General features: G+C 33.5%; 16 protein-coding genes and 1 long non-coding RNA gene across 31 annotated transcripts; 10 read left to right on the top strand and 7 right to left on the bottom strand.

Moving 5' to 3' along the window:
- The first annotated feature begins 10,094 nt into the window (after nucleotides 1–10,094).
- On the top strand, nucleotides 10,095–19,282 carry LOC130641796 (E3 ubiquitin/ISG15 ligase TRIM25-like). 3 transcript variants are annotated; one of them, XM_057448760.1, is made up of 8 exons: nucleotides 10,095–10,333; nucleotides 10,451–12,429; nucleotides 13,133–13,429; nucleotides 14,293–15,191; nucleotides 17,456–17,620; nucleotides 17,703–17,858; nucleotides 18,325–18,351; nucleotides 18,446–19,282. In XM_057448760.1, the coding sequence occupies exons 3-8, from the start codon at nucleotides 13,152–13,154 to the stop codon at nucleotides 18,487–18,489; spliced, it is 1,569 nt and encodes a 522-aa protein (XP_057304743.1). In that variant the 5' UTR covers nucleotides 10,095–10,333; nucleotides 10,451–12,429; nucleotides 13,133–13,151; the 3' UTR covers nucleotides 18,490–19,282. The 3 variants fall into 3 exon arrangements, with proteins under 3 accessions (XP_057304743.1, XP_057304741.1, XP_057304742.1); XM_057448758.1 differs by having other exon boundaries at nucleotides 18,325–18,370; XM_057448759.1 differs by lacking the exon at nucleotides 10,451–12,429 and having other exon boundaries at nucleotides 18,325–18,370.
- Nucleotides 19,239–24,046, top strand: LOC130641798 (tripartite motif-containing protein 59-like). The gene is made up of 3 exons (XM_057448761.1): nucleotides 19,239–19,585; nucleotides 19,871–20,778; nucleotides 21,452–24,046. Exons 1-3 carry the CDS (start codon nucleotides 19,239–19,241, stop codon nucleotides 21,553–21,555), a joined length of 1,359 nt encoding a protein of 452 aa, XP_057304744.1. The 3' UTR covers nucleotides 21,556–24,046.
- A 603-nt stretch (nucleotides 24,047–24,649) lies between these two features.
- Nucleotides 24,650–39,857, top strand: LOC130641795 (uncharacterized). 2 transcript variants are annotated; one of them, XM_057448757.1, is made up of 8 exons: nucleotides 24,650–25,039; nucleotides 26,091–26,205; nucleotides 34,972–35,275; nucleotides 35,454–36,430; nucleotides 36,812–36,892; nucleotides 37,630–37,749; nucleotides 38,414–38,530; nucleotides 38,685–39,857. In XM_057448757.1, exons 1-8 carry the CDS (start codon nucleotides 24,713–24,715, stop codon nucleotides 39,116–39,118), a joined length of 2,475 nt encoding a protein of 824 aa, XP_057304740.1. In that variant the 5' UTR covers nucleotides 24,650–24,712; the 3' UTR covers nucleotides 39,119–39,857. The 2 variants fall into 2 exon arrangements, with proteins under 2 accessions (XP_057304740.1, XP_057304739.1); XM_057448756.1 differs by having other exon boundaries at nucleotides 38,414–38,554.
- A 2,200-nt stretch (nucleotides 39,858–42,057) lies between these two features.
- LOC130641793 (catenin beta-1-like) lies at nucleotides 42,058–49,805 on the top strand. Of its 2 annotated transcripts, none has more exons than XM_057448748.1 (14): nucleotides 42,058–42,210; nucleotides 43,967–44,001; nucleotides 45,367–45,416; nucleotides 45,583–45,650; nucleotides 45,741–45,838; nucleotides 46,000–46,207; nucleotides 46,394–46,795; nucleotides 46,872–47,092; nucleotides 47,294–47,475; nucleotides 47,607–47,834; nucleotides 48,026–48,356; nucleotides 48,458–48,615; nucleotides 48,707–48,973; nucleotides 49,077–49,805. In XM_057448748.1, exons 2-14 carry the CDS (start codon nucleotides 43,977–43,979, stop codon nucleotides 49,281–49,283), a joined length of 2,445 nt encoding a protein of 814 aa, XP_057304731.1. In that variant the 5' UTR covers nucleotides 42,058–42,210; nucleotides 43,967–43,976; the 3' UTR covers nucleotides 49,284–49,805. The 2 variants fall into 2 exon arrangements, with proteins under 2 accessions (XP_057304731.1, XP_057304732.1); XM_057448749.1 differs by lacking the exon at nucleotides 42,058–42,210 and adding an exon at nucleotides 42,719–42,786.
- A 6,030-nt stretch (nucleotides 49,806–55,835) lies between these two features.
- On the top strand, nucleotides 55,836–57,051 carry LOC130642315 (uncharacterized). Its single transcript, XM_057449403.1, has one exon. The coding sequence runs from the start codon at nucleotides 56,683–56,685 to the stop codon at nucleotides 57,049–57,051; it is 369 nt and encodes a 122-aa protein (XP_057305386.1). The 5' UTR covers nucleotides 55,836–56,682.
- Nucleotides 57,052–63,380: 6,329 nt separating this feature from the next.
- LOC130641791 (chromodomain-helicase-DNA-binding protein 5-like) lies at nucleotides 63,381–79,652 on the top strand. 3 transcript variants are annotated; one of them, XM_057448746.1, is made up of 33 exons: nucleotides 63,381–63,542; nucleotides 64,210–64,355; nucleotides 64,636–64,938; nucleotides 67,033–67,161; nucleotides 69,675–69,921; nucleotides 70,263–70,435; nucleotides 70,550–70,805; nucleotides 71,089–71,198; nucleotides 71,284–71,489; nucleotides 71,567–71,674; nucleotides 71,771–71,809; nucleotides 71,885–71,951; nucleotides 72,032–72,378; nucleotides 72,525–72,726; nucleotides 72,804–72,925; nucleotides 73,338–73,389; nucleotides 73,483–73,604; nucleotides 73,687–73,828; nucleotides 74,166–74,630; nucleotides 74,726–74,864; nucleotides 75,103–75,221; nucleotides 75,300–75,353; nucleotides 75,435–75,551; nucleotides 75,873–75,927; nucleotides 76,484–76,552; nucleotides 76,663–76,831; nucleotides 76,973–77,014; nucleotides 77,117–77,264; nucleotides 77,340–78,241; nucleotides 78,588–78,661; nucleotides 78,748–78,791; nucleotides 78,873–78,973; nucleotides 79,166–79,652. In XM_057448746.1, the coding sequence occupies exons 1-33, from the start codon at nucleotides 63,497–63,499 to the stop codon at nucleotides 79,590–79,592; spliced, it is 5,742 nt and encodes a 1,913-aa protein (XP_057304729.1). In that variant the 5' UTR covers nucleotides 63,381–63,496; the 3' UTR covers nucleotides 79,593–79,652. The 3 variants fall into 3 exon arrangements, with proteins under 3 accessions (XP_057304729.1, XP_057304728.1, XP_057304730.1); XM_057448745.1 differs by having other exon boundaries at nucleotides 76,466–76,552; XM_057448747.1 differs by lacking the exon at nucleotides 67,033–67,161 and having other exon boundaries at nucleotides 76,466–76,552.
- A 1,632-nt stretch (nucleotides 79,653–81,284) lies between these two features.
- Nucleotides 81,285–144,325, bottom strand: LOC130641779 (titin-like). The gene is made up of 80 exons (XM_057448727.1): nucleotides 144,132–144,325; nucleotides 142,425–142,751; nucleotides 141,366–141,491; nucleotides 139,214–139,405; nucleotides 138,171–138,752; nucleotides 137,869–138,042; nucleotides 137,245–137,424; nucleotides 137,017–137,139; nucleotides 135,105–135,296; nucleotides 134,456–134,782; nucleotides 133,531–133,653; nucleotides 132,180–132,371; nucleotides 131,407–131,712; nucleotides 129,798–130,585; nucleotides 129,237–129,378; nucleotides 128,588–129,031; nucleotides 128,414–128,511; nucleotides 127,469–127,535; nucleotides 127,137–127,223; nucleotides 126,890–127,024; nucleotides 126,171–126,693; nucleotides 125,574–125,855; nucleotides 125,396–125,468; nucleotides 114,758–125,083; nucleotides 114,499–114,533; nucleotides 113,931–114,275; nucleotides 113,760–113,814; nucleotides 113,530–113,591; nucleotides 111,146–112,132; nucleotides 108,503–109,375; nucleotides 106,706–107,299; nucleotides 106,339–106,620; nucleotides 104,743–106,125; nucleotides 103,341–104,261; nucleotides 102,745–103,080; nucleotides 102,049–102,252; nucleotides 101,519–101,576; nucleotides 100,897–101,243; nucleotides 100,369–100,429; nucleotides 100,040–100,191; nucleotides 99,280–99,822; nucleotides 98,797–98,887; nucleotides 98,209–98,342; nucleotides 96,718–97,050; nucleotides 95,439–96,110; nucleotides 94,831–95,259; nucleotides 94,348–94,433; nucleotides 94,077–94,273; nucleotides 93,910–93,994; nucleotides 93,482–93,750; nucleotides 93,134–93,200; nucleotides 92,827–92,933; nucleotides 92,054–92,123; nucleotides 91,880–91,975; nucleotides 91,234–91,326; nucleotides 90,964–91,014; nucleotides 90,796–90,873; nucleotides 90,588–90,629; nucleotides 90,337–90,486; nucleotides 90,118–90,222; nucleotides 89,954–90,032; nucleotides 89,566–89,852; nucleotides 89,254–89,479; nucleotides 88,590–88,862; nucleotides 88,184–88,468; nucleotides 87,787–88,071; nucleotides 87,338–87,670; nucleotides 86,741–87,170; nucleotides 86,265–86,604; nucleotides 85,615–85,967; nucleotides 85,486–85,531; nucleotides 85,329–85,397; nucleotides 85,062–85,248; nucleotides 84,560–84,841; nucleotides 83,898–84,191; nucleotides 83,617–83,788; nucleotides 82,964–83,303; nucleotides 82,764–82,881; nucleotides 82,395–82,470; nucleotides 81,285–82,234 (listed from the first exon to the last, which is right to left on the bottom strand). The coding sequence occupies exons 2-80, from the start codon at nucleotides 142,650–142,652 to the stop codon at nucleotides 81,844–81,846; spliced, it is 30,969 nt and encodes a 10,322-aa protein (XP_057304710.1). The 5' UTR covers nucleotides 142,653–142,751; nucleotides 144,132–144,325; the 3' UTR covers nucleotides 81,285–81,843.
- Nucleotides 133,677–147,377, top strand: LOC130641790 (uncharacterized). The gene is made up of 3 exons (XR_008982504.1): nucleotides 133,677–133,908; nucleotides 145,597–145,821; nucleotides 146,147–147,377. It is a non-coding gene; the product is annotated as an uncharacterized LOC130641790 (long non-coding RNA).
- A 612-nt stretch (nucleotides 147,378–147,989) lies between these two features.
- On the bottom strand, nucleotides 147,990–159,524 carry LOC130641787 (alpha-catulin-like). 4 transcript variants are annotated; one of them, XR_008982503.1, is made up of 13 exons: nucleotides 158,999–159,522; nucleotides 158,128–158,275; nucleotides 157,540–157,736; nucleotides 154,145–154,264; nucleotides 153,930–154,019; nucleotides 153,684–153,848; nucleotides 152,940–153,125; nucleotides 152,236–152,310; nucleotides 151,487–151,645; nucleotides 150,994–151,086; nucleotides 150,314–150,464; nucleotides 149,911–150,016; nucleotides 147,990–148,979 (listed from the first exon to the last, which is right to left on the bottom strand). XR_008982503.1 is itself a non-coding variant. In XM_057448741.1 (12 exons), exons 1-12 carry the CDS (start codon nucleotides 159,342–159,344, stop codon nucleotides 149,964–149,966), a joined length of 1,503 nt encoding a protein of 500 aa, XP_057304724.1. In that variant the 5' UTR covers nucleotides 159,345–159,524; the 3' UTR covers nucleotides 147,990–149,963. The 4 variants fall into 4 exon arrangements, 3 of the variants coding, with proteins under 3 accessions (XP_057304724.1, XP_057304723.1, XP_057304725.1); XM_057448741.1 differs by having other exon boundaries at nucleotides 147,990–150,016; nucleotides 159,279–159,524; XM_057448740.1 differs by having other exon boundaries at nucleotides 147,990–150,016.
- A 2,257-nt stretch (nucleotides 159,525–161,781) lies between these two features.
- LOC130641788 (E3 ISG15--protein ligase HERC5-like) lies at nucleotides 161,782–165,314 on the bottom strand. The gene is made up of 3 exons (XM_057448743.1): nucleotides 164,428–165,314; nucleotides 163,735–163,985; nucleotides 161,782–162,574 (listed from the first exon to the last, which is right to left on the bottom strand). Exons 1-3 carry the CDS (start codon nucleotides 165,021–165,023, stop codon nucleotides 162,195–162,197), a joined length of 1,227 nt encoding a protein of 408 aa, XP_057304726.1. The 5' UTR covers nucleotides 165,024–165,314; the 3' UTR covers nucleotides 161,782–162,194.
- Nucleotides 165,315–165,455: 141 nt separating this feature from the next.
- Nucleotides 165,456–170,454, bottom strand: LOC130641785 (uncharacterized). The gene is made up of 6 exons (XM_057448737.1): nucleotides 168,260–170,454; nucleotides 168,113–168,166; nucleotides 167,480–167,627; nucleotides 166,787–166,878; nucleotides 166,492–166,583; nucleotides 165,456–166,404 (listed from the first exon to the last, which is right to left on the bottom strand). The coding sequence occupies exons 1-6, from the start codon at nucleotides 169,514–169,516 to the stop codon at nucleotides 166,227–166,229; spliced, it is 1,821 nt and encodes a 606-aa protein (XP_057304720.1). The 5' UTR covers nucleotides 169,517–170,454; the 3' UTR covers nucleotides 165,456–166,226.
- A 3,772-nt stretch (nucleotides 170,455–174,226) lies between these two features.
- Nucleotides 174,227–176,456, top strand: LOC130641789 (alpha-crystallin A chain-like). Its single transcript, XM_057448744.1, has 2 exons — nucleotides 174,227–175,175; nucleotides 175,847–176,456. Exons 1-2 carry the CDS (start codon nucleotides 174,863–174,865, stop codon nucleotides 176,329–176,331), a joined length of 798 nt encoding a protein of 265 aa, XP_057304727.1. The 5' UTR covers nucleotides 174,227–174,862; the 3' UTR covers nucleotides 176,332–176,456.
- An 841-nt stretch (nucleotides 176,457–177,297) lies between these two features.
- On the bottom strand, nucleotides 177,298–195,721 carry LOC130641784 (puromycin-sensitive aminopeptidase-like). Its single transcript, XM_057448736.1, has 15 exons — nucleotides 195,575–195,721; nucleotides 195,304–195,490; nucleotides 188,311–188,392; nucleotides 184,911–185,110; nucleotides 184,417–184,524; nucleotides 183,963–184,163; nucleotides 182,498–183,074; nucleotides 182,007–182,177; nucleotides 180,801–181,289; nucleotides 180,338–180,488; nucleotides 179,592–179,748; nucleotides 179,463–179,515; nucleotides 178,569–178,668; nucleotides 177,789–177,836; nucleotides 177,298–177,604 (listed from the first exon to the last, which is right to left on the bottom strand). The coding sequence occupies exons 2-15, from the start codon at nucleotides 195,421–195,423 to the stop codon at nucleotides 177,473–177,475; spliced, it is 2,589 nt and encodes an 862-aa protein (XP_057304719.1). The 5' UTR covers nucleotides 195,424–195,490; nucleotides 195,575–195,721; the 3' UTR covers nucleotides 177,298–177,472.
- Nucleotides 195,722–196,494: 773 nt separating this feature from the next.
- LOC130641782 (WD repeat and HMG-box DNA-binding protein 1-like) lies at nucleotides 196,495–214,854 on the top strand. Of its 2 annotated transcripts, XM_057448734.1 has the most exons (31): nucleotides 196,536–196,598; nucleotides 198,401–198,465; nucleotides 198,697–198,792; nucleotides 199,372–199,483; nucleotides 199,968–200,027; nucleotides 200,332–200,423; nucleotides 200,684–200,789; nucleotides 200,880–200,930; nucleotides 201,067–201,107; nucleotides 201,789–201,837; nucleotides 202,651–202,683; nucleotides 202,761–202,817; nucleotides 204,669–204,775; nucleotides 204,962–205,046; nucleotides 205,246–205,299; nucleotides 205,381–205,654; nucleotides 205,971–206,059; nucleotides 206,286–206,372; nucleotides 206,817–207,001; nucleotides 207,206–207,287; nucleotides 208,090–208,255; nucleotides 209,082–209,199; nucleotides 209,730–209,835; nucleotides 209,945–210,006; nucleotides 210,390–210,504; nucleotides 211,270–211,401; nucleotides 211,676–211,998; nucleotides 212,496–212,602; nucleotides 212,877–213,014; nucleotides 213,210–213,342; nucleotides 213,649–214,854. In XM_057448734.1, exons 1-31 carry the CDS (start codon nucleotides 196,551–196,553, stop codon nucleotides 213,905–213,907), a joined length of 3,432 nt encoding a protein of 1,143 aa, XP_057304717.1. In that variant the 5' UTR covers nucleotides 196,536–196,550; the 3' UTR covers nucleotides 213,908–214,854. The 2 variants fall into 2 exon arrangements, with proteins under 2 accessions (XP_057304718.1, XP_057304717.1); XM_057448735.1 differs by lacking the exon at nucleotides 206,286–206,372 and having other exon boundaries at nucleotides 196,495–196,598.
- Nucleotides 214,855–215,003: 149 nt separating this feature from the next.
- LOC130641781 (colorectal mutant cancer protein-like) lies at nucleotides 215,004–228,675 on the top strand. 4 transcript variants are annotated; one of them, XM_057448730.1, is made up of 14 exons: nucleotides 215,004–215,247; nucleotides 218,414–218,676; nucleotides 218,851–219,185; nucleotides 221,970–222,134; nucleotides 222,471–222,630; nucleotides 223,679–223,983; nucleotides 224,065–224,161; nucleotides 224,512–224,585; nucleotides 225,518–225,646; nucleotides 225,730–226,227; nucleotides 226,315–226,444; nucleotides 226,526–227,514; nucleotides 227,812–228,159; nucleotides 228,485–228,675. In XM_057448730.1, the coding sequence occupies exons 1-14, from the start codon at nucleotides 215,123–215,125 to the stop codon at nucleotides 228,566–228,568; spliced, it is 3,702 nt and encodes a 1,233-aa protein (XP_057304713.1). In that variant the 5' UTR covers nucleotides 215,004–215,122; the 3' UTR covers nucleotides 228,569–228,675. The 4 variants fall into 4 exon arrangements, with proteins under 4 accessions (XP_057304713.1, XP_057304714.1, XP_057304715.1 ...); XM_057448731.1 differs by lacking the exon at nucleotides 215,004–215,247 and adding an exon at nucleotides 218,221–218,258; XM_057448732.1 differs by lacking the exons at nucleotides 215,004–215,247; nucleotides 218,414–218,676; nucleotides 218,851–219,185 and adding an exon at nucleotides 220,434–220,655.
- Nucleotides 228,676–231,974: 3,299 nt separating this feature from the next.
- On the bottom strand, nucleotides 231,975–234,477 carry LOC130641786 (leucine-rich repeat-containing protein 47-like). Its single transcript, XM_057448738.1, has 4 exons — nucleotides 233,483–234,477; nucleotides 233,028–233,263; nucleotides 232,569–232,671; nucleotides 231,975–232,297 (listed from the first exon to the last, which is right to left on the bottom strand). Exons 1-4 carry the CDS (start codon nucleotides 234,437–234,439, stop codon nucleotides 232,037–232,039), a joined length of 1,557 nt encoding a protein of 518 aa, XP_057304721.1. The 5' UTR covers nucleotides 234,440–234,477; the 3' UTR covers nucleotides 231,975–232,036.
- Nucleotides 234,478–234,684: 207 nt separating this feature from the next.
- LOC130641780 (proteasome activator complex subunit 4-like) lies at nucleotides 234,685–253,549 on the bottom strand. Of its 2 annotated transcripts, XM_057448728.1 has the most exons (33): nucleotides 253,165–253,549; nucleotides 252,926–253,066; nucleotides 252,729–252,845; nucleotides 252,396–252,440; nucleotides 252,091–252,240; nucleotides 250,984–251,050; nucleotides 250,828–250,902; nucleotides 247,788–248,003; nucleotides 247,219–247,484; nucleotides 246,559–246,900; nucleotides 245,940–246,096; nucleotides 245,698–245,866; nucleotides 245,168–245,346; nucleotides 244,838–245,100; nucleotides 244,336–244,553; nucleotides 244,074–244,228; nucleotides 243,829–243,987; nucleotides 243,164–243,481; nucleotides 242,783–242,943; nucleotides 242,151–242,204; nucleotides 241,656–241,785; nucleotides 240,591–241,289; nucleotides 239,844–240,067; nucleotides 239,237–239,508; nucleotides 239,091–239,164; nucleotides 238,903–238,959; nucleotides 238,718–238,789; nucleotides 238,584–238,637; nucleotides 238,158–238,256; nucleotides 237,551–237,625; nucleotides 237,300–237,381; nucleotides 237,026–237,168; nucleotides 234,685–236,500 (listed from the first exon to the last, which is right to left on the bottom strand). In XM_057448728.1, the coding sequence occupies exons 1-33, from the start codon at nucleotides 253,344–253,346 to the stop codon at nucleotides 236,366–236,368; spliced, it is 5,550 nt and encodes a 1,849-aa protein (XP_057304711.1). In that variant the 5' UTR covers nucleotides 253,347–253,549; the 3' UTR covers nucleotides 234,685–236,365. The 2 variants fall into 2 exon arrangements, with proteins under 2 accessions (XP_057304711.1, XP_057304712.1); XM_057448729.1 differs by lacking the exons at nucleotides 252,926–253,066; nucleotides 253,165–253,549 and having other exon boundaries at nucleotides 252,725–252,743.
- Nucleotides 253,550–254,475: the final 926 nt, after the last annotated feature.

The raw sequence follows: 254,475 nt of genomic DNA, 5'->3' as shown, positions 1-254,475 counted from the left end.
GGAGCCCTTTTTTTATCAAGACGTTTATGTGTGTGTTTTCATTTTAAATGCTAATGGACATTACCTATTTTATATATTTAAACTCACACATAAAAACTCATCATTGTAGAGTACAGTTCTATTGCTGTAGATAGGACAAAAGTTACAAAACATTTATATATAGTAATAGCTGAAAATATATACAAGCATGAAATGAAAGTAGAACACATATATAATATAAGCAACAACAAAGCCAAGGTATTAACACATCTCTATATAATATTAATAAGAAGCGTGAACAAAATATATATATACATAGCATAGCTCACAACGTAAAATATGTGAAAACATAGAGTCCAAATCCAAAGTACTAGTAGAAAATAAAATAAAATATGTCATGCAAGGTGTGATGCCATAAGTCGTTGGGCAGAAAACCGCTGAGCAAGGGGCATGTGAAGGTAAAGAAACATACTATCAGATTTCCAGTCCCCCAATAAGGATATGACATCCAGGGGAACACCTGCCTCTAAAGCAAAGGTGGCCCCCCACGGCGAAACGAGTGGGTACCATATTGGGAGGTAGAACACCCTAACTCTGTCAACACTTTTTTCATAACAGACATGAAAGTCCGATATGTCAATGGGTAGCATCAAGGATTTGCGCCAACAAAAGGCTTGAGCATCAGGCAGAACACCTGGAGTGAGAGAAAAAGCATGCAAAATAGCCCGAACTGGACAAAGAGGAGAAGAAGGAATAGCCACCAGTGGAACAGTAATTGTGCGCTGTCCCAGTTGGATGGTCTTACTCCATCTAACTAGAACGAGAATATGGTCATCATGAAAAGTAAAATCAGACTGAACTAGTTGTTTGAGCGGATTAAATATCATAGAAGATGCTGGCAATAAATGTTACTTACGGAACAGACCAAAAAATGAAACTAAACAAACAGCCCAAAATGAAGCATGAAACCTACAATTTAGGTTAAGGCGAGAACGAATACCAAAAAGAAGAGCAGTGGTAATAGGAAGACGTGGCTTGGCTGGAACACCAAGCATACGCTTCATACCTTTTAAAACTGTGAATAGTGTCCAATTGTTGGTTAGAGGATTAGCATATCCCATCTCTAAATGTAGAATGCCAACAAAATTTAGATACATACAAACTGATTGTGGTAGTAAAAACCTAGCCAAATGGGCAATATATAGGCATAAAAAATCTGTGGAGGCAGGCACAAGTGGCGAAGACATCTGGCTACAAAAACATTCATAAGCCTTGCAATGCGTGCGATAGCTTTTTTTTGTATTCTCAGCATAGGTGGTCTGCCGAAAAAGGACAACGTCGTGCACCAACTCCGAAACGAAGGGGGGCAACTCTAGAGGAAGGAGAATACAAAAATTAGCTACCACAGATGGTATACTTACCAATGAGAAAATAATAAGAATAGGCAGACATATGATTGATGGCAACCAAATCACAGACTGAAGTCAGTGAGTTGAGCTACAAAAAGTGCAAAAATGATAATAAGTGTTGTCCTGAATGAAGACGTGATATGTCGTCAGCAAGGACATTCTGAGCACCAGCTACATGGAAAGCCTTCAAACGAAAATTGAAGGTAGCCGATAACCAAAACAACTGACGTAAATAGTCCATCATAACAGGGTGATGGGTAGTTCCTTTATTAAGCATAGCAACAGCAGCAGTATTCTCGCAGAAGGAGCCCAGCGAATAGCAGAAAGAACTACACACAGGGCTTCCTTAAAATTAATATGCAAAGAGGCAAGAGGGGAATGGTCTACCCATAGATGAGAATGGAATCAATCACCCTCAAAAAAGGCACCAACAGCATCAGAGCAAGCATCAGTTTGCAGACTGGTAATAGGTCTTTGGTCATAGAAATCGCATTGTCCATTAAACACACCCAAGAACTGATCCCACCAAGTTATATCCCTGTGAAATTCGAGCGTCAAGCGACACTTCGAGGCAGGGGAAGACAAGGTGTTCATCAGATCCAGGACACGTCTCAAGAACGTTCTACCACCATACACGACTTTACAAGCCCAATTTAGGCGACCAGCAAGACGTTGCAACTCTTTCTTAGAGGCTCTCTGCTTGGTTAAAAAATGTGACACTACTTCCCTCAATGCATCCAGTTTAGCAGGTGGAAGAGAAAGGGTAAGTGACACAGTGTCAAGCAGAATTCCAAGAAAAGTAAGTTGCTGGCATGGAAGAACCAACTTAGCAGGGCTAAGCTGAAACCCTAGTGCAACAAGTAATTTACAGAGTGTGTTATAGGCCTCATAACATTCAGTCTGTGTTCGGCCAAAGAACAAGAAAATCATCTAGGTAGACAATAACGAGAGGAAAACCTTGTCTTAGCATCATACGAAATAGCATCATGAAATATTCCAGGAGCACTTCGACCTCCAAAAGGAAGTCGAGTATCGACAAGATATGAGTGCTTCCAGAAAACCGCCATTTTAGACCAAGCGCAGCATAGTTTGATGGATGAACAGGTACTGACCGATATGCATGGCGTAAATCAACCTTGGCCATAAAATATCCCTGTTTGATCATAGCATAGGCATCTTCGATAGTTTGAAATTTTTGTTTTTCAATATCAATGTACGTATTGACACCCTTTCCAACTGGCATGGAACAGTCATGTATAATGCGTAACTCGTCAGAGTCAGGTTTGGGGACAGCCCCAAGAGCACTGACAATGGTAGGTTTACATTGAGTAAGAACATAGTTACCAGTTTTAAGTTCATCCAGCAGAGTAGCTTCTACTTTCATATGAGCTGTAGGACTGGTAACAGAAAAGTAGTTATTCATTTTGGCAGGCAATAAATCAGATTCCTTAGGAAGAAGCTGAAAACCACAGTGAATTCCATTAAGGAGGAAGTCACGATCTGGGTCTTCAGCCAGTTCATTGGTCCATAAGTCAACATTAAGAGGAGTGCAAAATTCTGAGGGTAGTCAATTGTCAGAATTGTGGTTTTGTCCAGAATGAGGTTTGCCACAAGCCTGATTACCAATTTTGCGGTTGCAGACGTGGGTGAATTTACATTCGGTTTTCTGGCAACCTTTTTGGCGGTTAAAGTTACGACATATTTCCACACCGGAAGAAGTATGTGTAGGAAACCCTGAAGACGATCCTGAGGCAGGTGAACCTGAATTTCCCTTACTTAAGGTACTGGAAGGGTTACAGTCAGGAGGGGAGGCCCAACGAGGTATAAGCATCACTTCATGCAAATGGCTATTGTCAAAGCTCCATGGATAGCCATAAGTGTGCTGAAGAAATCAATATTCATCGTCATACTTTAGCACAGACTCCCAGGTGTACTTTCTAGCCAACTCTAAGATCTTAATGGAATAAGACAAATAGTCACGTAAATCGGACGAGGTTGGCCATCTGGCAGAAGACAATAATTCATAAAAAATTCTCAAATTAGCTATGTTATATTGTTCCATGGAAAAAGATTCCAGTCTTGGCTTCTTATTTCCAATGGCCAACATTAGCGTAGTTTGCGAACCAGGATCAGTAGAACTTTCTCCTGCTCCACAGGACGAAGCCGAGACACAAAATCGACAATACGAAGTGGCTTACCATTTCCAGTGTTGGAAGAAAGTGCAGGGCGCAGAAACAATTCTGAACTACGATCTTCTTGCTGGCAAAAAACATCCGATAGGGAGCATGTTTGTGTTAAACTCGCAATATGTGTATGACTAACCTGTAGGTTATCTTCACAGTTCTCCTGTAGGTTATCTTCACAGTTCTCCTAATAACACAACACTAAATATACCCAATTGATTTACACACAACACAATATATACCACTATTATAAACACAATGATTTCACCAGCAAGATTGGTTCAACACAAGTAAACCCCACCACCAATTGATTCTTATTAGTAATCGCCTAGAATGGAAGATTAACAGTTTGTTGTTGTGACAAGACAGTGCGATTGGTCAACAAATTGGCGGACTGTTGCGGAGCAAGCAAGGAAGCAAAACAAGATGGCTGTTGTACTTCAAGAGGTGAAGGGCGGAGATTGTCTTGGACACGAATGGTTAGATTTACAGTTTGCTGCAACGGGGAAGTGCTTAGAATTTGTGCTGGGCGGGCATTTCTGGAAGAAGCTGAGCGAAGCCTAGCTAATTCTGATTGTCGAGCAGCAATCTGATTGAGAAGGTGTTGCTCTTCTGTTTGTAAACTTTCCCTTAGGGATAACTCTTCCTGTTCTAAGACAGCCAGCTGATTTTGAAGAGCAGCTAGCTGAGACGGCGAAGAAGATTTGTTTGGGTTGTTTAGGTGAGACTGCAGAGGCGAAGATCTTTGGATTGAAGGCATTGGGTTATTAGCGATAATTGAGGAAAGTGTTGAAGCAGCTGATGTGACAGTGTTGGTAGCGCTAGAACGACGACCTGGACAGTGACGACTGGGAATACCAAAGTCGTGTAGAGCCAGAAGTGCCTTACAGCCAGGACATTTTGGGATACGTTTCTTTTTGAGTGTGGACGATTCCTCAGGAGCGAAACACATTGCAGCAGATTGGAAGGTTTGAGAAGTTGAATCTTCATCTTCTGAGCCATCTGGCGTTTGAGTAGGTAAGATAAAATATAACAGCATCCATATAGGTGATAAATTCATGTTTAATTAGCCAAATATTGGTTTGATTGCAAAATGATTGATTAGATATAAGTGGATTAATAAGCAGCAGACATAAGCATATGAAAAACTGCTAGAACTGAAAAGGAAAACCATGAGGCAACTGCAGCTTAAATACTAGCAAGACTGCTGACCAAAATATATGCTGCTGACCAGAAAAGGCACATAGGTAAATGGTGAACTAACTATGGGCAATACAAACCAGAGTACTGTAGGAAGAAGATCTATATATGTGTGCATTTAAACACTCATAAATATATATTTATGAGTCACATATATATTTATAACTTTTCCCATAAGTTTATATACCAATTAGGAAGAAGTTCATACACCAGACCACCACCCCAGTGTCAAATCGTAGTGTTATCGTCCTAACTACGTTATTATATCAACAAAAAGCTCTAGCGACGATCTGGCAACTTCGCTTGCCGCTTAACTGTATGAATTTTAAGCCATCCCTAGAAAGAAGTTAGCGAAAATAATGATGAACAAAGTGGGTGTTTGCGCAGGCTCAAGTGATAAAGAAATAGACTAAAACGTCCTATTTTCCTGATTTACATCTTAATTCTAGGATGTGTCTTTTTTCAATGTGAGATCCAATTGAATAATTTCTAAATTCTAATTAATGAATGAAATTGTTAAGGTCACATACCAACAAACTCAATCAATGCATAGATATTATAAAGGTGAATTGATTAACATAAATTTTTTAACAAACTGACACTTGTTAGTTCGTCACAGACACACACACAAACACAGACCCACACATATTTATTACATAAGCCGCTGGGTTAGCGTTTCCACACCAAACTTAATTGTTAACACGAGAGACACCCAAGATCTGTTAGCCTTTCCACAAGATAGGTCTCAACAATAAGGATAACGGGTTTCCAAATATGTGTCAGCATCAGTTAAGGTCTATTTGTTTTACCCCACACTCTTCTTGACACATGTACAAAGCTTCTATTGGCAATTTTTTTCTTTAATTTTAAAAAAGCGAGACTTTGTTTCACAGCTCCTTGCAAGACACATTTTTGATAAGTGCTTATAACTATTCACGAAAATAAATCCTTATTAGTTGATGTTTTATAAGTTGACTGAAATAGTACTATTTTTTGGTTGCGCATTATCGGATTATATGAGTTAATGATATCATGAATTGGAAATTTCTTTCTTTTAAAAATTAAGTTTGAGATAAATTGAGATGTCGGGCTTCCTTTGTCAGCCAAATTTGTTACCCTAACAAATGAGCTTCACATTAACGGGTAGTAGGTGTTTCTAGAAGAGTCACTGAGATGTAGGCAATTCAACAAGAATCGGTAGGGATGTAGGTGAGTCGCTAAGATTGGGGTGTTTCGATGAGATTAGCTGAAAGGGGTGTTTCACAAGAGACAAGTTTTTCCACGAGAGGCATGTGTTTCCACGAGAGACACAGGTTTATCCATGAGAGGTACCTCAGGTCAGTTAGCTTTTTCACGAGAGATGCAGACGTTTCCACAAGATAACAAGGGTAAAGTTGGAAACACACACATCTGGTTTGAAACTCCCTGATATTAAACCTGACATCCTCCCCCTTCCCCCAAACTTAGGTGTAGTTAACATGAGATAGGAGAAATATACTTCTTTACACAACATGTTATTTTTGTTGTTGCTTCACAACCATAGCAATTAAGGTATGAATAAAATAATTTTTTGTGTTTATTAATTTTTAGTGTAAATCAGCACGTTCCACAGATGCACAATATAGTGAAAAATTTAGTCAAAGTGAAACGAGCCTTAACAGATTAAAGTAAACGGCACCTAAAAATATAAATATATGAGTGATGAGATTAACATTTTCTTTATAACTTTTTGGTCACAATAGGTAAAAACTTATTTTTATACAAGCATAAATTTTGTGATTTTTGAGAATAATGCCATATATCAAGGTCATTATCAAGTCATGTTTACAAAAAACTAATTTGTAATAGATGATATGTCAATAAGTATAATTGTACAAAACAATTATGATTTAATTATTATACATTATATCAATGGTCAAATAGGAAACAGATGCGATACTTCTATTCAAAGATGGTTTTCCCCTATAATAAACTCTCCCTCAATTCTAAACCCTAGCTAGTCTTAGTGGTGAAAAGTATAGAAAAAAATTATTTCAACAAGACCTACACTGATAGTATAATGCATGATCGGATATGGCTGAAAAATGAGGGTTTTTTGGTTAAATTGGAGATACTCATGTGTTTACTGGCTCTTACGTTAACTTCAATTATTGCAATGTCTTGCCAGCATAGATAGCATTGCAGCTACAGCACTTAAATTTATATACAACTTTAGTGCTTTAAAACTGGAAAAAATCCTAATTCTTTAACCTGAAGTAGTGATGACAATCAGCAGAAATTTAATTGGAAAGGTTGACCAATTCTTATCTAAACATGCCAGCAATCAATTGTAGTTTTTACAAACATTAAAAAATATAATAAGCGTGATTGAGGAGGGTGTTATAATTTCAGTTTTGAAAATATAAGGAAAACAAGCCTGTCAATGTAGTCTTTTTAATATTGAAAAATTTAAAAGTATCATAACAGAGGAGGGTGTTATGACAAGCATAGAGGGAAGTTTCTTTCTGTCTTTTTGCTGCGATTTTTTTAGTGTGCCTAAATCCTTCTTTTTATGTTTATAAAAGGTTAATATTTTATACAGGAGCTAAAACATCTGACAGCATTAACACTAACAAGGTTGTGATAACCGTGTGATGGTGTAGGGAATAAAGGGGTTTCATTTTTAATTTTCGAATTTTTTATGTGTAACAAAGCATGATAACACAAGTGGACAGGTGTGTGTTATCATTATTCATCAGAGAATGCCTTGTGAATGGGGTGAAACCAAATCGAAAATGTTCTTAATACAAGCACTTGTATCCCTAACCCCTATTCAAAAGGATATTATAAAACAATTTTGTTCGCATTTAAACATGTGAATTAAGTCATTAAATTTTAATTCGTTGTGGCAAAAGCTAAACTGGATTGCTTGTGGTTATATTAAATATTTCATATGCATTTAAACTATTGATTTTTTTTATTTGAGATTATTTTATATATATAATTTTTGACATAACAAAAGAGTTATGACAATTAATTCTATTATTGAAAATACCCTTCGTTATTTTTATGTGTAATTTTATGTAATATGTAAAATAAAAACACTCCATGAGAAAATTTAAAAGTTAAGATATTCTGAACAAAGATCAAATCAAGTTTATCTTGAATTTAAGGGGAATGAAACTACCGATATCAAAATGTACTTCTTTGGTGAATAATATTAAAGGCTTTCAATTAAAATTACAAATTCGAAAAAAGGTGATTGTTTTCATAAAATTAACGGCCAGGTTTGACAACATTGTCCAGCTTTTCACTCAATTTAAAATGGTTGTTTCTATTTGACTAACAAAAGCTTGTTAAAGTAATTGACAGTAGTCAGACGAATACAGTAACCTGTCTGGCCTATTTCTTATATTCGTTTGATAATACTAATTATTGCATTTCAAGATGTATTATGCTATACCATGCAAATGGTAATTGTTATTTTAAATGGGGTTTATTTTTAAGATATATATTATATTATTTTTTAATATTTTCTTGTATTACATATCAATTTTAATTTAGACTTTGTAAACTGATTTCAAATAGAAGATACATACAGAAATGTGGAAGAGAAACTTAAAGCTTGTGAATGACTTCCTGAGTGTTTTATCAAGGGAAGAACAGTCTAAAGTTTAAAGATTTGAATCACTTTCTAATGACTATCGATTGAAACTTTCAAGAGTGAAGGAGATGTACGATGTTTCTAAGATACAAAATCAAGTTAATGTATTTTTAGAGAATCTGAATCAGCCATATTTTCAGTCTTTAATAGCGGGAAAGAAATTAGAAGTAGTGTTGACTGATTTTGATGAAGCAGAATTCGGTGATGGCTTCCCCACTATTGTGTTCAAACTCTCTGGTACTAATATAAAAGAGATTGAAAGCAACAATAACATTGCTTACACAGAATCACTGCTTGACAGTAATGGAAATGAAGATCTACCTGATATAATAGAAGAACTATCGGAACATAAAAATTTTTTCTTTCATTTTGCACAACTGTTTACCTCTCATCATACAACAGTAAAAGTATCCAAAAGGAAATCAGCAAAGAAAAAAGAAAAATACAGAAGTAAAAAACAACAAAAAAGAGAAAGGCAATCTTCTGTTAGAAAGTATCTCAAAAAAGATGAAAAGAAATTGAATGTTACAAAACTTGCAGATATCAAACAAAGAAGAAAGCAATTTGTTAAAACTTCACAAGCATTGCATCATAAAACAGAAGGAAAAAGTAAAGAACTTCATCGTTCTGATTCTAGTTTTAATGATACCAGAGTAATTTCTCTTACGAATGGAAAATGTCCAAAATGTAAGGACGACTATCACAATGCTAAAACTATCAAGTGTGGCCACTCGTTTTGTAAAGAATGTCTAGATGGATTGCTGGAATTTCACAAGGATGGAAGTGCCACTGTCAAATGTCCTTTGTTTTGTAAAAAGAAAACAGTAATCAAGTGGAATGAAACAACAAGCATGTTATGTTATAAAGAAAACAAGACACACAGATCAACGACTTTTATCAGGTAAGCGTACTTAAACTTTTATTTTAAATCTTTTTTTTCCTTTTAAAATGATTTTGTGAATTTTTTTATAATATGCAGCACAGACACTTTTATGCGTTCTTGGGCTGTCAATAACCATGTCAGAAGGGAATTAAAAATGTAGAGCTATATGAAAAAACATTTTCTAGCTGAAACCATTGGAGGGGAGGAATGTGTGGATATTTCTTTAAAATACCCTGTCGTCCTTGGTTTTCTTGCTCGATGCTGACTAAACTAGAGCTTAAACAAGGGAAAATCATTATCTTTTTCTAAGAAAGTATTTTTATCCAAGCAAAATGCAGTGATATTATTGGCGAAATCCTTAATGCAGTGCTTGGCGACAAGTAATTTTCACATAGAGTTGACCTAATGTTGTGCTTATTTTCCTGGACTAAGTTGCTTGTCGGTTCCAACACTGTGCTGTAAAAAAGACTTTTTTTATTATAGTGATAAAGAACTCCTATGTCAAAATAAGCAAAGCTGCGATGTTGTTTCCATGTGGTGTATTGATTGTTGTGTTGGATTCTGCAAAAATTGTTGTCATGATGATCAGAATGGTTGTCATGTTATACCGGTAAAAAACAGCAAACTGAAAAAATTGAAGCCATTGTGCACCGAGCATGATACTCTGGCTAACTTCTTATGTTTTAAATGTGATGAATATGTTTGTTTGTACTGCCGTAACAGATCACACAAAGGTCATTCTTATGGAAAGATATTCGAACAGCTTAAGGAGATAAAGCGCTCTGTAGAATTCCTTTAAACTCCTTTCTCCATCACTTATCTCAAATAGAAAGAAAAAATTGTATTCTTGAAAAGTCGGTTGAAACATCATTACTGGGTGATTTGCTATGTTCCATTGTAAAGGCAAAAGTGAGTAAAGATGATGATGTGGTGAAATCTAATGTGTTCGGTGATTTGGATAATACAAATGCAAAAGATAATTGTGAAACTTTATTCAACTTTATTAAAACCTTTCCAGACCTAATGAAAAAATTAGGTAAGATCTTTTTAATTTTTATGTTTTTTTATGTTTGTTAGCTAAAAAAAAACTATTATTTTACCAAATATCTTCTTGTGATGAAACTGTGACTGTTGGTAATCTTTTTTAATTTAGACCAAGCCCTGACATCAAAAAGGATTATTAAACCTGTTTGTAGGAAGAAAAAAAATTAGAACAGTTTATATAAAACAAAAAAAGTAAAAAGACTGGAAAAACAACATTAAAGAAAGCAACCAAAAGTGTCATTGTAAAAACAGAGCCGTTATATGACATGCATGACATTACTCTTGATTTTGATTTTGACTTTTTCACCAATTGACAGTGGTGCTGAATATGATTTTGACTATTTCACCGATTGACAGTGGTGATTTCGATTGTGACAGATATGACAACAAGTTTGATTATGACTTTTACTGATTTTAATTTTTGATCACGGAGTTACATGGATTAACTTTATTAGTAGCATTATTAATTAATTTGACAGTAATAAGATGGATTGACCCCAACTTGTTGATTTGATTGGTTGATATATTTTCATTATGAGGAAACTTGGATTGAAAAGTATTACTAGTTTCATTTTGATTATAAAGAAACTTTAATTGAAAACATTATTGGCAATTTTATTTTAATTGTTATAAATTATAAAAGTAATGTTATTATGTTTGTTTTAAATGGTACATTAGGTTGTATGAAAAAAGGGAAGAAAGGGGATGGTGAACTGTCAAGAAGCAGGAATAGTACCTAGCTTGTTAAATTATTTAACACACAGAGTTAATGTGAAGAGGATATACATTGCTCGTCAAATTCACAGTGTCCACTCTGTCAAAGAATGTCAACAAATAGAAAATTTAGGAGTGGTTAATCAGAACTAATCTAATTTTTCAAAATATTGGCAAGTTGGACATAAGAGAGGTGATTCTGGTTTAAATGAACTTTGGTTAGCTGTCATAAAATTGCTTTATTCTATTTTTAAGCAGTTTTCTTAATTTTTCCCTAAAAGATATAAAAAATTATAATTGTTAACCAAATTTATTGTTACAAAGCTTTCAAAAAAGTAGATTGAACTTATGTCAAGGACAATATCAGACTTTTCAAAATTTTAATAGATAACTGCATTTAGGATGAAAAAGCCCAAAAATGCATCTTAAAGAGCACCTGAGATATAAACTGATGTTGGACCTATATTATAGAGCTTAAAAAGTTGGCTAACAATGTATAGGGCACCCAGAAAATTTTATTGCAAATCAAGCAGGTCCTGAGTTTTGGGTTGTTGGAAAAAAAATTAAGAGGCTTGAAATCTATATTATAATACCCATATGCGTCTGTCTGTCGCGCAAAATGGTACCGCAAGTAGCGAGACACGCGCATTGAAGTATAAAAAGGTTGGGCGAACCCGTGGATTTTTCCACGGGCCATCAAATAGTATTTTATATAAATCAATTCACCTTTATACTATCTATGCATTGATAAAGTTTGAATGTGCATCCCTTGACAGATTTAAAATACTGATCACGAAAAATGTAAAAAATTGCTAATACTTAAATATAATTAAAAAATTTAAAAAGACTTGTTAACCACGTCTTTAAGCTCTATAATATAAGTCCAACATCATTTTATACCTCGAGTTCCCTTTAAGTTAAAAAGGCTATAAGGCACAAACCGTTTTTTATTACAAAAACTTTCATTTTTGATAGTTTTGAGTATTTCTTAAAAAAAACACTAAATACCCTAAAAATTTCATGTAACTTTTGAATTAAATACTTTTGGCCAAGTCGGCAAATAAAATCTCACTCTTTATATATAAAATGTAGTAACATGGTTACATTTTGCTCCTTAAAATTAAACGAACACTTTTAGGGCCTATTTTTCTGAGTAAAAAGACATCTTATACTGTAAATTTTTCAAGGGAATATTTTCTGTCCAGTTGCTAGAGAAATAAAATCTTGACATCATAGTATTTTTTAATACTTGTAAAAGTTTATGAATTTTGTTTGTTTTTTTAGTTTATTTGAAACTTGAAACAGTGAAAAGTATTACAGGATGTCAATGAATTTTCGGTTTTCACGTAATATTAAACTCAATAATGTGTAAAGGTATAAAGCCATGAATTTTGTATATTTTAATTTTAATTCCAATTTCCTATATTTGTGAGTCAATATATTCTTATTTATTCTGAAATGTAATATGTATAATATTCTTTTTTTTGCCATTTTTTATTTGCTTTAACTTTCATAACGTATTGTTTATATTATTTGAAATTGTTTATCCGGAATAACCAGTGGTAAGCAGTGAGACCACAGCTTAACTTTACAACTGCTATTCTACTCTCATATCAAGTGAAAGTGATGTTTGTCTGAATGTATTTACTACTAAGAGTTAACATTTTTGGATTTGTGTAAATGAAATAGTTCTTTTTTTCAAATGCTGAAATTTGTTTCAATGCCTTGAAGTCAAAGTTTTATTTATTTATTTTTTCTGGTGTTCATCTCTGTTTTTTTAGCATTTCCACACTTAAACTGACAAGTTATGGACATCTAAGTGTTAGGGGTTAATAAAACAATAAAATGACTGCTTCATATATTTCTAAATTATGTCGTTTTTTTCAAGTCCAATAAAATTGTAAAAAAAGCAATATTTATGTGTCGTAAATAAAAAACAACAACCCGTTGTTGATAATTTCCGTACTTAAAATAAAGGCTACTTGCTACATACGATACCTCCATACTTATTCGGTTTTCTTTTTCCAATTGTATAAATTTTAAGGCAAATACACATTAATTACATTTTTATTAACAGTATTATAGGGTGGAATAGGATGGAAAGCTCTGGCGATATATCTCAACTCAAGAAACAATATGAATGTGCAATTTGTCTCGAACAACTTTATAAACCAAAAACACTTAATTGTCACCATTCTTTTTGTAAAGATTGTTTGGACGAAATAGTTACCTTTCGTCATGATGGAAGCGCTTCTATTTCTTGCCCAATGAAATGCAACGTGACAACTAAAATTGCATGGAATGAAACAACATATGCATTAGCAGCCAACTACCATGTTCAGGGAACATTGGACATCATGTGTAACACAGTAAAGTATGTTTAGTTTTTGCAATGGCAAAATTTGTTTTACCAATTGGTTTGGTGTACCTTCTTCATTTTTCAGTACTTTTTTATTTTTCACGAATTACTACTAATGGAACAAAAAAAAAATTAAAAGTTCTCTTGTTACCTTAATTTACCATTGTTCTAAGTAATTAAACGATGCTAAAATAATTGCATTATTTAGGAGTGAAGAATCCAGGAAATATAATTGGTGATAAGTTTGTCCATGAAGCTAGGTGCACATCAATGTGAATAACGCTATTCTTAAACGTAATTCTTATGCATGTGAGTAAGGTATTTCAGAAATAAAAATATGCAAAAAGACTAAATTTATGTGTTCACATCAACTATAAAAGACATTGCTTTTTTGTTCAAAATGCTTGTTTTAATATGCTCATATTTCTTCCAATATGTATTTCTTTGATGAGGATATATGATGTACGGGATTTTTAATGATAAGCATTCTGAAAAGAAAAAGAATGAAGCTAAGAATAAAAGAATGGATGAGAATGTGACTAAAAAAAATAATTCTGGTCGAAAAAATATTAGTTTGTGTGAATAACATGGCCAACATACCACGCAAATATGGAGACTGTTCACACCAAGAATATTTAATTCTTATTTTATACGAATAACATTAACTAACATAAGAATAGCGTTGTTTGCATTGATGTAAACGTAGCTTTAGGAATTAAGAAGTAAATGAAGGTAGAAGTGTAATTGTCCCTTTTAACAGTGAAATTGAAGACAAGTTCGTGGCTGAATGGTTTACAATAATGGTTTACACTATGTTTATTTTACTGAAATGAGAACTTAAAAGGTGCTAAATTTAGTTCAAATAAAATTTCATTTAGGAATAAAAGTCTTGCACCAGTTTGTCAAGCACTTCCACAATGTGTTAATAGTGTTTCGAAATGGTGTTTAACCTGTCATGAATATTTTTGCAAATTTTGCCTTACACAGCATTTCAAAGAACATGATGAAGTACAGGGTGCGGTAGATGTTGAGTATAATTCCAAACAAGGAAGGTTGGAACCACTTTGTGATGAACATCAAACCGTGGCCAAATTTGTATGTCGAGAATGTAAAATGAAGTTTGTCTGTTTGTATTGTAAACAAAGAAATCATAAAACTCATTTCCTTGAAAAAATCGAAGAATGTTCTAAAAAAATTAGAAAATGGATAGATGAGCAAAAAGAAATGTTTACACAGAAATGTATTGAGCTGGGCAGTAAAGAATATGCTTCTGCGTGTAAACAGATGGAGTTTTTTAAATCTGATTTTGTAAAAGAAATAAAAAACAGAAAAGTAAAACGAGTTAATACATTTATGTCATTGTTGTGCAACGAAGAAAAAAAGCTACTTGGAACGTTCCACAATATGGTAGAGACGTTTAAAAGAGAAGTGGGAAATGATGATGAATGGAAACTGGAAAAATACATTGGTGGTGTCAATGAAAAAGCAGACTTTGAACTAATTGCTGAAAAAAGTGCCGTCCAGCAAGAAATTTTTAAGATCTGCAAGAATATCCAAGAAAAATCATTATCAAGATTTTTTGTTAATTTTAAGGAACTAACTGACGAAGGTAATACAGATGCACCATTAGGAGAATTGTCAGTGGACCATAACAAAGACCAGGTTTGTGTAGATGTTAAAAATCCACTGTTTTGGGGTTTATTAAAAGCCACTAACATGTCTGGTGTCGCAGAAAGTTTCATTGCTGATATTGAGGAGCAATTGGCTCATTCAAAAGGTTGGAATATTATTTACTATTTTTAGAATATTTGATACTATGAAGTTTTATTTATAACCATTTAGATTAGAATATCTAGAGGATGATAGTCTGTGATCTTTTTGCTAAGTGGAAATAGTATTTTGAATATATGTAAGATGATTAATGTATGTACTTCTCACACATATTTTTTGAATGTTTGTCGATGGCAAGATATGCTGGAACTCTGTGTACATTTTATAATACTGTCTTTTGAAACCATGTAACATTTGTGTGATGTTTTTGGTCAATAATTATGGTCAAGACTTGGATTAGAAGAATTAAACAATGAGTTATAATGTAAAAGAGGAAAGAAAATGAGACGAAAAAATATGTGATTGTATAGTAGAATAAGCTATTGTAGTGTGTGTATTAAACAAGGATGTACAATTTTAAGAAAACCCGATGTACGACAACTTACTTGAGATAATTTTTTGTGTACAGTGGTATAGATTTAAAAAATTTTTGTATGTAATAACTATTTGTCAAACACTTAAAAATACACGACAATTATAAAGCTTGGGGAATATATACCATAAAAGATTATTTGTGTTGAATTAAAAAAACTCCTATGGTGTAACATTTTATAGTTTAATCTTCTGCAAGAAGAATAAATGCAGGTCTGCAGTACTTCTTAAATGTTGCTTGACATGCTACAACAATCTTTCTAAAACTGTCAGAAATTTATCTTACTGTACTTAAAATGTTGATTGATAAGAATCTGTTAAAAAGGTTTTTCTAGAAATTCTGAAAATTGCCAGTTTGTTATGAAACTTTAACAAAGTTTTTAAGCTTGAAAATTTGTACAGTTTCTTATAAAATTGTGAAAAAGCTTTGAATTTAGTTGTATTTTGTTACAACACTAAAAATTATCTTATGGAGCCTAAATATTGCCTTAGATTTTATTAGATTTTAATCGTAAAAAAGAAAAAAATACTTATTAATGTCAATTTTCATTACTATTGGCATCAGTATTTGCGAGGTAGCACAAAACACCATAAGATAATGAAAGAAGCATATTATAGTGTATTTAAAAAAACAGAAGTAGCCTAAATTGAAAAACATGTGACATATTTTGTGTATACTAACAGATGAATCGTTTTGTTCCTTCACAAAAGTGTTGTGTGAAGCACATTCACACCTTTCTCTCTTTTTTTAAAGCTCTAAAACCTGCCATTTAAAACACTGGGAAGGGGGTTTGTGTTGTTACTTTTTTTTGTAGAAGCGGTTGTTTTTTAAAAAAAAGTTTTATAATTGGCTATAGGTTCATAATCACACTACAATGCTTCACCAAACTTTATGTCACTTATGTTTTTAATATATTGAAATAAGGCTTTAAACAATTGAAAATGAATTTTAAAACGAAATATGCCAACCAATTGCTCAAAGATATCAGAATTGTAAAAAACATACAACTGAAACTTTTCCAGGGCTTTGCGTGTTCTGTATTCCAAATAAAATCGACAAAAATTCAATATTAGACTATATTTCCATTAGACGATGGGCATTGTGTTGCAATGTAAAAGAATATTGAATAGGTGTTTTGTTTCCAAAAGGAAGATGATATTTGTGCATAATCTTTATATTGGATAGCTTCCACTATGCGGCAGTTTCAAAAGTGATATTATATGTATTGGATAGGTATTGGGGCAAAGGAAAATGTCATACAATGGAATGAAATTTATACCAAAATTGTTTCTCTCTTAATAATTTTTTCTAAATTACAAACATAAAAGCAAGCAAATTTGCAGAAAAAAGATATTCCCACTGTTTTTTCTGGTTTCTCAAAAATTGTTGTCTCAACTCCCATTATGCATTTTGTTTGCAAAGTTTCCTGTCCACGAAAACTTTTAAACAGTGTGCAAATGTACTGTTTGCGTTATACCAAATAAAATCGTTGTGATTTTAAAGCGCAATGCAACACTTATTAATATAATTTTTATACCTTAATAGACTAATAATGGTGCACATTCTTGTAATGGAGGCTGACCTAATTAAAATTTCTTGTTTCTAATTATTGTTTTGTTATAAGACAGTAAATTATCTTAGTTATGTTTCTTGTACACATACTCTTACACAAATGTCTTAATAATTCGGACTGGTGAGTTTTATGCCACGCAGGTTGGTATACAGTAATTATTAGAATGGTCCAACGGCTGCATTCCTTGAGATTAATGGCAGATTGACGCAACACAAGGTTTCATAAGGAATACTATTAACATTGATTATGCTAAAAATATGTTTAGAATTGCTTGGAACTACAAAGCCAACCACTTCTCACTGTGAGAATTCTACCCAGCAGGATGTGAAGGAAACTGTCAAAATTTGTATGGAGGATTTTTCTTCTCAATTTCCTGAAAACTCAGTCACACAGGAGGAAAAAGAAGTTGATGAAATTGCTGAAAAAAGAGGTGGAGATTGTTTTCCAATAATAAATAAAATTCCTAAAGTTAGGTTTCCTTGTGATGTGTCAACTTGTTATTAATTATTCAGGTACAATGTTTCACCCAAAAAAGATTGACGATCTTAAAGTTGGAATGCAGGCCAGCATTAAGAGAGAAGGAAAACATCCTTTGGGTGTCATAAAGTGGATTGGTAAATTTCCACATAGCTCTACTGTTCAGATTGGCATTGAGTTGGATGACAAATGTAAGTTTTTTATTGAAATCATTTTGGTCTTGCATGGTTCATGTTGCCTATGCTGAACTAATACTCCTATTGCATCGCATGGTGTGTCCCCCCTTCCCAATTTTTAAATACGGCTTTCAGGTTTATCACTAAGGGGAGAGCAATTGCTCTTGCTCACGCAAAGGCTTGCCCAATTCTGAGGAAAAGGAAATAGCTGAGCCAATAATTGCTCTCCCAATTCCAAAAACGTTTTTCTGGTTGAGCAATATTATTTTATATTACATGGAAATCAATGTTCTTTCTTTAAAGAACCAAAATTTATATATAAAAAAAGATAAGATAAAATAGATAAAGACTTTGTTTATAAACTTGTTCTATTTATTCAAATTGCTTGCCCAGTTTAAATTATTGTAACCTTGGAGGAGCGATTTATTGCTCGGGAGTTATTTTCTTGTTGATAGGCCTGCACTTTATGCATATTTTTTAGTGGGAAAACATGATGGATCATATCAAGGTAAACAGTACTTCAAGTGGTATGTCCATTTATACATGAGAATCTAAAATTTGTCTTTTTCTTTATTTTGTTCACTTTGATTTATTTATTTTAGTAAACCTGGCCATGGCGTGTTTGTGTCATTTCACCAAATACTGATAGTTTTAGGTTGAAAGCGTTCAAAGAAATATGAAAAAGACTTGTGTTTTAATTATACTGAAGGCTATCTAGAATTTAAAGAATATTTTCGCATATTTTAACGAAAAAGTGATGGAAACATTTTAGTTGTTAATTTATATTGGCTTTCTGTTTATTCTTCTTTTTTAAATATGTTTATAAATACGGTTTACGAGAATATGGGGTTACAACACAAAGCTATGTTTTTATATGATGCTTCCTAATGCAGGATTTCAAATTACACATTAATGTTTCGGAAAATTTTCTTATTTTTAAAAATGAAATGTATTTTTTGTTATGTTTCTTAAAACATGTAAATTTATGATTTCTAATCTGTATTTGAAAAATAAATCTTTTTTTTACCAATGATATTAAACATGAACTGATTTATCAAATATTTTTGCTGTAAGAGTTGGGAATTATTATAATTTATATTTATTATTATAATTTTACGTCTTTGATTTTTAGTAACTCATACAAATGTGTGTTAACTTGAACTCTTTAGCCTCCTGTTCGTCCTTTTTCTCATTATATTTTTTACTTGCGAAAACTTAAAAAATTGGCCTTTCTCCCTAACTAGTATTTCTCTTTTTTATTCTTAAATTAACAAATTGTTTAAAAAAAAAACAAATTATGTTTCTTGGTTATTCTAAAATTTGAGTTTCAGAAGTGTGTTTAATGTGAAGAGTTTTCCATTTAAATCATTTGAAGGTGTTTTTAAGAAGAATTGTATGGCATTATTCTCTTTTTTTTTTAAATTTAAATTATATGTAGATTTTAAAAAACACATTCAAATCATGGCAAGTGGGGCTAACCTAACTGATTTGACGAAGGACTATGATTGCAGTATCTGTTTGGACCAGCTTGAAAATCCCAAAACATTGCAATGTCAACATTCTTTTTGTAAAGACTGTCTCGATGGAGTGTTGAAGTTTAACGAAAATGGCAGTGCCACGCTGCAGTGTCCCATGAAATGCGACAATGTTAAAGTGTTGGCAGAAAGTGAGACAACAAATAACTTAATTGCAAATTATCATATGAAGAAAACATTAGACATAATTAAGCAGAAATCTGATAGGTATGTGTGCACACAATTGCTTTCAAAGATTTTCACATCTTTAACATTAAACATGATAATGCTGAAATTGAGCAAGAAAAAAACAACCAATGTTGGCTTTGGTGCATTACGCTTAGGAAGGAAACATATTGGAACAAAAAACTGTGATTTTTGATTTGATAAGTTTCAAGCCACTGAAATTTGAGATTGTCTCGGCTTTTGTGACAGACGAGAACAAAAAAAACGAATTGCTAATCAGCAAAAGAACCAGGTGAAAAAGTTTTTTATCCCTTAATCTCTTTTTAGGCAAAATGAGACCAAATGTTCTCAAAAAGACTCGTGTAACCGTAGTATATGCAAATGGTGTGTAATCTGTGTTATGGCGTTATGTGAGAAGTGTTGGCATGAGCATTTGTTGAAGCATACTCAATCCACTTACATTGATATTAGATACAACGAGAAAGAAGAAAACATTGTGCCATATTGTGTTCAGCATAGCACTGCGTCAAAGTTTGTATGTTTTGATTGCAGTGACCGTTTTATTTGTTTGTATTGCAAATTTCGTGATCATAAAAGTCATCATATTGAATCTGTTGATCGAGCTGCTAAGTTAGTAAAGCACTGGGCAAAAACTGAAAAAGACAAAATCCATAAAGATTATGATGAAATGGAAGTGTTAAAGATGAAATATACCACAGCATTCAATGACATTAAAAGTTTTCGTAAGGATTTAGTTGACGAACTCAACAACAGGATAAAAAAGTGCGTCACTGACTATTTAGAAATTCTACAAGATGAAAAAAAATTTATCTTGAAAAAATTTGACAACATGGCACAGGAATTTCAAACTGAATCTTTAAATGCAGATTTTGCAAACTGTAGCATTAATGATAAATATCTGTCATCAACTTATCTGGATGACCTTCAAATGAAGCCGCCATTTCAAATCATGCTAGAACGAACAAAAATACAGCAGAAAATGAGTGCATTAAATATAACAAAGAGTAACAACCTACCTGCTATCAGTGCAGTATTGCAAGATCGTAAGTTTACTATATTATCTGATGCCAACCATCTTGGAAATTTAATCACACAAAAAGAAAATAATTTAAGAAGTGACTTTCCTGCTTTCAACAGTGATTATGTCATTGAGGATTCTGTAGATTACAAACCACTGGTTAACGAGCTGTGCACAGATTCCCAATTTGTAAATGGTAAGTTGCGTAGTACTCTTGGTAACTTAATTGTGAGTGTGTGGGTTGGGAAGATGGGGTTGTTTGAAAAATGGGGTTTTCCTAAATTTATAGTTGCAGAGAGTGTAATTAATTTAAAGTGTGTATATTTTTATTTGGAGGTTAAAATAGGGGGTCGGCAGCAGCTCTTGGGGGTGGAGGGGAGTTTTTTATGTTTAAATTGTGTTGCCAGACATCCTTAAATACAACGCCTAGAATTAATTCTGGCTTTGTTGTCAAAATGTTAGATTATTTCTTGTATAACATGTAAACATGAGTTCCTTATGATGCTGGATGTTTTTCATTTACAGACTTGCTTATTAAGTAACATTTATTTTTTCCTGATGACATTGTAAAGGGGATTGACTTTCACTTTTTGAAATAATATTTATTTCACTTTTTAAATTTTGTTTTTACTTTCGCCTTTGATTAAAAACAATATTTTAGACACCAAGAATTTTAGAATCAAGTAAAAAGTAACAACTCTCTTATACATTATTTACAAACAATCTGTCCAAGAAGAATTACTCAAACAAGTTTACTTTTTACTGTTTGTGTTTGAAAACTGCATATAAAGATTTTAAAACGTAAAGGAATTGTGGGTTGTACCTGATTAGTTCATGGGAGGAAAATGTAAGCATGTTGTCTTTTTTAGAGTTTGAAGCAGCTGTCAAAAGTAAAACAGCAACACAAGTTCCTTCAAGAGAATGTGTTGGGTCCGGATTAAACCCAAAAGCAAAGGAATGGATTCCAAGTTAAGTGTATTAGAAGGATACATTATACTTTAAGAGGAGTGTTTGTGAAAGCAAATTTTGGCACTGCAAAATGTTTGGTGAAAGACTATCATTTTTTGTTGCATACAAAGTCTTTTAAAATTTCCTCACAAAATGAAGGTCTAACTGTGCACATTTATTTCTTTACTTTGTTTTTATTTATATTTTACTTAGCAATTACTGTTACGCTTATAAATATATTGTTACGCAAGGGTTGCTTTTTTGTTTTACTGCTTTAGCTGGTAAAACTTCAAAATGGGCTCCTTTTTTGTCGCCGTTTTTACTACCGAGACTAGTGAAGCACGGGAGGATACCAGTCTAGTGTAGCGGTGGAATTATTAGTTTTTGAGTGTTATAACAGACTACTCTGTTGCACAAGGTACAAATACCTATTATGTTTACAAATTAATCATTTTGCATTATTATCATATGTTCAGTCGGTTTCGCTAAACGGTCGTTTGTTATGTCGTAAGTGATCTGGAATTTACCGAAGCTAGATTTGTATTTCGTACAACGAGTTTCAATGCTAAAATTCATTTTAAAAAACCAAATAAATCATAAATAGTTGTTTTTATGATTTTTAAGTTTCATTTAGGTTTCATAAAAGCCATGTTTACAAACTTGAAGTCATTTTTCTACTAATTTCAAATTTTTTATTCTCTTTTGCTGTGCTAGTTGAAATAATTAATTATTGCTAACGTGAGCATTTTTTCTGCACAATTACTGAAGCAAATACTCACCTGTAGAGGACAATTAAATCAGTAATACGCCGTAGAACTTCCTGCCGAAACGACTGGCTTATTATTATTAAATTATTATTCAAATGCAGAATTTTCTTTTTAGAAATCAAATACTAAATATATTGTTTATTATCATTTTACTTTAAAATTTATTACAAAATATTTGGTTTATGTATTTTACACAGTTTTTTTAAAGCATGATGAGACCGAGACCCTTTTAGTGTTAAACTTCGCATACACTTCGCTTAAAATAGAGAAGGGAAATAAGAAGTTACTTTAAAACATTTTTTTACAAAACTTTTGCAAGCAGCGTTGTGAATATTCTGTTCTTTGTTTATCTGTAAGCAAAAAAGGAGTTACTGGAATATATTTTTAATGATATGAACAAAGAAATTTGCCATTTTTTTTAAACTAGTGATTCTGATTATTGATAGAGCATTCGACTTCTGATAATGACTGCAGGTTTATTCCTCACTGGCATTAAGCCAACAGAAAATTCTCCCACTACTTTTTTTTTCTCTTTTCAGTATCTTTTAAGTGACACCCTCGTATTAATGCAGGCAGTTATTAAAGTATGGGTATTCATTAATTTTGAGAATAAGTGAAAATAAATTTTCTTCATGTTATTAAATAACATATTTCATTTGACGTTTCTGTCTTTACAGTCTCTAGTGTTTATAAATTCTTGTAGGGTTTGAGATGAAACGAAAATGCTTTTGGTGTTGATTTTGTTACAGTTAAAGGACACCCTTAAAATATCCATTTCAACACGATTTACCCGAAATAAAGCTATTGCGCACGTGCAGTTCACACAACTCTGATATAAAAAAAATTCCATATAAATACAACGAATGGCATTTTTGTTTAACCCTTTGGGGTCAATAGAAATAGAAAAAATAGAATTCCCAGTCCAAGTGCATGTAATCTAACTAAGACACAAAATGAGAGTTTTAAATAACTTTTTTACCATAACGATTATACAGTATTTAGATGTTATCAATTTCACAATTATATATTGTATATATTTTTTTGAGAATCCGTGTTTTACTGGATTTAACCGGATTAAACCGGAACTGGAAGTTATGCAATGTATTATAAGTTCAATTTGAATCCAATTTTTATTTTCTGGCATTGATTGTAGTATTATGTATTGGTTATATATGAAGTTTACATCAGTAAGTAACGCACCATTGCACTGATTTTTAACTGAAGAAATAATCAAAACGTATGGATATTTTTCTCATTAGAATTCTTATCCTTCCTCACCAGTCAATATTAGTTATTTTCTGTAGTGGCAAATTTTGTTGAAGTTAGTTTTTTGTTTGGAACCAATTTAAACCAAATTTGATAATACGTGTAAAAACATCAGCGCTTTGATATTGCTGTCATTTGTGTCGTTTTTTAATTTTGATATTTGACTTGCAGTGACCCAAAGTATTAAATACAATATCCATGCTTGAAAGAAAGTGCTCTGACTCTTATCTCACTGGTTGCAACAGTGTTTTGTTTATGTTTTGTTTATGTTTATATTTTTAACACCTGTCTCTAATTTATTAGTGTGATAGTTTTATTACTGTGATAGTTTTATTACTAATTACCAATCGATGTCAGGGTTGTCACCAAATCATAGAATTTTGAATTTCGATCAGGGAGAATCAGGTGGCAACCCTTGATGTGAGCTGAATGACATTTTGTGATTGTTTTCAACTATTTTTTTGATCAAGGCGAACAATCTGCTATTGTGATGCATAATTTTTCTACTCAGATATCCATACCGTTTTTTTCAATAAATGCCCCTTTCTTTTAAACCCCCCTCTCTATTAAACGTGTCCCCTAGTGCGATGAAAGGTTGGGGGGAGCGTCTATTAGTCCCCTTTCAGTCAACTGAGTCAGATTTTGAAGATGCCAATATTAAAGAGAACTTATATGACTTTAATGATGAAGAGGATAACCCAGCAAATATTGAGGATATATAAAAATATCTCACATAAACTTCCTTCTCTTATTACCACCCTTTTCTAATAAACGCCTCCTTAAAAATCATCAAAAATTATAAATACTCAGGGCATTTATTGAAGAAAAAAATGGTATGTGAATTCATGAGAAATATTATGTTAGCCTTACAACAAATCTTAGTAAGCATATTTTAAGACATAAGTATAAACACTTTTTTAACCAGCAACTACTTTGAGACTCAAATTTAAAGAAAACTTTATTACCTTTTCTATAAAAAAAAAGTGTATACTCCTGGTAAGCTGACTGTAGGCGAGACCAACAACAGGAAACCGTTTGAGCTTGCTGAAAAATTAGACAGCATAAGAGTTAGTATTTGTTAACAACCTTACCATTTATAATTTATAGGACAGGGAATATATATAAAATTTTCATCGATACAACATCAACATGGATAACCTCCCGACGTTAAAAACATACGTTGTCAAAGTTGATGGTCTTGACAAATCTCTTAATAAAGACAGCGTTAAACTGCTTTTCGAAAGATATGGAGAAATATTTAGTGTTGAAGTTCGAAAACCTATGAACAGTCCTAACGCAGTCGGTTATGTGAATTTTAGTAACAAACTAGACGCAGAGAAGGCAGCTGCTCATATGAATGGGACCAAAATAAGGAATAGTGTCATAAAGACTTCTTCTTATAGTCAGTCTCGCAGTGACCATAGACTTCTGACAGATTGTCGCCACATGCAAAACTGTTCTCCCAAAGATGACAAGGTATATTATTTTAATAGCTGGCTTTCTCAGTGACCATTTCTCTTGGAACTAGAATGTACTCCTTCAAAAGTTACAAAAATGAAATAAAAAATTTTCTGCATCAGATTTTTTTTTTTTTTTTTGAATCATCAGGTTATAGTAATTTAACTTTTTTTTCCTGTTAAAATTCCTGTTTGTGTCAAAACTGTTCACCACTTGTTCAGAAAACTCCTGGTTTAATCTTCAAGGCTAACTTTTCAGCAATGAGTGAGCACACCAATTTCTATAGGATTTGTGACATTTCTGACGATATCTTTTTTCGATAGCTGTTAAGCAATACATTGCTGTTATACAGCCTGGGTGACACTATCTGGTCATATGGTGAGGTTTCTAATTCTAGATTTAAGTTGAAGTATTGTGATTTATCGAATGTGTGCCTGACTTAACCAGTGTTACCACTAAATCGTAAATTTAAAACTTCGTCCCCACAAGAAATTATGTAGGCTGTTTCTATATATATGTAGATTCACAGTTTTTGAACTATTTAAAACTGACTTGTCCGTTTTACTAGGTTACATCTACATTAAGGGTGCTTATTATTGCTTTTTATTGCAAATTTCAGAATAATGCATGTTTAAATATAAGAGTTATTTATGCTTAGTTACTGATGGACAAATATTACTATAAAGTGACAGTTGTTTCGGTTATAAATGGACGTTCTTTGGAAGATAACTACAAGAAGTTCTTTTTTTCATAAACTTTAAGGTGTATTCTCACTTTGGTTTAAAAAGGTGAGATATGTGAGTGGAGTGACCAATTTAAAGTTGATTGACTTTTCATGGGCTAAGGAACGAAATACTGCATGTGCTTTTTAATAGGTGACATATTGAAATACTCCATTTGTTCCAAGCATGTCTCTCACATTTTTTCTTTACTTTAAAAATTTTTAAACTGTATTTCTTCTGGCTAAAAGCACCGCTATTGCATTTTGGTAAGAGCTTTGCTATCAACTTTTTATCTCCGATTAGGAAGCCATAATGTAAAATTGGGAAAGTTTTGTATTTGTTTACAGCCTTGTCCTTATCGCCACTTGGCGAACCCACCTGAAGATATCTGTGAAGCTTGGTTGGAGAAAAAATGCTTCAATATTAATTGTGAGAGTTTACATCCAGATGATTTAACCAGAGGTATGTATCTTAAATCCTTTGGGAATTATGTTGTAGAGTTTTTTTTTAATTTTTGAAAAGGCCCTGATGCAATTAATGGAGTCTACTAAATTCGTGCTTTTCAAAATCAATAAAACTGAGGATGACTGTTAAACAACGCTTTCATATCATCATCAGGTATGTATTATGAGCTAAGCATGTTGTCATTTTTTCCTACTCTTAAACAGCATCTCAACACAAACAAGAAGCCGTGGTCGGTTTAAAATCACACAGAACACTAAAGCTCACGTAGCAGCCAATATGGCACCAAAGAAATGGCAATTTTGTGATCCAAATTATATTTAGTTTTTTCATATTGGCTCGCTTAACGTAATTCAAATATTTAACAAATAAGCAATGAAAAGGGTACAGTAAGGAGATATTTTAATATTTTAATACTACTAAACAAAGAAAAAACAATACAATACAATGAAACTATATAATTGCCGAATTACAAAAATAACACAAATTAGAACTGGAGACATTAAACGTGGAAAGATAACATTACATGGAAAAGTTGACGTGACAATACTTATAACAGTTTACAATGTAATTTGCACAAAACTCCATAGTTCTTTTAAATGATGAGATTTACAGTTACTTTCTGTTGGCTTGAGCACTGCACGCTATTTTAATTGAGTTTGATATATTTGTCCAGGATTTAGTATCATGTTATATCAGTTTATGACTCGCTGCAATTCTGCGTCCACTAGTTGTGTTTTAACAAGTTTAATATTGAAAATGACTCTTGCGGCTTCATCATGCCTTCAATACGTGTTTTAAACTATTATAACAGGTAGTTTAAGTTGAATTCGTAAATGAGTAAAAATGTGTCGATATAGTATAAATATCGATGGAGAAAATAATTTGATACGTCTCTAGTCTTCAGATTGCAATTTCTTATGAGGAATAATGGTATATTGTGAATACATATATCGATTCATCTGTGTTTTTCAACGATGAAAACAAAAGAAAAAATGAATACTAAAAATACTATCATATAATTTTTATCCAAGACATAAATTGTCCTCTTATTTCCCTATTCTACAGCATTGTCAAAGTTTATCATGGCAACAGATACAAGTTATTAAATTCCCTTAAAATGAATTCAATGAATTTTAATCTCTATAAATCACATATTTTACATTTACCTTTTAAATTACAATCATCATCACCACCAAATTGACCATGACATTTTTATTTCGTAGTCATCCACTTTTTAATTCGTAAAATGTCTTTCAGCTTGCTTTAGTTCATAACTCTGTTTTGTTTCGTAAATCCCTTTAAACGTATTTAACTTTATAACGTCTGTAAACTTGTTTTAATTTCCAAGTGTCTTTCGTGTATTTTATAAGTGTCTTTTAAAGTTAAAATTATATAAATACAAATATATAATAATAAACACAATGTAAAACAAAATACTGAATGTACTATACATTGGAGCAGAAGCAAAGGTACGCAGAGACAAGCCTAATTTGTTCTATATATATAGCCTCTGTTTCAGTTCCCTTTTTAAACAAAAATCTTAAAATATAACAAAAGCCTACTTGTGCAGGCAAACTAACAAATATACAAGTGCTGCGACACAGTTTTTTGTCTGGTTGCACTTGATACACACCAAGGTCTTGCCATATTAGGTGTTAGGACAACCACAATTTAAAAGATATTAGAAAGCTTATCACTCCCCAACCCCCCCCCCCCCCCCCCCCCCTCCCACAACGTGTCACAATACTTTTTAAAAATAGCATAAACACAATAAAAAACAATGCAACAGAATTAGTTTGTCCTTCAAGGAAGCAACTCTACTAAAGCTACATACATTTGACCATTGTTGAAAGTTTTTTGTTTTAATAACGAAAAACTAATAACTGCCTGATCAAGACTTAAACCTTGCACTTTTTGAACGGTCCATGCCCAAGCTAACATCAAGGGGAATTGTGTTTGCTTTATAATTGGAGAACTATCTTTATCAGGCCTTATTACAATATTCGACTCTGCTTTTTCAATAGGTACCCATCTGTGTTGTCTTGCTAAAGAATTGATTTGCATCTTTTTTAGACCAGCTTGAACATCATCAAAGTTTATACAAATATTGTTAAAACAACCATTAGCATTAAATGATATATGTTTAATTGTCCCAAGTTGTCCATTAATTAAACGATCTGCAATGTCAATAATAACGGTTAACATTACTCTTGCATCAACCTTGACTTTTGTCTGCTAGTTTGCCTGCCAAACCACCCTTTTGACTTTGATTGCAACTATAACATTTCTAGCAACATTTTTAGGCAAATCATCAATTGCTAGTATTGAGTACAAAAGGATTTTCATTCAATCTCAACATTTGACAATTATGTTCTTCACATGGTTTATTCTCTGCAAAGATATGAAGAGCGTGACTAGGATAAGTTATATTGCTTTGTGTAATAAAGCGAGATCTTAATAGTTTCTCATCTTCTTCTTCAATTGAGGCAGTTCGAACTTTGTTCAAGAGATCAATTAGTTTGAAATCACTTGTTTGGCGCATAACTTCATGTAGTTCAACCATTTCAAAAAGATTTCACAAATGTGTTAAATTTTGCCACAAATCATTATACTCAGAATATATTGTTCGTTGTTGTACTGGAGACAGTTGATAAAAGTCACCTACTGTTATAACAGTTATACCAGCAAACGGAACATCATCAGAACACCCAAATATTTCATTTAACCGTAAGTGAATATACAAAAGTAGTAAATTGAAGACCATTGATATTTCGTCAGTCATAATGGCTCGCAATTCGCAAAGATTATTTCTCAATGCAGACCTCTTTTTATCATTAAGTCTAGATAAATTCTTTTCCAAATCTACCAAAATATTACTGTTGGCAAAAATCACACCTGGAAATGTTTTTCTAAGCCACAATTCAGGCATTAAAAAACAAACAGTTTCCTGAACAGAACATTCTCTTTTATTAGCATGGACTCTGGCAATTGCTCTTATTCGCTTTATATCTGCATTGGAACTGAAAGCTTCTTTTGCTGCCTGCTTCATAGTCTCAGAAGTGTCATCTTCAGATTTTGAGACATAAGTACACATGTATGTATGTAACAAAATAAGAGTTTGATGGACGCTTTAGGTAAATTTGGAAGTCGCCATCATCAGAGGTGGAAGGTGACTCATAATAGTCATGCTCACAAATCCCTAATTTTTGAAGAATCTCTTTTATTGTTGGGACTTGTTCAAAAAATTATTTGATGGATTTAAGATCTCTCTTTTGCGAGGTTCCAAATTTTTATCAATGTATTCCTTAACCACGGCAAGTAGCAATTTGCGCTTCTCTAGAATTTTTGTTTTCTTATCTGATGTTGTGTCTTTGGGTAGTGGAATAGCTATAACCGTATGATCCGTGAAAAACCAAAATGGTATCTACAACTTTGATTTTTATACTTTCGGCAGGATTTAGAATGAGAATGAATTTGATACGTAGTTACTAATTCATGGAGCTCTGGATCTGTATCAATATCTGGAACATATGCCCTAATGACAGAATCAACAAACGCAACATATTCGCCAACATTTGTTTCACTTAAAGTAGGAGTATTTAAAACCCATAAAAAAAGAATGAATATGAGGACTTTCACGAACTTGGAATTCAACACGAATCTTTGCCGAGAGACTTTGCCGAAAGAATGTTTCAACTCTGTATTGAAAATGTCTAGCCAAGCAAAACTGGATTAAAATTTGAATAATTTTAAATATTAAAATTTTTTCAAGTCTGTTCAAATTTGCTAAATCATTAGGGAAATTGAATATACCAAGTTTATTCAAAACAGCTTGTGCAGAAATTTCTGACTTTTTTAACTTATTATGACAAGTGCGATAAATATAAAACTTTTCATCAGGACTTGCAACTTTTTTATAAAAGTCAAATATGTCAATATTATATTTGCCAACATCTAAAGTATTACTGATCTGAAGTAAAGACAGCGATTGAAGACCACACAAATATAGAATGGCCCTTCTTTTATCATTTTAGTGAATTTTTTTAACACTTCTTTTGAAATTAACATAACTTTCCTGCTTCCTCCTCAGTATAGTTTCATGCATTTCAGTCCCGACAATACTGGCGTAACTTAATCGCTTTTTCATTTTTATATCTACATGCTGAGATGTTCCTGCAATGCTTGCACGGTTTTCACATTTTGCTTTTTTAATTCGCTCATGCCCGGGTGTTCCAAAAATTTTTGTACGTTTTTCACATTTTGTTTTTTTCATTCGCTCATGTTCAGGTGTTCCAAAAATTCCTGCACGTTTTTCACATTTCGCTTTTTTCATTCGCTCATGTTCAGGTGTTCCAAAAATTTTTGCACGTTTTTCACATTTTGTTTTTTTCATTCGCTCATGTTCAGGTGTTCCAAAAATCCCTGCACGTTTTTCACATTTTGATTTTTTCATTCGCTCATGCCCAGGTGTTCCAAAAATTCCTGCACGTTTTTCACATTTCGCTTTTTTCATTCGCTCATTTTCAGGTGTTCCAAAAATTCCTGCACGTTTTTCACATTTCGCTTTTTTCATTCGCTCATGTTCAGGTGTTCCAAAAATCCCTGCACGTTTTTCACATTTTGATTTTTTCATTCGCTCATGCCCAGGTGTTCTAAAAATTCCTGCACGTTTTTCACATTTCGCTTTTTTCATTCGCTCATGTTCAGGTGTTCCAAAAATTCCTGCACGTTGTAAACGCATTTCACACTTTTTGTTACTGTAACGGGTGCTGTAATGTTTATCAAATGAAATTTTGTTCTGAATCCTTTTTCGGTTTTTCATAAGAGAAGATAAAATTTCAGAACAATTTCTGGATTCTATAACTTTGATATACTGTATCTCAAACTGCATATTCGCACAATAATTAGAGGCAAAATGTTTATAATATTGATACTTATTGTGCCTCTGCACATTAATAAGCGACTTAAAAGATAAAAGAATTGAACTTCCATCTGCAACTAATAAGTCATTTTTATCCCGACTGTGAAAATCAAACAAAAAAATTGATTTTTTTGCCCAAATCAATGAGAAGCTAATTTCATTTGCCATAAATATTAGACCATTTCCGATATCAGTGATTCTGTCGTGATTAACAAAAATATCTGTTTGTCCCATCAATCCGTAAAGACGAGATAACTTTTCAATCTCAATATTACTTTCAATTAGTACACTAGAAGTCATTTCATCCATAAATAATGGACGGAATTTACCTAATCTTTTAAACGATCTCCTTTTTCTAATACATAATCTAAATCAAACGATTTCCAAACTTAAACCTTTTTAATTGAAGAAAAACATATTGGATAGAGTGCTTTGCAGGCACATTGTATATTACTACTTTCACCAAATCTAGGCTCACCTTGGTGAAAAGAGTCTAGAGCAACTTTTTGATGAAATTGAGGGCCTGGTCCGGGATTTATTTCAATATCGCCAGCCAAAATTAGCAAAAGTAACAGAAAGCCCGAGGTCTTGCGAGGTCTGTGCCCTGACCGAGGGCTTTGAAAAAAAACATTCTTTTGTGAACAAATAACAACAAAGCTCTTTTTTTAAGTTTCTATTCCCAAGCCACTAAGAATAAAAACGCATGTTCGATTTTAAACTTTTGTACGTTCACGAAACAAATTCGAATCATTGTTTATATGAATTGTAACGAAAAAATGGTTTTAGGTGAGCTACTTCTATATTTTTGTGTGCTGTAGAAATGTTTTTTATTTGTTTACTTTTTTATGCTACCATTTTAATAATGGCTTCCCAAACCCCTTAGTAAACCAATGAAATCATCGGATTTTTTCATACTAACCGGTTTTTTGTCTCAGTCAGGTAATAAAAAGTAACACAGCATGATACACATAACATATTGCTATGGCTAACCAGGGATCTTATAAATATTAAAAAATGCTGTTGCCAAGCTAGCTAGCTAGCTTAGTATACCAACTTGCTAAACTAGAAAATATTACACAATATTTTAACAATAGTTTTAACCAATTTTCATAGTTTGGTTCAGTGTTAGTTTCAGTTCTAACACCGGATAGAGAGAGATGGACTTAACACCACAGAAAATAAAAAATAAATAAATAAATATGGAGCTGCTATACCAAGATATAGCTAGCTACAGTTGTAATTATAGCTAACTATAATTTTTACAGAAAGAGAACACAAAACAAACACGCCAAACTTCAATCTTTCTGCAAACTAGCGAGGGAGATCTAAACGACGGCTGTTGCCAAAACGAACCGGGGGTGATAAAAATTGTAACCATTTTATGCATTGTCTTGAGTCGTAGCACTATACATTTCCCAGAGGTCTTTCGTTTAGGGTCAATCATAGTTAAATCAACAGGCATAACCTTCTGGCTATGATAATCGCCATTTTTTTTCTTTTTAACAACTGTGACGGGGTTTGAGTTGTATCAATCCTTTCCTCGACTATTACTGCATCTGTGAAGTGGCGTTTGCGATTAATGTGGTTTGGCTTCCTCCCAACGTTTTTAGATGTTATATACAGGTCACTGAAGGATGGTGAAAATGTCGAAGACTGTTTACATGCTCCATTCTATGTGCTTTGTCCCAACGGTGCCAAGTGATTGGATCAAACAACCTGTAGTATTGCATTTATTTATAATATAATTTTATTCGACTTGAAAGTTACTATGTTAGCATCTATAAAAAGTATTTTTTTAAAACGATTATGTTACTACCAATTATACAATTACACTTTTTTTATATAAGAACAATTTTATAAGAACAATGAGGATCAGAATTGCTGAAAAATAAGAACAATCACAAGTGCATTTCAGGCTGAAGCAAAATTTCCTGTTTCTTATAAAAAAAAGTGTATACAACAATTATATTATTACCTGAAACTGATTGCAATCATTTGCTAATCTGTACTTTCCAGACTGGTAAACAGCTCTAACTTCTTCAGTTCTTTGTCTCTGAATAATGACTTTCACTTTTGAAATAAGCTCGATAATTCCAAGTTTTTTATTTCTAGTTTCCATTTTAAAATAGAATGAAGTGATTCGATTGCATTGTTGTAGAATAGCTCATCCAGACCAGATCCCTCTTTCGCCGATTCGATCGCGCTTTCAATAAACTTATTTTCTCGATTCCTCGAAAACCAGTCGTGAAATTTTGGAGCAAGGTCCTCCCAATTTTCCTTTAAAGAGTCAAGCTTGGCTTTAAAATCGTCCTCATCTTTAGCCGACGATAATCCTAATTCAATAACAACGCCGTCATTGATGCCAGAGATATCCGCTAAAAAATTTTCTACCCTTTGCACCAAGCTGTGTCAACTTTTTTTTGTCTCGATCAGACATGTGTTTAACACAAAGCAAACTTCTCAGATCAGGTAAGACATGTTTAAAGCTTTGGAATAATGCTCGTTCAAGATCAGTACCCAAATAAGTCAGGTTACGAAATTTGGTGTTGGCTAAAAGAAATTCTGTTACAAAACGTGAAAATGATTCTGGGTGGTTCTGGCTGATTCTGGGTAGTTCCATAATTTAGTAATACTGATTATATTATAGATTGCTGAACTGTAAAATTTCTTTTCCTCGAACACGTCTATACGCTACGTCTAATCTAACTTTCCACTAAAATTTTGCGTAGCGCCCTTTTTATTGAGAGATTGTCTAGACGAACATACAATAAAAATCAACCTATAAAATCCATTTTGTAGTGTGCGATGGCAGCCCTCAAAATAATTTTTGGAGACTCAGAATTATTGAATAGTGCTGGTCCTTTTAATCCACGAGCAAGCTTATTTATAGCCAACCTGACCGTCCTAGCTAATTCACTGACTCCTGACTTAGTTAAAAGAACTACGTAGACATAAATCTCTTTTGCTTGGCCCATTCGTTGTTGGTAACCAAGTCTTACACAAGAAATCCATTAACTAATGCGGAGGTGAACGCCGACGGAGCACGGATAAAGCAAGTCTGCAAAACTGCACTTACAGGCGGAACAGACATTTTATCATGGTTTTAATTGTAGATAATTTCTTCATTTGATAAAACAATTGAAAACCATAGGTCCGGATTTAATTGAGTTTTTTCTTTATGCAGCAAGTGTTTTTTTATTCAAACAATTTTAAAAACGAAACCCAAGCGAAGCATATTTTTGCCTATTTGCTTGTGATGACCTGAAAAATAAACAATAAATTTATGAAAATGACAGCATAGTCATGCATACTATATCGGGCATGTAGAAAAGGAAGTTAAGATTGAGAGAGTCGCTATTGAGAGAGACGCTCGATCATCGTGTTCGGGGTTTACAATTAAAAACGTCCCCCACTTTTTTACTGCAAAATCAATGCGCAACAAAGATTGGCCTTGGAGCACGTATCGGATGCGTAACATTAATTTACACGTACGAATCATGTTTCCATTACAATGCCGTACATGAAATGAAGATGTAGATTCTTTTTCAAATTCTGTTTTACACTTGTCCTCATCGCTTTTCAGGTTTTTTCATTTCACAGTAAGACCCAGCCCTGGAGTTCAGGTGGTGGAGTGCTTCAAACACGTAGGCACGTAAAGCACGTAATTTAGCAGATTCCATTTAATGCATGAATTATGGTGTCATTTTAGCTGCAAAAGAATTGCCAATGGTTTCTTTTATTATTTGTTTTGACCTTACAACGATACGAATTCAAATTTTACGAAAGGTCTGTAAAATAGACTTTTTATTATTTCATAGATGTTTTCAAAACTTTGTTTTTAGCAACGCCTCCCCTATCTGCCCCACCTGCTCCTCCTACCGTACCACGTCAGGATAGTGTATCCTCAAAACTTGAGGAATTATTGACATGTGCCATTTGCATTGAGCGAGTAAACGATCCGAAAACATTGGTTTGCGAGCACAACTTTTGCAAAGAATGTTTAGACGAATTGGTGAAGTTTGAAGACGGCGTGCCAATACTGGTATGTCCCTCCTGCAAGAAAAAGCAGAAACTAAACCGAGGGGAAACTGTCAGCTCGTTGAAAGCAAGCCTCATTATCCGACAGCTGTTGGATAATGTTCCAAGGTATGATGTCATTGTAGGCTTACACTAAAACTAAAAAAAAAAAATGTCGTGGTAGGTCAGTAATTTGCTGGGAAAGATTTGGAATTCTGCTGTACATAATTTATTACCAAAAATAGTATTTACAGTCTTTCAACTGAGCATTTTTTAGAGATAATTCCATTGTGTTTCTTTATTTTAGTGAAGAGGAGTCTTGTGTGAAGAAATGTTCTTCTGAAGCTTGTGAGAAACCAGTGTCCAAGTACTGTGTATGTTGCCATGCTTTTTTCTGTCAAACGTGTTCGGACGTTCACAATCAGGGCTCTTGCTCGTTTTATCCAGTTGCATACTCAAGCAAACAAGAATCCTTAGTTCCGATATGTAAAAACCATAACTGTATTGAAAGCCGGGGTTGCTTGAATTGCTGTGAGACTGTTTGTCTATACTGCTGCGAGTATGAACATAAAGGTCACGGTGTTGTCACCATGAGAGAATTCACCGATCGGTTCCGCAATCCCTTTATGGATGATGCTCATGGGAAAGATGTTTTGCAACGCTATGTGGAACTCAACAAGAAACTTACAGACGAAACAAAAGCTGCAGTGACTGCTGCGAAGAAAGAAAGGAATAAATTGAAAACAAGGATTTCGCAATGGAGGTCCGAAATTTTTGCGAAATTCTGCTTCATGCTTGGTGAAGCTGAAACGCAGGTACTGACTAAGTTCGACGATGCATATACTCAGTTTCACAAAAGTAATAACGCGAATATTGTGCAGTGGATTAACGATCGCGCGAAGTATCAAAATATGATCAGTGAAGTGGAGTCGTTACTTCACAAAAGCAATATCGAAGTTATTTATGAAGCCAACAAAACGTTTAAAGAAATGACGAAAATTATTAAAGAGAAAAAGCCGCCGACAGAGTATGAAACTCCGGAGTTCAGTCTTCAGTTAGAAGCTGTTGTTGATACTGCTTCTTACAGTAAACTTTTCTCTAGTTTGCTATTGTGTTTTGATGACATGAAGTTTCAAAATGGCGAGAGCGTAGAAGGTTTTTCTGTCGACATTGATGATTTAAAGCCGTTTGGAGAAAATTTTTCCACGCTGCATGATCATGACGTCGCTATGGATTATCTTCAGCAATATTTGAAAAAAATGGGCTTCAATGCTGCTGAAAAAGGTAACTTGTTGTTATTGTGGGTTTTTTGGGGTTTTTTTTGTTGTTCTTGTTTTAGTTGTTGTTTTTGTTGTTGTTTTTGCAGTTGTTTTTGTTTGTTGTTGTTGTTGTTTGTTGTTGTTTTTGTTGTTGTTTTTGCAGTTGTTTTTGTTTGTTGTTGTTGTTGTTAGTTGTTTTTTTTGTTTGTTGTTTTTGTGGTTGTTTTTGTTTGTTGTTGTTGTTGTTGTTTGTTGTTGTTTTTGTTTGATGTTGTTGTTGTTTGTTGTTGTTTTTGTTTGTTGTTTTTGTTTGTTGTTTTTGTTTGTTGTTGTTGTTGTGGTTTTTTTTTTTTGGTTCTTTGCATTATTGCCACTGTTGTTTTTCTACGGGTTTTTTATAACTCAGGGAAAAAAAATGAAAAAAAGAAAAAAAATCTCGCCACTAAAACGGATAATGCCAATGAGGGCACAAACGTTCCTGACGAAGGTAGCTATTTTTTATGTTGTTTCTAGTATTTGCAATTTGATATTTTCGAATTTTAACTAAGTCTGTTTCACATTACAGCGATATATTGATAATTACAGAGAGTAGGTTAATCCAAAACAAAATAATCAAGCGAAATAACAACAAGAAATCTGGAAATGTATTGTGACCAGCATTCATTATAATTCCACAATATACTAAAAAAATCTACCTTTAAAGGAGATTACATGTGTGCTTAATTTATTGTGCCAACAAAAAATACCTTGTAAATAATTTTCTTTTACCATTTATTTATCAAAACCGTTTGGGATATATATAAAAGAAAGGACAAAAACATTAAATTTTAAAAATGCGTTAAATAACCTATAAAACTCGCCGTTAAATTCAGAGTAGATTTGTAGAAAATAAGTTAGACATGACTATTATTTGTATATATTCGGGGCGTTGACTTTCTGTGAGAAGGTGCCTTACTTTGATATTAGGGCGCCGCGTTTTTAGAAAAAGGAAAAAAATAATAACTCTTGTCGACACGAGAGAGAGAGAAATTTTAGAACAATATTATTTTGTGTAAAATATGATGTGGTATTTGCTAATAAGCGATAAATACCGATAAATCTTTCAGCATGTTTGTTTATTTGCGACCAGACTGTTTTCCATTAAGTATTAGTTAATTTCCATTTAATTAAGTACGGTCAAACTCCATATAGCTGTCAATTTTAAATATATTTGCATGTTTTCAGAGCCTCCTGACGTCAAGACTAACAAAACGGCGAAAAACCGTTCTCGTCGAGCGAAAAAAACCAAAGTCAAAGAAGATGATGTTGCTGGTGATGCATCTACAGACAACCTCATCGATTTTAGTACTTGCATTTTTGTTTTGATTTTTTTGTTGTGTGACGAGCTTCTGTATTTTTGAAAGATTTGTGTCAGTTTTCAAACCAAAACTGTTCTCTGTAACTATGTACGCTTTTTTAAAAGCAACATGGCAACTTATAAGCCTAAAGCATGTAAATTAAAAAAAAAATTTTTATACAACGAAAAACGTGATTAAAAGTTTGATTTCTCCACAGACAAGCAAACAAGTGATTAGCACGCATGTGACAAGGAAACACGTGATAGCAGACACGTGATAAGTAAACATGTCAATTTAGCCTTTCCATGGGATATATAATAACATTCTTTGTGGTTTTTCCAGGTAAATACTCAACGAGCAAAAAATAAGAAACAGTCGAGCCTATAAATCAGATAACTTAAGTAGCATTGAGCCCCAGCCAATGTTTTTTTTTGTTATAAAAAAACATGCATGGTAATTGTCTTGTCATTAACATAAATGTTTAGGTTCGACGATATTTCGAAAGATACGTGTTAACTGGATTAGTAATTTTTTGAAACGTAATTTTTACAATTCACATAAAAGAAAATTCTCGTTGATTAAATCGACGTATCTTGATTTTGTATGTAATTTCGTAGTGAATTGGTACCACCAGAGAATAAGAGTGGTTTCTGTTTGGATAATTTTTTTAGGTGATAATGAAGAAAGAGATGAGAGTTGGCAAAGAGAAGAAGCAGATGATGGTTCTGATAAATGCGAGGATAGGGAAGAGATTTCTCAGTGTAACGATGGTAACGATGATGACGGAGGTAATGACGAGTGTAGTGGTGATGGTAAGTCAAACCCGCTAACTATCTTGTAAACTTTGTGCAAAATATTCTACACAATGTCCTCTTAGTAACTAGTACCATTCCAGTATCACTTCTTCAGTTTCAGTAGCAGTAAGTAAGTAATTGTTTTTAGATGGAGATGATGACGCCAGCTCTGTCACATCCAATGATTCTTCGACCAATCAACGTGGAAGAAGAAATCGAAGCAGACGAGGAAGGCGTGGGAAAGGATCAAACTTAAGAACAGGAAGTGATCCAAGCATGAGAGGCAGGGAAGGAGGAATACCCCAGAGAGGTGTCAATAATAGGGGTAGACCTCCATATCGTGGTGGACATAATCGTGGTGGAGGGCCAAACCGGGGTGGTGGACCAAATCGGGGTGGTGGACAAACCCGCGGTCAGCCAAGAGGCGGTTTATTAGGCAGTTACCAAAGGCCATATTCAGCAAGCTCCGTACCGAATTTATTAAGTGTACCGATATTCACGTGTTATCGTTGTGGACGTATTGGTCACACTGTTCATCAATGCCAAGAAATGACAACAAAAGATGGACGTGCTTTGCGTTAAAACATTCGTTCTTGCATTTTAGTGTCAAAACAACTTGTAAAGAACATAATGTTTGATATTCTCTCTACATTATCAACTGCTCTTTTTAGGTTTTCTGTCCTCTATTTAGTATGGGACATGGGATTTTTATTATTATCGCAATTAAAATTAAAATAATCCATTCCATTACAACTTTTTATGCCTGATAGATTTTTGCAAAACCCATTTCCAGTAAACCAGTCCCCAAATATTGTGTAAAGGCTCTAACTTTTATAGAGAAACAACCGAATACAAAGACTCTCGATTTAATTTTGCGATTTTTTGCAACAACACAATGCTTGCGTCTACTGCAATAGAACTCTACAATCGCGTTAGACGAGGAGGCAAGAAAACCCTGGGAACAAGACTACACACGCCTTATCGTGTTTTTTTTCACCGTGACGTCGTCCTCATAAATAACCAGAATTTTATAATTATTTTTATTTTGTTTAGATACAAGGGAAATGGATATTAGAACAATTATAATTTATATTTAACGAATATTAGATGTGTTTAACCCAGCAGTCAAAACATAGCATTCAAAATTCTAATAATGTTTTTATTGTATGGTTTCCAAATTACCAGTCTAAATTTTTTTTACCAACTTTATTTAAAGCCTGCGTTTTTTTACCAATAACGTAAGTACCACGACGTATCAGGTAGCGTAATGTCTTGACAATGGGTTAAACAATTGTAGCTTTAAAAACATATACTATCACAATTTTCCGTGTTTTTGATGTGTTGATAGGATACCTTCTCCATTGGATTCTCCTTTCTCTGAGAATCAAGAACACATCCACCATCACTCGGTTTTGCATCGAAAATATGATTTTTTTATACAAAATCGTTTTAGTTTTGGATACATTAAAAACGTGTTATTAAAAAGAGAACTTCCAATGGATTTAAACTTGCGTTTTTCATCTTCGATCTGGTGGGAGGTTTGGCTAACTTAATACCTCGCTCGTGGTCTTGTAAGGTAATTAATGGTTCAATTCTAAGATTTTTGATAGTTCTCAGTGCAAAAAACTTCCAGACCCTGGGTACTTCACCCGCACAAAAAGAGAATGATTATTTTCGCAGCAAGAAATTACTTATCGTGTATTTCAAACACGAAGTTTTTTTCTGGTGGATATAAAGATGAATTTTGTTCGTCAATAACACTAATTTTCGGGCTTATTTATACATATTTGCACCGCCCTTGTCTCCAACATTTGCCAAAGAAAAGGGTGTGCTAGTGCAAAAAGGCCTTTTGGAAGCACCCGAATCTGGTCGCTTCAGGCAGGCAATGTACGATACATCTTGTCGAATTCAAACTTTTTGCTTAAAAAGGAATGCTAATGGGGAGATACATGATATACATAATATAATCGGTTTTTATTGGTACATTTTAAAAAATACGCGCAAAAATTAGTAGAAATATTGTAAATGTTTGAAAAAAGCGACCTCGTTCCCACTTTTTTAAGCAAAGAAAGGTAAAAATAACGCACCCTCGTCCCCAGGGGTTTTGCCTCTTTGATATTAGAGACGTCATCTCTCCTCTCCTCACATCGAAAAGGCAAAAATTCCTGGGGACGGGGGTGAAAAAAACCCTCTTAAACGTTCCACTATCTTGAACAAGCCGTACATAGGGAAGTATAAATTTAACGAGCCAGAACATGGTTGGTGAATGTGAGCATTAAATAGACAAACATAAGTTTCTGAACTCTTATTATTTTGAACATAAAACCCTTGTACTAGTAGCTACAACCCCTCGCTGTCCAGCTGGTATAAAAAAGAGAAAAAGAGCCCGGGAATCGATGTTGTACCTTACCGTACAATTAGTTTAGGCTAGAAGGTTTAAAAAATCTATTCTCCTTAGCTTAGGTCCGAGATTGTCAGGAAAAGAAAAAGAACCCTGGGAACGAGGTTAAGGTGTAGGTGACAGACAATTAAGCTAGGATGTGTAAGTTTTTTTGACATCGGCGGAAACCAAGGTTGTTTGAAACGGCGATTTCTACATGACACGTTTAATGTAAATCCTGCAGCAGGAATTCAACAGACTTATTTGGAGAAACGCCAAATAAAAGTTCTGAGAGTAATACTGCCAAAATTAATCAAGACAAGAGGATAACGGGCTACTTATTCGCATCAGCGCATAATGCTGCTCTATGGAAATTCACCTTTAAATGTCTCGTCTGTATTTGTGCCTTTTTAACAACCTTGTCCCCAATACCAGGTTTTGTTATATTAGGATACCGGTTTCAATCCAATTCTTACAGCTTTGGGGACGGGTTTGCCCTGCCAAACTACTGCAGAATTTGAAAAAGTGATTCGATTGAACAGTGGATACACCTAATCTTGTGTTTTTAGGGGGTGTCTATAATAATCTTTTTGGCACTTTTGCGTAACGAGTCATCCGAATTTTGTGTGTGTGTCAATGTATATTTTTGTGTGATATCATGGTGGGTTGAGGCGTGATGTTGCTTTCCAGTTTATCTATTTAATTAAGGTAAAAATTTTAATTATTTTTTTATTAATTTTAGTTTTTCTTGACGTTATTGTTTTGTTCCGCATTATTTAATGACGCATCTCTTTGTTTGCTTTTTAACCCCTCTGTCTCCATTCCCAAGGTGGGAAAGTTATTACGTCGTTTTTGTGTATTTGTTTTTACTCAAGCAAATGCGTTGCGGTGACGTGTTTTGCGTCACAATAGAATATTGAATTTTTTTAGGGGGAGCTTTATATGAATATTTCTGTTTTCATTATTTCAGCAAAATGTTGTTTTTTAAAATAAATCATGCTGCTATACGAAAATTAATAACCTTTTTTGATACAATCCATTTTAATTTAAAATGTTTTTTATCCAAAATGATTTTGTTACTTTCGCGTTAAGCTACACCCCGACCGTAAGTGTGATTCATCCTTCTCTTCACAATTAATTACATTGCTGGGGGTGAATCGGAATAGAAAACAATATTTTGAGTTATTTTCAATAAGTCTTAAAAATTTTATGTTCTCCATGTTGGGGTAATGAGTTAATCTGAACATTGGAATCGGTTAAAAAATACATCCCCTAATTGGCTGGGGCGAGCCAGGTAATTTTTTCAGTTAAAGTATCTAGCTACTGTAAATGATATCAGCCGATGCGCCTAGCTTTTTGACGGTAGCTAGCTAGCTAGCTACCGTCAAAAAGTTGATTGTTGATGTTTGTTGTGTCTGTAAAATATATAGATAACTATACTTATTAGCATTTTAGTGCTCTGTTGCAGTAGAGATTTTACAAATTGTTTAAAGTAAAAGTAATTTTAAGGCTTAGCCAGACAGGTTCAGTGCTTCAGCTAGCTAGTTTTAAAAAAAACTGACAATTGGTTTGGTTGGCTGGCTTGGTTGGCTAGCATGTTTGATCTATCAGGGCATGATAAAACTAGCTAGCTAGCTAATTTTAATATATATATATATATTAAATTGTATTCAAGGTTTAAAATGTATATAAGGAGGAGAAAACAGTATAACTCCTATTCACTTTTCATCTTTAATTCATTTACATTGAATAAATCAAATAACAAACTGAAAGGATGCATATAGCTACCAGATTTGAATACTGTATAAGCTGTATATCATATTTTTATAAGTCATGATCTGTAAAAAGAATTGAGCTGGACTTCACACAGGTGAAAATTTTCATCATACTTTTACTTTCTGTTGCAAGTTCATCACTTGCTGAATGTTGTTAATACATAAAATGATGCAGGTATACAGAAACCTCTATATTAGGTAAAATACACCAGGACACCAGTTCAAGGTATCTTACTTTTTCTGACTGAAGAATCTAACAAGTTCTTTGGACTATATATTATGATAATAATATTGCAATTATGCCTAAAATTTCAAACTTACAGTTATTGTGTATAAGAAACTAATGTGTCTGTTGTTGTAGGCCATTACTTATTGTGCTGTTGTACCTCATCATTTCCATAATCTTTGGAAACAAAGACTGGTGTTTGTGTTGTCCAACAAAAATGAAAATTCTGAAAATATATATATATAAAAAAGAAAAATAAGAAATGGCAGATAATATATTTTAAATATGATCTGTACAGGATGCTTCTCAATAATTGTCAACAATTTATCAAAAATGCAGATTTGTTTTATTAAAACTGCTTCTATATTCAAATCCGTGTACTGAAAATTAGAAAAAAAATTTCTTGAGAGCTTTTTAAATGAAACTGTCCAGCATGCTTGTGAATGCAAGTCATATTACGTAGTAAAAACAAAAACATATTTTAACATGTATATATATCCAGTTGTAAATGTCTTTAATAGTAGCTGTCGTCTGTCTGTCTGTTACAGAAACACGAAACCGGATATATAAAGGACAGGCGACCTCGTGGATTTTTTCATGGGTTGACGACTAGTAAATACACAGTTCCAATGCTTTTAATGTTGAGCAGTGACTGGGTAGTGACAACATGCCTCTGATTATGTTAATAAGAACACCTCAAATTCCTTAATGCCAAATTCCTTAATTTTAGCTAATTATCATTAGTTGTTTCTTGTTCCAATTTGATATAGGGGGTATAACCCTAAAAATAGAAAAAAATAGATTCAATTCACATGTATAACCTTCTACAAAAGTCACAGGTCTCGTAGGAAAACAGTATTTATTTACTGATTCAATGTACCTTGTAAAATATTATTTAATGATAATAATAATTTGTCACATGTGACCATGAGAACTTTGGTGTTTACATAGCCAATTAGAAATACTTGGGTGCCAGAGTTTCAAACACTACACAATTTCATATCAACCCAAGAAAATAAATAAATACAATAAATGACCTGTTTTTTTAGGTAAATTAAGATGGCACTTATTGATGATCCTAATGGTATGTATTTGTTTGTTTTTCTGTTGTTGTTTTTTCTTTTGAGTTTGAATTAAAAGGAGAATCAACAAAATAAGATTCAGATAATTCAATCTAGGAAGCTGGTGTTTCACAAGTTCGGGAAATGTTGTTAACAACTGTTATTTTAAGTTAGCTTACGATTTTCGTTTGTTGTGTGCTGAACTGGTAATGTTGGACTATAAAAGGATTTCCAAATTAAATCCACATTAATTTAGAAAAAAATTAAGAACTAAAAACAACTTTAATCAGGCAAATAATAAGCAAACTTTCGAAAAACAAAATTTCATACTGTGAAGCATTGATTTTTTTGAAGAAATAAATAAAAGTATTCTAAACTAATTGTTGTATGCACACTATATAGGAATAGTCTTTTTTTTCTTTTGACGTTTAGGGCAGCCAGGGAAAGGGTTAAGTCTAATGTTGATTGACATATAACATACTAAAAATGATCCTGCTTCTGATATGACTAATGTGTTACACTCAATAAATTAAAGCCATGTCATTTTTGCAAAATTTTATATTTCCATGAGAGGATGTTTGGAGTGATAGTGATGTTCAGCTTATGTTGTCAAGTTTATGTTAAAAAGTTGTTTATCAAGGTGCTTAGTTTGCTACACAGCTAAATTGACATTAAAATTTCGATTATGTTAAAAAAAATAAGGGGCCAGGTACATGTGAACTTATCAACACTGTGTTTCATTTGCTGAACTTGTACCTTGAGAATTTTTAGTAATCCAGAATTTTTCTTAATAGAGTCTCTTTTTGTTTAATCACTTCTCTTAACTTATTTTTGTGTTCAAAACATTTTTCTGAACAGATAAGTGGATGCTGTAAATGCAATATGTCAAGTGTAGCATACAATAGTTACAAATAAATTGCAGCCGGATTGTTTTTAAGACCCTCTTTGTAGATTACCCACTAACATAGACACGTCCAATTTTGGCAATTATTGGAAACTTGGTTTTGGCTACTGTTCTGTTATGTGAGCATAGGAGTTGTTAAAGGATGGCCAGACTAATTTTTATTTTCTATTCTTGTGGTTTTCTGATAAATAACTTTTAAATATGGTATTTTCGAAAATCTCATGTACTTAAAATATTGTAAACATCGGTGCTTTTTTATATCCATTGTTCTACTTATATCATTAGAAGAAAATAATTTTTTAAATGGAAATATGATCTGCAATTTATTTTTATCAACAATCACCACTTCCTGTTAATAGAGTACCGCTTTTGATGAGAGCAAAAAAGATATTATTTTCATTAATTGGTCAATCTTTGCATTGTCAACAAGCTATTAATGAAATATGTTCTGCAATCCAATATCAATTACATATTATATTTATAGCTCGTATGAAATATCAGCAGTACCAGTCATACGAGCAAGCGTCTGACAGAGTAAGTTTGCTTTTTTTTTTTTGCTTTTTTTTTCTAAATACAGGGATATAGTAAAAGTTGAATATTTCCTTCAGATACTTGCTAACTTAATTAAAAGAAAAAGCTTCACAAAAACGGAAATTCTAGCTGTTTAATTCACATTACAATATTTCTTTTCATTTTTTAGGATGCTCGTATGCTAGAGGATCGTCGTCAAAAGTTGGTTATGATGTATGAAAGTAACCAACCTAACAGGTAGGGTCTAAAGAGAGGAGTTTTTTGGAATATAAATACAATGTATTGTATTTTTTACATAAATTTTATGGATATGTCAATTTTATTTAGACAACAACTTCAAAATGAAATACGTGCAATTGATAATCAGTTGAATCAAATGCATATGCAACGGCAAGGGATGGGAGATTATGGTATGCATCAGCAAGGTATAGTTTTCTTAACTCTAAGGCCAGTTTTTTTGGAATATAAATACAATGTATTGTATTTTTTACATAAATTTTATGGACGACGAATTGATTCATTATGGTCTCAGTTTCCTAGACTGGGGTAGTTTTACATGTGTTTTCATCATTTGCATTGTATTTAGCTATGAATAAAATGAATCAAACAGCCATGTGGAATCAAGGCTATAACATTGACTCTGGTATTCAAACTGCTGCACCATCAATCAAAGGTGGTGATTTTGATGATGATGTGTCATCGCACCATTCTTTCCAACAATTCGAATGGGAACAAAATTTCACTGGTGAACCTATGGATGCTCAGATGAATGAACAGTATAATAACACACGAAGGTTTGTTAGGCAATTTTTTTTTAACTTTTTAATGTTATTGTAAAAAGACATTTACTTGTAAAATGACATGTTTTAAAAAATTTAAAGAACTCCCGTAAAATATGTTTTGTTGCACCCCAAAATTGAATATTATATTGTCCCTAATTATGAACATATAATAATTTAACATGAATTATTCTTGTGTAGCCATAGAGTGAGAGCTGCAATGTTTCCTGAAACAATGAATGATGGAATGGATATACCACAAACTCAAATGGACCCTGGAAATCCAACTGCTGTACAACGCTTGGCTGAGCCTTCCCAAATGTTAAAAACTGCTGTTGTTGACTTGATCAACTATCAAGATGACGCTGATCTGGCAAATAGGGCTATACCTGAACTTATTCGTCTACTACATGAAGGTGATTTGCAGACCGTTCAACAGGCTTCCACCATGGTGAATCAGCTGACTAAGAAAGAGGCCAGCTGCCATGCTGTTATGAATAACATGCAAATGGTAGCCACATTAGTAAAGGTAGCTACAAATTCCAATGATGCTGAAACTGTACGATGTGCTGTTGGTGCTTTGCATAACATGTCTCATCACAGGTAAAAACACTAAAAGCCTCTGTTTTTGCAATTTTTTCTAAATTCATTGGATATTATTACCGCTAATCTTCTTTAGACAAGGACTGTTGGCTATTTTTAAAAGTGGTGGTATACCAGCATTAGTAAGACTCCTTGGTTATCGTGTGGAGGCTGTCGTATTTTATGCCATCACCACCTTGCACAATCTCCTACTGCATCAAGAAGGTGCGAAGATGGCAGTCCGGTTGGCTGGTGGCTTACAGAAAATGATTGCACTGTTACATAAAACGAACGTTAAATTTTTGGCTATCGTTACAGGTAATGAGAACCTTTCTGTTATGTGGTACATCCTTTATAGATAAGTTTGCCTAAGCTTGTCAAGTGAGCCTGAAGATTTAATGGTACATGGTTTTTGATCATTATTTCAACTCTAGGAATTATAACTAAGAAAATTCATAATTGATACTTACTCTAGTATTTTAGTTGTTGTGATTCATAAAGTACGTTTTAAATTCATAGATTGCTTACAGATTTTGGCATATGGCAATCAGGAATCAAAATTGATAATATTAGCATCAGGTGGACCCGTTGAGCTTGTGAAAATAATGAGAAGTTACACATATGAGAAGCTTTTATACACAACATGTCGTGTCTTGAAAGTTTTATCTGTGTGTTCCAGTAACAAACCAGCCATCGTTGAGGTAAATCAACACTTTGTGTTAAAAGATGAAAAAGTATTTTACTTGTCTTAAAAGATTCTACATCACGAAAATTATTGCTTTAAGACATCCTAATTAGCTTCTTTGCTAATACCTTCTGATATTCTTAACAGGCTGGTGGTATGCAGGCATTGGCAAACCATCTATCCCATCAGAGCACACGATTGGTTCAAAATTGTTTGTGGACTCTTCGTAACCTGTCTGATGTGGCGACCAAACAAGAAGGTTTGGAAGGCTTGTTGCAAATGCTAGTACAACTTCTTGCATCCAACGATATCAATGTTGTCACATGTGCTGCTGGTATCTTGTCGAACCTTACCTGCAACAATCCAAGAAATAAGGTTTGTTAGAGGATTTTATGTTATCTGTTATTGGCTGTTATTTAAATATGTGGTCACAACGGTCTTAAACACGCCTTTTTACTAAAGCCACATGCCTTTATTTACATTACACGTCTGTTTGGAACTGTTTTGCTTTTAAATCTCTGGATAGAACTTTGTCAGACATTTACATCTTTTTATTTGCATTACAGCAAGTCGTATGTCAAGTCGGAGGTATTGAAGCTCTCGTACGTACTATCACTCAAGCTGGTGACCGTGAAGAGATCACTGAACCTGCTGTATGCGCTTTACGTCATTTAACAAGTCGACATCCTGATGCTGAACATGCTGAGAATGGTGTTCGTCTCCACTTTGGAATACCTGTTTTGATTAAGCTGTTAAATCCTCCATCAAGATGGCCATTGATTAAGGCTGTTATAGGTTTAATTCGAAATCTTGGTCTATGTCCTGGCAATCATACACCTATTCGCGACCAAGGGGGAGTACCAAGACTTGTCCAGCTTTTGATGAAGTCATACCAGGGTATGTATATTTTCTATTTTTTTTTTATTTTATTTTTTTTTTTGGCTAGCAAACTCGCTGTGACTTCATGCATGGTAAATAACTTGTATTTTATTCCGTAGACGTGCAACGACGTGGTCCAGGTGCTTCCAGTATGGTTGATGGTGTAAGAATGGAAGAAATAGTCGAAGGCACTGTTGGAGCTTTGCACATCTTGGCTCGTGAGTCATTAAATCGATCCATCATTCGTGAATTAAACTGTATACCGACATTCGTACAGGTAAGAGTTTGACGGATTGTCGGTTGAGTGTCAATTTTATTTTATTTTTTGTTAGTTATAGAAAAACATATTTTTTTTTTGTTATTTGTAGCTTCTCTTCTCTGATATCGAAAACATTGTCCGAGTAGCAGCCGGCGTGTTGTGTGAGTTGGCTCAAGATAAAGAAGGAGCAGATTCCATCGAACGGGAAGGTGCTACGACCATTCTCACTGAACTTCTACATTCGCGAAATGAAGGCATAGCTGCGTATGCCGCAGCTGTTCTCTTTCGCATGTCGGAAGATAAAAGTCAAGACTACAAAAAACGCTTATCGGTTGAATTAACCAGCTCACTATTTAGAGACGATATGCCGTGGGAGGTCAGTGTTTTAATTACTTTACTAAATATTTTAAATATTTGATCACATTGTACATTTTTGTAAAGCCCTTGAGCATTTTTTTAACTTTCAATTTTCTTTTTAGCCTGGAAATACGGAAATGGCTGATATTTTAACAACTCAGTCGTATCAGGACGAGCTCTACTCTCCCCATATCACTCAACAAAGCCAGACAAGCTCCATGCAGTACACAAACTCGTTTCAACAACACCCATTCTTTCCTCAACAGCAACAGCAACAACAACAACCACCATTAACCGGTGGAAACCCGTGGTTTGATTCGGATATGTAACTTTTGTTGGAGGTGGGATTTAGTTGTAGTCTTTCGTGGTATTTGTGTGGAAAAAGGTGTACCTGGCGTGAAGTGATTATAGTGGATTTTGTTATTTTGTTGGTGTTCTAACTAGCACGGACTATTTCTAGCATCTTGTATATAGACTCTCCTTCGCAGATAATTGTATTAGAATAATATAAGCGAGAACTTTTTATTTTATTGACCTGCGGTAGAGAGATTTTGTGTAGTTCTTTTATCTTTTTTTAATTTTGGCAATTTTTCATATAATAATTATCCTATCCTGATGACTTTTATGACTACAGGTTAAATTCCTATATTTCCCGCTTGAGAAAATATGATGAAAAACTAAAAAAAAGTCTCTACAACGCCCTTGTTTTTTTTTCAATTTTTGTTTATTTTTTTCTTCATTGTATGCATTATTTTCAATCCTACTCGTGTATAACTGATCCATATATATATATATATATGTATACATACACAGAAACATGTTGTTGATATGGCATTGTTTTGTTATTTTAACTAATGTATGTTCCTTACCCTTGTCCCGAATGCGCATTTCCTATTCTGCAATCATATGCTACGTTATTGTTATTTTATTTTTTAAACTGAATAAGCTCAATTTTTACCAAACGAGTTAAAAGATTTATTGCGTAGCCGTGCCTCGTTTACCCCGCGTGAAAAACTAAAACTGCGAGAAAAATTACTTATATCCATGTGCTTATAGACTATTCAACTTTGGTAAATTTTTAGTAATTGAACAAAAATACTTTTGGTCAGTCATCGTATAATCTTGCTTTTTTACCTTCTCTAGAATTTGTGTGCATGTGAAAATTCCGCCAACTTTTGTAAGCATTTGCAAGTCATGTACATACAAATGAGTAAAATTATCATAATTAATAAGTGACGACACTGAGTCCAATTTTGTAGACTGAGACAATGACAAGGACGAATTGTTGATGTAAACAATTCTTGCTGTATTTATAATTATTGTGAGTCGCCCTTTTTGTCCCAAGGGCTTGTGTCAGAGCCGGCCTCAATTGTATGTCAAAAATTAATATTCGTCTTTTTTAGTGTTTAATAAACGCTCGTCTTCAATAAAAATCTCAAATATCTGGTATTCTCGTACCCAGAACTCTTTGAGATAAACCTTGAAATTAGCTCTGTACCCGTCTGATGACTTCTGGTTGGTCTTTTTTTCAGACATTTTTTCCGCGAATGATTGCATTTAGCATTCTAACAAATAGTATACTCTCCAATTAGCGAACACCATCGGTGTATGACCAATAAGTCCGCTAATTGGAAGTGCCCGCCTTTTGGAAAGTTTTACATTTTAAGCCCCAAATTAGAAAATAAAGCCGATTTTTGTATCACAAAGTGAAAAAATGATAGTATTCTACATGATATTTCAGTGATATGCTTAATTTTTTTAAACAAGCATTTTACTGGTTCCAAACACTGTCATAACGGCTAAAGTCATTGGGAAGCAAGTGGAGGTGGCTATGGTGTAGTGGTTCCTGTTATTTATCGCTTTTCTGACCATTGACGAGATTAAAAGCAAGCTGGACACAAAAGTTGTAAAGTCTTTGAAATAAATGTTAGAAAAACTTCAATTTGTCTATTTTTCTTTGCTCGCTTTTAATTTTTTTGGACTGCCCGCTAATTGGAGGGAGAAAAAAAAACCATATTTGCTCTTTGGTGGAAAAAATATTGTCCGCCAATTACAGTGTCCGCTAATTACATGTTCGCATTTTAGCAAGTTTTTTATGAGACTTTGACTAGAAAACGGCTGGTGTATGACCAAAGTGTCCGCTAATTAGAGGTGTCCGCGTTTTAGAGTGTCCGTTAATTCGAGAGAAAACTGTAATCAAACTCAGCGGCGGAAACACAAAATATAGAAGTACGGTCTTCTCAAAAGCCTTTGGTTTATGCTGTGATTGGTTTTAAATTATTAAGGTAACATATAAATTTGCAAAAGCTTGCAAAGGCTTGCTAGCTTTTGCAAGTTTCCCGTTTTTTGAGTTACGAATGTTTATTTTTTTTTAAATTCGCCAGTTTTTTCATGCGAAATATTTCATATTTGTTTTATCTATGAGGATTTTATTTGCACAAATTTATGCCCTAAATTTTTTAAGTTTGGCATCAAAAAAGCTTCAATAGAAAAATTTTGGTACAGTGAAATCTCTTTAAAGCGGACATGGTCTAAAGCGCACGCCTCTATATAACGGACGCTATTCCTTGGAACAGACTGATTTCAGGTCAAAATCTCACAAGAAAATTTTTATAAGACGAATAGTTATATGGCACTTTAACAACGGACACTTTTTTTCGCATCAAGTGATATTTCCCCTTGAAAAAGCTCTGTGTAAAGCGGACACATGGAAAAAAAACACCTGCTAAATTTCGATTTTCATCCTTATTTCGTACATTTTTTATTTACAATCTCTAAAATCTTTGTAACTTATTTTTTTCGCCCAACGCCTTTATCGACACCAACAAACTCGTATAGAACTGGAATTTCCAGACCATAACCTGTTTATACGCTTCCCTGCCACTCGACATGTTATTTGCAATTGGGAATTTTTGTAAATCGGTGGAAGATTTTGCTGAGAATTTTAGGGACATGTTGATATTTGTTTTTGTTTGTATAACAGTAGAGCGTATGAATAATATAAATGTCTCATTTCCTTGATTTGAAAGGAATAGAACAAAGAAAAAACGTATATAAACAAGAAAAGTCATGTTTTCAGCAATTTTGTTATGAAAGTGATTTTTGGATACAATCTCTATAAAGTGGACATCTCTATAAGACGGACACTTTTTTGTACCAATGGTGTCCGCTTTAGAGAGATTTCACTGTACAGATATATTATATTTCGAGGTTTTATCTCAAAGAGTTCTGGGGACGAAAATGAACGTCCGGGGTACTCATTAGAGCATTCAAGTTACGAATTATATTATGACACACGATAATAAAAAAATGGCCAACATTGTTACACTTTCCGAGCGCAAAAAATAGTAATTCAGGGGTAAAACTTGACTCTTTCAAACTCTTAAAATTTTGCTATCATCTTTGTTTTCATGTCACAGGTCGAAAGGATATATGACGTCAAATTAACTTTTTTTATTTGTTGGAAATTTTCTAACTTCATTAACAGGCAGAAAAGTGAAAAGAGAAAGAAAATATTTTTTGGGGCGAAGTAAGTTCATCAAAACATACTCGTTCGATTGTTCTTCCGTTTTAAATTTGACTTTTTCTCTTTCTTCTTGACAACTCCAAGCGACCTGGAGAATACAACGCTATAAAATATGTGCTTTTTGTGTTTTTTCCTTTGTCTCACATGCGCCTTTTTTATAAGAACCATCACAATATCAATCATTTGGCGAACTTTTCAAAAAGGGTTTAAATCTGGTAAATTCACGATTTGTTAGTATTGCTTAGTTTAATAATTATAAAGAGTTACATGAACAGTTAAATAAAGAATCAAAGTCTATGAAAGAAATTTCAGTGTTTGTTGCTTTTTTGACTCTTGACATTTATCGTATACTAGATTTAACTGCTCCAAATCCCTTTTCATATTGAATGCTACCTCTTCCTCCTAAAAAAAACTGCATCTCTGAAGTAATTCCATAGCTACGTATATTTCAAATCAGAACGGTTTGTTTGAAGGTTCGATTTCCACTACGTTCTCTTCAGCATCGTTAGTACCGTCATCTACGTTTGGGGTTTCCCTGTACTGACCTAAAATTTCTTCGGCGTCAATTAGTACAGACTCTGGTACAAACTAGATTTTCATCAGTGTCAGTATAATATTTGGCAGTTGTTTCATTAGCAACCAATGATTGGTCAAGTAATCGCAGCTCATCCAAATCGGATTGGAGTGATTTAAATGGATCGTCTATTTCTTCTATATAATATATTATCATGTCAAGCGAGTTTATTCTAGGCTACGTTTTGACAGCTACAGCTGTCATCAAAGGTTTTACGTTTATTTTAATCTATTGCTTCCATCTGCGTCCGTAAACTTTTTATTGCTGTGAACTGATTGATTGATTCGGTCCTCTAATTATCTTCTCAACTAATAAATAACCATAGATGAATACAATTATTGCTTGTCAATGACAGCTGTAGCTATCGAAACGTAGCCTAGAATAAACTCGCTTGTTTAATATGTGATAATATCGTGAATTTAAGTACGTGATCTCTCTTTCTCCCAAACTTTCTCTCGTCGATCTTTATATCTCGAACAAATTATTTGGACGCTTGTTTCCATTCGACTGCCGTAGCGCAAAAAGGTTGTGAGTGTTTCTGTTAGCGCGCGCCTGAGCTTTATGAGCCGCCTTTAGGTGATCTTTACATGGGATTTTTATTTCGGTGGCAAAATAAAAATTACATTTCGTTCTTTAGTCGAGTCATTATAAATGTTTAGATGATTTCTTTGAAGTTAAACTCATTTCGGTGTTGACTTAATGTCGTGCTCAAAATATTCATGTAAACACAATTTTTCCGAAAAGAAACAATTGCGCGCGTGTACAAAACTATAGGCTCATGCTTCGAGTAAATCTCATTTCGGGACTATGTAAAGGCTCCCAAAGAGGAGCAGGTATAGGACTAAGGCAGCCTTCACGTGGAAACAAAATGGGATTTTAAGCTGTTATAAAATTTCGTCGTGTCGTGTTTACATGGAGGTTCTCTTATGGGGTTGCGCCATGACTTCTTATACTTGCGCTAAATTTTTACTTCGCTTAAGTCGTATTTACATGAATATTTTACACTATACTAGAGACCAAAATGAAATTTTCATTTTTTCCCCGAGATTCACGCCACTTGTAACTTGCGTAAAAAAACGCATTTGGTCTAAAGCTCTGAGTTTTGATATTTTTCTTATTTATGAAGATATTTAAACTTGCGTAAAATATATTCTTGTTCCAATTGCTTGAAAAGAAACACCTCGCGAAATAGACCTCTTTTCTTGGCTGCACAAAAAAAAAAATGATACGAATAAGATAATTATGAAATAAATACTTTGGAAAAACATTTTGGTCTACTTATCTACGTAATTGCCCCTAAGTAATTTAATAATGTTTGGACCGAGGTGCAAATATTGATTGCTGATAAAGAACATATCATCCGAGTTATGAGGTTAAAATTAAGAATGGTAATTTCTTTTAAAGACAAGTGTCTGCACAAACAAAACTTACGAAACGTTCTTTTGTCCCATTAAGCAAAAAAACATACCCGTACCGACCGGGAGTATTCATAGAGGGCACAATTGTTCCGCAATAATTCCTAAAAAAATTTGAAAAAATCACCCTTTACTTATCTTCATTTGCGTATGCAAAGTTACTCCCGGGTAGACATAATTATGGTTCTAAATGATTATTAAAATCAATTTCTGTGACGTCGATCGAATCGATCACATTCGTTTGAGCCTTAAGCGTCCTAAAATGCAGAGTTTTCATTACGCAAGGACGAATATTTTGGAGCATATTTTCAGTCAGGGCAAAACGGGGCGATGATTTCAATACAAGTGCATTCGACTCGAGTTAGCAACTCGGCTGCTTATCAAAAATCAGGGTGAGAAACCAACAAAAAATTATGAAACAGAGAAAAGGAGCATGTTGTCAAAGAGAAAGTCACATGCAAAAGTTAGCCTAATTTCCTTTAATTTTTGTGTCTATGAAACAAAGAATTACCTTACCCGAGCTGGTCACCAAATTAAAGGAAATTTTTTTCTGCGCATGCGCTTTTTAATTCATGATGACATCAAACTAATGTGACGTCAAATTAAAAATGTCTTTCTTTCATAAAAAACTTTTGCAAAAATAAATCTTTCTACGCATGCCCTTTTTACTTCAAGATGACATCAAACAAATGTGACGTCAAATTTAAAAAGTCCTCTTTTACAAAAAGAAACTTTTTGCGAAAAGTCACGTTTTTTGACGTATCTTAAAAGAGGTAAACATTAAATACCTATCAGCTGGAAAATATTTAAAACATGTTGTCCGTCTTGCCATGAAAACTTTGTGATTATTCTTTTCACATCTATTTTTAGTTTAAAGATGTATTCTTTGTGGAATTCACCACAGTTAGTAAATATCAAACATGCATTTTCAATGCATCGGAATTCTTGTTCTTGGATCGAAAGAATGGTATGTTTTTTTTATATTCTTTTGTGCCTCAAAATTCTCAGTGAGCTACAAATTAAAGCATTCTATTTTTCCTGTTGGGCATCAGGGTAACCTAGTAAAAGAGTGTAAGACAAGTCGCAAAAAGTATAAATGTTGATGTGGTATGTACTATTCAAGCAGTTACAGGTATATATCTTTCCTCTTTTTTGAAGCATGATTCAGGAACATATTCATATTTCAACGACAGCATTCAATTAAGCAACGATGGACCAAGCTCTTCTCTTACTGGCAGCTTTTCATCACTTCAAGTTGAGTTTAACAGCAGTATTTTGAGCCTAAGAAGTGCATTGTATGCTGGAAGTTGCATTTTAACTCAAATCGCAGTTCTGTCAAATTCACCAGAAGAACTGGCTCTCCCTGAGTTAACATCTGACATGACTGATGATCGTTTTAATGCAGCATTCAAAGTTACGCAGTATTTAGGAGGAGGGGCGTTTGGTCGTGTTTTTAAAGCTAAAGTTAAAGAGACTAAAGAGGAAGTGGTGATCAAATTTTTAAAGCGCGAGACTGCAGAACTGCCTGATGAAGTCAAATTCATGCGGCAACTTTCTCATCAAAATATTGTCGAGGTAGGTAACATATTAACTTTGTTACGTGGGCTTCCCAAATGCTGCAGAGACATTTCATCTTAAGCAAACAAACTGACCAACTTGTTTAAAGTTGACGATGGCTTTATGCTAGATGCTTAATCTAATATTAGAAAAACTGCTTCTTCTTGAAATGAAAAAAGGAGCTAAAGGAAAACAGTGATGACATAGACATAGAATAAGACAGATACATAAATGTCTCTTCTTTATTCTCTAAACGTGAAGCGAAAAAATTTTCAGATGCAATCAGGAATATTTCTGCAATTCATCGAGTCTTTTTACCTTTTTTATCCTATAACGTATTTAGAATAAGTTATTTGTTTAGTATCGATGCGTCTCTGCTAACATGAAATATGTTCAGATTGTCATGAGCTGTCATGGACAAAAGTCAACATCGTTTGAAACTTACAGATCATGTTTGTCCTCGTTCAGTGAAACAATGTTGACATTCTTTGCTCGACAGGTTTGTTTGTTTGCTTTTTGACTTTTTTGTTTCTTTTATTGTTTTTTTTTTGTTTTGTTTGTTGTTTTTAGCGAGCATTGCCACTTATTTTATCACTTATAGAACTTATCAAACAATCTTAATTTAATATATATAAAATTGGAATTCTTGTTTACAGATGTTAGCTGGGATCAACTACATGCACCATGAAGGGGTCGCGCATATGGATTTGAAGGAAGCTAACATTATTATCAATGAACAACTTCAAGTCAAGATAATCGATTTCGGCTTATCCATCCAAGCTTTAAGGCCTGGCTTCCATCGTCCCAGATATGACGCTTTCGGCACGTCATTGTACATGTCTCCCGAGTTGCATTTTCGACGTGGATATTACGGAAGAGAAGCGGATATGTGGGCGTTTGGTGTTTTGTTATACCGTTCGTTTACAGGCTCGTTTCCATTCAAGCTAAACGGAAAAGGTCGGTTGATTCCACCAAATCGATTTCGATGCCGTCCAATTGGAAGACCATGCAGCTACAGTAAGTGAAAATCTTGTGCTATGTCTTTCTCAATTTTTTTTCCTCTTCACTTCTATTTATTTTTTTACTTGTTTCACTTTTATTCCTTACCTCCTATATTATGCATTCTATAACTCCTTTTGCTGCTACGGTCTGACACATTCATGCATTTTCATAGGTTTAAAGAACTTTTTCTGGCAGCTATTTAATCCAGATGGTGGAAGAAGAATATCAGCTGCTCAAGCCATACGTCATCCTTGGCTAGAGCGAAGTGAAATTACCAACATCAAAGAGGAATACTACCATCCATTCCTCTTGATGTAAGGTAGAAACACCGGTTGTGGTGGTGGGGTGGCGGAGGTCGTAGTGGTTGGGTGAAGGATGAAGAATTTCCTGATTACTTCTAGTTGCCTGTAAATTTTTATGGAAATTTACAAAGTAGATCCACGGTAAGTCATTTTGTTTTCTAGTTTTTCCGCAAAAGTGGTGAAACATTCTCCGTTGAGAATAAACAAATGGATGTGTCACGATAAATAATCACCTATGTATAACAATTTTTGTTGCAGGACCGACAACGCAGGGATAAGGAGCAATTTTTTTGGCTCCCAACCATAGTTACTTTGTAGCCCCCCCACCCTCACTTCAAAAACGGTGTCGCTGGTCCTGTGTTGTGTTGTTGCTGTTGTTGTTCCCCTGATATTGATAATTTAATCGTTTTTTTTATTTATAGGCAAGCATGAGAGGTAAAATAAGATCAGAAATGGTTAGAACAGGGCTACAAGTAAGGAGAGGGAGAGAGGATCCAGTGAGAAAGGGCGCAATCTTTACAGTACGTGGTGTCCCAATACTAATTTTTTTTAAGTATTATAACTTTTTAATTAGTTCTAAAAGTAGTTATTTTTATTATAGAAAAAGAATAAAATATCAAACTTTTTTGTGATACAATTGGATAAAGACTAACTGAACTGAACTCAATCAGCATAACGGATAAACCCGGTTGTCAACTTTCAGAATCAAATTTCGTTTCACTTAGGAGGATTCCTTCTAGATTCTATGTTCTTTACGAGTAATTTCATCATTTTGAAGACATCGACTGTAACTTAACCAGTACGACAGACAAGCAAGGAGGATACAGTATCAAAATGTTAATGTAAAGAGCGAGATATTAGTTGACCTGATTATCTTATTGACTTAATAAAAAATAAAGTATTATCAGGCAGTGCCTGCCGTGGAAACTTTTGTTTTTGAAAGATTATTAAGCTGGTGGAAAGCATTTCTACAAGTGTTAATGGAAATTTAATTTTTGTAGAGCATTTTTGCAAAGATTATGAAAAATTAAGTGCTACATTGGATAACCAAAAGAAAAATAGTTTGTGTTATTGTCGTGAAGACTCATTTTTGTCCCAAGAGCTCTTTGAGATAAACCTCGAAAGGACACGAAAATGGTAAATTGTTACCTAGCAGTCGGGACAAAAGCAGCAAAGGTCTGTATGTTTTTGCAGCGTCACGTATAAAGATGTCGCTTTGTTCAAAAAAAATGTCGGTCATACTCAAGCATTTATCTGTCTATAAAAGCTCTCAACAACTGCTTTTTGAACACGATTCGGGCTCTTCCAACCTCCTCCCAATCGCTCTGTTTCTTTCGTAGAGGACGCGTAGGGAAAGTTGGTTTGCTGCCTGGGTATTTATTCTTTTTATTTTATGTAAAATTTGAAGTTTGTTCCAACAATTTTGTTTACGGGTGAAGGTCTTGTAGATCCAATTCATCTGTCCAATTTAAAGATTCCTTCTGCTTGACGTGTCATCAATCCATGGACGTATCAATAATCCGTGCGTCAATATTACGTATAAACAATGCCGTTGTGTTATGAGATATGTAGAGCACATCAACCAGTTCTCCTTAACTTTTCTTCCACCTAAAAGATAATTTTCTGTTAATATCCAAACGGTCACGTATAAGATCCAGCAATACATCAAATTTAAGTAACATAAAACAAAACTACTAACTTGGTAACTCGTGAAAAATTATTGTCCCATAGCATTCTGCAGAGTTTCACAGCAATTTAAATAACTCTCCTTTTGCAGTTTCTTGCTTTTGTCATTTCATGGCTTTTGTATTAATAACATTTCATAATTTCTCAAGGCACGCCAGCTGTTTGTAACCAAAGTTTTTTTGAGCAATCATGCATATTTACAAGAACTTTCTCTTATGCTGTAATTCCTCCGAAAAAATGATTAAGCTCTCACAATGGATAACTAATAGATAGATAAGTCAGAAAAGTTTTGACATCGCAATTAAAATTGTATTACTACAACAATTTACTGATCTTGTAGTTCCAGTAACGTCATCGATGTGACTTGATCGATTGTTTTATTAAATTCATTTTATTTCACACTGCCTCATGTAATCTATTTCATAAAAGACTTTGTTTATTTTTGCACAGAATTTTTTAAAACCTTAAAAGATTCTAAAAAATTTAGTTGATTTAACATTTACAAGGTGAACGGTCATATCATACCCCTTCATTAAACCATATGATGTTTGTCCATCGTGATCCCAGCATTGCTTCTTTTCCTTTCTGCCTCTATGATACTACAATCCATATTCTGTGTATCGCGTATTTCCAATCAAGTTTTAAAAATGCACACGCAGTTATATCATCATATTTCACCAAACACCTACTTTGACAAATGTCATGTTTTTTGAAACGGTATAGGATCGTCCATTTGCATTCATAACACCACAAACAATTTCTCTTATAAAGATAGATGGTCTGAGAGTAAATATCTGTATGTTTTACTATTTTAGTACGAAAACTTACTACAGTGCTAAATCCTAGCATTTGCATTTTATATCAAGGCGCTATGATGACAGGACAGAGTTTGGGCTAATCCTACTGCAGTATATCCCCTTGTGAATAGGATCTGCACCCACCCAATTGCAGATACCAGTCCAACTGCAATTGAATTAATGTTAGTTTAGCGATATCTCAAAAATGTATAATATGCGTTTATTTTATGAATGGGAATGTAGTTATTTTGTTTGAAAAAATGTAAAAATGGCTTATATCCAGTGTTTTGCAAAAGATGATAACCAGTATTCTTGCAAATTTTACTGCAGTTGCTAATAAACTGGTGGCTTATAAAATGGTTGCTTGTAAACTGGTTGCTTTTAAACTGGTTGCTTACCTTTAAACTAGTTGCTTATAAAATGGTTGCTTGTAAAGTGGTTACTTATATACTGGTTACTTATATACTGGTTACTTGTAAACTGGTTACTTATAAACTGGTGGGTTATGTACTGGTTGCTTGTAAACTGGTTACTTATATGCTAGATAGTTGTAAACTGATTACTTATAAACTGGTTACTTATAAACTGGTTACTTATAAACTGGTTAGTTATAACCTGGTTACTTGTAAACTGGTTACATGTAAACTGGTTACTTATAAAGTGGTTACTTATAAACTGGTTACTTATAAACTGGTGGCTTATATACTGGTTACTTGTAAACTGGTTACTTATAAACTGGTGGGTTATAAACTGGTTACTTATATACTGGTTACTTATAAACTGGTTAGTTATAACCTGGTTAGTTGTAAACTGGTTACTTATAAACTGGTGGCTTATATACTGGTTGCTTATATACTGGTGGTTTATATACTGGCTACTTGTAAACTGGTTACTTATATACTGGTGGCTTATATACTGGTTGCTTATATACTGGTGGTTTATATACTGGTTACTTATAAACTGGTTACTTGTAAACTGGTTACTTATATACTGGTTACTTATAAACTGGTTACTTATAAACTGGATTTGATAAACTTGCTCATGATTATGTGTAAGTGATGGGTAGATGATGTGTTTATTATTCAATCACAAATGAAACTTTTTGTTGTGAAAGTCGTATAAAAAAATTGTTTATCAACAATTCTACGTTGGTAAAAATCTAAGTATTGCTTTCTTATTTTCTCAGAAGGCGTGAGAGAGCTGCTGTAATGTAGTGCTACTTCATTCAACCATGGCTCAACGATGATTGTCTCGATCACCTTTTCACTACGTGTCTAACTGCACGTTTTTAAAAAAAAAGGTTGGAATACCGCTCTAACTTCGTCACCAGTGCTACGGTGTCATAATCAGGCTTTTTAAACAGAATAGAAATAAAATAATTAACACTACATTGAATTTCATGAATTTACACAGGTTCTTCCACTTTATTATAAAAGGTATGCAAAAACTGTTCTAAATTGTGTACACGACTACAAACGAATCACAGATAACTACAGACAAGCGACTAGAGTCGAGTACAGACGAGTATAAACGACTGCAGAGGAATCATAGCTAAAAATCTTGAAAACGGTTAACGTCATTTATGAACAATTCCAACAAATTTAAAGTAGCTATTTTTCAACAACTATATTTGTTTCTAACAAACGTCCCTCTCTCTGTTGAATGCTCTCACTATTAAAACAAAATGTGAGGCACTGCATTCTGTTAGAAACAATATACGAATTCGTACCCAGACCTTTTGTCTTCCAGGATTTAAGTTTACTTAATAGAAAAAATAAGGATACAAAAGTAAATAGCTTAAAATAACAGAAGTGAATAAACTTGAACACGATAAAATATACAATACACATAAAAAAAGAAGAATTTTTTTACCATTTGACCATTTTAATCGTTGACCAAATTATCATTATCAGCGAGCTGAGGTTTGAGACACACTACCAGGTTTAACCTATTTTTTAGAGCTATATGTTGCACATCTAAATGGTGTTATACGTAGCACTGAAGTCATTAGCAAATATAACTGATCCAGAAGGATACACCACTTGTATTCGTCTATCTATGTGTTTGATTATCACGTTGTTTGGAAATGTGCCGCATATTCGGCTTGAACTTGTTTATGGTCCCCATAGCATATCGAGACATTTCCAGGCAGCAAAAAAACTTCGTAGAAAAAAGTTAACATTTCATTTTGACATTGATGTGTGAGAAAAAAATGAATGGTTTAAACAAAGCAGTGTTGCTGCTACTGTGAGGATGCAAAAATAGCAAGGCGTTCTTGGATCGGCTAAAGTTACTTAAGAGCAATACATTGAATGGGCTCTGGAAAGAGTTGGTAACATTGCATACTGCAAACTAGAGCGTATATGTCCCATTTTTTGTTCTTTGGTTTATCGCTCCATTAATCAAATGCTAGGACAGACTTCCGGTAAAGTGGTGCCAAATGAACGGTCCTTCAATGTGACCAAATTAACTAGAGCTTTATAATTTCGTAATACTTTTTTTTTCACATATATCATTCCTTATGATATTAACTTGACCTACCCTTCGTCTGTAGTTTTAGAGTAGAATGTAAGAAAAGGCCAATGCCTACTTCGAAAAATTAGAATTTTTGGTTTTTATAACGAGACGAAATAATGGTTTAAGATGAATAGTTTTTTTAAAAAAAATACTTTTGTCCGACAGTATAAATGCAGTAAAATATCACATGTCGCTGGAACTTTCTATCCTTTTTGCACTTCAGTTCGTGCTACAAATCGATGCACAATTGAAAAAAATATATCGACAAAAGTAACATTTCCTCAACAATCATAGGTATTTTTACTCAGTAGAATAACTCTCATTTGTGAATGGTGATTTGAAGTGTTTTACCATAGGTTTCTCTCATTATTTTGCTGACGAACTTCGAACTTTTCGCCTCAAAGAATTAGTTCGTATCAATATAAATACGCCTAACGAGAAACATTCCTCGACTTTTAATGAAATGATTTTTATCAAGAAGGGTCGTTTATAAATTTGATTGTATTTGTCGGTCTGATATTTTTATAATGTTTCTTAGTAGGAAAAAAAGTCCATAGTCTCTCCATTCGAATTATTTTTTCATAAATAAATTTTGAAGCACATATCCATTATTCAGATTCACGAAAAATACCCCTCCAAAAATTAAAACGTCATTTTATCACGTGATGACCAAGCCCATTCAACGTTGGAAAGTTGAAAAATCTTTTGTTTGAACTAAATTTCTTGAGGATATTCTTTCAGATTTTAGGAGGTATAAAGATTTTAACAACCGATCATAATTGTCTTTTGAATGACGGGGGTTTTATATAAATAATGAAATACTAATTACATAAGTTCCGCGTCAGCTAAAAGCTAATTAAAGCTGGAAATTTATTTAAAACAAATACATATGTTTAAAAAACACCTGTTTAAAAAAATTGCCACTGAAATGTCAGCATTATTCTGTTTTTAATTTTTTTTGCCATTAGAAAATGCAAATTGTGTACCCGTCCTGAACAGGAACGGTGTGTTTTCTCCTAACCACCGTTAATCAGGGGTGAATGCCAGATGTTCTATTTACATCGAAACATGGTACCCCCTTACCCGTCTGGTTCTGGCAAACGGTGATAATGGTTATCAGAAATCCGCAGATAAAGGCATAAAATTTATAAAAAAATAGTCAGAAAATGCCCCCAAAAAAAGAATATAAAAGACTGGACTTGCTGGAAAGTGGTAAATCTTATCTTACTTTTATTTGAAAATACCCGCGGACCTTGTGTTATGCTAAAATTATTTGTCCTGATTATGATAATGTAAAAGCATGCAGGTTTCTTTAAAAACACAAGTGATTTATATTTCATCAAAAATATGACTATGTTGTATCCAGCTAAACAATGCTAAGGGCCTAGCTAGAACTTCCTTCTTTATTATATCTTGGGTAAACACACTTTAGGGATGACTCATAAGTTAAAAAGTATGATACACTTATGTCAACCTGACTTAAGGTTTTACCCCCTCCCTCCCTGCCCTAAATGCCAAAAATGAAAATTGTATATAATATTTGACTATCGTGAATCCCTAAAATCCCACCACTAGGACTATTTAAACCTCAAAAGAATTAACCCCTACGTTTGGTCTCCCCAACATCGCATTGATTTGTGTACACTGTTCGATTTGTGAGTCATCCTTTAAAATAAATTTAAAATGTAGAACTACCACGTAAATAAAATAGTAAATTACAGTTCACCACATACTTTTTACATGCCCAAATTTCATTCTTGCATACACAAATTTTGCACAGCTAGTGCGCCAATTTTTACTATAGCTTTATATTTGTTTTTACTATCAAAGAGGTGAAGCCTTAGCTGTGTAGCTAGCTACATAACTATACTTATTCTAGATACCGATAGTGACTACAGTCCAAAAACTATAACCACAGCAAAACGTAAAAAACAGTCTCGAGGAATGGAAAGTCCAAGTGCTAGTGATACAGATAGTGGACGTAAAAAAAGAAAAAGAAATAATCAAGATGCTGATTTTGATGAGGTAATAATCGTTTGAATAAATGGTTGCATTCGTTAACAGAAGCTTCACCTAACCTGCACTTAAATTTGTGTGGACATTTTTAGCTTGTAAGAGAATAATCAATGTACATATGAAAATCTGGAAATTTACCAGGGGAAATAACTTTTGCGTGCGAATAAAATTCAATATACTGCATACCATAGTAGTTAAAACCCTTGTATGAATTTTATTTACAGTATATATATTATATTAGTCAATTATTTTTTGATTTTATTCTTATTTTTTGCACTGTTTTTTTAAGGAAGAACCATTGACGTATTCCGATCACATTTGTCAAACACATGGACTGAATAACGTTGATATTGAAATTCCTGATGAATGTTTAAGTGACATAAATTATAAACAGTTTAATAAACTGGTTCGACCAATAGTGGCCGAAGCGAACCCAAAAGTATCCGGCTTACATGTAACATCACTGGTTGGAGCAAAATGGAGAGAATTCAAGGAACTGTATGGAATTAATGCTAGAAGTGAAACACCAGATGTCGATAGGGGGAAGAATATTGGAAGAAGTCCTTCTTTTGAATTTGAGAAAGAAAGCATGGTAATTTTATTACACATTTTTTATAAGAAACAAGTACCTGACCTAAGGTTTCCCAGAATAAATTTAAATCCTGGATTGTTCTAATTTTATGGCCAAATTTAGATTGGGTTGTTCATAGTGTTGAAAAAAATGATTTGAGAACAGCTGTTCTTATCTGAAACTGTGCTCTCATGAAATCATTGTTATAAACAAGTGTTTTTATATAAGTTTTGCTGACGTTTTTAATTGATCCATTTTTGCCAAAAAATAGGGTGTTAAAACGTTTCTTTCACATTGTAAGATAAGCCAGTTTGTTTTCCTAATAAAGAAGAAAGCCTAAAGAAAACATGTTTACGGGTCTGAAACAGGAGTGGCATGTATTTGCATAAGTGTACTTACACACATGTCACTGATTCTTTAGATGTGCCCCAATGTTGTATGCATAGAGCGTACAATACCTTATCAGTAAAAAAAAAGATGGAAAAAAGTGACCAAATTTTTGTTAAGTGACTTATATATATTTTTTGCTGACTTTTTTTTCTGACCTAATATTTTTGCCGATTTTTTTGTTACCATTTTTTGCCAATTTTTTTCTACTATTTTCATTTTTTTGCCAATTTTTTCAATTCAGTGTAATCTGGAAATTGGTCGGCACAAAGTGACTAAATTAAAAAATTTAATTTTAATTAATTTTTGCTTAATTTTAAGCAAAAAGAGACTAAATGTTTTAAGACTTTTTTTACTGATAAGTATAAGGAATAAAAATAACCAGTTTATAAAAAAAATTATTACGTGTCATGGAAGGAATAATAACTTGCTTTGGTCATTCTGCACAACATCAAACTTTTTTACAAATATTGAAAAAATAAATTTTAATCGACCGCTTATAAACTAGCACACATTTTTAACAGGAATTATATCCTAAAATTTAGAACCTTTCAGTTTTGATAATTTAATGTGATGAGAAGATGAGAATTGGACAAACAATTGTGATGACATGCAATTTATGTGGTGCCTTATTATAATAGTAGTGGTAAAATTCTGCTCTTATTTAAATCTAGGAGACTCTAACTTAATTAGTTGTTCTATGGGTGAAGTCGATAGTAGCTTATCCTTAGGCTGTCGGCAAAATAAAAATAATTAAAAAACATTACAAACAGCAGTCTTAAAGTACCACCTTGGGTAGTATATTTGCAGATTGACATTTAACCAACAAAAAATTACATCATTCTATGCTACACAGAAAATAATTAATGATGTTAGTTATTTTCACAAGATGGGATGACAAAATGTGGAGTATTTCAATTTTTTCTTTTTAAAAACTTTTTGGTTGATAATATTATTTTCTTTTTTGTGTATGAAAATTAGGGTCAATCAGGCCGTAGAACAACTAATTCAGTTAGATTCGCCTCAGTTAAATTAAATTTTTCAGATTTTGGATTACATCTGGATCTTGTTTTAGTTTAAAGTAGTGCATAAATTAAATTAACTGCCATTCAATGGACATTGACATTAACTTGTTCTTTCGGTTCTTTGAATAGTTCCAATGGGAAAAAATCAGACTCCTTTCAAGCAATAGCTTCCCAGTCTCTGGTTTTATTTAATTATTCACAATTTGCAGCTACCTTATTTACTTGTTTATTTTGTTGTGAGAATTTTATAGAACAGACAGTTCATGTTCAGATGACCTGTGGTGCACATTTTGTGTTTGTATAGGTTTTTGTTCTCTGAAATGTGTTTTTGTATTTGATTGACACTTAATATGACCTCGTTTTACAGTTCTTCTTTTTATAATGTGCCAAAAATGCAATGAACAGCCCGTTTATAAATATTATGGTTTCTGTTTATCATTTTTTTAAGAAATATATATGCAATAAATATATAAGAAAGCTTGTTCGTAGTATTTATGAAATTTGATTGTTTTGAATACATTTTGCAGGAAATGGTTTAAAAACAAGTATTTTGTATTTTTTTAAATGATTTAAGAACAAGAGAAAAGTAGTATTAAATTTCCATTTTTATTGTTGAAAAGGACTAAATATCCTATAAAAAAAATTAAAAACTAAATTTGATTACTGCTAGTGGCAATGACATTTGTTTTGCCAACTTTTCTAGCCCGCGTCACCAGATAGTTTGAATATTCAGGAAAGTGGAGAAGGAAGTGAGGATGACGATTTTCTTGATGACGAGTCTTCAAATGATTTAAAACTAAAAATGATCCGGAGAGGAAATAAAATATTTCGGGTAAGTGCCTAAATATATTGTATTGTCATTAAAATTCACATTTTTATGAAACAAAATTTTAGAAAGAATAGAGTAGGTAAAAATCAACGCTATATTGTTTATCTCCTCAGTTACTTTATATTTTATCATCAATTCAAAGTGCACAATGTTATGTTTATTATTTTTATAAAAGCTTTACAATAACTTCTTAATGTTGTGTGTAAGAGTCGTTGAGTAATGAGAGTGTACTTATTTTTAGCTTACAGCTCCTTGTGGTTTCTGAAAATTCTAAAATTTTCACTCGTGTGTAATTTTCTTACATTTCTGTTGTCAGCTTTTTGCTAATTATTCACCATCAAAAGGTGCTATGGATCTTACATAATGTACAAAAAAATCTGAAAATGAAGTCATAATTCGTGATATTTAGTTATTGTCAGTTTAACACAAAGTCAGGTCAATCAACAGTTATCTGGTGAAGCGTAATTCATACAAACCTTAAAATCCTTTCCATATACTTAATCATATGTTTAGTATCTTTTATAGCAAAAATGAGTGCAAAACAAGTAATTTATATAAATTTGGTATAAAATATTTGAGTGTTCTAACCTAAAAACCCTGCTACTGGAGCTATTCTAATCTCAAAAAAAAAAATGAGAAGAAAGGTAATACTATTGCAAAAGGTGTGAAAGTTTATGGGTACACAATGTAGATGTGTACAAAATTTGATTTTAGAAAATAGTCAGCTGGTAACAGAAATTTGCAAGATTTGGATAGCAGGTTTTAACCGTATTATAATTTATCAGAGAACTGTAGATTAAGCATGCAGAAACAACAAAGGAATTTTAAAAAGATTTGCATCAGTATAATGTGATTCTAAGAATAAATTTACATAGGCTGTCATTTGTCACTTGTAGCTTTAGGTTGATATTTTTGAGAATACAAAATCCTAAAGACACATGCTCATTATTTAAACATTTTCTCATTTAAAGATCAGTTTAGGCAAGAATGATAATTTGAACAAGCTAGCTCTAATGACAATTTTCACTTTGTTTTGTCGTTAAAAAATATGATCATTACACCCTACTCTGTAGAAATTAATTCAAAGCAAATGTTAGGATGTCTCATTTGCTTTTGCTAAATTTGCATTAAAATCTTTTTCATTGTGATAAAATCAGTTTTTTATTTGGTTGTTTCATTTTTTTATCAAGTCCCTTTGCTTTATTTTTATTACCTACGCAGTACTATACATTATGCGATTCTGAAAGTAATTTCCAGGTCTCTATAAACAATTTCTTGAGATGTTTTTTTTTTTATTGTACAGTTAGTAAGAAAAATGTTGGCACAACTGCAAATTTAAAATCTGTCACCACAAGTAGTAATTCAGGCTGCTTCTTTAATCGATTTTAACAATTTGAACTTCTAAATGTACAGTGGACTTATGATCTCGGTATTTGGTTAAACTTTAATTCTGTGCTAATTGTTGCTGAGACCGCCATGACTATTTCTCAATATTTTGGCTCTTCATAGGACCTGACAGTAAATTGTTTCGTAATTTAGGCATGTTAAAAAAACTGCTACTAGCGCATTTTAAACACTTTTTAGTCTACTTATGCAGATGTCGCACTTTTGCAGCCTTCTAACTGCAAAGTATTGGCAAGTTTTGCCAGCTATAAAACTGCTTAAAAAACTGCCATTGTGCTAATTTAATTTGTTATTGTATGTTGTTGTTTATTTTTGTGGCAAAAAAGCCATACATTTTGTTTGTTAAAATAAGTAACACACAATTTAATTTAATTATGGCATACCTTATTCCATGAAATTAACGAGTCATGAAATCAACGCTGTTTTTCAAAATTTGCGTTAATTTAATGACCGTTAATTTTATGTAGTGTTAATTTAAGACTGGTAATTTCATGACTCGTTAATTAAAATATTGTTAATTTGTTGCCTTTTTTATAATATATAAATATAAAAACATAAAAATACAATTTTTTTACAAATTTTCTACTATTTTCTCCTCATCGGGTAATAGCTCAACGATGTTCTCTTTCTCAGCGATCTTTTTAAAAATAGCTTTCGTATCATATAAATTTTAAATTTTTAACATTGTCTTTCCAAACAACAAATATTTTATTTCGCCTTGTAATAGAGAGGACCGCTTATCCCTGTATTTATCCAAGGCCCACCAACCTGTCTATAGTAATAATCATCCTCCAAAAGTAATAAAATAATAATAAACAACAAAATATTGATAGAGAAAATGAGGTTATTGGAGATTGCTTACTGCCAATTGCTGGCACAACTCTGCTGCCACAGTATTAGTTATAGTGAAATTAGGAGCAAAATATTTATATCACTTTTTTGTTGTTGGAATGATCTATCACATCATTTGCATTTGTCTAGAATTATATTTAAAAAATGTTAAGCATTACTATTGTTGATATTGTGTTTGCTTAGAACACTGCCATGACATGTATATGAAGCTGTATATATTAAATTAAATTTTACACCATACCATCAACTTTTATATGTAGGCTGGTGATAGAAAAACTTCCCGCCAATCAAAGAAAACACCTCGTCAAGGCATTGTGAATTTTGATGATATAAATCTTGATGATGTCACACGGGAAGAAGCAGATGAGAGCAGCCAGGAAACTCTACGGAAAAAGCCTGGTCCAAAGAAAAGGACTGGTCCAAGGATTAAAAATACCAAAGATAAAAAGGAGAAAAAGAAGGCTAAGACAATTCCTACCATAGGAAAGCGTGGACCTTACAAAAAAGGTGATAACTGTTTTCTTATTACACAGGCTATTCAAAATATTTTACAAGCTTGTTGCTATTTGCAATTTGCAATTTGGAATTTTTGAGATGAAATGTAATCCTTGAATAAAGAAATGTTAAATTTCCTTTTTTTGTTATTTCTAAAAATTATGACTTTATTATTCTAAATTGTGATGCTTTCATCAATTCCAACCCTGTTACAATTTAACAAGTAAACTTGCCAACATAAAGAATAAAAAGCATGCCAGTCTTTCCACTTCTGTAGATTAGAATGAAATATGACTTAAATGGGATTGTTAACAAACCCAAATATACAACCTACAAATTTCTTGTGCTTCTAGGAAAAAAAGGTGAACCAGTACCTGAACCAATTCATAACTCAGTGTGTGATGTGTGCGGTGAAGGCGGTGATATTTTATTATGTGATACATGTACCTGTTCATGGCATCTTACGTGTCTTGATCCACCATTGGACGAAGTGCCTGAGGGACTGTGGAGTTGTCCAAAGTGTGAGGTAAACTAATGATTTAGCTATAAAGAACAGATTGGAGATATCTACATTGAATATTTAGAAAGTAAACAATTGTTGAAAGATTCTGAATGCTATTAGAAGTGTTGTTTATCGTAGGCAGAGATGACTGGTCAGGTGGAGGAGGAGGAAGAGGATGACACTTTTCATGGTGAATACTGTAAAATCTGTAAAGATGGTGGTGAACTTTTGTGTTGTGATTACTGTCCTGGTACATACCACATGAGGTGTGTAAAGCCGCAGTTAATTTCTGTTCCTGACGGTGAATGGAGATGTCCGATGTGTAAAGTAGAACCTCTGCCTGAGAAAGTTGAAAGGATATTGTTTTGGAAGTTTTTGACACATCATCCCACAGGTTCATTTTTGTTTTTTACAATATATGTAAAGGAATCAGTGCAAATTCATTTATTTACATATGAAATATACTTTTCAAGTTCAGTCAGGATGTTTCATAACTTTTGAAGAGATTTTTTGTAAATGTGTAGTTGGAGCCTCGTCTAAATGACGTGTGTACTAAGCCATGTAAATTTTATCTAAACAACAACAACATGATGTTATCGAGGCATGTAGACCAAAAATAGACCTTTGGATTATAAATGTCAATTTTGCAGTTATAAGACTATTTACTTTTATTTTAGAGGAAGAAATAGCTGCAGGGGCTAAAAATGAATCATACAAAGTAAGAAAGTTCTTTGTGAAATATGCCAACCTATCTTACTGGAAATGTCATTGGATTGATGAGCTTCAGGTCAGTTTACAATTCTTGGAGTATAAATACACATTTTTTTTTGTGATAAAATATTTCACTACATAGCATTTCACTTCTTTGTTAGCTCGAAAAATACCATGTGTCCCTCTACAGATTTTTTTGTCGTAAAAATGACATGAATGATGCACCAATGACTGAGGAGGGCTTAGTTGAAGGTGGCGAGGACACAAATGTCGACGAAGTTGAACACCAGCGCAACTTGGATCAAAGGTTTTATCAATATGGCATTAAGCCAGATTGGCTTCAAATACATCGGATTTTGTGGCACAGGTAATACTCTGCTGAATTGGAATAAACCATTTTGCTGGTAAATTTTATCACTTTATATTCATAAATAAAATTTCTAGGGAATTGAAGAAATCAAAGGGAACACAATACCTTGTGAAATGGAAAGAAATTGGTTACGACTATGCAACGTGGGAATACAAAGATGATGAAGATAACAAAGATGTTGTGTAAGGAGTGCTTTCTTAAATTGCATGTAATGTGTAAATAACTTCTCAACTAATCAAAACCGTTTAGCTAAATGTGTAAGTTATTTTCTGTTGTAGTGATTTTGACAAAGCTATTGAGAGTTACAACAAATTACGGTAAGTTTTGTAAGCATTGTTTTTTGTGCATGATGGTCAGACTTCATTATGATAAGTTTTTTATATTTTGTTTAGTTCTAAGTACAAGAAAAAAACAAAACTTAAAGGAAAGGATAAGACAAGCAAACGAAAAGATGGATGGGTATGCATTTTATCAGTTGACTGTGTCGAAAAAATAAAGGTTACAGATAAGTACTGAAATATTATTTGTACAACTTTCAGGAATATGATGTTCGTCCTAATGGATATAACGCAGATGATCAGCCAAAGTTTATCACAGACACCGGTGGTAAACTACACGAGTATCAAATAGAAGGGATTAATTGGATTCGTTACTCATGGGGACAACACGATAACACTATTCTGGCTGACGAAATGGGTTTGGGTAAAACCATCCAAACCATAACATTTTTAAATTCCTTGTGGAAGGAAGGCCGATCAGAAGGACCCTTCTTGATTTGCGCTCCATTGTCTACGTTGGTGAACTGGGAAAGAGAATTTGAGTTTTGGGCACCGGAAATGTATGTTGTATCATACTCTGGGCACAGAGAGAATCGACAGGTTATCAGGTAATGATTTGATGTGACTTTTCTTTCTTCTTGTGAATTCTTCAAATTGTATATTAAGTGTTTAAACAATTAGAGTGCTTCCACTTTTTATTGAAATTACAATACAATTTTTGTTATTGAGCCTTTCGTTTTCAACTTCTTCTTAGAAATTATGAGATGACATTTGACGAAGATGCTTTGAAGAAAGGTACAAAAGCTTACAAAGTAAAAAAAGACTCGGCTGTCAAATTTCATGTGCTTCTAACATCATATGAACTTGTATCAATTGATGCGAACACGCTACAATCGATTGACTGGAAGGTTTTAGTAATTGATGAAGCTCATAGGTTAAAAAATAACCAATCAAAGGTAAGCTTTAGTCACATGATCATTTTATTGCCGAAACAATTACTAGTTCTAATATTCATCGTTTTATTTTGCTTCAGTTTTTTCGAACAATGAGCAACTACAATATTGGATATACATTGTTGTTAACTGGCACACCATTGCAGAATAACTTAGAAGAGTTATTTCATTTGCTGAATTTTCTTTGTCCAAATAAATTCATGTATGTTGGTTTTTTATAATTCTTTACAGAATAGTATAAATAAATCCTAGCTCTTTTAAAATGCTTTAACCTTATTCCTGATTTAACTACCAGTTCTTCCTATTTTTCTTTTTTCCGCCACTGAAGTTCTGCCGGACGTTAAAGCCTTAAAACCTTGAGACGAAACTAAGTGTCCTTGAAAATCTTGAATATTCATAATTTTCTGAAGAAAACCGTTATAGTATTTATGTTTCTAGAAAAATGTTTGCTAGTGACATTTGAGGTCTTTTCTTATTTGTTTTTATTTTTTATTGTGAAATAGGCAAAAAAAACCTTATAAAATGTTAACAAATTTTATTTTGAGAATTTTTTAAACACTGCATCCATGTGAGAATCGTTCATGAAGTCTATATCTGCCTTATTGCTCATATAGAAATCGTGAAAACTTTCTTGCGGAATTTGAAGATATTGGTAAAGAGGATCAGGTAAAATGATATTTTTAGAGCTACATTATCTTTTTCTTCATATATATTCTGGATATAGTCTTTGTATAGCATGCCTTTCGTTCTTCTTATTAGATTAAAAAGCTACACGAGATGTTGGGACCACACATGTTGCGTCGGTTAAAAAGCGATGTCCTGAAGGGAATTCCCACGAAAAGTGAATTTATTGTTCGTATCGAACTAAGTCCTATGCAACAGTGAGTTCCTGCTATTCACGTAAATTCGATTTTAATAATCAAAATCTTACAAATATTCATACTATATTTTCTAACATTTTAGGAAATATTACAAATATATTCTCACAAAGAATTTCGAGGCATTAAATGCGCGAGGATCTGTTCAAGTCTCCTTACTCAACATTGTGATGGAGTTGAAGAAGTGCTGCAATCATCCATACCTTTTTGCAACTGCTGCTTCTGAGGTTGGTGTGTGTGTGTGATCAGTAACATGTAAAACGTGATGAAGACAAAGGCGATCATTTGTGTGTAGACAAATTTAAGACGAAATCTTATAAAATTGCTACGCTTCTTATACTTGTTTCGTAGTTATTACAATTGAATCCATAATAATTTTTTTTTGATTTTTAGTACTTTATTAGCTGTCATAGTATCAGTTTTTTTTTCTATGTTTTTCCTCCAAAAATATTTTTCGATCTCAGAATAAATCCACAAAAGTTTATCTCCATTTTCAACTTTCGTGCAAAGCATTTTTTTGAATCAAAGGAAAATTTCTTTACTCTTCAGTTGTTGTTTTTTTAGGCACCTAGACTTCCAAACAACGCTTTCGAAGTGAAAGCTTTGACTGAAGCTAGTGGGAAACTTGTCCTCTTGTACAAAATGTTAAAGAAATTGGAAACGCAGGGCCACCGTGTGCTTATCTTTTCTCAAATGACTCGAGTGCTTGACCTGCTTGAGGATTTCATGGAAGGTCATGCTTGGAGATATGAACGGTTGGATGGTACAATCACTGGACAAATACGTCAAGCTGCTATTGATCGTTTCAATCAGCCAAACTCTGGAATTTTTGCTTTTCTTTTGTCAACACGTGCTGGTGGACTGGGTATTAACTTGGCTACTGCAGACACTGTATTTATCTTCGATTCGGATTGGAATCCTCACAACGATATTCAAGCTTTCAGTCGCGCTCATCGTATTGGACAACAGAACAAAGTTATGATATATCGATTTGTTACAAAAGGCTCTGTGGAGGAGAGAATCACACAGGTAAGGTTGCTATAAATACTCGTCCATGAGAAGGAGAAGTATGTAGAAATTCTTGGGTTGAATATCACTGAATCTGTTTGTCAAATGTTAAATAGGTAGCAAAGAAGAAAATGATGTTGACACATTTGGTTGTAAGACCTGGTCTTGGATCAAAAGCTGCTCAAGCGATGTCGAAACGAGAGCTCGACGATATTTTGAAATTTGGAACAGAACAGATGTTCAAAGATGCAGCAGGTATGAAAGTTTTAACCATATTTACCATCTCTATCTTGTATTTTCACATTTTAATCCATAAGAACTTTACCAAAAAAACAAAACGGTGTGAACTGTCTAATCAAAATGGCGCAGAAGGCTTTGTACTACTTAATAAATAGTACTTACTATGGACCAGTGCGGGGCTTTTTTAATCCTAGCAATGTGATAACCAAGCTGTCTTTAACCTAGTGTTTTATATCTTGTACACTTTTTTCAGACGATACTGGACGTATCGTTTATGATGACAAAGCAGTCGAAGCTTTGTTGGATAGATCTAATGAAGGTATACAAGAAAAAGAATCTGGTGGAATGGATGAATACTTGTCTTCTTTTAAGGTTCGAACAACTTACGTTATACTTTTCTCTCCTATCTTTTATGACTTGATATGCAATTTAGTTGTTTTTGTTTTCCAGGTTGCTAACTATACTGTAAAAGACAAAGACGAGCCAGATGTGGAAGTTTTAAAGGTAATTGCTTGCTTTTCAAAGATGGTGTAGAATTTCAAAACAATTTTGAGATATATAACTTGTCATGTTTGTCTCTCGTAGCAAGATGCTGACGTCATTGACACAGATTATTGGGAAAAGCTATTACGTCACCATTACGAACAGGAGCAGGAATACATAGCAAGTACGCTTGGAAAAGGAAAACGTGTCAGGAAACAGGTGGGTTGGATAATACACTATTTCTTTCGGAATGTTAACTTTTCCAGTTAATAATGTTTCATCTTCGTTATGTTTAACAGGCGAGCATGATTGATAAAAATGTCAATACATGCACATACAAGTATATATGTATATATCTTGCTTTTAGTCATGTCTTTAACACCACGTGTCTCTTTAATAACAGCCGTATTTTGTCCGTGTCCGCGAAAGCTGCGTCCCGGAACGGAAACGGAAACACGAAATGCGATATATAAAGGACGGGCGACCCCGTGGATTTTTCCACGGGCTAACGACTAGTTATAATTATTACGTCATATTTAGGTTAACTACAATGATGGTGCACTGACTGCTGAAACGAACAAGATTCTTCGTGGAGGTGAGTCTGTCAACTTTATGTTGGTAAGATAACATCAGCATGTTTTAATTGTTATCTGATGATGTTCTTGAAATCGTTATCAGCTTCGGCATAACATGCAAAATAAAAACAGTTTGATTCTTCAGGGCTTGCTGTCTTCTAGTGATGGACATGACAAGTAGTATAAGACTCACACAGTTTGCTTTTATAACTAAAATTCTTTTATTGGATGGAAATCTAAAGGCTTGTTTTCATTTGACTGCATTTTTCGATCTGGTGAAAAATACATGGTCTCTTCGTAGCCTTAATGATACCTGGTCATACTGTCTTATCTTTAACTTTTAAATAAAAAAGAATGTTTGACTATATGAAACAAAAATCTGTAGGGGAAATTTAATTCAATGTTTTTTAAAGGAAAGTAAAATTGACTAGACGCACTCTTATGTCGTGTGATAGAATAGAGATAACCTCGCAGATTACCATAGAATTCCTTATCTCTTTTATTTTTAATTGAGATTGTTGACCCCTGTATTAGAATAAGTTTAGCTATATTTTTTAGCTTACGACGACGGTTCAGACTTCGATGCTTCCGAGTTAGTTGATGATTCTGATGACCTCTCTGATGAAGAAGGTTCAAATTTGACAGGTACACCACTAATTGCGTGTTAATTTTATCCTAAACCGAAACAATATATAGTTTCGTGTGAGTGTGTCCAGGTTTTGTCTTGAAACTACGAGGAAAAATATTTCTTATAGTGCGTCAAAAGAAATATAGAGATCGAGATGTACTTCCGCCATTATTGGCAAAAGTTGGTTCCCAAATTGAAGTCTATGGTTTTAATCCACGTCAAAGAAGAGCCTTTCTAACTGCTGTCATGCGATATGGGTTACCACCCAAATCTTTTAAAACTGCCAAAGATAAATGGTACTGCGTTTTTTATGCTCGTAAGAGATTTGTGTAATAAAGTGATTTTACGATGTTATTTATGTTGCTCTCCAATACGTGTGCTAGCGAGAAATGAGATGGAAAGTTGCAGTGTGCTAACAAATCCTCTCATTTTTATAGGTGTATTCATAATCTTCGAGGGAAAACTGAAAAAGCCTTTCAGTAAGTTTATTATTTAGTTTAATACAAAATTTAAACTAATTTTCAGTTCATGCTTTTCACGTTTCATGCAACAATGAATGTTTTTAAATTTTTATATTACAGAGCGTATACCTCGATGTTCTTGCGTCATTTATGTGAACCAGGTATGGACAGCAAACAAGAAACGTATAGTGACGGTGTTCCGCGTGAAGGTGTAAACCGGTTACAAGTGCTCTCCCGAATCGGAATCATGAGTCTAGTCAGACGAAAGGTAAGCATTATTGTCAACTTGCAAACTATAACATGTGATGACAATATATAAGAGATACATGTTTTTCTTTCACAGGTCGAGGAGTATTCTAGCGTCAACACGTTTTTACACCAAGTTTTAATCGGACACATAACATTGCAAAGCCGATCAATGAGCAAGCTTATCGAAGAAATTAAACACGCTAATGAACTAAACCCAGTAAAAACGGATACTGTAAATGTCGCCTCTCCGAAAGAGGTTAAAAAAGAAGAACAAAAGAATGAAAAGGATTGTGATGACGGTAAAAAGAAAGAAGATAAACCAACTGAAGTTGTCCAAAGTGATAATACGACTGCAGAAAAAGTTGTTGATAATAAAACCCCTGAAAAAGTTACCGAAGAAGGAGTTACAGAAGACAAAGCGAAGGAGAGCAGTCAATCTTCTGCGACAGAAGAAGAAAAGATGGACGTGGATGAAACAGCGAAAGAAAAAGTAAACGATGATGTCGCAATGGAAAATGAAACACCATCCACAAAGAACGGAGATGACATTAAAGAATTAACTGATTCGAATTTGACTAATGGCGACGCAAAAGACACTGCGATGGAGATTGCTGGTGATTCTAATGACGTCAGCAAAACTGAGAATGATGCGCATAAAGGTACGAATGGTGTTATCGCACAATCTGATGCCAGTGCTGATGCATTGAGCAAGGACGCCAAAACAAGCGACATTGGTGTCGACGCAACACCAACTTGTGATGTCACAAAAGAAGCAGGAAAGAATGAGGTTGAAAAATCTCTTTCGGTTGAGAAACCCAAAGAAGTAAAACTGGAGCCTAGAGTTATAGACGGTGTTACACTACCGAAGTTTATGTTCAACATAGCTGATGGAGGTTTCACAGAGTTGCATGTGTTATGGGAGGCTGAAGAAAAGAGAAAACTGGATAACATATGGTGGCGTTACCATGACTACTGGTTACTTGCTGGTGTTGTAGTGTATCTTTTCGTTCACAAAAAATTGCATTATTTTTGGTGTGGACTTGGCCTTTTTTCCAAGTAGAGCATGGTGACCACTACTCCTGGAACTCCTTGGAAATACAATATACCCCTTAACTCATTAAAAGTCGCGAAAATGTGAAAAGCTTCTGGAAGACTTCTAAAAATAATTTTTCTAAATCTATTTTTTTTTAGTTTGAGTTCTTTTTATTTAATCGGCAGGTTGTCCTTCTACGACCCTGTTTTCTACTAAATTTTAACTCTTAATATTTTAAAAATGTGACCAACCTGTAAGAGTGGCATCTTCTTTGCTGAACTACTGTTTATTTCTTAACAAACATGTTAGTCATGGTTACGGAAGATGGCAAGATATTCAGAACGATGTTCGATTTGAAACGATAAACAAACCATTCGCAAGAAGTATGTCTCTTCTAACAAGTATTTAACGAGAGTTGTTTATATTTCTTGTTGTTGGGAAGTTATATAAAACATGTCTTCTTTTATAGTGTCGCTTGATTACAAAAATAAATTCATTGCACGAAGATTCAAAGTATGTTGTTTAGTTGCTTATTTTACAGTGTGGGATATTTTGTTTTTTCATAAGACTTTATCTTCACTGCTTTCGTTGTAGTTGCTAGAGCAAGCTTTGATCGTGGAAGAACAGTTAAAACGTGCAACGCTTATGCGCGTTCAACAAGAAAATCCACACCCGGCTATGTCGTTGCAATCCAGGTAAGGTTACTTCAACAATGGAAAAATTTATCTCCCTAATATCTTTACTGATGTCCGATCTCGAGATTCACTGTAGTTTACTTATCCGTTTATTTTTTTTAGTCGAAACATCGTTTAAGACTTTAATTTACATCTGATGTAATTTTCTAGCTGTTAAAATCACTGTTATCTTTTTACGAATGATAATTTTAGGTTCGCTGAGTTGGAATGCCTGGCAGAGAGTCATCAGCATTTATCCAAAGAATCGTTAGCTGGCAACAAACCTGCAAATGCCGTTCTTCATAAAGTTTTAAACCAACTCGAAACACTTCTTTCTGACATGAAGAACGATGTAAACAGGCTACCGACAGCCCTGGCTAAGATGCCACCAGTAACACATCGACTCAATATGTCAGAGCGAGCTGTGTTAACACGACTAGCGACAGGTGGACAAATGCCAAACGCAGTAAATGCTCCAACTGCTGCAGCGTCGTTACATAGCGCAGCATTAAGTAATCCACCGCCACAGGGCGTAACTTTGTTACCAGTAAAAGGACCTGTGATTTCACCGCCCTCTGCAAGGCCGGCGGTAGATTCAACTCGTTCGCTTGTTCTTGCTACAAGACCAAATGATGTTTAAAAGAAATTATTTCTACTTCTATTATTTTATAAAAAAATACATCTACTTTTACTACTATAATATTTGTTCTTTTACTATTTATTTTATGTTAGATGTCGCTTTTAGCATAACACTGAGGACATGTGTTAAGCCCAAACTTGAATTTATTCAATTTTAACTTCAAAATATGTAACGCGTTTTCTATGTAGCGCGCATTAAAAGTGGTTAAATTTATTAGTGCTTATATTTTAGCATTTTTTATTTTTTTTAAGTGTCCACTTGGTCGACATACAAAACCAAACAAGTCTGTCTGAGTTAAGCAAAGTAAATGTTAGCAAGCTGTGACCAAGCTCTCTTTTTAAAGTCCTAAAATGTCGGAATGGTGACCACGATCCTAGAAACTCCTGGAAAATCTACTTGTCCTGGAAAGTGTCCTGGAAAGTAATCATCAAAGTTACAAAAAGAATTTTAAAAGTAAAACTTCTTATCTAGAGGTTTCTTAAACTTCTTTATTTTACATTATCAAGGATTAAAAGCATTTTTAATTAATATTTTATGACCTTTCCATAATCAACGAACAAAATGTCATCTCCTGTTGAGCAAGAAAATTTGGTTTTAATTTCGTTTTTCTATTGAATTCAAGTTTTAATTTAAAGAGATTAATCAAAGCTCTCAGAAATCAATGTTACTCATGCGCATGTGGCGAGTTTGCATTGTGTAGCCATCTACTGCAACATTTTGTTTGCGTAATATTTGTTCTGAACCAATCGGATTGGTCGAAAATACTTTTTCACATATGCTCTGGACCTAATTTACTGGATGACCATATGGTATATTAAATATGTCCACAAAGTTTAGTCCATATAAAAATTATTCCTCCAGATGAAGAGAAAAATATTTTTTTAGATTTTGGAGGAAAAGCGCATTAGTCAGAAACTCGAGGCCCACCACATGAAGGAATGATGATGAAATCAAGTTAGTCCAGATGTACACTTCTCTCACTCACGTTGTAGCTCCAAGGTAACATAACAAGAACACAATCTATATGTCATCCTCAAAGAGTCGCATGATCTTTTATGTTCCCCAGCAACCGTTTAGGGGCTTCAGTACACTCTGAGGGCACTTCTCTTTTTTTGTATTCTCTGGGAAAATGAATTACCTGCTTCGGAGATATTTAATCAAACTTCCAAGGTCTGCACATCAAAGACCCACAGAACTCGCGGGTCACAAGGGTAAAAGGTTAATTAAAAACTAGGCTAAACATATATATATATTTAAATGCATTGCTTGTAACCCATAAGGTTTTATTGGGTTTCTGATTTTAAGGTTAGCAATTTCTCCTGGAATTTTCCTGGGTTGTCGACTAATTTTGTCCTAAAATGTCCTGTAATTTACATTTTAATTTTCTGTAGACGCTTTTCCAAAACATTAAGGACTTTTCGGGCGGTGTTTTGGGTTGTTCTGACAAGCGCTAGTTGTGCTTTTAAAAAGACGGTATCTGACTTGCAGCCCACTGAAAATTAAAATTAGCCCAATGCACTATTTGCATTGGGCTAATTTTAATTCCACGATATGCTGAAATAAAATAAGCAATGTTAAATTGTAAATGTATCCTGAAATTTTTTTTTATCTGAAATTATACATTCCATATGTTTTAGAGGCAAATTTTCATGCGCATCAAAACATTTTAATAAACAACTTAAAACGAACTGGTCCATTTTTATTCTGGTCTGCAAAATAACAACGATCAAAAATTACATGTTTGAAACTTAAAGTATACTAGAAGATGTAAAAATATAGGCGTATATGTAAGAATTTGTGCACCTGATATGCAAGGTTGACCCCCACTGGCAGACTAGTCCTAGTACAATTAAATTACATATAAAATTTTTTTTTATGTATATTTTAGCAAATAAAAAAAGTTACAATAATTATTTACTTACAAAAATATATATATATTACAAAATAAAAGGGTACAAAAAATCATTAGTGACACAATCATACAATCAAGAAAACAATCCTTTAAAAGGAACGTTTCTTGTACCAACTAATATTATTTCAAACAATTACAAAACTATATAAAATTCTACAAAAATATATTTACAAAATATGTCTGTTTTTATCTTACACATTCGTGTAAAACACTTTTGAAAAACGTCTTTCGATGTCTCTTGTACAGCAAAATATACAATACTAACGTACGGGTCTACACGTACGGCATTGCCGGACATCTTGCATCTTAACATGGTATTGTACAGGGTATAAAATGAACCTATGCCTCATCTTCTTCCTCTTCTTCTTCACTCTCCGATTCTGGAGAGTCGTACGGCGACTGAAGGAAAGTTCGAAGTACTAAGGATGCGTGTACACTTTCTAGTTCGTCTTGCTCGTCAAGAGCTTCCGCTAACTCATTTAAAGCGTCCGGGTTTATATGGGAAGCTAATCTAGCGTCCTCACAGGCATCTGACAGCCATGGGTCTTCTAAGCATATATCGGCTGTCGGTCGTTTTTCTGGTACACGTATGATGAGACTTTTAATAAAAGTTTTTGCTTCTTCTGTTACAGACGCAAATGCCGCGGCTTCAAATCTGTAATCAAGTGCAGTGATACAAGCCATGGTTTCATCTTCATCATCCGTAGCGAATGGTGATATTCCACTCAGTCTTAAGTAAGAAATAAATAATCAAGGTTGAAAAAAAATGATTTTATTTTTATAAAACAACTTCAAAATGAACCGTGTCTTATTTTTAAGAGAACCAAAACTAGTGTATCCCAGCACTAGCCTGTGTGCACATTCAAACAAAAGACGCAATTGCTACTTACAATGCATACGTCACGACACCAACACTCCAAATATCTGTTTTACCAGTTACTGGCTCAAAATTTATTGTTTCAGGAGCTAAAGTAAAAACAAAAAGATATTTGTGACACGGAACACAGCAGCCACTTAAAAATATTTCCCCTTTCTTTCGCGTTTTCAAGAACTTTGCCAAAACTGAATGTTAAATCAAGGAAAACTACTTTGAGTGCAAGAAATTTATCCAGCAAAAACTTTAGCGAACGTCACGAAATTTTGGCTGTCGCGAAATTTTCCAAGAGCATTGACTCGTTTATAAACACGAAAGTTTATAAACACGAAAGTTTCTGCACTCAAGGTAAGAATTGCATAAGTATGTAAGAAAACAAAAATACCCATAAACTCTGCAGTTCCGACCATTTCTCCGACGTCGCCTCCTTTTGTTACAACCCGACGAGATGAACCATAATCGATTAATTTTAGTGATGGTCCTCGCATTATAATGTTTCCGGGCTACAAAAAAAATATAAGATTTGAAATGCGATTTTTCAGAGAAATTTAGGATTCATCATGGACCTATTTTGTCAATACATACCTTGACATCGAGATGACAGATGTCCGCTTGATGCAAGTAATCCAAAGCGGTTAGCAACTGCTTCAAACAGTTTGTGACATCGTTTTCTGTTGGTTCGGATAAATTGGCGAGATGGTTTAATATGGGCTGACCGTTCACTAGATCGCACACCAAAAACAGATATTTCCGAACGAGGAATGCATCATGTAGCGTGATCAGGTTTTCGTGAGAAAGTTCTTTCCATATTTCGTACTCCTTTTTCGTCACGTCGATCGTGTCTTCATCGTATTTAACCATTTTCGCTGCAAACGTGTCACCTGTTGCCTTGCTTGCACATTTCTTGACCACCGCAAATTTCCCTCTACAAAAGTATTCGTAAAGTTTATAACGTATGCTCTGTGTTTACTACTGTGGTCAAATTTGTCGAGACGAATCTGATCAAAGTTATAAAATGAGCAATACTACTCCGCAGCAAGTAGGCTGTAAAAGAACTTCTTTCACTGATTCGCTGGCAAAATGTAGTAGTTTGCTCCTAGAATTTTCTAACACGCCTGCGCTATGTAACGAACGAAAAAAGTAAAGACGAATAAACAAACAAACAAACAAACAAACAAACAAACAAGCAAACAAGCAAAAATAAATAAACAAAAAAACAAACAAACAAATAAACAAACCTTCCTATTTCTTCTTTTAGGTTATAATAATTTTCAGGGTTTTCTTCTTTCAAGCGCACATCAAGCACTTTCTGTTTCGGTTTTACTTCTGTATGAACAACTCTGATAGATGATGATCGAGACACACGCCTTGCACCCGGTGCATTGATGCTGTCTCGCTTATCTTTTTCATCTAAAAAAGAAAAAAGCATGGCTCAATACCACAAGATCGGATCGCGGTTTTATAGATACTAATAATCTCACATCACTAGTAGCAACAAAAATCATCATAAAATACTAACTTTTCTCTGGAGTTTCAATAAGTGACGTAGGCTCGCTCATTTCTCCGCTCCCTACGTCATTATTAGCACATAAACGGAACCTGTATGAACTTGATGGTTCTAAATCTTCAACTACGGTCACCACTTCTTTAATTTCAGCCGCAAAAACAGACCATTCTTTATCACCGAGTTTACGATACTGTAACGTGTATGATGTAATCGGCGAGTTGCCGTCAAAACCTGGTCGCCATTGGACGAGGGCGGAGGTTGAGAGGACTTGTGGAACGTTGGGAGCTGCGGGAGGACCTGGAACGTCTATAAAAAAGATAGTGTAATGTTTAAAATTAGAGAAATAGAAATAATACAATGTTTATCTGTGTTAAAGGGGCCGAGTCGCAGTTTTTCGACAATTTTTATCTCGGATAACTTTTCGGATTCTGTCAAGAATTTTGAAAAATACCATCTGTTAATTTAGTTTTCTACGTCAAATGCTCCGTAAAATACTTTAATCAATCAAGTTCAAGTATGCTTCTTAATACAGCGCTAACAAATTATTTCACAGCGTTGATCAAATACCGTGTACATCACTTTAACCGAAATTCACATTTCTCAAGCTCTTTAAAAGCAAATACCTATTAACTACTTCCAATAAAAGTAATCTTTGCAAAAGCCAAACCCCTTACCTCTTACAATAAGCTGAGCCGAGCATTCCGTAGAACCATGTTGATTTTCCAACCTGACAGTATATCTACCAGTATCTGCGACTGAACCATTCAAGATTTTAAAATGAATAACATTGTCCATAACAGAACTATGTACTCGTTTGTTTTCCACGATCTCTTTTCCCTCTTTCTTCCAGCTTACAATAGGTACTGCATCTTCTTGCTTCACAAATTTTGCTTGGAAGTGTGCGACATCCCCTTTCTTTACTTTCAAATCAACAAGTTTCTCTTTAAATTCAGGAGCTGAATTATCAAAAGATAAAACTTTTCAAAAACAAGTGACTACAAATATTCTTTTATTTCCAGATCAAATGACAACTAATAAAGAATGGGAATGATGTGGTAGATGGTTAGTATCTAGCTAAACAGATTCTTACTATGATCCCTATTTTCCACCACAATGTGTAACGATAGGAAGGGTGAATATATTGATCAGGAATAACACTCAGAGAAAAACACTTACCCAAGCTTTCTTCATCTTCTACATCTTCGGCTTTCTTCCAAGCAGGCCCAGTATTACTAGAAGCCAACGCCGGCTTTTTTTCGTCTGATTTACCTTCTTTAGCCAAATTTTCAGCAGCATGCGCAGCTTTTATACCGGTAAGTAATCGAGTCAAGAAATTCGTACTTCTAACAGCCGTAATGGTTTTCTAATAAAGAAAAGGATTTTTATAAAGCAGTTCACACACACACAGATTATGTTTTGTTTTTGAGATGTGACAATATTCACCTTCCACTTTCTGCGAGCTGTAAATGCTTTCAGACGATCTGTTCGAATCTTCTTCTTAAACTTTTTAAACTAAAGTAAAAAATATATCAAAACGATGAAAAACAGGAATGGATACATTATAATTAGTTGAAATAAAAAAATCCATGGCTGCACTTACCATAAACCATGGATGTTCTAAGCAATCTTTCACAGAGGCGCGTTCTCTAAACAGAGTCATTGAAAAAATGTTGTTAAAAAAACCCTGACGTAACCTTTCAAAAAGGTTTTGGATTAGGTTTTTACTTACCTTTGATTTTTCACTAGTAAATCTTGGATGAAATCTTTCGCCTCATCACTAATGTCTTCAAACACTGGATCGTCAAAATCCCATTCGCCTGCCGTCACATTAGCCAGCGTTTCTGAGTCGTTATCGCCAGCGAATGGCGATAGACCGCTGAGTAACACATAAGTAATGACCCCAATTGACCACATATCAGTCTGCGGCGTCACTTGCTCGTAGTTGATGACTTCAGGAGCCATGAATTCTGGCGTACCGAACAAAACTTTCAAGGAATCCCCTTTTTTGTACCTGCGAGCTAATCCAAAATCGATGAGTTTGATCTGCGTGCTACGTTGGTTCACCAACATAATGTTCTCAGGCTGCAAGAAGAATCATATAAGCAAAATTTAGTAACTCATTTAGACACACATACAAAAATGAATGACCATAATCCTTAAATCGCCATACATCACGTGTTACACTCAGACTATGTTGAGGAAGAATTCAAAGGTCAAGCATCAAAGCCGTTTTTTGTCTGTTTGGCAATTTTATTGTCGTGCTAGGGATGAACGAAATATTTGTAGACAAAATAGCGCATACCACAATGTAAGACGAACCAAATAGCATATACATGAAAACAAATTTATTTGGAAAAAGAGAGAACATATAACTTTTACCTTTAAATCCAAATGCAGAACCTCCCGTTCGTGCATATGCTGAACTCCCTGCAGTACTTGCTTCATGTAAAACGTCACATCTTTCTCGGATATATACTCTTCCTCGGTGAGCTTTTCAAATAACTCTCCCCCGGTGACTAACTCAAGAACCAACACAATTTGTCTCGATGATTCAAACGCTGCGACTAAATTAATTAAACGCTTATGATTCAAAGTGTTCATTATCTCGATTTCATTGATGACATTTTTGCGTTCGCTTGGACGACATTTGATAAACTTGGCCGCATATTCTACGTTAGTAAGTTTGTCCACGCATTTCGTGACCACACCAAACTTTCCCCTAGAAACAACAATGAAAGAATTTCATGCCAAGAAACACAAATAGAATAATTTGGGTAATCAATCTAAAGGCGATATGTTGAGATGAAAAAGATTTTGTAATTTTTCGGCTCACGTATGCTTTAACCAAAACATACCGTCCCAGTTCTTCTTTCAACACGTAATAACTTTCCGCATCTTCTTTTTTGATATCAACTTGTCCTCTTTCTTCTTGCGGTTCCGGATCGGACACTTCTTCTTCAGTTTCGGAATCGTATTCTGTTTGCAGGCCTTCCACAAACAAAATGGAGGAACTCTTCACCGTACCCTCGCTGTTGGTTGCAACACACGTGTACGAGCCAGCTGTATCGTGGTTACTCTGTGTGATAATCAACACGCAGTTCTCATCTGCATCAAACAACATGGTGAACTGTTTACTTTCTGACAGCTTCTCATTGTCTTTGTACCAGTTGACTTCAGGTTCGGGGTTCCCACTCACGCGACATGTGAAGCGAGCTGCACCTCCCTCGACCACGAAACAGTTTTCTAATTCGCGTGTAAAGTATGGCGGACCAAACGGTACTTCTCCTGGAAAAAAAAGTACTTGAGTAGAAAAAAGACGCTGGATTATTAACAATATACAAAAGGCACGCAAACAGATATAAAGTTTAAAGATACCGCAGAACCTCTAACGTATACCAAAACAAGGTATTGTAGCTTCTACGTCGAAAATCTATTTAACCAAGTAAACATACCGCTCTCACTCTCTGGAGTGGCTGGAGACTTTAATTGGCGCATAGGGCTTTTGGATCTCGATCGTCCTTTGCGTACACTTGTAAACAACGGACCTGGACTCTTCGACCGTGCCCTGGGTGTAGATCGACCCCTTTCTGCTACCGCATCATCATCTGAGCTAGAATGTCCTCCTTTTCGTCTGTTTCTAACCTGAGAGAAGGGTGACAAACGTCCACGTGGTTTTGTATCTGGACTTAGCAAACCTTTAGACTCTCCTTCATTACCCTCTCCCTCACTTAAACTTTCTTCACCACTTTTAGCGGACCTCTTCTTCGTTTTCTTTCGTCTTGGCGCTTAAATTAAGTGGCAGATGTATTATTTCTTCACATAAACTTTTTTACTTGGTTATTTGAACGTAATTAAAATTTACTTTTTTTAAGTGTTTTAAATTCCATAATGGTCCCCTTACCTTCAATGAGAATTTTATCAGTCGAACAGGAAGGCTCGCTGAATATATCTTGATTGACAGCTGTCACTCGGAATTGAATTCGGTCACCGTAATTTAAGTTGTCAATAACGCAGGTAGTATCGTCCAGCTTTTCATGGGTTATTTCCCATGCATCAGAGCGATCATCAGCATTTCTTTTTTCAACCATGTAATGGGTGATTTCTGAAGGACTAGCCGACCAGGTTAACGTCACTGCTTTGTCGGTTACCTTGCTTACGGTGGGAGCAGATGGAGTTTCCGGTTTTTCTAGTAAACAAACAAACATTAAATTTTTATGAGCATAAAAATAACAATTTACAAAAGCATTTTAAATGAGATGTTGGACATATAGTTAATAATAAAGAAAGAAACAACATACCAATTGTTTTTATGGAAAGTGTGGCCACAGATTCATCATTTCCAGACGAATTAGTCACCACACATTTGTAGTTTCCATCATCTTCCGTGCTTACTTCAGCTATATCAAGGATAGATATCTTTGCACTGGTCTCAATAATAAACTTTCCCTCATCTTGTATCACGTTATCTTCAAAATACCATTCTACCGTAGGCTGTGGATGACCTTTAAAACAACATTTGAAGGCGACGTTGTCTGCTTGTGATGCTGTCACCGACTCAATCCCCTTCGTAATCGTAGCAGGATCTGAAGAATGTATAAGCATAGTATTAACAATTCTAAACATGCATATTTAAATATTCCCCAAATTCCGAATATTTGTTTTTTAATTTAGTATGTGTAACACTAGAAAAAGACAAGGATATACCTGTGATGCGCAATCGAGCAGTCGAGGTGACTTCACCAACACTATTGATTGCTTTCACGGTGTATTCTCCTTCTTCAGCAGCACACAAGTTTTCCAACTTCAGTTCAGCTATACTGTCTTTAAACACAATTTCGACTCCTTCAGCTTCAGTGATCTGCATATCCTCATAGTACCACTCTACTGACTCGACGTTAACGCATTGACATTTAAACGAAGCATCTTCGCCATCTCGCGCGGTGATGGAAGAAAGTTCTTGGATGAAAATTGGTGGATCTGCAGAAAAAATATTACAATGCAGATTTTGACGAATAATTAAAGGATGTTTCTTACAGGTCTCAATGTAATCAGTCTTTTGAAACCACAGAAGGACAGCACAGGAGTTCAAGTGTTGACTCAAGAGATAAGAAGTTGGTTTTAATGGTATTTGTAATTGATTAAGTTTGCAAGCTAGAGTCACCACCTTTAATGCAGCTAACTTAGAGCTATCTTCTGGCTGTTGACTGGCTTGTGTGTAAGACAAGCAAGTTAGATATACATATTTTGGGAGGATAATATAACATACCTGCATTCAAAAGGCAGAAAGAGTCAACTGTTATGAAGCACTTATCAAAAATCTTTTAACTTCGTATTCCTTACTTACTGTTTACATAGTAAGATTACATACCTTGTTTGCTTTCCTCTTCTACTTCTTCCGCTAACGAAGCCAAGTAGGAGCATGGTACCCAAGTTCTTTTCGATGAATCAGTCGCACCAGCTGGTTCAACGAGGTACAGAGATGTGCCTTGTTTAACCAACGTTACCAAATCATTTTGTTTTAAGACAAATTTTTGCGATCCAGTGCTTTTCGTGTCTTTACTAATCCTATATAATTCGCCAACCACTAATTTGACCTATGACGAAAACCGTAGCAATATTAGTATATGTTCTTCACGAATATGTTAAGTAAAGAAAAGTAAGGAACTGATCAAAAATATACATTGGAAGGTGTAGCTTTTATTTCTTCCATATACTCCGTTGCTAAGTACTGCTCCTCAGTGTCGTTCACGTCCTCGCTAATTTGTTTCTCACGACTTGAATCTACAACGTCAATTTTTTCCGTCAACGCCGACATTTCGTCGTCGCGTTGTTTAGGGCCGTGCATGTCGGCTTCTGATTTGGAATGTTTTAGTTTTGGTTTAGGTTTTGGGGACGGAGCTTCTGCTGTTCGTCGATCTACAGCTACGGAAATAGGTCTTGGAGGCATACTTTGACGCTTCACTGAATCTAAAGTAAAAGCACCAAAACACCATGGTAACAGCGTAAAAAACCATCATGGGGCGGTCTAGAGCGCAGACATCAAATTGAATAAAAACATTCTCTCTCACCTTTTAAGGCTGCTAGTTGCTTGCCAAGCAAGTCTCTGATGTCTCGTACCCAACCACTCTTCTCCCATTCAGATTTCGCCTGAACAACAAGACGTCACGCGAAATATACTCCGACCTAACTAAGAAGCTAAAAATTTCTAAGAAGGAGATCAATCCGTACTCACCTCGAATGTGTATTGCTCCAAAGCAGAAGAAGCTGATTTGCCACACCATACACTCCACCGCGAAGGATAACCATCAATGTATTCAGTTTGACCAAGATCAGATGTCTAAAAAAAAATTTAATAAAAAAGTTTTAATTGGACCGCTTGACTGTTAACAAGTGTAATAGCGCACGCGATCACGTGACACCACGTGATGACTTTGATGACGTCATTTGTTACCTTCATCGAAAATTTATGTGTATAGGAGATCTCATCTTTCTTATGGCTATCATTTCTCTTCGTGCCGATCAAAACGTTCTCACAGAGAAAGATATGTCGCTCCTTTCCCTTTCCTTTTGCTTTTGCACCGTCCCAACATAATAGCGTGTCCTACAAGAAATCACGTTATTGATACAAAACAAGCTTCAAGGAGGAGTGTATTTTTATGCATATATATATAATGCATATATATAAGAAAGATTTTAGCGTACCATTTTTAATACTTTTCCGCAATTTCCGAATTTCGTTTCGCTCTAATACACAATAAATAAATAAAATATGAATATTAGGCTAGTGGGATATTAAGTATTTTATTTGAGAATGGCGAAGGGAACACTCAAACAACACTACAGGAAGCTTGTGATAATTGACTTTTGATGGATATGAATCAAAAGATTGTTTTAGGATAAAGAATTGTACCTCATATCCGACGACTTTCTTTAAATGCATAGAATCATTAGCTAGCCTCGTGATCGCGCTCACTTGAGATAGAGCTTCCTGGAGAAAATTAAAAGTACAAATATTAAAACAGCGTTATAATACAGGTACAAACGAAAAAATAAAATTATAAAGTCAACATGTGCATACCTCCACACAGCTGGATTCTTCATTCGCCCGGGTCGTATACTTTAGAATTTCCTGTACAAAGGTTTTATCAATCAAATTCAACAGATTTTTTAACATACAATTAATTACACTAAAATGTATACGGAGAGCTACAGCGCTTTATCTCCTTCGTTCTAGTTTTTAATTACACTCGTTCAATTGTGTTGTTTAAAACAAGTTCAATTTTTAACCACATAGTAGGAGTGTGGCATATACGTATGATAAACAGCCGAGCGCCGAAAAAAGACAAACCTTAAGCAAGAGTTGATATCGTGTAATTCTTTGCACAGGTGTGATTAAGTACGCTCGTAGAGGGTGTGGATCTTCCGTTTCTTGCTGAAATATCTAAAGTAAATATTATTTCTGTGATGTTACTGTCGCTAAATAATTAATGTTTGCCGTCATACAAGATGTTATCAATGACGTCACCGGTCGGAATTTTATTTTAATTTGGTTATTTTGTTTCACGGTCATTTTAATTTTACGTTTTTTTGGCAAAATTGCACTTCACGGCATTTTAATTTCGCGGTTCAAAGAAAACTTGATATTCCAAAAATCGTCTACGTATTATGTACGGATACGGAAGAATCAGAAAAACAAAATTTAAGAAGTTTTTGTTACGTTTGTTCAACCACTCACTGTTCTAGTCTGTCTTACATAACACTTGTTGTTTAGTAAACATTTTTACATTGAACTTTTGATGCATTTTACTTTCGCGGTTGGCGGGAAAAATTTTTCGCAGTATTTTAATTTCGCGGTCATGCAAAAAAATGCATTTCTTGCGGTATTTTAACTTCGCGGTTTGGAGGACCAGACCGCGATACAGCGAAATTTTTATGCAATAAAGTAAATTCTAACTTTATTTCAAATAAATAAAGATAAAGATCCGCAAACTTACTTCCCAAAATTCAATAACTTCCGGTCGATCTAAGATTTCATCAGCTGCAGGTCGGCTATTGCAATACTCAACATACAAACTCTCCATTTCACTTGCCTATAGTAAAAGAAAACAGTGTAAAGAAAACACAGTAAAGTAAGAACTCCACAATAAGTATAAATAGTGGAGACGTACATGTTTTGTGAAGCATTTTGCCATCGCAATATGATCCTTCTCTGCAGCTTTCATTTCCTTCAAAAACGTTCTGAAAAACAAATATGAGACATGATAGTTATATTTAAAATTTTGCGCACTTCGCGAATAATAAAATTTTTGCGGAAGCTGATTTTCGCGAAAAGCGTTTTTTAATTTTTTCGGTAATACTTAATCCCTTTAAAAATATCAAAAAATCGCCAAAAATTAATCTCGCGAAAAATTAATCTCGTTAAGATAGTTTATCAAACGTAAAATCAGTTAACCAAATATACATACCGTAATGATCCGAATAAGCGCCCTGGGCGCTTATTAATTTTTTGGATTTTTTGCATGGGCGCTTAAAAAATGCTGGGCGCTTATAAATTTTTCCTAATTTTGTACAAATTAAAGACAACGTTAATTTTCATTTTTTTTTTCCTAAAAAATAAAACTAAACAACAGATGTAGCAAAATAAAATAAGCGTCCAGTTTCTCAAGGTAGTTTTTGATTAAGGCCCCTTTTTATCAGGTGGGCGCTTATTCGAGGAGGGCGCTTATTCGAGGAGGGCGCTTAATAAGTACTGAGCGCTTATTGAACTTTGAGGAAGTTACTCGACGCTTATTCGAGGGGGCGCTTAAAAATGCTGTGAGCTTAATCGGATCATTACGGTATACGAATTAATACAACCTGCGTAAGGTTAGCAAGAATCACATTTGGTACGTACAAATCTACTATGATGATAACAGACTAAAAAACATGGTTTGGCACTTACTTGGCGTGAAAGTTATGAATATCTCTAATGTTGCTGAAAATAGCTTGCGATTTGCCTTGCATTGCGGGTGGGAGCTCCTCTCCTTCTTCCATTTCAACGAGATGGGACTAAAAATATCAGATGGGTAATTTTAAAAACATTACAATACAATATTTTAATTTACGGTAAATCTTAATTATTTTTGCTAATTTTTTCGAAAGAAAAAGCCAGTTAAGTGAGAAGTGAAGAAATGGAATATAGAGTTGGGAAATGTATTCGGATATCGGTATGATTCAGGGGTCAGTTGACACAGAGCTAACAAATCTACCTGGTTGACTTCAGCAAGCTGTTGAACGTACTTCTCTTCTGTTTGCACTATTTCTTTTAACACTTTACTAAAAATAATCAAACAGTGATGTGAAACAACAATCGATAGTGAATCACGTGACTTATAAGTACACCAATCAAAACAGTCGACACGGTTTTTATTTCAATGTATAGAAGACAACTGCTACAAACTAAATCTTGTTTTGGTTTTACTTGTTACCAGGCTGTACCCAGCTTGCAGTGCTTCGAGCAGGTTATATTTGGCCAGTTGTAAAAATGTAAAAAAAATACGGAGGAGAGTCAAAAAGGCAAAAAGGAGGGTTTATATTAAAGTGAGCACAACACTTACTCTCGATGACTCAAACTTTCATGTTTTTTACTTTCCTCGTCTTTACCAACCAGTCCTCCCTTACTATCGTCTCTATCTTCTTTCAATTCCAAATGAGTACTGGGAACTAGCCCTTCATCTCCATATGTGCCATCTTTATTTACGACCCTCACTACCCAATATTCTGCTTGTGGTTGGCCGTCCACGAGTTCCACTATCATCCCTTCATTTAATGCGATTTCTTGGTCAATTTTTGGATCGTAGTTGCCAATAGCAACATAACAGCTAGTCTAAAAAAGGAACACAAAGAATTCATGTAAGAGCAATTCACAGTCACCACTTGAAGCTTTGAACTTTATCTCAGAACAGCTATTCACTTAGTTTTGTTAAACGAACACACACTGGGAATAGGAAAAGCGATTACGAAGTAGACATTTTAAAAAGGTTACCTTCATCTTTTCTTTTTCTTCTTCGATCATTCCCAAAACTTTCTCATCTAAGACGGTCTCCATCACAGGTGATGTTGGTTCATCCCTGAAAGTAAGTATAATATTGATTGAAGAATGAAAGTTACGTAAAAGGAAAATCACAAGTAAAAACTCTGATAAGTTCTTACATTTCTGCTTCGTTTTTCTCTAGGATGGAGGGTGAAACAAATCCAATGCTAGCCACGTTAGAGGCTTGCCTTACAAGCCACATATCTTGCCGACTGCAATCCAAAATCTCCACCACATCGCCTTTTTTGATGGGAAGGAAATCAGGACTGGATAAGACTTGATCTTCAACAGCAACATAGGAGGACAAGGAAAGCACCTAGAAAATATTTATTTATTTAGGTTTATGTAAAATCAATTTTTTTTATCATGCATCGAAAAAACAAATTTTACCTCCTCCAAAGTTCGCATTCCAGTACTTCTTCTCTTGCTCTCTTCCCTGTTCTCCTTCACTTCGAGACTTGTATTGGGGATGTTGGCTAAAAATAAAGTGTTAAAATGGTATCCATTTACGACACAACATAGCAGAGTTCTTCTATTCATTTTACAACACGACACGTCCTTAATTTTTACAGGGCTAAATGTACTAACATTCCTTTACCACCTTCGACTTCGTAAAAAATGGTTTTCTCATAAAAATACGATAAAATAAGAAAGTTTTAGCCAGGAATTGCAACAGAATAAATGAGTTTTTAAAAACTGTCACAACAATAAAGTAGGGAAAACGTAGAAATTTCCACAGCTTTTTCCTTACAATAAAAACAACGTCTGAGTATGAAGGTTGTTAAACACGCTGCAAAAAATACAAATCAAGAAAAAAAATTCGAGTAAAAAAAATTCGAGTAAAAAACAGCACAATTCGAGTAATAAACTTACGCATAACAAGTAGATCAGCCGAGCAACTCGCTTTACCAAACTCATTGTACGCTTTACAAGTGTAAAGAGCTGTGTCAATCAACTTGACTTCCGCAATGATCAACGAGTGTAAGTCTTGATCTGCCACGATGGTGATGTTATCAAACTTGCTTAGGGTGATCCGCTCGTCATTACAATACCACTCCACAGTTGCGTCTGTTTCGTTTTTCAATCTCACATCCATACGCGCTATGTTTCCTTCCACAAGCTGTCTGGGAGCAAGAGGCGATGTAAATGAAGGAGCGTCGCCCTTCACAACTACTGGTGATTTTTTAGGCTTTGGTTTGGGCGCTGGTGGTGGAACGTGTTTTTCCTGTACGGGCGGTTTCACTTCATTTGCTTCTTCATTCTGTTCCGCTATTTCGTCCTCTTCTTCTTCACCTTCGGAAGCTAAAAACCATCGTTAAAAACCACTGTTAGATAATTCACTACCTTGCTTACTTTTTAAAATGTTTGTAGATAACTCAGACGGAAAGGATGAATCACTAATACGTCACGTTAGAAATACCTAACCCTAACCCCTTATATAGACTTGATCATTCAAACTAAACTCGAAAAAATATTCTCACCTTCCACTAACAAATCACACGAACTTTCAATGACTCCATATTTATTTTTTGCAACAACTTTGATCTCCCCATCGTCTCCCATAGTAACAGGGTTGATAACAAGAGAAAATGCATCATCTTTAGAAAACAATACCACCCGCTTGTCGTCTTCTGTAATTTCTACGTCGTTTGAAAACCATTTTACTTCTTCACATCCTGAGATCTCAACATCAAACTGCATTTTATCACCGACCAAACATTCATCATCTTTCAACGGAAATATAACCACCGGAGGTTCCTCCACTTCAACTTTAGTCTCGCTTTCCTCGTCTTTTGACTTGCTCGTCTCCTTCTCGTCAACAAACACTTCAGTGGAAAGACTCACTTCGCCAAACTCATTAACAGCCACGCACTTATAAGGACCTTCGTCATCGAGTAAAGCTTCTGCAATTTTCAAACTGTGGGTATGACCTTTAGACGTGATTTGTATTTCTTCGCTACTGACAAACTTTTGACCGTCGAAGTACCAAGAGACTTTAGGAGTGGGCTCGCCTTCTGTTTCGACCTCTAATAATAGTTGATCACCTTCAACGAGTACGTACTCTTCTTTCAATTTCTTCACAAACACAGGAGGTGCACCTTTTTCTTTTTCTTTTTCTTCTTCTTCTTCTTCTTCATCTTCTTCATCGGGATCTATATAATGGTTGCACACAAATAAAATCCATGCAAAAACACAAACAACAAAAAACATTCACAAAGGTTGGATATAGTGCGAAACAGTTCGCTTTCAGTGAAAAATGGTAAAGTTGAAGTCCTGCACCCCTTTATTCCAGAGATTATATCCAGGGTTTCTTCAGCTTAAAGCTCAATATAAAAGTAGGCTAAAAGGGGGTAACTTTTGGTATTCATATCTTTTCCACAACTTAAATGGGAGCATTCCATGTGCTACCACCCCTTTTTAAAGGTGTCTGAAAACCCTAAATTTTTCGAATATTATTCTATTTGTACTTTCAAGATGTACAAGACACAATTTATTCTCATAGGTTTAGAAGCCAATGTAGCTACTGTATGAGTATATTTATAAAACTCAGTTCTAGTTGACCTTCATCATGTTAAGAAATCTTCATTTAAGACCCTGAAGAATCAAACAAAAACATTGAAAAGCCACAACACTACTCAGTAAATGACCCTGGAGTTCATCCAATAAATTCGCCAGACACCATGCTGTCTTCAGACCCAGAAGATCGTATATAACATGACTAATAAAAGTGTTTTTAAATGCCATCTAAATCGAACCTACCGTTCACTAACAACTCGACGTCGCACATTTCCTCGCCATACTCGTTACGCACGTGACACTCGTACAACGATTCATCACTCGCCTCCAGCTTACTAATCTTCATAAAGAAACTGTTCTCTTTGTCCCAAATCTTTATTCGTCCAGATCCAAATAACAATTTACCGTCTTTAGACCATGAAACAGACACGCCTGTGCGGTCTTCTACTTCCAACTCGAACTCAGCTGTCTCGCCCAATTCTAACTCCAGGTCTTTCGGTTTCTCTTTGATCTTCGGTTTAGCACCACTTACTGGTGAGTCACGTGGTGTGGCTGGCATGACAACGACATCGATACCTAACAGACAATGAATATTTATATTTCACAGGGTTTTGAACCAATTTTTTTTTAATCCAATTGTTAAAGGAACTACACGTTTTTTCGTAATCTTCGTTCCGAATTCAGTTTATTTTTTCCAATGAATAATCATCAATTTTTCTCCAATCCCATCTACTGAAAAAAATGGAACTGAAATAGTTTTTTCAATAATAAGTTACTTGATGCAACCAAATTGAACTTTTTAGAGATTATAGAATAGAGAAACATAATTTAAAGCAACCCAGATACATTTTCTAATAACTAGCTAGAAAATTTTTTCCTGCTAAAATTCCTCCCACGTTTCCTAAGAGGTTTTTAAATATGGCCCAAGCTTCCAAATTTTTCAACCACACTACACAAACACCGTTTTAGATCATAAATGATTTTAAACGAACATCAAGAAGCGAAATATACAACAAAAACACATTTTTAATAGAGAAAATTGAATTAAACCCTTTTAATAAGCACCCAACTGCAATCGTGTCCAATTATTTTTGAAATAAATGCTTACTTTCAAAGATCAAACCCACAAACAATGATTTATTAGACCCAGGCGCCTTGAACTTGTCACAACGAACATAGAACTTAGAATCTTAAAACATAAAACTGTGACAATTCGTGCTGACGTCAGCATGTCCAATTTTACTGAATTGCTGGACCTTTTTCTGGCCGTAGCGTTAATTGTTCCATAATGCGGACATCGCGGGAACTGTGACTAGTCCATTCTAACGTTCCTCGCCTACCCTACATATCTACCCAAGCAATGTTTTCGCAGCCTTTTCGGTGCGGAGCATCTTTTAGGTAATGTTGTTTTGTTATCTTACGGACTGTACAATTGTAGTGCTGGTATCATAAATTTTTAAAAAACTTTTAGAGCCCAGCTTTGCACTTTTGCAAATATGATTAAAGGGACTTCGTTTTAAAAAAGAGTAAAATGTTATTACGTGACGTTATTAACGACAGCTGTAAACTTTTGGTCTAACAAAAATTTTCTTCTCATAAGCAAATTTTAGTGCTGAAGTTTTCGAAGAAAAAATATTGAGTGTTGGGCTAAACCTTAGTTGCTTATTTAAAAAGTATAATCTCTGTTCAAATACAAAGATGCAGATAGAGTGTACAAGATAAACGTCAAAATACCTGAGCCTCCAGGAAATTTATGTCTGGTGACTTCTCTCTGCAAGACAGGGTGTAGTTCCTTTATTTGGAGCAGCTTCATTCCCAACTCGTTGATACCTGCTACCTCATCGTCGTCTCTATCCATCATATCATCACTACAAGATGTAAACAGAATATCAGAGGAAATTATCAAACTGCTTTCTGCATATCCCTGTCCTCTGAAAGTTTTGTCTAGTCTAGTTTTGCTTCCAAAGAAAATAAGGCGCTTAATGCAACAAAATTATGCTGAGCTGAGGCGACATGGTACAATCAGCACGTCCGTATGCAGAACGCAAAAAAAAACAGCTACAGGGCACAACCTCAAAAAAAGGGGGCGAAGAACAAAATTGTTAGACCAAGATAGATCACTTTCGTGAACATTTTTCAACCTGATATTAAAATGGTGAAAGTTTATTTATGATCTGAAAAACAACAAAAAAAACATCGAACGAGCGACAAACCAAACACAACGTTGTTTTGTTTTGGTATCACACACATGCAGAAATAATCTGCAAATCCGTGTGTGACAGATTTATCGTTACAGTGATAAGCTCAGACATAAACACTTACGAAGGCGGCGGAGCGTCGTTCGGATCTTTTTTATCAACTTCTTCGATTACTTGTATGTCTGGAGGAGTGTCCTCTCCACCAGTGGGTGTTTCTAAATAGAAATTCGGCTATGTTAATAGGCACATTCACAAAAATAGATTTTCTAACACGTATCCGCATTTAAAGTTGTTAAAACAGTGAGAAAATCTTCACTTAAAGAGAATACAAAAAGTATTTTAAGGTCACCTTTGTAACGATAACTAATGACAGAAACAAACTTCAAATTTTCAAACAAGTTTTTTTTATATATTTATATAACAGTGAAAGTGTAACACGGAATAAACAGTTATATACAATTACGCCTAAAACTCTTTAAATTATTTCGTGTAAACCATGTATTGTTATATTTGTATTGTCTAAAACAGCCAACATTGTTTAGCAACAAATAAGGGCCTATTTAGTTAAAATATGTAACAAAAGATAAACATATCGCACACAACTTACTTTTTACGTCCAACTGCACAGTGCAAGCATCCATACCATGTACGTTAGTAGCAGACACAGTATAGGTTCCAGCATCGTCACTACGGCAGCCTGTAATTTTCAATTCACTACAACCTTTTCCATCAATAACTTTTACTCGTTTTATCGAAACAATTTTATGTCCATTTTTCTCCCATTCTATGTCTGCGTTAGGTTGGCCTTCATACTCTATTTTAAATGAAACATCTTCTCCTTCTTCGATGGATTGATCGGAGATTTTCGTTGTGATTGTTGGTTTAGAACCTTGAGTAGCTTTTGGTGTAGATTTTTTGTCTTCAACATTGAGAACAGCCTCAGCACTAATCTCTCCTCCTTCGTTGCTTGCAACCACCTTATATGTCCCAGCATGCTCCGCTGCGATGGACTTGATGATTAGCGTGGAGAGACAAGGATTGCATGTTATTTCAACATTCTTTGATGGTTTAATGATTTCGTCAGCCTTGTACCAATTAATGTCAGGTGCGGGTTTGCCAGAAACACTTGCAGTGAATCGAACTTGCATACCTTGAAATCAAACATATACAATGATAAATTATAAAACTTTTTACTTGGGATTTTATGTGCGACTCATAAGAACGTTAACCTGATAAGTAGATACTTAAAATATATTCTCTCAAGCATGCCTGATAGTAAGAAAAATAACCAGGTTACAAAACGTCCCTGTTCTTATCACACATATAAAGCTACCGTTACATCGTAATGATTACAGTATCTGCCTTACCTGCTAATAGATCTCGACTTCTTGGTTTTAAGGAAAATTCAGGAGCTTGTACGTCCCTTTTTTTGATTGGTTTCGAAGCAGGTTTCGGTGGTGGAGCTTTTGTTAACTTCGCTGCTACTTTTGGCGGTGTTACGACCTCTGACTTTTTCTCGCTAAACGATACAAATTAGTTTTCTAAATTAACAACACATACATACGAAGAAATTACTCTTTTAGAAAAACTGGTGTATTAAAATATTCAGACTAATCTATAAATCCTGAACTGTTCGCCTGTCTGATGAAGACTGTTTTACGGGAGTTACAACCTGTACATCAATTTCCTTCCGTACCTATCATTTATTTTTTCATCTTTCATTGTCACAGAAATTGTTTTCTTGACATCACCCACGTCTAAAAAAACAGGATTACAATAATGTCAGTTAACACTTTTATTTTGCAGTAAATAATATACTTATCACTTTTGGGAAATGTCTCGCTTTATAACACAAGACTTATTTAGGGTGTATTCGCCTGCTATCTTAATGAAAACTATTTTCACGCAAATTAACTCTCATAGGTACGGGACATATGACATACAAAAAAAGTGTCTAACAACCAAACTGGATAAAAGGTCTAATTTCAAGATTTGCTAGGATATAAATATTTGTTTCAAACTTCTTATGCAATTAAAAGAAAAATTTGCATCTGTTTTTTTGTTTTTTGTCAACTTCTCAAAGTGATTATGACGACTTAAAACTGTGAAAGTAAGGCACATCACCCAAATGGTGTATCTACGTCACCTTAAATTTTCACAATGTATATTTTTTTTTTCAAAAGTTGAAGATTCCAAAAGGTAGAAGAAATCATAGATAGTATACCTTCCACATCTAGCTGTGCTGCGGATTCCAGTTTATCATGAGGAGAAGAAAAGATAACTTTGTAAGTTCCACTGTCGCTCACTTGAACATCTTTGATATCAAACACAAAAAGCTCCCCGTCGTCTTGAACCGAAATCTTCATACGCGGGCCAGTTGTTATTTTGATGTTATTGACATACCAATCGACTGCGTATTCTCCAGTAATCGACTGAGCACGACAGGAAAATTTGGTATTTTCGCCGACTTTTGCTTTCTTATCGCGAAGTGGCAAAATGATCTGCGCCTTTTCAAGTTCATCCACAGGATCTAACAAATCATCCGATAATTCCTCATCCATGGTCGATGTCCTACAAAAACACACACAAGATAACACAACCAAACAAATTTAGTCATTCCATTCATCTGCATAATGTTTAACTTAGATGGGATACAACTAAGGACTACACTACACCTACACGCACTAAAAATGGTTAGCAGCCAGTCAAAATGAAAAGATACAATAAAAAACTGAAGGAAATAAACATAATTGATAAATAAATAAATAAATAAATAAATAAATAAATAAATAAATAAATAAATAAATAAATAAATAAATAAATAAATAAATAAATAAATGATATACCTTGTCAACGATTTTCCAAGCTCAGATTCAGATTCATCTTCTGAAGCAAACCCGTGAACTGAAACAAAATAATTGGGTCTGTATTGTCGTAAAATATGACGAAAGTAAGCAATTGTCAACCAAACATAATTATCAAATGTTTTTTAGTAAGAATAACTTTAATTCTTAGTTTGAGGTGGATGAACGGACATAAAACTGAATTCCAGTGCATTTTTCGTTTTCGTTTGAAAATTTTTGTTTAATTTAAAAATCAATTACATATTTAAAAAAAAACACTGAATCTATAATTGAATTTATTTATTTATTCGGGAGGTGGGGAAGAGAGGGTACGACATAAAAATTTAGCACAAGACTTAAGTCATTCTGAAACTCCAGTTACTATAGTTACAGGTCAAACAACCAATTAGTATAATTACAGTAAAACAATCATTTTGATATTAGCCTTGTTTGACATCTGACAATGTGGACTTAATTGATCAATTATTAACAACAGGAAGTGATTAAAGATATTAATGAGTAAGCGAGCAAACCTTCTACAAATAGCTCTGCTGTTGTTGTTGCCTTGCCAACATCATTGACGGCTACGCATTTGTATTTTCCTTTATCAGCTGCTTCAACTTCGACAATGATCAACGAACTTTCACCATTTTCTTCTTCTTCAATTCGAAAGTGTCGATTCTTTTCATTGATTTCGACATTGTCTTTATACCATATAAACTCAACTTCGGGATTACCTACGAAGGTTTCAAAAATTAAGAATACATGTGATCGGAGACCAAATACACTGTTAAGAGTGAAGGAGATGAATGGTAGGCAGGGAGGCAGGTTTTTCTAATTCTTAACCTCAAATTTCTCTAATGTTCTCATCATTATTGCGCTCACAGGGTGGTTTCAAAAAATAAAATAAACAAAGGAGTGATTTGGTTCGATACAATTAAAAATTTTACCAAGAAAAAAGACGGTTTTTATAATCTGACGACTAAAAAAACAGACGAACACAAAAAAAAAATTTAAAAACCAATTTTTCAGGAGTTCCCCTTTTTCTGACTGCACAGGAGCTTTGTCCAGAGGCATGAGTTTCAAGGAAAGTCCCCCTCGTATTCAACAAGCATTTGTTGATTTTACTTTTTAAAAAGACAATACTCTGTCTTTTGTCAACATGCTAGCTTTAATGTTAACTGTCAAATGAATTGTGGAACATGTTGATATAATACTAAAACATCTACCTTCTGCAACTACACCAAACCGTGCTGCACTCATCTCAACGACTTCGACATCGTGAAGCTTGGTGGTAAAGACTGGTTTAAATGTTTTGCTTCTTCCTTTGAGAACAACTTCTTCTTCTTTCGCTGGGATACTTTCACTTTCTTTAACTGGCTTACTTGTAGGTTGTGGAGTTGGTTTTTCCTTCTTGGCTGCTTGTTGAACTGTTTTTTCCTTTGTAGCAGGTTGTGGAGTTGGTTTCTCTTTTTTCGCTGGTGGTTTCGGTGCAACTTTTTCAGGTTCTTTTTTAACTGGTTTAGGTTTAGCCGCTGGTGGAGGAACTTTCACTTTTGGTTTAGCTAAAAGAAAGGAACGTCATAAAACGTAATCCTCAGCTCAATGGGAATCAATGGAAATTTTCCTGTCGCTACTTGCAGCTACCATTTTGATTCACACAGACAGGCGCGTAGTATTATGATATGGATATATAGTTTGCAAAAATATACTAAAAAGATGGTGGTAGATGTTTAGATTAGTGTTTTGCACAGATTTAATCACAAAAAAACATTTGGAGTAAAATATAAACAAGATTACTAGGAATAAATTTTAACTTCCCTACCTGCTACAACGAGTTCAAACTCCTTCTCAACAAAACCACCATCACTTTCTGCTTCAAACAAATAGAACCCAGAATCCTCCTCTGTTAAATCTCGGATCTTAAATGTGTACTCTCCACCCCTGTTGATGATCTCAATATGTTCATTTGCATCCAGTACATCATCATCTTTATAAAAATTCACCTCTGGAGAAGGTTTTCCTCTAACAGTAAATTTTGTTGTGAATGTTTCCCCTTCAGTTGCTTCAACACAATCATCCTTAAGTTCCATGTCAATGACAGGTTCTTCTGCTGGTGTTTCTACGTCACCGCCATCTTCCACATCGATTTCTTGCCCTTCTAATTCATTTACTGTCAATGTGCATGCTGATGTCGATATGCCATATTTATTAGTTGCTTTTACTGCGTAGGTTCCCTCGTCTTCAGGATTTATAGATGCAATTCTAAAGGAGAAGACATCGCCATCTTCTTTAAATTCAAAGTCCTCGTCGTCGGATATTTCTTCTTCGTCAACGTACCATTTCACACTATCACAATTTTTTACTTCGACTTCAAACTTTACAGGTTCCATGTCCATTACTTCGATATTTTCCAGTTCTTTTACAAATACAGGTTTACCGCCAGCTTTTTTAATGCTGATGTCAGCTGAAAAAGACGTGGATGCTGTTTTGTTTTTCGCCACAATCTTGTACTCTCCACCGTCATCCTCGCCGGCTTTATTTATCGTTAATCTGTGAAGTGTATTATCATGTGAGAGAACTAAATTGCGGCTGCTGCGTACCTTTTTATTGTTTCTAAGCCATTCCACTGTGGGTGTAGGTTGACCTACAACGGTGGCTTCAAGTACAATTTTATCCCCAACTTTAAAGGATGTATCTTGGAATTTCGATTGTATCACCGGACGCGAGCCTTCCTGCTTTCTCGCTGAATAGAAGAAAGAAATAGTATTTATAAAATTAGCAAAAAATTTTAATTATTACGAAAACATATTGACTACTGTGACGTCATGTTTTGATTTTACGTTGAAAACAATGCACATGCGCACTCATTTCTGTAGGCAGAAAATATAAACAACAGAAAACAGAAGACAAATCCATATAAAAATTGGTGATTTTTTTCAAGGGAATATAGTTAAAATAATAACTTTAATGCCTTTTATATCTTGCTCTCCCAAAAACTCAGTATGAATTTCAATAATAGCCAGTTAACCTTACATGGTCCTGCTTTTTTTACCTACAAGAATGTGTGCGCATGTGCAAAAAATCACAAAATACTTTGTAATCTTTTGTAAACGTTGAAAAGTCATCTGTTAGAAAAAAAATAAAACACATAAACATGAAGTCAGCAAAAAATGTTAGCCTGCACACATAAACATTAAGTCAGCAAAAAATGTTAGCCTGCACACCTTTCACTTTGATGTTAAACTTTAATTCTGAACTTCCGGACTTGCTCTTGACAAGACATTTGTAAATCCCTGAGTCAGCAATTATAACATTTTTCAAGGTAAGAACTACAACACTTCCGTCGACAGATATCTCTGTTCGGTTAGCTACATTATTTAACTTCTTAAATCCTTTAAACCATTCCACTTGAGGTTTTTCATGTCCCTTGATTTGTGCTCTTAACTCGATATCTTCTCCTGCAGTGTATTCTGGTAACAGATCACATTTGTCGATAAGACTGGGAACTAGTGGTTGTACAGTTAATCTGGCTGAGCATGTCACTTCTTTTTCTTTGCAGCTAGCAACAAATTTTACTGACTTTTTGTCATCTTTCTTGTTGCAATTTAAGAAAACTAAGTTGTAAGAAGAATCCTCTTCAAAAATGTCAATGCGTTCTGATGTATCAATGTCTTCACCATTAACTGTCCAATGATATTCATCAGCTGGTTTGTTTAAAAGAACACAAAATTTCGCATCATCTTCACACATAACAACAACTGGTTTTAATTTTTCTTCAATGACAAAAACTTCATCAATTTTTTCAGCTCCTTCTGACTCACTATCAATAATTTCATCATGAGGTTTTGCAGTAAATGTTTCTGGTACTTGCTCAACACCAACAGTTTCAGTCACGATCACCTTCTCAGATTCTTGATCTTCTTTTTGCTTCTGTGCCGCTAACTCTTGTTTGATCATTTCTTGGATTGCTGGAGGTATAGACGGATCATTCTCCGCTTTCACGACTGAACTTTTTTTCTTTGGTTTAGGAGGAGGTGGCGTTTTACCTTTCTTGGTGACATCACCTTTTTTGGTGATATCATCAATTTTGGTGATGTTATCCCTTTTGGTGATATCATCTTTTTTATTTTCCAAAACATCACCATCCTCTTGTGCGTCTATTTTACCTGACACTGGTTCTGGTGCAGGACTTTTCTTTTTCGGCTTAACTTCAGGTAGTTTCTGCTTGCTGTGTTCAACTGGCTTACTTGCAGCTGGTGGAGGAATGCTTTTCTTTCCTGTTTTATTTTCAACAATTGGCTTTACATCATCAACAAAAACTTTACACAAACAAGACTCCTCTTCGCCTGCATCAGTTCCAACAAATGCTTCATACTCTCCTTCGTCGTCACTTTGCATACCAGTTATTTCAAGGAAATGAACCTTTCCTGTTCGACCAAACACAACTGATTCCTCCTCATCTATCATTTCCCCATCACGTTCCCAGATTACATCTACATCAGTTGAATCGAATAAATGAATCTCCAAACGCATTATTTGTCCCTTACCAATGTGTATAGATTCTGGAAGAGCTTTTTGGAATAATGTTTTCTTTAAAGGCTTGTATGCTAAAAGATTAGGTGTTAGTGATTAGTTAGAAATACAAAAAGATGAAAGAATAGAAATAAATAAATATGGAAAACATAAAATATAAAGTTTCTTTCAAATATTATATATTTCAATTATGTCGTTTTGTCAAAATAAAAATTGCTCAATGAATAAACAAAAAAAGAAATAAAACAACTCAGTATCCAGAAAAACACACAAAATAATAAAAATACCTTGAACAGTAACAGTGAATATCTTGCTAGCAATGTGGCCAGTACTTGAAGTTGATTCCACCATATATTCACCTGAATTTGCAGGTGTAACACGCAAAACAGTCATTGAGAACGAATCACCAGCTTGTTTCACTTCCACCTTCTCATTGTTTTCAAGTTTCACACCATTATGAAACCAACAGACTGAAGAAGTTTCTGAAATGTCAGCTTTCAATGTTAGGGCCCCGTTTTCTTCAACTGTAATCATGGAATCAGAAGAACTCTTGATCTCTGGAATCACTTCTAAACAAAAAAAAACATTTCTAAAAACTAAGAATAAAAAATCTTTATGTCCTTCTCTTTCATAAAACAGTTGCAATGTTTATACCTTTAGGTTTTAAAAGTTCCAATCTTCCCTTACAAGTTACGCTCCCAACTTCATTTGTAGCAGTGCAGGTAACCATACCGCAATCATCAACCTCACAACTATCAATCACCATCACATAACAGTTATCATTCTCCACCAACAATTGAAATCGCCCTTCATCTTCAATCACAGTTTTATTTAGTGTCCACACAACACTTGGTTCTGGATAACCTTCCACGATAGTAGCAAATTCTGCTTCCATTCCTTCCTCAACAGTGATGTCAGTTAACTTTTGAACAAAAGATGGCTTTGTTTTCTTTTTTTCCACAACAACAGAAAACATGATTTTGTCGACACCATGTTCATTAGTAAGCGTACAGTAGTAGTCATCATCGTGGTCACATGTTGCCTTCTTGATTTCCAGTAGATACGTGTCATTTTTGAAGGAAATCTTAAAGTCTTCGTTGCTTACAAGTTCTTCTTCTCCTTTAAACCAAACAGCAATGGGCAGTGGGTAACCAGAAGCTTTAATATTTAGGTTGACTTTTTCACCAGCAGTAACACAGACTTCCTCAGGGGACTGGTCAACTACTTTTGGTGGCTTGCCTTCTGGAGCTACAATATTAAAAAGTTTTTCGTTACTGTTTTTAACACAAATTAAGGTGTGCAATATTTTTTGCTGCCCATATTTTCCCACTTAAATATCCCATTTGGTAACATTAAGTCTACAATCACAGACAAAGTTATTAAATCGAAGGCTGTTTTATAAATATGGACAAAAGGATCAAATGACCAATATTATGCAGTGATATGGTGCAAAGTTGATACTTTTGCACAAGCATATTGGCCAGGTGAATAGCGTTTAAAATTTGCAAATTCTCTGGCACACCTGCATAAAAATGTTGGGACCCAAGGTCACGAAATTTGTGAAAAATGGTTGTACTAACGTCGGCAAAAAACCTAAAATCGTAAGCCTTAGTTGCACTGTGAATATTGACAAGTTTAAAATGCGCGGCTGTAATATAGAAATATCAAATGGAATTACTTGTGGTGGTGTACTTTGAAATTAGTTGTCTTACTTCAATATTTTATGTCCATGATTGAAGCGTATCAGTGTTTAAATTGACCCCTTTTAACATTTTTTCAATTCATTGCTCAAATATTTAGCAATGCCTTCTCACTTATACAGGCTTTGTTTATACACAGATATTTAGCAATTCTTTCTAGGTTCCTTATACAGGCTTTGTTTACATTATGAACAATCTCATTCAACATTAATAAAAATATTGTTTTATTTACACAGTTATGAGGTGTTTCTAAAATAAGTGAAATATGTACAACTCCCACACAACAAAGATTTAAAAACATAACAAAAAAAATTGGACAGTGAAGCTCGAAATATTTCTTTCAAATTTAATCTCTTAATAGAATTAACTGAACCAATCTAGATATATATATATATATACTCTTTGTGACAAAAACTCCATATTTTAAAAGGATTAAAATGTTATATGTTTTATATGGTCCGATGATAGTCCCTATATCTAAAACGTTTTAAAAAGACAATCAGTGATCAAATCATTATTATAAAACACAATAACAACAAGGTTTCAAAATAAAGAACTTGTTATTATAGGTTCAGACGCCAGCCTAAATAAACATTCAAAATATTTGAGAGGAGATCTACAAGTAATTCACATATTTTTTTGACCACAAGTTATGTTTCATTTTATATGTTTAAAAAATCACCTTATGGAATCCAGTTTAGTAAGGTAACTTAACATAAAATAATAAGAAAATAAATGACTGGAAACATACCTTGAATGGAAATCTTAAATTCTTGTGTTGTTCGACCACCTGGTCCTGCTAATACACATTTATATGTACCTTCATCAGTGTTTTCAAGAGCTTTTATGACAAATGAAAAACGATTATCTTTGGCAGTTACATCATACTTTTTTGTGCTACGATAGATAGCCTTGCTTTCTTTGTACCAATCCGCCTTGTATCGTCCTCCATCTGAAGGACCTTCTATTTCTAAATATACATCTTGACCAGCTTCTGTGCTGATTTCAGGCTCACTGATCAACTTGATTTTGGGGGGCCCAGGCTTTACTGATATATCACAAAAGCAAGAAGCACTTCCAGCAGAGTTTTTGATTGTACATTTTATTCTGCCTTTGTCTGACATTTGGCAGGAATCAAATACAACTTTATGTTGCTTTTCATCAGGAGGTAACACGTGAATTCTATCAGTCTCTACCAAATCTGCATTATTGTAAGTCCATTTGACTTCTGGTGGTGGACTTCCATCAACAGTGACAACGAATTCAGCTTTCTTGTCTTCCATGATACTTGTGGTTGCTTGGAGTCGCTTTTTAAACACAGGCGGGGTTGGTTTCTTCTCAACAATAACATTACAAGTAGTCGTAGCTGACCCAATCTTGTTTTTGACTTCACACTCATACTCACCTGAATTTGCCAATGCTGCATTTCGTATAGAAATAGTTGATACACCATCTTTAAAGGATATTTTAATGTATGGGCTCGATTTAATAACAACTTTGTCCTTTAGCCATTGAGCAGTTTGATCAAGTCCTGTTTTTACTTTAGCAGTGAGGCTTAAAGTAGCACCTTCTAATAAGGACACATCTTTAAGTTCTTCTAAAAATTCAGGCTCTGAGTCTTTAGCTAAAGTGGAAAACAAAGCAGAATTGTTACTAGACACACTTAAACTTGAATCTGATGAATCACTAGCATTACTTTCAGATTCTGTTACTACAGTTTTTCTTTTTTCTACTGTTTTTGCTGCTGCATTTACTGTTGAGACAGTCACTGTCGATACAGGTTTTCTATCTTTCCCACTAGAAATACTTCTGCTAGAAAAATTGTTAGTAATAACACTTGGAGAATTTGAATTTTTATCTGACTTTCTCTCTGTTACTTCGTTTGCTGTAATCTTTTTCTCACCATTAAGTGAAAAATAGTCATGACTTTTGTTTGTGCAATTGGCCAATAGTGGCTGAGCAGCTGTCTTGTGTGTGTCAGTACCATTTGTGGTTATTTTAACAGCATTTTTTGGCAATTCTGTATTGTTTACCCTAGAAGAGATGTGTTTGAATGTTTCTTTCTTTACTGAAGAATGTTTAGTAAAAGAAATTGGTTTAGCATCAGTTATCTTCTCTGAAGTTGTCGACACTGTTGTAATCGTTTTCTCACCAATTACCGCCTTGCCAATTACTAAATCTAATGTTTCTTTGTTTAAATCCCCAGACGAAACACCACTCTTTGTATCAGACTTATTAGCATTTATGCTATTTTCAACCCTTTTGGCAGCTGGTCTTAAACTGACTTTTGCCCCAATTGATCTGTTCCTCTGCAACTGATGTGTCAAAAAATTACGAGCAACAAGTTTATTTGTTCCATCACGAGAACTGTCAGTAAACAATGAAGGCTTTTTCACTTCGCTGTTGGAATGACCAGGACGGGTTATGCCTGTTTTAACAGAAATCGTCTTATTTGTATCTCTCTCATCTAAGTTAGAAGTAGTAGTCTGTTCATTATGATAAACTTTAGATAAATTTGTTGATGTATTTAAACGTCTTGGTGAGCTTTCACTGTCACTGTTAACTACTTTTGTACCATGGTCCCCATTAACCACAACTTTTGGTGTTTCATTACGTCTCACAGAAGAATTTCTTTTATCAGTTGATTTTTTCAACACAACACCAAAGCTCTGAGCGCCACGCATTTTTCAAGAAGTTTATAATTTAAGCATTCATAACACCATATTATAATGACACTTATTATGCTATCATTAAAAAATAATTTGTCTTCTTTAAAACATGGCTCTGTTTTGTCAAAGTGTGTTTAAAATATTGAAAACCCACAAAATAAATGTTGTCTTTCTAACTATGTTGACTCTGCACTGTTGTGAACTTTCTATAACATTAACAGTTCACCAAGTTACATACAACAATTTCCTATGACCATCAAAACAACATTAACTGTGAACAGGATTAACAGAAAATGATTTTTATGAACGTTGTTAGACTAATGTTATCTTCTTTAAATGAAGTTTAATTTCCAGTGTTGCTAATGGCAACCTAATCTTGTAAACAATGAAAAATGTGAAGGTGAACTTAAATATTTCAAGTAGGTATCAATACAAAAGATTAATTATAGATGCTTTGAAGATCAATTCTTTCAAAGTTTGTTTACAAAAGCAAACAATGAACTTTAAAACTCAACAAGCACACAAGATCTAGCAGTCTGAAATGCTTTTAAAAACTGTCAATCAACGTTCTAAGAACAGTATAATTGAATCTTTCTAAACTATACAAAACTTTTTTAATAAACAAACACAATATTTAAATAAGCACATATGTGTACTCATTGGATAAAAACAAACAATACAAAAAAAAGATTTAGTGTAAACAAGACATTAATGTTTTTTTTTACCTTTTATGTGCATGTTTACTGATACTTGACTCCTTCCAAATTCATTCTCTGCTACACAGGTATACATTCCTGAGTCATCTGGAGAAGATTTTTTAATGACAAGATGTATAAAGTTGTCCTCGTTTTTCATTTCGATATTACTTGTGCTTGTGATTTTGTCACCATTTTTAAACCAGGAAACCTCAGGATCAGTCTTACAATGACAATTTACTGAAAGTACAATTTCTTCACCTTCCACTTTCTCAATTTTGTCTTGACTTTTTTCAGAGAGGACCAACGTTGGAGCGCTGGTATCTTCTACTTGCTCAACTTCGCCAATCACATCTAGATTGACTGAACAGCTTTCCTGACCTTCACTGTTTTCTATGATCAGCTTATATTTACCTGTATCTGAAGGCTTGCAATCATCAACAATAAGATAATATTCGTCATCTTCCTGCCCAAAGTCGTATTTGTCAGACAGCTCTAATTTCTGTTCCTTAAAATACCAAGTAGCAGCAGGCTTAGGCGTGCCTTTTACAAGAGCTCGAAATTCGATGAAATCCCCAACATCTGTTTCACCTGATTCCAAAGGGGTTATAAATTGAGGTTTTATTTTCTTGGCTTCAACAGTAAGCATACAAGCTGATGTGATAGATTCTTTAGTTGCTAAATTGGTAAGAATGCAGGAATATTCCCCTTCATCTTCTTCAAGCAAAGAATCAATCTTTAGTTTGTATGATGGAGGCAAATTAACAAAATGAATAGCATCGTCTTCTTCAATTGGATCTTCATCAACAAACCACTCAATCTGAAGTTCTTGATCATGTGTAACCACCAACTCAAGCTCTGCAGAATCATCAACACCATATTCACAGTCTGATAGGGGTTTTGCAAGTTCAAGTTTTTCTTGCTTTTTAGGAACTTCGACAGCAGGTTTTTTGGCCGCCTTAGGAGCAGGAGGTTTTGGCTTGGGTTTAGCCGCAGGTGGTGGTGGTGGAGATTTTTCTACATTTAAAAAAACAACACGAAAGGGTTATTTCCACCACCAGAGAACAATTATTATGATAAAACACCTTAGTATGCCTAAGTCCTAATCATGAGTTTGGCAAATACACTAAACAGTGAACAATGTCAGAAATAATTAATTATAACCTCTAATTCACTTAATTAACCTCTTTACCCAAAGATATACATCAAAATGCAGTCAAAAGTAATAAAGTAATATCTTTATCAGATTTGAAAAGCTTAAATAAATTTTAATAGGATGAAATTGGATCAGTAGATTAATGATTTTTTGTTTGTTTTAGAGAAAACATTAAGAAATAACTTTATTCTAAGGTCTATAGAAAACCACTAAGTATTGTAGGTAATTTGCGAGACCACAGTTGGGTAGTATTGTATCAAACATGTAATAGAAAGGTCATACCGTGAATGCCTTAAGCAGTAATTAATAATTATTAATTGCATTAAAAAACTTTTGAGACAAAAGGGTGTAATTTAAGACAACTATGACCGTAAAGTTTGTTAATAGATAAATAATATCAAAAAAATTACAGGTGAGCCTCATATTGCATTACCCTTACTCCCTAACCCTTTCTACTCACAGGTCTACAGGTGAGTTAAAAAATAGTAGTTTGTACTACTTTTCTCAAAGGAAAATGACATGCATAATTATTTTTCTCTTTATAAAACAAAACAGTATGAGAAATTACACAAGTAACACAACATAAAATTTATCATCTGAATTTATTGAAAGTTACAACAATATCACTAAGGCTATCCATGCAAAAATTCTTTGGTTGCCGTAACTCGATCGATAGCATGAAAATGACGCTGACTTAAAAAAATTGGGTCAGGGGGACATGAAAATTCTTTTTTTCAGACCTTTTCACTGAATTTCCATCTTTTCGCTGTTGTTATGCTTGAGGCATACTCACGCGAAATACCCAGGGTGGTTTACAGATGTCTTGTGCAACACCAATGGAGTATGCGTACTACTCTTCTACTATGTTATCTTAAAAAAGTGGTTTCGAGTAGGCTTGAGGAACGTGAACAACCCAGAAAAACTGTTAGTCACTGTATTACATCACGTATTGGACAAAATTTTGCTTTGATGGGGGTTTTTAGTAAATTTTATTGTCTGAAAAGAGGACTAATAAAAAGAATTTCCCCAACCGTCCGACTTGAGTTATTTTTTTCAAGTCGGTCTACAGCAAGCGAACAAATTCTTAAAGGTGGCCTAACAATATAATAAAATAGCAAGTTCTGGCTAATTAGAATGCTTTGAAAATAAAAAAATTAGAAACATTCTTAGACAAAATAAACACACTGAAATCAAAAACAGACTCAAGTCCATAAGTTTCTTGTTTATCACTTAGAAGAGCACATATGATTAATCATACCTGTTGTTTTTGATGGTACCGGCTTCACATCTTCTTGCAGTTTGGCTTTCACTTCTGGTTCACTGCAAACAGTAAAATTTTTTTAAAAGTAATCTATCAAAGTAAAAACATTTTATTGCCTATATTGTCATTTGTTTTCTTTTCTTGTGAAACTAATTATTAAATCGTTTTATGTGTTCTGTAGGCATGTGTTAATATTATTCTATATTAAAATTATACACAGAACCTACATTGTTTTTTCTTTTTCCAAAGTATCAAGTTTATCTTGAATAGGGCTTTCAGCTTCTGAAAAAAAAAAGACATTTTCTGAGGTTATTATATTCGTTTTAGGAATGATGAAACCTTGACGCACAGAAAAAATAAATAAACAGAAAGTAGACAATCAATTAATTTGCTCATACCATCAACAAGAAGTTCTGCAGCGGTTTCACATGATCCTAAATCATTTGCTGCAAGACAGACATACTCTGCTTCATCATCCACATTTGAATTATTTATACGGAGTATAGCCCAATTACCATCAGTAGAAATGTTGAGTCGTTCTGAACTATTTACAGTGACTTCATCTTTAAACCATGAATATTCCAATGGCAAATGACTAGAAAACTCTGCTCTCAGCACAACATTTTCACCCTCAATTACAGTCTGATCTTTTAAAGGAGTTACAACGCCTGGCTTCACTTGCGGCTTTGTGTCTACAAGTAATGATACTTCCACAGGAATAGATTCAGTACGAGGCTTCTTTTCTAAAATGTTGAACATGAAATAAATAACTAAACTTTTGCTTGTTTATAATAGGGTTCAATTAAAGTAACTACTCTCTTAAAAAAACTTTTGGTATACTTCACAAAGTAAGCACTTGTGGAGCTCAATTGTTTCGCAAAAATAACTTCACTTTATAAAAAGTAAACTGTTTAGACATAGTGTTCACAATAAAGACTATAAAGATAAGCTACTTAATAAACTCACCAGGCACAACTGAATCCACATCTCCTTGAAATTCACTAAACAAAAATTAAAAAACATTTTAAAATTAACCTTTATAGATATCACTATCATATATTATGTTGTTCATGTCTTCGTTGCATCTAGTGCAATTACATTCACCACCATGCAGTATTTTAAACACAAAATTTCCTACTTTGCAAAAAGTAGAACTGAAAATAACTTAACTGACAAATCATAGAATAAATTTTTGAGTGACAAAGGAAACATATGTCTAACTTACATTGCAACATGAATTGGCCCTGATGATTTTACAGAGAGTTCTTTATCCAATTTTTGATTTTCTGGCTCTTCTCTCTCTTTTTCAACTTTTTTAATAGCATCTTTTCCAGGTTTAGATTTTGGTTTTGGCGGTACTGGTGCTTTCTTTTGATCTTTTTTTGCTGCACTTGTCAACTTACTATCTCGATCCTTTGTAATACTTTTTGATTCGTCTTTCCTTGATTCTTGTGTTGAAATGTTCTCTGTCACAACATCTTCATTTTTCTTTGGTTTTACAATGTCAATCTCATTACTGTTGTCTATTTTATTGTTTTTATTTTCTGCACAAGTGCTTAAAGCTTCACCATCATCAATTTTATTCTTTTGAAGCTCTTCATCTTTTCCTTTCACACCTATGGCAGCAAGTTCTTCATTTGTCTTTGCAGGTTCCTTCTGCTCATCTGGCTTTGAGGTCATACCATTCACACTGAGCAAAAATGATGATTTACATTCACCAGCAATGTTCTTTGAGATAACTGCGTATGCACCAATGTCATCAAGTTCTACATTTTTTATGATTAATGTTGAAAGTCCATACGTATTTTTAACTTGATGCTTTTTAGAAGGTTCAATAACCTTCCCTTCAAAGAACCACTCTAGTACAGGATCAGGCGAGCCTCTAGAGTTACATGTGAATCTAACGTCATTACCTTTAACTACATCTTTGTCTTTAGGTTTCATAGAAAATGTTGGGGGTGTTCCTGTAGTTTTAGCTAACTTTTTTTGCACAACAGGCAAAACTGTTTCCTCGTCAGTATTTTGTCTATCATTAAAGGTATTAGCTGATAAGTCTTCTTGTATAGATTCATCTGTTGCAGCTGAATTTGGCAGAATCACTTCCTCTTGAATAACAGGTGGGGCACACTCAACATCTGTGTTAGGTTCTACCAATATTGCATCTTCCTCCACAACATGACTTTTAACAGTCTTCTTTGGCTTCTTCATAACGGTTGGTGGAGCCGGTTTCTCTTCGTAAATTTTTTTTGGTATCACTTGATCTTCCCTCTCAACTACTTTGGGAGGTGATGGTTCTACGTTTAACTGAAGGATTTGTTCTATCTCACCCAAATAGTTGGATGCAATGCACACATATTCACCATCATCATCAGAGTTAACATCATGAATAACTAATGAAGAATACCCCTTTTCATCAATTATTTCATATTTATCACAGGGATCTAAAAGAATTTCACCTCTAGCCCATTCAACGTCTGGTTGGGGACTACCAAATATTTCTACTTCCATTGTTACATCAGAACCTTTTGCAACTTTTGCAGCAACTGCTCCTTCCGCAGGCACAATACTTGGTTTACTAGTTTCATTTATTTTTACATAACAAGAGGAAACATTTTCTCCAGACTCGTTAAAAGCTTTACATTCATAATCACCACAATCATCAATTTGAGCATCTTCAATTATTACAGTAGATACTCCTATTTTATCACTCACAACAGTTATTCCATCAATGCTCTGGATTACTTTTTCGTCTTTATAAAATTTAATTTCTGGAGTGGGAGTACCCTTAACATGCACTGATAGTACTATGTCCGATCCTTCGTCAAAATCACAATCTTCTAGAGCTTTTGTAAAGAATGGTGCTACTTTTTCTTGCTGGATATCAATCTCTGCTCTGGTAATAACTTCGCCTCCTTCATTATTAGCTATACATGCATATATGCCACTATCATCAACAGAAACATCTTTAATAATTAAGGTAGATTTTCCAGACTTTTCCTTGATAGAAATTCCATCCTGGTTTTTTAGTTCTTCTCCATTTTTTGTCCAGACTACAATTGGTTTAGGTTCTCCAATTACTTCAGTAAATAAAGTTAATGTTTCCATAGGGTTTAAGGTCACATCCTCGAGTATGGTAATAAACACTGGAGCCTCAACGTTTTTCTTCACACAGACATTCGAGAAGCAAGATTTTTCACCAGCTTTGTTGCTTGCACTTAACTTGTATTTTCCTTGGTCATCAATTGTTGTTTTTGCGATGACAATATAACACTCTTGTCCCTCCTGGAATATCTTTACAGTGTCTGATTCCTTAAGTTCTTTTCTCGATTTGGTCCAAGTAATAGTTGGATTGGGTTTGCCTGATACCACAGCCTTGAGCATCAGTTCTTCTCCTTCACATATGCTTACATCTTCTAGAGGTTTAATAAAGTCTGGAGGAACTCTCAGCTCTGTGACTTTAATTTTACATAAAGTGGAAGCAGTACCAGCAATATTTGTTGCTTTGCATTTTAAAGAACCTATATCATCAAGAGAAACTGTCTTTATTTTTAACGATGATTTGCCATCGGGTTTAGGCGTTATTATGTAGTTACTGCTACCTATAAGTTCTTCCTCGTTTAAAAACCACTTAACTTCTGGGTCTGGTTTGCCAAGCATTTTCACAGAAAACTCAGCCTCTCTACCTTCTTGAACACTCATATCACGAAGTTTTTGAACAAAGGATGGTGCAACAGGTGCCTCTTCGATAAGCAACTTACAAGACATGCTGCAATTCCCAGCACTATTGCTAACATCTAAGCTATATTCACCGGAATCATGCATGGTTGGTTTTGGAATTCTCAAAACAAATTTGTTGTCAGTCTTTTCAATTCTGGTTGAGGAGGTGTTATAAACAGGTTTACCATTTTTCATCCATTTTGACACCAATGGCAATGTACCTTTGCAGAGGGCAGTAATGATCACTTCCTGTCCTTCCACTGTAGTTGTATCATCTAACTTCGTTTCAAACACTGGCGGGTACAAAATCTCTTTCACATTAAGTTTTGCAGAATGAGAGATTTCACCAGAATCGTTTTTAGCAACACATACATAATGGCCACTGTCTTTTGTGTTTACATCATTCAGCTGTAAATTTGTAGTTGCAATGCCATTGGCAATACTTGTTGTTACGTTTTCTTCAATCAACTCACCGCTTCGATACCAACTTACTTCTGGACTTGGTTTACCAGACACTGAGGCAGTAAATATTACTGGGTTTCCCTCTTCAACAATTTTATTAGAGTATTTTTCAACAAACTTTGGTTTTTCTGGTTTTTCCTGAACAACAATTTTACATTCTGACATACTTTCTCCAATTTCACTAACTGCTAATGCCATGTATGCACCAGAGGCTTCTAAACTTGCATTTGGACAAGTGATGCTAAATTCACCAGTGTGGATATCTCCTTCAAATACATATCCATCTCCTTCTCCAAGAGCTTTTTCATCTTTGTACCATTCGATATCTGGCCTTGGATTTCCATTAACAACAACAGCAAGTTTAAACGAATTATTCTCAATAATTAGTTGGTCCTGTAGTTCTTTTCCAAAGTTAGGAAGTTTTTCCAATGGCTTTATACAAATAACACTGGAACACTGAACTCTTCCAATCTCATTGGAACAAATAACAGTGTACGTTCCCTCATCAGACAATTCACAAACTGGTTTAAATAATCTTTTTAGACCACCCTCAGATTCTTCTTGCATATGTTTTACGGGATCACCATTTTTCTCCCATTTTACAACTGGTGGAGGATTCCCATCTACTTCTACTTCTAACAACAGCAGTTCTCCCTCAATAATCTCATTGTTTTCAAGCTCCCTATTAAAAATTGGGGGTGCCGGCGGAAGGTTGACAACAACTTGTGCTGAACATTTGTCTTCTCCAGCTTCATTCTTTATTTTGCAGATATACTCACCTGCATCATTAAGTGTCACTTTATTCACCTTTAAGATGACTCGATTGTCTTCCACAGATATGTTATACTTTTTGCCTTCACTCAGTTTTTTAGTTCCTTTAAAAAAAGAAACCTTAGGAGGGGGGTTCCCATCAACAGTAACAGACAGAATCATATCTTTGCCAAGAATAACATCAACATCACTAAGAGGTTGCACAAAACTTGCCTCTTTCGCCATTTTTTGTACAAGTAATGTTGCGTTTGAGGACGTTTGACCTGCTCCATTTGTCACTTCAAATTTGTATTTACCTGAATGAGATGGTTCACAATTCTCTAAGGAAAACTGAAAACAGTCATCAATGTAATCAGCAGTTGCAACAGCAACACCATTATGATAAACTCTAACAATTGGTTTGGGTGTTCCACTTACTTTCATTGTAAACACTGCCCCTTCCCCTTCGATTACTTGGATGTCTAATGGTTTTGCTGTAAACTTAGGTGGAATGGCTTCCATTTGTACATATAAATCTGTTTTACATGAAATATCACCTGCAGAGTTACACGCTTTCACGCTATACTCTCCTTCATCATTTAAAGAAACTTCTTTAATTTTTAGTTGCGTGGTATTTTTACCAATAGGTAAAATTAGAACTCTTTTGCTGCATTTAATCTCATCACCATCTTTAAAGAATGTTAATTTTGGTTTTGGTTTGCCATCTACTGTTACAGACATGATACATTCCTTGCCTTCAATAGCATCTAACTTCCCTGGTAACGATTTTGTAAACACAGGAGGATGCACTGTTGATGAAAGGGCAGTCATAGGATGACTTTCTACAACGTCTTCAGTTTTCACTTCAACAAATTCCTCAGATATAACATATTTCGGTGGCGTTGATGACATATCTTTTTTGACAAAGAGTTTGGAGGAACAAGACTGAGAGTTTTTCTCATTTAGTATTTCACAACGGTATGTTCCTGCATCAGACTTATTACAGTCATGCACAACACAGGTACAATGATTTTCTTCATCGATAATTTCATACTTGTCAGATTCATCAATATATTCATTATCTTTATACCAGTCAACATCCACCACGTTTCCTTTAAACATGACCTCCAACACGGCATTGCTATTTTCAGCTACAGTTTGATCTGATAGTGTCTGGACAAACATCAATTCACCTGCATCTGTAACTCCCATACAAACAGAAAAAGAAGCACTGCCTTGAGAATTTTGAGCAGTAACTTCATACAAGCCTTCATCGAGCTTAGTTACGCCAGGTATTTTCAGGATACCGCTACCTGACGGTTTGTTAAATTCGCAACTTATCCCGTTTCCAATTTTTCTTCCATCTTTTGTGACTTGAATTTCAGGAGACGGTTTTCCAGTAACAATAAAGTCAACTAAAAGTACATCTCCATCCAGTAACTGCATTTCTGCCAGTGGCTTCTTTGTAAATGTGGGTGCAGACAAAGCTTGATTTACTTTTACATTGCAAGATGTCTTGATTATTCCAACTTTATTCTGTGCTACACATTCATATGCACCAGCATGAGATTCTTTGATATTAGTCAGCCTTAACTTGCCATCATATCCATCCACTAGCATTGTTGTTTCACTATTTCCTTCAAGTTCAACACCATTTTTAGTCCAGCGTAAACGTGGCTTAGGTTTTCCAGTAAACGTGACATCAAGATCAATACTTTGTCCTTCAACAGAAGCAATATCAGCAAGTTTTTTTTCAAAGACTGGCAGAGATGTTAATTCTTCAATAGTCACCTTTGACTTACAGTTAACTTCACCAAGATTGTTCTTTGCAGATACTTTGTATACACCTCCATCTTGCGAAGCACAGTTGAGAATTGAAAGAGTTGAGGTATCGTTTTCATTTAAGATGGATAATCTATCAGTACATTGAAGTTTCAGGTCATTCTTATACCATGTTAAAGTTGGCTTTGGTTTTCCTTTAAAGTTCACAGTTAAATTTAAACTCTCGTTTTCAATACAGTCAGTGTCTTTTAGCTTTTCAGTAAAAGATGGACGAGACTGCGCTTCGTCAACAGTTAGTTCGATATTACAGCTTTTATCTCCACATTTATTTGTAACTTTACAAACATATTCTCCAGCGTCTTTTGTTTCAACATTTTTAATTGTTAGGTTACTCTTACCTGGCTCTGATTTTATTTCAATACCAGATGAAGGTTCGAGTTTTACACCATTAAAAAACCATTCTGCTTCAGGATCAGGTCTTCCATTAAAACTGACTCTAAAAGACGATAAACGACCTTCTAATGTCTTAATAGGTTTTGGAATGTATATAAAATCAGGAGCTTTTACATCCTCAAGAATATTAGCAGAGCACTTAGTTACAACTTCACCAGCAATATTTGATGCAACAACCTTGTATAGACCGGAGTCTTCCAGTTTACAACTAGAAATCTGAAGAATATTAAACTCCCGTTCACTGCGAATTTTAGCTCGAGCAGAAGATTTGATCAATTCATCATTAAAAAACCATTCAAGAAGTGGTTTTGGCTTACCAGCAACTTCTACTCTCAACTTCATATCACGACTTTCTATCACTTCACAATCTTGCAATTCACCCAAAAATGATGGTGCAATTATAGCTTCTTTTACTCGCAGATTAGCAAAACATGTCACAGTTCCTTGGTTATTTCTTGCAACACATTTATATGATTTATTGTCCCTCAGTGTGCAATTATTAATAGAAATAACATGGTGACCAGTTTCTTTATTAGAAATTATAGTGACGTGATCACTATTTTGAATAACTCTATTATCGCAAAAGAACTGAACGTCAGGAGCTGGATCACCAGTCAGTGTTACCTCCAACATAGCTTTCTCTCCTTCAGAAACTGTGTTATCTTGAAGTTTTTTAATCCATTCTGGTTTTGTTTGGTTTATGACCTCTACTTTGGCACTACATGAAGCTTTACCTTTTGCATTTTCTACTGTGCAGACATAATCACCAGCATCATTTCTTTTTGCTTTGTTTATTTTTAAGGAAATTGCACTATTAGACTGCTCCATGATAAGATCCCACCTCTTTTCAAGTTCTTTGTCATCTTTAAACCACTTGATACATGTGGGCGCACCTGTAACTTTTGCACTTAATGCTATAGGCTTACCCTCTGTAACTTTGCAGTCATGGAATCCCTCAAGGATCTCAGGAATTTCATCCAGATTGTCTAAAGAGAAAGCAGGTTCTTCCACTACCTCCTCTTGAACTCCTGAAATAAGCTCTTCAGTGATAATTTTTGGTGTTTCATCTGAAACACCTTCAGAATCTGTTTCATCTCCTGCCTTCTCTCTTAACACAAGTGATTTTTTCTTTAAAGGCTTCGAATGCCGTCTGTGTGACACCTTCCTTCTAGCACCTTCATCCTCTGTTGAAGATGATTCATCTTTCACAGCATGGTCGTCCTTTGATTTTCGTCTTTCCCCAATTGTTTTGGCAATCACTTCTAATTCTGCTGTCTCATCAACTAGGACTTCTATCTTGAATGAATCTTTTCCTAAACTATTAGATGCAATAAACTGATAAACAGCTTCATCTTTTAAAGAACATTTGGCTATATTAAATGAATATGTGTTGTTTTCAAAAGATATGACTACATGAGGTGGAGGTTTCCATACTTTACCATCCTTCATAATCTCAATCTTAGGTTTGGGTGTTCCATGCACAACAAAGGAGAACTTGATTTCATCCCCTTCCATTACTTGTGTATCTGACGGTTTGTTGCTAATGCTTGGCTTAACTGGTTTACCTGTAACTTTTCTACCATCGTCCCTTAACTTTTTTGTTTCCCTCACAAATATTTCACAAGAAATACTAGTTTCACCGTGTTTATTTTTCGCAACACATTCATAGTCTCCGGCGTCATCTTTGCTTGCATTTACTATTCGCAATGAAGTTTTACCATCTTTCCCATTCGATGCAATTTTCGCTCTTTTGCTGGGATGAAGCAATTTGTCTTGCTTATACCATCTAATGTCAGGAAAAGGATCACCACTGACCATGGTTTCTAGAATTATTGGTTCTGAAATAGCTACGTGCAAGTCATGTAGAGATTTTAAAAACTTGGGTGCTTTAGATTTTTCTGATGTCTTCTCAACTGTCTTTGGTGTCTTCAATGTTTTCTTTGACATGGAAACAAAACATCTACGTGAAGATTCGCCTAGTTCATTAGTTGCAATACACTCATAACAACCAGCGTTATTAGCTTGACAACTTTTAATCGTAACAGAACACATACCGTTACCCGATGAAAGAATAACAGAATCATTTTCAGATAATAGTTTTCCATCTTTTTTCCAACTTATATCTGGTTCTGGATAACCAACAATTCCCAACTCTAAATGAGCTATGGAACCAATGTCTACATCCAGGTCAGATAAATTTGAAAGAAACTCTGGTGGAAACATTTTCTTTGATTCATTCACAGTCACCTGAACCTGCAGTAGAGCCTTTCCAAGACTGCTAGTTGCAACACATGTATATTCACCTGTATCATCTGGAGAAGCTGTTTTTACAACTTCTGCAAAACCCGGCTTAGAAATTGTAGTTTTCAAAATTTCATTTTCTTTGTACCATTCCAATTTTGGTAATGGTAAACCTGTTGCGTTTGCCTGCAATACCAACTCCTCTCCTTCATTGACATCATATTTTTTCTGAGCGTCATAGAAAATAGGAGGCATAGAGTCTGATACAGTTAGAAAACCTTGGGTCAATTCCTCACCTTCAATGTTAGTCGCAACAGCAGCATATTCACCAGAATCGCCTTGCAATACATACTTAAATGTCAAAATATGCTCATTACCTTCTTGTGTTATCATTCGACGCGAACTTGACTCTAGTAAAGCACCATCTTTGTAAAATAAAACTTCAGGAGTAGGATCACCCACTGCAATTACTTTTATTTCAACAGACTTTTCATGTTCAGGCACTTGCAAATCAACTAAACCTTTTTTAAAAGACGGTCGACTGTTGTTCTGTGCAGATACCACTAGATTGCATTCACAGCTGCTCTTGCCAACTGTATTTGATGCTTCACATACATACACTCCATTATCAGATAGCTGTACATCACTGATCAGTAAAGAATGTGATTCTTGCCCTTTCTCAAATTTAAATTTGTCATTTTCTAAAATTGGCTTACCATTTTTTGACCAAACAACTATGGTATTTGACTTTGATGTTACCGTCGATTCCAACTTTACAGTGTCCCCCACATCTGCTTTTATATCACATAGTGGCTCTGTAAATTTTGGCATGTTACTTTCTCCAGCCATTGCTAAAGAAACAATACAAGCAGATTCTCCAGCATTGTTAAATGCAGTACATTTGTACGTGCCAACATGGTTTTCAGACATTTCATGTATGACAACTGAATGGATATTCTCTTTTTGTATGAATTCAATGTTTTTGCCTTTTAATGAACGATTGTCTTTGTACCATTCAACAGTTGCAGCTGGTTTGGCCTTTATTACAGCAAAAATTTCGCACTTTTCACCATTTCCCACATGCAAATCCTTAGAGTGCTCAACAAACTTGGGAGCAAATATGCTTTCCTGCACAGCAATATATCCTGAGCAGCTCGCAGTACCATATTTATTTTTAATTGAGCATGAATAATTTCCTTCATCTTTGACATCACAGATAGGGATAATAAGACGAAAATACAATCCACTTTGTTCGAACTTAACATGAGAATTTTTTTCTAGCTCTTTATTATTACAGAACCATTGTATTGTTGCATTTGGTTTGTTATTAACTTTGACTTGGAATGTTGCAGTATCTCCTTCGTATATTTTCTTATCATGAAATTGTTCTAATATCTTTGGAGGACCTTCATCAGCTAAATCAGGAAGAGATTTGCCTTGTTCATTGACAAAACTTGAATCTTTACCAAGGACGTGCAATTTGATATCGCATTTCTCTTCACCGCAAGAATTTTGGACAATGCAAGTGTAAACACCAGCATCATCACTTGTAACTTCAGGTAACACCATTTTACAAGTCCCGTTCTCTGTTATGATTTCAACACCATACTCTTTTGTTAGGTGAATAGTGTCATGATACCAATTGATATCTGGGTTTGGATCACCACTGTATTTGACAACAAGTTCGGCATCACAATCCTCAATAACATCAACTTGGTTTTGATGTGAAAACACACATGGGTTGTTATTGTTGTTGATACTGTTGTTGTTGCTAGGAGATCTTTTAATGATTTTCAGTGAGCAAGCACAGGATTCTTTGCCAGCAGAATTGGATATTTCACATCGCAATGTCCCTTCATCTCTTTCAGTGATGTTGGAAATAGTTAACTCATGCGTAGCCCTATCTTGAGTGGTAAACAAACGTTTATCATGTTCTAATTTCACATTATTTAAATACCATGACAAAACTGGTTGTGGATCTCCTTGAATTTGTACTTGAAATGAAGCTTTTGCCCCCAATAAACATTCAGCATCTTTCAGAGTATGAGTAAAGAGTGGTGGAATAAAGGCAATCTCTCTTGCTGATTCTGCTTCAATTGCAGTATGGATATTTATTTTCTCTCCAACCACAAAGGTTTTTTTGTTTCTAAAACGATCAAAGTGAGATAAAAAGGTAATCCTGCATGCAGAAGAAGCCTCATAATAGCCAAGTAATTAAGATTTACAAATAATTTAGAGATGACTAAAATATCCAAAAAAAGTACACTAAATGTCAAAACCCTCTTGTAGATTTGACCCAATCCCTCCCTGATCTAAATTTTAAAATCAAAAGATGTAATGTTTGACTCTTGTCAATCCCTGAAATCACAAACATACCAAGCATACTAAAGGGCCAAGAGTTTTTGTTGTCTATAGCTTAAAAACAAAGAAACAAAAAAACCAAGAATAAAGCACATACTTCTCGTTTTCTGCAGGAACGCTTGTTTCTTCCCACTCAAGATCACTAAGACCACTCATGGACGAAACATCAGCTTAATTAAGAAATTGTATCATCATTTAATCTCGCAAAATAAAACAATATTTTGGTAACTCACAACTAATAGCAAACCAAAAAAATGTTATCAGCTATAACTTACATTCAACAATGAATTCAGCTTGACATGATGCTGATCCAAGAGTGTTAACAGCTTTAACTGTATACAACCCTTCATCGTCAATAACTGCTGGAAGAATATGCAATTCAACTTTATCATCTTCCTCAACAATTCTATGATGAATGTCATTACGAACAGGCAGACCATCAAGATACCAAACAACTTCCGGTTTAGGATAACCACTAACTTGAACAGAAAGTTTCGTTGGATTTCCTTCTACGGCTGAACATGATGTTAAGGGTATTTTAAACTCTGGAGCTTTTGCTAAATACAAAATGTATCAATACTTTGAGGTCTGCATTGTTAGTTTACAACCATTCATTATTATTTATTCACAACAAAAAAAACTTAGTAAGTTACAAACTTTTTTGATTATTTCCATTTTTAAAACATAGCGTACATTGGGCAAAAAATTATTTACTCCCAACATATAAAAATTTTATAAAAAGTAAATAATATTTTAAATTATATGCACCAACAACTATCAAAATATCGAAAAGGAGTAAAAAAATTTATAGGTATTTTTTTTAGAGTAATATTTGAAATAAAACCACACAATCTTAGAAGGCAAATGAATACCTTCTTTAGAAGTGATGTAAACAGCATCTTCCTTTCGCTGCAAACAAAAAGTTGGTATCCATCCACGATCTAATTCTTGTCCACTTTTATCTAGTACAACAACGAAACTTCGATCATTTTTTGTGTCAAGAATACAAACTTCTGATCCAAGTGGTAGATGAATTTCGTCCTTTTTCTTGGCAGTGTATCCCTTTGAAACAATGTATCGTGGTTTGCCTTTAAAATCAGTTTCTCCTAATGCCTCATTTTTAGAGTTTATAACTGTTGTGTCAATAATTTCATACTCCATTAAAACATTTTCCAATAATTCTTTAGAACTAGAGTTTGGACTTGCTTCAACTATGTCCACTTCCAAAACAACATTGGGAGTTTCTGTGATTGTTTGTTTTATCGGTATGTTTGGCACTTTTTCAACTTCTATGTTGTTATCAACTTTCGTGTTTAACAAATTAAATGCTTCAGTAACTTCTTTTACATTTCGTGGTACAAGGTTTATTATATCTTTTAAAATTTGAAGAGCAAACTAAAATAGATAGCAATGAGATCAGAATTATTTTCTCACATACTTTTTTTGTAAAGTACAATTTTGTGAAGGGTCTCTTATGTAGAATAACTCAAAATAATAGTAAAAAATAACAACATAAACTATTTATGCTAAGGACATGTTCTTTTGTCAGATATTTAGAATGTAAACAAGCATTACCAAAGTAGATAATTACCTCCAACTTTGAAGAATCTTTATTTAGAAGAGTCTTTTGTTGGATCATATCTTCAAACACACAACATACTGTTTTGAGATGCTGTTGAGGAGCTTGGAGATGAGCTTTTAGATCGCTTTTGTGTACCTTGCAGTGCTGAAGAGGTAAGAGTAGATATAAAATTCTGGATTAGAAAAATTTTAATTGTACCACAAAAACATAAAAAAAAGGATGAGAGAAGTTAAAAAAAAATATTAGGATGACTTACTTGGAAATAAGAAGAGTTAGTTAAAATGTTTTCTAGGCCAGCTCCTTTTGAAATATACAACTGAAACATCTTTGATATTTTTTCATACTAAAATTAGTTAATCTTATAAACTTCCAATATAATTTAATCCATGTACAAAATATGTTTACATTAAAACTGAACATATACCTGCTTGTTTTCTAATTAAATTTTACTAAAAGACAATAACAAAAGTCCAGCATATGATGCCTAATCCACTCCCAAAACCGATCTTGGAAAGCTTTTTGTTTTTATTCTGTTTTTCTCAAACAATATGTTGTGCGTCATTTAATAAATGACGGAAAAAAACTTACATGTGCCAAGTAACAAGCTGCAATATCCTCTGCTGATTTACATTTCGTCAGATGTTGTAAAAAAATGCTAGAAGGTAAATTAAACAGTACAAGATTTAGAGTACAAATTTAGGTTCTCGTTAAGGATGACTTCTTAACGTATTAAGTTGAATTCGTTGAATTAAAATACCTTATGTTTTTTACACTTAGGTATAAAAGCATTGTTTTCTGAAAAGCCAAAGTAGCTATCTATTCAAAGCTTTTTATTTTATCTCGATTTCAGGTAACAAACTATAAATTTATTTTTTTATTTTTAGGAAATTTCTAAGAATTTTTTTTTATTTTTAAGAAGTCTCCTTACTTTTAAAATATTTGCATTTTTTGATTCAGTATTACTAAGGTAAAAACGTCTTTTTTTCTATTCAAAAACCCAGTATATCTGGTATATATGTAAAAAATAATATATTCATCAAAGGGCTACCACAACCTTAAGCTTGGTTCACACTTTCCCATCTGTATTTTAATTTAATTTTAATACCAAAGTAAACAATATAAAATTAAGCTAAAAAAACTCTTTTGTCATTAGGATGTTTAAACTAAAACTAAAAATTGTAAAGCACACAGGTAAATAAGTGGGATTGAATATATTTTATGCAAATGTTTTTTGTTTTTTTTTAATAAAAATGGGTTAATTCATTAACCTAATTAAATAATATATAAGAATTTTCGGCTTTAAAAAATAAATATTGTTTTTAAAGGATTTTAATACCAAAGCTAATAAAAAATTAAGCCTTTACAATGATTGGAATAGGTTAATTCATCTAAATTTTAAATAATTAGCAATGTATTCCCAATTCAACATATTTTCTTCCCTAAATTACAGAGCAATTTCGTTTTTGTTCTGCACACTAAAGAACTGATAATTACTATGTGCGAAATTCACATCAAGCAAATTATCATTCTCACCTTTTGCTGAAATGATTCAATTCTTTGATGTTTCGGAATATAGCTTCTTTGTTTTTTTGCAACTTCAAGGGAGCAACAGCTATTTTATCCATGTAATTCTATTAAAAAAAGTCGTCATTTTATTAACAGTTATGTCAATTCACCAATTTAAATTTATTTTTAAGATATTTATACCTTAATAATACAGTTCATCAGGTTTTCATATTTATTTTCTTCTTCAACAAGTTGATCAACGTAATGACTTGCATCAAAAACACGAACGCTTTCATTCAGGATATGATTGACTAAATTATTTGTATAATCGCTTTCAGATATTTTCTTCTCCAGCTTGGGTTTCTCAGTAATAGGCTGTACAGTTTCTAGATTTTGCTCTGTATTTACGCTGTTGTCAAAACCATTTTCTGGCATGGAATGAAGGTTATGAGCATCTGTTGCCATAACAATTTCTGATACTGGCTCTTGTTCATTTTTCAAATTCTCTACATTAGCTGCAGTAGATTCAGTTGGATTTAAATCTATTTCATCTAAATTCAATGTGAGTTCAACCATTGATACTGGCCGGCATTCATCTTGTTTATCAGGAATTGTAATATGACCACTGGACCTTGGTTTTGGAATCTAAAATAAATAATGTTTACATAATAAAAAATCTTGCTATCTTTTTAAATTGCATGATACTATATTTATTTTTATATTGTATATTACTATATTTCAATAGTCTTAAGCTTGTAGCCTATCTGTTTATTGTAAACTTATGTGCATTAGTATTTGGAACAATAGGGAATTAAAAAATGTTATTCTCGAAAGTTTAAAGGAACCTCACATGTCTGACAGTTATTCCTTTATTGTTTGCGTCTTTTGCAGTGACTTCGTACTTAAAACTACTGCTTTCGTTCACTGGGTTCTGCTGGTAGCTTTCACCTGATGCTGTTATCATAACAGAGTTATCCATAACAAATCTAGATCTAAAAAAAAACAATGTAATAGATTGATTCTACACAATGATTCTGATAAAAAGCAATTGGCATCATAAAACCGTAAAGGCGGTCTTGATGCATATTGTTTATAATATAATTAATGTGACATGTATTCTTTAAAAAAAAACTAAAAATTTTTAAACGTTCTTTTTAACAGAAATTGCACCAGTTAAAATTTCTGGTGTCTCTGCACAAAGGTATTTATTGATACATAAATAGCCTTGCAGTTGTTTTTTTTTTCAATAACAAACTACTGTTATTTTCAAGTAGGCATATTCAGAATTGTTAGAATTCACCATCAATTCAGAGGGGTCAAGTATTTACAATTCTAATATAAGCAACTATAATAAAAGAATTTACATTCAGTATGTTTATAGATGTCACATAATAACAACAGAGGTACAAACCTTTCACTGAATAAATTATTTTCAACGCCTTTACATATATTTTCATTGGCAGTCTGGAGTCCTTTTTTGATATCTTTTGCTAACACATCTTGGTCTGAGCCAGCTTGTTCACTGTCAATACCGCTCATTGTAGTAACCGAAACAGCAACTTTGTCATTTTCATCAGTTACCAATGCTAGTCTTTTCGGTAGTTCATCTTCACTATCTATGTGCACAACTTCAAGTTCAGTTCGAATTTCTTGTTTAGTGCGTGTCGTCACTTCTTTTGTTGTTGTTATTAAGGTTTTCTTCATAGTGTACATCAGACCTTTATCATCTAATGACGGTGATGGTGGACTTGTTTCAATGTCATAATCAGTTTTGACTGATATCTCTCTGTAAATTTGAGGACCAAGAATTGATATACTGCCATCTTCTGTTTTCTTAATTTGTGTTGGGATATCAGAAGAATAAAGCGACAAATTGTTATTATTTTCGGAGCGTGATTTGAATGGGGAACCAACATTTATTCCCTTTTTACTCATACTGTCCATTTCACTGCGAACCAGTGGCGATATTCGTTGCTGCATATCTGTGGGAACTTCCGTGTTACTAGTAACAGTCACAAGCAGTTTGGGTGCCCCCGAAGCATCTTGGTCTAACTGATCACTCCACTGGATTACTTCGTCACCTTTTAAAGACATGTCTGAAGCTGTTGCCAACATAACTCTTTTTTCAGGAATCACTAAATCATCTATTGTATCATGATCATCATCAAAGTATAAAGTTTCAATCTCTTCACTATCACCCTAAAAAAAGCAAGTGTATTATAAAAATCACTGGGCAGATCTTTATTAAAAAGATTTGTTTGCATTGGTTTGATTTTAAAATAACACAGGAAACAAATATAAGTTAAAATATTTTCTTGTTTAAACAAACAAATGACATTCTCTTTGGAACAGCGTATCATATTGCAAAGTAATTAATTTATTAATACACTTACATGAAACACAATTGCTATAAAAACTCATTTCTTATCCCTATTCAAAAAGTGCTATTTTACACTGTTCTTGTTTAATAAAAAGTTTCAGAATGCAGTTCTAATTTTAACATGAAAGTCTAATTATCACAACTAAATTTTTATTACCACAAAGGAATAAAAATATGTTGAGTATAAACAAAGAAATACAATTAAAGAAAGGCAAACATCTAAGAGACACAAATCACAGATGACACACACTATAACAAAACATTTTAAAATCATCCTATATTTTTAATTAGCCTACTCATCCTAAAACTGTACCAAGACAAAATGTTTTAATTAGCTTGTGATAACTCAACTCAATGTAAACAAAACACTCAATGCAGGTAGGATTGCAATCAATATTTGAGGTGAACAATAAAGATAATCAGACTTCAAAAAAACATTAAATTTAAATAAGTAAATAAATAAAATAACAGGATCAACTGGTGTTTATAACTAATAAAGATAACTTTGCATTCATAAAATCAAGAAAGCTTTGTACAAATACAAGATCCAAAATTAAAAAAGGAATAAAAAGGCATTCATAAAAAGATATACATTTATAAAGTAGGGGCCACTTTTCAGAATATACAAACAAAGCATTACCTGTTCTCCTGATTGCATTCTTGCTATTTGATGTTCCATATCGTTCTGTAAAGTTTCCAGCCTTGTGTTGACTCTCTCTTGACTTTTCTTAAGTTGTGTAGAACGAGCTTTTGCATCGTCGTTATTTAAGGATGAAGCAATCTCAGATAATCTTTGTAAACGTGATTCTTGTATTTCAACTCCAGAGAACTTGAAATTTTCAATCAGCTGAATAAGTTCACGAACATCTTTTTCAGTTGTACATCTACGAGCTCCACCTCGTGTTGTTTTCACAAACTGGTTACTGTCCTTCAGCCATGTTTGAACCTAATTAACGAAAACCAAACTTACATTGTCATTTCATTAACAATGCCAATGAACTAGGTACTTAATGACTGCATTGGAAATTTACATCTAAAAGCCATGGTTTCCAAAATTGCAGAGGCTAAATATTGACATTTATGTTCTTTATTTACAGGTAGTAGTAGTTATGTTAATAAAAATTTTTGCTTTCATCGACTACCTTTCTTGCCCAGTTATTTGTTCTGAAGTGAAATGCTTTTTTATAGCATTTATGAGACAATTTTTGGCATCTAATACTTTTCCTAATTAGGGCACCTGATGATCCAATTTTTAAACCATTGTATAGTATTGTATTTGACTCTGGCTCCCTATTTTTATTGAAAACAGAATATTGCCATTTCAAACTTTAACTATATGTCACTCTAGTCCACAAAGTATTTAAAGTTATTTGTAAACAAATAAATAAATACAGTTAATGCGAAGAATCTTACCTGCTCACAGAGTTGATAAAACTCAACAGCTGTGTTTAACAATGCTTTGTGTTCTTCCATTAGGTTGAAAAGTTTAACCCAACGTTTTTCTAATAAATGTAACTTAGTATCTAACTGCTTTCCATCAGGGTGTCCTGTTTGAACCAGTTTGCTGACATTTGTACGCAACTGTCCAATTTGTTGTTCTGTAGCCTGAAAGGAAAACGAAAAAAACAAACTATAAATAAAAAAAAATTGTACAAACAGTATTCTTAACACTGACAATCATCTGAATTTAAATATGTGCTATTTTTAAATAATTACGTAAAAGAAAAGCCTGAGTTTTAAATGTTTGACAATGTTTACCTCCAATGTTTGAGTATTACTTTTACATTCAAAAACATTTCTCATAAGTTTTGCCATGACGAATGTGTAAAATTAAATTGCGACTACAATTTGAGTACATAAATCATCTGAAAAAACGTCTTTTCAAAAACAACATAGAAGATCTCTCTCCCTAGCTAATCCATATGCATATACTGAGAATTACAAATACAAGGAAGTTATATCATTTTACAGATACACACATTTAGTACTGTTTTCATTCATAACCTTAACTAAGAGGCAAAACAATCATGATTACAAGAAACCTTTACCACATACAAGGATACAACACAGAAGCAAGACCTAATTCCATATAGATGAAAATGTTAAAAAAAAATAAGTATAAACATAATATTTTTTTTACTTTAACCTCAACACTATCCTTGAATGTTAATTTTCTGTTCTGGATTGTGTGGATGGATTGTATGAAAGAATTGTAATCATCAAAATTATTCTTTAAATTTAACAACACACAACCAATTTGGATTACTTGTCAAAGATATAATTAATACCCTTAATAACTTAATCAGTAGATTTAATATTTAATTCTGATATAACTTAACATTTTCTGGCTTAACAGACATTTATAAATTTAATAAAAAATGTAACCTTTCGCCTAAAGTGTTTTAAAAACCTGTTCATAGTTTTTCCATGTAGAAATGCTGCAAAACATTTAAACCAAAGGAATATAGCTTTTTTTACTGCACAGAAAAACTTATTTCCCTATTTTTAAAAAATTTAGTGTACACTTTTAACATGAGAGTGGTGAACAAGGAGATATTTTTAGACCAAAACTGGACAAGGCATTGACACTATTATAACACACATTTTCACATTTCTTTGTTAAAATATAAAACATTATTTGTGTAAGACTTGAAATAAAAAAAAATCGCTTCACAGTTAAATTATGTTATGAGATCATGTACTATTATTTGGATTAAGTAAATCTAACCAAAAATAAAATATCACATAACATGATGGAGCATACCTTGACTTGGTCTTGAAAGGAGTCGGATTCTTGACAGAGTGTCACAGCAGATAACAGAGAGTTTCCAAATTTTTTATTGATCTTTAACAGCTTTCTAGTATGTTCCTCAACAATTAATGTGATCTAAAATAAATATTATGAATAAACATAAAAAATAAATTCAGATGATGATTTCTATATACAAGAGAACAAAAATAGAATCATATGGAAACCATGTTAAAATAAATATTTTTGGGATGTAAAGTATGAATATAAAGCAACAGATTCAAGAGATGTAAATTCTGAACAAGGGTAATATATTAAAACAAATGCAAATAATATGCAAAAGAAAGGTGTTGAAATAAACAGAAGTCGTACTAGCAGAAGCTCCATCTTTAGGTAAGAGTTAATTTGGATCAATTTTTAATGATATGTTAGGGGAAAAGTTACTCAACATTCTGGACTTCGTAGAATATTTTTTTATTTTCAAATAAGCCAGACGTCTAACTTAAAACTTATCTCCAGCAAAAAAATTTGTTAATTTCATATGAAAGAGCTTGAAGAGTTGTCAAGGAATTTGTAAATTTTATTCAAAAAACATTGATTGCTTATTAGTTTGCTCCACTAATTATGCATGACAACATAAACTAGCTCTGAGTGAGGTATTGTATTCTACATTTTTACCACGGTATATAGGCTTAAAAATGTATTTTGGACATTCAGTTTGGCGTTTTGAATATTTTACATAAATTTCAACTTTTAGTTGCTATAATTATGCAAAAGAACAGCAATTACATGTTTTAGAGCTGTGACATCACAACTTCGCATAATTGGCAAAACAAATATGTTTCAAAAAAAAATAAGATTTTCAAAGGTCTTTAATAATGAGCTCAACTTGTTTGTTTTTTTGAGGAAAGAAGATTTAAATATAATTAAATGGACTAACCTGACTAATGTCTTGCAGTAACTGAAGAATTTTAAGATTTTCTTCCAATCGTAATTCATTCCCTTCCCAAAATTCTTTCCAGATACCTGGTTTCTTATCATTTGTGTTTAACAAATCTTCAATCTTTGTTGATTTTAAGCCCAACTCTTCATACTCTTTGATCGATAATAACACATCTTGTGCATTTTGTATTGTGTAAACAAATAACTCTTCAACAAATCGAAAACTTTCAAAATGGTCGTTCAACTTCTGCTGGACGTATAATGTATCTCGTGGTAAAAAGTCTGATGTGTAATCATGAAGAGATTTATTCATCAACGTAACAAGCTACACAAAATAAAAATAAAAGTAATTGTTACTCTTCTGTATTTAGAGATTTTCTTATAAAAGGTATTACTAATGGAACATCATGACAATAACTATAGTCCCCTACCAAACAGCTGTACAAAAATACTGCTTTTATGCCTTGTATATTAACATATTTTCACATTGGAAGCATAATATCAACAAAGGAAAACAAAAAGAAGCAGTATGTCACACTTTGACTTATATTCTACTATATTTTGATTGATCTAAATTTGATTTCTGGCCATCCTTCAATATTAAAGCTGTAAATTAATATTGACAAGAAAACATTTGTCAGCATTACCTTTTCGACACTTGTGTAGAACGTGGAACACATTGATAATAAGGCTTCATATTTGCTTAATTTGGTTTTAAACTTCTGGTGAATCAGTTTCAATTCAGCTGTGACAAATCTTGCTGAATCTGTACCATTTTGACTTGATTTTGCTAAAGATTCTGCAGTGTCAAGGTGATTTTCAATTTCTGTATTTGCCAACTATAAAGAAAGCCATACTCAAAATGTAAATAAAAGAGATCTTGAAGTGAAAAACCATGTTGGACTTGCGTTAAGCTTAAAATGCTGTTTGACATTTTTTAAGTGATTCTTATGCTTAAGCTATTGCATAAAACTATTCTATTCTAAAACTATCCTGTGTATTGCCCTGTGTAATTGTCTATTTTTGTTGGGATTTAATGTACTAAATATTCAATTTCCAGGGTAGATGCTTTTTTAAAAGACTAAAAAATCAAAATGTGAATATCTTAAGAATGAAAAGAGCTTTTCGAAGCATTTAAAAAGACTTTTAATAAGTTAATAAAGCTCGATAATATTAGGACTATAGTCAATTTTTTACTTTACGTCACTTAACTTTGAACTGCTTATATACATATAAAGACTAGTCTAATATAAAATTACTTGGAGAAAGAGTTAAATGAATAAAAGTTAAATAAAAAAAATGTTTTATAGTCTAAGTAGGGCTCTCTAAGGTGTTCTTTTAAGTATCTATTATAGCAATATGGCGTGACTGTGTTTGTGAGGGACAATGTTGACATTCACTTTTTCCATTTAAACATAAGCAATCAACTATATCTCATTTGCTAACTGACAAAATACTTATTGTGATGTTATGTCACAATGTTGATAAATCAGATTGACGTCACTGTTTAAATTAAATTAGTGAAGCCATTACATTCCACGTTTAAGTTTAAGGCAAAATAACTTGGTAATTGGGTGGAAATAACCTGTAACGGTAACTAGGGAACACCTGGATCCAAAATGGGACTAATTTTTTACACCTGTTTCAGAACAGATGGGTTAATGATGTCATTGTTGTCAAAAGCAAATGATCATATACATTTTCTTGATCAGCGTTTCAAGCCCTATACAATAAAGCTATAGGTACAGCAACAGTTCCTTTTCCATCGTCCCCTGCCTTCATGGATTTTTGCATGGGCTTATTGACTAGTAAGTAGTATTATGAGTTAGTTCTGGAGATTTTTTTTTTATTCTTTATTCATTTATTTTTTCCACATTGAGTGTCTCTCAATTATCTTTAAGTCTTTAATTTTAGATATGACAAATATTCAAGTTTCCTTAAAAAAACCTGCAAACAAAACTACAATTCCAATCGCAGAGGGCTGAATTTAAAAGTTTGTCCCACAATTATGAATACCATTTAATTAAAATGCATATGCACCACAAACTTGACAAAAATTACTTGTCATTGTAAATGAATTACAGTCTAGAACCTTAGGTTATTTAAATTCAAAAAATTAAAAGATACTAATTTTTGGTCAAAGATTGCATAGAATGTAGGAAGATGTCAAATTCCTAGATACTTTCTACAGAGAAAAAATGAAAAAATTCAAAGTGTCAAAAAATAAAAATTGACAACACTGTCTGTTCCACATGCTGTATTTGCTTGCTGTGGACCTTTTCTTTTAATTTAGAACACAATGCAAGGTGTCAAATTATTAGAAGACTTTACTTCACTGTTAACATACTTTTTGTTCATTGTACCAGTTTTCAATGAATATGAAAAAAAATTCATTTTTAAACTTACTTAAAATTAACAGTATGAAGACAGAATTTGTGAATGGGATAATGATAATGATTGTGATGATTGTGACAAAATTAAAATTACAATGAGAAAAAAACCTAGCTATGAAGAAAAAGACAAAACAAGATAAGAAACATCTGTAATTAAAAAACACACCTGGGCAAGATTTCGTACTTGCATGAGTTTTTCATCCAAATCTTTATGTGTAGCGGCAAGGCCAGGAAACTCGCCAGTCAATGGAAAAAAAGTTTCACTCTGATTGTGGATCCAACCAATAACCTATAATATTATTTATAGTTTAGATGTTGTGGTTTAAATCAGGTTAAGTATTCATTCTGCTGTCTAAGCAGCACAACATATAAGAGTTTTTAACATTCTTTTTACCTTTCTAATTTCTTTCTCAAACTCAAAAAATTGAGTGCTTAATCTTTTGTTGGTATCAAGTTGTGTTTCTCGTTGATCCCATAATTCTTCAAGTTGAATTGTATGCATAACGATGTTTTTCAAGTCTTTACCGACCTTCAATTTTATAGCATTACGATCAAGCGTGCTTTCCTCAGAACACTAAGAGAGAGAAAACTCAATATGTTGACTTCCTACCTAAATATATGTAGAAGGCTGTTTCGTGCCATTCAGAATAGAATGTTAAAAGAGAGATTTGATGGAGATGCAATACTAACTCTGAAGAAGAATATACCTAATTAGAGACTGTAAGAAATAAGTTCGCCAAAATGATAAACTTAAAAAACCATGCTAGAAGTAGCTGGAATAGGTATAGGGTACAGTTTTTTTATCAAAATTAATCCAGGCACAGCCTAGGAATCATCCTAACCAACTCATAGCAAAAAGCCAAAAAGGTCAATGCTAGAAATGTTGCAGAGAGGATAATGATACAATAAAAAAATTTAAAATAAAAATCTTAGCATGGTAATGGAAAGATTTACAAGGCTTTCATTCTTTTATTTTACAACTCTTTAATATCTGTATAATGTAAAGTAACAAACATACCAGACTGAGATCTTCAAGAATACGTTGACCTTCTTCTTGAAGAATTTCAGCACTGTTGATGATTTCTTCTTTATCTTGTTTTTGACGATTCAATGTATTGGTTGTGGCATTAATATTTTCATGAGGTTCGTCGCTTGTTAACTCTTCTTCCAACAGAAATATCTGCCTTAACACCTAAAAATTATCACAACTTGTGAGTTATACTTTCATTAACATTTCATTCTAAAAAATTGGATGATTTCTTGATCTTGATCACAAGATTTCTTTGCTGTAATACATCATTAACAAACATAGATACTTACTTCGTCAGAATGGTCTAAAAATGATATAAACATTTTGACAAGCACAATTCTATACTTGACGCGGCTGGTAATCGTAACAGATTTCGAATGTATTCCATCAAGCTTTTCAGTTATTTCCGGTACTTGTTTTTTCTTTTTACGTGAAAATCGTGACACAGTGGAGCGCAAATTAGTTATTTCTTTGCTAATATTATTGAGTTCTTCAAACAACTGCTCATGATCTTTTTGGAATTCACTAGCAATATTGTTTGTAGTTCCCATATTTTTATGGATATTAATAAACTCTTCGCAAATATTTGACAACCAATTTGACACATGCTCCAAGTTCTTGTTGACAGCCATGATATCTTTGTCATCGGAGACTTGTTGATCATCTGTCAGTGAAAGAATAGCATCATATCTGTCTTTAGCATCTTTTATAATGTTAACCACAGCTTTGTTTTTTGTTTTTGTTACCAAAATTTGACCTTCCCGTAGGAGCGGTGATGAAACTTCTGTTGCATCTGATCTAACTTTTGATTTTTCTGCATCTGAAAGTTTTCCTTGAAGTTTTGCAGTAAGTGATTCAAGAGCAGTTATGACCTATATCAAATGTAAAGAAATGAGCAAATCATTTTATAAACAGTTAAGAAAATTAAGAGAAAGAAAATTAAAACAAATCGCAAATATTTTTCAGCAGAATAATAATGTGCAGGTTTGATTACGTAGTTGTGCAAGAAGCTAATGAAGGTCAGGAAAAAGGATTTTAAAGAAATCTGACAATTTTCTAAGTTTCATGTTATATATTTCCATAATTCGGTTAGTTGAAACTCTATTTTCATCTGCAAACTTTAAAATCTGGTTCATTGAACTTAGTTCTTGCATTACTTTCAAGGCAATAAGTAAATTGAGGTGGCAAAAAATTAATGTGGGAGCGATGTATCGTCTTAATTTCACAATGCGTAAATTTCATACAAGTCAAAAAATTGCTGTTCGATATTTGTAGTTAAATAATTTTGTTTTTGGTGTTGTCACTAGGATGAACTTACACTAGCTTGACTTACCTGTGTGGAAGAATGGAAGAAATCCAGTGTTTGGTTTAAAAGATTCTCTCTTAGCTCTATTTGCTGTGTGAACAGTCTATATGATTGATCAAGTTTGCCGATTTTATATTTAATTGTTGCACTGTCAAAGTGTCCAGCATGAATAAGCTTTTGACCATCACAAACAACTTTTTGAACCGATTCAGTTTTGACCTAAAAGAGAGAACTGAATTTTACTTAAACTCATAGGGTGTATAATGATGGTATGAAATACAGCATGTGAGACTAGTTTTCTTCTCTGGAATAGAAATTCCTTATCTCAAGACTTGTAATTTAAAACAGTTGTAGAAATTATAGTGCAGCATATTCTGGTTTACCTAGCCTTTAGCTTTTTGGGTTGCTACTAAAATTATGTTTGTTGGATACAACTTGCACTTTGTTTTGGCTACCAAACGTAAATGGTAGACTAAATGAGATATTATTTGCCATGATAATTGGTGGTGTGTGTAACTAAGGATCTTGATAAAATTGTTTGCGCCAAGCATAAGGAAGGAGGTAACATTAATTAAGGTAGTGTTTACATAAGAGTTTCAATTCGCTTGAAGTGAAGAAAAATCACTTCTGTCTTTGTTGACAACTTCTAAATGTTGATATATATTATACCTTTGAGGTGAAAGTCACATTTGTCTGAATTTTAGTCTTTTCATGCAATTTAAATTTCACTGCGGTTGTAAAAAAATCCTATGTTCTGCTAGTGCATTTGACATAAATTTGACATAAATGCTGATGTCCAAAATTTTACTTCACTTTGAGTGAAGTTTGAGTAAAGTGAAAACTTCTGTAAACCTGACAACATTTCATCTAAGTTAAGACTTTACTTCACTTTAGGTAAAGTAAAACTTATGTAAAGACTGCCTAACTCAGTCCAGGCACTTAGTAATTGATACTTAGAATTGATACTTGATTTCTAATAAATAGATTTTCACTGTGTGATAGCCACAAGATATTCTTTTGTAAAACAGACTTGTTTCTATTATGCCATACATTTGTCAGAAAAAACAAAAAAAGTCTAATTGCCCACAGGCTTCTGTAACTTTTTAATTAAATTAAATCAATTGATTTAATTCTGTAACTACTTATGCTTAGGTGATAAAACTTATAAAAGTCTTAATTCAAACAAGTTCAAGCAAAAAAAATTAATTCTATAAACCATAGGGAACAGAAATGACGTCACACATATCGAAACAGGTAATTTTAACAACTTTACAGTTTTTAAGCATTACTGATGCTACAGCTTTGATTTTTGGTGGACTTTTTTATATAAAATTTTATATATATATATTAATTTTAATGACGTCTTAGGAATAAAAAATGTTTAACAAAAGTTTCTTTTTTGCGTTTAATATTGCATTGAAAGATGTTTGAGATAAGAAAGACAACATAACACTGGAATTTGGGTCAGAAATGACTTCATTTTACTAGATTGATATTTCCTGCAAATCTGGTCTGTATTTAATCCCTAGGACCCATATATGTTCTTAGCAGCACCTTAGTAATCACCAAGTAACCAACATAAATGTAATAACTTGGAAACGGTTGGAAACTTGAATTTTAATGATGTTAGCAATGCAAAGAATTTTTTTATATTGTGTAAAGCTAGAAAAATTAATGTATAAGCTTGCACAGTTTTGGTCAGCAATTGAAGAGATAAAGAAGTTTAAAAATATTGCTGATGTCAGCAAAGTCCCACCAATACACAAAAATTTGTTCACTTGTTGCCTCAATTGACGAATGGTTAAAGAGATAAGGGGGTTTAAAAGGTTTCAAAAATTGGTCCTAATTTGGTCCCAGGTAATCCCTAGTTACCCACGCAGGAGATGATGTCAGTTATTTTCACCTGTTTTTAAGTTATTAAGCCTTAAACTTAAACACAATGGCTTCAATAATCTTATTCAATTAATTGACTTCAGTCTAAATGCATTGACGTTGGTTCGTACAGCAGTTAACAAAATTTTAGCGCTCAATCAAATGGCGATCAAAGGTATGCAGAGTTAGTGGCTGAGGCACTTCATGTCCCTGGTGCTAATTGGGCTAAGATTTTTTTAAGGCATTTAAGGTTATAAATGAAATATCTTTAAAAAAATAATAACAAAAAAATAATAAAGTATTATACCTTGTACAAAGCAAAAAAATCAGCATGTTTCTTTACTAGTTCTTCAGTTTGTGTAGAAGAGTTTCCGTATAACCCTGATGATGATGACAGGAGATGTTCACCTTCTGCCTGAAGCCATACAGTACACTGTAAGAAAATGAAGAGAAATTATTTTAAATAAAGATACAATACAAATTATATGCATTATATATGATGCTCAACATGCAGATGATAAGGCTTTGACAACTGAGTTTTACATCATTAATAATAACTAGTCGATAAGGCCTGTAGAAAAATCCACTTAGGCAGGATAACAACCGTCATTTAAATTTTGCTGACGTCAGCAGAGACCTGTCAAAAGACAAAAAATAATTTTCAGAATTTTGTATGCCTGTTGCCTTCCTCGTATAGATCTTAAAACGCTGATCAAGAAAATGTATAGGATCATGTACTTTTGACAAACCGGTTTAAAGGTTTTTTGATGACGTTATTAACCTGTCCATTCCGAAACGGATTCGGTGACCCAGGTTTGGAAAACTTACCCAAATTGGTCCCAGGTAGTCCCTAGTTACCCACCAGGATAGGACGCCAAATATTTTCACCCGTTTCCAAGTTATTTAGCCTTAAATTTAAAAGTCCAATGCAATGGCTTTACTAATCTTATACCTTTCTTTAACATCAATATTGCTTTAACATCAAAGTTTGCTAATTTACAGAACAAATTTAGAGGTGATGTTTTATAGACTTTATCAAAGAAATTTTATCCACTTTGCAAAAGTCACATACAGACAAAACTGGCATATTATTATATAGATTTTTTTCTATCATGACCTGCCTGCCTCCAATCCGGTAACTAATCTGAACAAACATAGATTAGTGTTAAAAAAGTTATAACCAAATAAGTTTTCCATAAGCCTGTTACAATACCTCTCTAATTCTGTCTGTTTGGGACTGAAAATATCCATAAGTGATGTCAATGTAATTGCAATTAAAAATTTTTTTACAGATATACAATAGACAGATTAAAAATATTATCAGAACTTTGAACTAAAATAAACAATGAAATATATCAATAAATACTTTGTGAATGTGTTCATCCAGGATACTGGATTTTACTGATTGTTCTAACAAAGTTTTACGTTCTTCCCAGGTATCTTCAAGTTTCTTTTTCCTGACATGCAGAATTTCCACTGTTTGTTCAATCCCAAATGTTGCTGATTTGATAGCTTGTTTACTGTTCATATCTGCATGTCGTGTTACTTCTTCAAGTTTTTGCAGCAACACTTGTCCTTTGCTTAGTTTCTCCATTATTCTATAACACCATATATTTGAAAGGCAGTATATACTGACAGAGAGATATCTAGGACATCCTTCAAGTTGTTGCTGCAATTTTTAAGAGTAGAATACCTATAAAGGCAAATTAAACTCATAGATAATACAGAAATGTTGCTTAAAAATTATTTTAACACACAAAGTTTAAAAGCTGGTATCAGTGTTTACTTTAAACATCCAGCAGAGATAAACAAAAAAATGGCTAAGCTTTTAATTGACTGTATTATGTCAAACTATTAACATTTTTTTAGCCTAAACATTTCGACTATTTAATGCATTTCATCAACAAAAACAATATATATAATAAACTTTTTTTTTATTTCCACAAATCTTTACCATAAACATTTCAATTAAAATGGTAAATTAAGGTAAAAAATATAAAATTTGTGTGAGAGATTTATAGCTAAATTGCTAGATCTATGTAATCAAACAGAATAGATTAAGATACATAAAATTAAATTTTCCGTGGGATTGTTATGTTACAGTACAGTACAGTAATATATAACAGTAATGTCATAGAAGCTAGCAATATGAACAAAATGATTTATTTCAGGCTTTGTACTTTTAGCTAGCAATAGCATGTATCACTTTTATTACTTTCAATTTCTATTATTTACATATATATGCTTTGATGTAGTTATTACATATTAATGCATTGTTTACACATGGATTTGTACCATTTGGTTGCAAAACAAGTTTGCTAGAAATTTTAATAATAAATATATAGCTATAAGTAAGAAACTTCACTTTATTAAACCTTAAATTATTTAACTTTTTTTCTGATAATGATATTATCACGGAGTAAGAATAGTTACTTGAAAAATATATCCCTGATAACAATCTGAGAGAAATGGTTAGCTTAGCTAGCTAGCTAGCTAGCTAGGTACATAGAATAGAATAGACTGTAGCTTATATATATAACCTAACTGCATGTATCCAAAATCAAATAAAAAAAATAAATAAAGATCTTAAAATGTAAAGCAGTGTTCTGATGATTAGAACTACTTGTTGCTACTAGTATTCTAAATATTCTAATACTTTGATCGTATTTTAACTTCTGCGGTAATTAAATCACATTAAAAATATCCATCATTTATTCTCTTTGCAAAAAAATCCACCAATTTTCAACAGTTATCACTTAGACATAAACCTCTTACAAAAAACCAAAGGAAATTGTCACCAAATCACAATAGCAGCCGGCTACTTGCACTTGAACAGTTAGATGAGCAACCAGCTAAATTGTGGTGTCCATCTTTATAAAATTAAAAATCAAAACAAACCTTCAGCATGTGCTTTAATTCAGAGTTCGAATTTTCTTATTTACTTTTTGCTAATTGCCAGAGCGCGGAAAATTACCAGATCGGAAACGCCAACCTTGTTCCCAGGGTACTTTTCTGGCATAAGCTTATGAAGACGTAAAAATAAAGTATTTGGTGAGCGTTTAATAATACTTACCAAACTAATCAACCGCTGCTGAGAAGATCAGATTTCCAGTTGGAAGTGCGCATTCTGTGTACGAAACTTATTATAATGATGAATTTAATGATTAACCAAGTTAAATGATATACATCTAGTGCAAAATTCTTTTCACAGAAACATTAAGCTGGTTTCTATAGTTTTCCTTTGTTACTGCGTTTCAAACATTTATTTACTCGCAGTAAGATACCCATTGAGGACGATTATAATTCCTTATTCAAGCAAAATTTCTATAAACAATTTACTCATTGTTGAAGGATTTACCGACACTCAAATATGATAAAACTACAAAACTTTATTATCTCGAACACTTTTTTAGAATATTCTCAATTTTTTAATTAAAACTCGAAAGAATAATTTTTTATCTTTAAATGCTTGCCATATTTCATAATTGTGAAATTTCTAACATCTGTTTTCTTGTTTGCGAGTTTATGGGTACTGTATTTCCCCTGAACAGTACAGGGCCTTAGGGTCGTTGTTTTGGAAGGCTACGAGAGGACAGTCAAACATAATAAGCGCTCTGATAAGAACAATTTTTAAAGTTCCACACCTATGCAGTTTATTTGAAAATTGATAACATTCCCAATAACTCTACTTCCAATAGTCTATAATAATACAAAGACGGCGTCTATGATATCAAAAAGCTCAAAAAAGACTCTGGAAACGAGGGTGCCAAGTTTCCTTGTTACTTTTGAACCACTTTCATTAAATAGTCCGTCTTATCCGTTGTAGTTTAGCCTTACTTATAACAGTCCGAGTCAAACTCTTTAAGAATTTAGCAGGAAATTTAGGTTTTGCTTGTCTTATCTGACATTATACACAAGTCGAGTTAAGCCTTATTACTGTGCCGAACGCGACTAGGCTAGTTGGGTGTTTAACGACTGACAAAAAAACTTTACTGACCAACTTCGAACCGAGGACCTGTACAGTACATTTTATATATCACAATAACTAGCATAAGCAATTTCTTAATTTTTTCGATCGATTCTTGGTTGTTAACCAATGGACACATTATTTATAACTTGTCGTTGTTGATGTTAAAAAAAAGAAATAAAACAAAATACATTAGCAACTTCTAAATTGCAGATACAAGTCCCATAACAACTTAGTTGTTATTGTTTCTCACGAAAAATATGCAAAAAAGTGATTAAAATGATAGCACTTCAGCTACGAGGCTCAGGATGCGTAGGTTGTACAAGAGACTTAAATAAAATTTAAAAACTTTTTAAACATTAAAATTCAAAGAATTAAAAATTATAGCCTTGATCCCATGACCTGTAACGGTTTTCAATATAAGGATAAAACAAGTCATCCTTATAACAAAAATGCTACACGCCCTGGGATCGAAGTTGCGTGCGGTTGCAATATATACCAGTTCTCATGACGGTCAACTGGGACTGTTTTCTGAATGAAAAAATATTGTTTCTGTGAACTTTTTCTTTAGATTCAAAGGCTGGTTATTTATTTTCCGAAAGCTAAGAACAAAACAATGGAAACCAACAAAATATACCAAAAAGAGCGGCAATTTTTTTATTTGAGATATAGGCAGTTGACAAAGTCATAATGGCGGTTTTGGGAAAAGGCCACAAGGTAGCTAGATGGCAAGTTTTCGTGTCAGTTGCTCTACCACGGCTATAAAGAGAATTCTTTATATTGTCAAATTTGGATGGTAGGTAGCTATAAAATAAACACGACAGTTATATAATTATTTTCTTTATTTCTTTTTTCTAAACCGTATCGCAAACAAAACTTGACCTCCTACAAACGCACAGCAAGATTTTCCGATCTATACATTGCGAAATCAATAGACGATTCAAAGACGTCACGTTAGCACGGAACGTGAACAAACTGAAAATAACCATTTTGACGCTAATTGCAGGATACTTGTGACAAGTTAATTGATTTCATCTAAATTGTTACGTTATTTTTATATCACTGTATGCATAATTAGTACACTGATAATATATTTCTTCTTATGTCTATTTTCTTTTCAGCGATTATGAATTTTTGGTGGTTGGTTTAATCTACAGCACTGGCAAGTCTAGCAAGTGCTTCTACCGTAGCTATGGATCAACCCGTGCCATGTGAGGGAAATTGGGTAGACAATAATGGTGTATACCTAACGTATACATAACACAGTGATTCTAAAGTTTTTATGTAAATATTCTGAATATTAATACTTTGTTTCTTGGCTGTAGTAAAAGGTGCCGGGGAGGATTCGGACAACTATGGATTTTTCCTACAAGTTTTTAGACCTATCTTGAATATTTGCGTTTTTAGCGAAGCGGAAAAGATGTAGTGGCAGCTCATAAGGTTTCAGGTTTGAGTTCGCCCTCGTCTCTAGGTATTTTTGCCTTTTGGTATCAAAAAGGCAAAAACCCCTTGTGATGAGGGTGGTTTGAGTTCGCAATCCGGCGCACTGTAAATGCATTGTCAGTACATTTGCTGCTATCCAGCTTGTGTGGAAGGTAAGCAAATTAATGCTATACGTATAGAATTGCACAAACAAACTTTGCGTCTCTTCATAACATAATTTCTATCATCAAGTGTGATATCATGATGGAATGTTGGAAGGGAAATAATTTATGAACAAATTGTCCATTTATTTTTGGAATCCCAAGTTAATATTAGCACGAGAAATTTGCTCTCCCTTTTAACTTATAACAAAAGACATTCATAACTTTCCATTGGCTTGATGCGACACACCTTTAATAATAAGCGTAGTGACGTAATGGTTTGTAGACAACCTTGTACACAGCTTCCACAAGATACTTTTTCATGCAAGGAATATAATAGCAATTCGCAGACTATACTCACCCGTAATAATCGGAAATCTGACCGGGTTAAACCATTTTCAGTAGAGAAAGTATGCACGGATTTAATGGTAAACCTTCACCTACATATTTCTTCATAGAACTCATTCTGAGCAGTGGAGAAAAATTTACTTTCAGATATTTTCGCGCACATTTATTTTCGCGCAAGGGAGGAATAAAATGCTGCGCACATACACTAAGGCGCGCGAAAAAAGTCAAAAAAAGCTTTTCAGCTTTCAAATAACATTAGATAGATAGTCATAAAGTCAAATCATTTTAGTATACGTGTTATTTACATAAAAATAAAAATCGACAGATGTTAATAACTTTTAATATAGATGAACGACATTTTCACGATTGAGAAATTACTAACAGCTATCAAAAAAGATTCGCGCAATTCAAAAGTTTTCTAGGGATTCGCAAAAATTTGAGGAAATAGAAAATGGCGAAAATAATACGGGCAAAAAATTTCTTGAAATGGGGTACATAATTATCAGGCCAAACGATTCAGATATGCAAGCAGTAAAAATATCCTCGAAAAATGAAGTTGTCGATGACGTACGGTTTGCCAAGGTATAGTTTACCTTTTTAATAAATTTACCAACCTCGTTACCAGTGTTTTCACACCTATAAGGTGATGACAGGTCAGCAGCATTCTTTAGCTGTAGAAAAACCCTAGGAACAAGATTTGCTGCTCGCTTTATGTTACCACACCACTCCTCGTGCGTTGTTAATTGCTACATGCCCAATCTCGTTTCCAGGGATTTTTTTTCGCTTTCTGATGTGTGACTAGCTCATATCAAAAAGCGAAAAAGAAGCTCTGGGAAAGAGATTGAAATCACGTCACCTATTGTAAGTAATACCATGCGTGTCACAAAACCGTGTGTCCTTAAATTTTGTGCTTTTGTTGAAGTTCCCATGAAACAAAAAAAAATACAAGCGAGTACAAATGGAGATCCCAACGAGATACTGATGATTTCAAATTGTGACTTAGTGGCATAGAAGTTGACACAAAAAGAAAGGACAAGAGAAAACACAATTTATTGATACATAAAACTAAATTAAAAACACGCGAATACAGAGCGAAGCCACAAAGCCTAAAAATTGTTAAAAATATGTACAAAAAGCTTAAAATACAAAACTATTTAAAACCTGCTTAGAAATACATCATGAATAAGATTTAAAAAACACTACAAGATCAATCGCATCTTCATATCTCTACTTCTCGAGGGCTTTAAATAATAAAAACGATATGGCCTTACCTTGGGTGGCTAGTGAAAGAAGAAGGGACGTTATTTGAAGTATTTGGTGTAAATAATGATAAGCTATCGAGTATTTCGTATCAGTAACGATACGTTATCGAGTATTAGGTATGAGTAAGTTGCGAAGTATCTGGTATGAGCATGCCTAAGGAGATAACTCGTGTAAAGCACAATCAAGTTTCGTTAACTTAAATGCAAAGTTTAGTGGCAAAAAGTTCGAGTTTTAAAGAATTTGACAAAATTTGTCTCTAAAATTCCAAATGTCGAGGCACCCCAGTTTTAACTCACGGGACAACAAAAATATATAATATCAAAAAATTTGAATTTTTTGGTATATCGTTTCTATTTTAGTTAAAATTTTCACATGCAAGGCCTTTCTGGAAATTTTCTAAATTGACGACTAAAAAATTCAAAATTTCGGAATGTACGGATCTGTAGTCACCATAAAACAAAGTGTTCATTAGTGAATCAAGGATGACAAATAAAAGTACCGTTAGTTTATACTGTACAAAACGTTGCTTTAAAAGAGTAAAGGGAGCTCAGCAATACAAAAACCAGACCCGAAAGCTTGCAGTTAAAACTGATGACATAATATTTTCTGTCTGGTCTTAAATACAAAAAATAAATAAAAATAAATATATAAATTACATCCCTCAACGCGTCATAAAATTGTAATTGGTTAGTCTATCACTTGTCAATCACGTGGTTAGTTCCTAGTTCATTATGTAATTAGCCAATCAACGGTTAGTTGTCTATAAAAACAAAACGTAAATGATATATCAGGGAATGATCTGAAAAATAAATGTGATGCCCTTTTATATTTATCGGGGAATAATCCTAGAAAAAAGGCGGCATCTCTTCATACTCAAACGGGCACGGATTATGTGGTCGTGAGTAAATATCGTCGACATATTTTTGGCCAATGATTTTTAGATTTCTAGTTAAAAGTGCAATAGTGAAGAACTAGAAAAAAGGATAATGCCGGATAAAATAAGCGTAAAGAAGAGAAAGTGAGATTTTCAGCGATAAAAATTGAAAATAAAGGATGATCTCAACACACACGCATTTTTTTTTATAAGCAACTAAAGTTTTGACCTAGTACCTAAGTTGTTAAAAATGAAATCTTGATCAGTAGAAAGTGACAAAAAATTGCAAAATTATCATCAACTCTACTAAAAATTAGCGGACACGCAAAAATTGCAAAATTATCATCAACTCTACTAAAAATTAGCAGACACGCAAAAATTGCAAAATTATCATCAACTCTACTAAAAATTAGCGGACACGCGCAATTGTTTTATTTAATGTCAAATTTTTACCTACATACCAAGACAAGAATTATGGGGTTTATAATCACGGAAAGAGGAGAGAGTTCCATAAATTAGTGCAACTGATTATTTTAGCGGATACAAAAAGAAGCTACATGACGATGTCAAAAGCAATGCAAGTCTGCCATAATAATTTTTCAAAACCAACTTCGAAAACCAAAGTTGTTGCTGGTGTCCAATATTGTTTATGCTAAAGTTGCTACGACTTTTGCAGACCAAGAAATAGCTGCTTATAAAGAAAACACGTGTATATCGGAAATTGGTTATATCGGTTACGTGCTATTTGATAATAGTTAGGAGTGCTGTTAATGACTAAATTAAATCCAGTGAAAGGAGAGTGAGCTATTATACTTACAGTGCATACATTTACATAAATTTATATAAATTATACTCGTTTCTGGTAACAATCTACGATTTTAGTTTTGATGCCATTGGAATATATACAGAAAGCCATTCAGCACCTGCAACAGTCAAATTTATATTCAAGACAGTGCAACCATAGTAGTGTAGAACAATGTGTATATGACCACGTAAACATTGAAGAGAACAAAACTTTGTATTCTCTAAACAACCGTTTGTAGTAACAGGAGGATTCAGTACAAAAAGGTTCGGCACGTATTTCAAATTACTCCGAAATTCAAAGGAAAATAATGAAAATGAAGAAAATATATAAAGAAAATCTTAATATAATGGTCACAGGGATGGATTTTAAAAATGGAATGGAAAACAAAAACACAAAAAACATAGAACATTCTTACTTTCATTAGATTCAGCAGTCTGTGTAATATTTCTCATCAAAGTAGACAGTTCATCAACTTGTGTGTCCCATACATCGATGAACACCTCTAAGTTTTCTTGTGTTATCTTACTTGAAGGATGAGCAGCTAACATCTTGCTAGCATCAATCAACTATACAACACAAAGAGTTTCGATTAGTAACGCTTAGGTGTACGGTGTAATATTGTGAACATTTTATGTATAGTTGATAAAGGTTTATCATGGCGCCCCTGTGTGTCAACTCTATGCTAAGAATGGTTACCGCTGATTGGATTCTTATTACGACAGCTCAAAATTGTTGTTATCAAATCATCTACAGATAGTAAGTAAGTAAGTAACGGAAAGTTTTAATGTCCTTGGGAATTCCTTCTAATGACTGTCTCTTCCTTCCCTCTGACTGTAACTATGTTACATTACCGCTAGAGATACGTATAGCATTGCTCTAACGTGCTTGCCTACCACACAAGCCGGTTAGCGGTCACTGTGTATACACACGACGTCTACATATATAAGCTGTCTGCGTGCTCCGCTGACATATTGTATCAAGTAGCCTTTTGCTCCCGGCACTCAAATATCCTTCACTGCCAGGCAGAATGTTATTGATGCTGGAAGTAACTTCAATTTGATTTCATAAGTAGTTGAGAAAATGTTACAATTTTACCTGAGGGAGTAAGGAGATTAAATTTTCTTCTATTTTTGAAGCGGTTATTATACATGCTTCACTATCACTTGTGTTCTTCACCAACTTTGAAACCTATAAGAAGCGTAACTTGTATCAACACCTCGTAGACTAAAAATACTTTACCTGGCATATCTAGGGCGCAAAAATTTATCTTTGACAGCTATCAACGTTTTTTTTGATATCCTGTAGCACAATCTACATTTTTCATTTTATTGATTTTTAAAGATTTTAATGTTCACAAATTTCGCACTCTGAGAAATTAGACCCTAACTGAGAGATTTCAAACGAGATGTGAATTTTTGTCTATTTGACTAAGTCGATTGACTTGTTGATAGCCATTACTTAAGGTATCACTTGTAATTGTATCCTATCCGAAATTATACAGGGAATTTTTGCCACACTCTCTTCTTTCCTACACTGGAACTTCACCTCTCCTCCTTCTACGTCCGACCTTTATTAGGATAGCCAGTACCTGCACAATCGTTAGTAACTCTTTTTCCAACGTGTCACCAATTTCTTCCACTTTTTGCAGGTCACCAGACAGGGAAGCTTTCTTTAACTCTTGCAACATCGCTTTGTAAGATGGATCAGTAAAAACGTCATTCACTTGTTGCACACTTGTTTTTGTCAACTGAAATAAAATAATGTTTACATTATTCAAAGCATAAAAACTTTTTCAGACCTCAACTTGAAGTGTTCGCAGATCCCAGATATTTAGAATGGTAATGAACTGAGATTATTTCATTATTTTTATATCAAATATAAATAAACGTCAACAATCTTATTTACTTACGTGAACTGTTAAGAAAACTTTGAGGGGAAAAATAGGTATAAATTCTTGGGATCCGTTTTTCCTTGCCTTAAAATCTGTAACCACAGTAACTGAATTCGCATGCTTTTTCTAGGTAAACGCTCACATCTATTTAAAATGTCCATCTCCATATTTGAGCTATATATCTGGCTTTAGCACAATTGGATGGGAACAGTACATTTGTTGTGCAGTTTTACCACAAACATTTTGCCTTTTGCGGGAAAAAAAGTTTACAGTTCTACAAAATTGTTCCTCTGATTTAGGCTAGTTTTTATGAATTTTGTGTTATAACAGCCGCATTCCCCGAGACCAAAAAATTTGCGGTTCCCGACTGATCATACATTTTGCAGGAATAAAATTTAGCAAATCTTCCAAAGCTGAAATAGCTGCAAAAAAACAATTCGACTCACCTCATCAACTATTTGTTGACCAGCGTCTTTTATCTTATTTAACACTTGAATGAATTCTCCTTTGTCCCTAGCAACCTAACAAAACAATTGATAGAATCTCACACAACGCTTCAGTACTTTCCATATCTTAATTAGTCAATCTGGTCTTTTTTCAAAATCTGTTATAAACTGAACTGCTTGTTGCTTTTAACTTGATTAAACATACCCAGTGCATAAATAATTTTAAAAAATAATTATCATGAAGTTATCGAAACAAGGTAGTTTGAGTGTGAACTTAGATTCCACCAGCTTATTATATTTCAGTTGTTAAGCAAAACCAAAATGCCCTAAGAACAAAGTTGCTTAACTCTCTATGTATATTGGCAAGCAATAGACTTGCACTTGTTATCGGGATTCACTAGATTTACTGCCTTCAACACAACAAAAGGATCTAGGTACAAAGTTGATAAACTCTCTTTGCAACTTAGCACGTCGCAGCTTTGTGGTCTTGTTTTCTTCGTTCTTATATATTAGTGGCCATTGTAATTCATTAGGTTTAAAGCATTTCTTCTTAGCATTAGGCTCTAGATCTTTTATGAGCGGAGGATAGAAAAAACTCCAGTTATATTGGTGAAAATTTGTATCACAAAAATATTAATAGCAAAAATTAAAAATTTAAGGAAAAGAGAACGAAAAAATTCAGAGGAATAAAGTCAGTTGTTTACCTTTTCATTTGCACAAACATTTCGAAGATTTTGTTGCAGTTCCTTAATATTTGCAGTAAGCTGTAAGTCAATCTGTTGAATACTGATAACATCGTCCATGATGGCAGCAAAATTCTCTATTTGTTCTAATAACACATCTGTTGATTTTGAAGTTCCCTGAGTGTTGGAAAGACTTCTTATACCATTCTAAATAATGGTGACCAAATAGATGAAATTTATGAAGGAAACTTTATTAGTCGATAATTTAAAATGACATCGAAAAATGAAATACAGAATAACCGTAATAAAAAATTTAGGAATTTAAATTTGGTGTAGAACAGACTGGAAGAATGTTGATTTCCCCATATGGGAAACACATGTCAAACCATGATTGGTAATATCGATGATGTTAAATAAATTTATAGTCCCGTAGGAGTTTGAATTAAATGCGTTCTACTATACTATGTTGCTCTATTCATGTCACATTTGACCTTTGTTTAAAGTCGAAGTATGAGAGGAGTTGCAACTTAAGTTGTGCATTGAATGGTTCAATCTGTTTTAAGAATTTTTGCAGACTTTTATTTTCTACAGCAAAACTATAGCCGTTAGCCCGCAGAAAATGCATAGGTTGGCTGGCAGCAATTGAACACACAAAATGTTGCTATTATTTTAAAGATGTCTTTGACATGTACTCTGGCAATAATGAACAAGTTGAGTGATAGAATATCAACTGACCATGCAGTTAAAGTTACTATGTCACTATACCTGTATCTCTTTCAAATACAAATACATTCCATGACTGATGTTCGAATCAGGATACTGGTTGTCTTGGATTACAGCTTTCAGAATCTTCATAGCATTTCTCATACTTCTAAAAACTGCATTTCTGTTACCCAAGGCTAGCGGCGAGTCTGGATGTCGTAAACAGGACTTAAAAATAGTGACATTGATATATATTTAGAAGAGTGTAGACAACAGTGTCGATAACATCAAAAAAACAATGCAATTTACTTTACAAGTTGTCAAAAGCATCATGGTTGACTTTTCTAAGATAGCTCGTGATCCACAAACTTCAGCCCTTTGTAAATCATTTTTGAGATCCTGAAATATAAAATATAACTGGATATTTGTTAATTGGAATATTAAAATGTCACATGATATATCAATTAAATATGAAGATAGATTTAAATAAGATTTTTATTATCACATTTTCAAAGTTAACATACATTTTGACGTTCACCTGATACATATGCCAGTTCAACCATGTCACCTCCAAATTGACTAAATGCATTTACAAACTCTGTAAAATTAGACACATTTTCCAATTCGCACAAACGTCTGTCAACCTGGATGAAATATAAGAAACCATATTAAGCATTGCTGAATAAAAAAAATCAATCTTTTTAGTTAATAACTATTTTCCCAATATTACTCTTGGAATGTTGCAATCTTAAAAAAGCAAGAGCATAGAAATGTAGGTTAGATCAAGTAATCCTTTATACTTTTTATGTTAGACACATGCCCCTTGACCTTGTCAAAGTTCCATTGACAATGTTTGCAAACAGATTTAAGGATCTTTGCCACTTTGTTAGAACCAAAACCATAAACAGTACTTATTTTTGCTAATGTTAGCATGGCCATTTCCCTAATATTCAAAACCTTTGCAGCTATTCACATTGATTGTTTAACAGGGCTCATTGTTTTATTTCTCAAAATTGCGAAGCACAATTTTAGACATGACCAAGAAACTATGAACAGTTAAAGCTAGTTGAAGTCTGCTTTAACAAGTTAAAAATTTTTTTTACAAGTTTCTTGCAATTGGATGTACAGTCAAACCTACTAACAACCACCTGTACAAAATGGCCACCTTTCTTAAAAAATCACATTTGGGTTCCACAAGATTCCATAAAATTACCTTTTTTTCGTTTCAAAACGGATAACAAATGTTCCCCACGCTGTTCTACCACAAAACGATTGTGTAGTAAAGCATATACATTTGCATTACAGTTTGCATAACTTGGAGATTACAGCGCTTGCATAATTTCAAATAGTTTCTTTTATTTCACAAGTTGTGGTGAGGAGTAAAAGAAAAAAAATCCTGTCTAATACTGTCATGGCCACGTCAGAGGCTGGCTGTCTTGTACTTTATATAAGACCTGCCTAAAATTCGGAGTAGCTGTCTTATATGGGTTTGACATGAAGAAATAACCCATTCAGTTTTGTTTTATTTTTGTTTTCAAGATGCTCCATTCAAAATACCATTGTATTAAAAATAGACTTTCGTGCTTTTTTATTATTAGATCCAATTATTGTGATGATTTTTGCCCAACTTGAAGCCATTTTTTAATTAAGAGGGCTTTACCATTTCAAAAATTATGTATATAAAATGTTTTCCATTAAGTTAAAAAAAACTGATTCTGTGAGCGAAAAACTGTCACCTGCTGTTTTCGCACACTAATCAGCAAGAAATATAATATTACTCCTAAACATTGTATAGGAGGAAGTCTAGAAATCCTTCTTTCTGTTTTTCATTTTATGCTTTATTCTCTATTGCCTAGTTAAAATTAAAATTAGAAAATAAAACCTTTGTTTATAAATGTTAAACATATTGCGTTGCAAAGGTGAGATTATAGAGAATGAAGTATTTCCAGCTTTAATGATGTACAACAGTGGCTCGTTAGAGATAGTTAAGAACTTCTGTTACTTAGGTGATATGTTGGGCAGTGAAGGGGGTGTTGGAAGAAGTGTTACTTGCAGGATAGGTTCTGCTTGGAAAAGTTTAGAGAGTTACTTCCTTTATTGACTAGCAGAGTCCTGTCAATTGAGGTAAAAGGTAGGTTGTATGAGGCCTGTGTAAGAAGTGTTATGTTGTACGGTAGTGAGATATGGGCAGTGAAGCAGGAAGATCTTGACCGTTTAGAAAGGAATGATATGAAAATGGTTAGGTGGATGTGTAACGCCAGTCTGAGAGACAGAAAGAGTTCAGATGAGCTAAGAAGCAGGCTAAGTCTCCGTAGAATTAAAGATGTTATCCAGATAAGAAGATTGAATTGGCTGGGGCACTTGGAAAGAATGGAGGAGGATAATTGGGTAAATAAGTGTAGAGACTTGATAGTTCCTGGGGCAAAGCCCAGAGGCAGACCGAGAAAGACTTGGCAGGAGGTTATAAGGACAGACTTGATAGAGAGGAAGTTGAGTTTAGATCTAACACAGTCTAGATCAGATTGGAAGAGGCTCATTAATATACCCCGTCCAACCCATGCTAGCATGGAAAACGGACGTTAAGCCGAGAATGATGATGATGATATTTTCAGAACAAAAGTACATTAGATGAGATACATGCATCTCTAATTAAAGTTTTTCTTTTTTCTCTTTACAGCCACAAAATCAGGCATTTTAAACATACCCTCTACCTTCTTTTGTAAAACGATTTTAGCTTCAATTAGACTTTGAAGAAAGTCTTTAAACATCTATCAAAAACATGGCTTAATAAAATAGCACTGGATGGAAATATTCTTTAAAGCCATTGTCACAAAAAAAAATTCATTCATTTACAAACTTTTTCAACTAATGAAAAAAGTACTGTGTCAAAAAGAACAAAATAATGGCTAAAAATGTAAAAAAAATTAAATCACAGAAGTGAAGTAATAATGTTCGCATTTCATCACATAGGTAGAAAATTCTGTAGTGAAAGGCCTTTTAATAAATAAATTCACTTAAGGCGTGAGTATACAAAAAAGGTGTGATATTTTAAAATGCTTTTAATTCACCAAAACTTTATTTTGATATATTAATGTATATATTTTAGAAAGCCTATATGATTACCTATATAATGGTATAAAAATTATTAAGAAAAAATAAAATTTGAATGTTTAATAAGCACGAAAAAAAAACGACCCCTCCCCTACAAATGCGATCTCTTTTACAAAACTATTAATTTCTCAAGTTTGCTGTTTGCTTTTTTGTGGTCACAAGACATTGATCTAAAATTTTTAATTTTTTATTAATGTTTTTAACTTTTGGAGTTATTTAGTATTAAAATTTTTTCCACAATTTTTAACCTCTAATTGTCAGAAAACTCATCATAACTCGCGTTCTACTCATTCTCAAGAAATATAAAAAAAGCATTTTTAGATACTCGAGATGATTACGTGTGAACAAATATTTGATCTTTATCTCATAACAAATAGTAATTTATGAAAAAAAATTAGGAGGGGGATAATAATCTATCTTAAATACATTTTTTTAAAAATATTTTTGCACCATTTTAAAGCCCAGATCTTTTTTTATCTAATCACTGAAAAATTTTTTTTTTTAAAAAAAACCCATTTTTTCAAATTAAAAAAACATGTGCATGGTAGATAGGTATGATTTTTAAAAAAGAAAAATTCTGACCAATCGGCTGGCATTATAATCAATGGCTCTAAATAAGCTGACAATACGATTTATCAAAACTTGCCAGTATAGGTTTAAACCTGCAATTGTTCTATTAAAAGGTGAATAATGTGTCTGTCATTTGGGTTGGACATAGGAATTAGTTGAATTTAAAAGGCAGAGTACACAAAATGGTGTCTCTATCAAAATCAACATATCAAATATGACAAAAATGGACAACATTTACCTTATCTGCAGATAACACCATCTTCTTGACAGCTGTTTTGTCTGAGAGAATTAGTATCCTGGTAATAGCAGATAATAATAAACGAGCAGATTCGGCAAGTGATTTCTTATCAATTTTACTATCACTGTCAGTATTTAAAACAGACACTATTGTACTGCATGCTTTATTTGTAACATCACAAGCATCTGACATTTCATCTAAAAATAAGTAAAAAAATTATGAAAGAATATGATTAAGAAAGAATAAGAACACAAGGTTAACAGTTAAGTTAAATTAAATATTAAAATGGCAAAATAAGAGAATTGAATCTTTTCTTATAACCAGTATACAATATTTAATATAAATTCAAAAACAGCTTTTACTGTAAAAAGATTTAGTTTATTCATAATAATTTTTGCATACAACAAATACAAATTTCGGTTGCCCCCCAAAATAACAAACTGTTTATGTTATTTTCGTGTTGTAGTATTAGCAAGGGTGAGAACTCCTTTAAAGTGCCACAATGGCAGTTGGGAGTTAAGTGCTCATTTGGTCCCTCCATTCAGTGCACAAGTGTTAGTATGGTAAATATATTTTACATTTATATACCCCTAATATCATGATTCATGTTTCCCATTTCATGACCAATGCTGGTAAATTTACAAACTGCCAACTCCAAGTTGGGCAGCATATCACTGAGAAACCTTCTTGTTTTGCCTTCAATTTCATTAAATCCATTGTTTACTAAGACACCAACCTATAATAACATAAATTAAATAAGATTTGGTCTGCAAACAAGAAAGCAAAATAACACTGGATGGAAGTTACTGGGAAAGTCTGCTTGGGGATGCAGAAATCATTTTAAGTAGATTTTTTTAAATTTTTGCTAAAAAAAGGTTGCCTGAGCAGGACATTCAAAAATGGAAATCTCTTATTTAAACGAGAAGATTGGAACATTTGCAGGTGGGTTTAGTCTGAACATGTTATTATTTGATATGGAGTGATCCCTAATTAATAACAGTTTAATGGTGTTAATTCAGATACAGAATATGTGATAACTTGACTACAAAAATAGAGCATACACTGTCATGACCCCTGCCATTTGTACATGATGTGCTTGGTTTCCATAAAAAATAGTTTGACTTGCATTTAAAAAACAAAAACAGTTTGCAAATATAAAGAAAGCAGTACAAACTGTAGCTTTAATTTTTAACTATACTTTACCTTACTCATAAACTCATAAATATATGGCACAGGTTTTGCTCAAATTCCTAAAATGCCAGTTCAATAAAAATGTTTTAGCTATAAATTCTACACAGACTTCAATGAAATAAAGCTTTAAAAAAAAGCCTGCAACAAAATAGCCTGCACTAGTGAGCTTATGGTTATGTGTCATATAGCTATATATTAGGTATAGCTACCTATCCATTCTAAAACTTAAAATATTTAAAAGCCCTTGGTTGTGGCTTTTAAATCTTACCTGAGCAACTAAGGGAACTAATACCTTCTCCACTGATCGTGTTTTAATTTCAAGACTACTAGTATTCCACTTTGCCATTTTAAAATTATATAAAAACAGACGAATGCTTGATTTAGGTTTCACCACCAGATGTCAAAGTTAATTGAATAAATAAAATCTTGATATGACAACAACTTCATTATTAATCATTTCACGTAGTTTTAAGCAGTGACAAGTTTGTATTTAAGCCGTCTTTTAGAAACATAAATACTGTTATAGAAATGCTAAGTCATATTCTTACAAGTGCAAAACAGTGTTCAGCAGGCAGTCCGCATTTAATTTGTGTGTGATCTTTTGATTGTAGCATTCCGCAGTGTATTATGTCCCTCCGATAAGTTAGAAGTTTTAATACACAATGGGAGGATAAATTTCTTGTTTAGACTTCGACATTTAGTTCGTTTAGTACTTTTTTAAAAGAAAGCATTAAAAAAAGGAATGGTTTGTTTTTTCAAGGCGAATATTTGTTTACTTTGAAAATACCCACGATGGAGAGCGATTTGTTTACATTTTTGGAATTCTCGCTGGGACAACAGCGTAATTGCAAAAAAATGAGACCAGAGGGATCTACGGACCCCAGGGTGAGATCATCGCCGAAACTTTGCTGTCTTTTTCAAAAATACATTTTTTCAACTAGAATGCTTAGTGATAACTGTTAAAACATTTGAATATGGTTCATAACAGATGCATTGCCTGGTCATATTCTTGGAATTTCCTAAAGTTTACACCAACAAAGTCATATTTATATGCTGTTACGGCTAACAAAAACTTGTCTCTGAAAATCCAAATATTTGCCGAGGAGAGTCAAACAGTAGCGTATTTAGGTAGCCTTAGTCTACAGACCACTTTCCGCTATTTTGTATTCGCTTCTCCCTGAAAATAAAAAGCAAAAAGGGGCCCTGCGGTACAGGGTTGAACTTTTGCGGAAAAAAGTATCTTTCTCTCAAAGTAAACAAGTTTTATCCATACACCGAAATCGCATTCTATGCTGTCCAGTTTTTTCGCAATCTCGTATGTTTACAACAGCCAATGAGAACGCACTCTTCACCAAAAAACGAACTCACGTAAACGCGTACTTCAACATCAAACGTGCAAGAAAAACAATTACAGTGCCATTTGCACTTCTTACATTAAAAATTACAAACTTAGAACTTCTAATATCTTTCTTTTGGAATTCTGTGTGATCCGAAAAGATGCGACGTCCGTCATTTACAAAAGTAGAAAAGGACGCTGGGTCAATTCCACAACTTCCAAAAATCTTAAAACTGATCAGATTCTCCGCAGACATGAGGGAACTAAAGAGAGTATACCTTGAACGATTAACAGAATTCAATTAAAAAAATAGAATTTGCAAATTTTAAATTGTGAGAGAAATTGTGAAGAAAATTAAATTTTACTTTATATTTAACAACTCAATATTGAAAAAAAAATTGCACAATAACTAAAATTCCTCAAACTTTCGACTTTTCAGACACCCTGTATATTTACAAAAATCACAAGCCCAATGAAACCTTTGGAGACACAAGCAAGATGAGATGCATGATCACCAAAACAGACCATACACACCAAATCGAGCTGTTTTTATTACAAAACGAGGCAGAAGGCTTGTGCATGGAAATATTTCGTGCGTGTTGACCTCATATATTTCCGAAGCAGTGGCCAAAATCTGAAATTTTAGAATCTTCTTTTCCAATTTTTCATTCGGAAAATATATTAGATTTTTTGCTTATAATTTCAGTTTTGTCATTGGAGTCAAAAAAATCTTATGAACGGGAATTAATGTGATGAATATCGAAGTGATTTAAAGTGAAAATACAAAGAGGAGAACAAGTGTAAAAAAATGCTCTCAGAGCGTAATGAAGTATTTTTAACTGTTGTTGAGGAACATAAAAGATCACGCCACCATTTTGAAAAAAAATTACACTAAGATATAATCAGTAATCTTTGAAAAAAAAAGTTAGATAAGATTTTAATTAGTAGTTTTCTTACATGTAACCTCGAAGCAATAAGGAAAAAAATTGTCAATTTTTGTTCTTGGAATATAGCCAATCTATTCTTGAGAATGAAAGGGTCAAAACAAGCTAAACTAACTCCACTTCACATGGATCTTTGAAATTCCTTCATGATGGACTTAAAGTTCCTGACTACTGTGCTTTCCCCCTGCAAACCCCCGAAAATATTTTTCCCCTTATCTAGAGGATCAGTTTTATATATAGGGACTACATTTTAAGTCATTTCACTGATCTTAACAAAATTTGAACGCAATAAAGACAGAATTAAAACAAAAACTTAGATTTAACAAAAAATGGTATTTTTGACTTTTAAAAAGACTTTTTTCGAAGAGTCCATTTTAAAAAACTGACTGTTGTGAACAATTGTTTAACAACCCGATGCTCTTCTTAATACCAACCTTTCACAGACCGGACTGGGCGTTTTTGAAAGTGACACAGTCACTATGTGACATTTGATGGGACTTCCACAACGTTTCCTTTAAACTAAGGTATGGTGGAGGGCGTTAACCTTCTCTCGTCTCTCAAAGAGACTCCTCATCGAGAAAATCCTACTATGGCAGATTAATCAAAAATAATGCTGATGGAACGTTTTAGCATTTAATTTGAGGTTTAAAAAAGGTATCTGGATTTGCAAAAAATTATCCTCAACATAATTCCAGAAAAATTTCTTCTTTTTTCCAGGAATTTTCAGGACAAGTTTTTTTACCAGTATTTTCCAGGAATTTTCAAAGTAAGAAACCGAAAAACTATTTTTAATTTCTCAATAATTACATCTCGCATAAAATTACAAAGTAACAAATCTTATAAAGTTATGATCTTTCAGTTTCAACACACTTTTATCTACTTAGCAAATAACTGGAAACGACAGACCAGATTATTTTGAACTTTTCATAACATAACAGATAAAGTAGTCTTTGGAGAGCAAAAATGGGAATTTATTAAAACAAGAGATGAAAAAACAAAAAAACCCTTTTCACTTTTAGAATTTTTTTAATCAAATAAAATATTTCTAGTAATTTCGCGACCATTTATTTGAGCGAATTGATCTTTCCAAGCAAATTTTTGTGGATATGGAAAAAAAAATTCGCAAAATTTACGAAAGTTATCTTTGCTGAAATAAATCAACTTAAAGTAGTTACTACACTATGCTAGCTTTTGTTATCTTTATGCACGGTTTTCACTAACGTAACCCACTCCGAACAAATCACATCAAGTATTTCTAAATTGTTATGTGCGAAAAAAGATACCATACGTGGTTTAACGCAATTACTTTGATCACCATGGCCTAACTGACCATAGCCATTCCAGCCCCATGTAAAACACTGACCAGATGTTGAAACAGCAGCTGAATGCCTAGAGCCAGTTTTTATCAGCGTGAACGAATCATCTAAGGAAGTGTCAACTAGAGACGGAAGGAAAACAAGTTTGGCTCTGTTTTCTTCACTACAATCCATTTCGTCATATGATTCGCGTATACAGCCCACTTGTCCACTTTCGTTCCACCCCCATCCGTACATATCTCCACTTTCTGAAATAAAGTCATTGCACCCGCAGGCTAGAGTAAACTCAATAGATACGATAGATACAATAAAAGTGTACATAGAAAAACAGATGGAGTAAAAACGGATCTCTTTTTTAACTGCATTGCCGAAATCTAACCAGAGTTTCATTTTTTGCGATGGGAATTAGCACAACTCGCGAAATAAACCTTTGACAACATTTTTTCAAAAAATTCTATTATCAAGAGAATTTAATACAGTATGAAATACACCTTTCCCGAATTTCATAAATTATGATAATTAAGACGTCATCCGAAAATTTGTTATGGTTCTGTGCTCTTCAAATAAGGATATTCAGATTGAAGATTAATGACAAAAATGAAGTTTTTAGAGCAATGTTCTGGTTGGATTTTATTTAGATTTGAAGAAAATAATTATTTTGAAAACGAGGCTATTCTTGCAAAGCTCGGCTATATAAAGGGTTTGACTGTAACTTTCAGCTCGAAATTGAGGCACTCAACGAAAAGAAATATTTACGAAATTAAGTAATTTATTCTACCTTTTACTAAGGAAGTTAGGAATAAGAATCATTTTTAGTGTTGACCTCTTTAATTGAGTTTGGCATAATTTGAAAATTCGGGAAAGGTCTATTGTATTGAAAATAAAAATACAACAATTGGTTAAAATAAACTTGTTGTTTTTTATGTTTATATAAAATGGATGGATTTTGCTTTAATAATTTCGCGTAGATTTATTTTACCGCATTTTGACACAATACCTTCTGGCTAAATTTCCTCCGCCCAAGGTTACAGGGCGTTTGCTTAACATTTACTCTTTATTTTTTGACATTTCTTTTTTTCTCCTCTTTTTTTCCATCTAGTTCCAGCTCCGGATGGATCTCTTTAACTACCCAAAAACAAAAAAAAAAACAAAAAAAAAGAATTTTAATTTTTTAGAAAAAGGTCTGGAATTCAATTCTTGTCAATTTTTGAGAAATAAAAATTGTACTGGTTAAAAATTTTAACCTAAACACTTTACTCACATACCATAATTTACCGATATCGGTACACTTTACAATTAGAAATTTTCTGACATTCCAGATAGAGTGGATACCCTGAAGTTTAGCACGAGAGTTTCGATTTATACAATATTAGGGGGTTGATATAGCACAAAATTGATGAACATTTACCTGAAAGAACGATGGTATGCCACCCCCCGGCAGATACGGAAATAATTTTCACAGGATGAAGAGCTTCAACGCATTCCAAAGAGTCCATTTTAGTGGCACTTCCCAATCCTAACTGGCCGCGGCTGCCATTGCCGACTGTCCACACAAAGTTATTCGATGTCAACACAACGCCGTGTTCTTTACCGCAACTCACCGCCGTTACTTGACGAGGTGTCGGGAAATGAAGTAACGACAGAGTCGGTTGAAATGTTCTAAAACAAAGTTATACAAAATAGCGAAATAAGTTGATTAAATAATTTGAATAAGCGAGGTAAATATGTTCATCGGGTAATCAAACAAGTGCTAAAAATGTTTATAACTAAGCTATAAATATATATATAAAAGATCAAAAATTCTCAAAAACCTCAAAAATAAGCATTCTGTATAAGCAACCAAGTTGCAAAGGGGCGAAGTGGAGACTTGGATCGGAACCTAAGCAACTGGCCAGGCTATAAATTGAAAAATTTAATCAATTGATTCGGTTAGTTAAGCAACATTGAAGATAGCAAGCGGTACTTCGCCAAATTTCAATATTACGCTTCGCAACTTTGAAGATGAAATCAAAATTTTGTACGTGGGGATAAGAAACGGGGTTGGTTAAATAAAAGAGTGACTCATAAAAAGTATTATCAAAAAACAACAGAACGTTCTTACTCCAGGATATCCGCAAAATGATAGACCTCTTTTTCTTGTGTACGCACGAGGTTAATTCTTTTACCCAACGAAATATCTTCCAATATTTTTCCTTTAAAATCTACTTCTTTAAGCAACCCATTACTTTCAATCGATACCTTTTGTGTGCCCTCATCATCACGTGATAAAACACATATACTACCAGGACCAGATATTATCCTTTCGATCTGATTTCCATGGAGTTGAAGTTCGCTCGTGTCCCAACCATTCTGTTTTGTCTCGATAACTGTATTGTTTCTAACACGTGTTAAGCTTTTATATAACTTGCAGCTAGAAGTGTAATATACTTGATTCTTCAATATTTCCACATGATCTGTTTCAGTGAGACAGTGTTGAAACATACATAGCGTAGGTTGAACAATCGAGTTTATTTTTCGCAAATGATCTTCTGTTAAATCTTTAACATCTTCTTGTTGTTCTGGAGAGTTTTCATAATAGCCAAAGAAATAAAATTTCAACATTTGTTTATTTATATATAAGCTATGCAAGACAGGAATAATTTTTGCTGAAAAAAGTGATATCGTAGAGGGGATGGTATTATTTACAAGACCCGGCATTATTCCTAAGACCTGTAAAAACGAAGCCCGATATATCGTTTATTCGCGAATTAAATCTGCGCCAAGCTTTTACTACCTTACTACAAATGCTAAACTATACAAGAAAAAGTTAATTTAAAAAAGTTAATAACCAGAAAATACAGACAATAATGGAATAAAAATCTTATGCACTTGAAGACTAGTGTGAATAAAAAAAACACTTGGATATCATTTGCTATGAATTTCATTTTTGACTGTCATTGAGTGTGCTAAAGCACCTCAATGATTTATGAAATGCCAAATCCTGAACAATTCTTTTTAAGTTTTTTCTTAAAAACTCGTAAGAATTCTTGAAATTCACAATTCTGGTGTCAACAAAGCACGAAAAATCATAATACCCCTTTTTTAGAGTTGTATCTTATAACGTAAGAAAGTAGTTTCAAACGACGTGTATGCATATAATTACATTTTTTATACTTTGTTATTATCAAACCCTAGAAATAAATATTTATCCATATTTGTGCCAACACATATATACGGAGACGAAAAAAACAACATAGTAACGATGACGACAGCAACTATGACAACGATAATAACAACGACAAAATAAAAAAGATGACGACAAAAAACATCCGAAACAACGATGACGACAAAAATGACAACCACAACGACGACGACGACGGCAAATACCATACAAAAGATTATAAGAGTATGAACTGGTGGTTTCAAAAATTTTCATAAAAGTACCTAAGTATATCTGAACGACACTTAATTATACAGATCAACGCAGAAATAATTATAAGAAAAAAACAACAACATATTTTTAAAATTTCACGACATGAACAAAATAGAAAAGAAAGACATTTTCTTCCAAAATTTCGTTGTTTTGCACAAAATACCCAACCCATTGTTTACGCAAATTTATGGTTTTTCACAAAATTTGAAGAAAGTTTACAATAAATATGGAAATTTTACACAGAACAGACACAAAATATTCTTCGACAACTATTTATCTCAAAGTAATGTATTTTTAATATAACCTGTGCTAGTTTTATTCGAAAAAGTTTCAGGGCAATGAAAATCTTTTTGCGTCTAATAACAGCGCTACACACAGTCCATAAAAACATCCAAGAGTACTGGGTCCCAGTACTCTTGGATGTTCCCAGGGAACAAGCAAATTGGTATAAAATAATTATAGCACCTAATAATAAACAGCATCCCAATTTAATAATTTTTTACTGTTTTTCCACTTCGGTGATCGTAACCATATCTGCAGAAATAAACAATGGGAAGTCCAACGTCAGGACTTGGTATGAAACGAGATCTGTTGTTTTTAGTTTCCGTGACAACGATTTGCTTTCGTTTTCTTTTTTCGTGACAGATAAGTTGTTGTGCGCGAAACCTGGGAAAGAGAAGGAAATCAAAACGTCACTTTCTGTGAAGAGCGTGGTAACAATAGAATCTATAACAAGCAAAGAGGACTTCTTACCGACAGTATTGTGGGAAAGAGACGACGTAACATTTGTCAATGATACAAGCGACACTATTGTCGTCCTTGTGACGTGACGCAAATACTTCTCTCTAATAGAAAATAATAAGCATTATTATAGCCCCGTGTTGACATCAGTCGGTGCACAAGTCGTTTGAAAAATCAATCTTAGGCTGCTCACTTTGATAGCAAATAACTAAATTCAAAAGGTATGTTTCGATAAAAAAAGCAAACTTCGAAGTTTCTCTTGACCACAATATTGTAAAAATAGATAATATTTCTAAGAGAAGCTTACTTGTTCTCCTTTCACCTCATTTAGCTTACTGTTGGTCTGTTCCGGTTTGTAATACCACAGTACAGACATCATCATTTCACCTGCATGCTGACCTAAGCAAAAAAATATCACAACATTTATATGTTTTTTCACACTACCACACGCCTTTTTTGTTTTGCGAAATGTAAAGAAAAGTATGCGTTTAAAACATATAGGAAGTCAAAAACTTTAAAAGCTGCAGCCATGACGAATTTAATGGATATTGACCTTATAAAAATGCACCCCAAAACGTAAATAACTAACTGAACGTAGAGTAAAGCAGACCTATCAATAAGGGGAGAGCGATTGCTCTCGCTCCCACACAAAGACTCGCCCAATTCTAAGAAATGAGATACTCGCTGAGCCATTAAGTGCCACGAAGAGTTTGTCTGGCTAAGCAATATAAATTCATCTTACATGGAAATCAATGTTATCTTTCTATTATTTGCTGTAAAAAATAACTAGAATATATATAAAAAAAGATAAGATAAAATAGATAGAAAAATTTTGTAATAAAATACGCGTTTAAAAACTTATTCTATTTATTCAGGCTGCTCGCCAGTCTAAAGTGTTGTAATCTTGGGCAAGCGATTTATTGCTCGGGTTTTATTTTCATATTGATAGGCTTGGTGAAGGGTAGAAAGATATAAAAAAGCAGGCTGAATGCGAACTTACCTTCTGAATCTTCCCAAAATGAAGCTATCCTTGCAACAAAATCAGCATCAGTTTTTCCCAATCCTGACTTTAAAATAACAGCATCATGAAGTTGTATGCTGTTGTTGTTCCTTGACACACCTTGGTACAGCTTTCGCACACCACTACCCTACAATTGGAAAAAAACAATAATACCAACGTATATGTAATTTTTACCAGTAATAATTCCACCAAACACCAGGAAGTTCATTTTCTTCACAGAAAAAGATACGGACTTAGAAGGGGTATTTAAGAAAGACATGGGCTGAAGGGAGAAGGGGGGGAGGGATAATAATAGGTGTATGAAAAAAAAGGGGTTGATTAATCAAAGTTTTCTGGATTTTAGCCCCTGAAATCTAGAAATCCTAGCTATAGTGGTAAAAAAAAGTTAATCAAGTTTACAAATTACAAATAAGAGATATCGATTCCTCTCAAATTTGCATGTCCAACACAAACTTCCTAAATTCAATTCGATTTATGCATTCAGTTTTATTTAGCTTGCTATGATTAGTTTCTTGAAGGAATTACCTTTCAGCTAAAATTGGGTTTTACGCCCAAAAATTACAATTCTTCTGAAAAGTAGAAGTCAAGACCACAAAATTAGAGATCACTTACTGGTTTTGAAATGACTTCAATTGGTTCTCCTTCAAACTGCCAACCATTGCATTTCTGATGATGGTAAAAAATATATTTAAACATTTACAATAAAAATTAGAGAAAACATTTAAACGAACGCCTTTTTTAAAAAAGCAGGAGACATACCTTAGATTTTTCAAAAGGTTTTACTTTTTGTTTCTTATACACATTCCCTGACACGCTGCTGTCGTGTTGACTTTTACCACCATGATACGCAGAGTTGGGTACTGAAATGGGTGCATAGTTTAATGAAGGCACAAGCAGACCTGTTTGTTTTTTGCTATTTTTCTTATGACTAACATTTTTGAAATCGTTTAATTCTTGATCTTCTGTGCTTTTTTCTTTGTACGATGCAATATACATTAGTTTGGAACAAGGTAAAGTGTTTTTCATTAATGTATTGCCAATGCAACTGTCCACCAGGCAAGTTATATTGCTTGTCATGTCTACATGTTCTATAAAATCATTACTCTTGTTCCATAATATATGTCGCTTAAGCACAGGAACCGCAATTGAATGAGTTTGTGCACGAGCAAGCACAGAACTTTTAATATGTATAGGGTCTCTAAGATATTCTTTGTAAGAAAGTTGTGGGGAATAATATGAAAGTATTTCACCATTTGTTTTTTTCTGACAAGTACACAACGTGGTGTTATTTGATCGAAAGTTAGTCATGTCGGTTTGCACAGATTTATGAATGACTTCCGTTTGTATCTCTTTGTCTTCCATGATAGCCAATTTAATCTGTTCACAAATGTCATCACTTTCTCGAGTTATTTCTTCTCCATTTTTATCACTTTTATCATTTTTTTCAATTACAACTTCTTCTTTTTTCTTGTCTTCTTGAATTTCTTCAAATACATCTTCCTCTATTTTTTCCTCCAAGATTTGCTCAAATTGCAGCTTTTGATTTTCTTCATCGCACTTCTTGTCTATCTCTTGTATCACAGCAAGAATATCTTTTTTTGATTGCGGTCTGTAATTATCTAAGACAGCGTTAACTTTCGCCATTGCGTTCAAACTAGCAATCCGAGGTTTTCGCCTTGATGGCTCTGCTTTATCTTCTTGTTGGTTATTTTCCTCAACTTTTTCAACTTTCTTTTTCTTAACATTGTCTACAACATCTGTTTTTGGTACCTTATTATTTGCTGAATCAGGGTTTCGAGGCCTTCCCCTCTTACGTTTTGCATTTGGAACTTCTTCTTTAATATCTGGTGTTGAATTAAGGTTAATATCAGTTTCTACTATTTTATTTTGGTCTTTCTTCTCTTCATTTTTTTCAACACTGACCTTGTTATTTGCTAATGTTTTTAATTTTTTAGGTACTGGCTCCAATCTTCTGAGTTCTCTTCCACTTCTTGTTCTCAAAATACGAGCAGACATGATTATTTGTACTACAGCCAACCTAAAAACTTTTGAATTAAAAAAATTATGCAGATATATAATAAAAGCATTTTTTTTATCTTAAAATATTGTTGTTGAGTCCTGAGCAATTACTTGTACTTCTTCAGATAAATTATCAAAGATGTTATTTTCTTATTACTCTGTTATAAAAAGGATATTAAAAGTAGGAGCCAAGAGTAACTAGTAGTATTTTTAAGTAACCACCAGAGATCTTTAAAGTGTAAGGCTAAATATTTTGGGTGGAAATAACTGACTTCATCTCCAGCCTGGGTAACTAGGTACCATCTGGGATTAAAATAAGACAATTTTCTAAAGCTTGGTCAATACGCTGCTACGGAACAGAGGGTTTGATGACGTGATCAAATAACCTTTAAAAATAAATATTGGTAACCGTTCATTGAAGGGACACAAGTGCTAAGTTTTCGCGGGATGACAAAAAATCCTGATAGAAATGTATGGAACTTTTTGCATCAAACAAGGTTCAAGCTAAAATAAATACACAAAAAATATGAAAATACGAAGAAAAACACAACCCCGAAATTTGAAAATAAACAATGCTTTTGCTAATGTTAGCAAAAATTTTAAACCCTTATTGTCTAGTCTATCTATATAATAATACAAAGACTGTGAGTCTGTCTGTAACAGGTAAGTAAGTAAACAACAGGCAAGGTTGATGTTTTCATTTTTCTTCGAAGTCACCGAAAAACGCATGTCTTCAATGTTAATCGACAAATTAAAGTGGCAGAGTAACCCTTTTTAGCTGTCCAAACAGCTTCACTATTTACTTAATGTTTTATGCATATAAATTGTCTTCAATATTTCCTAAAAATTTGGACCTTAACAAGTATATATGAAAAGCAGAAATGCCAGTTAAGTATGTATATAAATATTTAATAATAATAAAAAAATTTCAGGGTCTGCAAAGTTCCTTTGGTCATTCATATTTCTAACAATAGGTTTTTGTTTTTTTGTAAGATTTTTGAGTAGCAACCTCTGCTGCATCTAACACTGTTAAAAGAAAAACATTTAGAATTTCCACACACCTTTTCATTAGATGATTTACCAGACATGTCTAAAAATTTTAAAGAAAAAGGAAAATGCTATTGAAAGTTTGAGCTTACATAGTGCAGGCCTATCAATAAGGGGAGAGCAATTGCTCTTGCTCACGCAAAGACTTGCACAATTCTAAGAAATGAGAAACTAGCTGAGCCATTAACTGCTCCCCCAATTCCCAAAAAATTTTTTTTGGCCAAGCAATATAAATTCATCTTACACGGAAATCAATGTTCCCTTTCCTATTATTTACAGTAAAAAAGAACCAAAATATATAAAAAAAAAGATAAAATAAAATAGATAAAAAAGACTTTGTGATAAAACATGCGTTTATAAACTTATTCTATTTATTCAGATTGCTTGCACAGCTTAAATTATTGTAACCTTGTGAGAGCGATTTATAGCTCTGGTGTTATCTATATAACTAGTCGTTAGCCCGTGGAAAAATCCATGGGTTCGCCCGTCCTTTTTATACCACATTGCGTGTGTCTCGCTACCTGTGCAGCTAACCTACCATTTTGCGTGACAGACATACGGACGGACGGACAGACGTATACGGGTATTATAATATAGATAATATGCTAAGTGTTTCTGTCTGTGTGTCTGTGACAGGCAAAGTGGATTTCTTCATTTTCCTTTGGATGTTGCCAAAAAATGCATCTCTAATATGTCAAATTTTCTGACGTTACAGCGCGACGAAAATAACACTACTTTAACGTCAATATCCTATATTAAATTAATGAAGCCATTACAGTGCACCTAAAACTTTGAGGCCAAATAACTTGGAAACGAGGTGGTGACGTCAATGTGCGTCATTTTCCCAAACCTGGGTCCCCAAAGTCGTTTTCGGAATGCAGGGGATGGGTTGCTGAATTCATCAAAATTCATATGACGCTTATTTTTCAATTTTATCCTGCCTCAGTGGATTTTTCCATGGGCTTTATCGACTAGTTTTCTTATTGATAGGCCTGTAGTGCAGTATGAAGATTCTCATTAATTACTACGTTACACTCCATCTTTGTTGTCATTAACATTTCCTTTTAATAATTACATAACCTTTTCTCTATAATTTTACAAGCACATACAGTAGCACTGAAGTTATATATTCAGCAGAAATAATTAATTATTTATGATGTTTTTATTCTAAATATTTCTGGCAAAAGACAATAGTAATATAGCTGAAAAAATATAACAAGTGTGTTATAACAGAAAAATTATGGATATATAGTCTAAAAATTACCGATTTTAACAGGGTTACTGCCACCTTAACCCTATTTGGTCAAGGGTGGTGGGCGGATTCTGCACCCCTACTGTTTTTTTTTTCAATAGCTTGTTTCGCCATGCTGCAAAGTTATAATACTTACTCAGTTTTTATATGTATTTATTAGGCACCTTTATATATATATGTAACATATTCAAGTACCTTATCTCTTAGAGCTTTAAATATTGGCTATTACTACCCCTAAAAATCCTTATAATCAAGAAACTATAAAAATTTTTGTAAACTTCAATTCATTAAGTGGAATCTTTTTATAAGAATTTTGGTCATAAGATTAATCCGATTACGATTATTTTAAGGAATTTTTGGCCCTCATTTATGCAAACTATGTAAAAACCAAAAAATCTGGTAAATAACTTTTATTTAGCTGTCAGATTTAAAATAGAATATAAAATTTGCTGTAGAGCATAAGTAATTGAAGTTTAAGCAGATAGCATATATTTGACAAATTTTAAACTTTTGATGATGTCAAAGTAAAAGTGCTGACATAGCAAAATTTTAATGCTACCACTTTGTTTCTTTTATGATGTAGGTGTGCCGAGTTTGATTCAATTTGGTCAAGCCTGTCAAAATTTTAAAGGGGAGGGGGTGGGGTGCAGGGGGTGGGTGGGTAGGGGAGTCTTCCCTTTCCCCAGTCATATGTTTGAAAAACCCCAGATGAATAGGGTTAATAAGCACCACAACATTATTAATCTATATTATAATACCCGTATATGTGTGTCTGTCTGTCACGCAAAATGGTAGCTTAGCTGCGCAAGTAGCGAGACGCACATGATGCGGTATAAAAAAGACAGGCAAACCCGTGGATTTTTCTATGGGCTAAAGACTAGTTACTATAATTTACCACCAATATTTAGCCTAAAAGTTATAAGTGCACTTTAATGGCTTCATTAGCTTGGAAACGGGTTGATGTCAGTTATTTTTAGTGTGGGTAACTAGGGGCCACCCTGGGAACCAAAGCAGAACCAATTTTATAAAGTGATCCATACTTTGGAATGGACTGGTTGGTGGTGACATCATCAAAAAAACTTTGAAATCCAGCATCTCCTTAACTGTTTGTCAAAAGCACATGGCCTCATTCATTATTTTGGCCATGGTTCCAATCTGACTAGCAGGATAATATTAATAAATATAATAATAAATAGCAGGATAAATTCCAAACAAATGTTTATTTGCTACCCATGAGTTCAGTTTTTTCCCCAGACGGTATTTTATCTTGAAAGTGAACGGAGAAGAAGAGAAAATAACCCAGATAGATCTGGCTTGGCTAGGTACAACATACAATGCAACAAGAAATAGCCAGTTTAGCTAGATATGGTGCTCTCTACCTTGCCTAGCTACAAATTTTGTCACTAAAATAAAATATTAAACAAATAGCTATACAAACAATACAAAAGCGTAATGACTTGACCAAACAGCACTCGGGCTGGACATTTTATGATATAAACCGATACCGCTGACTACGGACGCAAAAAATGGTTTGAGCCGATGTAGCAAAATACACGACATCGCGGTAAAATTCGATAAGTTTTCCCAGGGGGAGTAACCAACATGATAATTTATCATCTGCAACATCGTCAATTTTTATGACTTTTTCATCAAAGAATTTTGACAAAATGCTTAGTAAATAACTACTTCGTCATCATTAAACACGTCCTTTTTTGGATGACTCAAGACAGTTATTTCGAAATGAGAGACAAACGCAAATTCCAGAAACGAAATGTCAAAGAAATGGAAAACAGTTGTTAATCTTTTAATCACTTGACAAGACTAAAAATTTCTTTGCTAAGGCACTTTAGAAACAATCCATATCTAAGCTTTTATGAAAAACAATTAACATGACTAAACTTTAACCCCTAAAGGGGAAAACGACACCACTTTATCTTCTTTCCCCCCTTCCACAAGTTTTTGTTGTGGATTTATTAGCAGCCAAACGTAGGCTTGTGTAAAGAAATATTTTGTATTATACATTCCCTCTATTTAGCAAATGGTTATCCTATCTTCATACACAGTGTGTTTATGTATGAGGATCTGTATCTACTTGTTAATCATTTCTGATTCAAAAAATCTAAAGATTCCTTATTTATTTTTTATTACGTGATGTAGTGCTCTCGCACCACATGGTCAAATAATAGACCCTGCTTCTCTTTGTTTCCTTTTCACTTGGAAAGAAAACGAATTAACCTTTTTCATGCTTTTTGTTATCTTAAAAATTGTGCACAGAATGCGAAAAAGAAGCTCTAGTAACGAGAAAAATTTTGAAAATAAAGAAAATGGCTTATCTTAGTTTTGTGTTTTATGTATTTTACAGCTCACATCAAAGGTCGTTTCACTTTTGCTTTTGATCAAAATTAAAAACATCAGCATCCATGCGCAACATTTGAAAAAGCTTTTTCTATTTCGCTCAATTTCTCACAGTGTAAGTATTTTAGAGCGAGCAGTTGATTTGCGTGCATCAAGTCTTACCAACTTATTTTAATTGTTTTTATTCTCGTTTGGAAGTCGATTTGTGGTTTCACTTTCTCGCAATAAATAAATGCTGAGTAGTAACAAATTCAAACAAAGTCATCCGCGTAACGATTGGTAGATATTATAACGAATGATACTTGATGTCGGAGATAATTTATAATGGATTTGGATTTTAAAAAAGGATAAAAAATTCAAAATAACGTAAATAGTCTCCTTTGAAGTTTTTTTCTCCGTTTTTTTGAATCTCAGAGAGAGGGTACAACATCGAATTTTTAGGAACGCCTTCGCGGATGGATTTTTACGTGATTATCAGCCTCATTAACCACAGGTACGTTGTTTGGTAATATTAAATGACCATTGTAATAGATAAAACTACAAGACAACCATGTTATAAGCTACAAATGATTTTCAAATTCAACCAGTGCCACGCATAGTACTTTGGGGGAAGAAAAATCAGTAACTGATAGTCTTTTAAAATCACCTTGTACCATTTCCAGTCAGTGCTAATAAATTTAACACATGTAATGGCGTCTTGGCATATCCCAGTCCATGGATCACCATTGTTAGATCTTGCAGAAGACTTTTTTGGTGATTTGACCTTTCCACCGTTGCGTTATTTACCGATGTTTTACAATTTACACTCCATCGTACCTGCTACGGGGCAGCCATTAAAGGGAGAAAGTGCGAGAGAGAGGGATCGACTGTATCGACAACTTGTTGGGCACGTACCATATGGAGCAAGTTTGAAAGGGGCATCTGGGGAGCAGGAAGACAAATTTGGTGTTAAACTTGATGTTAAGCACTATAAACCAGATGAGATTTCAGTTAAAGTTGATGGTAAGTGTGACCAACGATTAGAACTATAAATACACGTTCTTTTTCATAAAATGTAATTTTTGGGTTCAGCCTGGATGTTTCCTCAATTTAAAGGATATTTTCTAAAGAATTATGAAATTATTCTCCTTTTTTATACTCTTATATTATTTTTAAGAAGATTCCTGTCAATATATCAATTTAAAATCTATCAATATTCTCAATATTTTGCGAGCTGAGTACCTATAATCTCAGACTCAAGTTAAGAAACATTGTGCTTCTTAAATAAACAGATACAACATAACAAACAACGACATTTTTTCTTCTCTTTCTTTAAAATTTGATTCCTACGGTACTGGTGGGTTAAAGATCTCTTTAAAACTTGCTTGTTAATCCAAGACCAAAAAAAAAGAATATGAATAAGTTAAAATAAGTAAATATAAATAATAAATATAAATGGGAGAAGACTAGGTTCGAGTGTTTGTCGTTTCTAACACAGGCTTTTCCATAAAAAAAATCAACAAATTGGCTTTTCAAAGGTGATTCCTAAAACAGCTTTGCGGGTGCTTTCTCTTTGTGTGTATCATTTGCTAATGGCACTGCTTAAAGACAGGGTTGGTTTCCTGTTCATTCTGGATTTTCCACCAACTTATTGGACATCAATTTAATCTTATCAAACAATTTGTTTCGTTTAGGACAAACGTTGACTGTCACTGGTAAACATTACAATGAGACTGACACCGGCTACGAGTCTTGCAATTTTAAACGTTCATACACTGTACCAGAAACAATTAACACGAAAAATCTGTCATCACATATATCCGAAGACGGTATTTTGACGTTGGAAGCTCCCAAGGAGACAAAACAAGAGGATGGCCAAGTATCTGAAAAGAAGGAAAACTATCAACTGTCGTTGGAAGTGTCTGGATACAAGCCAGAAGAGATCAGCGTTCGTGTCGATGGAAAAGATTTAATAATTCGTGGTGAAACAAAGGAGGAACATGAAGGCGACATTGGTAAGAGCATCCGTCACCACCATTTTACTTGGCTTTATAACTTGCCCAATGACATTGATGCTGCAGCGTTATCTTCCAGATGCACAAAAGATGGAAAGTTAACAATAGAAGCTCCAAGGATGGAGCCGCCGCAGCCAAGAACCTTAGAAATCATGACAGAATAAGGGAATTGGATGTTGAATTTTTTTTTCGTCTTATTGCTTGGAAAGATAGTCATGTATTTAATGCGTGTAATTTTTTGTTTCCCTTGTAATTCTGGATATCAAGAATAAATAGTCTTCACTCTTGGTGGCATTGTGATATTTTGCAGACAAGAATCTACAAAACCAATTTCATGCACTGACAGCTTTCTTTAAATATTAGCCATTCTGGGCTAAAAGTTGATAAAGGAAATTTTAAAAACGTACTCGCTCGGGAAAGCGAAATTTTTAGAAGCGCAGATAGTCTTGTCTATTCTACACGCGTTCGTAAGCTTCAGTGAACCAAATATGGAACAGCACGTTTTTAATAATTTCCAATTCCAAAAAAATTCAGTAACTTTTACAAGTTGCAGTTGTAAAAGTGTAAAAATTTTAAGAAACCATACATTCCTGGCCTTGTGTGGCATTTAGGTATTATTACCTGGTATAACAAGAAATTGGACAAACTAGAAGACTGCTTTGAAAAATTGACGATATCAATAAGAATATGTTGATGAAAGTCAATTTGTCTTCTAGTAAAATGACGTCCGAATTTAAGAAACTTTACTAGTTGGCCGTTTTCTTGGTTTCTTATTAAAAAAACGTGTTCACCGCCAAGCATATACACAGAATTTCTATTGCTGTGATCTTTATTTCTTATAAGACAAGAACAAAACAATACAAATATAAGAAAATACTGACTTTGAAAGAAATTTGTCACATAAAATAAAAACTTATATTTATTTCTTGATTATCTAGGGTGTTCTATTTTATAAAACCGGATTGTCAATGAAAACTGAAGACATGCACTGCTAAATTCATAGAAAATATTAGTTAGTGCGAACAAAGAAAGTTATGCTTTTGCCCAGCCAGTTTTTGGTCATTTAGTAAGAAAATTGGTGACGTGGCAACATCAAAAGAATGCGAATACAATACACAAAATGACGTAGGAAGATAATGCAATTATCAGCTAAAATTTTATCGCCAAAAACCGTGTATCTATAAAAACACAATCCGAATTGATTGAGGAAAGAAGCTAAAAAAAATGCCTATAAAGGATTGTACTTAAGACGTGAATTCTATCACACGACGAAACATTTATCTCCCACTTTTAAATCCCAACAACTTAGTTTTTGTTCAACCATTCCACAACGCTCTCCCCGTCACGAGACAGCCATTTTTGATTCAATCCAATTCTTTCTAAAGACTGTTTTACTGTTCTTTCGGCAGCCGGTACTTTGTGAGCAGTGAAAAAAGACTAAAATAAATATAGAAATGTTTTGAAACGAGTTTACAAATTTAAAGCATATCAAGAGTTGGATGTTAGCAGTAGGAATAGGAGAGGACACAAACAATAACAATTACTACAGTGTAGTGACAATATCAAAATGGCGCAGTGTTTGTCGTCTGCAGAGAAATTCCAGCTTGATAAATTTTTTTACCTCCACATCTTGAGCTTCTTCCGCAGTGGCGAAGTTCTCCGTGCTTAGCTAAAAAAAAAGATTCGCATTGATAACTCTCACGGGCTTTCAAAGCTATTTTATTATTCGGAAAATACATGTATCAAGCTTTTACAACTAGTGCATTCAATACACCTTACACGGTGTTCTTTATAAGCAACTGAACTGGATTTGAAAAATTATTAAGCAACCTCAATTTTGTAAACACGAGAAACTCAAAAAATTATTTGTTGCATAAATAGAATGAAAGAGACTAGCTTTCACAACAAAAGAAATAAAACTGCAAGAAAACTACAAGAACTTTTTTGTTGCACACTTCAGTTTATGTTCAATTTTTCATGTTCAATGATTTTTCTTTCTTCTTACATAAATTACGAAAATTAGTTCACTAAAATTAAGTAACCACTAGGTAACTTTAGATCTATGACAAAAAATAAACAACTTGAGATCTGATATAAATCCTAAGTAGATTATATAAAAACTAGTCAGATAAATCCACGGGTTCTCCCGTCCTTTATATACCACATTTTGTGTTTCGCTACTACGGTTACTATTTTGTGCAGAGACAGAATACGGCTATCATTATAGAGATCGCGTAGTTAGACTTTGTGAAGTAACCCTAACCGTACATCCAAGCCCTAACGGACTAAGACCGCAGAACTTTTTAGTACAGGAAAAGGTAGCATGATGTTAAAGTTTGAAATGCACAACAAAATTCTGTTCTTTTTTGAGGAATATGTTTAAAATACACATGATCCATACCATGACTAATCTTGACAACAGAAAGCCTCCATCGTAGCGTTTATACAACACCTCCCAATTATCCTTCGTAAACTGCCATGTCATTTTTCGGCCGAGATAGCTATAATGTAAACAACAAGTTAGAAGAAACTATAGTTTAAATAAAAAAAGGAAATATTTTAAAAACTACAATTTGTTTAGTGATTAAAAGGTGGCTTGAAGGAAAACACTTTCGCGAGTCAAAAAAATTAGTGAAATCTTGGAAAATAACTTTTGCAAGGATAACTTTAGTGAATGATAATTTCAATAATTTTTATTTCGAGAATTATGTTTCGCGATAGGAAAAGGTGTTGGTTTTTGTATATTCCAGCAGGTCTCGAAATAGCGTGTAAAGTTATCACGAAGAGTTGGTGACAATTATTACACAAATAAGGACGAAAGTGATATAAATAAAGTTTTCAGCTTATAAAAAAATTCCGGTATGAATAAAAAACATGAGAATTGACTATTGCGCAAAGCTATTTCAAAATATGTTGATATACTATATACTTTCTTAGTCTTTTTAAAATTTTTCGCGATATATGACAGAAATCGTGGAATTCGCAAAAGTTTCTTTCACGAAACTTTCTTACTTTGAAATAGTATTATCGCGTACAGTAGCAGGCATTGTAAGAAAAGATCCCGTACAGTAGCAAGGATTGTGGGAGAAGTTGGCATACAGTAGCAAGAATTGCGAGAAAAGTTCCCGTACAGTAGTAAGCATTGTGAGAAAATTTCGCGTACAGTAGCAAGCATTGCGGGAGAAGTTCGTGTAAAGTTGCGATATTTAAAGAGACCAGGTATTTCCTAACATTATTTTTGGCAACCTATAATTGTATCTAACAAACTACATAGGTCAGGTTAAACGTGACATACCTTCCTGTGCATCCCGCCATTGCAAACACAGTATCTTGCGATCTAACATCATCCTGTGTATCAATAAACAGATGATAACAATCAAACCAATAAATCACTAGTGAAATGTTAAATACTGAAAGATCTTACTGAAAGAGAAAACTCAAGAGCTTTTGTTATAAGTTCAGCCTCGTCGCTTGAACCCATCGATCGCATTATTCGATTGTGCTCCTCCATGTGAGTGGTATTACGGAAAAGCTTGATCAGTTCGTCTTGCGTCTCCACACTTCCATTAGAAACAACAGTACTACAACAAAAAGGTCATTCATGCTCAGAATTACAAAAAAAAATTGCTAAATCACAAAATGTCCCTAACAAAACCTAAAGGACACTGTAGATGTCTTAGATGTCCTGTCCAACTCAGACAGATCTTCAATATACCTCAGTTTTCTTAGTTATTAGGAAACACAAGTTACAGAGTTTTTTTCTACTAGAATTACAGATACATTTTGTGCAAAAAACCTCGGACGTAATTCTACACATAATTATTTTCAAATATAATTTACAACCAATTTTAGTTGTATATTATCACATCACTATCGTCAATGAACACAAAGTTGTTTCATTTTTTTGCCCTTGCTTGATAAACTTTATGACCATGGTTGAAATTGTTAGTTGAAAATTTTTTGCAAAAAAAAAGGATAAGAAACCACAATCCAGAATTCCTGAAAATCAGTGATCATGTTTATACCAATCCAACTCCCTGAATACGAATATTTTCCCTGACTTTCTTGGAAATCTCTACAGAAATTTCAACCATCCTTGGAATTTATCACTGTTTAAAATCTTAGTGGAAAATTTTCTAAAGTAACAAATAGTTTACGACCAATACAAACCTATACACAACTGCTCTTAAATCAGCCGGTATCGATTCAGTACCATCAACATGTGCCTTAAATCTTCGTTGACATTCCTCAATTGTGTCGGCATCACCGTATTTTCCAAGTCGTCTCAAAATCACACTTCGCAACATGGGGGTCAACGCATCTAAACAGTAAAAATATGCAGTTCAAACGTGGTTGATTTTTTTTTTTTTTTCAGTTCTTTAAGTTATTGTGAAGCATAATACCCTTGTCTAATTCTGTCCTAATCAGTGCCCTCTAAAGATCAGCACTTGTTTCACAGATTTAACCCTACCAATGGATCCAAAACAATTTGTTTGTAAAATAATTGTTTTTTACTTTTCCCTTCAGCTATTTCTAGGTAGAATTTTGATTGAATCAAGTTGTTTGAAAAGGACTTTTCAAGCTTTAGAAAGAGTAGATGGCTTATACAAGATGCAACAAATTGTTTACATACTGTCATCCTCTTTAGCATCCCAGCCAATATTTTCTGCGATAGGTTTGTAGATTTTTCTCACAAACTCTTTGAATTTATCATAAGCACTGGTGTTTTGTAGAAGTATGGAGAGATGGCCAAGGTTGGCGTCGAGATCTTTCCAAACTGTGTAGTTAGTTTCCTCAGCATATCCCAACAAAACATCTAAAAAGTTTGTCGTGCTTGTGGTACCAGCCATTGCAAGTGCAAACATATCATTTTCAATACCAAGACGATCTACAGCAGAGAGTGATTTAATACCAGGAACTAATTTCTGAATCATTTCCGGAGAATAACACGTACGGTAGAAACCAAATTGACCAAGATTGAGTTTTATCCAAGCATCTTCGGGAATATTATCAAGGAATAAAACCATATCTGGGTCACTCAGTAGTGTTGTCAATTCTTTTTCATTAGGATTCTTGCTTGTTGCAATAGTGATTGGGACAGACCATAAACGTTTCTCAGCATCTAGAAAATTTGTACATTAAGAATAACTAATGTACTGGATAAAAATCAGACTTTGGGGAATAACTCAATTTTTATGATTTTTATCAAGTAATTGACAGAATTCTGCTGATTAATTTTAAGGATATGTAATAATCTATATTCAACAACACTGGAATTTAAGTTCTTTTTTTGCCTTAGTTTTTTGAGTTTTCAATGACAGCTTTAAAAATAAACGGGAATGGAGCATAATTTTTCTTCCAATTTAAGTAATTACGTTTAGAGTCGTATCCACCGGTTCTCTGTAGGATGGAGCGAAATGGTAAATATATGTATTAATGAGTAAGAAACAACCCTATCATGACTTAGGGTTAGTGTGAATTTGAGAATTCCAGTCCTCTAGATTGGATAAAATGCACTACAAATTTTAGTATTACAGTAGGAAATCGCTTCAAAACAAAAATACACAATTAATTGCGTATAAAACAAACGTGTTTAATCTAAAGAGGACCTTTTTTACTTTTGATATTTTTCTGGAAAGGAAAAGTTGGTCGTTCCACCCCCTAACTGCATACGCCCTTTACAATCCAACAATTTTAATGGTCAGTAAGACATAATAGCTAAAGGACATTTTTTTGTGTAACATTGCCATAATGTTATTGTAGTGGTTATTGAAGTTGTAACTTAATTTACCAAACACTAAACTATTGTTAGTACTTATAATATGATATGAAATTTTACCCTCAGATCCATCAGCAGTAAACTTCTTTTGGCTAATTTTGAGGATTTGTTTGGACTGTGCTTGTTCTGATGATACTGCAACGACAGGGTAGCCCATCTGTTGTGTCCATGTACTCATTACACGACCGACTGGTTTACTGCTGGACTTCTCCAGATGGTCCCATAAATCCTCTAAAATAACCAGAGAGGTACTAAATTTATTAAATATTAATCAACATTAAATATTAATTAAATATTAAATAAATAAAACATTAAATGTGACAACGATTTGGAATTTGGAAGTTCTTAGAAGCAAACCTAGGAAGTGACTTTAGTCCAGAATAGTGTTTACTACTTTATAGACCCTAACATGCAGAAAAGTAAAATCAATCATAAACATTTCTATGTCAAATCAAAACACCCAGGTAAAAAAGCATAACAACTTATCCTGGTAACTTTATGCAGTGCGAATAGAACATGTTAATACATATGCTTGTGCTATCAAAAATTACCTGTGCTTCCATTCTTGTACTGAAAGGTTGTCAAGTAGCTGTGAAGACCAGCTCGGAAATCTTTGTCACCAAGATACTCATGCAACATGCGAATAACAGAGGCACCTTTGCTGTAGGATATGGCATCAAATATTTCATCAATTTCGGAAGGATGGCCTACTGGAACCTCTATTGGATGGCTATTACCAAGTGCGTCTAGTTCTAAAGCTCTTGTGAAGTCATTGGTAACAAATTGTGTCCAAATATCATACTCAGGACAGCAGTGGTCCACACACATGTATTCGATAAAAGAAGCAAATCCTTCGTTTAACCACAGGTGTGTCCACCAGTTCATTGTTGTTAAATTGCCGAACCACTGATGCGCAATTTCATGACCAACAACCAATGCAACGTATTGTTTTGTCACAGCAGCTGTTTCATTGGGATCAACCAACAAGCAGGTCTCTCGGTAAGTTACGAGACCCCAGTTTTCCATTGCACCAGCTGCAAAATCTGGTATTGCAATGAGATCCATCTTTGGTAGCGGGTATGCAATACCAAAGTAGTCAGAATAAAATGGTAGTGTTTTCAATGCAATCTATTAAAATAAAAGATATATTGATGCTTTTGTTTGCGTTTGTGTTTATGTTTGCACAAGAGCAAAACTACAGCATATTACCACATTCCCAAATTGTACATCAACACAGATGGTATATATAAGTGATAGATATACATTATATTAAAGGAGTCCTTTGTTAAAAAACATATTTTTTTTCTCTGCTTGCAGAGCTTAAATGTTGGTCAAAAATGTATAGGATCAACATCTCTATTTCCAGTAGGGTGAGATTTGGGAAACTGATTGGTCAAAAGCTATGTTGAAGAATATGTAATTTTGTCAAAACAGCCAATAGTCGGATTTTATTAATTTTGAATATCATCTCACAGAACAAATGTTGAAAATGCTTTGTTGATTACTCATGCAACTAAGCTAGATAACTACAACCCTGGAAATATGTGATAAGAACGTCTGGCTTTTTTCATTATTCTTGATGTTGAAATCTCTTTTTACTGTTCCTTTTTCCACACAAAGTCAATGCTACTTATTCTTCTAAGGTTCCTGGAGTATTTATGTTAGCATCAGCTATGCATATTCCATCTTTAACATTGACTTTACCATTTTTATAACTGTGTTAAGAACAATATTGTAAAAATGCCAGTTAAAAGCTGGAAAAGTCAACATTGATACATTTTTTCAAGTTGCATGTAAACAACCAGCATCTCAAAATTTGCCCAAAACTAATCTTGTTTTCATGTCATTCTGCATTTTCACAGGCATATTATGCGGATAGGTCTATTGCTGAGTGCCTTAAAGATAATGACGTCAGTCTGCCTTGTTGAAGTGTGTGATTCGGCAAAAGAGATGTAACAATATCTGTTTTGTAGTTATCACACAAATTTATATTTTCCAGAATAAAAGAAGAAATACCTCAAGTGCAAATTTTCCCTGTTCAGTTTTACCAAGTGGAGTATACACTCTAACAAGAATTCCATCAGTAGTTTTATCTTCAACATAATCAAACTCTCCAACTACAAAAGCTACAAGATATGTGGACATGATAGGTGTCCGGTTGAATGTAACAACTTGCAATGATGCATTTGTTTCAGAGTCTGTTTGTTTCAAAACATCCTGAAAGATTAAATGGACAGAATTAAGTATCATGAAAGAAATCAACAAATTATGGATGTGAAAAAAACAAGGAATACAAAATCAGTTATTCCAAATCTATTTTCTGCACAATTGTAATTGAAAAAAAACTCCACTTTATATATGTTTATTTTTAAATTAATGGAAAAATTCTTCTTTGGTCGTCATCTACAGCAACAACAACGCAAACAATGTGTGCTTAATGTCAATAATATCCAACAACAAAAAAACTCACCATGTTAGATAAGACAACTCTATCTTTAGGTGCAATAAGTGTAATGTCAAATGTAGCTTTAATAGCTGGTTCATCCCAACATGGAAAAGCTCTTCGTGCATCAGTAGGCTAGCAAGACAGAAAACAAAAAAATTAACATATATATATATATATCTATACTTTATCTGAAATAAACAAGGTGTTCCACATTAACAAACAAGATGGATACATATAGAACTCCATAGTTAAATTCCAGTTTGAGGAGTTGCAGGTAAATTTAGAAAGAACTTGGAAAAAAATTGTGAAAGAAAAAGAAATCGAGGCTCATAAAGCTGTAAATTTGTTATCTAGCATTTCTTTAAAAACAAAATCATGCAAAATAAGCCTAAAACGTCAGTGTTATTTTACAACAACCTTAGCTAGTTGCACATCATTGTTAAAAATTAGATTTAAGGAGCTGTACATTTTTTACAGGAGCCTTACTGAAAAGGGCTGTGATGGAAAAAAAAACTAACCTCAAATTGGGTTACAGCACAGAAACGTTCTTCTCCTGATAACGAGGTGTATTTACTGCGATAAAAGCCTTTCATTTTGTCATTTAACTCTCCAACAAAAACTATTTCTAGCTGTGCATTCCCAACTGGGAGTTTGTGGGGGAATTTAAATGTAACAGTTTCATCTTCTGCTTTGTAAACAATATCTGATGCTGTAAGGACTAAAAAAGAAAACAGGTTTACATCAAATAAACCTCTCTCAAAATCTTTTGTTTAAAGTTTTATGTTTTGCTTATTACTGTAATGCTTCGAATACGCCCCCTCGAATAGATGCCCCTCTTTTTCAGTCATTTTTTAAATTAACACCCCCTCTAATAGACGCCCCCTCGAATAGACGCCCCTCTCATAAGGGGCATTTATTTGCGATAGTAAAAGTACTATTTTCCTAAATCTTAGATTAAAGGTTGGAAATTTAGTTTTTGCACTTTTAAAGAATGAATTATTCTCTAAAACCAGGCTGCGTCATATTAGGTGCACAATCACACGCACGCACCTCGGTAGGCTCCTAAAATGCGGATTCTGCCCCCCCTGACGGTTTTTTTTTAATAACTCCTGATTGCTTTCTTATATGGCTATGATAATTACTGAGTTTCAACATTTATCTATTAGACACCTGCATGCTAAATTTTTAGGTCCCATACCTTTCAGAGGCTTCGATATTGGCCATTACTCGAAACTACCCCTAAAATCTCTATGAAATCCTTATAATGGGGAAAATATAATAACTCCTGTTAAGATTATCCTTAGAACTTGAAACTTTTAACACAACTTTGTTTCATCAAGAAGAATCATTTGGAATAATTTTGACACGTGACTATTCCGATTTCCCGATTTTGTCGGATTTTACCCGAAAATCGGAAAAAAACGGATTTTCGGGCAATTTTTGGCACTTTTTTACTCGATCCATGTAAAAACCAGAAGATATGTTAAAAAATTTTTATTTAGCTTTCAGAAACTTCAAACAGAATGTAAAAATTCACTCTAGAACAAAAGTAATTATATTTTAAGCAGATAGTGGCATTTTTAACAATTTTCAAGCTTCTGATGACGTCACAGAAAATGTGCTGATGCAAGCAAAAATTTATTGCCGCCATTTTGTTCCTTTTATGACGTACTATAAGTTTGATTCAATTTGAACAATTCTATGAAAAGTTATTGAGGGGGGGGGGGAGCGGTCCCCGGTCATAGTATGTTCGAAAACCCCCGGACCGAATAGGGTTAAAAACCTTTGTAAATTATAACGTGTCAGATGTAATTGGCTATAAAACCATTAAAAAGGATGGCGCAAAAGTTGTTAATTTTGTGTGGTGTAAGATCTGTGCCAAATTTAAAAAGGAGATACAAAATGTTCTACAATAAAAGGGACAGCAAAAACCGCAATGCAGGCATATATCGAAGGAACAAGTTTTGTGACGAAGTATCAGGTATGCATTATTTTTTTATTGGTATGATTACGTCGGCAAAAAAAATGCCGAGGTCATGTGAAATTTGAATGCCACGATCAAAAACGGTCAGTGCTATTATGAAGAACGTAAGGTATAGAAAACATTAAAGTCGGCCCCTTTCCTTCATGCTGACACTCTTATGCTCGGCTGGTGTATTACCCTGAGACTCGAGCGAAAGACGGAAGACCATTTGGAGCCATGCCACAAGTCAGTCCGACCTTCATCATCACAGAGAATGTTCTGCAAAGACTCAAACAATTGAGTCTCCTGAACAGTTTTGCTTCGTGTTAAGCTGTGCCAGTGACAAGCATTTTCGAAGCATGCCACTGGCGACTTCTGCGATATACAACCTAATGATGCCCTAAACTAATGAATAAATAATTCATTTTTAAACGCACATATTTTTCATTAAAATTCCGAACTGTAAGTCATTTTTTTCTTTGATTATTAGTATAGTAAATAATTACTTTATACAAAAGAGTGATAAATCATGCACCAAAATCTCTGAAAACATTTTTTAGGGGTGCAAAGTACCACACGCCTGTGTTTTTTTATATGATGCAGCCTGTAAAACATGTGAATATCTTTTATTTTCTGTTGTGAAGATATATATTATATAGGTATCCTTAAAAACTGCAAAAAAAACGAAGGGTACAAAATTTTAAAAATGCCACCCCCTCTTTTAAACGCCCCCCCCCCCTTCCCCTAGATAGACGCCCCCCAAAAAATGTCAAAAAATTTTATTCGAAGCATTACTATGAGGGACTTGGGTTTTCTAGTTTACTGTAGGTAATAAAATATTTCTTCAATTGAGTTATGATAGTGATTTACTTTGTTAAGTAAAATTGTAAACATACCATGAATTTAACAATACAATACTGAATTTGCCAATATGACATATTGTTTTGTTATTTGTAAAAACCACATTATCAGGAAATTTATTATTATTATTATTATTAAGATTCTGCATGCACAGTGCCTCTGCTGTCATGGGGAACAAAGGTAATACAAGAAATGTACATGGTCAGGAATTTCGATTGATCCATGGACAAAGAAGTTGTAGGTGGAGTCATCAATTAAGCTTCATATACTTGTGGGACAAACAGTATTTAAATGTAAATTAAATAAGCCTACAAAGATTAAAATATGTAGTATATAAGTCGGTATAAAAACCTTAAAAATGAAACACACAAAATCCTAGCCTTACTTCCTCATAAAATCATCAGACTGTGATCGTATAAAGCTTGAATATTTTTTTATAAAATCATTAAAATGCTATTAAACACAACATATCACCATATTTTTTAGCTACCTATATTATAATACCTGTATACGTCTGACTGTCACACAAAATGGTAACCGCAGTAACGAGACACACGGAATGTGGTAAATAAAGGACGGACGAACACATGGATTTTCCCAAGAGCAAACGACTAGTATTTAATAATTGGTGCAACCATACAATAAAAACAGACTGGTTAAATAGACTTTAGAAAAAGAAATTTATCAATAATAAGGTTTGTAAAGTCTTTTGCAGACATGAGAAAACTTTGATTTGCATGTATGATAAATCGCATGCCTAAACGAACTTGCACATGTAATCGCACACATCTCAAAAAATGATGTGCATTATATTATTTTCCTTAAAGATAATTTTACTGCCTTTATGGAAAACATATGTTTAAATTGCAAATTTCAGACTTACAAAAAAGTTTTCTTATGTATGTATCAAAATGTGTAATCAAAACTAGACTAAATGCTAATAAACTAACCACAAATGGATTAATTACATCATCAAATATATTCTCATAAAGGTGTCTCTCTCTAATCAAGTGGACATTTCCATGGGTAGTCCGAAGTTTTAACATTACAAAAACTATTGCCTCATAATAAAAAAAACAAGTAAAAATATTCACCTTGTGTGTCAGAATGAAAAACAACAGATGATATTTCGATATCCAATGAGTTGATGGTAATCTTTGCACATTCTCGTTTGACCTAAATGTATCAAAATAGAGCAGGAGTTAGAAAATGTATATTGACCTTGTCCACGGACGTGAATTTGTTACCATGTGCACAATTTACAAATGTTTTTACAAAAGAAAAAATAAATAAAAAAAATAACATTTGTTTTTAGTGATGACTTAAACTGAAGACTTTACTAGGCAAACTTTTGAGTGTATTATGAACTTGACATTGTAATTTAAAAGTTTGGGCAAACAGCCTAATCGATAACAGCATATTGTGCCAGATGTTTTTTTTACTTTAAACAAAAACACGTTGTGGAAGGAATGAATACTAATATCAATAAAATTTTAGCTATAATGACTTGCCAGTTCGCTACTTTCACTTTTAGTTAAAATATAAAATGGGAAAAGAAGGTAGGTAAAATCACAGTGGAAGCTATAAACCTTAAAATAAACATTTATAAATTTGTATGTGTTGAAACAAGATGAAGAGTGCTCAATAAATTAATAGAGCTTGTTGTTAGTTAATTATGTTTAAAGGTACCTTAAAAAAACTTTTTCTAATATCGTAGATAATGCTGACTCATATTATTTTGCACAATTCATTAGTATAACCAGGAAATATAGTATTCATTTTTACCAAACGTGCTGCCTTTGACAGTAATGGTGGCCTTCTTCTGCAAAACGGTCTAGTTCAGCGGATGCGGGAAAAAGTAAACAAAAACACAAGTTCTAAACCAACTGCTTTGCTAAGTCCATCGATTTAAGAAATCAACTAATGCAAGGTAAGCATAGTATAAAACGTTTTTTCTTTTAGTTATTCCAGTTATTTTCATTACTGGAAGGACTGGTAAGAAAGTTGTGATACTTAACACAGTGTATGTTGCGAATGTATAAATTATTCGTTCGTATTGCAGGTTTCAGAAAAAAAAACCTGTAAGCTGGTCTTAATGGCTGTTCAAACAATCTTTGTACACAAACCTGAACAAAGAAAAAGAGAGAGCGTCGTTCATAAGAAAAAGAAGGTGAAAGCATTAGGAATTTCTGTGCACATATTTTTGGCTACTTTTTCTTCGCTTTTTTGTTTTATTTTACATTACGCAAAGTACATTAGGTTATTATGGCGACATCAGAAGCCGAGGTTTTAAATTCTGAACCAAACCATGGAAAACAAAATTTCATCTTCTTCATCAATCTTCAGGATGCCGACGATAAAAGACTAATAAAAGACATCATTAAATAAAACGAAAACATATTTACAACCTACTTAGAAGCGTTTCATTCACTAAAAATTCGTTATTTGCCGAAAAGTATTTTTTACGAACAAGAAAAGATGATATCGTGCATCCAATCAGCTGCTTTAGATCATAACCGTAACATTGATAGATCACAGGTTTGTTCTTTTTTTATTTTATTTTAATCTTAGAGCACTACCTAATAAATGGCCTTCAAGCCGACAAAAAAGAAAGGAATACCCTTCCTGCGGTTTAAAATTTATTGTTCAAAACCGTCAAAACGATTCGTTGCAAAGAAAGTCAAGATGGAGAAGTCATATCATTACTTGTCAGATATCGCCTCTGATATTTACTATTGCTTGCAAAGTAACAATAAGGAGGATGGGGCAAGTCGAAAACGATTGGTATGTATTGCTCCCATTGAACGACCAGACTGTGAAGAAATCATTGAACTTCACACAAAATATTCATGGATGTAAGACGGTATTTAACAGTTACGTTACATATTTTTATAAAATTGCTTACATTATTATTTACATTACTACCTTGTCGGAGAAAACAACCAGGGCTTAGCTTAGTCTGGAAAAATTATTAGTCAAGCCACTTCAGTCACCAGCCCTCAAATTTACTTTTCCCGTTTTCCCTTATATTCATGTTTATCGTACGTGATCGAAAGTCCATGACAACTCAAATTCGCCTCCTTAAAGCCAACGTAACTATCATCAAGAGATGGGAACTTTGGTCTAATTCTTGAAACAACGCAAGATGGGGTAACACGCCGTGTTTTTCTCCCTATGCGAACATGTACCCATAAGGAGAACTGGCGATAAGCAGCATACAGAATGTTCTACAATAAAAGAAACAAGTGTTTAGGTATAATAATATGCGTGTTATGAAATCTGAATAATGCTTACATACTAGCAATTTACAAATTGGATACATGCCCCTTGTTTGTTAGAAGGGTACTCTCTCTATCGTGCATGCTAACCAAAGGTGTCCAAAGTGCGTCTTTTAAAAGGATGATGTATCAGTAATAAAATGATAACTTGTAGTCCTTTTTACATCACAATGAATTGCGTAATAATATCATCCCCGTTGTTCCCTGTGTGTTAATGATATTATAATTACCTTCGAACTTTCTTTCTACTTTCTTGCAACATTTACACTCACATTCTAGCGGCATCCTCTCACACCTCTCGCAAGAACACCATTGATCACTTGGCTGTTCGATGCGATTATGCTGGGATTCTTCATCAAAATAATCATTTAATAATTTTTTTAGCATGGTTTGTAAAAGCTGAAGAACATTTTATGATTGCTCGGCATATTTTTCCGTCTGAAAAATCATAACTTGCATTACGTAAGCAAATTTGCCATTATGAATGCAGCATTTTCAAAGCAGCGTAGCCATGTGATAAAAATAGTTAAATTTTGGTAAAATGTTTTGGCTTATTTTAGAGATACCAGAGTAGAAAAGAATTAATAATCATTGAATTCGCTATCCAGACCAGATACTATGTTTTTGATATAAGCAAAGTTTTTTTGAGGTGGGGGTCCTCTTTAAAAAAAAAACCCAGCAGTTCGTTACTTAAATTTTATGTCTTGTTAAGACCATCTTCAGATAGATAAACATTTACAAATTCTAGTACATTAGGGTTCTGCTCTTAGTCCTTTGTTTCTTAGAAGCGCTGTCAGTGGAGCTCAGAACAGATTGTCCATTGGCGTTATTGCATGCGGATGATTTGGTTCTCATAGAAGAGTCATGTAAAAATTAGTGGAAAAGTTCAAGAAGTGGAAGAAAGGACTAGAAGAGAAAGGATTAAGAGTGAATACAGCAAAGTTAAAAGTCATGATTAGTGGCATTGAAGCCAAGTGTGAACTTGTAGTTGGAAAGTGGCCCTGTGGAGTTTGTAGGAAAGTGGTTGGTTGTTACTTAATTTTTTGTCAGACTTGTAAGCATTGGGTACATAAGAAGTGCAGAGGTATTGGAGGACGATTAAGAGCTAACATTCAAAGTTGCAAATGTGAGATTATAGACAATGAAGTATATACAGACTAGAAGTGAAGGAGGTGTTGGAAGAAGTATTACTTGCGGGATAGATTAGTTCTTTGGGCAAAGCTCAGAAGTAGACCGAAAAAGACTTAGCAGGAGGTATTATGGACAGACTTGATGCTAATGAGCCACTGTTGTACATCATTGAAGCTGGAAATACTTCATTCTCTATAATCTCACCTTTGCAACGCTTGCCTACAAACTGAATGTCAGCTCTTAACCTTCCACCAATACTACTGCACTTCTTATGTACCCAATGCTTGCCAGTCTGACAAAAAATTGAGTTACTACCAACCCCTTTCCTGTACACTCCACAAGGCCACTTTCCAACTACAAGGTTACACTTGGCTGCAATGCTACTAATCATGACTTTAGACTTTGCTGCATTCACCCTTAGCCCTTTCTCTTCCAGTCCTTTCTTCCTCTTCTCAAACTTTTCAACTAATTCTCCATCGACTCTGCTATGAGAACCAAATCATCTGCATACAATAACTCCCATGGACAACCTGGTTCTGAACTCCATCGACAGCGCTTCTAAGACAAGAACAAACAACAAAGGACTAAGTACAGAACCCTGATGTACACCAACATTTACACTAAATTCATCACTAAATGAATCGTTAATCCTCACACAACTTCTAGCATTGCTGTACATAGACTGTACCATTGTAACTAGTCACTCATCCACACCTAATTTTCTCATAAAGTAGCAGCTTGGATATGATTCTCAAAAATCTCACAAACATATTGGAATAAAAGTAACATCAGGAAATAAAGTACAGGTGCTTCGAACTTCAATCCTCAAAATTGTGTTATTTAATACAACAGTAAACGTTAAAACTGAGAAAATGGAGCTGACAAATATTTTCATAAATCTCTATAACAATATTATGTAAATAATTAATATATATACATAAAATATATTAGGTAATATATTAGACATTGGTAATATATAGACATTGTTTTTTTTCTTATATTTATTGCATTTTTTGAAAGTAAGAAAAATATATGTCCTCTACCATCCTTTTATTAGCTACTCCAGCAATGATCTGGTGACTCATCTCGCCACATAACTTCATGGTTTTTAACAAGGGTGACAATAAGCCGCAAACGCTTGGGCGACTTTTCAAATTAAATTGACGGTTGTTCGCCGAAACCCGCCCGCACTTTCCCGAACACGCCTGGATCATTCCCGAAATGCAACACCTTGTAACATAAACATGGCGGACAACAGTTGAAAGCATGCACTTGAAGAGAAAGGAGTTAATGAAGTTCATGTAAAGTTATTTATCAAGTATATCTTTTTTAAAACTATCAAAAACAGTTCTTAAAAGAACTTAACAGTTCTTAAAAGCAATTCGCTACCACATAGTTAGTTCATTTTAATTTTTATACTTTTTTGAATAATTTGTGGTGAATCATTGAGTGTTTTTATGGTGAATCTTTTTTTTTTGTTTGGGCATTTTTCGGTTCTATGTGGGGTTTTTTTCAGGCGAATACCTGAATTTTTTTTAAAACGTTGAACTCTTTAGAAAACGCCCACACTTTTCACTGTGTATGCGGTTTCTCGGCACATTCATGGTTTTTTTTCCATAAAATAACTTTGCAAAAATGCAGGTAAACAAAGTGGAAATTTTTCCTTGTTGAACAAAAGATAAATTAGCTAAAACGTCTTAATTCTGTGATGTTTTTTTTCCAATGTGAGATATGCTAGTCTCTACATATACATACTAAATAACATAAAAAGATACAAATCAATAGCAACACTGGTAAAAACTTTAGAAATAGAATAAAATGGAATAAAAAATAGAATCAAGTCTGCAGAAACGAATTTCCAAAATGCACCTAATTTAGCTATAGCTAGCCATAAGTTCCTTATAATTGATGTAATCAATATGTTTTAAGCTCCAAAATGATAATAAATCAATGTAAAGCCATAGTTGAAAAACTAAGATAAGGACTAAATACATACATTAAAATCCACGACAAGTAACCAGTAACCATCCAACATCCAACACATGTGAGAAAAAATCAGTCAAATTTTTGTATGGAAAGCGAAATATGGCCTTTTGCACAAAAATGAATAAACGGCACTCCATTAAACAACTTTTCGTTCCTGAAGTTTTGTTTCCAAATGCTAGCCACCTAAGGTGTGAGTTGGTAACTTGTACAGGAATATGAAATACGTTTATCTAAAGCTACAATCCTGGCCAAAATTGGTTGCGAAAAGGCCAAACACGTGTGGATTTATTATCTTTATTATCATTATTTTTGTTTCTGTGGTCCCATGTGTAGAGATTCTTTGTTTTGTTGACATAAACTAGCCAGCAAAATTGTGGTATGTGTATACTAAAACAGTGCAGGTTTTCACTTATAGAATAGTAGCTAGTTTCCAGTCCCCCTCTCCCCCATTTCAATGTTGAAGTCATTGTCACATTGTCACAGTTTGAAAAATGCAGTTGGCCACTCAACCCACAGCCAGTCATTGGCTTCAACATTGAAATGGGGGGAGAGGGGGGCTTGCATCTTTGTTTATCTTATAAGCTTATGTTGCATTGGAAATTTTATCAACAATTTTGGCCAGGATTGTAGACTTAACTACACTGTAATAAATACAACATTATGTGCACTCTAGATCTTAAGACATTCTTTTAAAAATCATGTCAACCCGCTTTATAAATAAAAATTTTACCGCCTCGGCTAGTTTCTTATGTAATCTCGCACATGAATTGGCTCCGCGTAATATATTCACAAATGTGTTCATTTTTTATTCTGAGACGAAGAAAGGCTAAACATACATTCCTTCAGATTGTGTGAAAGAGGGTTATTAATATACCCTGTCCAACCCATGCTAGTATGAAATGGGACGTTAAGCTGAGAATGACAATGATAATGGGATATCTTTGTAATACAACAAGATGAATTTGTTCTTGTTTCAGCCATCTGAGATTAGCTCAGATCTTTCGTTTAGAAGAGGTTTTTAAGAAGTGATAATATGGTACTTCTTAGTGATACATATGTTTGAGCCATTCGCCACTCTATTTTAAGAGATATTTCAACAAAATCTATTGAACATGCAAAACAACACATTAGTATTAATGATATTGATGTTATTATGCACACCAGAAAATCAGAAGAAATCTATTTTATGACAATAGCCCTTGTGTAAAATATAATGGAGACCCTGACTTTGATGTTATGACGGACAGCTTTGATGGAGCAGAGATATGTGAGCTTGTTGAATTATCTATCCTTCACATCAAGTCACCAAGCATTACAACTATTTTAATTATAAAATAGGCTTTAGAAATAATTCCAGTGGATCTCACATTAGAAAAAAAACAAAAACAGAATTGAGATGTAGCTAAATCATGGAACTAGGACATTTTAGCAAATTCCTTTTACTTTACCCTGCACAAATGCTTGCCTTGTTCATCAGCATTTTTACAAAGTTGTTTTAAGGGATGTCTTATACAGTCAAAACCATGAAGTTGTGTGGTGAGCAGAGTTGCTAGAACGTGGCTGTGACCGTTTGTTTAGATAATAGCGTAATAAGGACAGTATATACGCTAGCACTTTTATATCTTATGCCATTTTTAAAGTTTCACTCTCAACATAAATCCAGTTTAGCAATATAATTAAGCACAAACTAACCTCAATATCAACAAGTTCCTCTCCTTTGAAATTATGCAATTCCAAATCAGGTTGTAACTGAATTTTATAATTCAAAGGTTTTACAGATTTGGATAGATGTTTGAATTCTTTTTTGCCCATATTTTCGTTTTGTTAAATGTCCACAGTTCTGTCTAGCTACCTATGAATTTCTTGCAATATATGGTCTCTGGAAAAGAAAATTATACAAAATGTCAGATCAGAAGGTGAGTAACTGCATTTCTAGGTGGCTGGTAGGTATGTTTGTACATACCTATTTATTTGCCAAGTCTGGTGATGCGTGCGTTGCACTGAGCTCGAGCAGAGTCTATGCGACGTGCCCCTTATTTAAGGCGTTGCTCTCCGCCGCTGTAAAAAAAGCAATTTACACTTTTTTCTTTGCACCGCTTGGAATATTGTGAGGAAGTGCAAAAGCCTGACAAGGAATTTTGTCTCGATGGCCTTCGGCGGGAAACGTTCTAAATATGTTAACTTCAATTTTGGCGGGTTGAAAATGTAAACAGAACAGAACACAGAACAGAGAAATTTACAGAAGCGCCAGTAGTGATTTTTGTTTGCATTTGCTGTTACTGTTGTTCTTTTGGCAGAATATTTCAGCTCAAAGGCTGCTATATTTTTTTGTGGTTTATTGGCATATTTATATTAGCTTTTATTAAACTGGGCAGTTCGGAAGTTGAGACGAAAAAGGAAACCACTACCTATCTGGGAAACGGTTTCCCATTTGGGAAACTTCATGGTTTCCCATTTGGGTAACCATTACCCTAAACGGGCGAAAAAAACGGCAATAGTTTCCCAATTGGAAAACGACCAAAATATAAAGGAACCTGCACAAGAGCTGGTTAAGAAGCGCACTACAAATTTTTAACCAATAGGAAGGGAATATTTTACCGCAAATTTTCACAGAAGAAAAAAAAATTATCACAACCTCTTTCTGCAATTCCGTAAAATGGTCTTGAGAATAGGTAATGGTTTCCCAAAAGTGAAACCCAAATTAAAATCAAAAAAATTAGTTTAGGAAATGTTTTCCCGACATGGGAAACTGTTTCCCTTTTAGTGTTATCTTTCGAACTGCTGGGTGTAGAATTTAGTTTACAGATTTTCTAATAAAGATATAGCATGAAGCTTATAAAGCAAAATGCAACCAAATTAAAAAAAAAAGAAAAAATGGTGGGTCAAGTTTGCATCCTCTGGCTGCAAATGAAATCCCAGTTAAGGAGCAACGCATAAATATGGCGGACATCACAAATATCTGGTGTCATTTGAGCACCAAAAATAGAGTAGGTTGCCATTAAAACGCCAATATTTAATGATAACTTGGGCACCTTGTTTAATGGAGTTTTCGTGTGCTGTTTTCAACTAGTTCCCATGGCCCTTTTCGGATTTTAAAGCAAAGCACAACAATAATGGTGGGTAATGGTTGTGGGCAGATTACAAGCGTATATAATTTTTTTGTCATTACAGCTTTTCCAGCTTAGTATATCGAAAATTTTGATCAAAAAATAAACCGAATTGGGCATATATGATTTTCTCGTCTTAATTGCACGCTTATAATCCAATATCGCTCATGCAAAATTTAATTTTTTTATGCCAGTTATAACAAAAATAAATTGCCTAAATTGTAGCTACATATCTATAATCAAGTGGAAAACAAAACAGATTATTATTGTCAAAACACCCTCCTTCGTTATAATTATTATCTGATAGTAAAAATATGCTACCTGAAAATGTAATACTGCAGAATACGCTTGCTGTAACACTCTCCTCTGGTATGGCTATTACATGTGTTTATCATTGTTGTTGACGAAAATTCGCTATGTAAAGTGTAATATTGCAAGACTGTTGTTAAACAGACCACGATATGGGAAAAATACATTAAAAAACAACGCAGGTTATGTTTGCCATAACACCCTTCTCCACTATGAATTTTTTAAAAAAATGCTAGAAAAGACTTTAAATACTGCCAACTAAACTATATTCCATAAAAATGCACATGTGGAACTTGGATTTCCTTGAGAATGAAAGTATTTTTTATTTTTCACCTCGACAGTTACTTATTTTCATGAATCAAAACGAGAGAGAAAATTCATCCAAGTACCTTTTTTTCTGGTGAGATAAATTATTAATTATTTTTCCTTTGAAACAAAAAAGTATTACATATATACGTGTGTAAAGTGAAAATACAAGGAAAATGCTTGTTGTAACCTCCTGCTATGTTGTAGTACACAAAGAAATAAAAATTACATGCCTGAGCACCACAGAAAAAATTTTGGGTTTTTAAAGTGTCGCACACCTCACCTTTTCATTGATAGCACTGTATATAATATGAAACTTTCTGCCCATAAGCAAAAGGTTGTGTAGCTGCGAATAACCGCAAGTGAATTTCTGTTTTTCTGATGGGTGAATGGCCATGAATTTGCTAAGGACTAGAGTTCCTTGAAATGCCCGCACTTTATACATTGTATCCAGTTTATTGGCACTCTTTTATGTATATTTTAATAGGAACAATGTCAGCCCTTCTGGATGCCTTTCATGTATAGAAGGCAAACCTTGCCTGACTAACTAAAATGGGAAATAGGGGAATATCCTTCTTGTTTTTTTTTAATTTGAACTCTTCCATCTTGATCGATTTTTTCTGTGCGAAGCATTGGAAACAAAAGTAATATGCTCTACCATGAACTAAAAAATATTTGCATTCCTGATCCACAAGATCTGAATGCATGATAGTTAAAATCAGGATTCTTTTTAAACCTTCTTTGTGTTGCCTTTATGCTTCTGGAATCTTGGATCCACAATTCAATAAATCTTTCTGCTTAAACAATAATTGATTAAAAAAAGTACAACTACCTTCCATAATTTTAGAAAGAGCACACCACGCATGGTAGTCAAAATGAAATCATGTGACAGAAATTTACTAGCTCTATAGTAAAGAGACGTTACCATTTCTGTAACTAAAGAGGCTGGTTCTTTAGCCACGCTGTATTCTAATGTTCAGCCCAAATTGGTGTCTCAGTTTATCGTGGTCTGCATTGCAGAATTACCATGTGGAACATTTTTATTATTCATTATTTCTGTACCTTAGGAGTGCCTCTCATACTTGTATTACGATTTAAAACGCTGTTGGGAGGTTTGTGGCACACGAAGAAGGTAATTTTCATGGTGGTATTACAATAATGTAATAATTGGAGCCGTCACAACTTCCTTGTTTCGTGATCACTATGAAGCTGTCATTTTTCTGTTTACATTGTCTTGCTCGGCTAAGTAAATGGAGTTATATGGCAAAGTCTTGTGCTGTTATAGTAGTTTTATACTAAAATTTGTAGAAACATGGAGTTTTTCTTGATGTGCTACTGCATGATTGTTCTTAACCATATATAGATACAAAAATAAAGGTACAGATATGATTAAAATTGATGACCTGCGTACTGCTCATATCGAAGGCCAAACATTTGCTGCATATGGAAATAACTATAAGTAAGTGAAAAATGTTTCCAACAACACTGTTATTTTTTGTAATTTATACACTGTACTGGAAGATTTACAGGTACGGTGTGCATGTAAACAAAGTATTAAATTCATGTTTGGCACATGTGAGGGAAATGAGGCAGATGGCACCATGGTAACATTCACTTGCCCATATCGAAATGGCATCAAGACTAATAACCACTAAGCGTGTCTTCAAAAAAATCTCAATATATCACATTTATCAGGGAATGAGACAAAAAGAATTTTCCTTGGTTTGACAAAATCTGAGTAAATATTTTTTAAAACATAATACAAAATTAACTCACCTTATTTTTAAGTGAACACCGTATATTTTTATAAAAAGTTAAGGCTTAAAGAGTTGCTAGTTCAGCTTTAAAATATGTTCACCAGTTTACTTGTACCCCACATAAAAATAATAACAGCACCAGGGCAAGAAGTGACAATTTCTGAAACTGCATAGCATTAAATTTCTTAGGTTTTGATTTTGTACATCATCGTTAAGTTTATTTATAATTTTTCTTTATTTAAATTAAATTGATTTCACATTATATTCATTTACTATTTTAGGTCATATATTACAGCTGGGGCAGAGGGAGATGTTCGTTCTTATCCAGATCTATTTGATGATGAAACTGTATCAATTTCTGCAGGTTCCAGAGTTACCTGTATGGTTTCAAAGGTTTGTTATTTAAAGCTTGGTTCCCACTTGGCCTCTAACTGGCGGAAATTGTGTTAGGTATTATCTTTAAGTGCAATAGTGAATGAAAAAATACCTGCAGCGGGTTAGGCACTCATTACAGGTCACTGAAATGCCTGTTAGACCCTTTTTTGAAATCAAAACTTTTGTGAATTTTTTTAGGCAGCTAATCAGTGTTTATGCTGAGATCAAAGAAACCTGACATATTTCTGATTGTTTTCTTCATACTTTTGCATTATATTCTACACAATATAAACACAAAAAAAGAAGTTTTAATTCTTCTAGTGCAAACGCCGACAGGTTTTTATAGATCAAAGTCTAAGTAAGGCGTTAACATACAGATAGTTATTAACGCCAGTTAGATGTCTTGTGAAACCTTAAAAATCTATGTATGAAAGTGTCTTCTCTTTTGTTTAAAGTTACAAAATGTCTATTCACCACCCTTCTGTTCATGTTATATTTTTAGGGAAAAAAAGTTGTACTTGCAAATGATTTACATGAAGTGAAATCATACTCTTTGCCTGATGTAAGTTTTTGTTGTAATAAAATGTTGTTTTATCCAAGTCTTTAACTAGATATATTGTTCTCAGTCAGTAGAGAAGACAGTCACTGGCATAATCATATATAGTATGTAATTGTTACCACTGAATGTGCTTTTCTTAATCAAAGAAGTACTCTACTCAACTAAGGTAAAACCCATGTGGATTTAATCAAAGGTGGGGGTTATTTTGTCAGCAATTGTTTTGGGATAGGGTGGTGCTTAATCGAATGCTTCCAGTATGTTCTTTTGTGGAGATTTAAGTAACAAATTCTCAAATTATTTTTTACAGCTTATTCTGGATAGTGTGTTACTTCGATTCACTGCTTCAGTCAATCACATATGTATTAGTGAAGATGGAAGCAAGGTTGGTGCTGCTTCAAGGTAAACGGTTAAGTGTAACAATAGCCTTTTTGTTATTTTGTGTTGTGAATTTTACTAGTATTTACATAAATGGATCCCACATTTAAATTTAAGTTAGTAAACACATATGTTCTATTTACGACTTTGCTTAAGGCTCCAATCCACCTTCCCTAACAAAATTTTGTATTAGATCATCTAATTCAGAGGGCTGTCATAATGCATTTATATACTTTATGAAAGTAGTTGCACTATATATTTTTAAATGCGTCATTATTTTGTAGCGACTTCAGTATCAAAATTGTTAATTCTGATGGATCAGAACAAAAAACTTTCACTGGCCACTCTGCTCCTGTATTTAGTTTGTGTATTGGGAATAATGATAATATGGTAAATGGTTTATTTTTGTTTGTTTGTTTGTATTTGTATTTGTATTTAAACTTCTAATTTTGTTAATTTGTTTCCATTTTCTTATTTCAGATTTCCTGTAGCTGTGATGGATCACTAAGAATATGGGACTTAGGAACACAGGTAATAGTTGATATGTATATAAAACATTTCTTTGAACTTGTTAAAATGTTATGATTTTTTGAAAAGTTACAAAACGCAGCAAATTGATCCTATTTTCTGGCAGCAGCTAAAAGGAAATATTGATTGTTCTTTTTAGAAATGTTCTAAAGTTCTTGACATCTTACCAAAATATAATAGGTTTGTATATATTAATAAAGTAAAAACAAACCATGCTTTAAAAACAGTCCCTTATTTACAAGACGTAAAACAACATCTTTCGGTCTCCCTAAATTAACATTTTAGTTTGTTTTCTCAATGCAGTTTTGTAATGTTCATTTGAAATTTGTTATTACAGCAGTCAATAAAAACATGTTTATAAAAACGAATCCATTTTATACACATTTTTACTTTTTAGTGTGTGGTATTCAGGCCTATCAATAAGAATATAACACCAGAACAGTAAATCGCTCTCCCAAGGTTACAATAATTTAAACATTGGCAAACAATTTGGATAAATAGATTAAGTTTATAAACAAATTTTCTTTTTTAGTCTTTTTTATCTATTTTATAACTTTTTTTTATATATTTTGGTTCTTTTTTACTGTAATAAGAAAGGGAAAATTGATTTCTATGTGAGATGAATTGATATTGCTCTGCCAGAAAAACGTTTTTTGGAATTGGGGGACCAATTATTGGCTCAGCTAGTTTCTTATTTCTCAGAATTGAGCGAGCCTTTGCACGAGCAAGAGCAATTGCTCTCCTCATATTGATAGGCCTGGGTATTACTTCTATCTGAAAAGACACTTGTAATCTATTTATTGACATTCTCTATTATTTTATTACATATGCATAACACTAATTTTTTTTAATTTTCTTTAGTTCTTCAAACCAAATGTGTGTCATTTCAATGAGTCCAGTCAAAAATGAGGTACAACATAGTTAGATATCGAGTGTCATTTTCTTTGCAAATACTAAGATTTCGTGATTTGTACATTTGTGGATTTTATAAATTTTGAGCAAACAAAAACAAGTAACTAGGATAATTTACCACCAGGATCATGGCACTCGCTAAAGCCATTTAATAGAAGATTTAAAGGCGCTTAACGTTTATCAAATAAATATCTATCAACACTTAATCTTCATCTTTAAAGTTAATAAGTTAGCAACAACACAAACATTCCACAATAGTTTTGAGCTAATGAATCACAATTTTCTGATTAGATTTCGTGAAAATAATCTAAGGAAGCCAAAAATTGTTACACAGCGAGCTAGTTTTGCTAAATCTAAAAGAGGACCACGTATATGGAATAACTTTTTAGACAGAGATTTAAAAAAGTTAACATCATTATGTGTTTTTAAGCAGTGTGTGAAAAATATTATTGCGAAATTTGAAAACGAAGTTACTTTCTTTTAATCACCAACAAGGAATAATAACTCTCTACTCTAACAAAACTTATGGTGGGGCTTAAGATCTTTATTTTACTAGCTGATGTATGTATATATTTTCTGTTTACTTTTAAACGATACAAACTTGTATATATAAACAAACTTGTAACTCTCTTTGACGAAAAGAATACACACTACTACTACTACTACTGGACTTGTGTAAATATTTCTATCAGTTCCTTTGTGTTTATCAAAAATACCACTGTAATTTAAAACATGTTTTCTACTTTACTGAAAAATAAAGAGAGAAATAAAAATCAATGTATAATATTTATATATTTGTATGCATTTTTAGCATGTCGTTGTACCTTTTGAGAAGACATTTAAGGTAAGAAAACTATAAATATTAAGTAACTGCTTTAAGAATATGCATATTTCAATAAATTTTTTAATCTGTTTGGTTAGGTTTTCTCTACAGTTGATTGGAGCGAGGATTTTACCTTGCCTGCTGAGCATTCAGAAGTGAGTGTTTTTTATTATAAACTTTATTATAAACTGAAAATTACCGATTGTTAAATGTGTCCATTTTGAGGGGACTAATTTAAATGGTGTATTCATTTGAGACTGCGCATTTAATTGCTTATTTTTTGCGGATCTTTGATCCTGTTAATTTATGGACTTGTTTTTTCCATCTTTTGTTAAATTATTTTTTGTTAAAACTACTGCTTTAACAATATTGTGCTGGCCTAAAAGGTTGTACTAGTGTTGTTTTATAAGAGAACCTTGTCTTCTGTATTAAGTCTATACAAAATCAGATAGCATCTTCCAGACTGTAACACAGTGTTGTAAAATGTTTGAAATTTGGTTTAAATTTGGACATTTTTTTACAGATTGAACAATAGTCGCTAACCTCTTGGTGATGAAATGCCTTTCACAAACAAGGAAGATATACTATCAAAAAAAAAGAAATATTAATAATTGTCATTAATATAATAAGCATTATATTAATGACAACCTTTTTGCTAAGAAAGGAATATCATCGAGTCTTAAAGTGAGAATCTCCAAAAAGCATACCTGATATACTGAAAAATTTAGACAATTCAGAGGTTAACGCCCTCTCAATATTATCACACTAAGATTTTGAAATTCATTTAAGACTCCCTCCTAATTCACGTTTTGTAATAAACTGCTTTCAAAAGGAATTCTTGCTGGCAAGCGAACATTGACTTTCAGGTTATAATCAGTATATAGCAATAAAATTGTAAATTAGGAGATAAATGTTAGCGTGAACATAGCAACATCATCATCATCATCCTCATCATCATCATCATCATCATCATCATCATCATCCTCATCATCATCATCATCATCATCATCATCATTATCATCATCATTCTACAAATATAAACAAATGATTAATTGCAAACACATTTTCAAATCATATGGATCTTCTTTTTACTCTTACTTACAAAAATTGCAGTGCAACATAACCTGTTGAATTGTTTGCAGGCCTCTAAATCCATGTTGTTGAAGATTGGTAAACATGTATTAACTACATAGGTGAATATTTATCATAGTACATCTCAACAGAGAATGCTTCACCCCAATCAGACCTCTGATCATGACGGACGAGTATAATGCGTCTAAGTCATATTGTAGAACAAAGAATTGTAGAACCAAGTAGTTCTTCTACAATATCTGATTTCATCATTAACATATTGCAGCATGTAGTGGGTTCGTCTGCGGCTCCCAGTTCTGGGGACCACGGATTGAATCCCGCTTGCTGCCAGACAGTATGTTAGTGATGAACAAAGTAGTTCTTCTACAATATGTATTAACTAAACTCATATTGGCATGCACAATTTTGCAGTCCTGGGCTTTTATAAAAGTCGTCACTGCTCCTGTTAAGGACTTCAAAAAATGAGATCCCATACTTGTGATTTTATTTGGATTAAAGGAAAAGGCCACAGGGATAATAACAGTTACTTGTGTATTTAGTTAAAATAAAGCAAAGTTATTTCCAATTTTTTAGCTGTATTCAGAGGGCTGGTGTTAATTTTTTATAATGCTTTATGGTCTTGATGTTTTGATCTTTAAAAAACATCTGAAAAATATATATTTATGTTAAATCTAAACTTATATCTTATTTATGTTATTTATGGGGCCCACATACACTTTACAAAATAAGGAATTTGTATGCAACCAGTTTAAGCAGTCAATGAATATAACCATTGAAATTAGATCAGTTGGTTATTGCAGTTTCCTTAAGTTAATTATTGGTGCATAATATCCAATATTTTTTTTACCATTTAATCAAGAGATTATTAATATTTTCATCAATAGTCACTCTGGTTATTTTTATTTGATTTTAAGAATGTGTGCATTGTTCAGTACTCACCATGTGGTAAATATGTATGTTCTGCTACTACGAATGGCGAATTATTTACATGGGACATCTCAGCTAGGAAGTGCATTAAAAAGTAGGTTACAACATTTCAAATCTTGAATGTTTCCAGAATGACTGTATCATTGAGTATCATTAGATTGCTTTTTATTTTTGAAAATAATACAATCATGAGTATTAACTATAATCCAGAAATAAGCTGAAATACGCTCTTAAAAGATACTTATTTCGTTCATCATATTTCTTTTATATTTATGTTTAGATACCAGCAACATTTGAATAAATGCATAACTTCGCTACAATGGAATGGCAGCGATGGAAAAACTGTACTTTTTGCTGACATAGATGTAAGATTTTGTGTGACATATGATCATAGGAAATGTTTTGCGTATTTTTTTAAAAAAAAATAATGTATCCACAAAAACAAAGCTTGTTTCCACCATAAATATAGTAATATTTTAAAATCCTAATAGGTGAGCGTATGAATTTATATTACTTGTCGTTGAAATTTCTAAAGAGATTATACAAGTAGTATGTCTTTTGCAGGGTGAAATTGGCATATGTACTTTACCCATTTCCAAAGACCAAACTGATGAATTTGTAAGTCATTTCTGGCAAAGTTAAAGTACTTCTTTAAACTGAAAGTGTTGGAATAGAGATGCGCATCTTTACTTAACACAGGGTGATGATTATGACATTCTTGGTGATATGTTGTTGAATGACAACATGATGGAGGGCGATGCTAAAGAAGGGGATGACCAAAATGATGGAATTTATTTCAGTGCATCTGCAAAAAAGGGTAAAAAAAGGGTTCTTGATGATGATGATGATGATGTGGATGATGTCCCAGTCACTGCAACAAAGAAACACCGACTAAACAATGCGGATAGTTTTCTGAATGACGAGGCAGAAGATGATGACGATGCTGATGTAGATGATACAAATATTTCACTTAGTAAGTGTGGCCAGCTTTAAATAAACATGTAAAGTAATGCTTAACTGTGCAGAATTGACTACTGGCATAGGTAATACACCCCTGCTCACTCATACAGAAAATATTTGATAAGTTGTAGGATTTTTGTATCCTGTGTTCTGTGGAAAACCTCTCTTCTATTTCACATTTGGTTTAATTTATGATTCGTAGCTGTGAGAAGGATATAAAAAGTTCTTTCATTTTTCTGTAGTCTTTTTTATGTCTGTCTGTGTCTGCCTGTAACATAAAAATTTCAGATACTTTTTATTATTTTATTAAGATATGACTTTTCGTTTAGATCTGATAAAAGAGGGTTTACTGGGTGATCTGAAGAAGCCTGTTATAGATGAAGATAATGATTCATTGTCAAGCTTTGTTGTAGAAAAGGTAATTGTTGTAATGGTGTAAAATGTCCTCCTTGGCTACAATTAACTGTCATCAGAAATTGTATTTGGTGTAGGAAGAGAGGTTGACTTACATTCTAGAAAATTTGCCATATTTCCAAGATATTTTGCCATAAAGCGTAGTCTAAGGGTTGGGGAGGAGAGTAGACGGAAAAGCTGTAGGACATTATAGCAATGATACAGAATCATTATTTGTAATTCTTTTTTAGCCAAAAGCAAAAGTAGAAGAAACTGCATTTTCACAGAAGCCATTTCAACCGTCATCAACACCCGTCCATTTAATGCACAGATTTATGGTAGTTATTTTCAAATTTAAATATTTAATCCAGGGTGTTCACTTTGTCAGAAATTTTGGAAATATAGGCAAAATGTCAGGATGAAAATGTCTTTCTGCATTTTTTCTTCTTCATTAAACAGTCAGTTACTTCATCATCCATAAATACTATAAGAAAAAATAGGGGAGAAAATTTCAAAATGTCAAGGTTTTTAGCTAACAAGTGTCTGGAAAATCGAAGGCAACTTTTAAGTGCTTGATCAATAATACCGAATCTATCATTTGCCCTTTTATGTAAAAAATTTCCCTCATTCTCTGCATAATATTGGCTTTTTTTCCATTTTGTAGCATCAGACCTTTATGTCACAACATTTTTACTATACCCTTTTAACACGCTACTACGTATTTTATCTTTACAAAATCAATGTATGTTATAAACTTTTAACAACAACACATCAATTCACAGGTGTGGAACGCTGTAGGAATCATTCGTTGTCATTCTGAGGATGACATATCGTCAATTGACGTGGAATTTCATGACACGAAAACTAGCCACCCTCTACATATACCGAACGCCATGAATAATACAATGGCTGTGCTCTCAAACACTGTTGTTCTTTTTGCTTGTGAAAAACAAGACAACATGCCCAGGTATTTAACTATGACATTTATGTCATATTTTTTTTCTCTGAAAATAATATTTTTACCTGCGCCTATGTTATTTATATTACTTTTATTGTTTTTTACACACTGCTAGACTACCCTGCTACTGTTCTTTCCAAGTTAGCCTTAAAGCTGTTGTGTTTTTTGTTACGTACAAGATAATCAAAATATTTAACATTATTTATTTTTTAGTAAATTGATGTGCACTCACTTTGCATCATGGGATAGCAATAAAGAATGGAGCATCCCAATGCCTGATGGGGAAAATATCGAGGTATACATCATATTATGACAAACAGTATGTACAGTGCATATCCGCAAATTTGAATGCCGTTAATTGAAACATCCGCTATGTTATTGATAAAAATAGTCGGCAAAAAAGTGACAAATTTTCGTTAAGTGACTAATATTTTTTGCCGACCACAGTTTTTTTAATTTTTTTTATTCGACCACCATTCTTTGTCGATCATTTTTTGGCCATTTTCATTTTATTCCGCTTTTTCAATTCAGTATCAATCAGACCATAACAGTAATGAGGAGAATAACAACAGTCTTTTGTTAGTCTCTGTGCTCATCTTTTTTTATAACAACAGTCTTTTGTTAGTCTCTGTGCTCATCTTCTTTCTAAATAGCGTTTCAGTCACATCCTATCAACTAACTAAAATTTGAACAAATCTTAACGAAGCAGAGAGTGGATCAAGCAGAGAAATTGTTCAAATGAAAGAACAACAAAAAATAAACATTGACATTGACTGAAGCTTTTATTGAAAGAAAAAGCTTAAAAATTTAAATTTGTGGTTATTTCGTTCTAAAAAATTAGTTGACAAAAAAGTCAACAATTCAAAAATTACGTGGGCAAAAAGTTACTAATTTTTTTTTACTTTTATTTTTACCCAACTTTTTTTTAACAATCAGGTATGTCGGATAAATTTTTGGGGCCTTTGCTTATTCGAAAAAAAAATTCGTTGCTTGATTCTTAGACGTGTTTCTTGCGTGTTCGAGTATATGTACAGATGTCTACTGTATCTGATATATTTGATAATTTTCAACGCACTGAATAATTTTTTCATCTCTAGTGTATATGTGCAAACAGTGATCACATATTCATCGCAACAAGTGCTCGTCTCTTGAGAATTCTGTCTGTTGGTGGAATACAAACGCAGTTAATTAGTATACCAGGACCTATTGTTTGCATGGCAATACACGAGCAGCAATTTATAGCAGTTTACCAAAAAGCAGCAGGTACTCTTCCCTTTAAGTGATATAATTAAATGTTGTGACTAATGAGGTATCTACAATTAGGAAGTTTAAGTTCATTTTTGCCCTGAGGTCTAATGTTTTTTAACTTGTAGGGGTTTGGGATAGGGGATAAGGGGAGGTTCAATAAAACACCTAAAGTTTTCCTTTTAACTCTTTACCAAACTGCATGGTTAACACAATACCAGCCCTGCAAGTTGAAATAACCTTTTTTCATATAATTAAGCCATTGTACCAATAATTTGTACCAATAATAGTATATATGACATCCACGAAGGGACAAGGGGCGGAGCCTCCTATCACATTCCCTTGTGTGAGGAACGAAACGTTTTACATATAAAATTGTAGAGGACTGAAGTGACTTTCGAACGGTGTGATACTTATTGCGTGGACACGTCTTTTAGGAGGAAAAAATTGAACCAAAGTTAATAAAATTTAACTTCAATGCTTGTACGTAATGGATTAAGGCATTATTATAGATTTGTATTAAAGATTTGCGATGTGTTCCCGTATCCAGACAGCGAGGCTTAATGAATTTATAATTTGTTGTCAGGAAGCACTTCTATGTCGTTATGATCGAAACCAAGGCTAGACTGGCCAATCATTCAAGTTATACCAGAATTTAGGAGATTTTAGGTTAATATTTAGAAGATTAGTCAGAAATAGGCTTAAAATGTTAATTTTTTTTAATAACTTATTCAACATCTAAATTTATGATATATAGCTTTGTGAAAAGTCTTTAAGCGAAAAAAACCTGGTTGGTCAGTCCGAATTAAAAGTCTGAAACGAATATGTCTTTGTTTTATTTCAGGCTTGAAAGGCTGTCAAAGTTTTGGTGTATTGCACATGAGATTCAATAAAAATTCATGGAAAATATTTGCTGATGAATCTATATCACTGAAACCACGTGTTTGTCTCACGTGGTTAGGGTAAGTGTTTACTTTGACTCAGGGATGGTTCACTTATCTTATTTCAATATCGGTTGATTTACTTTTTTTTCACCCCACTTTGCTAAGCATGTTGTTTACATCACCTGATGGTTTTACGCATGCGCTTTTGTCGTAAAATGACAACGTGATTATTGTTTAAAATTCTTTTTTTGAACAGGAATCTTTTTACAAATCTTTATAAATATGAAGTTGAAGTGGTCACGTGATGTTGTGATGATATCACACCTTATTTCTGAGTTATTTCTTAAGTAAACAAGACCGTCTTTACCAAAAAGAAGAATTATTTTCTGTAAAGTAAAATCCTAGTGTACCGCATTTCCTCTAAGAAACGCTGCTCTCTGATAACTGCTTCCCTCTGATAAACGCCGCTCTCTGATAAGCGACGCCTTCTGATAAAATTTCTAAAAAAACACCGCTCTTTGACCTATCTTGTCGTCAAGGCTTAAACTCTATGGAAGAAAATGTTTACTTTAGGATTCACAATTTATTTATACGAGCATTTTTTTCAGATTTTCTACTGAAGGAACACCAGCTATGGTGGATTCTTCTGGAGATGTGCTTTTGCTACAGAGGTCTTCAAATTCTTGGATTCCAATAGCGAACACGAAGAAACAGGTAAGATATTAAAGATTGGGTAAATTATTTTGCTGTCTCGTTAGAGCGCAATGAGACACTAAATGTGGCGTAATTACTTATGCTTAAATTCTTTCAATTGTTTATACAGGCGAAGAATAAATCAGACAATTACTGGGTTGTTGGAATCGAAGAGAGGTCCGCTCAAATTAGGTTAGTATCACTTTTCTGTGTAATATTTGACTTGTTGGTGATTAGAAAACATACTCAAGAAGTAATTTGAACAGCAATTTTTGGACGAATAATGGAGGCAAAAATTTCAGGTGCAGTTTTGAGTTTAAGGCTAACAAAGGTTTTTCTTGCCATCTTATGATGTCTGTGATGGAAGGTTTGTCTGTCTATCCAGCGTTAATCCCAATTATCCGTAATATTTTTATAATGGATACTAAGCAAATTTCACTTTCTCAATATAACTACTATATGAAATTTTTTTGATTGGTTGATAAAACTAGAACCACGTGATTACCAATTTTACGACACATGCGTGGTATTGTTCCGTTACTGATATGCAACTTAAACCTATACTGTATTTTTAGGTGTATATATTGTAAGGGCGCAAACTTTCCAGCAACTTTGCCACGCCCTGTCCCGACAGTCATCCCTTTCCAGATACCATTGTGTGATATAAAAACAGAAAAATCTATGAAAGAGGTACTTATTATATTTATTTTTATTAATGTGGAAGACGGCTTTATTGTCTCTTCGTGTATAATTTGTTCATGAAACAGGAATTTAACACTAACTCCATAAACCTTGTGCATTATTTTTATCCTTCAATCTATTGTATGGTTACACTTCCGTTGGTTAATGACAAGGAAACGTAGCTTTCTCATAAAGGAAAGCATAGACTTGTAATCTATTTCCGTAGTCAGTGCTTCGCAATTAACATCGTCCGTTAATAAAACATTTTTTCATTTCTACTTGTCACTCTCGATGTATTAAGATCAGTGAACGGAAACCTGTATCCGATTTTTGCGTTCGTGTAGAAAGCATTCATAAAACATAGAACTTGCACTATGTTTAATAAAAAAAGTGATATAAGAAATTTGGGATTTGAGCAGTTTCAAAATTTAAAACAAGTTGAGGACGTTTTAGGCTTGCCGTTGAACCATTTTAGAAAGAAAACAAACATATTCTTCAATTTGCAATACAATTTTCGTTTCCTTTTTTAAGTTAAACAATGGATTTAATGTTACTGATAATGCGAAACCTAAAGTTTCATGCATGTCTATTGTGACTCTTATTACAGCCCGGCAAACCAACTCAGGTAACCGGGCTTATAGAAACACCCCCTCAGTGAAAAAAGCTAACATTTAAAAATCTTGCAGTTATTATATAAAAAAATGAAGAGAAGAGCTTGAAACAACTTCACTATAAAAAATTATGAAAATACAATATTATACCTCTTTTATATAGCACGAGTTAATCAAGAGTCAATTAATCTCGTCCAACGTAGCTTTCAATCGCCGACTTGTTCAAGCCGATATCGACGATGACGTGTCGGATTTAGAAAAACAACAAACGCAACTGCTCATGCAATTATTTGCAGTAAGTTTATTACACTTCAACCTACAATCTACCACTTATAAAAACAAGAGAGAGTGACGTCATTACTTCTAAAACACGTGGTTCTTGAAACCAATTTGACAGGATTATGTAACTACAATTTTTTTGCCTCATGTTCTTATCCACAAGAAAAAAATCAAGAGATCGCATGTAATATTACCGCAACTTTAAATACTATTCTTTGTTTTATACGCTATGAAGTTCTTTAAGGCTCAGTCGACATTCCTACTTCTACGAACTGATTTTCCTTTTATAGCTTTCTTGCAAGTCAGATCGCGAGTATCGTGCGATAGAGCTGTGCAAGTTAATGTCATTGGAAGCAGTCGGTCTAGCTATTCAATATGCTAGCAAAATGCGAAAACTTGGAATCGCTAAGAGGCTTACTGAGCTTGCACAAACGAAGGCTGCTGAAGAGGAAGGAGATGAAGACGAAGAAGAAGATGAAGAAGAGGAAGAAGAAGGAGGAGCCCTCCAAAAGCAGGGTGGGGATGAAAGTGATCAATTCGAACTTTCAGATGACGATGATTTTATGGAAAGTGTTGATTTTGATAAAGAAAATGTTGAAAATACCAACCATAGGTGAGATTTTGGGCTGATTTGTTTTAGAACTTTAGCGTCAAAGTTTATCTCCGATTTAAAAAAATAACTTAGATGAATTTTTTGCTGACTAAAATTGTGAGCAAAAATCATATTCTAAAGTTTATCGTAAATTTTTTGCCATTGCTGCTTTGCTTAAATTGTGGTGTGTTGACGATCAAACTCAGTTTCCATTCCCAGAGAGAATTTCAGCCCAGGCAAAATGCAGTAATATCAATGGTATATATAGATATCTATATATACCATATATAGATATCTATTTATTATGTCCGTAAGAAACAGAGCCTGAGCATCTGGCAAAGCCCTTTTTTCTTTGGTCCACATTCTTACAATACTCTCACCAAACGTAAATTCTGCTTTCATTCTTCCCTGGAGATTCACTAGCGACGTGGTAAGCAAAGTGTCTGAGAATGTAAACATTGCGGTTTTCGTCGTAACCTGTACATTTTCTTTAATACTTCCGTTATTGCGTCTATTAGATCAACAACTGCGTCGCTGTCAATAAGAAAAAAGAACAGCGACGGAGGGCGAAAAGATGACGGAGAAGAACTGTTGAAAAATTTAAAGAAAAACAGAACTTCTGAAAGTGAGTTTGTTGTGGTCGAGTTTTTTTATATAAAATTATCACCTTTAAAAGTCTACACAGTCTTGTTGTAGAGACAAATTATATAAGAACATCAGAATTCCTCCTAAATTTAGAATAATAAGACTTAAAATGACTTTATATTCTTGCACCTTCTTTCCGAGAGCGTCCTACGAAGACTTTCTCGAAGTTAACGGTTTATTTAATGACAAAAAAGTAATTATTCCTCACGTGTAAGATGATGTTACGTGATCTAATATGAATTTGATGTCTCTAGGTCAGATTTCAAACAGTGCGTCCAGTCAATCTGGATCTAATCCATTCAAAGTAGGTGCACAGAAAGGAAATAATTCCATTCGTGGTACCAATTATTTTGAAACCCTTGAAAGTCAAAAGCTGCAGAAAAATAAAACTGGTATGTTAACGAACAAATCAAACATATTATTCTTTTGAAGTTATAAAGGACATAGCAACCACTTGAAATTCAGACAGTCTCTTTCTTTAAAAGAAATATACATTTGAAGGATTATAATAAAGAATATTTACTTGCTAGAATACTGAACTGTCGCTAGTTGGTAAACAAACTTTGATTTATTTATTTATTTTTCAGGAAACAAAGCTGTCGAGAAGAAGCAAATAAAAAAGAAAACGGTCACACTTCCCTTGGTAAACAAGAAATCCAATAAAATTGTTGTGAAACAAAAAAACCTTGGGGAGGAGAATACAGCACCTGTTCCTAAAAAGTATGATCATATTTTTTTTAGTTTACTGAGATAAAAATCTTTCATTCGATCTAAAAATTTAACTAATAATGGAGTTACTACAATTATAATTTTCGATTTTTTTTGGTGTAAACAAATCCTCCAACGATTAACTTGCGCTGTTTTTCAAAGCTGACTAGTTTCGATTTAACATAGCCGAAAAAAATTAAATTCTGCGGTCAATATAAATCCTTTTTGATGTTGCGCATTTGTTTTCATTCATACGCATCTTGACGTTCATCGAGCGCACTATAATTATTAATAATATACAATATATTCTTTGTTTAGGCTAACCGGATTCCAGTTATTTATGAAGGAACACACGGAAAGTAAGACAGACGAGGAGAAAGGTGAAAATTTCGTTCAGGACATAATGGTTCAATGGAAAAAATTAAGCGCCGAAGAAAAAAAGGCCTGGAGCGAGCAAGCTAATGGCTCACGCGATGCTCTAAAAAATAGCAACCACAACTTAGCGACCAAAACGGATTTGAAAATATCTAGTAAAAATAAATTATCTTCGTTTGCATTTAAGAAGAATGAAAGTTAACGAGAACAAAGGCTAACGAAAACAAAGGTTCGCTTTGAGGTCTCCTGCATCTGGATGTTTGTGATATTGTTCACATGAACTCGTGCCATGTGGAGAAGACAGACTTGTAACACGTGGAAGGGTCGCAGATGTCAACAAAGATAGAAAAGAACAATATTTTGTTTTCTTTAATAATTCACTATGATCCTGGATCCCATACGAAATAGTACATGTTACAGAACAGTTTTATGTCATAAAACTTAATTATGCCTTATTTAATATTGTACATAATTGCACAATTATTTTGCTTTTACACGGCGGCGGACTTTTGATTTTTAAAAAATATCTCTAAGTCCAAACCTTTATATGTTCAAACCCTCAATTGAATAAAATTACAAAATACTAGTTAATATATCTTTCCGCTGATATTTTTATAGTTGTGTATGGGAGAATGTTTTCATTCATTTTATCTTGGTCCATCTTACAGATCAAAGGAACTTCTCTAATTGACCAACTCATCTTGTCTGTTTCATACGATGCAACGACCTGCAGCAAATATGTTATTGAAAACAATAAACTGGATTTCTAATTGCCTAATTAAAAAAAACCCAGATGAATTAAGCATGCGTGTATCTGTGTAGACAGCTGCCCAATGTTTAATAATCTACTAAATCGTTTGTTCTCTTATCTAACCTTTCGGCCCTATTTTGTCCAAATTGTTTTGTGACTTTTACAGCGATACAAGATATCCAGTTTGTTATGAAAATGTCATTTAAGTGATTATTAGTAAAAACAAATTTACAATAATTGGACCAATTACCAAAACCGCTTCTGATCTTATGAAGTTAATATTATTTACGATGACGTCATTTTGAATGTATATCATTTTTTCAGTGGTTTTAAAATGCTCGTGTAATTATATCTTTTTTTACCGAAAATAATAATAGTGTGTTTTACTTGAATTTAAACGATATTTTGTTTTTATTTCCTCCTCTGTTGTTTGTTCAGTCTGGGCGTAGAACCAACGACTTACAAAATGTGGCGTAAAATATAACATCTAGGGTGGAGAACATTCGTGTCGGCTACCGTATAGTTTTATTTTTCTTCTATTCAGCGGAGCAGAACTAATCAAATTTTGTTGACGGTTCATACTGGGGAGTTTAAATTATTGTTTAACGGAAAGGGAGCTTTTCACTTGATTGTAGTTGTTAGCGGCACTCAGATGTTTCTCCATCTATGATCAGAAATGAACCAGAAGAACACCATGCAAAATTTAGAAGAAACTTATCAACTTCCATGGACGATTTTGTAAAGAAAATTTTTGTTGCCTGTGACAAGGATCGAGATGGTTATTTAGATAGGTATAAATTATGGGTTTTTTTGTGTAATCTAGCTGCTACCATAAAATTTTTGAAGTATTTCAGGTATGGATAAAATTAGCTAGCTAGCTGGTTTCTTTTCGTAGTCTAACTTAGTCTTGGGCTTAAAAAAAAAATATTTTCAAACATTAAGTTGTATTTTTCTGGCTAAAAAAGAACATATATTCTTAAACCTTATTCTTAAACACAGTTCAGCATATAACAGGGAAGCCATTATTGTTTGAGGAAAACACATACTGTTTACACAGTCAGCTCTTTATAGTATGCTATAAGCGAGGTCCCATATTTGTCAAACTAGATGAATTCCTGCTTGATGTTATGTGCTTACTTTTTTTCAGCAGTAAGCTCTTTGGCTTTGGCATTTGTGTATGGCAGGGAGAATTTGGATTTAGTGAAGAGAGGTCTTTTTCTATGGATTTTTTCCATAGAAATGTCAAAAAAGATTTTAAACTATCTAGTGCAGATTGATGCCTTCTGATTTATTAGAATTTGTTTAAAGTCCTAAATAATCCTTTCATGTGACGAAATGGACTGAAAATAACTTTGCTTCACCTAGCCCTCCGCCTTCCCTATTTTTTTTCCTGCCATTGCAGATGCCAGAGGTAAACGAGCTTATCACTAAAAATTAAACAAAGGAATTCATCTATGGCGCCCTGTGAATAGTATGCAATAGCAAAATCCATTAGGTTTAAGGTGAAAGTTTTAACTAAAACAAATTTCTTAATTATTTTTTTTCTTTCCGATCAAATAAAACAGAAAATAAATTTCTTGGCAAGAAAGTGGTATGGCAAATTTCCTAGATGGTATAGACATAGTTGTTTTGATGAAGTAAAATGCTTACTGAAGACCCGTTTCAGATTTGTTACATTAGTCACTATATATTTGCCATGATTTTGGGATTTTGCGTTTAGTCATTTTCCATGACTGTAGTATAGATAAACGAGTTTTGTCAAGAACAATAGGACCACCCTCAAAAAATATGTTTGGTTAACACCATTTCTAATTACAAAAATGAGTTGGTCGGTCTGTTGGGTGAATGAATTTTATTGCCTGATTAATTTGGTTTTCTTTGATTTAAACTTTGCTAAATTTGTTTTAAAAGATATGAAAATTGGTAAAAATACCACAAATGTTCAATTGGAAACCTGGTAAAATTACCATAAATGCTCAATTGAAAATCTGGCAGAAATACCATAAATGCTCAATTAAACCCCCAAAGTTGCTCCTTCGAAGAGGCATTTCTTCAAAAGGGAGGATTTACAATAATCAAATTTAGTAAGCATTTCTGATGTTGTATACAATACAATGCTAAGCTAAGCTGAAAGCAAACAAGATTTCTAGCGCCATGTATATAATATGGTTTATATATACAAGGTTAAATGTTTTTAGAAGTTTCATAAAGCAAGGACAGTGTAATTATAGGTCGGTGATTGTTCTTTTAATTCCTCCTTCCACAAGCACTACCTAAAATGAGCAGAAATTTAACTATATATGTAAGTGTGTGAATTGGCCATTACACCTTACTGTGCAAAGGACATAAACTGGTGTTTTCTTTCTGAGATGGTAAATTTTTGAATGTTATAGGCTTGAGTTATGCTTTATTTTTAGGGTTATGCTTTTCAGGTTTCAAAAATATTGCAAAGGTCATATAATAACTTTGCCAGTGTGTGCTAGAACAAACTGTATGTTATATTTTTTTATAAAATAATGAAATTTTTATGTATTAAAAATTTTATTATTTTATTGCATAATATGACAAGACAATATTTTCCCCTGACTGAAACCGGTCCAAACAAGTCTGTGTTACTTTTTATAGACTGTTCTTGTAACAATTTTACCAGATAATTTATTTTAATTAGTGTTGATTGGTTTTTGTTTGTTTTTCCTATAGTTAAAAAATACAAATTCCATTTTAAGCTGTCGAGAAAAAAAGTGAATACTTTGTGATAGCATATTCATGTTGTGGTTTTGTAACGAAAAGTAACATGCAAATATTTATAAACAATTCATTTCTTCTTAATTAAACATAATTTCATGTGAAAATAATTACCGGCACTGTATTGCAAATTTCCTGCTTTGATGAAAATTATTAAAGAAATTCAATACCAAAGTTCCAACTAATGAAATATATACTACCTCCTGTGTGAAAGTAATGCACTTAGATACAAATTAAAAATTATGTAAACATTTTCAAAGTTTATAAAGGTATTCACTAAAATACTGAATGAGTAATTTTACTTTTTTTACCTATAGAATTGAATTATTAAAGAAATGTGAAATCATTCTCAATTGGCTGTTTAATTATAAGTGAAAAATTATTTTTGGATGTATACACTTTTCTTGAATGTTTATAGTTAAATACTTTTAGTCATAAAAGTGTTTTTAAAATATTTTTGTGTTAAGTTATGAACTTTTGTTTTTCTTTCATTATTGTCTCGTTATTATAATGTAGGTTTATATGTGGCCAAGCAAGTTATGACGATAGTTTACTTTGTAATAAATGTGTATTCAGATGGACTGGAGTGTGTTTACTGTCTGGCACACCACATCTATTTCTTGTGTTTAGCTTTATTAAATGTTTTGTAGAAAAGGGATTTGATTTCAGTAAAAATGTTTTTTATGATTCATTTATTATGATAATAAAAGATTTAGTGTTTAACAGTCCATGATTTCATCATTCTACTTCTGACTGTTTTATGTTGCCACATGGCTATTGTGTTAAAAAAAGTCTAATTGAAAGTTAATCAATAATTTTTTTTAAATGATTTGAAAAAAAACTAATCCCTTTTTTACTATATACTTTTTTTATTGACAAAAACATAAGTTAATGTAGCTGAGTAACTTTGGTTTCTTTTAAATTTTAATTTCTTCACACTAACTGCAAGTTTTCACAATAAACTTAACCTCACTATAAAGTAAATAAAAAATGTGATTTTTTGAATGAGATACCTGAAGTCAATTAAATGTTAAATGTACCACCCTCTTAACATTTTGTAAGTTATTGTGAAGTGTTTTACTGTATTCTCAAGTGATTCTTGAAATATTTTTGTTAGTTTTTTTTCTGAAATATTTAAGGAGTTGTTATGTGGAGCAAGGAATGATGCTTCTTGTTAGGTTTTGACCATTGAGTTTGTTTGTGCTTTTTTAGATCTGATTTGGAAGAAGTTCGTAATCAAATTGGTTTGGAAGGAAACATATCAGAAATACTTGAGCAGTTTGGAGCAAGTCAAACAGGGAAAATATCTTATTCGCAGTTCTTTCAATTTTGTGAGAATAGCGCTTTATTGTGTGGGGAATTTAATCAATCTAGTTCAGACTCTTCGCCGGAATATTACAGTACTGATTCTGAAACACAAGTGCCATTACAAATGGCTGAAAAGGGAAGAGCGAGGAAGGAGGAGATCAGAAAAGGTAAAGCACTGAAGAATTATCACTTCATTTAATTATAAGAATGCATATGATTTATAATTTTTACCATGACGACAATGATGATGCCATCATGATAGCATTACACTAATCTTTACAGGGTTAAGTTTCTCCACATGCTATAAATGTACTTTTAACTGTGATTATAATGTTTTTTAGATATGGCAGGAAAACAGCCACAAGCGAGTTACCAATCTACTTTCGATATGGAACTTGAATTAAGTCATGAAAGAATAAAACAACTTGCTGCTGCATGGGATTCAGATACGAACCCCCATCGTAAAAGTGGTGGTGGGATCGAAGATTATTTAGACCATAAAACATTGTTGCACTTAGAAAAATTAAAAATTATTGATCCCTTGTTTTCGGAGAAAAATGTTGTGAATAATGCAACGAGTAATCATGGACGGCACGAATACCCTATTGAGACAAATAATATAAAAGATGATGCAAGGGAAACTTCAGGTCCAGACTACTTAGAGATGTCAAAAAAGGTGGGTTTTTTTTTCTTTTGTTTATGATATTATATTTTGTTTTTGTTTTTTTATTTTGTTAATCAGGTAATAAGGTCAGACTTGATGAACTACCACAGTCTAGATCAGATTGAAAAAGGTCATTAATATAGCCTGTCCAACCGATGCTAGCATGGAAAGTGGTGATAATGATGATGACGTTTATTTAATTATATATCATTTTTTTCTGGTGTCTAAAAAATTAGATTGATTTCATCTTCCTTAGTGTTCCCTCCAATTAAAGTAAAATTTGTAGATAAATTTTAACAAAAGATGTGACGCTTGTTTTTGTGTTGTCATTTAAACTAAAGATTTTATCTTAATTTCTAAGCTCTGCATCACAAAGTTATTTGTCTCCTAAAATCTGCTTAAAGTTGATAAACAAGTGATATTAGTTTGGCACCATAAGCATCATTTGAATAAAAGATATTATAACTAAAGTGTGAATCATAAATTAAGCATTTTGCATGTTGTCAATTCTTTTGCAAGCATTGTTAACATGTTTGATGCCTATATATTATCTCAATCCCTGATACAAATTTGCATAAATGTGTTTGGCTTAAACTGTTGTGTCCATAAAAATGTTGTTTTTTTTTAATCTTTTTGTTGTTGTTTTTATGTGGCTGGAATAGCTGTTTATATTTTTTGACTTATTATATATAAAAACAAGTCCAAATCCAAAAAATAACAAATTTATTTTGCCACTGTTGTTTGATTCTGTTGTTTGATTCCAGTGTAAACAAAAAGTTTACCATATTAAAACTGTGCCATCATTTTTCCTCTCAATTTTCATTAGTTTGATTTTTATCAGTTTTACGACTGCATTCTTAATGTGATTAGTCATAAAAAGTGCTTTGTCGCCTGAACATAAAGAATTTATTCACCATATTGACACACCACACGACTAGTAGCTTAAGATAAAACAACCAGCTCAGTTTCACACTTTTTAATGCAGACAGTAATAAAATAGAAAAACCTTAGTGATTTCTGTTTTTGATATTTCACCAGTGTTCTTCACCTGCTTGTTACGTTTATTATTAATGAACTTCCATTCTCTATTTTTCTTTGTTTCTTATCAGTTTTTAAGAGAAAAAAAAAGTTTGTCACTATGCCATAAAAAATCTTAGTTATTACACTTCATAAATTTTAAATGTATAAATTTTTTATATTTTTAAAGTATTTTTAAGAATCAACAGAAGAAGTTTGCAAGTTTTTGTAATACTGGTAAGAAGCAAATGTGCTTTTGAGAATGTTATGTTCAAAAATGTATTTGAGTTAACCACATCTCTATAAGGAAAAAGGAAACTTAACTGCAGTTGCTTTGACTTTAAAGTTTTTAAAGATAGATAGTTATCAAATTGGATATTGAGAATACAGTCGTTTACAATGAAGAGACAACGTCAGCTTCATTCAGTTGACAGTGTGAAAGTTTATGTTTTAAAATTAAGAGTGGTATGTTTTTTTGTTTGTTTTTTGCTTCCTCGGAGTGTTTCCTAGTTTTTTTTTGTTTAAACTGAGGCATTCTGCCATTTTCACTTGTTTTTCTACCTATTCTGAAATAGTCTATGAAGCTTAATTTTTTAACTTTTTTTCGAAAAATCTCCTTAAGCTTGTGTCTGAAAAGAACTTATATAGAACCTATTGAATATTATAGAACAATGAAAATTGATAAGGTTGTTTATAACCTATCGATAATACTTGTGGGGTATTGCATAAGACCTGAAGTGAACTCAAAATGGTTTAAATCACTTTAGTCCATAGTTCGTTTCTTAGGACTGTTCCACATGAATGTTTATGGTGACATTTCACTTTGGTGAAATTGAATTGTTGAATTTCACTTCGCCTGAACTTCGCTTTTGTCTTGTCTAAACGACCCTCTTAGTCAGATCATGATACTTGTGCATTGTTTTTAGGACTTGCCGCAATGTTAGAAATCTAAGAAACTGAATAAAAGTTTAGAAATATTAGTTTTATTAAGCTGCTTTAATAGTATTTTTAAAATTAGATGTTAAGGTTGTGTTATATATTATTGAGATAAAAAATGATGCTTTTTCCAACATTATCTATTTCTGAATCTTTCTTTAAGATGAATTATGTAAGAAACCATCCTTGTAAACAATAAAGCAAAGACATGTGTTCTTCACATTTTATTTTTTGTTTGCTTTCTCTTAATGTTAAATTTTTCTGTTTAAAAAAAAATAAGCAAAATCTTTGTTTATATTTGATAAAGCTGTTTGTTTTGAAAAAATAAAAAAAGATAAATAAGTAGAAAATCTTCTACTTGGTTGAAAATTTGATTTTTTTCAAAGTGAATCAGGATTTAGAACAGTGAAAAAATTTCTTTTTAACAAATGGGAAAGATTTCTATTTTAAAGGTAAAGAAGAAGGAATACAAGGTAGCTTTGTCCTTCATTTTTTGTCTTAGGTGTAAACAAGTACACAAGCAATCACAACTCCAACTTTATCTACACTATGCAAATAGGCATAATGATAAACGAAAGACTTTCTAATTTGCATCAGTACTTAGAACTTTCTATGGCAAATGCTAATCTGTTAACAAAAATTCCCGATTCACATCTTGAAATTTTGGCGTGGTTTCAAGTCTGATGTAGTTTTGCTCTTTCTTCTCTCTAAATATATTAACTCTTGTTCGTTTATATGTATTGCCGACTTGAAACACAATTTTGCCAACCTAAAGCATGTAACTGGTTTTAAATACTTGAATTAGAAGGCTGAGCAAGTACAGCAAATCCCTTTTCTTTTTAGTTGCATTTAGCTGCTCTAACGTCTTATAAAAATGAAATTTACGACCTGAACAGTCGTTTACAGCTAGTACGTGATGAACGTGATGACTTACGAAAACAACAGTCGCAGTGGAATTATGAAAAGCAGAAGATGCAACAGGACTTTGAAGAAAAATTACAATCTCAGGTATGTAAAACAGGAGTAAAAAGGCATACATCAGAGTAGAAAGGCATAAATCAGAGTAGAAAGACTTGTTGTCATGAATATTTCAGTCTTCACATAAGTTATTATTGAAGTACCTGTTGGTGTCATAAATTCTTTTTTAATTAGTAAAGAGGCAATGTTCTCTCACTTTTCATTAGTGAGTTTGTAGAACATAAAGAATGTAAGTAATTCCATATGTCATTGCAATATAAAAAGTTACATTCCTGATGTGATAGTGAAATATAGCATTGCCAGTTATACTGATTTTCCAACGTCAAAACCCTAGCTTATATATTGGATGATACTCCTTTCTTATAGACCATGCGTATTACCGAACTTCAAAGTGTCATTGCAGAATTACGACGGAAGCTTAACAAAGCAGATGGTAATGTTATCATTGAAGAGGAGGAAGATGAGGAGGGGGAGGAGGATGATGAAGAGGGAAGATCAGGATCAACATCAGATTTGGAAGTCCAAGGTATGTGGGTCAACTTGGTTGTAAATTTTTTAGGAAAGTTGAGAAAAAATGAGACTGATTAACAGTCCTCCTTAAGCCCAATGTTACTTTTACGTTCTGCAGGTTGACTAAATGTCAATTTTCACCAAGATTCCCTTAAAAGCTTTGTGCCGTGAAGTTAGCATGGTTTCGATTTTACTACTGTTCTGTAATTGGATGTCTGAGTATGTTTGTGCAAAACGCCATGGCAACACTTAAGCTAATTAGTTTGGAATGTCAAATATTTATCCACAACATATCTTCTTGTTATGAGCCTCACTTGGAGATTCACGTTTCCCAAAGACAAACTAAAAATGTGGTTTATAATGGGAGAATATTTATTATACTTTCCCTTTTTTACTTCCGAAGTTTCGTGCTTTTGGATAAATAGCCTGTTGTTTATGTTTTTAAAGGTTTTCTTGATTAATCCATTGTTGTTATGTTAAGGTCTCAGTCATTCAGCTTTTTTGTTGCTTGTGTTTTAACATCTATTCATAAATTGTTTTATGCAAGTTAAAAAAAAACGAATGAAAGAATTTCATTAACATCTATTTCTATAAGAAACATGAAGCAACACAAAGCCCTATTTACAGTTTGTTTTAATTCATCACAAACGATGAAGGAAATCTATTTAATGAGAAAAGGAGCTTTAAAAAAATAATAAGGGAACATGTCACTGCTAAGAAGCTCTTTGCAAAGACAACCTAAAAGTCCGAGCAAGAGAACATCATGGTTTTCAGTAGGAACAAACACACTGGGTAGGATAAAAAGAGCGTTTAGCTCCACAAGTTTTACGAAAGGTAAAGCGTTTTCAAAGAACAGGAACTAGTATATTTTTTTACCTAACATATAAAAGGGTCTGTTTCATAATTTTTTTGCATGGTAACTTTTCCTAGGTAACTTTTCAACTTACATGGTGAACTGAAATAATATCTTCAAATCCTTGACATTCTAAATATCTTTTATTTACTGTTTTTTTGTTGTTGTAGTCGTCGTTGTTGATATTCCAAGCGGATGTATTTGATTTTAGGCTCACATGGTTGTTCAGAATGTTCATGTGAAAACTGCGATCACCATCTGGATGACGAAGGACCAAACCAAGTAAACTTTCTTGCAACAGCACACGATACAATCGGCAACGATTTGTCTGCTCCACAAAAAGGAGGAGAGCAAAATCCGGAAAAGCAAGATGGAGACGATCTACAGCAACAACTTTCTCGAGTTCTCGGCGCTCTTGAAGGAATCGGAGATCGGAAAGCTAAAAAAGCTGACCAGGATATGTTAGCTCCAAGTGAAACAGACATAAGCAGCAGCATAATGGCGGAAGTTAGAAATGTAAGTATGACGTAACACTTAGAATCTCCAACACGGTGGCTTACGTAATTTGGAAACTGAAAAGTTTGTTGTACTTTCTAGGTTTCTAAATCACCGGAACCGACTAACATAAATGCACAAGCTCAACTGAAAGACTTATTAAACCAAGTTGACTCTTTAAAACGAGATAAACGAACATGTAAGTTATGACGTCATGATTGGCATTAAGTGTCCTGTACTTAGCAGTCATTAAATGCTTAAGTAACTCCTTTTCACATAAATATTATTACCGCAGACGAGGGGGAAATAGGCAATCTCAACAGATGCATTTAGATATGATTAATCAGAAGGGGGAAGACAAAATAGCAATAATATTGCGATGACATCATAGTATTTTTTTTCTTTATATGCATTAGTTCGTTAACTGAATTCGTTTATATTACCGTGTTTGGATTCATACTAAAGTCTGCACTAATTCCTACCTTATTGCAGCTACTCAATCCTGATAATCTTTGTCGATCTGTTAACATTATGTTGATCTCGTCTTAGTGGAGAAACAGCTGCACGACATCAGCGTTCAAGGATATGTGTATCAGAAGGGAAATACAACTCATGTCGAGGAAGTATGTATCAATTGATTTGTTTATGTTTACGGCTACCATTTTGTTTTTGACGTCATTGTTTGTTTCGCTAGTGTATTGATTTTAACCGCACGTTGTATGCGTGCCAACGTCAAAGTGGTTTTAGGGTAATACATGAGTCAGAATGAGTTGAATAAATGAGGAAATATAGCGCTGACTCAGTGCTGATGTGCAATAATTACAACTTCCCATGGTCGATGTTGTAAATAAGTATGGCATTTTTACCGCTCATAATTTTGGTGTCTAAACTATTTGTAGTCAGATCTAAAATTCTTTTCATTATTATAACAACATAAGGGATTTTTCAGAATAATTGATAAAGAGGGAGTAATCGTTTATTAAATGCACGATTGGCTCCTGCACGCCTAGTTAAGCTTCATGTTAAATTAAGAAAGTATCTAGAGAGAAAGCGACTGTCAGTTTTAGTTTTGTGGACTACATTACAGCAGTTTTCTCATGAAAAGATTACAAGCTTTCTAAATTTGTTTGACCGCAATTCTCTTGACACTTCCTAACCACAAAAGTATAAAAGCACTTGAGAGAGAAAATAAAATGGCTAGTTCGTATTTAAGTGGATCACTGTTTTGATTCTACGTTGGTGTGAGTCAGTTGATATTATCGCTTACTTGTACATAATAAACCCATTCTCGATCTGTACGCTAAACAGTATGAAACTAGACCAAATGAATGCTTTAAGTATGCTTTGCGGATCAAGTAAACGAAGAAAGAAAAGAAGTTTGTCTGCAATTTCGTCATTTTCGAATTGCAGTTCAAATTATGGTTCTACTAGTTTAAGTTCGGGTTATGGATCGAATTGGAGCGTGTTCGAAAAGCTTAGTGTAAGTCGCACAAAAAAACCCGTAGGTTTTTTATATTGTTTTTGTCATAATTAGTAATGTGAGTATTCTTTGTAGGAGTTCTCAAAGCTTCGTCAAGAAAACAACTATCTCCGGTCGAAATTAAGAAAGTCCGAACAAGAAGTTGAAGATGTGAAAACGTTGAATCTAACTATCAGAGAAGAAAAAGAAAGACTGAGAAAGAAGGTACTGGTTTGTTTGTATTCTTTTTTTCAGGTTTGCTGTTCTTGTGCGTTCGCAAATAACATGATTTTTTGTTTAAATTTTAGAATCGAAGCCTTCAAGACTCTATCGAAGCCCGTGTACGGGAGCCTTCACCCATCGCATCAACAGGTTCGGCTGGGTCTGGTCATCGCCGTTCACACTCGACACATCTAGATCGTTCCTACCATGAACGCTCGCAATCTCCACAATCGCTGCAGCGGTCATCAAGTGCTGTGTCTGAAACTAGAGGGGCTCAGCAAAACACATTCCAACCGCCGCATCGATCGGCTAGCCTGGACAATCGGTCACCAATACTTCCACGACAATCGCCTAATTTACAGCAACGGTCTGCTTCAGAAGCACGCAAGCATTCGTTGAATTCGCCTAGTCATAGTACAAACAGCTTACCATCACATCCCAGCTCAGCGTTTGTCGCCGTCAATTCTAAGGGATATACAATAAGTCCCGAGAGTAGCTTACGCAGGGGTCAACACATGGAATCGAGTGACCTAGGATCTTCAATTGGAGATGACACTCATCGATCAGAAATATCAAAGGCTATCGTAAGTTAACTCTGAATGTTCACGACATATTCTGTAACGGAATATGGTTTTGTTTATTGAAATCTTATCTCATTTACTTTACTTTAGATACGTAACTTACATGGTCGCATACCAGAAACTTTACTACACACGCTGTTGACGTATCATACTTACGATCAAGTGTTGAGGACACTTGCGCATCATTTTCTCGCAGAAGTTGATGAGAAAAGTAAAGAAGGTAGTGAACTTGCGTTTCCAGCAATTATTTAATAATTTCGATAGGTTTTTTTTATGAAAATCTTCTCGCTGTTCTGTTTAGGTGCTATCAATGTTGAACGACTGGAAAGCCGTATGGCTCACTTACAATCACAAAACGATTTGCTGCAGTTGAGTTTGGATGAGAGTAAACAAAACGCAGAACGGTTAAGTCTCCTGTGTGGTAAATACGAGTCCAACAGTACCGCGTGGTCACTAGCGGTGCAAAACACGGAACATTTACTTGAAACGTACGAAGTGATGTTACAGTTGCAAGAATCTGAAGCAGACATTTACGCTGCTAACTGTCAAGCGGCTGGGATAGGAAATTTCGATACAATCAAATCTCTCACGTCGACTAAGTCTTCTCACTCTAACATATCAATTGCATCGTCGAGTTCACAACAACTGGGGTACGTCGAAGAGGAGGACATGATCAAGTCATATCACAGCAAACGTAAGGACGCCGAGACGCAAGCAAAATCGCTACTACACAAACTGGATAAAAAGTATGAAAACGCCATCACTTCAGCAGAAGAGAAATTGAAACAGGATAGCCTGGATAGAAGTTATAAAAGTCGTACGAGCACGGGTAGCTCTCAAAACTCTGTATGCACGGACACACTCTCTAAAGACGAAGAACATAGACTTCGTTCTTACATTAAACGACTTAAAACTGAACGTGGCATATATAAAGGTACCGTTGTTGAACTTGAATCGGTACATGAATACAGTGATAACCCAACCGATGAGGGTGCAACTTTAGAACGTGCAGAGAGAACGCATGAACTCAACATGGACATAGAAACGGCTGTTATACTGCAAGAGATGCAGGCTCTTAAAGAGGAGCGGGCCGAGTTAAAACATCGTATTTATTTATTAGAAAAAGAAAAGCGAGCATTAGAACTTAAAATGAATTCAAGGGAGGCCCAGGAGCAAGCTTATATTGTACATATAGAACATTTAAAATCAGAGGTGAAGGAGCAAATTAAAAAACGAAAGTTATTGATGAAAGATGGGAAGAGACCGTTGCCATCTGGATCATCTGTTCCTGTAAGTATAAAATCTGACTTGGTTTATTAAGAGCTGTGTTAAATTTGTTTTGAACTCCCTTAAGAGGACTAAGTATTTGCGAAAGAAAAAAATTGCGGGATTAAAGTTGGCTCGGCGGTTGTAAAAAATTTCAAGAATTGCAAATTAAAATAGTGTAATCGAATCTATTTTTTTATTGGAATAACAAAATTTCCACATTATTTTGTTTCGCATTTAAATCTTTCTATAAGAGCAATTTATCCTTTGCGTTAATACTAAAAGAATAGCGATTGAAATTTTAACATTAAATTATTTTAGGATGACGAAACCCTCTCGACACATAGCAGCAGCACACACAGTACAACACCGGGACAGAGCGAGTTTTTACAATACTCCTCCACGGATGAAATTCCGGTCGATTTAATTGAAGCGTCGCGACGAGAACGTAAACTGAAGCACAGAATACAAGAATTAGTAGATACACTTGAAAAACTTTCTAAGAATTCAGAAATCAGGCATAAACAAACTGCAGAGTATATTAGTGATTTAAAACGTGCCAATGGAGCTCTAGTTACTGCGTACGAGAAAGCCAAGAAACGTCATGCCAGTCGGTTAAAGAAATTTGAACAGCAGTTAGTACAAATGGCTGAAAAATATCAAATTCAGGTTTGTAGAATAATTTCTTGGATGTTCTATGCTATGACGGATTTATTTCAATTTTCTTTTTAAAAGTTTTTGCCACCTTTTCGACATCTTTTGCACGATATGTCATAGTTTGTCGTACGACATATCGTGGTTTGTCGCACGTCATATCATAGTGTATCGTACGACCATAGTTTGTGGTACGGTATGTCGCAGTTTTTTCATATTTAACATAATAACCCCTGCAAAGTACGCTTTCATTATAAAAGAATGATGTGACACGCAAAAACGATGTTTTCTTTTGATAGAACGTAACAACAGTTCGTTATCTGTAAACACTTTTTTTTAGGTTCGCGCATTAAAGGAGCAAATCGCAGTACTAAAAGAAACTCCATCCGGTGCGCAGTTGTTGCAGACAGAGACATCGCTATAGGACGGACGTACTCCATTATCTTCAATTGTAAATTAAGGAATTTTTTAAATACACATTGTACTCCTGTCATGCTCGTTGAGAAGAAATCCATTTGAGTATATTTTAAATCGTTGGTTTTGTTGTGTTTTTCTCCGGCTGCAATTTTCTGAATTTAGTACATAATTTGTCACAACAAAATAATAGTCCTTGCATCCCCCAAAATCGCCACGCCAAATCATCATTTCTTCAGGCCATTTAAGTTCTTCGTTGCTAAAAATCCATTCATTTCTGAAAATTATGTTAGGAAGCATTTTGGGACCATTCTGCCGCGATAATAAGTTTCGCATATAATTTGTACCCTCAAGGTAATATCTAGCAGCGTAATCCAAGGAAAGACTCACTTTCAACCGCTAAACTGTATTAAAGTTTTTTCCATGATTAAAGTGTCAGGGTTCCCACGCGTCCTTAAAGCTACTTAATTCATTTCTAAATTTGAAAAGTCTTCTCAAAACTCTTCCAAAAGTAGATTTCTAAATTACTTTCTCAAATTTCAATTTTACTTTCGCAAGCCTATATGGTTTTTAACGTTTTTATTTTTAAAAAGACATAATGCTACATGGGTACAGACTTTGCTCGTGGCGTTAAAATCTCTAATATTCTAATACTAGTCGATAAGGCCCGTGGAATTCTTTTCGCAACATTTTTTAGCCGTTACCTGTATTACGTAGAGCTTAAAACACGGTTAGGATATCGCGGTTTAGATCAGCGTTTAAGAAGATATAAAAATTAAGAATATTGCTAACGTCAGCAATGATTAAATATTTTTTTTACAAATTTGTTTACCCGTTGCCTTTATTGTGTACAGCTTAAAATGCTGATCAAATAATGTATAGGATCATATGTTTTTGACTAATGGTTGAAGAAATATGGGGATAGATGATGACGTTATTTACCCGTCTCTTTCTTTCGAAACGGGTGTGTTGACCGAGCTTAAGAAAATTGGGGAATTGAAAACACAAACAAACAAAAACCAAACGTCTTGCTTATTAAGTAAGTGATATTATTTTCTTCATAATGGAATTCAGAATATCAAGTCAAAAATTTGTCTTATTTTTCTCCTCCTTAGATCTTGGATATATACATAAAACATTTGGTTCCCCAGAATTGTCAATTACTTTCTTGACAACCCAAGAAATCAATTTATGATTGACTTCTTGAAAGTTTATAAGAAGCATGGAGGCTGAATACAAAAAAAATGGTTACTCTTTAAAAGCTTCACAAAGATAAATTTAAATCTTCTTACTTTTTTTGTTGTAGCTCGATCGTCCTCTTATTCTCGACAAAAAAAATCTCTGTTGATGATCATCGCCTTTTATTCTTGACAAAAAAAAATTATCTGGATATATATTCTCCTTAGTCGTATGTAGTAAAGAAATTAGGTTACTGACTAACTATGGCTATCGATAACAACTTCCTTTTCTCCGTAGCTAGCATAAAATTTCTTTTACGCTTAAACCAAAATAAACAATTTGCAATTAAATTAAAATTGCAATCAAGCAACATACCTCATTTTCCTTTCTAAATCAAAAAAAAATATGGGCTGGTTTGAACGTCAAGGGAAACTTGCATTTTTCGGCAAACGAAATGTCTTTATTTTGATCACGTGATTTTATTCGACAAATAAAATTGTTTTATTTTGATTACATGATTTAAAATGTAAACAAACAAAAACTCGCGGCTTTTATCGGCAAAAGAGATATGCTTTTTTCGGTTAACTTCAAAGAAAAATGAACACATTCACTTTGCCTGTCACAACCTTCAGAGGACCGCAGCTATGGGCAACTCTACCAAAATCTATTCAAGAAGCGCCATGCATTTCAACGTTTGTAAGTTGTCTAAAAAAATGGAAAGGCTTAACTTGTCAGTGTCGTCTTTGTAGATTGTTTATTCACAATTTAGGATACATATAGAAATAAGATCACCTTTTGAGGTTAAATTCTTTTTAGTTTATTTATTATTTTTAATTTATATTTGTTAGTTACATGAAGTCGATTTTAATTAGTCAGTTTTTTTAAATATGACTATTTTTATTGTATTTTCGACAATAAATAATGTGAAATAAAAAAAAAAAAAACAGACGGACACACCCTTTGTATTATTAAAAGGGATTTATTTTAAAATAGTAAAATGTTCTCAATTTTTCATTAGATTTTTTTATGAAAATACTGGTCTAATCTACTACTAATCTCGAAAAAGCTTGGAAATTCCCATCAAAATTACTTAAATCTTAAATTTGTCTCTATAATAAGAGAAGATACATGCGAGAAAAAGTTAAAAGAAAACGCAAAATATATTTTCGATAAAATTTACCTTTAAAATCAGACTGATAGTCAGCCATCTTGAATAGCGAGAGTTGGATAAATTAAGCCTGATCCGCAAACTTGTTCGGCTGTGTTAAGAGACAACTAGTTTGCTCCTTTTTTAAAACATCTGCTTTCAATTTTCTGACTTAAAATTTTAAATGGAACCAGTTTTTGTTGAAAGTAGGATAGATTTTAGGCAAAATCAAAACAACACTATTCATCTAAGTTAGAGAACGAGATTGCATGGTATACATGCAATAAACTTGTCAAAGCTTGTAACAGGCTTTTTCTAGTTACTACATTCTTTGGTTTTGACGTACTTTTAAACAACAACATTAGAAACACTTCTTTTGTGGATTTTAACTTTTAAAAGAGAAGCAGAATGTTCCAAAATATCCAAATAAATTCATTATTGGGAGCAAGAAAGATTCCTACTACTATTTTGTCTAGTTCCAAGTTAACCACGGTTTTCCTGGCGCTTCTTAGCGAACAGCTGAGTGTACTAGTAAAAGCATATGCATCAAAGTTTACACTTAGGAGAGAACATGTTTGAAATAATTCACTGGGGTTTGAAAGCCAGCGTGATATACCGTTTTGTTGTTGTGCCAACCCCAATGGGTGAAGGCATTTTAAACAACCATCACCTTAAGTCGCTGACATGGCATACCGAGGCAATGTAATCTCGCATTTGCGATACTCTATTCGATCAGTCTGTAATTTAACACGTGCGCACAGCAAAAGCAGAGACAAGTCCCAGATTATCGGGAATATGTAACGCTTTTTATAGTAATTTTTTTATAGGTTTTTTTTTACTACTATACGCGATTTTAATTTAGCGCTCTATATTTTCACAAAAGTCTGACGTCGATTTGATTTATAGGGTAAAAGTATTGATAAAATTGGAAAGCACAGAAAAAACTGACTATCGCCCTCCAGGCACATGGATGAGCCACGGTATAAAAGAACTTCTTTTATATCTTCATGTTTATAATTACGTGTTGGTTACATAAGCTGAGCTTCGGATAACATAAGTCACTCCAAAAAAACATTGAATTAAACCTTGGTAAAGTGGTGTAGTTTTTTTATGTTAGAAAATGATAAGTCATTTTATACAATTTAAAATATTTTACTCCGTTTTACAATCTACACGCTCCACCGGGATACCTTTTAAATCGAGATCAATCTTCGATGGATACACCACTCTCAAGTCGCCTTTCTCATCACAAACACGCATTTGCTCCAGAACTATACCTTCCATCTCATCCACAACGGAGGAGAATCCTAAATGATACATCTGCCGAATGATCTCCTCCATGACGAATTTACACTGTGGTAAACTGGTAGGCGATGTCACTTCTATAAAAACGTCCGCAACGGAAGAATGGATCTAAAAATCAGAAGTTATTCGCTTGTTAGATATGAATAAAAATAAATCTTGATTGGCTTACTCTTTCAGGGTGTCCACGGTATACACAATTCTTTCACAAATCTGGTAGGGTTTCGACGCTTTTCACGATCAGTCAGAAAAAAGTTATTGAGGCCTTATAAATATGATTCCCGACGTTATTGGAACATTTAAGGGGAGAATGGCTATAGTTGAGGGTCAGTTATATGCTGTTATGGTGACGTGACAAGACAAGAACACATTAATTCAATACCTTTGTCATCTCGCTGTTTGTAATTGGTGGAAATGATATAACGTCACCATCACTGTTTTTTATACACGCCAACAGTTCCTTACCGTCAACCAGGTCGATAAATCTATAGAATGAAAGATATTTCGTACGCTTAAAAAGAAGAAAAACTAATTTACAAGAAGCTTTTGCACCAAGTAAAATCTTAGAAATGGAATTGAAGGAACAGATTTTGTATATTTTCTTAGTTCGAGTAATGCAAATTGAATAGTGAGATGTTCTGAAAACAAAGCCTCGTTAATCAAAGATCAATTTTTTTCGCGAACAGTCTACTTTTGTGTAGATAACATAGAGCAATAAAAATAACTGTAGTTATATTTCAGATATGATGTATATCTACAACCAAACAAGGAAAGCTGAAAGGAGTCATTTTACAAAGGACGTAGGTAGATGACAGTATACATCAAGAATACGCCTACATACTTGTACAAACCGGTTTTAACTTGTCGTTTCTTCTTCAATTTCAATGCTTCTCTTTCGTTCTTTAGATCTGCTATCAGTTTACCAGCAACGCATTTTTTCGTTTTTCCAAGAGCGACAATCTGTAGGTCGGTAGGAGAAATGGCTTCATATTTCAAGGGAAATTTTAAATCACTTAAGGTGTGCGTTGCTATGGTAGCCCTTGTCCTCATATCACATTCGTTTTCATGAAGCTTGGTCTATAACAATAATAATAACAATAATACAGGTTATTAATTCATGGCGCAAAGCAAAGTAGGGCTGAGTAAGAAAAAGACTTGGCATTAGGAGTCTGGGTATTAACAGATATAAAAAATGGAGAAGTTTCCTTTACACCAGACACATCATTTTGAACTCAGTGAGATAAACTTAATTTCACTTTACCTTTACATAATACAAAAATAATACGGCTGAATTACCTGCAAGCTAATGAATGATTTAAAAAAAGCTGGGTCAGCGAGATCAAGTTGCTTGACAACGGTACAACAGATATATGGACGCTCCTCTTTGACACTCTCCGTCGTTACTACACGCCGTTCATCTTCTTTACTTTGAAGAATAAATATTTTACGCGTGATTTCATCTTTCTCTTCAGATTCCACATGACCTTTCTTTCCCTTCCCTTTCTTCTTTCCACCTCCACCACCACCCTTGGATTGTTTTGCTATATACTCCAAGATAGCCTTTGTACTACACTGATTAGTCATCTTTTTCAGCCGGTTGTCTTTTAGCGGGTTATTGCGCAAATCTAGATTCTTCAATTTCCGACAATCGATCAATTCACCGCAGACTGTTCCCAAAGAATTATTTGACAAATCCAAATTCTTTAACGTCTGCATATCCTTAACATCTCCTGGAACGCTAGTGATTTGGTTATTAGAAACATTTAGTTCCGAAAATCCAGTTAATTTGTATAACCCATACGGAAACTCCGTAAGGTTATTATGTTCTGTGTATAAAATGTTTAAACATGTAAATCCACTGAAATCAGGGAGGGTGCTAAGTTCATTATTACTGAAGTTTAATGTTTGCACACAGGGAAGCAGTAAGGTGTCTGGTAACGAGGTTAATTTGTTAAAAGACAGATCTAAAAACTTCAACTTCTCCAACTGGTTTATAGTATCGGGAATTTCTACTAGCTCGTTTCGATGGAGCGCTAAATTTAACAAACTCTTCAACGCGCCGACATCTTTAGAAATAGCGGACAGTTTAGTATCGGATATTTCGAGATAGTTCAATGAAATAAGTTTGTATAAACCTGAAGGTAGTTGACCGTTCGATTTCTCCAACCTATTGGTTACTTCGTCACCAATAAGATGAAGTTCATGTCGGCCATCTTCAGCATCCCTAATCTCGTCCCAAACCTCCTCTGCCATATTGATTTATTTTTTTATATCTGGAAAATAAAAAATAATAGTTCATTATCAGTCACGCAACAAAACATTTTTTACTTTTCCTAAAAACTCTAAATAAAAAATCCAGATTTGTTTGCAAAAAACTTAGTACTTGAGAAGACTAATAAAAGAGTCAATCAGAAAAAAACAGTTAAACAGAATTTAAATGAAACTTCCAAGAATGGCTCAACAAGGATAAAAGAAAAGGAAAACGAAAACGACACATCTCCAACAATTCGATATAGTGCTATTAAAATAAAAAGCAAAAAAAACATTAAAAATACTAAAATAAACTCATCACATATCATGTAGTCATTTAAAGAGCAGTTCTTGCAAACAAAACCTTCTGTTTTTGGATAAATGTCAACACAAGGGCATGCGATAACTACATTTAGGCGGTGTTCATATGAGCCCGGTTAGCCGGAATGGTTCGGTTTGCTCGCTCGTGATCTCGGCTCTCTTAACCAATTCTCATATAAATCAACAACCTATCATATTGGAAGCGACCACGCTTGGCTAACCGGGATCTCGCTTTTTGTCAACCGAGATCCCGGCAAGGCGGGCTAAATTTTTTCCATACGAAACATATTTGTGCATGATTAAAACACAATTGATAACAAAGATATTAAAAATAAACTTTTATCAACAAATTTTATCTTTTGGTGGAAAATAATAATTTACGTATTAGGATTAGCAAATATATGTAAAAAACTTAATTGAAAAATACACACTTTTCATGTACCTAATTTCTAGCCTGGGTTGCAAAACGTCGTGTGGATTCCAGGCTGGCAAACTAAGCCAGGCTAACTGTCTGACCAAACGCATGTGAACACCTCCTTATGAATGACTTGATTATTAATGATTAATTCCATTTTTACTTAAAAAAGCTATATGAATATAGAAGAACTAAAACATAACTATACCTCGCTAAATTTTTGTGACAAGTGTAAAAATATTGAAAATAATAACACTGCATATATTAAGAAACCTTACTGATGAGCTACAATAAAAACTTCTGCCATTTTGAAATGCTGCTTGAGTTTTGCATATTAACAACAACTTTTAATTTTAAGAAACAGTAGCATTTAAGGAGAGCTGGAGTTAGATTTTCAAAAAAACAAAATCAATTTTTGTTGTGTAACGGTAATTTTTGTTGTGTAATGGTATACATTAAACTCCTGGTAACTCGACACCCCAATAGACTGAGGAAAATAGTTCGAGTTAAATCGATTTTTTGAAGAGGTGGAGCAACAGTTACTGGGAAAAGGTGCAACCTATGCAATAGAGGTGGTATACTTCCTTCTTGTAAATTAAATTTTGCTGTGCAGGCAACATTTGTAATTACGTCAAGAGTTATAAAAACTAAATAAATTTCAAACCTGACATTCTAGCCTTTGATTCCATTTTCTGGAGCAAGAAGTTCGAGTTATTAGCCTCAGGGGTATAAGAAATGGGAAAAGTTAATTAACGTTGTTCGATTTATCCTAAGTATTTTATAAGAACGTATTAAGAAAAGTTCAATGCACTTAAGATGATGGTTCGACGTAATGAAAGTTCGCGTTATCAGTGCTACCGGGAGTCAACTGTATATTGTTTTGAAGACTATTTAGAAAAGAAACTATATATATAAGAAAATAATATAATATTTAAAGTAAATCGAAAAACTTCTTTGCAAAAAATTAAAAGGGAAAGAGACGTAGGCTAAATTTTAAAGATTTTTAGGAGAATAATTTCAAGGTGTGGTCACCCTGTTATGTATATACTTTTTATGAAATATCCTATTAAATTTAGAAGTATAATAAACTAAGTTACATCTCCCAATAAGAAGGGCGTCATTATTTATGTCACCATCCTAACGAAATTGACGTCATCATACTCTATCGGGAGACTAGTTAACACTCGACTTTGTTAAGCGTAATAACTCGGCGAGATTAACAAATCAGTGAGTACCGATAACTGGTCGTCGGTGAATTTTTGTCGATGCATCTGCCAGTTATCATGATGGGTTCGTCTGAACTCTGATAACGTCTTTTTAACAGTTGCCTAGAAATAAAAACCACATCCTTTCTCACAAATCAATCGGCGATTCAGTTAATTATTATTTTAAAAGAGAAATAAACCGTAATTTTTTTTCCTTCATTTCACATTCAGCTTTCAAAACTTGAGACAATTAAAATGCGGTGGACGCATAGGTGAAGCATTATATAACTGAAATATCGAAGTCATCGGGAAAATGCTTTTCCTGCTACCAAATTTAATCAACTAGGGACTGTAATATCAAAAACTTTGACAGTGTCAAGAATGAATACAAAATTGGGAACCCATTACTTGAGGAGATAACTATGTCAAATGAGGAGATAGCGAAGTCCCTTGGCGCCTGATAGTTAAATAAGAGCATTTGTAGATATAGGAACTGTCGATCTATGATTAGCTGGAAATAGAAGTAAAAATAAAAAACGATATTAAGTTCTACAAGAAAAAGTTCTTCTGATAATCAATCAATTAAAATTAAGTGAGATTGTTGATGTTAACAAAATGAATGCAGGTTAGCGCAGCGTAAAACAATACCTGGATTTGCGGGGCGTCGTGCAGGTAGTTTCCGACATCTAACAAAACTTCAGGCATCCACAACGGAACATCGTATGGAAAGGCAAGTACACACGCAGATAACCCTAGCAACCCGCCATGTTTGACATGCAGAGCAGCGGTATCTACATGAAAAAACCTCTGCGTGAGAGAACATAATAACAATGTTACAAAAAAAAGTCGTATGTAAGAGTAAAGGTATAGCAGAAGAACTTGTCACGGACTCTCTATCGTAGATGCAAACAAACGACCTTACTTTTCTGTAAATCTTCCACTGTAAGTTCAATACCATGTCGAGCTTTTTTAATCTTTGTTTTCGCCATTTTTGAAAAGGATTTCTAGACAATAAAAAAATGTTTGATGACTCACGGCAAAGAGAAAGAGACTTCGTAGGAGAAATGAATATATATAGCTACTGAACGTGAGGGACAAAAATACATGTGGTCTACTACATAAAGTTTTTGCGAAACAAAGAAAATTAACAGAACAGATCAGCAACAAACATACCAGAAGTTCATCTTTCACTTTGATGTAGCCAAAATGAATTAATCCACTCAATAAAGTTGATGCTACTTCACGAACCTTAAAAGACAAATTTTTAACCAATTAAAAATTGAACTCTTTTATATCCTCATGAAAATATGAAAGATTCATCGTATTGATTTTTTATTCAAACGGAATTTTTCTTTCTTTATCACGTCAAAATATAATCTTACCAAAATTTTCATTTAAATATGAAAGAGTGTTCCGATGTCGATAAAATACGTCGTTTAAGGCTAAAATTGGCCCGAATATGAAAATACTTTGTTTTCTACAAAATTTGGTACAGTGGGAAAAGAGAAATGTTGTACATAATGATAACACTAAAATATTAATTTTCTCAAACATCTAATTATAACGTTCGGTCAAATTGGTGTAAAAACGAAAATTGTTCGGTTAAAAAGAAAAAAGGCACGAAAGAAAACAAACAGCAACAAGCTGAACATATTGAAGACGAACTACTTTGTTTATCACTAACATACTGGCTGGCAGTGAGCGGGATTCGATCCGCGGTCCACATGCAGACTTACTCCAAGTTAAGAAAGGAAACTAAAATAGTTTAAAGTGTTATTACCTCCAACTGTTCGTCTAATAATCTCCGTGTGATAACTCCTTCAACTTCTTTTCTGATTTCATCAGTATCCAAGACGAAGAAATTATGAAAAATCATGACCTGAAAAGAAATTGAATAAAAGACATGCAGGGAAACAGCGAATGTCTCTAACATCAATACTCGTATTTTATCATCGCCCGTTTTTATAACCATGCGACAGTCTTTGGAAATATGAAATGTACTGGACGGGAGAACTCCTGATTTATCCGTGGGCTACCGAGTAAATACCCCTATTCTACCACTGCGCGTTTTTATAGATGTGCTACAAACACACGAAATTTGACATGTAGAGAATTAGAGAACCTGTGATTTATCCATGGGCTACAGAATAAATAAGTTTGTCTCAATGTATAGACACACAGCATCATCAAAGGTTTTTGTTTATACCTGCAAAAAGTTTAGAGCTGTCCTTCTCGCGTTCCACGATTTACAGTCACACCCCTAAAAGCAACAACATTTCGAGAGAAAGTTTTTTTCCAGCAAATCAATGTTTCACCAAATTGACACGAAAAAAATAATACCTTAATAATTGATGACACTGCAATACTGACCATATCTCTCGGCACCGGTTTAGAGGCGAGTAGTCGAAAAGCCTAAAATAGCGGAATTTCTGCTACATGCGAACACAATAAAAATCTCGATAACCCCAATATTTTCCATTGTACCCTTGTAAAACCTTCTAAACGAAAATAATCGAGGCACGTACTTTTTTGCAGTTTTCACTGATATCTGGATCATCTTCACGTGCTTCAAGTGGGATGAGCTATTTAAGGAAAATTCAGACAGATTGTTTATAATGAGATTTATGAGGAGGGTAGGCTTTTTCCTTAACAATGTAAAACAAAGATGGAGATGACATTGGTAAAAACATGACGAAATAGTATGTGTACGTACCACAGGTATTAATCTGTAAATATCTTTGTTTATTGGTTGCATCGTGAATGAGTTGTTAATAAGGAAAGACAAAACTAAATGAAAGAAGATAATAAATATACAAATAAACATAAAAAAACTACAAACGGTTATTACAACATACATACCTGTTTTAGCAACTCTGTCTCTCCTCTTGTTTTCATCCTCACTATCAGTTTCCATCTTGTCACCATTCTGAACTTCTTTAACTTCCACAGCTTGGCTACCATTTTGAAGTTCACTGGATGCTAGTGGACTGTGCACTGCTGCTTCAAGAACGTCAGTACTGAGCACGGTTAAATCTTCAATCACGAAATCAACAAAAGTTCCAATGTGAGGTGAAAGGGTGGGGGTGTGGCAGCCATATTTGATGTCGCACATAAACACATACGACAGAACGCTAAAATAAGAACACGTCAACGATTACAGTGACGGACGGACAAACTTCACGTGATATTGTTAGAAATAACGTTTAAAGAAGCAAAGTGCTCACAGATTTAAAACTTCAAATTTTTAGGAGAATTTAGAAGGCATTGGGTCAAATTTTAGGAGAAAACACTAAAAATAAAAGTGATTTTGCCAAGCCTCTTTTGAATGTCATCTGCTTATTTTTCGTCACATAAAATGTAGAAACAAAAAAGGATGCCGCCATAAACAATTTTATAAGAAATCAAAATTAAGGAGATTTTATTTAGGAGGTGTGACCAACCTGACAAGTATGCAATAGCAAATTACCTTCCAATTCGATCTCTTACATTTTTGTAAGGATGTGAGAATCGCGGCTTAAGATATTCAAACAACTGATGATATAAATCAGCAATACGCCATTCTTGTTGAGCGATAGTGTTTTGTAACATCATTAACCGACTTGTGTCACCCAATGAACCGCCCGCACCACAGATCGGATTATCCATGAGAACAGTGAAGAGTTGATGGAAACGATTTGGATCTCTGCTTTCCTGTAACATAGTGTTGTTTATGAGCAGGGTTGATATTCTTTTTATAGAGGCAGATTTGAGAGATTTGAGGACATTAGATGAGAATTTTTAAACTTTTAAAGGTGACTTTATTTTCACAGAATAGAATGGGGACATTCCAGGACATTTTCATTTTGTGAGATTTCAAAGGTGATGCCACAAGTGAAGAAACAATTATTGCCGTACAAATGTAGAATTTTTTATGCACTTTGAAAAATAAAAGAATGGTTATAATATTAAAATTGTTAAAAGTCCACTTTTAGGGAAGATTTGAGGAGTTTTGAGGAGTTGTATCAACCCTGATTAGTTGTGTTTTGTTTGAATTATTAAGACAAAGAAGCTGTTTTTGTGAGTGTAAAATAATATTAATTCACTACAATCATAGACAAAATATAAAGTTACTGTGCGCAACTTTAAAATAGAGACAGAGACAAATGATTCATGCACAAGTTTAAGGCCACAAAAACAAAACTAAAAAAGTGTTTAAAAGCTTAATGTTACTTACCGTAGAAGTGATCAACGCTATAGTCCAATCTCGTAACATTTCTGGTATAATTTTAGTACTAAATATATCTTTTAGTAGAGGGCACAAAAAACTCCACAAAGAATCTAAACTTTTATAATTCCAGTTCTTAGCACCACGTATAACACCTGCAATAACTTCAGACGCACAACGATGCTTGCTCTCAACAGCATCACTTAAAAGTTCAACTAAGACCAGCTTGAATTCTTCCAAAAACGTACTACCATAATTGCGAAATAAAGCTTTGTATAGTAAAAATTGAATCTGGCGAAACGTGTCTTGTCCTTTGTTAACTTCTAGTGAAAAGAACTTAAAAAACGTTTTTAAAAATTCGCTATTTGAAAACGCTTCATAAATAACTAATTCTGTAGGGTTAAGTTCTTCTTTTCTTCTATGCATTTGTTGTAATCGCTTCACATCATAAGTTTTTAACTCTAAAGGCCATGCCTGAAATCCCCAATGGGTTTTGTCAACAAATGTAAATTTATCCATTTCTTCTTGTGAATTTGGTGCAGCATTTACTTGAAATTGTAGCCATCTGTTATCTTCTCGATCGCCTGCACACAATTGTAAGATGGCTGAACTGCTTGTATCTAAGCCAAACTTCGAAAAGTCAACAGAGATTTTTGGTTGCTTTAGTTTCTGTTGATGTAGTATAGCCACCACTGCCTTCACAGCAAACTTTAACAAGATATAAAAAAATTGAAAAGCACATAACAGAGTTAGCAAGGAGGAAAATAATGGTTTTGTAAAAGCTACACATTATCAATTCATCAACATAAAACAGACAGTCGACATATCAAGAATTTACGCAGGTCAAATATTAATAGAGCTGGTAATGCTATGGGTGTTGAAGCATCAAATTTATCTCCTTTGATTGGCAAGAAAAACAAAAATTGCATTAGGATACGTCCAGTATGTTAAACTGTATTTTAAACTTCAAGGAATTTGCCAGTACTGAAGCAGAGAGAGATAAAACACTGCATTTATCACAAGGCTTATTAACCTCCACATATCTTTTTTACAGAAGTACTGCACTTTTTTTACCTTTCTCATGCGCAACGAGTCATGCACCAAGAAGTTTACAAAAATGTGGACAGCTTTCAATGGCATGTTGATTTCGTTGGTAAGTAACAAAGATAATAGCTTCATACAAATTTCTGCACATCTCCATTGCCTAACAGAAAAGGAAATTTTAGCTTTCAAGAAATTCACAATTATTTCGAGAAAAAAGTGGAAGCATAGCCAACACGCCTTACATCTATATTATAATACCTGTATACGTCTGTCTGTCACGCAAAATGGTAGCTTAGCTGCGCAATAGCAAGAATTACGCAATGCTGTATAAAAAGGACGGGCGAACGATGAATTTTCCACGGGCTAACGACTAGTCTATATTATAATACCCGTATACGTCTTTCTGTCACGCAAAATGGTAGCTTAGCTGCACAATAGCGAGAAGCATGCAATGTGGTATAAAAAGAACGGGCAAACCCGTGGATTTTCCACGGGCTAACGACTAGTAAATTTAATTACCCTTACATATTCTTGTCTTCCAGTAAATTTGCTAAATTCTCGACCAGTACATGATATAACCTAAACAGAAAATAAGAAAAAGAAATCAGTCTATCAATAGCGTTCTAAAGACTTTGTGCTCTAGGACTCTTAATTTGTTTAAGTTCACCAAGAAGACTGATCAATCACACTATAAATTAGGTTAAAATTTAAGTTTCTTTAAAGCATTTGAAAACAATTTTTTTTTAACTTGTGCCATGATCTAGACTTCTGCTTCAATGTTTTTTAACAATGGTATATGTGTGAAAACAACAAAATCAAAGTGTATGCTTTTGTTCACGTTGCCAACCTTGAAAAAATGAACAAACCAAACAAACAAATTCGTACACTAAGAGTTTTTAACTCCTACCCCAATCCAGACTGAAAATGATATTAGGTGCAAAAACATCAAATTCAAAATGTAACTATGTTTAATATTATGTAAAGCACTGTAAAAAAACAAACATTACTGAGAAATATGCTAAAGAAATAAAAGAATGATCAAGTAATACGCAACACGTATGTTGGGGTGACAAAAAAAATTGGCTGAGCAAACAAAAAGTTAGACGAAATGCTTATTTTTTAAAAAATAACAAATTCAACAAAAGCAAATGATATACCTTTCGTTTTCATTATTCATTTCTTTTAAATTGACTTCAGCTTGTGTTAGTAAATCAACAGTTGGCATTAATGATTCATTTTTTGGTTCCATTGATGAAGCAGGCAGTGGGTATTTACTTTGTAAAATCATTTCTGACAACTCTCGACATTTTGCTGTCACCTAAATATTCACAGGGCATAACACATCAACTACTAGTATCTGATATTTGCAGAAATACTTAAAAAAATACTGGCTCCCTGATATCATATATTGCTAATATATACTGGAATTTAAAACCAATTTAATTCTATGCCCTAAGTCTTTTTACTTTATTTATCAATTACAATTTTTGTTTTAATTGTTAAATTTGTTTAAAAACATGATGTACATATCAAAATACCTGTCGTTTAAATCCAAGGGTGTCATATTTAGATTCCAACCGAAGAACCAATTGATTAACTAGCTTTACTATTGAAGGTTTTTCAGATTGATCAGCTTTTACGATCATAGGCCACGCCTTCACCATTGCTTCCCAATAATGTGTTATCAGGTACAACAATCTTGGATATTGTAATATATACAAAGTCCCTTTTAACTTTTCATGTGAAATATCAGGATCAGGTTTAATGTTTTCAAGAAGAAGCGGGAGTATTGAACGTGCTGAATAATCAAACATCTCCAGGCAAGCAAAAAGAACTTTCTGTGAGTCGATACGAACCTAAAATACAAATAATTTTTGATGATATGTATTGTAAACTCATAAAAAAATTCACAGAGAATTTGACATATATATTTTCTGCATCAATATTTTGTCGATCATTAACATTATCGATTATTGGGGCCTAAAGAGCCCTGTCATAAACAGACAGCCATTATCTAAGAAACTTTACAACAAACAACCGAAACGAGTGGACAGAAAGAAGAACCATAGTTGCATCAAAGAAGAACGATCAACATTGATTCAGCTAACTAAATTTGTATGAAGAAATTTCAATTTAAAAAACAACTCTTTTAAAAAAAGCATTAGTAGTACAAGTATACAGGTTAAATGAACATCTTAAATACCTCAGTGTAATCACTAGTGCTCATTAAAACCAGGTCTTTGATAACCATTTTATCTGTTTCAGTGTATGGTACAGAATGACGATCAAGTACTCTCATTTCGTGTTGCAGTTGTACGCGTTCAATAAGAATAGCACGAACATGTCTTTTCTTTTTGTGCAACTAAAAAACATCATAATCGCTATAACTGCTAAACAAAAGATCACATTGTTTAAAAGTGTTATCTACTGTGTGCCAGTGTAAGTTACCTTATCTGCTAAGGCTTTTTTAACTGCCATTGAACTTTTCCATCGGACATTAAATTCCCTCCAGTTCACACCATGGTGTAACAATAAGAAATCGTAAATTTTAGAAATAATGCGGAATGCTTTAGCGTCATCTTCATTTTCTTTTGACATAAATTCTAAATACAGCAGCTCATTCAATACGGAGGCAGTAATAAATATGGTCATAAAATTATCAAACATGTTATTTGGTGATAATTAAACATCGAAACATTGAAATACTTACCAAACAAATCGTGAATAATAAGAACAATCTCCTTTCTGGTGGCACAACATTGAAATGATGTGAGCGCTTCTACACTTGTGACATTATAAGTACGCTCCCTCGTTACCAAACTAGGTGGTGCTAGACCTTCTACTTTTTTATCTTCCCATATTGGGAAAGTACTTGCGCTACCAAATACTATAACTGCAACAATTTGAAGACGTTGGTGAAGCTCATCTCTGATAAAGTAAATACATTTACATAAAAAAGCTTTTTACAAAGAATCCTGCGTGAAGTTGCTTAAATACAAAACTTTCTTTTATTTTATTGGTATAGCATGCAATGCTTTAGCACTAGCAGAAAGTTAAGAAAAGAGAGAAGGAAACTTATACATGGGCCATCTCCAATTCTTTCTCCACATTTAGGCCTCAATATAATCAGATCAAATAGAAAGTGCCTACAACACAAATATTTGCACGTGCAGATTCAGTCAATTGACTAAAAATGGTTTGTTACCATGTACCTTGTCACAGTGGCAGTTCCTTTAATATAGCTTTTTATTATATCTAATTCAGGATACAAATGTTCTTTGACTAATTCATTTACAAATTCTAATTCTTCCAAACTTGGAATATGCCAAGACATGTTTAAATCATCTATGTCGCCAGGTTTACCCCAATCACGGATATAGAAATGTTGAGTGGGATCCTTTTCGAAACCAATTTGTTGACTGTGCCATTCCAAACTATAAACCTCAGAGCATGATGAAAGGATTGCTTTTAAAAACTAAATACAAAAAATGAAATTATTAAAATATAATTTAAACAAAAACAGGATAAGGAAGAACACTGACCTTTCCAGCTCTTGAATACGCTTTCTTGCATTTTAAGTGTAAAGTTAGGTTGAGAACTTTGTTTAACGAGTCTTTATATGGAAGCAACTCTTTCCCATCACATCGGACAAGTTCAGATATCACTTCCAGGTACCAAAGTAACTCTGCATCGATGTTTTCCTCTTTTTCTATACCTTCCACTAAATGAAATACATTTTTAATCAAACCAAAAAAACAGACAACAATTATGTGAGGTGTAAATTATAGTATGTCATTTCTCCAAGGCATCAAAGTTGAGAACATTCTTAAAGAATGTGATTAAAATGACATTAACATTAAATATGGTGTCTACCAATTTTTAATTTTTTAACTAGACTTTTTACTATAATTTACTATGAGCAAGTTATTTATTTACAAAAGTCTTTTACACAAGACAATGCTCCATAAAAACCTGTTTTTGGAAGTATTCATATTTCAGGGTTTTTCTCTGGAGAATAATGGATATTCAAAGATTTCACATTTCACTGACTGCAACAAAAATTTGCACTTACCTGATGCTAAATTTGTAATTGTTGTGCAAAGGAAAGGAAGAAATTTCTTTAAGGTGATCTGTGGAAATGACTTTGAAGCAGCTCGACACATGTCTGACACCATTTTGCCAGCAAAGTTTACTTCCAAAACGCGGGTTGACACAAATTGAAAAATACCATGCAATACGGACTATAACGAAAGGATATTGTAGATAGGTTGTTAACAATAATTTTTCGAATGATTTATCTTTTTTTTAACATACCTTGAATATTTGAGGAGAGCATTGCATAAAAACAGTTTGCAGGGTAGATTCCATCCCCATCCCAATCATTCCCTCTTGAACATTCATGCTGTCAGCCATGAGGTTGTCTTGCTCAGATATATCAGTAGCACTACTGTTTTCGATCAAAACAAAACACCTGAAAACACAATGTTGACAATACTGTAATGAAGTGTTAGTGTTGCTTAACAAATTCATTGATTCATGTCAGCCATTTTGCATTTTATGATCGCCCTGACCATCAAATTTATGCTTTAAGTTACATGAATTATATGGTTTTTATTTAGAATTAAATATTTTGACATTTTCCCCAAAAATTTAAACGATTTGATGAGCTTTTAGGGCTATTTTTTCGTGCAGAGAAAAAACAAATGCTGTTTTTGAGTGAATGCAATTTAAAACTTAAAACCAGTTAATTTTAAAGAAAGGAGGAAGTTGTAAATAATTTTATTTTTACACATTCTAATAAGAAACTCTTTAAATTCTAAGAGACTTGAGCAGCTTCAACTGTCACAACTCTGCCATGTTTGATTTTACATTTCCCATTGCTAAACAAACTATTCACAACTTTGCAAAAACAATAATTAAAATAACAAAGTACCTATCAACAAATTGAAGAATAAAGTCTTCAAATTGTCCTGATGCTTGACATAACTCTTTCTCAACCTCTGTCATTTCCAACCCAGCATGCAATGCTGGCATACAATCAACCATTGGCACCAAACCAACAATAGCAGATATCAAAGTGAAAGAAGACATGCTTTTTCTAAAATCGTTTGGATCCAAACCAGGCAAGACAAGGCGCAACAATGGCAAGACATGCGTGGGTGCTTCAGGAAAATGTTCTCCGCCTGTAACTAGACTGCGTGCCACAGAAGTTATACATGTCAGTGTTGCTGTGACTTGATGAGGTTCTACCAATGTTTCCAATGCTTCAAAAGTCCTGTAAAATGGTATAAATACACACATTGGAAATATTTCCCCTCAAATGTAACCAGTACATTACCTGTGTTTTATATAATAAGGCACCACTACTATATTATAAAATTTTGATAAAAAGCAATTCAAAAAAATAAAAATGCAAGATGGAAGTTCTTATGGATGTATAGGCTATCAGTTAAGATAAGGAGGGTTATATTGAACAACCTTCAGATAAGCTGGTAGGTTTGTTCTTGTGACTGTAGTTCAAATTCTATTAACTACTACACAATAACAATTACAAAGCTGTAACAAAGATTGACACAAAATTAAAAGAACCTACCTTTCAAGCAAAGATGGCAGAACAAGGTCTGGCCGTAACAATGCTAAATTCTGCATAACTGCAGCTGCTTGTAAGCTGCCCGACTTACTGTAGACAGACAGTAACGCCACGTCCTTTAACATGTTTGCAAATCTGAAAATCTCGTTGTCTGTTATCTTCACATGATCTGGAGTTTTTGTAAACCAATTTTCTTTTGCATGTCTTTCACTGTGTAAACGTCTCACAAACTGATCAATAATTGAATTCAGGAAGGCAAGTAAAGTAACCTAAAACAATGTTATAGTATGGTTGTTATTCTAATGAGTGGAATCACATTTGCAAGCCTCCACACAGACCTAAATAGAATTAGGCATTCTGTTTATAGGTCTTCATTGCATGTGTAAAAACCAATATAGGTGATGCAATATTCCACATGCCTAGCGTTTTCTTTGTTGGCAACACTGAGTCTATGTTGTTGCTTGTACTATTTTGTGCAATTATTTGATTTTTGTTCTAAGTTAAGTTTGCAAAATAACAAATACAGATCGACAGGAAATCTATTTTTAACTGGAATTGAAAAAAAAACATACTGAAAATTTCCCATGATTTGAGGGATGATAAAAAGATTCCAACGTTGTAAACAATTTCTCGAGGTAATCTAAAACCAAACTGTCTCCACCAATCATATAAACAAACCACTTTGCTGATGTGTTGACATGTGAGACCATATTACGCAGACTTAAACTACCATTTCTCACCGACCCATTGACAGGTAGATTTAAACTGCTTAAAAATAAACTAAAAATCTAAAACAAGCAGAAAAATTGTGTGAAAATATAACTAGTGAAAGTATTGAAAAGATATAAATTACTTAAACTAATTTTGAAGGAAACATAAAAATTGATCATTAATGCAATTTAAGGATACATGAAATACCTAAGTCATTGTTTATGTCAAATTTAAAATTTTTAGATCATTGGAAAGCTTATAATTCAAAGAATATCAATATTAAATAAAAATATAATTGAATATAATTTAAAAATGAAAAAAGCGAAATTAAAAAACAACAAACAAGCTCTTTTGAATAAAATTTAATATGTTTAAGCTTAAATCTCTATATATTAAAAACAATGTTTGCTTTAAGCACGTAAAAGGTACAAGCTTTCACAAATTGTAATAATAATGTTCTGGACACACTAAGCTGCTCAACAGTGTCTGTTTTTTATTATTAAGATATCACAGTGTGAAGGCAAAAAAAAAGCATAACGAAAAACCATGAAAACAATATAAATATAAATTGGGAGCTAGACCTTAAAAAACAAAATTGTGAAACTGTTTTAGTATTCAAGTGAAGTACTAAAACAGTGTGTGATTTTTATGTAATAAGCTTTATATGTCTGTATCTTTTCAAGAGTCTGCAACTCCTAAAATGTATTTAATAATTTTTTTACATCCTTCCAGTTTGTTTATGATATAAATAGGACTATTGGATATGGAATTTATCTGGTTTTCAGAAAATATGTACTTCCATATAATTTTAGTTTGCACGAGTCAGCCTATTTGATGTTACAAAAAAAATTAAAGATTTGGATAAAAATAAAACTACACAGCAGTCTGACATTCAAACGAAAATAATACAGGAAAATTCTGACATTTTTGGAAATGTTTTGTGCAATAGCATAAATTATAACATCGACCAATCCAATTTTCCAAAAAGCCTTAAGAACGCAGACGTGATTCCAGTTTTCAAAAAGGAGGACCGTACGGACAAGTGTAACTACCGCCCGGTCAGTATACTGCCTAATATCTCTAAGATATTCGAAAAATGCTTATACGAACAAATTGAAGCTTTTTTTCAACCTATTTTTAACAAGCAGCAGTGTGGTTTTCGGAGAGGTTTTAGTACGCAGCAATGCCTTATAGCAATGATCGAAAAATGTAAAAAAAGCCTAGATAATAAAGGATCTTACGCAGCGTTATTGACAGACTTGTCTAAAGCTTTTGACTGTATAAATCACGATTTACTTATTGCTAAATTGCACGCTTATGGGTTTGACAAGGATGCTTTGAGATTAATACATAGCTATTTAACTGGCCGGAAACAAAGAGTTAAAATAAACAACTCATTTAGTATGTTACTGGACATCTTATTTGGTGTGCCACAAGGGTCTATTTTAGGCCCACTACTCTTCAACGTTTTCCTGATAGATTTATTTTTGATAATGATTGAAACTGATATAGCTAGCTACGCAGATGACAACACCCCATATACGTATGGGTCTGATAAAAATCAAGTTGTAGAAGACCTTGAAAAAACAGCAAAAAGAATGTTTATATGGTTTGCTGAAAATGGTATGAAAGCCAATGAAGCAAAGAGCCATCTTCTTTCTAGCTTACCACTTGATACAAAAGCTGTCGTTGGAGACACGTACATTGAAAACAGTGACCAACAGAAACTGTTAGGGATAAAAATTGATCGGAAATTAAAATTTGATTTGCATGTAACGGACTTATGTCAAAAAACCAGCCAAAAACTACATGCGTTAGCGCGTGTTGCACCTTACATGGATACTCAAAAAAGAAGAGTTATTATGAAGGCTTTTGTTACCTCTCAATTCAGTTACTGTCCTTTGATATGGATGTTCCACAATAGAACACTGAATAACAGAATTAATAATCTGCATGTAAGAGCACTTCGAATAATCTATTGTGACCATACATCAACATTTAAGGAACTGTTACATAGAGATAAATCAAAAACGATACACGAAAAAAATCTTGAAACACTAGCTATAGAAATATATAAAACTAAAAACAAACTCTCACCTGATATAATAAGTGATATTTTTCTGTTCCGTAGTAGCACTTATAGTTTGAGAAATGAAAGAGAACTTTGCTATCGCACAGCAAAAACGTCTACTTATGGCACTGAAACTATCTCAAATTTTGCGCCAAAATTGTGGCAGATGATACCATCAAATATAAAAACATCTGAAATGTTACAAGAGTTTAAGTCAAAAATTAAGAAATGGAATCCAGAAAGTTGCCCTTGTAGGTTGTGCAAACCGTATATTAATGGATTAGGTTTTATTTGACAGGTAGACTTTTATTTAGTATTTATAGCATTTTGCGGTTTGTTTTTGTTGTTTTTTTTCCCCGAATTTTCTGGCATACCACTTCCTTGCAATATATAGGATCTCAAAAATAAAAGCTATAGTCTAACCATCCTTTATTTCAGGATGATGGTATGCAAAGCAAAGAAGTCAAATTAACTAAAATAATTGCCTTCTTCATTGACTTTAATTAGCGACTTTTCCCGAGAAGCTAGAATTTTTTATTTTTTTTTACACGTCAATGTAAAAGAAATTGTTAATAATAATAATAATAATAATAAAAGTTTAGGAAATATGTCCAGTATTCTTATTGTGGTGTTTCATGTATCCCTAATTCACACACAAATAAAGTTAGGAGAGCACAGTTCTCTAGCTGTTATTAGTAATTTCTAAATCTTTTTGGGCAAAAAAAAAATACTCTGCATTCTACAAATAGCATAAAATAATATCCTGTTTTTTTTAACTAAAAATTTATATCTAATTTATATAGTCTTTTTGAAAATAAAAAAATAGATACCTGTGGCATGTAAGGATTCCAGTCAATTAAACCAACATTTGACTCTGCTAGTCGCATAAACAATCTTGTATATTCCTATCAAGAAAGTAAGGAGACTTGCATACAACGTAGCAGCACATGTCAACAAAAAAAAATAAACATTACTTAATATCAAACCTCAGCAACGGATGGTATGTTTTGAGTACAATTGATCCAGTAATCGAAAAACTCTGGAAGCCAAAGGCTGAAATTTATAGAAAAGAAATTTTATCAGCATCAATCAGATAAGAAGTTTTTTTCACTGTGTGGGTAATCAGGGATAACGTGGTACCAAAATAGTACCATTCAAAGAGCTGTGTCAACCCTCTGTTTCAGAACTGACAGGTTAATACATCTCTTCAATGGGTCATTCCATAAAAACTTAAAAAGTAGTCCCATGTCAACCCCCCTCAGATTTTGCTCAAACTTTTTTTATATGACACTATGGGTAAGAAAAGATAATCTTGAAAATTTTAACTGGTTATCTTGTTTCATTTATTTTTGCTCTCCTAAATTCAGAATTTGTTGCTCATAGGCCTAACTTAAATAGCAATATATCTCCCGAACGAAATAAGATAATTAGCTGAAATTTTCAGGGTTATCTTATCCATAGTGTCATATAAACAAAGTTGGAGCCAAATCTGAGAGGGTCGACAGGGGATCATTCTAAAAATCTGTTAATTTGGTACGGAATGACCCCTATACATTTTCTTGATCAGAGTTTCAAGTTCTACAGAATTTTTTTTGTGCATCAAAGCGTCATTGCTGACGTCATTAAATGTCAAATGACAGATATTTGCATTGTTCTTTTTCCTAACTGGATTTTTTCACCGCTTATCGACGCTAACCATGTCTGTTGTATAGGGTCATTGCTGACGTTACCAAAATTTTTTGCATTTCTAATCAAGTAGAGACTTCCACAGTCCAATGAACTACTTTTTGTATAACAAAAATACAAACTTTCAAATGCTTCCTGTTTTTTTCTTTTTCAAATTGATTGCATAAACTAACAAATAATTTGCAGTGACATTCAATTTTTGGAGGGACTTTTTAGATTGAACAATCATAAACTTCAACCCAGTCTTAACAGTATTACCAGTTTTTGAAACATACAAGGCAAATATATAAAATGTATTTAAAATATTTCTTCATGGCTCAATTTTTTAATAATTAGATGAGACATCTACCAAGAAGTTTACACAGGTCAACTTATAAAATGATGGGAAACTTGTCAAAAACACTAACTTGTATCCTTTTACTTGCTCTTCTCCAAATAGTTTCGTTGGTAAAAATCTTGAGAAATAATAGGCAGCATTTACTTTCACAGAATCAAATGGACACATGTAAGGTCTCCACTCAAGCAGCATTTCTTCTGTTGCTTCAATAGGAAAGTAACTATAAATAAAAAATAAAAAGTGCTACATATTTATATAGATTTTCAACGAACTGCACATTTTAATGACAAAAATACATTGAGGAAAAGATTGAAGAAATAGGCACATATATTTTTCGGATATGATTAAAAAAAATAAAAAATAATATATCCTTACTGTCTAGCAAACTTAACAATGTTGATGATACAGTCATTTAACTTACTAAAATTCAAACAAAATAGAAAATTAAATACAATTGTGTATAGGGCTCTTCCTAACATTTCTATATAAAGAACTTGCAAATTCATTTCTAACAACAGTCTTTCTACATGAAGCTTGGAAAGTTGGTCAGCCATTAGAGGCCAAAGATTGAAAACTGCAATTTGACTTGAGTAAAAGCAAATCCTTAACGAATACCCAAAACAGATTATTAAACCTTCTCGGCCTCCATTGTTATCATCCTCTTAAAAGAAGTAAAGGCTTTTTAACTCTGTATAATATATCACCTACTTAGGAAATTTCATCAAACCTAGAGGCGCAAGTTTGGAATAGCGTATTGATTTGACAAGTTCATATAAAGGTTTCCATGGTAACTGCAAATCATCTCTATCTAATAATTCTTTTTTTCTAAAATACAAGGGAGAAAATAGATGTAAAATAAAGATCGTGAAATTCGTTTTGTCAGGTTTATGTCATGTGCTACTTACTTTAAAAGTTTGTTAAGGACTGTAGCAAAACCTTTCACAAATTGTGGTTCCAAGTCAGGTATCACCATCAATTCGTAAAGTAATTTTATAAAAGATACATGATCTTCTTTTGAGAAATTTCTACCATTTAGGCGCAGGTAACTAAAAAAAAAGAAATTTCACTTTCTTTGACTTATATCAGCTTTCGTCAGTTTAGTTATACCAATAAACAATCTACTAAATGTTAATGGTGTACTTACGTATCAAGCCTGTTACACCAAACCAGAATACCAGGTGTCAATTCTTGAAATATAACAGCTCGAGATAAGTTAAACTTTATATCAGCTAGGTTGCGATTACTTTCCTCGTGTAACTGATCACTGTATGGGAGATGTTTATTGTAAACAATAAGTTTTTGCGCTTTAAAGTTGTTGTCATCCATATTGGATTGGTACAGTGCTTAATGTATATGATTATTACATTTTATAACTAAAATTAAAAAGTAAACCAACTATATCACCACAAGCAAAAGTCATTAGCAAATGGTAATTGGTGATGCAAATATGCTTTAAGTTGTAATTTCAACATGAAACCATACTCATCACTATTAATAAATAACAACAACAAAAGCAGAAAATAACAGATATTATAAAAAATATATCAGAGGAATATTGTAATGCTCTGAATGAATGCCACCTATTGACTATTTTTTCAATACCCCTCTCTAACAGACACCCCTTTAATAAAGGTTTAAACCATAAGCAAATGTTGAATTTTACTAGATCTTCATTAAAACTTGCAACAGATTTTAAGATATTGGAAGTTAGTTGCTCAACTCAACAACTAAAAAACAGGTAACTTTTACCAGGGGTGAGGTAAAGAGTTAATGCTTGACAATGATTTCAATTATTTGATAGTGGTGCAGTGTTTGAGGCTCACTGATCACAAATGTCCCCCACCTCTTAAAATAGCTGTATCTTTGTGTGTTGCACAAAGTAATGGCAGTACATCTAGCCTAGAATCAAAGAAAAAATTGTCATTTTTTATCAATATTTATGCGATTTAATGCTTGGCCAACAAACATTTATGCAAGTCACTTGCAATTCATGGTAACCTAAAGAAGCAAAGAAAGACAGCATTGCTAAATGTTGTCGTCTCCCAAGGGTGCAAAACAAAAAATATCATCGCTCGTGGATTTCTTATTATTCACACTTGATAAACCTATCAGCAGAGTCAAGACAAGAGGTTTGTGTGTCTGTAGGTTTGTAAGTTCATTCTCAAGAAATAAAATATCCTAATATAAAATATTATAGATAATACTATGAGACTATGAATGAGCATTGTTTTTCGAAGAAATTCCCGCTGCTGCCATCAGCATGCCGAGACATTCATCATTATATATATGATTGCATATTATCTCTAAATTTATTATCTACCCAAGTATTTAGGAACATTTTATCATCCAATAAAGAATGCACAAAAAGTAAACAAAATATAAAACGACTTGTGGACCTCAGACTTTCAGCACAATGTGACGTTTGATAGTATGGTTTAGGTGTAAATAAACATTC

This window comes from Hydractinia symbiolongicarpus, chromosome 4 (genome assembly GCF_029227915.1).
Source record: "Hydractinia symbiolongicarpus strain clone_291-10 chromosome 4, HSymV2.1, whole genome shotgun sequence".
NCBI classification, from domain to species: domain Eukaryota; kingdom Metazoa; phylum Cnidaria; class Hydrozoa; order Anthoathecata; family Hydractiniidae; genus Hydractinia; species Hydractinia symbiolongicarpus.
The sequence above is the reverse complement of the archived record's forward strand: the minus strand, read 5'-3'. Positions and strand labels throughout refer to the sequence as shown.

What these genes read in the sequence shown, in the direction of transcription:
- LOC130641786 (XM_057448738.1), bottom strand. Translation starts at nt 234,439, where the DNA reads ATGGCAGAGGAGGTTTGGGACGAGATTAGGGATGCTGAAGATGGCCGA. An exon ending in AATCATTCATTAGCTTGCAG is followed by an intron (nt 233,264 to 233,482) that starts GTAATTCAGCCG and finishes TTATTGTTATAG; the next exon opens with ACCAAGCTTCATGAAAACGA. An exon ending in GTTAAAACCGGTTTGTACAA is followed by an intron (nt 232,672 to 233,027) that starts GTATGTAGGCGT and finishes TTCATTCTATAG; the next exon opens with ATTTATCGACCTGGTTGACG.
- LOC130641798 (XM_057448761.1), top strand. Translation starts at nt 19,239, where the DNA reads ATGGCATTATTCTCTTTTTTTTTTAAATTTAAATTATATGTAGATTTT. An exon ending in ATTAAGCAGAAATCTGATAG is followed by an intron (nt 19,586 to 19,870) that starts GTATGTGTGCAC and finishes ATCTCTTTTTAG; the next exon opens with GCAAAATGAGACCAAATGTT. An exon ending in AGATTCCCAATTTGTAAATG is followed by an intron (nt 20,779 to 21,451) that starts GTAAGTTGCGTA and finishes TGTCTTTTTTAG; the next exon opens with AGTTTGAAGCAGCTGTCAAA.
- LOC130641781 (XM_057448730.1), top strand. Translation starts at nt 215,123, where the DNA reads ATGATCAGAAATGAACCAGAAGAACACCATGCAAAATTTAGAAGAAAC. An exon ending in CGAGATGGTTATTTAGATAG is followed by an intron (nt 215,248 to 218,413) that starts GTATAAATTATG and finishes GTGCTTTTTTAG; the next exon opens with ATCTGATTTGGAAGAAGTTC. An exon ending in GAAGGAGGAGATCAGAAAAG is followed by an intron (nt 218,677 to 218,850) that starts GTAAAGCACTGA and finishes AATGTTTTTTAG; the next exon opens with ATATGGCAGGAAAACAGCCA.
- LOC130641782 (XM_057448734.1), top strand. Translation starts at nt 196,551, where the DNA reads ATGGCGGACATCACAAATATCTGGTGTCATTTGAGCACCAAAAATAGA. An exon ending in TAGCGAACACGAAGAAACAG is followed by an intron (nt 209,836 to 209,944) that starts GTAAGATATTAA and finishes TTGTTTATACAG; the next exon opens with GCGAAGAATAAATCAGACAA. An exon ending in GAGAGGTCCGCTCAAATTAG is followed by an intron (nt 210,007 to 210,389) that starts GTTAGTATCACT and finishes CTGTATTTTTAG; the next exon opens with GTGTATATATTGTAAGGGCG.
- LOC130642315 (XM_057449403.1), top strand. Translation starts at nt 56,683, where the DNA reads ATGTTAGCTGGGATCAACTACATGCACCATGAAGGGGTCGCGCATATG.
- LOC130641785 (XM_057448737.1), bottom strand. Translation starts at nt 169,516, where the DNA reads ATGTCTGCTCGTATTTTGAGAACAAGAAGTGGAAGAGAACTCAGAAGA. An exon ending in TTGAAGTCATTTCAAAACCA is followed by an intron (nt 167,628 to 168,112) that starts GTAAGTGATCTC and finishes TTCCAATTGTAG; the next exon opens with GGTAGTGGTGTGCGAAAGCT. An exon ending in ATGAGGTGAAAGGAGAACAA is followed by an intron (nt 166,584 to 166,786) that starts GTAAGCTTCTCT and finishes ATTTTCTATTAG; the next exon opens with AGAGAAGTATTTGCGTCACG.
- LOC130641789 (XM_057448744.1), top strand. Translation starts at nt 174,863, where the DNA reads ATGGCGTCTTGGCATATCCCAGTCCATGGATCACCATTGTTAGATCTT. An exon ending in GATTTCAGTTAAAGTTGATG is followed by an intron (nt 175,176 to 175,846) that starts GTAAGTGTGACC and finishes TGTTTCGTTTAG; the next exon opens with GACAAACGTTGACTGTCACT.
- LOC130641791 (XM_057448745.1), top strand. Translation starts at nt 63,497, where the DNA reads ATGCCCCCAAAAAAAGAATATAAAAGACTGGACTTGCTGGAAAGTG. An exon ending in GATGTTCAAAGATGCAGCAG is followed by an intron (nt 74,865 to 75,102) that starts GTATGAAAGTTT and finishes CACTTTTTTCAG; the next exon opens with ACGATACTGGACGTATCGTT. An exon ending in GAACAAGATTCTTCGTGGAG is followed by an intron (nt 75,928 to 76,465) that starts GTGAGTCTGTCA and finishes TATATTTTTTAG; the next exon opens with CTTACGACGACGGTTCAGAC.
- LOC130641780 (XM_057448728.1), bottom strand. Translation starts at nt 253,346, where the DNA reads ATGGATGACAACAACTTTAAAGCGCAAAAACTTATTGTTTACAATAAA. An exon ending in GGAATCCTTACATGCCACAG is followed by an intron (nt 248,004 to 250,827) that starts GTATCTATTTTT and finishes TGCTTGTTTTAG; the next exon opens with ATTTTTAGTTTATTTTTAAG. An exon ending in CAGTGTCATCAATTATTAAG is followed by an intron (nt 238,638 to 238,717) that starts GTATTATTTTTT and finishes TGTTGCTTTTAG; the next exon opens with GGGTGTGACTGTAAATCGTG.
- LOC130641784 (XM_057448736.1), bottom strand. Translation starts at nt 195,423, where the DNA reads ATGGGCAAAAAAGAATTCAAACATCTATCCAAATCTGTAAAACCTTTG. An exon ending in TACTGCTGATGGATCTGAGG is followed by an intron (nt 181,290 to 182,006) that starts GTAAAATTTCAT and finishes CAAATTTTCTAG; the next exon opens with ATGCTGAGAAACGTTTATGG. An exon ending in TTAAGAGCAGTTGTGTATAG is followed by an intron (nt 179,749 to 180,337) that starts GTTTGTATTGGT and finishes TTTTTGTTGTAG; the next exon opens with TACTGTTGTTTCTAATGGAA.
- LOC130641788 (XM_057448743.1), bottom strand. Translation starts at nt 165,023, where the DNA reads ATGCCGGGTCTTGTAAATAATACCATCCCCTCTACGATATCACTTTTT. An exon ending in CATTTTGCGGATATCCTGGA is followed by an intron (nt 163,986 to 164,427) that starts GTAAGAACGTTC and finishes ACTTTGTTTTAG; the next exon opens with AACATTTCAACCGACTCTGT. An exon ending in GCATACCATCGTTCTTTCAG is followed by an intron (nt 162,575 to 163,734) that starts GTAAATGTTCAT and finishes ACTTTATTTCAG; the next exon opens with AAAGTGGAGATATGTACGGA.
- LOC130641796 (XM_057448759.1), top strand. Translation starts at nt 13,152, where the DNA reads ATGGAAAGCTCTGGCGATATATCTCAACTCAAGAAACAATATGAATGT. An exon ending in ATCATGTGTAACACAGTAAA is followed by an intron (nt 13,430 to 14,292) that starts GTATGTTTAGTT and finishes AATTTCATTTAG; the next exon opens with GAATAAAAGTCTTGCACCAG. An exon ending in CATTGAGTTGGATGACAAAT is followed by an intron (nt 17,859 to 18,324) that starts GTAAGTTTTTTA and finishes CATATTTTTTAG; the next exon opens with TGGGAAAACATGATGGATCA.
- LOC130641793 (XM_057448748.1), top strand. Translation starts at nt 43,977, where the DNA reads ATGGCACTTATTGATGATCCTAATG. An exon ending in CAGTATAATAACACACGAAG is followed by an intron (nt 46,208 to 46,393) that starts GTTTGTTAGGCA and finishes ATTCTTGTGTAG; the next exon opens with CCATAGAGTGAGAGCTGCAA. An exon ending in ACAAACCAGCCATCGTTGAG is followed by an intron (nt 47,476 to 47,606) that starts GTAAATCAACAC and finishes TATTCTTAACAG; the next exon opens with GCTGGTGGTATGCAGGCATT.
- LOC130641795 (XM_057448756.1), top strand. Translation starts at nt 24,713, where the DNA reads ATGGATAACCTCCCGACGTTAAAAACATACGTTGTCAAAGTTGATGGT. An exon ending in GTTCTCCCAAAGATGACAAG is followed by an intron (nt 25,040 to 26,090) that starts GTATATTATTTT and finishes ATTTGTTTACAG; the next exon opens with CCTTGTCCTTATCGCCACTT. An exon ending in CACAAACGTTCCTGACGAAG is followed by an intron (nt 36,893 to 37,629) that starts GTAGCTATTTTT and finishes GCATGTTTTCAG; the next exon opens with AGCCTCCTGACGTCAAGACT.
- LOC130641787 (XM_057448740.1), bottom strand. Translation starts at nt 159,076, where the DNA reads ATGGCAAAGTGGAATACTAGTAGTCTTGAAATTAAAACACGATCAGTG. An exon ending in TATCAGGTGAACGTCAAAAT is followed by an intron (nt 154,020 to 154,144) that starts GTATGTTAACTT and finishes TTTATATTTCAG; the next exon opens with GATCTCAAAAATGATTTACA. An exon ending in GTCAACAAATAGTTGATGAG is followed by an intron (nt 151,646 to 152,235) that starts GTGAGTCGAATT and finishes ATTTTATTTCAG; the next exon opens with TTGACAAAAACAAGTGTGCA.
- LOC130641779 (XM_057448727.1), bottom strand. Translation starts at nt 142,652, where the DNA reads ATGGAGAAACTAAGCAAAGGACAAGTGTTGCTGCAAAAACTTGAAGAA. An exon ending in TTGAATCATTTCAGCAAAAG is followed by an intron (nt 127,536 to 128,413) that starts GTGAGAATGATA and finishes TTTACCTTCTAG; the next exon opens with CATTTTTTTACAACATCTGA. An exon ending in AGAAAGTCGTCGGATATGAG is followed by an intron (nt 90,630 to 90,795) that starts GTACAATTCTTT and finishes ATTGTGTATTAG; the next exon opens with AGCGAAACGAAATTCGGAAA.